General features: G+C 41.5%; 1 protein-coding gene across 1 annotated transcript; it reads left to right on the forward strand.

Moving 5' to 3' along the window:
* The first annotated feature begins 79,153 nt into the window (after positions 1-79,153).
* Positions 79,154-209,862, forward strand: St8sia6 (ST8 alpha-N-acetyl-neuraminide alpha-2,8-sialyltransferase 6). The gene is made up of 8 exons (XM_051150899.1): positions 79,154-79,316; positions 79,819-79,920; positions 145,689-145,784; positions 168,325-168,411; positions 199,880-200,024; positions 204,720-204,832; positions 207,492-207,584; positions 209,334-209,862. The coding sequence occupies exons 1-8, from the start codon at positions 79,216-79,218 to the stop codon at positions 209,797-209,799; spliced, it is 1,203 nt and encodes a 400-aa protein (XP_051006856.1). The 5' UTR covers positions 79,154-79,215; the 3' UTR covers positions 209,800-209,862.
* Positions 209,863-257,809: the final 47,947 nt, after the last annotated feature.

A 257,809-nucleotide genomic window follows, 5' to 3' on the forward strand; every position in this document is an offset into this window, starting at 1 on the left:
TTTTTTTTCAGCAAAGAACTTGTTTTAAAAATATAACTGCTCGAGACAAACGGCCAGAGATAATTTTCAGGGAATCACACTTAAAGCAAGACCTTTGACAGCATGGTGCTTGCTGAGCAGTAATGACTGCTACGTGCAGCAGTCCCAGTTCCATGACAGACAGGTTTCTCCCATCATAAAAACAACCTGAACCGTCGACATATAACCTCCTCCGATCTTTTTTGTAGCAAGAACAATTTGATGCCTAAATTTATTGCTTGAATTAAAAGCTTAGAATTCTGAGACCCATAATTTGAAGTATACTGTCTCATTGTTAATCTTTTCTTCTCTAAGGCTTCAAAGGAATGCATTATTTTTTCTTAGCATAGTCTTTCTGGTACATAAAGTCCTTTGTATTTGAGATAGGAGAATTCAATTCTATTTACATTTTCTCAGCTCTGGCCTACTATATGCAGAGAGCTCTGCTCAGTACTTGAAGTGAGATGTCACTGGCATGTCTTAGGAAGGGAAACTAGAGGGTAAAGGAGGGCCACAGAGCCACAGACACAGACACAAGGCCCAGGTTACAGGCATTTTCCCAACCCAACCAGGATAAGGAGAATTATGGAAAAAGACCCTGTGTTGGGGTGGTAGGAGAATTTGACAAATACAAACAAAAGCAGGGACTTTAGTAAAATTAAAGTGCCCATTTGCCACAGTGAAAATGGGTATGATAGGCGGTTGCGATGATACACACCTGTAATCCCAGCACTTGGGAAGGTAGAGGCAGGCAGATCTCTGTGAGTTCGAGGCCAGGCTGGTCTACAAAGGGAGTCCAGGACAGCCATGGCTACACAGAGAAACCCTGTCTCATGGAAAAAAAAAAAAAGGAAGAAAACAGGCAGGGCATCTTATGCCCTCTCCACAGATCTTACATAATCTTACATTAGGTGACAGGCATTAAGCATTTCCTTAACAGAGCTATGGAACGTCATTGAGCATCGCCTTCCAGGGGCTGTCAGAATGGAAACGCCTTATCCCTCCTTCTGGGTCACATAGCAACTGTCTGGGAGAGCATGAAGCTGGTGTTGTGCACCTATGCACACAGCAGCTGGAGCCCCCTGCAAGCCCCATCCTGACATTTTTAGCTACCAAGAGGTCAGCTCTAAAGTGTTTAAATGGAGGAGAGACTGTTGCACTGTGCCCCTAGGGAGCCGTCACCCTCCTTATCTCATTCTCCTAAAGCCATGACAGATTTTTTTTTTAAAGGTCTGTTTATTATCTGCAATTCAAGTAAAGAGTGGGCTAGGCAGGGCTTTACAACTGCATTTTCAAGAGAGGATGAGTTTCCATCCTAAGATAGTGTGACTTTTTATTTGAAGAATGTTATCCCACTGAGGCAATTTCTAGCAGAAGCTTTAAGGATTTCCCAGGAATCACCTTATAGAGAAACCTTTACTTCAGAAAATCCAAAGTAATGGAAGAAGGACGCGAGAGAGACTTTAGCGCACATAAAAATGATTAAAAGCACTTACAGGTCTTCACTCAAACAGGCCGTTGACTGGCAGGACATTCATAACCTTGAACCTCCAAAACCGAAGGCTTAGCAGGAGAGAAACTGCTTCTCTGTAGCATCGATCGGTTGGAAGGGTAGGAAATACCCAAAGGGGAGCCTGACATCTCAGGCTGTGAGATGAACAAATCTGTACACGTCCCCAATAGGGGTTTGTGGGAAAGAATAAGCCTTGTCACAGGTGGGGTTCCCAGGTCTGCTTCCTGAATTCCAGACCCAGGATGGCTCCACTCAGTCTGTCACAAGGTATTCATGGGGTGCCCCAAGGGTAAAGCCCGCCAAGACTGCTCCCACCTGTGACAAGGCTTATTCTTTCCCACAGGGGTTGAAATTCCTTGCTTGTTCAAATGGAAGCTAAAATGGAATCCCATGAGATGGTCAAAAGAGGGTTGAATGGGAGGCCAAGGGAATTCTGCACTCATATCAGATGCATCCTGTTTGACGCTTCTCTTTTGTAAATACAAAAATAATAAAGGCTATTATATATCCCCCAAATCTCTCTTGGGGATTTTGTTGGAATAAAACAAGAACACATACAGGAGTTGTTTTGAGAAGGAAAGCAAATAAGCAAGTATTAACCATCACCGTTTAGGCACAGAATGCTTAGTATATGCCAGATAGCCTTTAAGTGTATCTTATGTAAACAGCACTATTTGATGAATCAGGACACAGAGGTTTAGAAAGGAAAAGAGTCTACAAATAATTGGGGAAATGGCAAGCAGAGAAACCAAGGTTCTCTGATGCCACTACTCCACATTTATGGACGTGGAAGGAGGGTAGTGGTCCTCACATTCAACCTCACCATTCTGTGGCATGCCTTCCAACTTTCTTTTATTCCTTCTTCATTCTAAACCATGCTGCTCCACTGTACACTGGCTCTTTTCCTCAACACCACTGAATTTAGCTTTGCTCCTAACCCTTCTGCCTTACTCCATCCTGCCAACATGTACAGATTTTTCTCCCAGGTCCCGCTGTGGAGATTCAGTGTTGTTCTCACCTCTATATTCCTAGCTTCTGACTGGATCTGCTCACTTGGGAGGTACATAAATAATAGTCAAAAAAGTGTTGAATGATATATACTGAATTCTGAGAAATAAAACTAATGGGCCAATAGCACCAGGAGGAATGACTCTCCAGACATCCAAATGCACTGGTCTTTCCACAGTATCACTGGAGTCTAACTTTATTATTTTTTGTTTAAAAATAATGTACTTAGCATTGGACTATTTGAATCAAAAGCCATTAATTAAAATCTCAGTGGTTTCCTAAATTAGTCATGTACTACAAAAATAGAATGATGTATTATTTTGGTCAGGAAAAAAAAATCAGCTGGAAGGAACATTAAAATAAGAGTTGGGACCAATTAATGACATGAGAGTTAGAAGCCAGAAGCAGTATGCAGATACTGGAGAAAAGACTCGAGGCTACTTCACATTAATTTTGCAGCATATGAAATATTTTGTGCCAATCTAGTTTGAAGAACACAAAATTCTCCTTCCTAATACAGCTATGCAGAGTTCAATTTCAGTTTTATTTTGCCAGAGTATAGCCATGTTGTAAAATGTTGGAAGATGAACAAACCCAAGAATAATAATTATTATTACATAAAGAAAAGTTTTAAAAGATTACGTTTAGGTGAACTATAATATATAGGTAACACTGTAATTTTGAAATGAAAAAAATGATGCTTTCATCTATTAAGAAATGACATAATTTCAAAAGTGATGTCATCCTGCCACCGTGTTGATAGTGTTACTCATGTCAGTGAGATAATCCGGTTTCTCCTTTGCCCATTTAGTATAAAGCAATAACTGTGCCACCTAGCGTTTATTAAAATTCATTGACAAATGATATACAACATCATCAAGGGAAATATGTCACAGTTACAGTATGATTTATCCCTCCAATGTGGGGCCCATTTTCAAATAGCTTGGTAACCCAGACCATTAATCTAACGTGCTCATTATAGTCAGACTGGCGGAGGCAATCTATGAATATAAGATGGGGACATGAAAGTGTGGGCTTAAAACTTTGTACTAGTTTACTCTCTGTTGCTGTGACAAACCTCTCTGACCAAAATTAACCTGGGGGAAAATGAGTTTACTTGGCTTATACTTCCTGATCACAGTCCTTCATCAAGGCAAGCCGAGGCAGGAAACTGAAGGTGGGAACTGAAGCAGAGACCAAGATAGAATGCTACTTCCTGGCTCAGGTTCAGTCATTTATCTTACACAGCTTAAGACCACTTCCCCAGGGGTGGAACTGCCCACAGGCTCTTCCATCAACCACAATCAAGATGTTGCCCTACAGACATGCCCACTGGCCCATTTGATGAAGTCAGTTCTTCAGATGAGGGTCTCTTCTCCCCATGTGTCTCTACTCTGTGCCAAATTGACAAGAAACAAAACGAACCAGCACAGGCTCCCTGATGCATAATTTCAAACGAAATTTTGAGCATAAAGGATAGCATAGTAAATGCCGTTTTTTTCTTTGTAGCCATTACCAACTCAAGGCCAAGTTTGGCTCATTGGTTTCCTTTTTTCTTCTTTCTTTCTTTCTTTTTCTTATTGTCTGAGTAAAATTGACTTTGCAATAAAGCAAATCTTCTATCTACGTTTTGGTCCAAAAGTGTATTATCATGCATCTTAAAGCATAAGAATTCTTGAAATATAACTGAAACTTCATCATTAAACCTAAATACACTAAAAATAAGTTAGTTTTCTTGTGCATGGTGTCCGTGTGTCTGTGTGTCTGTGTGTGCGCGTGTTGTGTGTAAGTTGCATCTGTAAGCCAGAAGTCAACCTCAGATGTCACTCTTGAAGTTTTATCAACCCTGTTGTTTGAGACAAGGTTTCTCACCGGGATCTGGGGATCACCAGTTAAGGTAGGCAGTCAGACTGACGAGCTCCAGAGATCATTCTGTGCTTCCCTCCCCAATGCTGGGAGTACAAGCACGTGCACCATGCTCATATTTTCACACAGGTGCTGGAGATCCAATTCGGATCCTTTTGTTTGTATGGCAAGCAGTTTACAAACTATGCCATTTCTCCAGGCCCAATTTCTTAATTTACTTAACATTCATAGTTGTCTGTTTATAGTATAATATAAAATATAAATATTTTTATTTTAAATAGTTGATTTGCTTGAATTGAGATCCAAATATATTATTTTAATCTATTCTTATTTTATTTTTCTTCTGGATGACCTTCCATTATGGCTCTTCTGCATCTGCCTTCAGAAATCTGGGATTATAAGTGTGTGTCAACACATCTACTTATAAATTACTTATTAAGGAAACCAAATTCTTGTTAAGATTTTATCTATAATTTTTGAAATGCATCTTTGCAGTGTCTGCTGTAAACTGCTTCTCTTCTTTGCATTTCCCATGAGCCTGGTAGTGAGGAGTAGAGGCTTGATGCTCCAGATTCAGTGTTTTGATGGTAATGTTCCTGAAGTGTCAGTGCATCTCTCCACCAGGAGGCACTCTGGGATTTCACCAGCCATGAATAACAGCTTCCTGGATCTAGATTTATTTGTTATAGATTTATAGTTGGCTACTGAACTAAAGAATGCTAATAAAAATCTTGTTTTAGAGAAGGAGTGGTGTTTAACATGTCCTGTACTGAGAGCCCGGATTTCTGTGAGGACAGGACTCAAGCAGTCTCTTTGACGAGGGATTAACTTCTGCCATGGATGATGCTTTGAAGAACACAGAGCATTACCAGCTTGTTTGAGGCTTACCATGGTTCTGTGGCCCGCTTCCTACACACTGTCCAGCTGCCAGTTGCATGTTGTTAGGCTTTTCTTGGTGTCTTGTTTTATTTATCCAAAACACAAGAAAAAAAAAAATAGAAGAAATGTATATCTTCAATTAAAAACCAAGATTTGCCAATGGCTTGCTACTCTGATTCTACCATTTTTCTTCATATATTAGCCATGGAACACTTCCAAAATTTCCCTTCATTAATTATGAGTTACAGTTAAAACATGTGAGCCAAGATAAGTCTTGGGTTTCATAGTACTTTCATCAGTTTTCAAAATAACAACTTGGTGCCCAGCATCTTCTACATGCAGCCAATGTCAATTTTTAGACTCAACATTGACTAATTGTCTAACATGAGTTTGATGTGTTTTAATTAATTATAGCTGTTATTTCTTTGATGTTTAAATTATCCATCATTGGCCAATTTGAGATTCTTCAACTTGGTTCCTGAAGTCCTTTTGGTATGATATCTTGAGTTTATTTTAAGTATCACAATATCTTAGGCTCACTTTGTACATTTCTTGCTCTTGACTGCAAGGTAACCATTTATATTAGCAGCCATGGTTTCTCTCTTCCTTTTTGTTGACAGTTTTATATAGTTTTTATCTATAGCTTTTATTTTTTAGACTATCACGTAACTGTAACCAAACTGTGCATAACCATTCAGTGTTACATTCTCTTAAAAAAAAAAAACAAAATTAAATATAATAAGATAAAACAAAGAGCATCATATCAAAGTTGGATAAGCCAAGCAAACAGAAAAATAAGTCCCAACTGAAGACACAAAAATAAGAGACCCACTTGTTTACACATTTAAAAGTCTCATAAAAATGCTAAACTTTTCGAGCCTCAATAGAAGATGTGCCCACCACAAAAATTTGGGCTGTTTGAATGTTTCCCATGTACAAGGTATTGGTCCCTTGTCACATATATTGTTTATGATAAATTTATATATATATGTGTGTGTATACATAGAATATATATATACGTATACACACACATTGCCCCTTTCACTGTTAATTTTTCCTTTCATGTATGAGAGGAGTTTTTTTGTTGTTCGTTTAATGATATCTCATTTTCTTGTTTTTTGTTGTCTCTGATTTTGTATTTGTTATGCAAATCATTGCTTAGATCAATGTCATCAAGATGTTGGTTGCTCAATGCAGATCTACAGCTTAGAGATCTTACATTCAAGACCCCCCACACACACCATTTTGAGTTGATTTTTATTCATGATAGAAAACAAAGTATTCAGTTTCACTTATTGAAGAAATTACCACTTTCCATTATGTGTCCTTAGCACCTTTGTAAATATATCAATAAACAATACACTTAAGTTTTTTAAAAATGTACTGAACTGAAAGCTATCTTTGCAGAGGACCTGGTGCAGAGGACCCATGTAGGCCCTATACATGCTGTTTCAGTCTCTGTGAGTTCACATGAGCTTTACTCAGTTGTTCTCCTGGTATCTTCCATCCTCTTTGGCTGCCCCACTTCTTCTGTCTTCTTTGCTAGGGTTCCCTGAACTCTGAAGGGAGAGATTTGATGGAGACATTTCACTTGTGTTCCAAGGTCTTGCTCTGTAATGTTTGGATGTGGGTCTATGTATTTGTTCTCATATCCCACAGGAGAAAGTCTCTCTGATGATGGCTAAATAAGACACTGACCTATGAGTATGGCAAAATAAGATTAAGAGTCTCTTTATTATTACTTTTTGTTTTTGTTTTTGTTTTGTTTTTTTTTAGGCCAGTAGTATTTGGTTATACCCTAGGTTTCTGGCCTATCTAGTCTCTGGTTCTTAGTCATCCAGTGTCAAGCATGGGTTCCATCTTATGGAGTGGGCCTTTATGTCAAATCAGACATTGGTTGGTTACTCCCACAAGGTTTATGTCGCCATTTCCCTAGAATATTTTGAAGGCAGGGCTGACTGTAGATTACAGGTTTTGTGTCTGGGTTGGTATTTACATTTCTCTTTTGGTAGCCTGAAGTGCACCTTTCCATGTCATAGGCACTATAGCATAGGGGGTGAAGGGTCTATGTAGACACTGGCTCAGCCTCTCCATGTTCAATGAGTTGTGTGGGTGTTGTCTTCTGCAATGGGCCTTGCTGTCTGTCTGTGAAGAGCAGCCCATTGTCTCAGCAAGATCCTGATTTGTTTTGTAGTTTCCATGGAACCCCTTTGACTAACAACTCAATTGGATGAAACCTAGTCCCAAGACTGGAAACTTTGTTTCATGACATGAAATGACTAGTGGGGATTTCATGTCCTTCCTTATTTGGAAACTTCATTAGGATCACCTTCATATCTTATAGGAAGTTTCCACTTTACGTGGTTTCTACACTGCCCCTCAAATATCCCTCAATCATAGCTGTCTCTCTCCTTATTCTCTCCCTCAATCCCATCCCCCTCCCACTCCCTATTCTCATTCTCATCCCTACCTCCAGCTCCAGTCTACCCATAAAATTGATTTTATTTCCTCCTCCAAAGAGATCCTGATGTCCCTCCTAGTGCCTTTCCCTATGTTTAACCTCTCTGTGTCTTTCAATTGTAACTTGGTTACCCTTTATTTAATGACGAATATATAGGTATAAAAAGTATATATCATATTTTTCTTTCTGGGCACTCGGGTTGACTGTTTCTAGGTCCATCCAGTTGGCTGCAAATTTTATGATGTATTCTTTTTTCTTAAAGAGCTGGGTAATACTCCATTGTATCAGTGGATATTCTTTATCCATTCTTTTGTTGAAGAACATCTAGGTTCTTTCTGATTTCTGGCTATTATGAAAAGAGCAGCAATGAACACTGTTGGGCAAGTGTCTCTGCAGGAGGATGAATGTCCTTTGGGTATATGCCCAAGAGTTGTATAACTGGACCTTGAGGTAGATGGATTCTCACCTTTCTGAGGAACTGCTATACTGATTTCCATAGTGGCTGTACAAGGTTGCACTCCCACCAGCAATGGAGGAGTATTCCTCTTGTTTTACATCCTTACTATGTGAGACACCACCTGTGTTACTGATCTTAGCTATTTTGACAGGTGTAAGATGGAATCTCAAAGTAGTTTTGATTCCTATTTCCCTGATGGCTAAGGATGTTGAACATTTCTTTAAGTGTTTCTCAACCATTTGAGATTTTTTTTTTTCTATTGAGAATTCTCTATTTAGATCTGTACCTCAATTTTAAATTGGGTTATTTGGGTTTTTTTTTTTTTTTTTCTTTTCTTTTCTTTTTAAAATCTGGTTCTTGAATTCTTTATACATTTTGGATATTAGCCTTCTATTGGATATGGAATAGGTAAAAATTTCTTCCCATTTTTTATAGGCTGCTGCTTTGTCTGACTGGTGGTGTCCTTTACCATGCAAAAACTTCTCAGTTTCATGAGACCCCAGTGACTAATTGTTGATCTTACTGCCGGAGCTATCTGTGCTCTGTTTGGGAAGTCTTCTTGTGTGTCAGTGAGTTCAAGGCTATTCCTCACTTTCTCTCTTAGATGGCTCAGTGTAAGCGGTTGTATTTTGCGGACTTTGATCTATTTGGAATGGATTTTTGTACAGGGTGATAAGTATGGATCTATCCGTATTCTTCTGCATGCAGCCATCCATTGTGACCAGCACCATTGGTTGCAGATAGTGCCTTTTTTCCAGTGTGTATTTCTAGCTTCTTTATCAAAAATCCATGTGTCCATAGGTGTGTGTATTTATACCTGTGTCTTCAATTCCATTTCATTAATCAACATGTCTGTTTTTATGCCAATACCATGCTGTTTTTTATTACTAGTGTTCTGTTATAGCTTAAAATCAGGGATGGTGGTAGTTCCAGAAGTTCTTCTATTGTTCAGGGTTGTTTTAGAAATCCTGGGTTTCTTTATTTTCCATATGAAATTGAAAATTGTCCTTGAAAGGTCTGTGAAGAACTGTCTTAGAATTTTAACAGAGATTATATTGAATCTGTAGATTGCCTTTGGAAAGAAGGTCAATTTTACTATGTTAATCCTACAGATTCATAAGGATGGAAGATTTTTCTAACTTCTGATGTTTTCTTTAATTTCTTTCTTCAAAGACTTAAAAGTTTTTTTTATTATTATCATCATCATCATCATCATCATCATCATCATTATTATTATTATTATTATTATTATAAATGTCTTTCACTTGCTTGATTTGCCAAGATATATTATTTGGGGCTATTGTGAAAAGTATTGTTTTCCTGATTCTGATTTCTTTCTCAGTGAATTTGTCATCTGTATGTAGGATGCTGAAAGCAATTATCAGCTGTAGGAGTTCCCTGGTGGATTTTTTTAGGGTCACTTATGTTTACTATCATATCATTTACAAATAAAGATATTTTGACTCTTTTCCTTCTGATGTGTGTTCCTTGATCTCCTTCAGTTGCCTTACTGCTCTAGCTAAGACTCCAAGTACTTTATTGAATAGATATGGAGAGAGTAGACGCCTTTGTCTTTTTTTTTTTTTCCCCCAGCAAAATTGCTTTGAGTTTCTCACCATTTAATTTGAATGTTATCCATGGGCTCCGTGTAAAATGCCTTTATGATGTTTAGGTATATTTCTTGTATTTCCAGTCTCCCCAGGATTTTTATCAAAGACCTTTTCTGCTTTTAATGAGGTGATCATGTGAAGTTTCTTTCCTTTCAGTTTGTTTCTATGGTATGTTACATTTAAAAAATATTTTTGTAAATTCTATGTGTTCATGGATGACATTTGTAAGTATTTTATTGAGTATTGAGTATTTTTCACCTATATTCATAGGGGAAATTGGTCTCTAATTTTTTTTTTTCCTTTCTGGGTTTTTGTGGGATTTTGGTATCAGGATAACTGTGTCCTCGTAGACTAAATTAGGACATGTTACTTTTGTTTCTATTTTGTGGAATAATTTTAGAAATATTAGCATTAGTTCTTCTTTGAAAGTCTATAGAATTCTGCACTGGCTTTGGCTGTTTTTTGTTTTGTTTTGTTTTTGAGCTGTTTTTTGTTTTGTTTTGTTTTTGACTGGGAGACTTAATGACTGCTCCTAGTTCACTGGGTGTATAGGCCAGTGTTTACTTGATCTTTATTTAACTTTTGTAAATTAAGCATTTAAAATTTTTATATATATACATTTATATTTATTTAACTTTTGTATGGGGTATTTACCAAGAAAATTATCCATTTCTTTTAGAGTTTTTAAAGTATATTCTTATGATTCTCTGAATTTCCTTGGTGTCTGTTGTTATGTCCCCCTTTTCATTTCTGTTTTTGTTTATTTGTGTAGTCTCTCTCCGCCTTTTAGTTAACTTGAACAAGAGTTTGCCATTCCTATTAATTTTCTCAAAGAACCAAATCTTTGTTTCATTGGTTCTTTTTATTGTTCTCTTCCTTTCATTTTATTGATTCCATTCTTGGATTTGATTATTTATTGTCATCTAGTCCGTTTGAATTTGATTTCTCCTTTGTATTCTAGAGCTTTCAGGTATGCTCTCAGGTTGCTAGTGACATCTGCTAGCTTTTTATGAAGGCACTTAGTGCTGTGGGCCTCCCTCTTAGAACTGCTTACGTTGTGTCCCATGGTCTGGCTAGGGTGTATATTTATTTTCATTCCACTACAGGAAGTCTTTCATTTCTTTATTTTATCTTGACCATTTTTTTTATTCGGTAGAGAGTTGATTAGTTTTTATAACTTTGTAATCTTTTTGTTGTTTCTGATATTCAGCTTTAACCCATGACAGTCAGATAGGATATAGGCTGTTATTTCAACTTTCTTGCACCTTTTGAGACTTGCTTTAGCCCAAGTATATAGTCAATATTAGAGAACATTCCAGGAGGTATGGAGAAGTGTGTGTGTGTGTTGATTAATTTTGTTTTTATCATAGAATATCTTATTTTCTACATCTATGGTGATTGAAAGTTCTGCTGGGCATAGTAGTCTGGGCTTGCCTCTAAGGTCTCTTTGAGTCTGTAGCACATCTGTTGAGGCTCTTCTGACTTTTTGAGTCTCCATTGAGAAGTGAGGTGTTGTTCTGATAGGTCTGCCTTTATGTGTTACTTGGTCATTTTCCCTTGCAACTTCCTCAGTTCTGTACGCTTAGTGTTTTGATTAATATATGCCAAGGGGAGTTTCTTTTCTGGTCTAATCTATTTGGTGTTTTATATTTTTCTTGTACCTTTATAAGCATCTCCTTCTCTAGGTTCGGGAAATTTTCTTCTGTGATTTTTGTTGAAAATATTTTCTGGGCCTTGGTCTGGGTTTCTTCTCCATCCTCTCTTCTTGTTATTTTTATATTTGCTTTTTTATAGTGTTCCCATTTTTCTGGATGTTCTGTATCAAGAGATTTTTATGTTTAACTTTTTTGATCTATGTATTCATTTTTAAATCACATCATCAGTGCCTAAGGGTTTTGTTTGCTTGTTTTTGTTTTGTATTTCTGAGACTTTGTCTTGTACTGTGTTGTTAAGGCTTGCCTCTGTAATTCCTATTCAAATTCCCCAAATTTTGATTCCCAGAATTCCCTCAGTTTGAGTTTTCTTTATAGATTCTACTTCAGTTCTTGAACAGTTTTATCCATTTCCATGACTGTATTTTTCTAGATTTTTTTAAAAGGAATTATTCATTTCCTCCTACTGGGTGTGTGTGTGTGTGTGTGTGTGTGTGTGTGTGTGTGTGTGTGTGTGTGTGTGTGTGTTTCTGGATTTCGTTAAGGCATTTATTCATTTCTTCATATTGTTCATTTGTGTTTTCCTGAATTTCTTTAACAGATGTATTTGTTTCTTCTTTAAGAACCTCTATCATCTTCATATATGCTATTTTAATGTCTTTTTCTTGGACTTAGCTATGTTGGAATATTCAGGGACCACTGTGGTAGGGTGGCTGGGCTCCGGTGAAGACACACTGTCCTGGCTGTTACTGATTTTGTTTTTATGCTGGCATCTAGGCATCTGGCCTTGGGATGATTAGAGATCTGGGTGATTGTATCTGGTTTTGTCTCTGTTGGAGTGAGTGTTTTGTTCCTTGGTTTCTGCTTCCTCCCTGGAGTTTAAGAGGATGTGGTGGTGGCTGTGTGCTGACTGTAGGAATTTTTTTGTCAACCTGTTTCCCTGGATGCCTGCTGGTGTTGGAAGCTACTGTAAGGAGATGAGTTGGGGGAAGGAAGGCTCGGGGATAAGATCTTTGTGATCCATTGTAGATGGGGTCAGAGATAAAAAAGGAGACCACAACAGATTTTCTGCTACAGAACCAAGGATGAGACTGGGGGCATTTGATCTGAAGGAGCAGAAGATGAGATGTGTATCCACTAGAAAACTACTTGTTGCTGCGGCAGGAGAGGCCCTTGGTTAGTAGGTGGTGCCTGCTGGGCTTGGGAGAAGGGAATTTCTAAGAGGGAAGGTCTGTGGGGTCCATAAGAGATGGGAACAGGGCACAGGGATGGCTACCACAGGTGTTCTGCAGAGCTGGGTGTTACACTAGTGAATTGGATCTGGGGCCACAGAGAGTGCTTTCTTTTAATGCAAAATGCTATTTATGCTCTACAGTGTGGGCACTGTGGGCATCTACTGTTATGTAGGTTAGTGAAGGCAACTGGCACATGTATGTGTTCAAGGAGCTATTTCAGTTGCACCCATCATTCCTATGTACATTCCCAACTGACTGTTAGTGTAGTAGTGTCAAGACTCTTTAACATTTTGTTTAATTCAATTGTGTTATAATTTTAACCCCAAATGTCTGTTTGACTGGGTGAGAAACCCTTCTTTATAATTTGTTACTCTTTCAGTATCATCATATCCCTCAGTTACACTGTGGTAAGATGTTCCTGACAAATCTTTGTCCATCTTGTTCTCTTTTGTTTTGTTGTTTAAATTTTTGTTTTACTTTTCTTTTCTTTATGTTCAAGGGATTGCTTAAAATATTTCATTTTGGACACTCTGGACTAACTTTCAAAGGCATCTCCTTTGTTCTGCAAGCATATAGATTCAGGTTTTCTGTAAGCATTTGCAGTCAGGTCTCCTGTCTACCAGGAATATTTTCAGCTTATATGTGCTGTCACTGCTTTGATTTTCTTCTTTGAGGATTCTTATTAGCAGATATATGCTACTGCCTTAATCAATTTTGTATTGCTATAACAAAGTACATGGGACAGGGTAATTTATAGAGAATGGATGTTTATTTGGCTTGTATATTAAGAGGCTGTGAAGTCCAAGAGTGTACCTCTGGCATCTCAGAAGACTCTCCTCTGTGCCTTGTCATAGTGGAAGGGCAAATAAAGTATGAGTGAAACAGAGCAATGAATCTAAAGTCATTCCTTCACTGGGCTCTGATTTCCTGGATAACCAAACCATTCCTACCATATTGGCACTCATCCACTGACAAGGGCAGTGTCCTCATGACCTCACCAGTTAAAGGTCCTTCTTACTATTCAGTTGAATTTCAAGCCGCATCTTGGAGAGAACCTCCCAATTACAGCTCCAAGTGACCACCTAGTATATTTCCCTTCAGCACTGTGCACCCTTTTACAAATTTTATTGCTGTTTTCCACTTTTCTCCAATTCTCCTTTCCCATCATTTCTTTTATGGTGTGCATCTGGTCTTCACCGTGTCCTACTTTAGTCTGTATTCCTCAGTTTTTCCTTTTACTTTGAATTCTTTCTTAAATGTTCTCAGCCCACTTTTCAAACTTCCCAGGCATCTCATTTCCTAATTCCAAGCCATGATCTGAATTATTTCCTCTTATGTATATCACTCAGCTTCAGTTATTGTCCCCTGGTTTCTACTGTTTCCAAACTCTTGAAGCTCACTTAGAAATCCAAGGTTAAGATTTTCATTGTGTCTGCTCTTGTCTCCATGTCATGGTTTCATTGTCTGTAGAAGTAATGTTCTATTATTGTTATTTAAGAGAACATGACGTAGGAATCAACCAGACATTCTCATTGTTTCTGGTTCTCCAGTGTCCTAGAAGGGACAGAAACAGACAACTTCCCTGTGTGGTGCTTTAGAAGCCCACTTCCTGTTGTCAGTATGCTGTGTTTGTACCTCAGGGCAGACCCATCTACTGTGGTCTGGCCCTGCTCTTTTGCCTGAGTGTCCCTACTCTGTTCCATTTCCAGCAGTGGTTCACTGTTTCCTGTGGTATGAAGATTTGCTCTGACTTTCTAAGGTAGCATTGAATGCATAAAAAAGCATTATTTCATCTTTATGTAATTTTTTTAGCTTTAGAATCATAAAGACTTCCTTATTTTTAAAAATATATTTTGATCTGAGATTTTGTGGAGGCTCTGGCTGCAAAGGGACAATTTGAGTTACTAGAATCAAGAATTGCTCATGGGCAATGGGCATCATCCATTGTGCTGAGGGTAGACTTGGGATTGGGCACCATTTATGCTGTGGTTAGACCTTTTCCCCTTGAGACAAAGGCATCATCCTGAGAGTAAACTCTCTTTCTTGGGGTCTTAGCATCACTACTCTCCATTGCAAGAAGCCCCACAAATTTTGATAGTAGATGCCTCTCTCTCCATTGGACTTGAGGCTGGACACTCTGCCTTGGCACTGGGTACTACCTATGCTGAAGGTAGATTATACCTGCTTATGATTTGACACCTTCCATTCTGAGAATGGTCCCTGCTTCCACCCTGGAACTGGGCACCACTCATGCTGAAGGTTACATTTTTCTCCCTTGGGATTAGACACTATCCATGATGAGAGTGGATTCTTCCCCTTAGGGAATTGTCACCTATTGACAATTCAATGTCTGGGCAGCTCATTAGATGCCTTTTGCCTTCCCTCAACCTTTTCTCTTACTCATTAGCACAGGTATCCTGTTCTTCTCAGTAATCTGAAGCCTGCTGCTGGCGGGGGGGGGGGTTGTTTTTGTTGTATACATTATTTATAGACGTTGTTTTTGTTTTCTCATAACACTGGCTCTATCTATCTTTGTTGGAGGGAAATAGGGGAGATTAGAAAAGACAGTTATTGTTGCTTCTGCTTCTGCCTTTTGCCCATTGGTTATTTTGTGACAACAGTAGTGCTGTAGACATTTTAAAGCATGTAAAAACCAAGGTCAGAGTTTATTTGTTTTTCTTTATAATAGAATTACCTTTCTTTTAAAATCCAAGATACTGTTTTAAAATACAGTGAAAACCATTGGATGGGATCTGGAAAAATTTAAGGATTTCAGGGGAAAAAAAAGGCCACTGGAATTAATCCTCCAATTCCCTTCCAATTAAATGCTAACAATCATGGCAATTAAGGAAATGCCTCATTGGCATGCCCACAGGCAAATTTGAAGGAGGCAATTACTCAGTTGAGGTTATCTCTTCCCAGGTGACTCTAGTTTGTATTCTGTTGATGAAAACTAGCCAGCACACTGGCTAAACCTTATTCTTGGGAGTGTCTGTGGGAGGGCCTCAAGGTAATGAATAAAAGAGGTGCTCCTCCCCAGTATGCCTAGGAACTATCTATTTTTCTACTTCTTGCAGTCCTGAAGGTTGAACTCAGAGTCTTGAATATACTGAGCCAGTACTTAGCCAGCCGAGCTATATCGCCGCACCACAGGCATTATTGAAAGTGTTGAAAGCCAGGAGAGAACAAAAAGATGGAAGGCATCCTCTTTCTGCCTCACTTATGGGAGCTAGAACATAAAGCTTCTCCTGCCATTGGCATACGGGTTCTCAGGTCTTAGATTCAGACTATAGCGTACATCATTAATTCTGTGGCTCTCAGACATGTCTATGCATTGTGGTTTGAATGTGAAATCTTCCCCAAATCACCTTATTTGTTTGAACACTTGATGCTAAGTTGATGATACTGTTTGGGAAGGTGGAAGAACATTTAGGAGATGGAACCTTGCTGAAGAAAGTGGGTTATTACATGCAGGGTGTGTGTGTGTGTGTGTGTGTGTGTGTGTGTGTGTGTGTGTGTGTGTGTGTGTTCCAGCATTATAACTCAGCCCTAGTTCCTGTTCATGTTTTACTTTTTGAGTACGAGTGCAATGTGACCCATCAACGTCCTGTTCCTGACACCATATCTTCCCTGCTTGCTGCCATGTCTTCCCTCCATGAAGGAAACTGTGAGGCAAAAGAAACCATTTTTCCCTTAAGTTACTCTTGTCAGGGTATTTTGTCACAGCAATTGGAAAAGAAATGACTATACTGGCTTCCCTGCATCTTTAGGTGCAGAAAGCAGATCCACGATTTCCTATTCCTATAAATACATGAGCTAATGCTTTAAAATAAATCTCTATATACACAACATGTCAGTGTATTTCCTACTGGTTCTCTTATTTTGATGAAATATGACAAATATAGTAGGGTGTGTGTGTGTGTGTGTGTGTGTGTGTAGACCAGAAATCAACAATAGATATTTTCTCCAGCCCTTCTAGACCTTACTTCCCGCCCCGTCCCCCCAAGACAGGGTTTCTCCTTATAGCTTTGGCTGTTCTGGACTTGCTTTGTAGACTAGGCTGGCCTTAAACTCACAGAGATCTGCCTGCCTCTGCCTCCCTGAGTGCTGGGATTACAGACTCTGCAGCTCACTTATTTGACTGACTTGCCAGTGAGCCCCAGAGATTATCCTGTCCCCACCTTCCTATCCCCTAGATTCTAGGTGCATGCTCCCATGTCCCATTTTTTTTATGTGGATGATGGGGACTGAACTGAAGTCTTTGTATTTGTGTGGCAAGCACATTGTCTACTGAGCCATCTCCTGAGACCTATTTCCAAGTGTCAACATTAATGCAAATTATCCATAGTGAAGAAAATCTCAACATTTTAGATAAAGGCAGAATCAGTCACAGTGCTATGGTAAGCCATGTTGGAGCCTGAGGCAAAAAGAAAAACAAATCATTCATGATGATTCTGCCTTTGTTTAAAAATTGGATATTTGTTCATCATGGTTGCTCTGCATTAATTTTCATTTATTAAAATACTGTGTGACAAGCTTATTTCCTGGACCGCCAAGTGTTTTTGAAGCACCCTGAGATTTCGGTGACTGAAGAGAGTACTTCACTGACCTTGTCCTTGTCCTGAGCCTGCTGCAGCCATTTAACCCTCCCTCCCTCTCTGAGCACATCTGCCTTCCTGTATTCGTTGTCCTTTTCATCACTGCGACCAATATACTCAACAAACACAATTGTAGAGATGGAGGACGTGTGGTGGCTAATGGCTTCAGGGAGGATCAGTTTGTTACCACAGAGCAGGACGAAGCTTCTGGGGTACAACTTGCTCACATTAGAGCAGAGCCAAAAGCTGAGAGCAGAGGACAGAAGCAAAGGGGCCTATAATCTATAATCCATCCTACCACCCAGCATCCAAGTCCCTTCAGTGAGGTTCCATCTCCTCAAGATTCTACATCTTCCCCAACAAAGCCACCATCTAGGGAGCCTGTATTCAAACACAAGAGCCTGTGGGGGACACTGCATATTCCAACCACACCGTCCAATATCAGCGTCAGGATGGTAGCAGGCTCTGGCTTTCTTTTGCTCCCTTTTGGGCATGTTAGGCTTGGTTTTGTCTGTGCCAGAGTCAATAGAGGCTGAAGTGCGCTTACCTGCTGCCTCTAGAACCCCAAAGCACCACTTCTCCTTTATGAAATGTGTCCCAAAGCCACTTCAGCATCTAGGCCTGGAGGACCTGGGGCAGCTCTGCTTCCTATTGCTGCTCATACCTAAAATCCCCAGAGTGACCCTAACATAGCAGAGGTATCCAGAGTCAACTTTCACAGGCAGTTTCAAATAATGGAAGAAGAAAGCACACAGACTTCAAAACCTGAACTGAATAATAGATGCTATCATTTCTGCCCTAGGGAATTTCTCATGGCTGTACTTGGTCTTGCTCTACCTCTTCTCCCTATTCAGAACAAAGTGTGATAGTTTAGTTAGTGTGCCCAAACTAACACAATGCTGTCATCCACAAAGTTCACATATAAGAACTATGTAGTCAACACACACACACACACACACACACACACACACACACACACACACACACCCCCCACAAAATTCTTATTTTTAAGCAAGTGTATACCTTTTTCTTTTACCCTTTTCATAGCTGTCCTCAGTCACATACCATTGCATGGACCTGAAGGCTACAGATTGGACACACCTGTAAGCATCTTAGTCTCACATATGGATTAAGTTGAACTGAGGAAAAGCACATACAAGAAAAGCTCTGAGGTTCCCATCTGCAAGCATAGCAGGGTTTAGTTAATAGTGTCATGGAGTGGGTCTCAAGTTCAACCAGGCATTGGTTGGACATTCCCTCAATCTCTTCTCTATCTTTATACCTGCACATCTTGTAGGCAAGACAGATTTGGGGGTGGAAGGTTTTATGGATGGGTTCATGTTCCCCTCCTTCCACTACAAGTCCTGACTAGTTAGAGGGTGGCATCTTCTGTGTTTATGACCCCTGCTACAAGGATTCTCAGCTAGAGTCACCTCAATATCTTCCCAGGAGCCTACCCTGTTGTACGACGTCTCCAGGCCTTGGCTTCTTTTCTCTCTCCAAGCCCTCTGACCTCCTGCCCATGCTCTTCCTACATCTGATCCCCACCCTCATTTTCCTTCTTTCCTTTGTGCTCCCTGTCTTACTCTGTTCTCTCTCTTCATCTACTTCTGCTCTCTATTTTATTTGCCCTTCCATGAGAGATTCAAGCATCCTCTTTTGGATCCTCCTTGTTACTTAGCTTCTTGGGGGTCTGTGAATTATAGTATAGTTATCCTGTAATATATGGCTAATATTCACCTATAAGTGAGTATATGCCATGAGTGTCTTACTGGATCTGGGTTGCCTCTCTTAGAGAGGCTCCACCCAGCAGTGGATCAAAAGAGATGCTGAAACTCAGCTAAATATTAGCAGAAGCACAGGAGGCCTTGTGGAAGAATAGGGGGAAGGACAGAAGGACCTGGTTGGGGCAAGAACTCCATAAGAAGACCAACAGAATCTACTAACTAGGGCCCATGGGGGAATACAGAGACTAAAGCACCAATCAAGGACCATGCATGGACTAGACTTAGCCCCTCTACACATATGTATCCAATGGGCATCTTTGTCCTCAGGTGGGTCGCCTAGTAAGGGGAGCATTGACTATCTCCGACATGGATTCTGTTGTCTGCTTTTTGATTACTTCCCCCTGGAGAGGCTGCCTTGCCAGGCCACAGGAAAGAGGACATGCTCAGTTCTGATGCAGCTTGATGAACTGGAGTGGGTTGGTGGGAGGGGCCCCCTTTTCTGAAGAGTAGGTGGGGTTAGGGGGAAGAGAGAGAGAGAGAGGGTAGGACCAGTGGAGAGGAGGGAGGGGGCTATGATCAGGAAGTAAAGTGAATAAATTTGAGGGAAAAAAAAAAAAAAGAAAAGCAAATCTTTGTGTCATCTTGCATTGTACTGCTAGAAAAGTTTCCATCACTGTGACAAAATACTTAAAGCAACCAGCTTACATGAAAGAAAGGTTTATTTTAACTTCTGGTTTCAAAAGTTTCAATCCATGGTTGTTTGGCAGAGCATCGTAATGGGCAGGATCTAGCAGAAGGAAGCTATTCACATCGTGGTACCTGAGACTTGGGCGGGGGGGGGGGGGGGGGGGGGAAGGGGTGAAAGGAGTAGGAGAAGGAAGAGAAAGGGAGAGAGAGGAAGATGAAAATGAAGAGGAAGAAGCGACCCAGGTCATAATGTTCCCTTCAATTTTACATCCTCAATAACACCACTTCATCCTACTGTACCAGACTGGAAACCAAGCCCTTAGCACATGGCCTTTGGAAGACATTTAAGATTACAGTGATGATACTCATCTACCAGAGAGGCTGATTTATGACAAAGTAGGAGATAGAGGCAGGACAATGGGACCAGCCTTGCAAAAACACTTTGTCCTCTATTAGTTTTTTCCTTATGTATTTTCCTTCTCTTGGTGTTTTGTGTTGACCTCAAAAGCCCAAAGCCTCTTTTGTCTTTTTACTTCTCTACAAAATTGTTGTTCTTTGTTCAGATGCGACATAAAACAAGATGCCGTCCACCCATTGAGGCCTTTATGGGTATATACAATGTTCAAAATCCTTCTCTTGTTAACCTGTGTCTTGTCAGTCTAATTTTAAGAATCCAATCTTATGATATCAGAAGAAAAAGAACGATTTTTCTCAATTATTCCCTCCTTCTCTTTCTTCTTTTTTTTCCGTCCTATCCCATTCAACTGATGCTGTGAATACAGCAAAGACTAAGCCAAGCTTCTGTCCTTATGAAGTTTATGTTTGACTAAGCACAGATGTGAAATAAACAAAAAATATGTATGTGTGTGACCAGCATGTCAGACAGTGGTAAGTGCTGAAACTACCTCCAACCATGACAGCTAGATATGGGGAACAGTGCGTGCTGGGGCATGAGGCTCACACACCATTTCCAACAACTCAGTCTTTCCATCAGTTCCTCTTCCATAGCTATCTTTACTGATATAACAAGTGTGCCCTTTTCTCTGTAAGTCATTAAGTGCCTCTCCTGCATGTTGCTGCACCCACTGAAGCAACCCAGCTCACAGAATGGACAAAGCCAAGTTTGCTGTTCTGTCCAGGAAGGGAGGGTACTCCCCTGGCCAGGTTCCCAAGGGTCAATTTCTATTGAGAGCTGGAAGCGTTTGGTTTAAGGTGAGCTAGCAGAGCTTGATCTGGTTTCAGGATGGATTGTGTTTAACAATTCAGGATGGGGGATATGCAAAGCAGGGAACTTGAGACAAGAGGTTCAAGTGTTTAAGGAACCATAAGGCAAACTTCCTCTTGCTGTTCCTAGTGAAATGTTTGTTGATGAGTCTTTCAAGATTTTTTTAGTAATGAGCAGTCAAATCATTTCCCAAGGTAGGAGTATTCTGGAATAGTAAAGTTATGCTAATGAAGCTGTAAAGACAATGTTTTTGTTTGTTTGTTTGTTTTGTTTTGTTTTGTTTTGTTTTTATTTGTTTTTTGCTGATTTCACAGTAAATTAAATACATAGTCAAATCAGTGGGGGGAGGAGTTGGTTTGTTTGTGTTTTTTCTTTATTTTTTGTTTTTTTGTTTTTTGTTTTTTGTTTTTTGTTTTTTTTTTTTATTGTAGCACAGATTGAATCTGGGGCCTTGGCTTGTTAGGCAAGCACACTGCCAGTGAGCAACAGCCCCAGCAAAACTAGAGTTTGAAAACTTTGTGTGATTTCCAAATATCATAACATGGCCTCAATGTTAAAGTTTTAAAGAGTCAGGTTTGGAAACTATGTGCAATGTCATGATTATAAGTGACTGTCACTTTCTGTTCTGACATTTCAGAGATATTTTGACATCCAGCCTTCTTGTCAGGTGCTTTTACAGTTGAAAATAGGACAGGAATTTAGCTTCAGCCTCATTCTAAACTTGAAGAAACAAAGTATATGAAAATGTATTGTTTTTTGTTTGTTTTTTGTTTGTTTGTTTGTTTGTTTGTTTGTTTTTTGAAACAGGGCTCACTAGATAGACCCAAGCTGGCCTTGAACTCACTATGTCATCCAGATTGGTATTGAACTTACAATCTTACTGCCTCAAACTTCTGGAAATTTTTTTTCTGCCTTTTAAACTTGAGCCCTGATTTTACCCACAGCCTCATGACAATATGGTCCATTAGTACTTAGAAAGGAGCAAAGAGATGGGGTTGAAAAGGCTTGTTTGGCAAGTTCCCCAAAACACTTTTAAAGATGCTCTGGCCAATTTGGAGAAGTGGGTCATAATTCATGTGTGTCAGACAGGGCCATCCATGCTCTCTGATGCATTTCAGCTACTGCACAGCTGTCATGCCAAGGAAGTTATAAATCTTCCTATATGTTAGCATTCACATTTAATTAATACTAATAGGCAAAGCTGTCTCTAGAGGGAGATGCTGTGATGGAGAGGATAAAGTCTGGGAAGCAGATAATAAAGGTAGTGTGTGAACATATTATTTCTAGATCAATCCAGCTTCTTAGTTAATAGTATTATCCCCTGTTGATATTTTTTTGCATAATTTGTTTTTCAGAAGGGCTCTTCTGTGGTTTTTTTTTTTTAAATGCCTATTTAAAACAAACTGTAGGCAGCTTTACTTTTTCTTTGGAAAATGTAAGGAGACCACACCTAGACTCATGAAATTTCCTTTTTTTTTTTTTTTTAAGAAGAATTCACAAGAATTTTTTAATTGAATTGAGTGAAAATGAAAATATAACTTATTAAAATTTATGGACTCATGAAATTTCTTATGCAATATTTTAGGACTGTTTCTCCCATTCTTGACATCCACTGGTTTCATCCTTGTCGCAGACAGGCTCTTTGGGGCTTTGGGCTGTGACAATGCCCAGAGGCTTGACTTCTAAATGGTCCTTGGGCTCCATCAAAGTCAGGTTGACTTGGCAGTACTGAGCCATGCAGGCATTTATAATCTTGTGACTACGTCACCTCCCATTTTTGCGTGCTAATATTGTGGCCTGAATGATGACTTTCTTGCAAAGTCCTTGAATCAATTTTTGTGTAGATAATGAACAACCCACACAGATTTCAGAAAACGCCCACGGCGCATCCAGGACAGTCTCACTCTTGCTGTGCTCAATATGTAATGAGTGCCTGAGACTCACGGAAGGGTGATGGGGAGAAGGCTTTCTCTTCTACAGATTGTTCATCTTAACAGTTAAGGTAATGTCTGGTTAGGGGGCCATCTAGGGGATTCCCAAAGGTTACTCTGTTATATATGGTTTTGAATAATGTACATCTGTCTATAAAGTTTGAACAAAGTGGTTCAGTGATGTTTCATCAGGATACATTTTTCTTTTTCTCCAAACCCTAGTGATTGCATCTTCACACCTTTTATTTTCTTCCTCCTCTTTTCTTTTTTTTTTTTTCCTAAAAGTTTCACTAAGATATAAGAATTGCCCTGTCTATTAACTTCAGAGGATACATTTCAGGATCTCTAGTGATAAAGTTTAATATCTGAACTGGGTGCAGTGAGAGATTAACAATAACAACTACTATAAAATAGGGCAATTGTTTTAATTGTGCCATAATCGTTATATGGCTGTGGCTTGCTCTTTTTAAAAATATCTTCCTTTACTCTGTTCACTGAGGTCTGTATTTTCTTTTTTTAAATTTAATTTTATTAATTTATTCATATTACATCTCAATGGTTATCCCATCCCTTGTATCCTCCCATTGCTCCCTCCCATTTTCCCCTTACTCCCCTCCCCTATGACTGTGACTGAGAGGGACTTCCTCCCCCTTTATATGCTCATAGGACGTTGTCTCTTCTTGGTAGCCTGCTATCTTTCCGATGAGTACCACCAGGTCTCCCCATCCAGGGGACGTGGTCAAATATGAGGCACCAGAGTACGTGTGAAAGTCATGAGGTCTGTATTTTCATCCCACAGAAAGACCAACATCCAAAAGAAGATTATTGAGGAGAAAGAAGGGCTTTAGTCAGTGGCTGAAGAATGGGGGGAAAAAAGCTGTGCTTACAAACTAATTTATCAGCTCTATGGGGCTGAGAAATGACAGACATAGAGCAGGAATAATGAGAGACACATAGCTTGATAAATGGGAAGAATACTTTTTTTGACAGAAAAGGAGATCTTCGAATCGTGACATCAAGTAGGCATGTTGAGTCTTGACAGGGAAAAAGAGTCTAGGTCAGGCTAACACTGTATTAAACTTCCAGACAAAACTCTCCTCGTTATTAATATGTCTATATACAGAACCGAGTGCTATCTGATCCTAGGGTTAAGGCAGCAAAGAAGGCGAACATTATAAGAGAGCTATCATGCTTAACTTTCATTGCCAATTTTGTGGCATTTACCATCATGAAAACACATGTGTGTGTCTATAAGAATATTTCCAGAAAAATTGTACTTAGCAGGGAAAATGTACGAAGTGTGGGCAGCGCCATGCTATGGGTTGGGATCCCAGGCTGAATGAAAGGAGAAGGTGAACTGAGCGATAGCTAGCAGTGTCCCCTGTTCTTCACTGCAGAGGTAATATCAACAACTGCCTTAAGCTCTCCCTACCATGACCTCTCTGCCCTGACAGACTCTACACTCCAAGGATGAGCCATAAACCTTTTTTTTTTTTTTTTCTTGTTCTTTTCTCTGGAATTTCTTTTTCTTCATGGCAAGAAGAAAAGCAATTGGTTCAAAGACAAAGACACCACTCGTTCTCAACCTCTTCAGTCACATGGTGGTGTTTGTGGGTCCAAGAGAGGAGTCAGTGGTTTCAGGAAACGTGGAGCCTGAGTCCATGAAAAGTACCTTAGGCAACTATCACCATCATGGACCACACACCAGAGATGTTATGTAAGTGAAGCTTTTAGGGAGCTACTGTCTAGCTGTGTGGCTTCCAATGTCAGTCAGTTTTAGAAGACAAGTAGGAGCTAAAGGGTTTGTCTGGGTTTTCCTTCCATAACGTTCCTTCTACTTGTTTACCACTGCTAGCTAAATACAGGGAAAGCCAAGAGCGGACAGGAGGGGAGTGCTGGACTCCAGCAGCCCCCACAAAGCTACTTTAAAGCTCTCCTGATTTTGCCTTCATGTTACGAGAGTAGAACGGGATGCGTTCACTGCTTCTCTCCCCGAAATAAACCTTGAGGAAGCACTCCAGCCATTAACGCTGCCTCCTGCTCTGATCTGAGGTCAATGGTTGTCAGAGACTGCTGTAGACATCAGCTCTTTATAACTCAGCCCTGTGGTGCTATGGTCTTGAGGCAATACCATTGTAGAGACAGATCCTTGCTGGAGTGAGATGTTTATAAATTAGATGAGGAGTGACCAGCCACAGTCTCTTCGTTTGTGTCCTTGGAAATCCATAGAGCAGGCTGATTGTGGCCAAGGGTGCCACTAAAGCATGAAGCTCATTCTTTTATGCTTTCAAGTCCTTTACAGACGAATGGCTATCTGGAACAAGCACACACAAAGTGCCAAGTACAGTGTGCGTGCGTGTGTGTGTGTGTGTGTGTGTGTGTGTGTGTGTGTGTGTGTGTGTATGTGTGTGTGTAAACAAAACAGAACAACAAGTGACACCCAGTCACTTGGGCTGAAGAAGCAGCATTACAAGCTAAAAGCCTGTCTGAGAGGGTGGCTAGCACCAAGACAGAGCTAAGAATGTCTAAATGGGGAAGGACAGAGCAGCCATGGATGCCTGGGCATCTCTTCTCCTCCTATGCAAGGCTCTGATGACAGCATATGTACCAGACGCCAGGCCTGCTTGGGAAGATGGTGTCTATAAAGCTTCCCTTCCCGCTTATTGGCCAATAGATAAAATTTTCTGCCAGAACTGGCTTTTTTTTTTTAAAAGCTTCACTGAGTACTGTTCTTCTCTGAAAGAACATGCAAATTGGATAACACAAGGTTTTCATTGCATGAAAGATGCCATAAACAAAAGTAAAAGTGACAGGTATTAAGAAATTGTTTGACAGTGCCCCAAACTGACAAGAGACCAACACCTAGAATACAGGATGAACTAAGGATTTCTGAAAATCAACTAGAAGGGAAGAACACTAACATAAAAACAGGCTGAGACTATGAATAGGCAATTTACAGAACAGAAAGCCCTAAAGGTTGACACACACTAAAAAGCTGCTTAAATTCATTATTCATCAGCATTTAAGTTACATTACAATGAAAGATTGCACACACAATAGCCTTGAAAAACAATAGATATGTGGATTTCTGTGATTATGCATGGCTGATAGGAATGTAAATTAGAAAAATCATGCTACAGACATTCTGGAAGGAAACAATCAAATTAACCATATGTGTTTCTTGAAGATGCTATTCTTTATGGTTTTCTAAAGAAGAAGAAGAAGAAGAAGAAGAAGAAGAAGAAGAAGAAGAAGAAAGAAGAAGAAGAAGAAGAAGAAGAAGAAGCAGCTCATGTGTATGTTATTTAGAAACCTGGTTTGTGTGTGTTCATCAAAGTATTTTCTATGGTGCCAGAAGGAATCCAGGTATGGAGCACTGGAACAGAAGACAAGGATAAGGTTCTACATGTCCTACTGTTTATATTTGGAGGCATGACTAGAGCAAGGCCTGTATGAATCCAGAACAATGCCAACAAGGTGTTAAAGACAGAGTCCTGAATAGCTAGCAAAAGAAAGAATGCAATCTGTAGTATTGATAGCTAATACTACTTATGTAAAGCCATAAGAAATACATCTGAAATCAGCAATTTATAAGAATAAACACAAGCAGGAGAACATTCATTGGATCCATTGGAAAATGTTTGACATGATGGTTATAGGGAAGAGAATGGGCAAGGAAACAATGAGAATAAAAAGATGAAAGGAGACTAATCACAGACCATTGCTAAAAGAATTTCATTTTGTTATTAATATTAGAATGGATTGGTTCAATAAAAGTTCCTTGTTCTGAAGAAATATAGGTACAGATGGATGGGCGATGGTATAAACACATTTGAGACCAGGATACCTGCCACTCCTAAGAGTCCCAGTGAGGAGATTGTGTCCATAGTTTCCTCTATATTCAAATATCCCACATGGAGAGAGGCTTATAGTTAAGATTTGGGAAGCAAAACAACTCACAAGTGTCAGAAATTTCCTGAAACTTACAAGATTCATAAAATTCTTCCCCAAGAGTATGTGAGCAATTACAGTTTCTTAGGAGGAGAGTCTAATAGGCTGAATTGCTTGAAAATGATGCATGAGGCTCTATGGATGTAGCTTTTGTAACTTTTACCCATGCTAAAAGTATGCTTTTCAAAGATGTATCTGCCCTTTGAGTCATCCATGAACCTATAAGTAAATCCCTTGACCATATTACTACATGCAATTCTAGTAAACTCATTGATTTACTAAGATAGACTTGGCTGGAGCTGTTTTCTTTGCTCTATTATCAGTGCCCTATCTGGGATGAGTAATTTTTTTAAAAATTGCTTCCCAGAAAAGTCACATGACAAAGAGGTAACTAGAAGCCAGGGTGAATATCACCTTCCTCTTACTTGTCCGAAAAAAAAAAAAAGTGAATAATTTTAAGTTGAAAAAAAGAAATCTAAGTTCAAGTACAAACCACACAGGGTCACTTTCTCTCTAAGAGAAAAGATATATCATGGAAGTCTGGAATACAGAAGACGGTGGGAAAGCTCATCCTACCCCACCAGGGAGTTTCTGGCTCCACAATTAATTGGCTGCACCTGGACTAATTTCCCCAGGTTATAATTTGTCTAACCATGAGAGATCAATCTTTAAAACTTTGCAAGAATGAAATACAGCAGGAAAAGAAGGATTGAAAGGGAACACAGTCATCAATTTAAAAAATTATCCGTGAAATACCATTAAATGGTTCAATACTGGCACAATGTTTAATTTCACACAAAAACGCTTTACATGTCTATACTTTAAAAAGCATTTAACTCCTTTTAAAAAATATTCTCCAATCCCAAAGTGTTACGATTTTAGAAGGTTCTTCCCAAAGCTGTAATTTTTGTCTGTGATTTTGCTATTGAAAACAATCTCACACTGAGAGTTATAAACATATGAAATCAAGTGACATCATAAAAACCTACAGAGAAAAAAAACCTACAGAGCATGGCTTCAAAAAATGAGCATAAAACTCTATAAGTAATCATTCTCATACAGATACCTAAAGATTCCAAGATGTGTATCGCTCCATTGGTAAATACTAGTAAGGAAATCATACAACTTTGGATTTGACAAATGACAAATCTTTTAAGTGAGGGTTTAAGGGGAAAGTTGGTATTTGAGGCAAATTTAGAAAAAAAAATGGTAGACTTGGGGATGTGAAAGGGGCATTTAATTCAGAGGCATATTTGAAGGAAAGTTCAGAAATCATCAAAGTGAAGGCATGTTGGAGAAATGGTAAATGGACCTATTATTTAGGTTGTTAAGTTTGGCTATCGTAAAGAACAGTGATATGACACATACTAAATACTTAGGATGTACTGCTTTCCTCCGCTCTAAGAGGAAATTCTCAAATGTAGAAACTGACAAAGAGTAAGCATCTGGAGTGACAAATGGAGAATGTTGAACCCAGGTGTCAGTCCTAATCATTAAAATCATTACAAGAGAGTGAAGGTCGGTTGTAGATCACCAGGTTGCTCCCAATTGATCGGCAGTGGAGAGATGCTAATGTATTGATTTCAGCTCAGGTACAGGACACATGGCTTTGCAGGAACTCTAAGGGAGCACGCTTTGTTAGCTATGGGATGGGTCCTTGTTTTGGTGCTTTAGAGGTGGAGGAGGGACATGGTAAAGAGGAATGGTGGTTGGAGGAAGAGTGAGAGCCTTTAAAGAGGAACTTGGTTTGAACTGGACAAGATGGCCAGCACTGTGGTGTCCTGTGATGTAGAGAGGCTGTCTGGAAGGCATAGCTTGGGGAAGAGGAGCAGGTGACTTTAGGAGCTTGAGAGAGCTGGTAGAAAATCAAGGTGAACATACCCAGGAGGTGTCTAGAAACAAGAGTTCTACTCACTCAAGAAGAAAAACACTGAAGTCATCTGTCAAACAGAAAGGATGTCTCCTCTGAGAATCATAGCAGATGCAGGACTTTCCTTGGGGGAAGCTGTCCAAGTTTTCTATAGGTTCCCAGCTTTCTTTCACTCTCAAATTCCAACACACAGCACACTCAGTTCACTGCAATGGACCCTTTAACGGACCAGTCTGTGACTTGCCTGAGTTTTAAGACAAGACAAACTGACCAGAATAGCCATGAGAACTGCTTGGAGGTACTGAACTCTCATCTTTCTTTCCCCTCTAAAGGAGCTATTCTTTCTGCTTTCCATGGCTCATTCCTCTGGTGAGTGGGTGTGATTACAACCGGTGAAACCACCTCCCTCTTCTAGCTGCAGATTTTCATGAGTAAGCTCTTATTTCATGCTTTCTGGGAGTTCCTGTTTCTGACAACACCATTCCTGTGTAGGTGTTGCCACTTTGCCAATAGAACTCATCTCCTTTCACTAGGAAAAGAAATGTTTTAGTCAGGGTTACCCATAGGCTCAGAAAAGAATGTTATCCAGTTTGCATCTGCCAGTACAAGATTCCCACAGGCTCTGCCACTGGAAACTCATTATCAGACAGAAAAAGTGTAATAATGCAAAGCATACAATAAACCACAATGATGCACTTATATTTTGGGGGATAAGCTCTCACAAGGTAGTCCAGGCTGGCCTTAAACCCATGGTCTCTGCCTCTACCTCCCAAGAGCTGCGTTTACAGCTGTGTGCCATCGTACCCAGAAACAGTGCATATTTTGCAAAGGAACATACAGCCCCGTGTTTAACAAGCAGCACCTCATTTTGCAAACTCATTCATTCTGCAAACGTAGTATCATCCATTTTAGTAAAAGCACAGTCTAATGTATATAAGACGATCAACGTTCTCATCTCCAGGGACATTTGGCTTCCATATTTTAACCAATTTTCTCAAGTGAAATGATCTATGAAAAAGGAAAGGGGTGTGGCTCAGGGGACAAGCACTTTCGTATCACATGAAAAGCTCATTCATGGTAGAGGATTAAATTCTAACACACACACACACACACACACACACACACACACGGTGGTGGGGTGGAAAATTTGAAATATGTGTCTCAAAATAAGTTATATGTCATCCTGATTTTATTACTGAAATGCTATATATTCTGAATGTTTGCCAATGAACTGATAAGAACAGAAGCGCTGAGAAGCCTCCTGTCTCTGGCGGAGGTCGCCTTACCTGTGAGGGGTGACACCCACCCACTCAGCTCCTGTCAGACCCCATCACTGACTATAAAGTGAGGATTTCTGAAAATGACAACTCAGCCTCCCCCTGTCATTTTAGATTTTGCAATCCTTGGTATTAGAAATTAATTCTCCAGATGCCCTTGCCTTTAATTAAATCTCTAAACATCTTTTGGAGGCACTGGTCTGTTCTGATCTCCCTATCTGTACACTACCAACAAATTACTCCAATTTGTATGAATGTCCCTGAAAAATAAAACCTCAAAGTAAAATTCTTTAATTTTAGGCATTTTTTTAAAAACTGAAACTATAGGCTGCAATAATAACATTGTTACAGTTGTGTAAGGTATTTTTAGGAATAAATTTAAAATAATTAGGACATTAGTAATTCTAAAGCAGGATAAAAATCGCAGGACCTGGGTACCATGCAGTTGTTCCCAGGAAGAGAACAAGATATTCTACTCCAAATCAGTGGGCAGTGTCCGACGGATACCAGAGGAGATAGCAGAGATGCCCAAGCCCAGTCCTGCTAATAACTTGCTCTGGACCTGGAAAAGAAATCACTTCACTTCCTACTGGTTGGGCTTTCACAGCTGGAATAGAAAAGGTAATGAGGCTTTTGTTTGGATGAGGCAGGAAAGGAAATTCTAGCTCTGTTCACCAGTTTCGCAGCAATCCCAATACAAAGAGTGATGGGGCACAAGTGCTCTTAATCAGTCATTTATACTTGGTGTCCATGCTACAAGCTCCATGGAAGGAAAACAAGGGATGCTCAAACAGAAGTGATGAAGAGCAGACAACCGCCGTGGAGGTGGAGCACTGGCTGCCAGAACATCCAAATTTAAGTTCTTTAGAGAAAGCAGCAAGAGAACTCTGGGTTGCCTTGATTCTATCATTTTGGTTATGAGGTAACTTTAATTAAATTTGTATTTTAATTAGATAGCTGTAAGATGTTAAATGTCACTGAAACATCTTAATTGAGCTAATGAGGTGAGAAAATAGGGCACAGAATTCTAGCTAGGTCAAACTTGTAAGATGTGTTATTAAAACAGAGAAAATGTAATCGTATCCTTTCCATAACCCTGAGAATCAAGCCATTAAAACCAGGTGCCTTTGAACACAGGTAGAAAATGAGAATCATTCAAATATGCAAAACATAATTAAAGGAACATTTCCAAGGAAAAATTAATTAAACCAAGTAAACATATGGGTTATCTCATAACTTAAATGTAAAATTACCACTTTGCACACTACGTAGATGCCAAGAGAAGAAAAATTCTAGCTCACAATGTGTTTTGGAACATTGCAGAGATCAGTGTATCTGGCATGGAGTCATTGGTGGCCAGAAAGGCAGTGACAGAAAGGGCATAAGAAAATATTTCCAGAACCATTACCAATTGAAAGTGTGTGTCCTTATCAACTGTACTCAAAGGGAAATGGTGCTTACGTCATATATAAAAGAGATAAATGGTCAGAAATGGGGCTCCAAGGAGAGATGGCTCAGAGGTTAAGAGCACTGGCTGTTCTTCCAAAGGTCCTGAGTTCAATTCCCAGCAACACACGGTGGCTCACAGTCATCTATAATGAGATCTGGTGTCCTCTTCTGGTGTGCAGGTGTACATGCAGGCAGAGCACTGTATATATAATAAATAAATAAATCTTTATTTTAAAAAGGTCTGAAATGTCATATTTCATTATCAAGGTTTTCTTAGCTACTCGTGGCCCAGCACTTGCGAAGTGGAACACGAGTTTAAGGCCATCCTAGGCTACATAATAAATTTTAGACTAGTCCCAGCTACATTGAAACCTTGTCTCAAACTTAAAATACAAACAATAAATGTTTTCTTAAATATCAAATTCAAGTGCCATTCATGTGATTAAACTCAAAATGCCTCCAAACCTTAATTTCCATCTTCTACCTCAGTGGGCACGAAAGGATATCTAATTTCTGTGCCATTTTCTAATCACAATAGGGCTATTTGTTAATCCCTAAATGACTACCTCTGATTTTCCATTGGGATAGCCAATTTCCCATTTTTAGCTGTTGGAAAAATTAAGACTCCTTATGGGTATTTGATTTTCTTCTATTGTGCTTTTTTCTGGGCTCTCCAGCTTGCTTTTTAAAAACTTTGCTGCTGATCCAAGAAATCTATTTTACCTGTGGGAAGAAACGGTGAAATGCACTGCACTTTGAATAATTTACAGTGTCTTTTAAAGAAAAAAAGGTGAATATTTTATATCTCTAGCAAATGAAATGTGTAAAGTATTTATAAAAAAAAAAAAAAACAGCATAAATACTTGATGGGCTTCTGGACCATTACTTTGGATAACCTTTTAGAGAATGCATTAGGTACTTATGAGTACCACATGTCTTTTGTGTTGCTTCTATTCATTAGAGCCGTTGGTAAGCCACAGTGGTTTTCACATTATACTAGTCACTCTGGGTCACTATTTTTTTTTTTTTTCAAAAGAACCTTGCTTTCTTCTGCACATTCTTGTATTCTTTTTTTCTTCTGGAAGTAGGAACATGGACACATAGACAGACATGCTGATGGTGTGGAGATGGAGGTGAAGGCATTAGGGTGACCTGAGCAGGGTTACTTGACAGACACTCAGCAGGTGATTCAAAATGGGGACATGTTTTCTAATGTGTCAAAGTGTAGGCGTATTCCAGAAGTGCTCAAACCTATCTTCTGATCTCCATCCTCCACCCCATCTCTCATTTGTCTTTGTCTCTGTCTGTCTGTCTGTCTGTCTCATGTCTGTGTGTGTGTGTGTGTGTGTGTGTGTGTGTGTGCGTGCATGCGCGCACGTGCGCGTGCGTGTGTGCGTGTGTGTGTTTGTGGAGGCCAGAGAACAACCAACCTGAAATCATTTTTCAGGAGATGTCCACTTTTTTTCTGAGACAGGGTCTCTCACTGGCCTAGAATTCCTTGATTAGTCAGGGCTGGCCGGGCAGTGAGCCCCAGGGTCCTGCCTGTCTCCACCTCTTGATTCCTGTGCTCTGAAAGTTTGCAGTTGGAGTTCTAAGGATAAACTTGTCCTCATGCAGGCCAGCACTTCGCTGACTGAGTTATCTCCCACTCCCAGGCTTCCAATCTTTAGAACTGTTAGATCAGATTAGACTCAGTATTCTGGAATAGAAAGGATGGGAGTTGCTTGTCCAATCTTTAGTTTTTTACTTTTTGGATGTTAGCACCATTATACTTCAGCAAGGAATATCAGTCTTAACTCAAAGGACACAGGGCCACATTTTTGTTGTGTCATTTGCTAAATATATGCAGGATTTATACACACAGACACATCCGTGTGACTGGGTGGTTTTCCTCATTTAGAGGGCCTAGGGAGAACAAGGGAGTCTTGACAGGGAGGGCTATGCCTGCTTTGTTAATGAGGAAATTCAGACAGGTAAACACACACATCCCACTGAGCACCACAGCACACACTGGACCTCTGGCATAGAAGCCTCTTGACTTTTCACTTAAACAAGGGGCACGAGTGTTGGGCTAGGCAGACAGTGGCACAGCCTACCAAAATCTCAGCACTTCGCTTTTGCATCCTGTCTTTTCCTAAAAAAAAAAAAAAAAAAAAAAAAAAAATTAATTTTCCCAAGTAAAATTTTTAATGAAAAGAGCTATGCTTAGGGCAAAGTGACCTGTTAGAACTTTTCATTCTTTGGGCCAAATGCTTCATTTCTGGTCTTTGGTTATAGTTTATTCTGCTCCACTCAATGATGGAAGCTTCTCCTTGTTTTGACTTTTCCATCCTAACTCTCACTCCATCTAACATCACGGAAGACCACTGACATACCCAGGGGGATAACTTCATGTATGGATCATAAGCACTTAGGAATTTACACTTGTTCTTTTATTTACCACGTACCTGTGTTTTTATCTTTTAAGTTTTCTAAGCACTGGGAGGGAGTGTAGAAATAAGACAAAGTGCTCCATGCCTTTGTGAACTTTCCATGTAATTGGGAGAGATTGAGAATAGGGAAATAAATACAAAAGGTACTTGGTAGGTGCTGGGAAGGCATGGAGCAAGAGAAGAACAGAAGGCCTGGCCATCGAGGTTTGAAGGGTACATCTTACTGTGTTCAGGTAATATCTTATCAGACCAAACGGGGAGGGAGTAAGTTCAAGCAGCTTTTCTGGGAGAGAGAATGGGATAGCAGATGCAAAGGGACTGCAGTAAATTCGTGCTGATTTCATTTCCCGAGTGCCTCATGCACTCCTCCCATTGCAGTCAGAAAGACAAAAGTAAAGAAGAGCACCATCTATGATTCATGACTCATTTCCAAGTGTCTCTGGGCGTTTTCCCTCAATCTGGAAGTGTAAGACCATGAAGTAGGGGGATGTCTGGAAAGAAGATGTCCTCCGTAAAAATTAAAAGTTAAAACTCTTGTGTCAAGAGAGCTACAGACTCTCATTTAAATCTAAATTCTATTCAACGTTCTGAGGATCAGTTGCTTTGTAAGTGACTAGTGAGGAGTGTTTGCCACCCTGGTTTGTTGCCACTGACTATACAGTCAGACATTTTCTAATTTTTCTCCTAGTTACACAAGATATCTGTAACATTAATTTTAACACAGAAGACTAAATATAGGGACAGAACAATTGATGATCTTTCAGTTATACTGATTATTAGAATATAAATAAAGGATTTGAATATTTTAGATGGTCTCACTTAGACTTAAAGTTTTAATGATATTAGGAAATTTATTTTTAGAATGCTGTTATCTCATGGCCTGGGAAAGACCTGTGAGGATTATTTCATTCCACAGGCATACTGAGATATTAATTCCTGATTTGAAAGGCATTATTGTTAAAAGACCTAAGCATGAGATATCCCTTCAACTTTAGATGCTTATTTATTTTACTATTCCATTAGAATCTGCTATCAAATTTATCCTCATCCACCAAAGATTTATTTTCAATTCAGGGAATTTGCTAAAATGGTCATGAGTTCACTTCGATCATGGTATGACATTAGATTTTTCTCACACTGAACCCTCCTTGAATCATGCAAATAAATAGTAACAGTTCTGGCTTGGAAATCTCATGGACCTGTGGCAGCATTAGAAAGTGGGTACTACCTTTATTGGCTCCATTTCTTAAACATAAAGAAACCAAGAACTTTCATAGCATGTAAATGGAATGGCTCAGATAGGAAGCCAGGAAATCTACCTTGCAACTTCTTTCCCAGGATTTTGGCTCCTCTCCTGGCAGTTTTATTCTGGGTACTTTACACGTGAGTTGTGTTCTATCCCAGTCGCTCAGGTTCCTGTATGAAGAGTGAGGAACCTTCCCATCACAAGCACTGGGACTTCACTGGAGAGCGTTGGGGTGAGGGGGTAGGTGAAGACAAAGCAGTCACTGACAGCTAAGACCTTTGCATCCCAGGCTCATGGTGATTAAAAGGAACATAGCCTGGTAGATTTTTGAGAATTCTTTTGACACTTCAAGAAAAGTGAAAGGCACAAACTAGTACACTGTCAGATAAAAGAAAGCCAACGCTGTATGCTGGAGGGACCCCATGGTGGGGTTTCAAGAGCAGAGAATCACTTTCAGTTGCAGTGAATTCTGGTCCAGCATTGTATTTCATGGAGTTAAGAGGTATACAGAGAACTACATCAATAGAGAGTGTGGACAAGTCACCTGTGCAGATATCAAGAATAGGATAGAAATGAGTGGGATATTGAAGGCTGTCTTCCCAATACAAAATCTGATAGAGAGAGAGAGAGAGAGAGAGAGAGAGAGAGAGAGAGAGAGAGAGAGAGAGAGGATTGTATGTCCTCGAATGTAATTGTAGGTGGCCCACATCATGTGGCAATTTTTTTTTCTTTTTTTCTTTTCTTTCTTTCTTTTTTTTTTTTTTTGGTTTTTCAAGACAAGGTTTCTCTGTGTAGCCTTGGCTGGCCTGGACTCACTTTGTAGACCAGGCTTGCCTTGAACTCACAGTGACCTGCCACCCTCTGCCTCCCAAGTGCTGAGATTACAGGCGTGTGCCACCACACCCGGCCTTCATGTGGCAATGTTAAAAAGCTAGACAGATCTTCACTCTTGACAAGGCTGAACACATCTGCATACTTATTGGATGCCAGATGTAGCTCCTCCCCACTGCTAAGAGAGAGCAGTTTTCCCTTGGCTCATCCACTGCGAAGTCCTCACAGGTAGATACTAACTCTGGTTAGTATCTTCTTGTAGATCTGCCCTTACCTTCCTCACTGCCTTCAGCTCCATTACTAGGGTCAGGCCATAGCATCCCTTGAGCAAGGCAAGGCGCTGTCAGGGAGGTGCCGACAACCAACAGTGGCCCCCACACACACCAGCATCAATGCATTTGGGTTTGGATCTCAAAAGCACTGGGGCAGACGTGGCAGACTGTGAGGCTGAGTGAGGAAGGAAGGGAGAAGTTACTTATAAAAGAACAGTCTTTTGTGAGCCAACACCTGATCTAGGGATGTGGCACGCTGCAGGACACCTGTCACTCATTCTTGTACAACCTGAAAATGCAATATTCAATGAGCCAGGAGAGAAAGGCCAGGCTTCCCTCTGGCAGGCAGTCCTCAGGCACGTGCTACGAGGCTCATCAGAGAATCCCCAGCACGGGTCACCCACAAAATGTCGCACTTGATGATGGATTTTTGTACTGGCTTCCTTTTTTCTGCTTTCCTTCCTTTAGGTCTTTTATTAAAAATTCTTTCTCCTGGAGATATATCTTAAAATAAGCTACTGCATAAAAGTACTTGTCTCAGCTCTGCTTTCAGGCGTGGGAGAAGGACCTGGGGTTGGGGAAGACAGCTTATTGTTTAGAAAAAAGCTTGCATGGATAATCTAATGTCCTTATCTTTTAGAGTCAGTTTGGGGTGCTGTATTTCACTTCATCTGTGTTTATTCTGCCGTATTTTATGAGTTTTATTTCATGTTTCACCTACTGATTTTCAATGTTCAATTTCTTTTTTTTTTTTTTTTTTTTTTTTTTTTTTAGGAAGAGAGAGTATCAAGTCCACTGTGGTTTTATTTTTTTTTATTTTTTTTTATTTTTTTAATTTTTTTTTTTTATTAATTTATTCTTGTTACATCTCAATGTTTATCCCATCCCTTGTATCCTCCCATTCCTCCCCCGCCCATTTTCCCATTATTCCCCTCCCCTATGACTGTTCCTGAGGGGGATTACGTCCCCCTATATATTCTCATAGGGTATCAAGTCTCTTCTTGGCTACTTGCTGTCCTTCCTCTGAGTGCCACCAGGTCTCCCCCTCCAGGGGACATGGTCAAATGTGAGGCACCAGAGTATGTGAGAAAGTCGTATCACACTCTCCACTCAACTGTGGAGAATATTCTGACCATTGGCTAGATCTGGGAAGGGGTTTAAAGTTTACCTCCTGTATTGTCCTTGGCTGGTGCCTTAGTTTGAGCGGGACCCCTGGGCCCAAATCTGCCTATCATATTGTTCTACTTGTAGATTTCTAGGACCCTCTGGATCCTTTTATTTTGCTGTTCTCCCATGCGTCTCTCATTTAGAGTCCCAATAGGATGCCTTCCCCTCTGTCCCAGTTTCCTGGTAAGTGAAGGCTTTCGTGGGACATGCCCCTTGGGCTAGTATGCAGATATAAGTGAGTATATACCATTTGATTCTTTCTGCTTCTGGGTTAACTCACTCATTATGATCATTTCTAGCTCAATCCATTTATCCACAAATTTCGGGAATTCCTTGTTTTTAATAGCTGAGTAGTATTCCATAGTGTATATGTACCACAGTTTTCTTTATCCACTCTTCTACTGAGGGACACTTAGGCTGTTTCCATGTTCTGGCTATTATGAATAAGGCTGCTATGAACATGGTTGAGCAAATTATCTTGTTGTGTGCTGGAGCATCTTCTGGGTATATTCCAAGGAGTGGAATAGCTGGGTCTTGAGGAAGCCCTATTCCCATTTTTCTGAGATAGCACCAGATAGATTTCCAAAGTGGCTGTACTAGTTTGCATTCCCACCAGCAATGAAGGAGTGTTCCTCTCTCCCCACATCCTCGCCAGCATGTGGTGTCGCTTGAATTTTTGATCTTAGCCATTCTGATGGGTGTAAGATGGAATCTCAGAGTTGTTTTGATTTGCATTTCCCTGATGACTAAGGAGGTTGAGCATTTCTTTAAGTGTTTCTCAGCCATTTGATACTCCTCTGTTGAGAATTCTCTGTTTAGTTCCAAGCCCCATTTCTCAATTGGGTTATTCGGTTTGGTGGTGTTTAATTTCTTGAGTTCTTTATATATTTTGGATATTAGACCTTTGTCAGATGTAGGGTTGGTGAAGATTTTTTCCCAGTCTGTAGGCTGTCGCTTTGTTCTCTTGACAGTGTCTCCTGCCTTACAGAAGCTTCTCAGCCTCATGAGGTCCCATTTATTAATAGTTGACATTAAGGCCTGGGCCGTTGGTGTTCTGTTCAGGAAGTTGTCTCCTGTGCCAATATGTTCCAGGCCCTTTCCCACTTTTCTTCTAAGTGGCTTAGTGTCTCTGGTTTTATGTTGAGGTCTTTAATCCACTTGGATTTGAGTTTTGTGCAAGGTGACAAATATGGGTCCAGTTTCATTTTTTTACACATAGACCTCCAGTTAGACCAGCACCATTTGTTGAAGATGCTATCCTTTTTCCATTGAATGGATTTGGCTTCTTTGTCAAAAATCAAGTGACCATATGTGTGTGGATTCATATCTGGGTCTTCGATTCGATTCCACTGATCAACCAGCCTGTTGCTGTGCCAGTACCATGCTGTTTTAAGTACTATTGCTTTATAGTACAGTTTGAGATCAGGTATGGAGATTCCTCCGGAGCATCTTTTATTGTACAAGATTGTTTTAGCTATTCTGGGTTTTTTGTTTTTCCATATGAAGTTCAGAATTGAACTTTCAATGTCTTTAAAAAATTGTGTAGTTATTTTGATAGGGATTGCATTGAATCTGTAGATTGCTTTTGGTAGGATGGCCATTTTTACTATGTTAATTCTCCCGATCCATGAGCAAGGAAGATCACGCCATCTTCTCAGGTCATCTTCAATCTCTTTCTTCAGAGTTTTAAAATTTTTTTCATACAAGTCCTTCACTTGCTTAGTTAGGGTAACTCCTAGATATTTTATATTGCTTGTGGCTAATGTGAAGGGTGTGGTTTTCCTAATTTCTTCCTCTGCAAGCTTGTCATTTGTGTATAGGAAGGCTACAGACTTTTTTGAGTTAATTTTGTATCCAGCCAATTTGCTGAAGGTGTTTATCAGCTTTAGGAGTTCTCTGGTGGAGTTTTGAGGGTCACTTATGTACACTATCATATCATCTGCAAAGAGGGATAATTTGACTTCCTCCTTTCCCATTTGGATCCCCTTGATCTCCTTTTGTTGTCTTATTGCTCTGGCTAGAACTTCGAGTACTATATTGAAGAGATATGGAGAGAGTGGGCAGCCTTGCCTTGTTCCCGATTTGAGAGGAATTTCCTTGAGTATCTCACCATTTACTTTGATTTTGGCTATTGGCTTGCTGTATATAGCCTTTATTATGTTGAGGAAAGTGCCTTGTATCCCCGATCTCTCTAAAACTTTAAACATGAATGGGTGTTGAATTTTATCAAATGCTTTCTCTGCATCCAAGGAGATAATCATGTGGTTTTTTATTTTCAGTTTGTTTATATGATGGATTACATTGATGGATTTCCGTATATTAAACCATCCCTGCATGCCTGGAATGAAGCCTACTTGGTCATGATGAATGATATCTTTGATGTGCTCCTGTATTCGTTTTGCAAGTATTTTATTTAGTATTTTTGCATCTATGTTCATAAGAGAAATTGGTCTGAAATTCTCTTTCTTTGTTGAGTCTTTGTGAGGTTTAGGTATCAATGAGACTATGGCCTCATAGAATGAAGTTGGTAATTTTCCATCCATTTCTATCTTTTGGAGTAGCTTGAAGAGTATCGGTATTAGCTCGCCCTTAAAGGTCTGGTAGAATTCTGCACTGAAACCATCTGGCCCTGGGCTTTTTTTGGTTGGGAGACCATCGATGATTGCTTCTATTTCTGTCGGGGAAATGGGACTATTTAACTTGTTTATCTGTTCTTCACTCAACTTTGGCAAGTGAACTTGATCAAGAAAATCGTCCATTTCCCTTAGATTTTCAAATTTTGTGGCGTATATGCCTTCAAAGTAGGATCTTATGATTCTTTGAATTTCTTCAGTGTCTGTTGTTATGTCTCCCTTTTCATTTCTGATTTTGTTCATTTCAATACTGTCTCTCTGCCTTTTAGTTAGTTTGGCTAATGGTCTGTCTATCTTGTTGATTTCTCAAAGAACCAGCTTTTGGTTTTGTTGATTCTTTGGACTGTTTTTCTTAGTTTCTAATTTGTTAATTTCAGCCCTGAGTTTGATAATTTCCAGGCGTCTACTCCTCTTGGGTGTTTCTGCTTCTTTTTTTCTAGGGCTTCCAGTTGTGTTGTTAAGATGCTTATGTGCGATGTTTCCAATTCTTTTTAAAGGCACTTAGTGCTATGAATTTTCCTCTTAGCACTGCTTTCAATGTATCCCACAAAATTTGGGTATGTTGTTTCTTCATTTTCATTGAATTTCAGAAACTCCTTGATTTCTTTCTTTATTTCTTCCCTGACCCAGGTGTCATTTAGCAGAGAGTTGTTTAGTTTCCACAAACGTGTAGGCTTTTTGTTATTTCTGTTGTTGTTGAATTGCAGCCTAAGAGCATGGTGATCTGATAGGATACAAGGTATTATTTCAATCCTCTTGTATCTGTTGAGGCTTGCTTTGTGACCTACGATGTGATCATTTTGGAGAAGGTTCCATGGGGTGCAGAGAGAAGGTGTATTCTTTCTTGTTTGGGTGAAAGGTTCTATAGATATCTGTTAGATCCATTTGACCCATGGCATTGGTTAATGATATTATTTCTCGGCTTAGTTTCTGTTTCAATGACTTATCCTTCAGTGAGAGTGGGGGTGTTGAAGTCTCCCACTATTATTGTGTGGGGATCGATGTGTGGTTTAAGCTTTTTTAGGAGATCTTTTACATATGTGGGTGCCCTTGTATTGGGAGCATAGATGTTCAGAATTGTGATGTCATCTTGGTTGACTTTACCTTTGATGAGTATGAAGTGTCCTTCCTCATCCCTTTTGATTAATTTTGGTTGAAAGTCTATTTTGTTCGATACTAAAATGGCTACACCTGCTTGCTTCTTGTGACCATTTGCTTGGAATATTTTTTTCCAACCTTTTACCCCTGAGGTAATGCCTTTCATTATGGGTGAGATGTGTTTCTTGGATGCAGAAGAATGTTGGGTCTGTTTATGTACCCATTCAGTTAGTCTGTGTCTTTTATTGGAGAATTGAGGCCATTGATGTTGAGAGATATTAATGACCAGTGACTGTTAAGAGTCTTAATTTGATGTTGTTTCCAGTCGAGCGTTGTGTAGTTGTGTTTTTGCCATGGGATAGTTATCTATTTCCTGGGTAGTTTTGGTTGTAGCTTGACCCTTTGGATGGAGTTTTCCTTCTAGTACCTTCTGTAAAGCTGGGTTTGTGGATAGGTACTGTTTGAATTTGTTTTTGTCATGGAATATTTTGTTTTCTCCATCAATGGTTATTGATAATTTTGCTGGGTAAAGTAGTCTGGCCTGGCATCTGTGTTCTCTTAGGGTTTGCAGGATCTCTGTCCAGGACCTTCTGGCTTTTATGGTCCTCTGCTGAGAAGTCAGGTGTAATTCTGATAGGTTTACCATTAAATGTTATTTGGCCCTTTTCCCTTGCAGCTTTTAATATTTTTTCTTTGTTCTGCATGTTTTGTGTTTTGATTATTATGTGGCGGGCAGTTTTTCTTTTCTGGTCAATTCTATTTGGTGTTCTGTAGGCCTCTTGTATGTTTATAGGCATCTCTTTCTTTAGATTGGGGAAATTTTCTTCTATGATTTTGTTGAGAATAGTTTCTGGGCCCTGGAGTCTGATGTCTTCTCTTTCTTCAATGCCTATTATCCGCAAATTTCTTCTTTTCATGGTGTCCTTAATTTCTTGGATGTTTTGTGTCAGGAGTTTTCCAGATTTGGCATTTTCTTTAATGGTTGATTCAATATCTGTGATTGTATCTTCTAGCCCTGAGATTCGTTCTTCCATCTCTTGGATTCTGTTAGAAAAGCTCACCTCTGTGTTGCTCGCCTTCTTCTCTGAGGTCTCACGTTCTCGTTTTTCTTCTGTCTGTGTGTTTATCATTGAATCCATTTTCATTTTCAGATCTTGAACTGATTTTTTGATTTCTTTCATCTGATTTTTTGTATATTCCTGAGTTTCTTCCATTGCCTCTTTATAGGTCTTCAGAGCTTGAACCGTTTTAGTTATTTCTTTCATCTGGTTGTTTGCATTTTCCTGCAATTTTTCCAGTTCCACTCTATGTGCTTCTTTTATGTCTCTCACCTGTTTGTCTGCGTCTTCCTGCATTTGATTACGAATTTTATTTGTTTCCTCCATTATCATCCTCATTACTAAGGATTTGAGGTCATTTTCTTGTATTTCCGTTGTATTTGAGTTCTCTGGGTGGTTTTCTTTGGGATAGCTGGAAACTGGAGACGCCATGTTGTTTTGGGGTTTTTTGCGTATGCTTTTTCGTTGTCCTTTAGACATCTTGCCGTCTTTGTTTTTGTTGGGTAGCTTCCAGAGTTGAATGGAGGGTGTCTGATGATAGATTCACTTGTTTTCTTACGATTTCCCTAGGCTGCGAGCTCAAAGCTTCACTGGTGTGGATGTTAGGAGGTTAGCCCTGTTGTTCTGGTCTCTCACAGCCAGTGATCCTCAGTCCCTCTCTGCTGTGGATCCTGCAATTGTTCTGGGTCTCTGAATGAGCGTTGGGTCAGGCCAAGGTATCCACAGCCTTCTGTGTTCCCTGCCAAGTCCAGCCAGGAGCACTGGGACCGAACCACGGGCAGAACTCAGCTAGATTCTCAGGGCCTGAACCGTCTGCCAAGCTCAGCTAGGGATTTTGGGCCCAAAATGCACACAGGGTCCAGCCAGAATTTTTGGGCTGGGACTACGCACCAAGCTCCACTAGGGCCTTTTGGCCAAAGTGCGTGCTGTGGTCAGTTATTGACTCAGGGCCCGAACCTGACCACCAATCTCAGCCAGGAATTCTGGATTCAAACTGTACACTGTGTCCAACCAGAGTCTTAGAGCTGGTGGAACCGAGAGCTCTGTCCAGCCTGCGCCACAGCAGGAGAACTGCGGCTGCTCTGAGTTAGCGCCAGTGGTGGAACAAGTGCTCCGCCCGGACTGTGTCACCGCAGGGGAGCTGCCGCTGAGCTGAGGTGGTGCCTAGTGTGGAGCAGCGTGCTCAACTAAGCCTGCGCCACAGCAGGGGAGCTATGGCCACGCTGAGTTAGTGCCTCAGGCAGAATTGTTTGCTGGGCCGGGCCAATACCCGGGACTCTGGGGCCGAACTGTCCGCCGAGTCCAGTCTGGGTCCAAAGGCTCCACGCGACCCAAATCCTGCCCCGAGTCCCCTCTCCCGCAGCAATTCCCACCAGCCACCACACCAATCGCCTCCACCGGAAGGCTATGAGCTGCAAACCTCAGCCGCCGCTGCTGGTGCCGCTGGTGCTGCTGCCTCTGCCGCTGCCGCTCCGATCAGAGAAAAACCACACTCCTCCCGTGTGCAGGGGCACGCAGGTCCTCCGCACCCTGGTCCCTCTGAACCGTGGAGCACTCCTGCTGCCGTGATGTTCGGACCTCGGTGTTCCTGGCTCAGAAATCTGTGCAATTCCCTGAATTGTTCACTGGAGCCTCCAAACGCGGTCCACACTGCTCACCGCCATCTTGGATCCTCCCCCCCCCTTTTTTTTTTTTTAAGAAGAATTCACAAGAATTTTTTAATTGAATTGAGTGAAAATGAAAATATAACTTATTAAAATTTATGGACTTATGAAATTTCTTATGCAATATTTTAGGACTGTTTCTCCCATTCTTGACATCCACTGGTTTCATCATTGTCGCAGACAGGCTCTTTGGGGCTTTGGGCTGTGACAATGCCCAGAGGCTTGACTTCTAAATGGTCCTTGGGCTCCATCAAAGTCAGGTTGACTTGGCAGTACTGAGCCATGCAGGCATTTATAATCTTGTGACTACGTCACCTCCCATTTTTGCGTGCTAATATTGTGGCCTGAATGATGACTTTCTTGCAAAGTCCTTGAATCAATTTTTGTGTAGATAATGAACAACCCACACAGATTTCAGAAAACGCCCACGGCGCATCCAGGACAGTCTCACTCTTGCTGTGCTCAATATGTAATGAGTGCCTGAGACTCACGGAAGGGTGATGGGGAGAAGGCTTTCTCTTCTACAGATTGTTCATCTTAACAGTTAAGGTAATGTCTGGTTAGGGGGCCATCTAGGGGATTCCCAAAGGTTACTCTGTTATATATGGTTTTGAATAATGTACATCTGTCTATAAAGTTTGAACAAAGTGGTTCAGTGATGTTTCATCAGGATACATTTTTCTTTTTCTCCAAACCCTAGTGATTGCATCTTCACACCTTTTATTTTCTTCCTCCTCTTTTCTTTTTTTTTTTTTTCCTAAAAGTTTCACTAAGATATAAGAATTGCCCTGTCTATTAACTTCAGAGGATACATTTCAGGATCTCTAGTGATAAAGTTTAATATCTGAACTGGGTGCAGTGAGAGATTAACAATAACAACTACTATAAAATAGGGCAATTGTTTTAATTGTGCCATAATCGTTATATGGCTGTGGCTTTGCTCTTTTTAAAAATATCTTCCTTTACTCTGTTCACTGAGGTCTGTATTTTCTTTTTTTAAATTTAATTTTATTAATTTATTCATATTACATCTCAATGGTTATCCCATCCCTTGTATCCTCCCATTGCTCCCTCCCATTTTCCCCTTACTCCCCTCCCCTATGACTGTGACTGAGGGGGACTTCCTCCCCCTTTATATGCTCATAGGACGTCGTCTCTTCTTGGTAGCCTGCTATCTTTCCGATGAGTACCACCAGCTCTCCCCATCCAGGGGACGTGGTCAAATATGAGGCACCAGAGTACGTGTGAAAGTCATGAGGTCTGTATTTTCATCCCACAGAAAGACCAACATCCAAAAGAAGATTATTGAGGAGAAAGAGGGGCTTTAGTCAGTGGCTGAAGAATGGGGGGAAAAAAGCTGTGCTTACAAACTAATTTATCAGCTCTATGGGGCTGAGAAATGACAGACATAGAGCAGGAATAATGAGAGACACATAGCTTGATAAATGGGAAGAATACTTTTTTTTGACAGGAAAAGGAGATCTTCGAATCGTGACATCAAGTAGGCATGTTGAGTCTTGACAGGGAAAAAGAGTCTAGGTCAGGCTAACACTGTATTAAACTTCCAGACAAAACTCTCCTCGTTATTAATATGTCTACATACAGAACCGAGTGCTATCTGATCCTAGGGTTAAGGCAGCAAAGAAGGTGAACATTATAAGAGAGCTATCATGCTTAACTTTCATTGCCAATTTTGTGGCATTTACCATCATGAAAACACATGTGTATGTCTATAAGAATATTTCCAGAAAAATTGTACTTAGCAGGGAAAATGTACTAAGTGTGGGCAGCGCCATGCTATGGGTTGGGATCCCAGGCTGAATGAAAGGAGAAGGTGAACTGAGCGATAGCTAGCAGTGTCCCCTGTTCTTCACTGCAGATGTAATATCAACAACTGCCTTAAGCTCTCCCTACCATGACCTCTCTGCCCTGACAGACTCTACACTCCAAGGATGAGCCATAAACCTTTTTTTTTTTTTTCTTGTTTCTTTTCTCTGGAATTTCTTTTTCTTCATGGCAAGAAGAAAAGCAATTGGTTCAAAGACAAAGACACCACTCGTTCTCAACCTCTTCAGTCACATGGTGGTGTTTGTGGGTCCAAGAGAGGAGTCAGTGGTTTCAGGAAACGTGGAGTCTGAGTCCATGAAAAGTACCTTAGGCAACTATCACCATCATGGACCACACACCAGAGATGTTATGTAAGTGAAGCTTTTAGGGAGCTACTGTCTAGCTGTGTGGCTTCCAATGTCAGTCAGTTTTAGAAGACAAGTAGGAGCTAAAGGGTTTGTCTGGGTTTTCCTTCCATAACGTTCCTTCTACTTGTTTACCACTGCTAGCTAAATACAGGGAAAGCCAAGAGCGGACAGGAGGGGAGTGCTGGACTCCAGCAGCCCCCACAAAGCTACTTTAAAGCTCTCCTGATTTTGCCTTCATGTTATGAGAGTAGAACGGGATGCGTTCACTGCTTCTCTCCCCGAAATAAACCTTGAGGAAGCACTCCAGCCATTAACGCTGCCTCCTGCTCTGATCTGAGGTCAATGGTTGTCAGAGACTGCTGTAGACATCAGCTCTTTATAACTCAGCCCTGTGGTGCTATGGTCTTTGAGGCAATACCATTGTAGAGACAGATCCTTGCTGGAGTGAGATGTTTATAAAATTAGATGAGGAGTGACCAGCCACAGTCTCTTCGTTTGTGTCCTTGGAAATCCATAGAGCAGGCTGATTGTGGCCAAGGGTGCCACTAAAGCATGAAGCTCATTCTTTTATGCTTTCAAGTCCTTTACAGACGAATGGCTATCTGGAACAAGCACACACAAAGTGCCAAGTACAGTGTGCGTGTGTGTGTGTGTGTGTGTGTGTGTGTGTGTGTGTGTAAACAAAACAGAACAACAAGTGACACCCAGTCACTTGGGCTGAAGAAGCAGCATTACAAGCTAAAAGCCTGTCTGAGAGGGTGGCTAGCACCAAGACAGAGCTAAGAATGTCTAAATGGGGAAGGACAGAGCAGCCATGGATGCCTGGGCATCTCTTCTCCTCCTATGCAAGGCTCTGATGACAGCATATGTACCAGACGCCAGGCCTGCTTGGGAAGATGGTGTCTGTAAAGCTTCCCTTCCCGCTTATTGGCCAATGGATAAAATTTCCTGCCAGAACTGGCTTTTTTTTTTTAAAAGCTTCACTGAGTACTGTTCTTCTCTGAAAGAACATGCAAATTGGATAACACAAGGTTTTCATTGCATGAAAGATGCCATAAACAAAAGTAAAAGTGACAGGTATTAAGAAATTGTTTGACAGTGCCCCAAACTGACAAGAGACCAACACCTAGAATACAGGATGAACTAAGGATTTCTGAAAATCAACTAGAAGGGAAGAACACTAACATAAAAACAGGCTGAGACTATGAATAGGCAATTTACAGAACAGAAAGCCCTAAAGGTTGACACACACTAAAAAGCTGCTTAAATTCATTATTCATCAGCATTTAAGTTACATTACAATGAAAGATTGCACACACAATAGCCTTGAAAAACAATAGATATATGGAGTTCTGTGATTATGCATGGCTGATAGGAATGTAAATTAGAAAAATCATGCTACAGAACATTCTGGAAGGAAACAATCAAATTAACCATATGTGTCCTTGAAGATGCTATTCTTTATGGTTTTCTAAAGAAGAAGAAGAAGAAGAAGAAGAAGAAGAAGAAGAAGAAGAAGAAGAAGAAGAAGAAGAAGAAGAAGAAGAAGAAGCAGCTCATGTGTAGTGTTATTTAGAAACCTGGTTGTGTGTGTTCATCAAAGTATTTTCTATGGGTGCCAGAAGGAATCCAGGTATGGAGCACTGGGACAGAAGACAAGGATAAGGTTCTACATGTCTACTGTTATATTTAGAGGCATGACTAGAGCAAGGCCTGTATGAATCCAGAACAATGCCAACAAGGTTTAAAGACAGAGTCCTGAATAGCTAGCAAAAGAAAGAATGCAATCTGTAGTATTGATAGCTAATACTACTTATGTAAAGCCATAAGAAATACATCTGAAATCAGCAATTTATAAGAATAAACACAAGCAGGAGAACATTCATTGGATCCATTGGAAATGTTGACATGATGGTTATAGGGAAGAGAATGGGCAAGGAAAACAATGAGAATAAAAAGATGAAAGGAGACTATCACAGACCATTGCTAAAAGAATTTCATTTTGTTATTAATATTAGAATGGATTGGTTCAATAAAAGTTCCTTGTTCTGAAGAAATATAGGTACAGATGGATGGGCGATGGTATAAACACATTTGAGACCAGGATACCTGCCACTCCTAAGAGTCCCAGTGAGGAGATTGTGTCATAGTTTCCTCTATATTCAAATATCCCAACATGGAGAGAGGCTTATAGTTAAGATTTGGGAAGCAAACAACTCACAAGTGTCAGAAATTTCCTGAAACTTACAAGATTCATAAAATTCTTCCCCAAGATTATGTGAGCAATTACAGTTTCTTAGGAGGAGAGTCTAATAGGCTGAATTGCTTGAAAATGATGCATGAGGCTCTATGGATGTAGCTTTTGTAACTTGTTACCCATGCTAAAAGTATGCTTTTCAAAGATGTATCTGCCTTTGAGTCATCCATTAACCTATAAGTAATCCCTTGACCATATTACTACATGCAATTCTAGTAAACTCATTGATTTACTAAGATAGACTTGGCTGGAGCTGTTTCTTTGCTCTATTATCAGTGCCCTATCTGGGATGAATAGATTTTTTTAAAAATTGCTTCCCAGGAAAGTCACATGACAAAGAGGTAACTAGAAGCCAGGGTGAATATCACCTTCCTCTTACTTGTCCGAAAAAAAAAAAAAGTGAATAATTTTAAGTTGAAAAAAAGATATCTAAGTTCAAGTACAAAACCACACAGGGTCACTTTTCTCTCTAAGAGAAAAGATATATCATGGAAGCCTGGAATACAGAAGACGGTGGGAAAGCTCATCCTACCCCACCAGGGAGTTTCTGGCTCCACAATTAATTGGCTGCACCTGGACTAATTTCCCCAGGTATAATTTGTCTAACCATGAGAGATCAATCTTTAAAACTTTGCAAGAATGAAATACAGCAGGAAAAAGAAGGATTGAAAGGGAAACACAGTCATCCAATTTAAAAAATTATCCGTGAAATACCATTAAATGGTTCAATACTGGCACAATGTTTAATTTCACACAAAAACGCTTTACATGTCTATACTTTAAAAAGCATTTAACTCCTTTTAAAAAATATTCTCCAATCCCAAAGTGTTACGATTTTAGAAGGTTCTTCCCAAAGCTGTAATTTTTGTCTGTGATTTTGCTATTGAAAACAATCTCACACTGAGAGTTATAAACATATGAAATCAAGTGACATCATAAAACCTACAGAGAAAAAAAAACCTACAGAGCATGGCTTCAAAAAATGAGCATAAAAACTCTATAAGTAATCATCTCATACAGATACCTAAAGATTCCAAGATGTGTATCGCTCCATTGGTAAATACTAGTAAGGAAATCATACAACTTTGGATTTGACAAATGACAAATCTTTTAAGTGAGGGTTTAAGGGGAAAGTTGGTATTTGAGGCAAATTTAGAAAAAAAAATGGTAGACTTGGGGATGTGAAAGGGGCATTTAATTCAGAGGCATATTTGAAGGAAAGTTCAGAAATCATCAAAGTGAAGGCATGTTGGAGAAATGGTAAATGGACCTATTATTTAGGTTGTTAAGTTTGGCTATCGTAAAGAACAGTGATATGACACATACTAAATACTTAGGATGTACTGCTTTCCTCCGCTCTAAGAGGAAATTCTCAAATGTAGAAACTGACAAAGAGTAAGCATCTGGAGTGACAAATGGAGAATGTTGAACCCAGGTGTCAGTCCTAATCATTAAAATCATTACAAGAGAGTGAAGGTCGGTTGTAGATCACCAGGTTGCTCCCAATTGATCGGCAGTGGAGAGATGCTAATGTATTGATTTCAGCTCAGGTACAGGACACATGGCTTTGCAGGAACTCTAAGGGAGCACGCTTTGTTAGCTATGGGATGGGTCCTTGTTTTGGTGCTTTAGAGGTGGAGGAGGGACATGGTAAAGAGGAATGGTGGTTGGAGGAAGAGTGAGAGCCTTTAAAGAGGAACTTGGTTTGAACTGGACAAGATGGCCAGCACTGTGGTGTCCTGTGATGTAGAGAGGCTGTCTGGAAGGCATAGCTTGGGGAAGAGGAGCAGGTGACTTTAGGAGCTTGAGAGAGCTGGTAGAAAATCAAGGTGAACATACCCAGGAGGTGTCTAGAAACAAGAGTTCTACTCACTCAAGAAGAAAAACACTGAAGTCATCTGTCAAACAGAAAGGATGTCTCCTCTGAGAATCATAGCAGATGCAGGACTTTCCTTGGGGGAAGCTGTCCAAGTTTTCTATAGGTTCCCAGCTTTCTTTCACTCTCAAATTCCAACACACAGCACACTCAGTTCACTGCAATGGACCCTTTAACGGACCAGTCTGTGACTTGCCTGAGTTTATGACAAGACAAACTGACCAGAATAGCCATGAGAACTGCTTGGAGGTACTGAACTCTCATCTTTCTTTCCCCTCTAAAGGAGCTATTCTTTCTGCTTTCCATGGCTCATTCCTGTGGTGAGTGGGTGTGATTACAACCGGTGAAACCACCTCCCTCTTCTAGCTGCAGATTTTCATGAGTAAGCTCTTATTTCATGCTTTCTGGGAGTTCCTGTTTCTGACAACACCATTCCTGTGTAGGTGTTGCCACTTTGCCAATAGAACTCGTCTCCTTTCACTAGGAAAAGAAATGTTTTAGTCAGGGTTACCCATAGGCTCAGAAAAGAATGTTATCCAGTTTGCATCTGCCAGTACAAAGATTCCCACAGGCTCTGCCACTGGAAAACTCATTATCAGACAGAAAAAGTGTAATAATGCAAAGCATACAATAAACCACAATGATGCACTTATATTTTGGGGGATAAGCTCTCACAAGGTAGTCCAGGCTGGCCTTAAACCCATGGTCTCTGCCTCTACCTCCCAAGAGCTGCGTTTACAGCTGTGTGCCATCATACCCAGAAACAGTGCATATTTTGCAAAGGAACATACAGCCCCGTGTTTAACAAGCAGCACCTCATTTTGCAAACTCATTCATTCTGCAAACGTAGTATCATCCATTTTAGTAAAAGCACAGTCTAATGTATATAAGACGATCAACGTTCTCATCTCCAGGGACATTTGGCTTCCATATTTTAACCAATTTTCTCAAGTGAAATGATCTATGAAAAAGGAAAGGGGTGTGGCTCAGGGGACAAGCACTTTCGTATCACATGAAAAGCTCATTCATGGTAGAGGATTAAATTCTAACACACACACACACACACACACACACACACACACACACACACGGTGGTGGGGTGGAAAATTTGAAATATGTGTCTCAAAATAAGTTATATGTCATCCTGATTTTATTACTGAAATGCTATATATTCTGAATGTTTGCCAATGAACTGATAAGAACAGAAGCGCTGAGAAGCCTCCTGTCTCTGGCGGAGGTCGCCTTACCTGTGAGGGGTGACACCCACCCACTCAGCTCTTGTCAGACCCCATCACTGACTATAAAGTGAGGATTTCTGAAAATGACAACTCAGCCTCCCCCTGTCATTTTAGATTTTGCAATCCTTGGTATTAGAAATTAATTCTCCAGATGCCCTTGCCTTTAATTAAATCTCTAAACATCTTTTGGAGGCACTGGTCTGTTCTGATCTCCCTATCTGTACACTACCAACAAATTACTCCAATTTGTATGAATGTCCCTGAAAAATAAAACCTCAAAGTAAAATTCTTTAATTTTAGGCATTTTTTTAAAAACTGAAACTATAGGCTGCAATAATAACATTGTTACAGTTGTGTAAGGTATTTTTAGGAATAAATTTAAAATAATTAGGACATTAGTAATTCTAAAGCAGGATAAAAATCGCAGGACCTGGGTACCATGCAGTTGTTCCCAGGAAGAGAACAAGATATTCTACTCCAAATCAGTGGGCAGTGTCCGACGGATACCAGAGGAGATAGCAGAGATGCCCAAGCCCAGTCCTGCTAATAACTTGCTCTGGGACCTGGAAAAGAAATCACTTCACTTCCTACTGGTTGGGCTTTCACAGCTGGAATAGAAAAGGTAATGAGGCTTTTGTTTGGATGAGGCAGGAAAGGAAATTCTAGCTCTGTTCACCAGTTTCGCAGCAATCCCAATACAAAGAGTGATGGGGCACAAGTGCTCTTAATCAGTCATTTATACTTGGTGTCCATGCTACAAGCTCCATGGAAGGAAAACAAGGGATGCTCAAACAGAAGTGATGAAGAGCAGACAACCGCCGTGGAGGTGGAGCACTGGCTGCCAGAACATCCAAATTTAAGTTCTTTAGAGAAAGCAGCAAGAGAACTCTGGGTTGCCTTGATTCTATCATTTTGGTTATGAGGTAACTTTAATTAAATTTGTATTTTAATTAGATAGCTGTAAGATGTTAAATGTCACTGAAACATCTTAATTGAGCTAATGAGGTGAGAAAATAGGGCACAGAATTCTAGCTAGGTCAAACTTGTAAGATGTGTTATTAAAACAGAGAAAATGTAATCGTATCCTTTCCATAACCCTGAGAATCAAGCCATTAAAACCAGGTGCCTTTGAACACAGGTAGAAAATGAGAATCATTCAAATATGCAAAACATAATTAAAGGAACATTTTCCCAGGAAAAATTAATTAAACCAAGTAAACATATGGGTTATCTCATAACTTAAATGTAAAATTACCACTTTGCACACTACGTAGATGCCAAGAGAAGAAGAATTCTAGCTCACAATGTGTTTTGGAACATTGCAGAGATCAGTGTATCTGGCATGGAGTCATTGGTGGCCAGAAAGGCAGTGACAGAAAGGGCATAAGAAAATATTTCCAGAACCATTACCAATTGGAAGTGTGTGTCCTTATCAACTGTACTCAAAGGGAAATGGTGCTTACGTCATATATAAAAGAGATAAATGGTCAGAAATGGGGCTCCAAGGAGAGATGGCTCAGAGGTTAAGAGCACTGGCTGTTCTTCCAAAGGTCCTGAGTTCAATTCCCAGCAACACACGGTGGCTCACAGTCATCTATAATGAGATCTGGTGTCCTCTTCTGGTGTGCAGGTGTACATGCAGGCAGAGCACTGTATATATAATAAATAAATAAATCTTTATTTTAAAAAGGTCTGAAATGTCGTATTTCATTATCAAAGGTTTTCTTAGCTACTCGTGGCCCAGCACTTGTGAAGTGGAACACGAGTTTAAGGCCATCCTAGGCTACATAATAAATTTTAGACTAGTCCCAGCTACATTGAAACCTTGTCTCAAACTTAAAATACAACAATAAATGTTTTCTTAAATATCAAATTCAAGTGCCATTCATGTGATTAAACTCAAAATGCCTCCAAACCTTAATTTCCATCTTCTACCTCAGTGGGCACGAAAGGATATCTAATTTCTGTGCCATTTTCTAATCACAATAGGGCTATTTGTTAATCCCTAAATGACTACCTCTGATTTTCCATTGGGATAGCCAATTTCCCATTTTTAGCTGTTGGAAAAATTAAGACTCCTTATGGGTATTTGATTTTCTTCTATTGTGCTTTTTTCTGGGCTCTCCAGCTTGCTTTTTAAAAACTTTGCTGCTGATCCAAGAAATCTATTTTACCTGTGGGAAGAAACGGTGAAATGCACTGCACTTTGAATAATTTACAGTGTCTTTTAAAGAAAAAAAGGTGAATATTTTATATCTCTAGCAAATGAAATGTGTACAGTATTTATAAAAAAAAAAAAAACCCAGCATAAATACTTGATGGGCTTCTGGACCATTACTTTGGATAAACTTTTAGAGAATGCATTAGGTACTTATGAGTACCACATGTCTTTTGTGTTGCTTCTATTCATTAGAGCCGTTGGTAAGCCACAGTGGTTTTCACATTATACTAGTCACTCTGGGTCACTATTTTTTTTTTTTTTCAAAAGAACCTTGCTTTCTTCTGCACATTCTTGTATTCTTTTTTTCTTCTGGAAGTAGGAACATGGACACATAGACAGACATGCTGATGGTGTGTAGATGGAGGTGAAGGCATTAGGGTGACCTGAGCAGGGTTACTTGACAGACACTCAGCAGGTGATTCAAAATGGGGACATGTTTTCTAATGTGTCAAAGTGTAGGCGTATTCCAGAAGTGCTCAAACCTATCTTCTGATCTCCATCCTCCACCCCATCTCTCATTTGTCTTTGTCTCTGTCTTTCTGTCTGTCTGTCTCATGTCTGTGTGTGTGTGTGTGTGTGTGTGTGTGTGTGCGTGCATGCGCGCACGTGCGCGTGCGTGTGTGTGTGTGTGTGTTTGTGGAGGCCAGAGAACAACCAACCTGAAATCATTTTTCAGGAGCTGTCCAACTTTTTTTCTGAGACAGGGTCTCTCACTGGCCTAGAATTCCTTGATTAGTCAGGGCTGGCCGGGCAGTGAGCCCCAGGGTCCTGCCTGTCTCCACCTCTTGATTCCTGTGCTCTGAAAGTTTGCAGTTGGAGTTCTAAGGATAAACTTGTCCTCATGCAGGCCAGCACTTCGCTGACTGAGTTATCTCCCACTCCCAGGCTTCCAATCTTTAGAACTGTTAGATCAGATTAGACTCAGTATTCTGGAATAGAAAGGATGGGAGTTGCTTGTCCAATCTTTAGTTTTTTACTTTTTGGATGTTAGCACCATTATACTTCAGCAAGGAATATCAGTCTTAACTCAAAGGACACAGGGCCACATTTTTGTTGTGTCATTTGCTAAATATATGCAGGATTTATACACACAGACACATCCGTATGACTGGGTGGTTTTCCTCATTTAGAGGGCCTAGGGAGAACAAGGGAGTCTTTGGCAGGGAGGGCTATGCCTGCTTTGTTAATGAGGAAATTCAGACAGGTAAACACACACATCCCACTGAGCACCACAGCACACACTGGACCTCTGGCATAGAAGCCTCTTGACTTTTCACTTAAACAAGGGGCACGAGTGTTGGGCTAGGCAGACAGTGGCACAGCCTACCAAAATCTCAGCACTTCGCTTTTGCATCCTGTCTTTTTCCTAAAAAAAAAAAAAAAAAAAAAAAAAAAATTAATTTTCCCAAGTAAAATTTTTAATGAAAAGAGCTATGCTTAGGGCAAAGTGACCTGTTAGAACTTTTCATTCTTTGGGCCAAATGCTTCATTCTGGTCTTTGGTTATAGTTTATTCTGCTCCACTCAATGATGGAAGCTTCTCCTTGTTTTGACTTTTCCATCCTAACTCTCACTCCATCTAACATCACGGAAGACCACTGACATACCCAGGGGGATAACTTCATGTATGGATCATAAGCACTTAGGAATTTACACTTGTTCTTTTATTTACCACGTACCTGTGTTTTTATCTTTTAAGTTTTCTAAGCACTGGGAGGGAGTGTAGAAATAAGACAAAGTGCTCCATGCCTTTGTGAACTTTCCATGTAATTGGGAGAGATTGAGAATAGGGAAATAAATACAAAAGGTACTTGGTAGGTGCTGGGAAGACATGGAGCAAGAGAAGAACAGAAGGCCTGGCCATCGAGGTTTGAAGGGTACATCTTACTGTGTTCAGGTAATATCTTATCAGACCAAACGGGGAGGGAGTAAGTTCAAGCAGCTTTTCTGGGAGAGAGAATGGGATAGCAGATGCAAAGGGACTGCAGTAAATTCGTGATGATTTCATTTCCCGAGTGCCTCATGCACTCCTCCCATTGCAGTCAGAAAGACAAAAGTAAAGAAGAGCACCATCTATGATTCATGACTCATTTCCAAGTGTCTCTGGGCGTTTTCCCTCAATCTGGAAGTGTAAGACCATGAAGTAGGGGGATGTCTGGAAAGAAGATGTCCTCCGTAAAAATTAAAAGTTAAAACTCTTGTGTCAAGAGAGCTACAGACTCTCATTTAAATCTAAATTCTATTCAACGTTCTGAGGATCAGTTGCTTTGTAAGTGACTAGTGAGGAGTGTTTGCCACCCTGGTTTGTTGCCACTGACTATACAGTCAGACATTTTCTAATTTTTCTCCTAGTTACACAAGATATCTGTAACATTAATTTTAACACAGAAGACTAAATATAGGGACAGAACAATTGATGATCTTTCAGTTATACTGATTATTAGAATATAAATAAAGGATTTGAATATTTTAGATGGTCTCACTTAGACTTAAAGTTTTAATGATATTAGGAAATTTATTTTTAGAATGCTGTTATCTCATGGCCTGGGAAAGACCTGTGAGGATTATTTCATTCCACAGGCATACTGAGATATTAATTCCTGATTTGAAAGGCATTATTGTTAAAAGACCTAAGCATGAGATATCCCTTCAACTTTAGATGCTTATTTATTTTACTATTCCATTAGAATCTGCTATCAAATTTATCCTCATCTACCAAAGATTTATTTTCAATTCAGGGAATTTGCTAAAATGGTCATGAGTTCACTTCGATCATGGTATGACATTAGATTTTTCTCACACTGAACCCTCCTTGAATCATGCAAATAAATAGTAACAGTTCTGGCTTGGAAATCTCATGGACCTGTGGCAGCATTAGAAAGTGGGTACTACCTTTATTGGCTCCATTTCTTAAACATAAAGAAACCAAGAACTTTCATAGCATGTAAATGGAATGGCTCAGATAGGAAGCCAGGAAATCTACCTTGCAACTTCTTTCCCAGGATTTTGGCTCCTCTCCTGGCAGTTTTATTCTGGGTACTTTACACGTGAGTTGTGTTCTATCCCAGTCGCTCAGGTTCCTGTATGAAGAGTGAGGAACCTTCCCATCACAAGCACTGGGACTTCACTGGAGAGCGTTGGGGTGAGGGGGTAGGTGAAGACAAGCAGTCACTGACAGCTAAGACCTTTGCATCCCAGGCTCATGGTGATTAAAAGGAACATAGCCTGGTAGATTTTGAGAATTCTTTTGACACTTCAAGAAAAGTGAAAGGCACAAACAGTACACTGTCAGATAAAAGAAAGCCAACGCTGTATGCTGGAGGGACCCCATGGTGGGGTTTCAAGAGCAGAGAATCACTTTCAGTTGCAGTGAATTCTGGTCCAGCATTGTATTTCATGGAGTTAAGAGGTATACAGAGAACTACATCAATAGAGAGTGTGGACAAGTCACCTGTGCAGATATCAAGAATAGGATAGAAATGAGTGGGATATTGAAGGCTGTCTTCCCAATACAAAATCTGATAGAGAGAGAGAGAGAGAGAGAGAGAGAGAGAGAGAGAGAGAGAGAGAGAGAGAGGATTGTATGTCCTCGAATGTAATTGTAGGTGGCCCACATCATGTGGCAATTTTTTTTCTTTTTTTCTTTTCTTTCTTTCTTTTTTTTTTTTTTTGGTTTTTCAAGACAAGGTTTCTCTGTGTAGCCTTGGCTGGCCTGGTCTCACTTTGTAGACCAGGCTTGCCTTGAACTCACAGTGACCTGCCACCCTCTGCCTCCCAAGTGCTGAGATTACAGGCGTGTGCCACCACACCCGGCCCTTCATGTGGCAATGTTAAAAAGCTAGACAGATCTTCACTCTTGACAAGGCTGAACACATCTGCATACTTATTGGATGCCAGATGTAGCTCCTCCCCACTGCTAAGAGAGAGCAGTTTTCCCTTGGCTCATCCACTGCGAAGTCCTCACAGGTAGATACTATCTCTGGTTAGTATCTTTTTGTAGATCTGCCCTTACCTTCCTCACTGCCTTCAGCTCCATTACTAGGGTCAGGCCATAGCATCCCTTGAGCAAGGCAAGGCGCTGTCAGGGAGGTGCCGACAACCAACAGTGGCCCCCACACACACCAGCATCAATGCATTTGGGTTTGGATCTCAAAAGCACTGGGGCAGACGTGCAGACTGTGAGGCTGAGTGAGGAAGGAAGGGAGAAGTTACTTATAAAAGAACAGTCTTTTGTGAGCCAACACCTGATCTAGGGATGTGGCACGCTGCAGGACACCTGTCACTCATTCTTGTACAACCTGAAAATGCAATATTCAATGAGCCAGGAGAGAAAGGCCAGGCTTCCCTCTGGCAGGCAGTCCTCAGGCACGTGCTACGAGGCTCATCAGAGAATCCCCAGCACGGGTCACCCACAAAATGTCGCACTTGATGATGGATTTTTGTACTGGCTTCCTTTTTTCTGCTTTCCTTCCTTTAGGTCTTTTATTAAAAATTCTTCTCCTGGAGATATATCTTAAAATAAGCTACTGCATAAAAGTACTTGTCTCAGCTATGCTTTCAGGCGTGGGAGAAGGACCTGGGGCTGGGAAGACAGCTTATTGTTTAGAAAAAAGCTTGCATGGATAATCTAATGTCCTTATCTTTTAGAGTCAGTTTGGGGTGCTGTATTTCACTTCATCTGTGTTTATTCTGCCGTATTTATGAGTTTTATTTCATGTTTCACCTACTGATTTTCAATGTTCAATTCTTTTTTTTTTTTTTTTTTTTTTTTTTTTTTTAGGAAGAGAGAGTATCAAGTCCACTGTGGTTTTATTTTTTTTATTTTTTTTTTATTTTTTAATTTTTTTTTTTATTAATTTATTCTTGTTACATCTCAATGTTTATCCCATCCCTTGTATCCTCCCATTCCTCCCCGCCCATTTTCCCATTATTCCCCTCCCCTATGACTGTTCCTGAGGGGGATTACGTCCCCCTATATATTCTCATAGGGTATCAAGTCTCTTCTTGGCTACTTGCTGTCCTTCCTCTGAGTGCCACCAGGTCTCCCCCTCCAGGGGACATGGTCAAATGTGAGGCACCAGAGTATGTGAGAAAGTCGTATCACACTCTCCACTCAACTGTGGAGAATATTCTGACCATTGGCTAGATCTGGGAAGGGTGTTTAAAGTTTACCTCCTGTATTGTCCTTGGCTGGTGCCTTAGTTTGAGCGGGACCCCTGGGCCCAAATCTGCCTATCATATTGTTCTACTTGTAGATTTCTAGGACCCTCTGGATCCTTTTATTTTGCTGTTCTCCCATGCGTCTCTCATTTAGAGTCCCAATAGGATGCCTTCCCCTCTGTCCCAGTTTCCTGGTAAGTGAAGGCTTTCGTGGGACATGCCCCTTGGGCTAGTATGCAGATATAAGTGAGTATATACCATTTGATTCTTTCTGCTTCTGGGTTAACTCACTCATTATGATCATTTCTAGCTCAATCCATTTATCCACAAATTTCGGGAATTCCTTGTTTTTAATAGCTGAGTAGTATTCCATAGTGTATATGTACCACAGTTTCTTTATCCACTCTTCTACTGAGGGACACTTAGGCTGTTTCCATGTTCTGGCTATTATGAATAAGGCTGCTATGAACATGGTTGAGCAAATTATCTTGTTGTGTGCTGGAGCATCTTCTGGGTATATTCCAAGGAGTGGAATAGCTGGGTCTTGAGGAAGCCCTATTCCCATTTTTCTGAGATAGCACCAGATAGATTTCCAAAGTGGCTGTACTAGTTTGCATTCCCACCAGCAATGAAGGAGTGTTCCTCTCTCCCCACATCCTCGCCAGCATGTGGTGTCGCTTGAATTTTTGATCTTAGCCATTTTGATGGGTGTAAGATGGAATCTCAGAGTTGTTTTGATTTGCATTTCCCTGATGACTAAGGAGGTTGAGCATTTCTTTAAGTGTTCTCAGCCATTTGATACTCCTCTGTTGAGAATTCTCTGTTTAGTTCCAAGCCCCATTTCTCAATTGGGTTATTCGGTTTGGTGGTGTTTAATTTCTTGAGTTCTTTATATATTTTGGATATTAGACCTTTGTCAGATGTAGGGTTGGTGAAGATTTTTTTCCCAGTCTGTAGGCTGTCGCTTTGTTCTCTTGACAGTGTCTCCTGCCTTACAGAAGCTTCTCAGCCTCATGAGGTCCCATTTATTAATAGTTGACATTAAGGCCTGGGCCGTTGGTGTTCTGTTCAGGAAGTTGTCTCCTGTGCCAATATGTTCCAGGCCCTTTCCCACTTTTTCTTCTAAGTGGCTTAGTGTCTCTGGTTTTATGTTGAGGTCTTTAATCCACTTGGATTTGAGTTTTGTGCAAGGTGACAAATATGGGTCCAGTTTCATTTTTTTTACACATAGACCTCCAGTTAGACCAGCACCATTTGTTGAAGATGCTATCCTTTTTCCATTGAATGGATTTGGCTTCTTTGTCAAAAATCAAGTGACCATATGTGTGTGGATTCATATCTGGGTCTTCGATTCGATTCCACTGATCAACCAGCCTGTTGCTGTGCCAGTACCATGCTGTTTTAAGTACTATTGCTTTATAGTACAGTTTGAGATCAGGTATGGAGATTCCTCCGGAGCATCTTTATTGTACAAGATTGTTTTAGCTATTCTGGGTTTTTGTTTTTCCATATGAAGTTCAGAATTGAACTTTCAATGTCTTTAAAAATTGTTGTAGTTATTTTGATAGGGATTGCATTGAATCTGTAGATTGCTTTTGGTAGGATGGCCATTTTACTATGTTAATTCTCCCGATCCATGAGCAAGGAAGATCACGCCATCTTCTCAGGTCATCTTCAATCTCTTTCTTCAGAGTTTTAAATTTTTTTCATACAAGTCCTTCACTTGCTTAGTTAGGGTAACTCCTAGATATTTTATATTGCTTGTGGCTAATGTGAAGGGTGTGGTTTTCCTAATTTCTTCCTCTGCAAGCTTGTCATTTGTGTATAGGAAGGCTACAGACTTTTTTGAGTTAATTTTGTATCCAGCCAATTTGCTGAAGGTGTTTATCAGCTTTAGGAGTTCTCTGGTGGAGTTTTGAGGGTCACTTATGTACACTATCATATCATCTGCAAAGAGGGATAATTTGACTTCCTCCTTCCCATTTGGATCCCCTTGATCTCCTTTTGTTGTCTTATTGCTCTGGCTAGAACTTCGAGTACTATATTGAAGAGATATGGAGAGAGTGGGCAGCCTTGCCTTGTTCCCGATTTGAGAGGAATTTCCTTGAGTATCTCACCATTTACTTTGATTTTGGCTATTGGCTTGCTGTATATAGCCTTTATTATGTTGAGGAAAGTGCCTTGTATCCCCGATCTCTCTAAAACTTTAAACATGAATGGGTGTTGAATTTTATCAAATGCTTTCTCTGCATCCAAGGAGATAATCATGTGGTTTTTTATTTTCAGTTTGTTTATATGATGGATTACATTGATGGATTTCCGTATATTAAACCATCCCTGCATGCCTGGAATGAAGCCTACTTGGTCATGATGAATGATATCTTGATGTGCTCCTGTATTCGTTTTGCAAGTATTTTATTTAGTATTTTTGCATCTATGTTCATAAGAGAAATTGGTCTGAAATTCTCTTTCTTTGTTGAGTCTTTGTGAGGTTTAGGTATCAATGAGACTATGGCCTCATAGAATGAATTTGGTAATTTTCCATCCATTTCTATCTTTTGGAGTAGCTTGAAGAGTATCGGTATTAGCTCGCCCTTAAAGGTCTGGTAGAATTCTGCACTGAAACCATCTGGCCCTGGGCTTTTTTTGGTTGGGAGACCATCGATGATTGCTTCTATTTCTGTCGGGGAAATGGGACTATTTAACTTGTTTATCTGTTCTTCACTCAACTTTGGCAAGTGAACTTGATCAAGAAAATCGTCCATTTCCCTTAGATTTTCAAATTTTGTGGCGTATATGCCTTCAAAGTAGGATCTTATGATTCTTTGAATTTCTTCAGTGTCTGTTGTTATGTCTCCCTTTTCATTTCTGATTTTGTTCATTTCAATACTGTCTCTCTGCCTTTTAGTTAGTTTGGCTAATGGTCTGTCTATCTTGTTGATTTTCTCAAAGAACCAGCTTTTGGTTTTGTTGATTCTTTGGACTGTTTTCTTAGTTTCTAATTTGTTAATTTCAGCCCTGAGTTGATAATTTCCAGGCGTCTACTCCTCTTGGGTGTTTCTGCTTCTTTTTTTTCTAGGGCTTCCAGTTGTGTTGTTAAGATGCTTATGTGCGATGTTTCCAATTTCTTTTTAAAGGCACTTAGTGCTATGAATTTTCCTCTTAGCACTGCTTTCAATGTATCCCACAAATTTGGGTATGTTGTTTCTTCATTTTCATTGAATTTCAGAAAACTCCTTGATTCTTTCTTATTTCTTCCTGACCCAGGTGTCATTTAGCAGAGAGTTGTTTAGTTTCCACAAACGTGTAGGCTTTTTGTTATTTCTGTTGTTGTTGAATTGCAGCCTAAGAGCATGGTGATCTGATAGGATACAAGGTATTATTTCAATCCTCTTGTATCTGTTGAGGCTTGCTTTGTGACCTACGATGTGATCAATTTTGGAGAAGGTTCCATGGGGTGCAGAGAAGAAGGTGTATTCTTTCTTGTTTGGGTGAAAGGTTCTATAGATATCTGTTAGATCCATTTGACCCATGGCATTGGTTAATGATATTATTCTCGGCTTAGTTTCTGTTTCAATGACTTATCCTTCAGTGAGAGTGGGGTGTTGAAGTCTCCCACTATTATTGTGTGGGGATCGATGTGTGGTTTAAGCTTTTTTAGGAGATCTTTTACATATGTGGGTGCCCTTGTATTGGGAGCATAGATGTTCAGAATTGTGATGTCATCTTGGTTGACTTTACCTTTGATGAGTATGAAGTGTCCTTCCTCATCCCTTTGATTAATTTTGGTTGAAAGTCTATTTTGTTCGATACTAAAATGGCTACACCTGCTTGCTTCTTGTGACCATTTGCTTGGAATATTTTTTTCCAACCTTTTACCCTGAGGTAATGCCTTTCATTATGGGTGAGATGTGTTTCTTGGATGCAGAAGAATGTTGGGTCTTGTTTATGTACCCATTCAGTTAGTCTGTGTCTTTAATTGGAGAATTGAGGCCATTGATGTTGAGAGATATTAATGACCAGTGACTGTTAAGAGTCTTAATTTTGATGTTGTTTCCAGTCGAGCGTTTGTGTAGTTGTGTTTTTGCCATGGGATAGTTATCTATTTCCTGGGTAGTTTTGGTTGTAGCTTGACCCTTTGGGATGGAGTTTTCCTTCTAGTACCTTCTGTAAAGCTGGGTTTGTGGATAGGTACTGTTTGAATTTGTTTTTGTCATGGAATATTTTGTTTTCTCCATCAATGGTTATTGATAATTTTGCTGGGTAAAGTAGTCTGGCCTGGCATCTGTGTTCTCTTAGGGTTTGCAGGATCTCTGTCCAGGACCTTCTGGCTTTTATGGTCTCTGCTGAGAAGTCAGGTGTAATTCTGATAGGTTTACCATTAAATGTTATTTGGCCCTTTTCCCTTGCAGCTTTTAATATTTTTTCTTTGTTCTGCATGTTTTGTGTTTTGATTATTATGTGGCGGGCAGTTTTTTCTTTTCTGGTCAATTCTATTTGGTGTTCTGTAGGCCTCTTGTATGTTTATAGGCATCTCTTTCTTTAGATTGGGGAAATTTTCTTCTATGATTTTGTTGAGAATAGTTTCTGGGCCCTGGAGTCTGATGTCTTCTCTTTCTTCAATGCCTATTATCCGCAAATTTCTTCTTTTCATGGTGTCCTTAATTTCTTGGATGTTTTGTGTCAGGAGTTTTCCAGATTTGGCATTTTCTTTAATGGTTGATTCAATATCTGTGATTGTATCTTCTAGCCCTGAGATTCGTTCTTCCATCTCTTGGATTCTGTTAGAAAAGCTCACCTCTGTGTTGCTCGCCTTCTTCTCTGAGGTCTCACCTTCTCGTTTTTCTTCTGTCTGTGTGTTATAATTGGATCCATTTTCATTTTTAGATTTTGAACTGATTTTTTGATTTCTTTCATCTGATTTTTTGTATATTCCTGAGTTTCTTCCATTGCCTCTTTATAGGTCTTCAGAGCTTGAACGTTTTAGTTATTTCTTTCATCTGGTTGTTTGCATTTTCCTGCAATTTTTCCAGTTCCACTCTATGTGCTTCTTTTATGTCTCTCACCTGTTTGTCTGCGTCTTCCTGCATTTGATTACGAATTTTATTTGTTTCCTCCATTATCATCCTCATTACTAAGGATTTGAGGTCATTTTCTTGTATTTCCGTTGTATTTGAGTTCTCTGGGTGGTTTCTTTGGGATAGCTGGAAACTGGAGACGCCATGTTGTTTTGGGGTTTTTTGCGTATGCTTTTTCGTTGTCCTTTAGACATCTTGCCGTCTTTGTTTTTGTTGGGTAGCTTCCAGAGTTGAATGGAGGGTGTCTGATGATAGATTCACTTGTTTTCTTACGATTTCCCTAGGCTGCGAGCTCAAAGCTTCACTGGTGTGGATGTTAGGAGGTTAGCCCTGTTGTTCTGGTCTCTCACAGCCAGTGATCCTCAGTCCCTCTCTGCTGTGGATCCTGCAATTGTTCTGGGTCTCTGAATGAGCGTTGGGTCAGGCCAAGGTATCCACAGCCTTCTGTGTTCCCTGCCAAGTCCAGCCAGGAGCACTGGGACCGAACCACGGGCAGAACTCAGCTAGATTCTCAGGGCCTGAACCGTCTGCCAAGCTCAGCTAGGGATTTTGGGCCCAAAATGCACACAGGGTCCAGCCAGAATTTTGGGGCTGGGACTACGCACCAAGCTCCACTAGGGCCTTTTGGCCCAAAGTGCGTGCTGTGGTCAGTTATTGACTCAGGGCCCGAACTGACCACCAATCTCAGCCAGGAATTCTGGATTCAAACTGTACACTGTGTCCAACCAGAGTCTTAGAGCTGGTGGAACCGAGAGCTCTGTCCAGCCTGCGCCACAGCAGGAGAACTGCGGCTGCTCTGAGTTAGCGCCAGTGGTGGAACAAGTGCTCCGCCCGGACTGTGTCACCGCAGGGGAGCTGCCGCTGAGCTGAGGTGGTGCCTAGGATGGAACCGAGCACGTCACCAAGCCTGCGCCACAGCAGGAGAACTGCGGCTGCTCTGAGTTAGCGCCAGTGGTGGAACAAGTGCTCCGCCCGGACTGTGTCCCCGCAGGGGAGCTGCCGCTGAGCTTAGGTGGTGCCTAGGATGGAACCGAGCACGTCACCAAGCCTGCGCCACAGCAGGAGAACTGCGGCTGCTCTGAGTTAGCGCCAGTGGTGGAACAAGTGCTCCGCCCGGACTGTGTCCCCGCAGGGAGCTGCCGCTGAGCTGAGGTGGTGCCTAGGATGGAACCGAGCACGTCACCAAGCCTGCGCCACAGCAGGAGAACTGTGGCTGCTCTGAGTTAGCGCCAGTGGTGGAACAAGTGCTCCGACCGGACTGTGTCCCCACAGGGGAGCTGCCGCTGAGCTGAGGTGGTGCCTAGGATGGAACCGAGCACGTCACCAAGCCTGCGCCACAGCAGGAGAACTGCGGCTGCTCTGAGTTAGCGCCTGTGGTGAAACCAAGTGCTCCGCCCAGACTGTGTCACCGCAGGGGAGCTGCCGCTGAGCTGAGGTAGTGCCTAGTGTGGAGCAGCGTGCTCAACTAAGCCTGCGCCACAGCAGGGGAGCTATGGCCACGCTGAGTTAGTGCCTCAGGCAGAATTGTTTGTTGGGCCGGGCCAATACCTGGGACTCTGGGGCCGAACTGTCCGCCGAGTCCAATCTGGGTCCAAAGGCTCCACGTGACCCAAATCCTGCCCCGAGTCCCCTCTCCCGCAGCAATTCCCACCAGCCACCACACCAATCGCCTCCACCGGAAGGCTATGAGCTGCAAACCTCAGCCGCCGCTGCTGGTGCCGCTGGTGCTGCCGCCTCTACCGCTGCCGCTCCGATCAGAGAAAAACCACGCTCCTCCCGTGTGCAGGGGCACGCAGGTCCTCCGCACCCTGGTCCCTCCGAACCGTGGAGCACTCCCGCTGCCGTGATGTTCGGACCTCGGTGTTCCTGGCTCAGAAATCTGTGCAATTCCCCGAATTGTTCACTGGAGCCTCCAAGCGCGGTCCACACTGCTCGCCGCCATCTTGGATCCCCTCAATGTTCAATTTCAATACATACTTTCAAATGCGGCACCTCTCTGCTTTCCTTGTGGTCCAAAACTTAATATGTTCTTTTCATGACTAGTTTTGTTTAAGCATTTTCTAAACTTAATTAAGATATTTCTCTGGCATATGAATTATTAGAAAGTGCATTTAAGAATGATGATAGTTATATATATATATATATATATATATATATATATATATATAATTTATTTATCTATTATCTATCTATCATCTATTATCTATCTATCTATCTATCTATCTATCTTTCTATCTACCCATCTATCTATCTTCTATATCTTTCTAGACATATACATATTTATGATTGGTTGGGCTTGCTTTAGAGGTTGAGACATGGCTAGCTTGAGGAAAATGTGTTCTTTCACTTTGTACTGTGAAGTCCTTGCTTTTTCCCAATATTCTTTTGTCTCCTGGAGAAAGAAGGATGTTGACTCTGTGAAGCCTGTTTTTTGTGTAGTATGAATTTGTGTTGTCTACTGTGCGATACCGATCCATCATCATTGTCTCCACCTACTAAATTGTACCTTTCATTATGGAGACACCTCTTTATTTTCCACTGTGCTTTTCACATCTATGTCTATTTTAGCTCTCTTTTAGGTAGCAATTCCTTTGTATGTCATTTTACAGGAAAATTTTGTCTTATATGTCATTTTATTTACATTTATCTACTCTGTGACTTTCTCAATTTTAAGTGGCAATCCTAGTTTATTTATATTCACAAAGTTACTGCTATTTGGATTTATTTATAATATTTTTTTGTGCTTTTAAAAACTCTAGGAGCTGGGGCTGTCTCTAACTCGGTTGCCTGCCATTGGCGCCCTCTCCCCTGACTAGACAGCCTTATCTACCCTCAACAGAATAACATGCACCCAGTCCTACTTGCTATGCCAAGGTGGGTTGGTACCCATGGGAGCCCCCCCCCCCCTCTTCTCAGAGAAGAAAGGGAGGGGAACATGAGGGAGGAGAGGGGAAGAGAGGAGGGAGGGAAATTTCCCACCAAGATGTAAAGTCAATTAATTAATTAATTATTAATTAGTGAAAAAACAAAACAAAACAAAAACTCCCTTCTCTGCTTTCCTTTTCTATCTTCTACCAAATGGATTGATTTTCTTAAATTGCATTTTCTTTTCAATTGTTTCAAAAGTCATTTAAAATTATTTTTTGTCAGATGTCTTAGCATTGTAGAAGTGAGTATTTAAGATTTAAGGTATAAAGGTAACTACTTTACAGTTCGCAGTGCTTTGATTGGTTCCTCAGCCTCTGTTCTCACACTGCTCTCTTCTCTTGTACTCCAGTCCTGTGTTATGGCTTCCTTTACAAGTCAGTGGCTGAATAAATTGTACTTTATTCAGCCAATGCTGTTTACCGCTGTCCTTATTCACCTCATTTTCTTCCGGGGTTAATTTCATTTCTCCTGGCAGGATCCTCCCATAGTTGATCTTTTCAACCAGGGTCATCTCATTGGCCCTGTTTTGCAGTCACCAGTTCTCTTTTCCCTGTTCACCCTTTTCTTGTTTTTTTTTTTTTTTTTTTTGCAGAATTCATATTACATAAGCATCGGATCTGTGGCAGATTAAAGATAGCTGCTAGCTGATTTATGTGTACCAGAAGTGAGTCTAATTGGGCCAGACTTAGGGACACGTACAATAAACACAGTGGATATAGAGTGTTGGCCTTGTTGAAGATAGATTCTAAGACGTTTGTAGCTTCATCATGGGCCTCTGAACATTTTTTGTTGGGTACCACAAGCCTCTGCGTAAGGAGTTTGGCTGTCCCATGGTGCCAACCCTGTAGCTGGACGTACTTGGTGAGCCTGTTCCTTTTCGCCATCTGCACGTTGAAACTGTACTGGACCCTGCAGTTCATGCGTGGCGCCCTGTGAAACAGTATCATCTACCCGAGTGCTGCCTGAATTTCTAGCCCACAGTGTATTTAGATATAATAAACTAGTTAGTTTTAAATCATTAGATGTTTAATACACTGCTATTCCATAAGAGATAACAATGGCCTTGAGGTTCTTACATGGTTTTGCAGAACTGTTGGCTTCTTGTTCATATTTTCCATCTGTTGTCCAGTATTGTGAGCTATCAGGCCAGCAGGCCCGGGGACATGCTGAGCTCTGATGTCCCAGAGCTAGGATCACAACTTACCTTCCTTCCCGACAATCAGCATTTGAATGCAGGTCCAGGGGTATGAAATTAGCTTCTCATGCCCAGACATCAAGCACTTAGCCACTGAGCTATCTCCCTAGCCTCTGGGAGTCTTAAAATTGATTTCATATTTGTACTAAATTTATTCTGAAATTATTAAAAAAATTAAATTATTTTATGAGTGTTGTGTCTGCATATACACATACATGTGCATATATATACATATGTATGTATGTGTTGTATGTATGTTAATATGTATACTACATGAGTGCTTGGTACTCACAGAAGCTGTAAGAGGGCAGCAAATCCCCTTGGAGGTGGAGCTACAGAAGGTCGTGAGCATCATGGGTGTTGGGAAGTGAACCTGGGTCCTCTCCTAGAACAACCAGTCCTCTTATCTGCTGAGCTGTCTCTTCAGTACTCTTTTGAAAAAAATGTCTTGTTATGCAGCTCAGCCTAGACTATAACCCATTATATAGTCTAGATTGTCCTCTAATTCCTGATTCTCCTGCCTCAGCTACTCCTAGTGTTTAGATTATAATAGCATACATTATATTTGGTATATATTAATGTTTGTTGTTATATTTTGTAAAATATTTCTAAATATGTGCGATCCAAACATTGCCTAAACAGACATTCTATGTCGTGGCTAAACAGTCTGAGGCTTTCTTTCTCTTCCCTTTTCCTTGGTAGATAGTATATCTTATAATATTTTCTTAGCAAAAGAATTATTGCTTCTTTGATTGATAAGCTTTTATGGTTTAATCACATATATTCAACTTGAAAGAAGAAAACAAAACAATGTATATCCATTCATGCCATCTTTTATTATTTTTCTTTCATCCTTTTCATTATTCACCATGAATTGGGATTTTCTTTGCCAGACATTGTATCACAAGTCTAATATTTATGTAGCCATATTTCAGGGGGATGGGGACAGGGTTTCACATAGTCCAGGATGGCTTCAAACTTGCTATGCAGTTGAATATGACCTTAAACTTCTGATTCCTCTGCCTCTATCTCTTGAGTGCTGGGATTATAGGCATGAGCCACCAAACCTGGTGTCTAGGATCAAAATGGGCTCCTGCATGAGGGGCAAGCACTCTACCAACTGAGTTACATCCCCAGCCCTTCAGTAGCTATTTAAATGTTTTCATAGTTGAACTCCATTATTATTCATAATTGTACATAAAAATTATCTATCACTTGAATTCCTTATGATCAAGACTTATTCATTGTGAATTATAGTTACAAATAAGTTAACAGTAGGGTTGCATTCTGGGAGAAGTATCGTTGCGTCATTTTGTCATGTGAAAGCATAAATGAGTCATCCTACAATGCACTTATGCTTTATGATGTAGCTTATCTCCTGCACTGAATAAAGTATGTAATTCTAACACAGTGGCATAAGTTTGTAAATTTAACAACAGAAAGGGTATAATAAAAATTTAGGTCATAGGGATTTTTTAAAGTTTCACTACAATCTTGTGGGACCATGTTGGTACATCTGGTCCACCAATGGCTGAAACATTCTTATATAGTGACTGACTAGAGTTCTGTTGACTTCTGTTGACTTGAGTTAGGACACAGGTTGATTTTCTTTTTCTAAGAGATCCAAATGTGTGCCAGTTCCCGAACATTTGAATATTTAAAAACATTTGAAAGTTTCATGTGAAAACATAAATGTTCTTAGTTATGAAAATTATCTTTGCTTGGTATAGAATTTAGATCTTAGTGGCCTATGCTTTACAACTCTGTAAATTGTCAAGTGTGAGGAGACATAGCTATAATCTCAGTGTTTGAGGGGCTGAGACAGAAGGGTTTCAAGTCCAAGGTCATTTGGGGATACTCAGTAAGATGCTGTTTTTAATGTCAGGCCATACCTGCCAAAATAAAACAGAGCAAGCCAAAACAATAAGAAAACAGTTGTGTTGCTTTGAGTCTGCTGATACTGGGTGAAGGTGGAAGTCAATCAGGTCACCCATACTTGTTCTGTCTGAATACCTTTAGGATTAAAGTTAGATGTTCTTTATTAAAAATTTCAATAACATTATGAGTTGGCATAATAAGTTCAGGCAAAGAGAATAGAAAACATCACAGATTCCCATACTTTTTGGTCTCTAGAAAGTTTCAAATATTTAATTTTTAATTCTTAATTTTAAGGAGTCATCTAATACCTATACATCTATGTTTACTGTCTATGTCTGGTGCATATACTTTTCCCTCTAATCAATGTGTTTTACTTGTCTTTTTGTGGTTTGAGTGTGTGATGGTCCCTAGTCTATGCCACTGGTTCAGATTTTGCCACAGTACTTCTGAGATTTCTGTGATGATTTTGAATTCTTCAATGGTAGTATAATAGACTCTGAAGCAGCCAACTCCTGTAGCAAGGCAAGACTTCCAATGGAGGGATGAAGACACCAACCCAGTCACAAAATCTTCGTCCCACAAATTTTCCTGGCTATAAGATGATCAGGGATAAATAGGGAGCAGAAATTGAGTGACCAACCAATGCCTGGTCCAACCTGAGACCCACTCCATGAGTGGGAGCCTACCCACTTACAGACAGGAGGCTAGTATAACTGTCATCTAAGAGGCTTCACCCAGCAACTGGTGGAAGCAGATGCAGAAACCCACAGGCAAACATTAGGTGATGCTCTGGAGACCTTGTAGAAGAGAGGGAGGAAGGATTGAAGGAGCCAGATAGGTCAAGGACACCACAAGAAAACCCTACAGAATCAACTAACTTGGGCCCATAGTTGCTCACTGAGACTGAACTGCCAACCAGAGAGCATCCATAGATTGAACCTAGGCTCCCTACACATATGTAACAGATGTACGGCTTGGTCTTCATGTGAGACTCCTAGCAGAAGGAGCAGAGGCTGTCTCTGACTCTGTTGCCTGCCTCTAGATCCTTTCCCCTAACTTGTCTAGCCTCAGTAGAAGAAGATGGACCTAGTCTTACTGCAACTTGATATGCCAAGACTGGTTGATATCCATGGGATGTCTCCCCTTTTTTTGAGGAGAAAAAGATTTGGGGTGAGAGGAGGGGAGGGACAAGGGAGGGGCTTGCAGGGACAAAGGAATCGGAAGCTCCTGTGGGGACATAATGTGAAATTAATTAATTCATGAAAAAACTTTTCAAAATTGGTAACGAGCCAGCATGAATATGAACTTCTCAGAGGAGAGTCAAACCTTGTTCTTAAAGTGGCTGTATATGATTCTGTGACAAAGTTTCATTGCTCAGATAGTGCAATTCACAGCAGAGTTTAAACGTTAAAGATTCCCCCGTTGTAAAAAAAAAAAAAAAAAAAAGTTGCAAGGTAGATTTCTAAGAAGAATGATCCAGAATTAGGTACGAGAAGGAGTTCTGAAAACTCAAGGTTATAGATAATTTTGATATTACCTATGCACAGTTTCTCTATTGTCTTTGGTTTCTCTGTCTGAGGTGTCTTTAGGAAACACAGCGCCTTTTGGCTTTCTTGGTGCTCTCTGACATTTCCTGACTCCAAGAGAAAATCTCATCTTCAGAGAAAGAACCTGTTGCCCCTGGTGCTTCTCCTTACTTTTTGGCCTTAATAGCTGTGGCCCTGGGTGGAGACAGGTCTGTCTGGAAGGTCATTAAAAGGTAACCATGTAAACCTTATGAAACCATCATTTAGTCAGAGGCTTTCTGATAACAAACAGCCACATACTATAGTTCTTTTCCGTAAGAGCCATTGCAAAGGGGCTGTCAGGCAGAAAACAGGCCTGAGGAAAGGCTGTCTGTCCTAGACACTTTAGCAGTATGAGGTCTGGTTAGACTGTATATTGATGGGATGGTCTCTCATGCTGATCTCATGCCGACACTCACCCCTTGAAGGTGTGCTCTTCTCTGCTCTACTATAAGTCCACTATCTTCTTCACTTTGTTCTCTGTGTCTCCTCTGAATCCTTTCAAGGGAGATCACAAGGGCTGGGGAGTCAAAGGGACGCAGAATGAGATCTCAATGACAGACCACCTTTGCTCAGGAGCCACTATGTGTACACACACACACACACACACACATACACACACACACACACACACACGTGTGTGTGTATATACATACATACAGCTTTTCTTCCCAAAATGAACGGTACTTGAACGTCACGGCTACTCTGGCAGGATCGTTTTTATTTATTATTTAAAATAATATTTTTTAAATATTTTAATTTATTCACTTTATATCCCAATTATAGCCCCTCCCTCGTCTCCACCCAGTTCCATCCTCCCTTCCTCTTACCCCCTTCCACTTCCCCTAGTCCTCAGAAAGGAGGAGCCCTCCTCATCTTACCCCAGCCTATCACATCTCATCTGGGCTCCCTGCGTTCTCTTCCTCTGTGGCCTGGCAAGGCCTCCCCACCAGGGGGAAGTGATCAATGAGTGGGCAGCAGAGCCTGTGTCAGAGGCAGCTCTTACTCTCCATATTATGAGACCCACAAGGAGACTGTGCTGCCTGCCAACTACAACAGAGCAGGGAGTCTAGGTCCTCACCATGCATGGTCCTCGGTTGGTGCACCAGTTTCTGCAGGCTCAGCAACCTCCCAAACCTACCACCCCCACCACCACTCCCACCCCCGGTCCAGATTTATTGGCTCCATTCATCTCCTTGTGGAGCTCCTGTCCCCTCTAGGTCCTTCTATCCCCAATTCTTCCATGAGACTCCCTGTGCTCCACCCCAAAGTTTGGCAGTGAGTCGCAGCATCTATTTCAATCCCCCACTGGGTGGAGTCCTTCCGAAGACCTCTATGGTAGACTCTCATCCTTTCCCTTCTCTTCAACTGCTTCAGGTGTCTATTCTATTTGCCCTCCTGAATGAGAATTAAACATCCTCCCTAGGGGTCCTCCTTGTTATTAGCTTCTTTAGGTCTGTGGATTGTAGTGTGGTTTTCCTCTGGCGGGATCTTCTAATCACTGAAAACAGAAACCCTGGTCACTGTCTCTCATCAGTCCCGAAGCCCTGGAGGCAGGATAGCAGTGCAGAGTGAGACCTGAAAGGTCTCACAAAGGCTGCAGATTTAGCACTCGACTCACACCTGTGACAAAGAGGAAGGCTACAATCCCCCAGTGATGCTGGCTGGGATTGCCTAGAGGCACCCTCCTAGGTGCAGAGAGACACTGTCTAAGGCCGACCTGTGCCGCATCACTACACTAAAGCTTGCACCCCTGGGATGGCGATCAAAGACTCTAGCGATGTACGAGATTGAGTGTGGAATCACATGTAACTGCGCTCCTGAGAAAGCCTGGGCTTATAAATATGACCGCAAAGCCTGGGGAATGTGACATTAAAGCTCCTGGTTTTAGTAACGTTGTTTGAGCTTCTACATGTTCTCTCTGCTCTGTCTTGCTCCTGCCTTGGAAGTGTGCATGCCATTTTCTAATAAACTATCCCTACTTATCTCTGTCCATCTGGTTTCTTGTTCTAGAACATGGGAACCTAGAAGGACAATATCTGCTCTTATCTTTTATGATGATTGCTGTGTGTGGGGTGGATGCGTGGGTGTGAATGGTCCACCCATGGCCTTTGGTCTTTCAAATTGAGTGTTATAGGGCTTTGTAAACTTTTCTACATCGTCCACACAGATCTAAAGCACATCATGAGCTTGGCATTTTGTTCAATGGTCCAAACTTCATAGACACTCAAGAGTTTGTGGCATGGGGTTGTGACCTTTTTGTAGTGCTGACTTTATCTGAGGCCCTGGTAGGAGAAGATTTCTTTTTCTAAAGAGAGACACCTGTGCCCCTTCCCCCTTTAGCATTGAGAATGTTTGTGAAATGAACGTCTTTAACAGGATTGGAGCAGTCTGCATCTTGAAGCTGGCCCTCAAAATGAAGAGGGAAAGGGGTTCTACATTCTACTATCAGACAAATGGACTGATAGGAAATGAAGGGAAAAATGGAGACCCCCCAAGTTGCCTCTATAACCGAGAGAGGAGGCAACACAGGGTACATATAGGTTCCCTCTTCCAAGGAGAGGACTGATTGGCCTCAGAGCCAAATTTACATACATCCTTTATCTCCAGGCTTTTTATACACTGTAGGCTGGGCAGAGGCTCACCATGGAGGAATTAGATAGAAATTTCTTCCTTTAAGTCAAACTGTTTAAAAAATTTTGGGGGGGGGCGGTTTCCTTTACTGATTTCTGCTTCTCAGTTTCTTATAAAACATAGGGACACTGGGCAGTGGATCACAGACCTAACTGCCTAGCATCAGTCCTACAGTTTTTTGATAACTGGATTCAATTTCTCTTTGGTCTTTTATGATCTCTTAAATGGATTTTAGAGAGCAATGTTTTTGAATTTTAAATGTTTTTACATTAAAAATATATTTTGTATGGTACATGATTTTTATCATATTTTCTTATGTAATTTTAGTTTCTCTTAAAGTTAGACCAGTTTTATTTTTAGACTGTCTTCTATATTTTACATTCAATTAATAGTGGACTAAAATCTACAATAAGACATATTTGAAGAGGTATCACTCATGCAAAGTCATTGATTTATTGAAATCATTTATGCTATATTTATATCCTATGATATGATATATCATATGATATGATATGTGATATATCAAAAATATGCAGCCTTAGTTATACTATTCTTATGAATCTCCTCTCTGAGGAGCAGTTTTAATGCTATGAATGTGGTATTGTCCTGCAGTTCTCACAGATCTTTAATATTGCAAAAGCCGATCAAGCAGTCTGGAGACATCAGATTCTTTGCTTTCTAGACAGAAAGGGGAAAATGTCACATCAATGAAGGCTCCCTGGTGCATCAGCTCTTCATATTACACAAGTCATTCCTTTCCCTACATTGATTATTTCTATTCATATATCCATGGCGATATCTCCATCTTTATCTAGATATAGATATATTTTGCAATTATCTGTCTGTCTGTCTATCTATCTATCTATCTATCTATCATCAATCAACCTATCCATCATCTATTATAAGTCAATCTATTTATTCATATATCTATTTATCTATTAATCAATCTATCCTCTATGTGACTATTTATCTACCTATCCATCTATCTCTCTATCATCAATCAATCTGTCCATCATCTATCTATTAGCAATCAATCTATCTATTCATATATCTATCTATCCATCTATTAACCAATCTACCCATTATCTATCATCTATCTATCTATCTATCATCTATCAACAATCTATCTATCCATCACCTATTATCAATCTATATCTTCATCTGTCTATCTATCTGTCTATATATATATATCATCTATCAGTCTGTCTATCTAACACACACACACACACACACACACACACACACACACACACTTGGTACTTGGTATCCTTCTTCATAAATCTTAATATCTGTGCCCATGAAAATCATACATATCTCGTTTCCTTTGAGCTGTCTTTTTTTATTGTTGCTGCATGCCACTTGTTACTATTATAAAAGGCCATATGTTCCAATAGAAACACCTTCAAGTTTCCAGAAGATTTTCAGTTATTCAGACAATTATTAATATATGAAAATGCCATAATCTTTCTTTTAAAAATAATTTTCTTGAAGTAAGATCATTCAGTGGAAAAAAATGAATGAAGAATAGCAAAGACCATGAGAGAAGCAAATATTGGCCATAAGGCAGAATAGTAAGGCAGAGAAAGGGAATCAAAATGAGCGTATTACAAGTGAGGAGGTGCCTCAGTGGGTAGCAGTGATTGCTGTGCAAGCATGAGGACCCGAGTTCAGATCCCAAGCACTCACGTAAAACAGTCAGGTGTGGCCAGCCACACCTATGCCTATAACCCCAGCACTGTGGGAAACTGAGACAGGAGGATCACTGGGTTTTGCTGGTGGGCCAACAGTCTAGTTCAGAATTTAGTGAAATAAACTGTCTCAAAGAGATAAGGCAGAGAGTAATGGAGCAGGGCTTCTGCCCACATGCACATGTGTGTATATACCATATACATCACACACACACACACACACACACACACACACACACACACACACACACACACACGGGGAGAGAGAGGTTCTATAAGTTTTGTTACTCTAGAGACCCTGATTAATAAAGTAAGTAAAGAAATGCAGGAGCAAGCAGGCCCTGTGTAAATGACTCATCATCAAGCACATCTCTCCTGACCCAGAGCCACTGAGCTTCCAGCCTTTCCTGTTCTCTGGTTCCCAAAACATTCTCTTTCTTAAAGAACTTACATTGCTTCTGCCACTATCCACACATGCACGGTCCACTTCCTTGTCCTGGGACACAATATACCTGGAAATCACAGGGGGTGCCCTCTGGACCCCACTGTCATCTGTAACAGGCTGAGTTACTGCGTTCTCTCTGTTCACACCTTGCTTTAGCACAAAAGTTTGAGCTCAGGTCTGCATTCCTGGACTTTCTGTATCCCAAATCCTCCCTGGAGGATATCTTTGGGGTCAAACCTACAAGTAGACAGTTCATGTCAGCTTTCAACTGAAAAATGCTATTTTTCGACTTCCTGCTTTACCAGATTCTTGTCTTTCAAGGATAAGCCAGACGATTCATATCATACCAAGGCAAGACTTAAATCCCAAAAATTATGGTAAAGTTTCCCACTGTCAGATTCCAAGGCTCAGCTCTGAATTCCCATTGCTAATTCACACTTGGTTTTCCAATTAAAATGGGCTTTTGTGAGTCCCCTGACTGTAGCCACGGGTATGATACAAAGCTTCCTCCCTCTGCTACTCCTCAGAAAAGAGGAGCACCACCACACCAACCCACCTTGGCACATCAAGTCACATCAGAACTGAGCACATTCTCTTCCACTGAGGCCAGGCAAGGCAGCCCCACCAGGGGGAAGTGATCAAAAAGCAGGAAACAGATTCCATGTCAGAGACAGCCCCTGTGTTCCTTAGTAGGAGACCCACATGGAAATGAGGGTGGCTATCAGATGTGGAAAGAGCATGGGGCTTGGAGAGAGAAGAGAAACTGAGGGTGGTGCCATCGCTGAGACAAGCTGGAGACCTATGACAGGGTAGACTCCTGGGAGGATATGAAGGTAACTCTAGCTAAGACTCCTAATAGAGGGGCCGGGAAGACTGAAGATGCCACCTCCTAGCCAGACAGGACTTCTAGAAGAAGGAACACCAACCCATCCACAAAAACTTTGACCCAAAATTTACCTTGCTGACAAGATGTGCAGGGATAAAGTTAGAAAAGAAATTGAGAGAATACCCAATCGATGAGAGTCCCAAACTGAGACCCACCCCGTGGGAGACAGCCAACCCCTGACACTATTAACAACACTCTGCTTTGCTTGCAGACAGGAACCTAGCATAGACGTCCTCTGAGAGGCTACACCCACAGTGGATTGAAACAGATGTTGAGAGTCACAGCCAAACATTGGGTGGAGCAATGTGAAACTTGTGGAAGAGTTGGGGTAAGGATAGAAAGACTCCGAGGGGACAGGAGCTACACAAGAAGACCAACAGAGCCAACTAACCAGGGCCCAGGGGTGCATACGTGGATTGAAACATCAACCAAGGACTATGCATGGACTGGTCCTAAGCCCCATACACAGATGTAGCCGGCGGAGACAACTTTTTTAAAGATGCAGATGAGTTCACGATTAGAGTTTCAGAGTTGTAAAATTCATGGTGAGGCTCAACTGTTGCTGGGCAACTAGTTGGCCTTTGGCTGTACTGTCATCAGCCCCCTGCCGTGTGTGTGTGTGTGTGTGTGTGTGTGTGTGTGTGTGTGTGTGTGTGTGTGGTGTTAACTGAAGTCTTCTATCACTCTCCACCTTATTGTTTGGCACAGAGTTCCCCCCTGAACCTTGACTAGCCAGTACTTCTAAACTGAGGTACTTTACTGAACCATCTCTCTAGCCTCGTGTTGAGAGATTCACCCTTTGGATCCAAGCACACTCAGAAGCTAGAGTTTCAATACCCAAACTGCCTATCAGTTATAGCAATGAGAAAAAAAAACTATTTTAGACAACTTAATGTCAACGATTTATTTGAACAAGGAAGTATTCATGAATCAGGGAGCACCCAGAAACAGTAGAGGCTGCCCAGCAGTGGGTAGCAAGCTTTTGGTGGGTGGGCACAAACAGGCTTAGTAGAGGGATCACCTGATTGGCTAAGTCTAGGTAACTGCCTTATTTGCATGGTGTGATGAGTTGGCTGCCTGTGATTGGCTGGTGTATTTTCCTCTTATTGGCTGAAACTCTGGTGTTCATTATATTTCCAATTAGGTTCTGGGATAGGCAAGAATTCAAAATACAGAGATTGTCTCCATTGGCAGTAGGTAAGTCTGTTTTTCTGAAAAATATACGACAGTAAATATTTCAGGTTTTAAGAGTTATAAGGCTCCCTGCCACCACTACTCTTGGTCATTGACAATGCAAAGTATGAGACACCAAGGTGTCCAATACAACAGTTTTTAAAAGCAGGGAGGAGTGGATCTGGTCACAGGTGTGTGGACTAGTCACCCTTAAAGATTTCATGGTAACTGGTGTGAGCTGCTTGCAATTCACGGAGGGAAGGTGACTACTTCCATGCACTGTCAAGGTCTACTCGAATATCACCAAGTCCCTAGCAGCTTTCAGGCACGTGGGAGGATACAGCTGAGCAACTCCGTTTGCAAACTTTTTGAAGTGGGCCCTTTCTGTTCTTGTCTTCAGTCCTCCAGGTCCTAGCTCAGGGAACTAGCAGAGTCGCAGGGGTGATTGAGTGGGCCGCGTGAGGCTTCCCAAGAGCTGCGCGCCCTCAGGCGAAGGTGAGAGCCCGGAAAAGTTGGAGCCCAATCAGCGCGGAGTTGGGAGCTCCTGCCCCAACCTTCAGGTGACCCCGCACGGCAGCGGCGGCGGCGGCGGCGGCGGCGGCGGCGGCAGGAGGCAGCGGCGGCTGCAGCGACCAGAGCCCGCAGCGGCTCGGAGCGCCTCCGGGAGGACAGGCGGCGAGCTCGGAGGGGCGTCATCTCTTAGCCGACCGCGAGCTTCGGCGGCGGCCGGGACTGGCTTGGAAGAAGCGAGCGAGCCGGGACGCAGCTTCCTCGGCTCGGTGCCCGGCAACACTGTTGCAGGCTGGGCTGCCGGCTGTCCCCAAGAGTGCGGGCCCGCGCCACCGCCTTTGAACGCTGGGGGTGTGCGTGGCAGCGGCCGCGGTGGCGGCGGCGGCAGCGGCGGCGACCGGAGCGGCGAGTCGGTGCCGCCCGGGCTGCGCTTCGCCAGGGCAGCTCTGGCGGCTAGGGCGCCCAAGGCTCAGGATGCGACTGGTGGGCACGCTGTTCATCCTGGTAGGCAGCCTGCTGCTGCTTCTCCTCCTGCGTCTGCTCTGGTGGCCGGCGGACGCTCCCGACCGCTCCAGGTAATTCCCCGGCCTCAGCTCGCTCCAACCGTTAAGTCAGGTGCACCCAAGCCATTCTCTGGGCGCTGCTTCCCGGCGACCCCGCGGGAAGATCCCTGTGACTGACCACTCACAGACTTTTGGCCAAACACCTCCTTGAGGTTGGGCGGGGGCGGGGTCTCGGGGGTCGCCGAGAGGCGACGCTTGCCCGGGGTGGCATGTTATGGAGTGGGCAGTGACACGTCGGGGTTTTTGAGGACTCCTGATAGTGTCGCTGTGGGTGAGGGAGCTGCAAATAGGAACCTGCCTTCGAGGTTTCCCGCCAGGCTCCAGGACTCCCCCATCCTACACCTGGTTTTCTTGTTCTAAGGTTTTTTTCCTCCCTAACTCCAAGGTTGGGGAGCAACCCAGGGAGTTGGGGTGCACGAAGATGCCCTGGTTGCGTTTGGAGCGCAATGCCTAGCCTGCCAGCCACCGGCTTCCAATGTAGTGTAATAACTTAGTTTTTTCGCTGGCTGTGCAGGCTGGTGGTGAAGGAAAGCAAGGAGGACCGCAGCGGCACTTCGGCAGTGCTCAGGACACTTTGGAGCTCACCAACGACCCCAGCACCACACACCAGGAATAGGTACCGAGGGCTTTAGGGCGGGTGGGTGGACAAGGACTGGGAAATGTTGCACCCGTGGGACTCGCACTCGCTTTCGTGATCTGCCTGGGAGCACACTACACTGTCTCTCTCTCTCTCTCTCTCTCTCTCTCTCTCTCTCTCTCCCTCCACCCTCTCCTCCTCTCTCCTCCTCTCCCTCTCTCTCTCTCTCGCTCTCCTCCTCTCTCTCTCCTCTCTCTCTCTCTCTCTGTGTGTGTGTGTGTGTGTGTGTGTGTGTGTGTGTGAGAGAGAGAGAGAGAGAGAGAGAGAGAGAGAGAGAGAGAGAGAGAGAGAGAGAGAGAGAGAAGTATGCATGTCAACCTTTTAAAAACACATGTCTCTATGTCGGTAGTCTTCCAAACAAGACACTAAAACAGCCCCACTTTAAAAGATGGGTGCTGAATTTTGTAGCTAATGGCGTGTGGAAAACCCCAGAGAAGCCACTCGCCTGTCTTCACTGAGGGATTTGGCTGGTGTGTTTTTTGTTTTGTTTTGTTTTCTATGCTTTAAAGTGCATTTGTGTTGAGACTCAGGCTTGAAGGAAAGCAATTCTTCCCTGTGTTATGAATGTATTTGTCCTAAATGTATGAGGACTTACATTTTCCCCTTAGTGCATGAATGTGTATTTATGTACAGGAAGGGTTGGATATCTATTTTTTCTGATTATAGAAACAGTACAACTTAATGCAGAGAGACATCTGGGAAATACATAAAAGAAATTAATATTTACTTAGAGCCTCAGAACCAGGTAGTATTTTTAGGTTGGGATTGGTTTATTTTAGGTTCCTGTAATGTCCGTTTCCTGTATGACAAATATATGTGAGCTTGTATGTCATCTTTTCTCTCAAAAGGACCAAAGACCTGGACGTTATTTTGCCTCTCACCCCCACCAATGTTGCTTGTTATTAGTGATGCACCATGCTAGTATTCCATAGCCTATTGAAATAATTTTGCCTTTCTCACATAAATGCTTTCCTATTTTCATTTTGTTTTGTTTGCTAGGAGATATTATATTAAATCTATCTTTGTATGTAAATCTTTATCTTCATTTCAGACTCATTTCCTAAGAAGGACTGATGGAAAGGCAGTTTATTAGGTCAAAGTGAACGTGCATTTAATGTTCCAAATCACACTTCTTTCCAATTGCTTCCTAGAAGGCTTGAATCAATTTCTACTTCTACGGGCGCAACATGCTGCGCCTGTTCTGCGTTGCTATTACAATGGCAATTTTGTATACCGCTCCCTCTTCTCTTTTTAATCTCTTTTCCTCTTCATCCTTCTGTGTGTTCTTGGCTTTTGGATCCACCTTAATCTTCTGATTGCATGACTGAACATTCCCAGAGCCACAAGGCTCTGGGCCTGATCCTCAGAAAGATCTAGAAGTACTAGGAAGAAGCTCTGCAGCAAGGAACTATTTCAGGCTGCCACGGATACCTCATTTGAATTCTATACTCTGTTAGGTGTCCCCGACCCGCGTGTTCAGTTATTTGTGGAGTGGCGAGGAGGGTCGTGACCTGTGAATGAAGAATGGGCAAGAATAGAGACATGGGCCCAGGAAAACGTTGCTTATTGAGGGCCGTTTATTGTAAGGGGGTATCCAAATTTAAAGTAAGCTTCTGAAAGGGCGGGGGGGGGGGTGGGAAGGAATGCAGTGGAAAGTTACAAAATCTTCTGGGCCAGGCCCAAGGACAGCAGGTGTGGAGTGGGACGATTATTCAGAAGTCGCGATACACCGAATGTTCTCTTTCTCAAGGTCAGGCTGGATCTTCGTGGTTGCCAGGCAGAATAATTATCTCAAGTATGCAGACAGCTGTGGCTTTCAGCCAGCAGGGCCTCTCAGCCACTGGGGCAGGTCAGGCAAGGTCCTATGGCTCCTGACAGTTAGGGACAGTAGGGGACCCTGGAGTAATGAGACATTTGAGAAAAACATTGATATGTAACTCAGTTTCACCCAACTTTATGTACACAGAAAGAGTGGCTTTCCCTATGTACAGAAGTTGGAGAGACCTGTTTGCAAGACAGTAATCCAGCTATTGTTCATCTTGGGGTTTTTCTGTCGCGGAGATTCAAAAGCATGTCTCCTTCAGGTGTCTCCCAGTTTCCCCCAAGGCCACTGATGGATTTTTATTTCATTGGTATCTTTCTCTTTTACTTGGCAGACTTCTTGAACTAATATAGGTAATTCATATTTTTACCAAACGTGGTCCATTTTTAAAAGATTCCTCTCATTTAAACAAGACTTCTGTGTTTGTTTAAAAAAAAGACCTCTTTGTCTTTTGATCTATTTTATATCTTTTTCATTCCTGATCTTTATTATTCATGGAGCAGAGGAACAAATTTTAATTCACTACTGCTTGGCTATGTAGCGATGTCTCCACTTCTTCATTCCTTGATGGCTGGTCTGCACTTCCTTGTTACTGATGTTAGAAATAAGAGTAGCCAATATGCCATGACTGCCACTTGTGCAGCAGACACTGATCTAAATGCTTTATATTTATTAACTCATTTATGCTTTCAAACTGCTAAAAGAAACAATTATCTTCATTTTATAGATTAGAAATTAACTCCCTGATGTCATAGAGTTGTGCAGCCAGGAGTCAAACCCAGGCCACATGAAGCCAAAAGCCCATTCACAAGCTCGTGTGTGTGTGTGTGTGTGTGTGTGTGTGTGTGTGTGTGTGTGTCTTTGTGCATGCATGTGTGTGTGACAATTTGAGCAACTCTTTCTGATAACATCCATTCTCTCTTGTGTACACACTTCATGTATCAGAGAGCTTTTTACTCTCAGATGACATCTAGATACATGGGGCAGGAGTTCAGGGGCAGGTATGCTTTAATTCCCTTATCTGCAAAGCAACATCCCTTTTCTGTTTGGTGGTCAGCCACCCAGCCCCTTCTTTTCTGTTTGGTGGTCAGCCACCCAGCCCCTTTTCTGTTTCGTGGTCAGCCACCCAGCGCCTTTTCTGTTTGGTGGTCAGCCACCCAGCCCCTTTTCTGTTTGGTGGTCAGCCACCCAGCGCCTTTTCTGTTTGGTGGTCAGCCACCCAGCCCCTTTTCTGTTTGGTGGTCAGCCACCCAGCCCCTTTTCTGTTTGGTGGTCAGCCATCCAGCACCTTTTCTGTTTGGTGGTCAGCCACCCAGTCCCTTTTCTGTTTGGTGGTCAGCCACCCAGCGCCTTTTCTGTTTTGTGGTCAGTTACTCAGCCCCTTTTCTGTTTGGTGCTCAGTCACCCAGTGCCTTTATTGTTTGATGGTCAGTCCCTTTTCTGTTTGAGACGGTTAGGAGCTTCAGCTTGTGGATTTTGTGTTCTCTTTGGGCATTGCCCTTCCTGGAACTCCCGAAGCCTGAGAGCATCCTGATCTGTTGAAGATTTCTTTCAGTCTCACGTAGTCTGTTACTGAAATGTTTGCTTCTGTCACTCAGTTCCAGCTGGCTAGCACCACAGCCAAAGTTGGAGGAGATGGCAGCACTCTTCTGTCATTGCTACCTTCTTCTCTCAGTTAGGCGGAACCCATGCTTGTCCTTTTAACACCAGTGGAAAGTCATCCTTGATTGAAACATACGCTTCACTGGTAAGTTATGGGAAGCAGAGGGCAGAGACTGGAAAAGTATCTTCCCAGTGAGAGGGTTGAGTGTGGAAGGGGCATATAAGGGCCATCTGGAAAGTTCTCTGGTAAGTGCAGCAAGACCTTTCACCTAAAGGAGGACATTTGCTTTTCAGTAAGAACTCTTCAGGTTCTCCATGAACCCCACAGGGTGTTTGAAATTGCCTAGGAGAAGACCATGCATTAAAGTCAGAAGACAAGATTTACTAACAACTTTTAAACAATAACAATGAATTCTTTCTTTTTCACGTAAGCCTTGTCAAAGTCTGTCCTTGGCGTGTTAGACTCACTTCTCCTTGAGTGTATTTCTGTGCTCTAGTTCCTTTGTGTTAAGAAAAGTTATTCTTTTTTTCCCAGTGTCTTGAAGTGCAGGGTTGAGTTATTATATGCATTTTTCTTTCCCCGTATAATGAAAATATTTTAATACTATGAATTTTCCTTTGAGTGAAGATTTGGAATCACTTTTAAAATATTTTTACCTGCAATATTATGAATTGAATTCATAGTTTTATGCATGTTAACTGTACCACTGAGCTGCATTCCCTAGCCATGGACTCATTTTTAAAGTTTTAGTACATAGTATTCAGACTTTAAATATATATATATATATATATATATATATATATATATATATATATGTTACATATATGTATACACACACACACATACAGACACACAGGCTTGAGGGGTGGCTCAGGGGTTAAGAGCATGTACTGCCTTTGTAGAGAACCCAAGTTGGCTTCTTAGCACCTATTTTGGGTTTTCACAGCTGGCTCTAACTTCAGCTCCTGGGGCATCTGGTACTTCTGGCCTCTGTGAGTGCCAATACTCAAAAGCACATGCCCACATACAGAATCCTTGTGCCCCACACCACATAATTAGAAATAATAAAGCAAATCTTAAATATGTTAATAGTTGGGGATAGGAACATGTGTCTGCAATAACACCTAAACCATTTTTGTTTTATATCCTAATAATTTGGGGTATTAATTTAAAATCTTTAAGTAGTTGAGTTTTTCTTAAATATTAATATTTTCTTAAATAATATTACTTTAAATTTTGTTATAAGAGAAATCTAGTAAAATTCTGCTGCAGTATCAATAAATGAGTTTCTTTTTTAAACGTTTTATTTATTCATTATGCATACAATGTTCTGCCTTTATGTGTGCCTACACACCAGAAGAGGGCACCAGATCTCATTATAGATGGTTATGAGCCACCATGTGGTTGCTGGGAATTGAACTCAGGACCTTTGGAAGAGCAGCCAGTGCTCTTAACCTCTGAGCCATCTCTCCAGCCCAATAAGTGAGTTTCTAAATAGTTACTAGAAATGAAGAACTGAATGGTTAGCACATGCTTCTGTGACAGCTGATCTGGAGTTCCCAGAATCCATCCCAGGAACTATACAGATGCTCATTGTGGCTTGGTACCCATTTGGAGCAGTTTCCACTGGAGCTTCAACATCGGTGGTGATGAGCTGGGCTCTTGTGGCTTCATGGGGCTTTCTGGCCATCCGCAGCTATTCTTTGGACGTTCTGGTAAGTTGCTGTCTGTCTTGGCACATTTGGAGTATCTGGACACAAATTTTCCAGAATGTTAGGACTGCGCCTTCACTTTTAGTTTGCCTGCTGTTCACGTTAATGACCTTTTTCCTTTGGTTATTGTGACCCTGCCTTGTGCTTGGCTGGTGCCAGTTTAAGACCTGGGAGTAGGCAGAGTTCAGATGCCAATTGTGTTACACTCCTGTTTATATGACCCCGAGAATGGAGACTCTGAGTTTCTGAGAACTCATTTTACATGCTTTAAATGAATACACAGAAAAGAAAGATCCCCAGTCATTTTAGCACACAAAAGATGGCTACTAGTAATTTTTTCCTTCTCAGTGTGTTTGTATGTATATATTTAGCAATTTTGTTATGCATTTTATGGATACAGAGTAACAACTTTAAACAACATCTGTAAGATTGTGGATATAATATCTTTTCTTCTGCAACATGCTTTCTGAGGCACAGTAGATCGTAGAGATGTTCCTTAATGTATTTGTTTTGTCCTTTTGTCACATGGGTTATTTATCATCTTTGATTTTGGCATGCTCCCTGGGTGTGTTTAGGCCTCTGATTATTTGGATAAATTCCTAGAAGCAGAGGTGCTTCATCATAGAACATTCAAAATGCTGCTGTGTTTTGTGTGACAAGCTGTCACAATGTCTCTTCTAATTTTAGCAGCATGCAAGAGTGACAGCTGACCCTAATGTTGAGATGGTTCGTATTCCCCACCCCCATTTTCAAAACTTCATCCCTAAGAAGTAAAATTGATGCCTTAATCTTGTTCATTCATTGTGCTAGATTTTTAACATTTGTATTTTTTCTTTTCTAAATTGACTTTTAATATATTTCCATTGGCATTTTATTTTCCTTTCTGATTTATCAGAAGTTTATATATATCACACATAAGAAATTTATACTCTGTGCATGATATATTTCTGTATTTTATTTATACCTAATTTTTTACTCTATGGAAGTTTTCAGTCTTTCTGTTGCTGTATTCCTCATCTTTCCCTTCTCTTCCCAGATTTAGTTTTCACTTTAGTTTAACATTAAAGTAAATGTACATCTCTAGTTTAAAAATAGTTAATTTGAGTACACATAAATTGACCCATTAAAGCTTATTTTGGCACGCAGCACAAGAGGTGAGATTTGTGAGTGTTGCTATTATTTTCATAAATGCTTTCTTCTTTGAAAATTATTTTCAAATTTAAATCTAGTTAGTGTGTGTTGTTTTAAAACAAGATCCCAACTATTCAATTTTACCAATAAAGACTCAGGAGTCACATCATGGGGGGGGGGGGGTGGCGGGCAAGCCTACTAGCTCAGAGAGGGAGAGAAAGCATCCAGTTGACCTTCCTACTTAGCCAAAGTCCCAGAAGGAAGACGCTCCTTCTCCATCTCCACAGTGTCTTAAAAACCCTTCACACTGAATGTCCCTCCTTTCTACTTCCTGTGTGTGACTTTATTCTTCCTGCAGACTTCCTTTCACTCTGTATGGTTTTTTCCTATGTTAACTCCCTGTTAACTGGTTGCTTGTCTCTGCCTCTTGAACTGTGGTTGCCTTTATTTAACCCTGTTTACAGAAAGTTCTTGGATTACAGGAGTGTGCTAGGGCTGAGCCACAGCACAACTAAAAACAGGTTTTTCCAATAAGCAGCACCATCTCAGGGTTCACGGTATTATCAAATATCCTGCAACAATTGCTTTAAAAACCTAGAAGTTATCATTTAGATTTTGCCATTTTAAATTACGCTTTCTTTGTTGTGTCTTTGTTTTCATTTCTTTCTTTGTCAGTTGGTGTAAGCTTTTCAGTGCCTTTAGCCATGGGATGTGCATGTCAATCTCTCTGCAACCCTGGTACTCAGTTCCAGGATAGCAATTTCAGTTTCTTTGTTCTCTTTCCTTCTTAATACTTTTGGTTGTTGCTATTTTGGAATTTAAGGCTTTGTGAATGCTAGGCAGGCATTCTGTCACTTCTCCTTTTAAAACTTCAAACAAAATTCCCCCTAAAACTTTGTAGACATCATTCTCCATTTTCTGACATTTAGATCTCTGAATGAGAGATTTTGACAATTTTATTTTCATGGCTTCTGAAGTGATTGATTTAATCATTCATTTTACTTGGTCCAGACAACAAAAACATATAAGCCAATGAGATGGTTCAGTGGATAAAGCATCTTCTTATTAAACATAAGGAACAGAGTTTGGAACCTCACATACATGCTAGCTGTACTCTGGACTCGTGATCTCTGGGCTCAATTGAGAAGCCCTTCCTTGATGAATAAGGAGTAAAGTTACTGAGGAAGGTTCTAGATTCCAACTGAGGGCATTCACATGCATGCATGTATATTCACTTCATGTGTATGCATGCTCCAGGCCCCATTCATATCATGCCTGTAACCCCAGCACTTGGGAAGTGGAGACAGGAGGCTTCTGAGTTAAAAGGCCAGCCTGGGCTACATCAGACTGTGGCTCAAAACATCAAAAAGGGACCCTCTCTCACCAAACCAAAACCCCAAATCCTTCACAATGCTATGTCTACACAATAGTCTCTCTAGATTAAAATGTTGTCTCTTTAGGCAGCAGGGTTAGCTAATTTAAAATTTGAAAAATCTCATAATTCCGTGTGTGATTATTCCAGGAGCCCCCGTATCTGCTTGAGCTCTGTGGTGTGGCTCATTGTTTTCTGCTCCATGAAGACCCCTTGAGTTCTCCTTCAGATAGATGCTTTCTTTGCCCTTTGCCCTGCCTCCGGGGATGGGTTTTCTATGTGTCCTCAGGGTTACTGAATTATTAATCCATAGCATCCACTCTCCTTTTTGTCCTCTCTAAATTAGAAAATGGATTACATTTTTGTTCTTAATTACTTTTTTCTTCAGGCTATCCCATAACATAAAGGCTTCTATCACACACACACACACACACACACACACACACACACACACACACACACTTATTTTAATTTTCTTAAAATATTTTGTGTGTTTATTTGTGTTTGTGTATGCATACGTGCGTACGTGTGTACGTGTGTACGTGTGTGTGTGTGTGTGTGTGTGTGTGTGTGTATGTGTGCGCACGCGCGTGTACGCCAAAGGTCAGTGTTGGGCTTTTTCCTCAGTCACTCCTCATCTGAATCTTTGAGTCAGGGTCTCTCGCTGAACCCGGATGGAGCTTGCTGATGAGCTCAGGGAGTCTTCCGTGTCTGCCTTCTCAGCTAGAGGAGTGTTAATCCAGGCACACACCATCATATCCAGCATTTTGTGTGAGTGCTGATGACCATGTTTTCAAGGTACTTTATAGACTGAGTTTCTCCCTGTAGCCTCACTTTCCTTACTTGGTGTGTGGTTGTTGTGGTAGTTTGAAAGAAAATGGCTCCCAGAGGCTCATAGGGAGTGACACTGTTAGTAGGCGTGGCCTTTTTGGAGCAGGAGTGGCCTTGTTGGAGGAAGTGTGCTACTGAGAGTGGCCATTGAGGTCTTTCACGTGCTCAAGCCAGCCTCAGTGTGGCAATTCATTTTCTGCTGCCTGCGGATCAAGAGGTAGAACTCTCAGCTCCCTCTCCAGCGCCATGTCTGCCTGCTCGCTGCCGTGCTTCTCACCATGGTGATAATGGATTCAGTCTCTGAACTGTAAGCCAGGCCCGATTAAATGTTGTACTTGACGAGAGTTGCGGTGGTCACAGTGTCTCTTCACAGCAGTAGAAACCCTAAGAGACATGTGTAGATTGAGAACGTGAAACACCTGCTTTCTAAAAGTGTTTTCTATTTCTCATAGTAAATAATTTTCAGAAGTCTGACTTTCTCCTACATTTTAAAAGCAATTATCTGTTCCTACAGTGTAGTCTTAGAATTTTGTGACATTTTTAATAGTTTGCTTTTAGTTCAGGTGCCACCAAAGGAGATCTTTCCCCATCCCTGTGTCACCAGACCGGAGACATTAGGATTTCTTGCTTTTAACCCAGCGCCCCCTTCTCAGAGCAAATACCAAAGGCAAGGCTGAGCCAGAAAGCTCTCCAACAAATTTCTAAATTTAAAGTGTGGATTTGAAAAGAAAAAATACAATAAAATAATTCGCTAATTATCAGCTTTTGAATTCCAGAGCCCAACACTGCCTCTTACAGTCATGTTTTGGCTTTAATGCCCGTCACATGCATGTATGCCTGGGTGCTCTCAGTGCCTGCTGCTGCTAGGAATGGAGTATGACAAATGCCACTTAAATCCCCAGGGGACAGAACTCACCTAGCTCTGTGGGTGTCTGCCAGCATCCTCACATGCCAGGGCATAATTAGTGATTGATTTCCTTTCTAATTCTTCCCATAACTTTATTATAGCTGTATAACATAATATATAATAACAATAATATAACAAACATAATTAGCATATAATGTAATATATTATCATCGAGGCATGTTCTCAAGGGGATGTGGAAAGAGGGGGATGTATCCTTTGCTAAGGTAGCCCCCTAAATAGCCTCTTCCTGTTGTAGGAAGCAGGTCCCCGCTTGTGTGGGAGAAGTTAGCTGACTTTCTGGTCTGGGCAGGAAAGAGAGGCAGACCATGGGTGGGAAGCCAGAATCTCTGCCTCTCTAGTATTTTACTTTGGACTCGCTCTGTTTCACAGGTGAAATTTACGCCTCCTGCTGGCACTTCCCCCCACATTCTGAATAGAACAGCATTTCTTTTCTGAAAGGAATGGCTTTCTGAAGCAGCAAATAGCTGCCACCCATCCCCAGGATTGTCATTTTGGATGGATTTGTGTGTCTTCTGGAGAATGTAAATAGTTGAGGAGAAGGGGAAAATCACTTACCATTTCCATTCTATTGTTGAATCCTAGAAATTGTAATAATGCTTTTTTTTTTTTTTTTTTTTTTTTTTTTGGCATTTTGTTATACATGCTCAAACTGGCGCCATAACTGCAGGCTCCAGAGCACTCAGGGCCAGCATGAACTAAAGGGCAGAGGCAGGGGCCTGTGACTGAGCATCACCCGAGTCAGAGAGGCTACTGGGCTTTTGTGTCTTTGCTTCTGTGCTACGAGAAGTAAAAATACTAATGTGCTTTGACTTTTAAAATTCAGAATGCTTTAAAGTTTCCTCGAGTCTGACTTCTACTCCACAAGGAGGCTCCGAGTCGTGTGTCTGCCCCTTATCCTCTTCCCAGTTCTGTGTCTTAATTTAATCCGGGAAGGAGCTCTTGTTTGTTCTGGTTTAGATGCGGCCTTCTCTGTGGCTTCCCTGAGAGGAATCTTCTTTCATGTCTGTTCTCTGACCTCCATGTCTCTCCATGAGCTGTCCTGTTTTGGAAAAGCTTCAGAGCTTGTGTCCCAAGAAGCCAGTCCAGATAGAGGCTCCGGAGCATGGGCTGCCATTCCTCCTGGGTTCTCTGGGTTTGTTCTCCCATGGCAGGAGCGCCAGGGACAGCATGAAGGACATGAAGAAAACCTTCTATTGTTTTCTCTTTGTCAGGCAGGTGCATGCAGAGTAGAAGTTCATGAGGAAATGGGGTGGCTGTGGCCATCTGTGCCCAGAGGCCATTGGATTTGAAAACAAGAATTTTATTTGCCATCATGTTTATGGAACTTCAGTGCAATTGTCCCTTGGTGTCCAAGGGAAATGGGTCGAGTTTCTTATATGAAAGTGTAGTGTTTGTGCATAACGTATGCCCGACTTCTGCATACCTAAATCACGTTGCCATGAATTAAGAGTAGGGGGGATGTTCCTGTGTGAGTGCAGGTACATCTGACACACCACACATGTGGAAGACAGAGGACAGCCTTGAGTGTCAAGCTTCATGGTTCACCTTACTTGAGAGTGTCATTGTTGTTTTTCAGCTGCCGTTGTAAGAGTGGCCGGCAAGCTGCTAGAGATTCTGTCTCTAACTCCTGTTAGAGCCACAGGAGTGCTGGGATACAGATGCTTGTGTTCTGTATCTATATTTGATGTGAATTCTGGCAATTTAACTCAGGTCCCCTTATGTATCATGTGCTTTTACTCAGTGAGACATAGCCCCCACCCTGGCATATATATTTTCTGTCTATGTTTGGAGAGATCCACAGACAAGTAACCCGCCGGCAGGGAAGGTTGGCCGCACCAGGCATACTCCTTTCAACAAAGGTACTGGGATGATTTTCCATGGCTGGAAAACATTGGTCAGATAGTTCAGTTCATGTGACCAGCAGAGCCAATCAAGGCTAGTAACATCTCTGTGATTAATCCAAACTGCCTTGTGTCCCTTGGCCTATCTCACGAACAGTCAGTTCCTTGGATTAACCAGGATTACCATAAATTTGAAAGGCTAAAATCCCTGGTTACCTGTGAGTGACATAAGAACTCCCTTGGATCACTGGAATGTTGAGAGAAGTCAGACATGTTGGGAGATTATGGGCAGGCAGCAGAAGTAATGAGCAGGGGACTGGGCCCTGGGAAAGAGCCCAAGAAGAAAAATGGAAAGAAACACAAACCAAGTATGGCGATTGTTTTAGTCAGTCTTTGGGGACTGTGTGGCTCATGGTTTTACCATCTCATTTGGGGCAGAAAGAGAATGGCCCTCCAGAGCCCCTGAGGTTTGGGAGATAAACTGCCGAGAGAGGTCTTCTTATTCTTGATGCCTTATGAATGCTTTTGTCCTTATGATGGTGTGCTAGCCTTCTGCTAACAAAATGGCTTAGAAAAACATCTTAATGGAGAAAGGACACCTCAGCAGAGGGTTCAGTACATAGCCAGCTTGGCTCTATCACTTTAGACCTGAGGTTGGGACATAGCAGATCGGTGGAAGGCTGGCGGTGAGGCATAGCTGCTCAACTCCTCACAGTGGGAAGAATAGAACCGTAGAGGAAGTGTGGGTGCTTCAGAGGTTTGTCCCCATAGTGATCTGCTTCCTCCAGCAAGGCTTGCCTTCTACCAGTCCATTTTGTGATGAATTAACCCCGTCATGCTTACAGCATCTGTCAAAAGCCCACAAGCCAGCACCCAAGCCCTAGATACCCAAGCCTTTGGGGGATGCTTTTAGATTTGAACAACAACAGGTGACTCTCCTGACATGTACTTATTGGCACGCACTTAGCGTGTTAGCTTGCCAGGACAGGACAGCCTGCCTTTGTGGTTCTTTTACATTTCTTTAAAAAAAAAAAAAAAAAAAAACCCAAAACTGTTTTTTACCAGGCATGGTAAACGGTTTATACAGACTTCAGACAATCTGTCAGTAATTCTTGGGAACATTCCTATCCACGACTATAATTATTTCTGAAGATAATTTTATAGGGTGCAACCTCTTCTTTTGCAGTGGTTGTAAAATAATTGTGTTATCTTACCTTGCTAGTTAGTAGTCATTGTAAAGTACACTGTAATTCTTTAATGTATAATTTTTTTTAAAGCTGCAGCATTCCATGAAATTTATGTCAGATCATTAACTCTGCAAATAACTGACACTTCTCACTGGTTCCTGGAGCATTGGCTGAGTGAGGTGGCACCAGTGGCACCTTCCTATGCTGGCTTTTTGCAAGATATAATATTCTGTATATTCCTTTTTGAGATTACATCTCATCTTTCATTATTGTATGGGATATAGTTCATAATTGCAAAACTTGATGTTATGGTATCATTTTTCATTTTCTTTTTTGATATATGTGTTTGCACACACGTGTGCATGTGTACATGCAAATGTGTGAAGGCTTGCATGCATGGATGTGCATATGGAGGCCAGATGTGTCAGCAGACCTCTTCCTCAATGGCTCTCTGCTTAGATTTTGAGATAGGGTGTCTCACTGAACCGAGAGCTCAGCGATTGTACTTGTCTGATGGGCCAGGTAGCCAGAGATAGCTTCCTGTTTCCTATTCCACAGCACAGCAGTTAAACACATGTGCTGCCATGCCTGGCTTTCATACATAGCTGCTGGGGACTCAGGGCCACAAGTTTGTGCCCAAGGTCTTTACTGACTAAGCCATCTCCACAGCCCTGATAATGTCTTATGTCAAGAGAATGAAATATGTTCCTAAGCATAGACTTACTATTTGCACATTGATCTTTAGGCATTTTTTTTTTTTTTTTGTCATTTTGACTTTAGAATTCAGTTAATACTCACGATGCTTTTGGAGGTGCTTAAGTAGTTACTATATACAGCTAATGTCTGAGAAATTCTCTTCCTGCAGCAGGCAGCAGTATGGTGTAGCCTTTACTTGGTCTTTCACACAGTATGTCTTCTTGGGTCTACAAGAGTCGCATATTGGGATTTGCCCTGTAGCCTTGTCTTCATAATGGACTTAAATCTTGATCACTCAGTGATACAAGGCAGAGTGTGAGTGAGTGACAGCAAAAGCCAAGTTTCTAGTTTGCATGCGAATACATAGAATAACGTAACAGTTGGAAGAGGACAAATCAATCCTGCAAAGTTAAAACTCATATTTAGGGGACTGGGGCGGTGGCTCAGTGGGAAAAATCCTGCAACATGAGCGTGAGCAGTGAAGTTTGCGCCCCAGACCTATGTAAAGTCCCAACAAAGGGGACAGATGCCTGTAATCCATTATTTAGGAGGCAGAAACAGAGGGTCTTTGGGGCAAGCAGGATAGCTAGACTGCAACCTGAAGTCAGCAAGTTCCAGGTTCAGCTGGAGACCACATTTTTATAACCAAAATGGAGAATGATGGAGGAAGGGACTCAAAGGTCACTTCAAGCATCTATCTACACACATGAACACACATGTGCACATACACCCAAGAAAACACCTCATACTTATAATCATTTCTTATGGGGAAACATATATGGCATTTATACAAAGGAAGACTCTTTAAATTTTTTAATTGAAATATAATGACATCACTTTACCCCTTAATCCCCCGCCCCCTTCAGCCATCCCACATTCCCCACTTTCAAATAGGGAGCAGCATATATGTATGTACCTACAACCTGCTGAGTCTGTTTAGTGTTTCTAGGGGTCTAATTTCAGGGCTGACCACCTTGTACTGGATAACCAATTAGGAGGCTCATCTCTGGGAGAGATGGATTTCCCCTCTTTCAGACATCACCAGTTGCCTGTTGTTCTTTGTCCAGGGGATGGAACCTCATGAAAATTTGCACGTGTACTTTTGCTGTCATTGTCCAGGTCTTCTTTAGGTAGCCATGTTTTTGAACTGTCATGAGTGGCAGTGCCCAGTCATTTCTAGGAGACACAACCACACAGCAGATTTCTTGGTTCTCTAGCCTTTACAATCTTTCCATTGGATCTTTGGAAATGATTCCTGAACTTTAGATTGCAGGGGTTGTGTTGCAGCAGTATCTGTTAGGGGCCAGGCTCCCCATGGTCAGTAGATCTCTGCCTTATGCTCAGTTGTGGTTTTCTGTGCTGGTCTCTGTTTGCTGACGAGAGAAACCTCTTTGATGCAGTGTGAGAGCTACGCTTTTCTGCGAGTCTAAGTTTTAGAGTGCAGTTAGGAGTTATTCACTCAGGATAGTGGTGCTGGGCATTTCTCCTCTAAGATCCATGACCTTACTAACCACAGGTCATCTTGGTATATGGGTCATTGTAGTCAATAGATGTCATAGCTGGAAGGGACCATTGGTTGCTTCTCTCCCTTGGCAGCTTGCCCAGCACTTTCTGGTGCTGTGAAAACTGAATGGAAGGAAGGAGGCTTTCATGGTTAGATCCAGCTCGAATCTTTGTAACCCTGTGCCTGAAGTATATGGTGTCCTCAGCAAGAGGGCTTACCTTCAACCTCTGGGAGGCAGGCAAGGGCAACATTGCTTTAGGAGTGCCTTGGTCAACCCCAACCCCCACAACTCAAATGGAGATGTCTCATGCTTAGTTTTGGGTATTCTGTTAGATAGTCTGTGTCTCTCGAAGGAGTATTGTCAGCCCAAGTGGCATAAATTCATTTAAGATGCATAATATTTGTATGTGTTATAAAGCTTTTGTAAATAGGAAATAATATGATTCTTTGAGACTTTATCAAACAACCTAGGTTTTATTTGCCCCTCCTTTCAGTGTCTCCTATATTGGCCCACTTCCTTTCCCCCAGTTAAACCTTTCCTTCATGTTCTTCCCATCTCCTCTGTAAGTTAAAATAAAACAAAACAAAACTGTAGAGACTGGCATTCAGGCAATGTTAACCTTCTTTGCTTCTTTTTAAGTTCTGAACACTCTCTGAGAAGCCACAGATAACTAGAAACTTTTGGTTGAAAGTCATATCACACTCTCCACTCAACTGTGGAGAATATTCTGACCATTGGCTAGATCTGGGAAGGGGTTTAAAGTTTACCTCCTGTATTGGTTGAAGTGTTAACTTTAGATAAATAATGATAAAAATGCATCTTCAGAGCAAAGAATTAGTGTTACTCAGATTTATGCTGGGATGCTGCAAAATGACGTATTTTAAACTAGAAGATGTCCGTATAAATCTTTCAATGTTATAGCATTACACTAGTGCATACGCAGTTCTCTTATACATTTTAACCCTAGACTGTTTCCTTAAAAAAGCTGAACCCTGAAAATAGTTACTGATTTGATAACATTTTGAATATATAAGGCTTTCTCCATTTTTCTTTTATTTTAATTCCCAGTCCCTTCTGGATGTCTGGGTTTTTTGTCTTGTTTTGTTTTGTTTTAAATGATTTTGCTTATCTTATTTTATGTGCATTGGTGTTTTGTCTGCCTGTACATCTGCATGAGGGTGTTGGATACCCTGGAACTGGAGTTGTGAGGTGCCATGTGGGTGCTGGGTTGAGCCCAGGTCCTCTGAAAGAGCAGCCATTTCTCTTCACCACTGAGCTTTCTCCAACCCCGAAAGTAAGTACTGTTGGTTACTGCTCCTGCAGACCAGCTCTGGGAACAGTGAAGACAAGAGGAGAGGAGAGGAGAGGAGAGGAGAGAAGAGAAGAGAAGAGAAGAAGAAGAGAGGTAGATCTGCAGTAGGGAGAATTGAGCAGGGGGTGAACAGCTGGTTAGGGGAAACCAACTGTTGGTTGAACAGCTAGCTAGAGGAACTAGTTGTTGAGGAGAGGTTGAGGAATGGGAGAAAAAGAAATATATGGAGACTCAGGCATATATAGTACAAGCTGAAGGTCTCAAAGCCCAGGAGAACTTTATTTTCTGTCTCTCTCTGTCTCTGTCCTGCTTGCTATCTGTCTGACTCCTTGCTCGTTGTCACATCTCTCCCTCCCCCCCCCCTCTCTCTTTCCTTGCTTGCTATCACCCATCTTTCTATCTCTCTTGCTGTCTATCTCACTCTAGCTTACTCTCTCATGTCTGTTACTTGCTTGCCATTCTCCTTGGGCCAACACCAGTATTTTATTTAAAGTGAACTTCATAAAAAAATAGAAAATAAAGTGAAGTTCATTTTTTCATTACAGATTACATCATGATTTTTCTCATCTTTTATGATCAATAGAACATTTAAAAGTCAACAAAGCAAGAGAATAGTCTAACAAAGAAATACAAACAGTTCTGTATAACCTACAATAAAGCATACAGCAAAAATCAATCAATTTCCAAGCAATGGTCAGCATAACCTGATTATTATTTCTTAAACAATACTTGGGAAAGTTTAATCATAAATCTCCCTGGGCTAAAGTAATTGTGTTTACAGGATTGCCATAGCAACATAGCTTGAGCTAAATATTCTCTAATACAAAAAAACAAAAAACAAAAACACTTGACTTATTCTCAGTTCTAAACCAACAGGTGTGCTTTCCAAGCCTAGGCTAACTACCAAGGGGTCTTCTATTGTAAAATATCTTTGAAGCATGACCTGCCAAGCACACCTTCTATTGTTCTCAAAGTAGATTCTAAAGAAACTTTTCTACAGGTAGCAATATCTAGCCAGGTACTATTATGTCAAGGTCTTAAATTTCTTTCCTGCAGTTTCTGCTTGGGTGCTCACAGTCAGGACAAAAAAAAACCTCTTATCATTGTCTCAAGCCTTTGTCCAGATGCCCTCTTTCAACATTCTCTGTGGGAAAAAAGTTTTCCCTGTGTGAATTTCCTTAGGGCTCAGAGATAAAGAGAAAAGACAGTTTGAGGAGAAAAAAGAGGAAAATTTTTAGACAAAACTACACCTGGACCATATATAATATTTAGAGGCAGTGGTGGTCAGCCTGAAATCTTTGGAACTTTGTCAAGCAAAGCCTCAACAGCTGTTCTGGATGTCTACAGATCATGCTGGACAGTTGGAGGTCTCTGGAACCTTGTCAAGCAAGGCCTCTATGACTTATCCTTGTGTCTGTGACAGTTGGTGACCCCAATGTGATATAAACATCTGTTTTTTTATAAGTATTTATTGGTGATAATAAATACTGCATCATGTTAAAATTTTATATGATCATTACTATGGAAACAATTAAAATCAGAGTCCAGCTGCTGTTTAGATATCATCTTAAATGTGGAATTTTCAGAAAAGATATATTTTTTAAAATAAATGTGTTTTACAGAGTCTTTCAAGTGAAATTAATTAAATGAATTAACACATTTGAAAGTGAGATTTCCAGATGGTAGAGAGATGATAGCCTTTTTAACAAATAATTGTGGCACATTTGGGTCATGCCATGCAAAGAGATAAAGGTCTATCAGTTTCCTGCCTCTGTGGTAGACTGGCATAGACTTGGCCATTTATACAGAATAGATACTTCACTAGGCGGGAACATCCAAGGAGTTCCCACTGTGTTAACTCACAGTGGACAGAGGAGGAGGGCAAGCAAGTGTATGTGGAAGCAAAGGGATGAGGAGTGGGCCTGCTTTTGTCACATCCTCTCATGAGAACTCACCTTGACAGTGACAGCGATCTGCCCATGAGGACTCTGTCCACATGGCCCAGTCCCATCTTATTGGGCCTCATCTCCCAACACTTGAGTTGAAGATTTAGTTTCTGATACGTGAATTTGGGCGAAACATTCAAGCCAAAGCAGTAAACTCAGACCTTTACACACACACACACACACACACACACACACACACACACACACACACACACACACATACACAGTCTAATATGCTCATGTAAAAATGTTTAGCATCACTAGTCACCAGGGTAATGCAAATCAAAGCCTCGATGAGACACTATTTTCTAGAATGGTGTTTAGTTCCTTCCCTAGCTGAGGCTCTGTTGCTGAACCTCAGGAGTGTAGTGCTCTGATAGACCCACACTAAGGTTTATTCCTCAGGCAGGCAGGGTAGATCTGGATGTGGGGGGAGGGTGATGGTCCAGGTTCTTGACACACAGTGGAAGAAGCAGTCAGGGCCCAGTAGTTTTGTGTCTTCTTTGGGAGTCCACATGGAAAGCTAAGACCCTGCGGCAAGGTTTTATATTTGAGAAATTATTACAGAAGTGGCTAAAAATCAATAGTCTTTTGTGGAATATTTTCTTACGTCTTACTGTGTGAAAACCATGGGCGTTGTCTCCAAATCCTGCAGTAATCCCCCATCTGAACACCCATCAGGGAGTGAAACCAGAGCTAGACTCTCATTTAAGAGTGTCCACAGTGGGGAGGCTCGGTTGAGGAAAGGGTCAAGTCCATTTTACATGGCCAAAGATGTCTATGCCTGTGTCCTCACACTTTGCAGGAAAGTTGCCGTGGTATTTCAGCATCCTCTGCATTCCAACGAACCGTTTCCTTTAGAAGAATGAACCTCAGCACAACACACGGGGCATCTCTGTTACCCATGCTGTTCCTCCTACACTGACATACTGAGGGGTGGGAGACAAACATTCCTTGTTAAAAGTGTGCAGGCTTGACCATGAAGCTTAGAGGTGCTCACCTGAAATCAAGACATCAGGGAAGGTCCCAGAGCAGCTAATTTGGCTAAGGTTGAAAGGATCTTAAAAAAGTTAAACTTGTCATATGATTCATTCTCAGGTGTCTATTGAAGATAAGTAAAAATATATGCCAATGTATGACAGACTTACTTGTGAGCACAAGTAGAGATATTATCTATAACACTCAAATAATGGAATAATGCACATTGGTGAATAGATAACAAAATGGGGCATATCTATTCACGGCATATTAGTCAGCAATGAAAAGGAACAGAAGGCTGACACATGCTGTAACTGTACAAACAGACTGTAGATATCCCATTCTAAGAGAGGGGATCCACATATAAAATACTACCCAACATAAAAAGTGGATAATCCCTTGCTTGAGGACCTATTTTGTAAGAAGGGACAATTATAAAACCAGAAAGTGCTATTACTTTTAATATAAAGTCACATTATTAATTATATAATTAAACTTAATAGATGTAGGAAATGTAGTAAAATAACCATGTTTATACTGAGATACCTGTGAGCATACAGATGTCATGTTATTTTATGTGCCTATGTGGCTGATTTTAAATAGCAAATGACACATATAAGCAAAGGTTATGTTCTTGGGCTATGCAGAAGATGTAAGTATTTATAAAGAGGTCTAAATTAAGGCCAAAGAGTCCACAAGTAATATACAGAGGCATGGTGAGGGAGACACAGATGATGAGTTTTCTCTACTGTCTTAGGGTTTCTGTTGCTGTGATGAAACGCCATGACCAAAAAGCAAGTTGGGAAGGAAAGAGTTTATTTGGCTTACACTTCCACATCTTAGTCCATCATTGAAGAAGCCAGAATAGGAACTCAAACAGGATAGGAATTGGAGGCAGGAGCTGATGCAGAGGTCATGGAGGAGTGCTGCTTACTGGCTTGATCCTTACTGGTTTGCTCAGCCTGTTTTCTTATAGAACCCAGGATCATCAGCCCAGGGATGGACTGGGCCCTCTTCCATTGATCTCTAATTAAGAAAATGTTCTACGTGCTGGCCCACAGCCGGATCTTACGACGGCATTTTCTCAATTGAGGATGATTATAGTTTGCATCAAGTTGACATAAATCTTGTCAGCATGCCTGCCGTTCCTTTTTTTTTTTTTTTTTTTTTTTTTTTTTTTTTTTTTTACATTTCCCTACCAAATTTTTAGGCTATTTGTGTCAGTATTAAATTGGTGTTCATAAGATAGACACTAGTCACTCAGATGTGAGATCCCGTGATACACAGGGCATTGTGCCAAGCTCAACGGAATTGGGGAGTGTTAGCAATTACTGAGCTCGTCTTACTGTGTGCCAAGCTTCTGTAGCTTTATGTACATGGGATCATTCTATCGTTCCAGCAATGAGATTATGTGCGACTACTGAAATTCTCATTTTACAGAAAGAAAAAGGAAGACACAGATATGTTTTAGTAACCCAGCCCTGGCCAAAGGCTATGCCCTCTTTTTAAGCTTCAGGTTGGAGAAACAACACTGAGTTGTACGTTCCATGGGACATGCAGGGTGATTTCCCAAGACTTCTATGGAATCTTGAGGCAGTTGGTGATCCTGAATTAATTAGGCTTGCATGAACAGAAGATTTGGGGGTGATGTCCGGTTGAGGACATTTGGTCTGGGTGCCATATATCATCCTGGAGCTGGCTGATCAGCTCATCAGCTCAGGCATCTTTGAATTCTTTCTGACTATGAAGTCAGACTTAATGAATCAGATATGGGACAGCAACAAAGAATACAGAACAGCCCGCAGGGAGAGGGGTGCTTTAGAGGTCTATCTGTGTCTCCTGTGTGCAACCCTGGGGTCGGGGGGAGCAGCCTTCACTGGAATACACTTGGGGACTCTGCACAAGAGTCCTTGCTGAATCTGGGAGGTTAGCGCTACCTAGCTTAACCTGTGGCCTAACCTGTCTCAGGAAATCTTTGCAAACCCTTAAAGGGCAGGCATGTGATTCAGTGCACACAGCTCAGTTCTCCTCTGCTGCAGAAGAGTCGTTAAACCCACTGGTTGTGGTGCTTTGAGACCTCATTGTTTCACTGAGAACCGGCTTTGTGGGTGACTGCTCTGTCCTTTTAGCAAGGTCCAAGGGATGAGCGTGTCCACCCCATTCACTGTGATTTTCATTAAAAGCCAGTCCCCTAAGGAAAGAATGATTTGTGACCAAACAATTCTATCCAGACTCAAAGGGGGTGATTTTCCTTTTTCTTTCGGAAATGTTCTTCCCAGCAGAGCACTGACTCCAGCACACAGTCAAAGGTTATTAATGACTTCATTCATCCTTCAGCAGATATTTATGGTGCTGGAGACATAGGCTGTTATCTTAGAGCCTGGACCGCAGGAGAGTGGCGATGCAGGTGGGAACTAATTCTATTTCGGAAAAAAACAAAACAAAAAAAAACCATTCCTCTCGCCTTAGGGAGGTGATTGCCAGGTTCACTCCTTAGCATCTGCAGCAGAGCACGTCAATCACTTAATCTCTAGGGATTTTATGAGGTTATAACACAGCCGGCTAGAGTGGCAGGGCCTGTGACCTACTCCTAAAGGAGGTGTCCCTCCCTGTTCAAGAAGGGCCCCACATCCCTGTGTGTGGAACAAAATGTGTCATATGCAGCAATCACCTGGAGCAAGTGCTGTCCTGGAAACAAGTCCAAGCACAGAAAGTGGAAAGCCCAAGGAAGGCAAGCCAGGGGAGCTGGTCCATTCTCAGAACTGTACAGTTCCAAACAGAGAGAGACCAAAGGATACTAGACACTTGTGCACAAAAAGGCCGGGCTTAAAGGACAAGATGCATTTGAGAATGAAATCTTTTCAGGGTGTCTGGTGGTGTGGCTTGAACCTAAAAGTGTTGCTCATAGGCTCCTGTTTTGGTTTCCCAGTCGGTGGTGCTATTCAGGGAGCCTTTAGGCCTGAATGGTGGATGTAGGTCCCTAGAGATTGACCTTGGTTCTTGTCTTGCTTTTCTGTTTCCTGGCCAGATGGGATGTGAACAGGTTCCCACTGCCACAGACTGACCTATTCTGCCATACCTCCCCTATTGTGACGGACTAAAACCCTCTTAAGTCATAAGCTGAGCAAGCTTTTCCTTTCTTGATTTGCTTATATCAGGTATTTGGTCATGTCTGCATAAGAGCCACTAATACAGCTTGAGTCTAGGATGCCCACTGATGAGCCACAGCCCCAAGATGGAACAGCAGACAACGGTTAGCAAGCAAATGAGCAGTTCTCGTGAAATAATTCAGGCATTCTGTCCTTGGCTGTGGAGACCCATTGGAGGGTTTTCAGAAAGAGTGGTGAGATAGGGATCTAATTTGGAGAGGTGATTTAGCTTGTGTGAAGCAGGGCATCTGCCCACTGAGATAGTCACCACAGTTAGTAAGTGTTGGGGGAGACACAGGCCTGAACCCAGGTGTGTACCAAGCCCCTGTCCTGTGAAGTAAGTCAGTCCTTAAGATCTCTGTACTATGAGTAGCTGCCTTGGTGCCTTGGCTCAGGATCTTTTTGGGATCAGTTGGGCTATCTTTTTTTTTTTTTTTTAAGATTTATTCATTTATTATGTGTACAATGTTCTGCCTGCACATACACCTGCAGGCCAGAAGAGGGCACCAGATCTCATTATAGGTGGTTATGAGCCACCATATGATTGCTGGGAATTGAACTCAGGACCTTTTGGAACAGCAGTCAGTACTCTTAACCTCTGAGCCATCTCTCCAGCCCCAGTTGGGGCTTATGACCCTCCTCTGACTTAGAAATTAGACCAAAAAGGGAAGAAGCCAAAGGCTGAGAAAAAACTCAAGGGAGTGTCACAGCTGGAAATTAGGGTGGAGCTGAGTAGTCACCCATGATTTGAAGATGAGGGTGTGGTTTTGAGAAGACACATGAGGGGGTTTCAGTCTTCAAGTGTTGGTGATGGGACGGAATTAGGATGTAAAAGGAGCACAGTCAAGTTTGGGGATATGGAACTATAGACTGTATTAGTTTCCTTCAGCAGCTATAACAAAGCGCCACGGGCTGGGTGAATGGAACGGAAACTTCTTGTTCCTGTTCTATGAGCTGGCAACCTAAGCTTAAGGTCTACTCCAGCCTTTCTCCTTGGCTTGGGAATGGTTGTCGTCACATCATCTCCCCTCTGTGTCTGTACCAGGTTTCTGTTCCTTATGGTGACCTAAGGGTCTCATTTTAACTCAATTACATCCTTAAGGCTTCGGTCCAACTATGGTAATATGCTAAGGTAATGGAGACAGGACATCAGCATATGTGCTTTTATCCCATGACACAGACATAAAACAGTATGAGTGAGGTTTTGGAAGTTGCCTGTTCTAAGGTGCAGGATGCTGGGCTCGCTTCTACTTCCTATAAGCAGAATTGATTTGTTATTTGTATGGCAGTGGAAGACAAACTTTAGGCAAAAATTTCTATCACTGTGTAGCTCAGCCCGGCTTTGATCTTATGGTTGCTTTTCAAGGTCAGCCTTCTGAGTGCTGAGATTCACAGACATGTGTATATCACCATGCCTGGCAAAGTGCATCTTAGATTACTATTCGTGGGGTGGTGGAGGGGGTGTGTTGGAATTGATTCAGAACCTGGAGCATGATGGACAAGTAGACAAGGACTCTGGTACTGAGCTGAAATTGCCACTTCAGGCAGGGATTTGACAGAGAGAGAGAGAGAGAGAGAGAGAGAGAGAGAGAGAGAGAGAGAGAGAGAGAGAGAGAGAGAGAGAGAGTCAGAGAGTCCCTTTACCTAAGTAAGCCATCTGTGCTGAACTCGGCCTGGGAATTCAGATTACTCACAAGGTGAGCTGTGTGGAATGAGAGAAGCTAAATGTTTGTGGACTTAAATCCACTGTTTCTAGAGTGGCTATAGCCAAAGGCTTAAAGCTCTGGGTAGCAAGTGGATATATTTGCCTCTGCACCTAAGTATGTATGTGTACGGGGGAGAGGAGGGGGTCTTTTGAGGCAGAAGAAATAAGCATGCTTAAGGGGACAGGATGGAGTAAGATGAGCCCGGATCTTCTCCTGTTTTCAGTCACCATAGCCACAACTGGAGTGGCTTACACAATAGAAACACATCTTGGTATAGTTCTGGAGGCTCATGCTTAAGATCAAGGTGTCAGTATGGGTCATTCTTGGTAAGAAGAAAGAGGGAGGGAGGGGGGAAGGAGGGACTGGATGTCTTTTCTTGTGAGAACACTAGTTGCAGTTGCTCAGAGCCCTACCTTCATGACCTCATCTAACTCTACTCTCTTCTAAAAGTTCCTGCCATTTTGTGATGGGGATATTGGACCTTCAGCCTGGGAATTTTGAGGGACAAAGAGCAATCTCATAACACTGGCCTCAGGAAATTTCTTTGCTATCTTAGTCTATTGAGCTGCTATAAAAAAGACCTCTAGATAATATAAGTGGTAGGATTTTATTTCCCATTGTTCTAGAAGCTGTGAAGTCCAACATGAAGATCCGGTGAGAATCTTTTCTCATGAGGGATACCTTCTTCCTTCATCTTTTCATGACACAAGGTCTATCCAAGCAGTTTCTGGTCCTTTTTGTAAAGGTTCTAGATCAGTTACAGTTGCTCCGTCCCTCTTCTGAGAGGTGCCACAGCTTGCGAAGATGGCACCACTGGCTAGGAAACCCAAAACTGTGGGTAACATTTCAGATTCAAAGTAGGACAAACACTAATACCATTGTGAGGACTTGGCTCGCCTCCTGAGGGCCCTTTTCTTATTTCTGTTGCATGGGTGATCAGCTTTGAATTGTGAAATTGGTGTGAAGACACAGGCATTCAGGCCATAGCACCTACATAACTATGTAGCCTTAGGAAACTGGCCTACCCTTTCAGAGTTCCTGCTCCTCCATCTCTTGTGCTAGGCAGGAGTAAAGGGAACAATGGAAGCGTCCCAGAGCCTGGCATAAAGGAGAGTTACCATCAGCGAGAGCACCTGCTTGTTCCTCAGAGTAAACGCAGCCTCCATCTATTTAGCCTCTGTTTGTGGTGTCTGGTGTAAATATTACTCTCCGTGGGCTGGTAAGGTGGTGGCTCAGTGGGTAAAGCCACTTGCCACCGAACCCGAAGATCTGAGCTCAGTTCTTGGAACCAACAGACATGGTGAAAGGCAAGAATCAACTCTTGTGACGTCCTCTGACCTCTGCATGTGCATGCTTACACAGAACACACATGTGCATGTGCGCACATACACACACACAGAAAATACTTTAAAGAATTTCCCTTCATAATGCTGAGTATGGTGTCGCAGGCTTATAATCCCAATGCTTGGGAGACTGAGGCAGGAGGATCAGAGTACAAAGAGCCCTAGCTATATAACAGGTTCAATAGTAGTAGCCTTGGCTACATAAACTCCTATCTGAACTAGGCTAAACACAGTTACAATTTATATTTAGAATATTTAAATCCCGTATACTTAAATTACATAGCTTCAATTATTTTACTTTCCTTTCACATTCCCTTTTCATTTGTTTGTTTTGCTTTGCCAAGTAACCCAGTAAATGGTTAGAAACCCAAAAAGTATAATGATTTTTTTTAAGAAAAAGAATTCATATATTTGTGACTTGAACTAGTGCTTGGTGGCGGGGATAGGGTCAGTTTTTCTCTGCACTGCCACCATTAAGGGACCGTCAGATACACCTGTACTCATACCCAATGTATTGCTAGTCTCCCCATTTTCCAACTTTCTCATGCCAATTTCCAATTAATTCTGTATTCTGCTGCATTACTACGAGTGTAAATATTGTTCACAGCTGAACCGAGCACTGATTATGTCTCCTTTGTTCCCTTTGTTTTTCTTCAGCTTAATTTTTGTTTGCTTGGTTTTATGAATAGCTGACAGAAATTTTATTCTAACATTTCCAAAAGAGCTGTAAACTCCCATCCAGCACAGCCATTCACCCAGATAACCTATCAGTTCAATTTCTTTCTTTTCTTTTCTTTTTTTTTTTTTTTTTTTTTTTTCTCTAGAGAACACCCCCTTCTTGAAATCATCTGCTGCCCTGCCCCAGTCAGGACAGCCTGTACCTGTTTCAGTTTCCATGTGGCAGTTAGACTTGCGTTGCAGAATCATCTCAAATTCCCTTAGACTTTCTTGTACATCAAGCTCTAAGGTACCTGGATTTTTTACTTTTTTTCTTCTTTCCTTTTTTGTGTATGTTACCTCTTTCTGATGGAAGCCTCCCTAAGAGATTTCTCAGAGAAAAAATACAATGGAAGTAAGCTCATTAAGCCACTGTATATTTGAAAACTTTATCCCACCTTTATGAAAGCCAAGTCTGAAATGTGAAGTGGGAAATCACATTCACTTGGGTCTTAAGGACCCTGATCATGTCTTCTAACTTCTTGTGCTGCCATCGAGTCTCTGGCACCATTCAGATTTCTCATTTGTTCATGAGCTCATTCATTTATTTACTGAACAAATATCCATAAAAGCAGTTTTTACCTTTTCTGTGTAGCCAGGCCCTTTTCAGGGTATGCGCAGCAACAGAAGAGATAAATATTTCTGCTTTCACAGCATTAAACTAATGATCTGTGTGTGATGGGTTCACATTCTTCCTTCCCTTCTCTCCATATGACATTCCAACTTCTTCCTTGGGATCTGAGCCTATTAGCATTCTGGGTTCAGTGTGAGGAAGGTTTGGGGATCTCTCATTTACCATCTGTACATAGATGTTTCACATGATTACCCCAAAGCCTCCTCCACTTTTTTCCTGTTAATTTAGCACCTTCCATTGTTAAAGAAAATGTCTCCAATGGTACTTGATGCTATGGCTGATGCTATCTTCTGTCTCATACATGCCATTTAAAGCAAAAGATGGTGACTATAAAGGACCAACGTGGGGCTTTGAAACAAAAACCAAACATGGAAATGGACCCTGTACCACAAGTCAGGGTTTATGCTAAGACTCAGCTCAGAGTCATCAGGGAGGTCTTGGGGAAAGTGCTGATGCAGGTGGATTCCTGCCCCCCACCCCACCAAGAGGTTGGACACCGAGGGTGGAGCTCACTGATCCACACTCTTTGGTAGCGTCAGGCTATTCTATGTAGGACATTCTCAGAAGATTCTTTGAAAACTCTGGGTCTGAAGAACCCCAAAATAATCCTAGCTAGTCTTTGGCTTTCAAATTTTGATCAGGAGTTCCTTGAGTGACATACAGAAGGCAGGTAATGGTGGGCAAATATGATTGAAATCATCACATTGAAACCCATTGTGTATAAGTAATATGTATGAACAAAAACATTTTGGTAAAAATCACTAAATTGGAAAAGGACAAAGATCAAAAAAGAGCTAGAGGAATTGGGGTATGACCTGTTCATGGCTTTACTCATCCATTACCCTGGGTCATAAAGCAGGCACAGAAAGTGTCACATAGGTGTTTTTGTTAACTCTGAGCTCACAACATGTACTGTACTTGCTGACTCTGTTTCTCCTACTCGTATGTTTTTAGAAAAAAGGTCATACTCTGACAATGCAAATGCATCTTAAGTGTTTGTGGTGCCTGATGCCTCACAGTAGAAACCAATGTCTATAGCCTAAGTCATTGCAGAATCTGGCCCAGCTGCCTCTCTGACCCCATCCCTTTAACTCTCCTATTGTTCATGTGGTTCAGCCATAAAGAACTTGAGGCTATTTCCAGAACATTCTTTGTCTTGTCTCTGACCATATTCTCTACCTAGATTACTGTTTCCTACCCTTCACCCCCAAATACTCTGTCTAAACTGCATCCTTCTTCAAGATGTAAGCTTGGGAGACACCGCACCCACCTTCCTCTCTGCTCCAGAAGGGACTCACGGCTTACCCCTCCCTGTGCTTTGTTTTTAGCATCTCAATGTTCAACCTGTGACACGAGATACATTTCATATCAGTTGTTATCTGTCTCCACCCACTCGGCAGGATGTTCTACATGGGCATGGCTTTTGCCTGTTTCCTTTCTAGCTATGCTTCAAATAATACCTGGGACATAGAAGAAACTAGTCAATATTTGTATGCCATTCACTTTTTCACAGAGAAACACAGGAGGCAAAGGTGAGATTAGGACTTGACGTCAGTACACCTTCCTTGGCTATTTTCAAGAGATCAATAAGATCAACACTGGTTTTCTAAATTTCCTCCTTGTTTTTACAGCAGGTTCCCCATTGATGCTTTTCAAGTTAATCTTTTATTTCCTATAGTTCTTGCAGTCTATATAGTTCACAATCCAGATAAATCTATATTGCAATCACACCCATCCCTGCCCCTCCTTAAAATGAAAATTTTATTATTCACTAAAGTGACTGCTTTTACAACAGCAAATCCTTATTCTGGTCACACACTGGAGTGACATGCTTAAAATGCCTTCGAAATAACACTGAAGAAATTCTTTCTATACAGGGACAATAAATGTGATCGAAAATCCATGCCTCGACTTTCATCTGTCTCTTCTCTACCTGCACCTGACCATTCAGATTTTTTTTTCTCATTTTTGTTATTCTGTCAAAGTAACATTCACAGCTGGAATGGCCCCAGGATGCTATCCAGCCTTGTGATATTAAGAGCCTCAGCTTTTTCAAAGAGGGGTTGCAGGTGAAGGGGACCAGGTTCATTCAGAGATGCACAGGGTATATCAACCTGGTACAGATTCATGCTACTATATGAAATCTTACTAGCTAAAATGAAAGGTTCCAGGTTGAGGATGTTGCCCAGTGGTAGAACCCTTGCCCCAGGTTTAGTCCCTAATACCGTGTGCATGTGTGTGTGTGTGTGTGTGTGTGTGTGTGTGTGTGCGTGTGTGTGTAAAACCAAAAGCAAGAGAGTGCCACAGAAAAACATTTGCAAACCATTTGCTTTAGTCATTTTACAGCCAACGCCCAGAGAAGCTACTTACTTAACAGACCCCTCCACTGCTCAGTCCAGCCTTCCTTTACCAGCTCATAGTTTTATGTCCCTTTGCTGGATTTAAAACACAGCCACCACATGCATTTATTACTTGGAGTATCCATGAAAAGTGAGTCTTTAGATCTTGAGCAACAGTGCACATGACACCACGTCCGCCATGATTTTAAGCAAAGTACACCATTAGGTCCTATGCTTAGCATTCAGCCTGTGTGTTCTCCCTTCTCATCAAAGTGTCAAGACCCCACTTGTTCTGCATCATCCACTCTTAGACTTTTCCCCAGTCATCTGTTTCTTTCCATTAGTCATGCTATGCACTGAGGGATGATCACTTACTTCTATTGGTGTTAGTGTGCCATTTTGTACTTTCTTGTCCTGGAAATTTCCTAAATTCTTTAAGATTTTATATTGAGGAAATCAAATGGTCCAGAAATCTGTCATGGTGGTCTGTGGGGTGGTCTGGTAAGATTTCTTCCAGCAGGCATGGTACTGGAAACAGTTTTGCAGTGGGGACAGGTTTACTCTTAATAAACTTGGAGTTGGTTAGGTATGGCCACAAGATGATAGCTCGAGCTCCCCTGAGCCTCAGTGGCCACATAGCAGCAAGCACCAATGAGTTTCTTCTTGTGGTACCTCGCGGAGCAATGCCACCCATGATTGCCTTGGTCCCTTTGAACAATGAGTGACAGGAAGCATAACAGGCAGTGTTTATGGCTCTCTCTTAGCAAGCAGTCCTGAGCTAGCCTGGGCTAGTTTAGCATCTCCTGTGTTAGTATTCAACATTCCTCAGTCTGTGCCCAGCAGAGCTGCTCATCTTCCTGTGAGTCAGCTGTGTCTGTGTCTGCCTTCTGTATGGCCCATAGTACAGCCAAGAGGAAGACGGGAGGTAGGGGAAGGCATGGAATATTTTTTTCCTAACAAGTCTGTAATGGTTAATATTGATCATCAGTCTGATGGTGAGGAATCACCTAGAAGATACACCTCCAGGCTTATATATGAGAACATTTCAAGAGGGTTTGAACTGAGATGAAAATGCATGCCTTGAATGTGAGCTGTACTGTGCCATGATGGGCCGAGGCCCTGGACTGGTTGGACATGAGAATGTGAGCTTGCGTTCACCTCTCTGCTTCCTGACTGTGGTCCTGTGATCAGCTGCCTTCATCCTTCTCTTAGACACCCTGCTGTCTGCCATGGATAAACCATACCTTCAAACCACTAGCCAAACTAAACCTTGAGGAACCGGAAGATGAAACACTAGCTAGGGTTGTCCCTCTGTTCACGAGCACGTGGATTTCTACGAAGCCCCCACTAAGACCCAGAAATTTTCCTCTTGCAACCAGAAAATGAACTAATAAGGAGGCTTTGCTTTATAGCTTCAAGGAAGTTCCAACCCCAAGATTTCTGCCTAAATCCTTTCAGTCATCCTTGCCATGTTCTTAGGCTGGCTGTGGAGCAGCCTAGTCAGAGAAGTGATTTTTGTGTGTGTGTGTGGCTTTTGTTCTAGAAGAAGACAAAGGAGAGGGGTATGTGGATGGTTTGGGGGTTCTAGATTCCTGTTCTGCCACAAGGGAGAGTCCTCAATCACACAGAGCTAGTACAGCATTAGTGTAGCCTAATAGTGCAACCTTGTTTAAATAATAGAGATGCACGGAGGAAAAGGGTAACAGCGCCTAGCACACAATGAGAAATAAAGCCCTAAACCATAACATGGAGGAACAGGTGAGCTTAAAAGCACAGGAATGCACATGAGAGAACTGGTGGTGTGCTGTGTTCTTAAGGTGAAAAACTGGCAGTGTAGCTTTAAGGATAATAGATGGATTCCAGGCTATGAAATACAGGTGTACGGAGGACGAGTGGCTAGGTATTAGGCAATGACAGCAAGACTCTGTGATCTCTAGGCACTCCTCTGGTAACATTATGAGTACACCAACGCGACAGGAAGTGGGACGGTAGTACAGTCCAGGCCACAAAAACCACAGTGTATGTTTACCTTCAACGGAACTTCATTCAAGTCATCACAAGCTGACTTCTGCACTCACCCACTGCATGGCCCATCTTTGCAGAGGTTTTAGCAATCTAGTCGATGCTTGTTAACCCCTGTATCCCTTGCATCCTTGAATTTAGCATCCTTTCTACCAGAACTAGTTGTTTCCTTGGGTTCCCATGATGTCAACTTGTGCAGCCTCACTTATTTGGTCTGCTCTTTGTTGGCATTGCTGTGGTTCCTTTTTCTACTGTTGAAGATAGAGTCTGGATTTTGACCTCTGGATCTTTGTTCTATTTCTTCTCTGTCCCATTGGTTCTGAAGGCCTGGCTTAGTTTTATTTGCCCTTAGAGAACCTGGTTTTCTTTCTGTTAACACTCTCCTTTTGAGTTTCTCTGCATAGCTCATTGTCATGTGTTATGGCTAGAATCAAAGCTCATGCTTTGAATGCTTGGCCTCTGGCCCATGGTGGAACTGTTTTGTAGGCTTCGCACTTTGGGGAGGTGGAGCCTGATTGGTGGAAGATGGAAACTGGGGCCAGGGGCTTTGACAAGGATGTACTTGGGGTTCTGGCGTCCTGTTCCATCAGGATGTATAGATGCTGTCCATATAATCTGACTCCCATGTGTTCCACCATGCCTTCCCCTATCATAATGGACTGAAATCCCTCTGAAAACATGAGCCAAAATAATGCTTTCTACTTTCAGTTGTTGCTTTCAGGTATTTTTGCAACAGTGTTGAGAAATGTAAGGAATTGAGTGTCTTCTAACAAATAAAAGTCAATGTTTGTGAAATCAGTGGGTGAATGGGAGTGTTAGGATTTATAATGCATACAATTCTACAAGGAGAAACAATCATCAAGGTGACTAAGGAGGAGGACTGAGTCCAGGGGTAGGGCAGGACCAAGGAGGCTGCAGTGAAACAGACCTAGACAGGCATTTGATGCGTGTAATTTTATTATCTCAGCAACCCATAGGATACATGCTATAGCGTTCACGTTACAGTATTGAAAGAAATGGACGTGGAAAGACATTTAGCCACTCAGCTAGTAAGGGAGGTGAACCGATAGAGATGATACTAAAAGTTAATGGGGCTTCAAATGAAGCCAAAACAATGTCTTGAAACGCAGGAGACCAGCAAAATGATCTCTGTCCATTTTTTTTTCTCACACAAGTGAAGGGCCCTCGTATCCCCCTTCATTTTATTTGAATTCAGAAACAAAGAGACAAAGTACTACTCGGGCCTGTCTTCTCTCTGTGAGCAACTGGTCTTCTGTGAAACTTAGACACCAGGCCATGTTCAGCAGACTCCTGCATCTGTCCTTTTGTGAGTAAAGGATGAAAATACTAGCTGTCCCCTGAAACACCAAAAAGAGTGAGCCTGTTTTCTGGGAATAAGAGGGACTCTGACTTTAGTTCTCCTTTGGAAGTTCCTGTTACTGTGTTTCCAGAGGAGAACAGTCATGGCCATTGGGATCTTGGCTGAGTTCACTGACCCATCATATTTGAGTATAATTATGTGTTACCTAGCAATAAGGAACCAACCTGACAGGTGTGCTCTTGTAACTTTGTTAACACCGCAGAGCATATTTACCCAAGTTTATAGGTTGTAAGTTTGTCATCTGACGTGTCAAATGGCAGATATCTGGTGACTGCCATCACACAACAGTGACACAATATTTGACCATATCACCATAGAAGCTAAAGATTATAAAACAATCTGTGATTAAAGGAGAGCACAGTGTGCTCCCAGGAGATGACTCAGGAAAGTGCTTGTTATGAGGGCCTGAGTTCAGATTCTTGGCACCAAGAGTAAAATATAGATGTGGTAGGGTCACATCAGTAATCCCATTGCGGGGGAGTGGAGAGAGGCAGCTCTCTGGGATTTACTGACCAGGTATGTTAGCTAAAATAGCTACTCCAGGTTCAGCAAGGAAGAAAGCTAATAAGGTGGAAGTCCACAGAAAGGAGATACTTGACATTGACCTCTACACATGTACATGTGATTAAGTATAACTGCAAGCAACATTGTGCATACACACATATAACATACATACAAAGAAGTATACTGTAATAAAGTAGTGTGCGATTTAGTTTTAGCCAACCTGATATAAATTAGAGTCCCCTAGGAAAGGGAAACCTCAATTGAAGACGTGTCTCCATAAGATTGGCTTGTGAATGCATGAGTGGGGCATTTTCTTGGCTAATGACTGTTGGTCTGATGTATTTTAATGCTAATTAATAAAAGACCATCACATCTGGGCATGGCAAATGAGATAGGCATCGCTAAGGTTCCTAGGCGTGGGGAGACAGAGAGAATCTTGGGAAGAGGAGAGACTGAAGGAAGAGAGAGGAGGAGGCTGTACCATCATGGGTTAGGTGGAGAAGAAACACGTGGCCAGCATGGATGGAGGATTTGGCTCAGATGAAGAACATTAGCAAGTATATGGGGTTATGGATGGGAGGTAGGTAGCTTGATAGAAATTACTAGAACCAGATGGCGTGGGAACTATGAGAAGTAGTTTAGAGGATTAATATCTGCCCTGCCCCAGGTTAACTAAGGCTATTTTAAAATATAACAGGTGTCTGTGTCTTGATTGACTGCTAGTGGGTTATACTGTTATAATAATAATTATAGGTCTGATAATAAAAATTATTAAACATATTGGTAACTTAACAACAACAATTAATGCCCAATGTGGGGCAATTATTAGGCAATACTGATGATTTAACAACAACAAATTGACACTGTGTGTGGCAGGTCACTTCTGGGTAGGTAGTCCTGGGTTATGCAAGAAATCAATTTGAGCAGGTCATTGAAAACAAGCCACTAAGCAGCATTTCTCCTAGATCTCTGCTTCAAGTCCTGCCTTAGGTTCCTGCTGTGGCTTCCCTCAGTAATCGACTGTCACTTGTAAACCACACGTACCCTTTCTTCTTAAGTTGCTTTTGGTTAGTGTTTCATCAAGGAGGACAATAGTCACATAGCCTTTTATTCTCAGATATGTTTCCTGGAACATAATTGTGTATGCAGTATTCTTTCATGATCATGAGTGTGTGTGTGTGTGTGTGTGTGTGTGTAGGGGAAGGTTGTTTAGACAAGCACCATTGCACACACTGTGACATTACAGTGGCCACATATTCACCAGGCAACAGTGAGTTTCAGCTCCGTTATAATCTTATGGGATCCAGGGGTCCTGCTCAAACTATGGCACCAGCCAAGGACAATATGGGCAGTAAACTTTGAACCCCTACCCAGATCTAGCCAATGGACAGGACATTCTCCACCATTGAGTGGAGAGTGGGGACTGACTTTCACACGAACTCTGGTGCCCCATTTTTGACCATGTCCCCTTGATGGGGAGGCCTGGTGGCACTCAAAGGAAGGATAGCAGGCTACCAAGAAGAGACTTGATACCCTATGAGCATACACAGGGGGAGGAGGTCCCCCTCAGTCACAGTCATAGGGAAGGGGAGTAGAGAGAAAGCAGGAGGGAGGGAGGAGTGGGAGGATACAAGGGATGGGATAACTATTGAGATGTAATATGAATAAATTAACAAAATATTTCTTTAAAAAAGAAGATGAAAAAAATCTTATGGGATCACTGTTGTTTTTGTGGTCTGTCACTGACCAGGTCATTAACTAACTATATGGCCGGCCTTTAATGTATGGAAAGACAGTTTGATTAAACAGAAGACAGCACAGACAAAGGCGCAGAGTTTTCCTCTATGCCTCTCCCTCATCCTTTGTGGCCTGTCCCCCCTGGAAGATGCCTCCTGTGGCATCATTTTGACCATCCTAGTAGAATAGTCGGCCTTGGAAGAGTTCCCAGTGCAGAGCCTTACCCTGGGGCCGTGTGGCCTCAGGACTGGTAGCATCCGTGTCAACTCACAGATTTCTGAGAGCCTCTGGGCTGAGACTCGAATGCTCCAGAGGGTTTGGTACATGTTGTACTCGGACTCACCTCACTGCTGAGTGCTAGGTGCAAAAGGTAGACGGATGCCATACTGCATCCCAACACTGGCGTGAAGTATCTTTTTATTTTCTTTCTCCTCTTTTCATTATTTTAACTAAGTGAAAAGGTCTCTATATGTGAATTAATATGAGAAAAGATTGTGACAAAAAAAAAGAGTTTTAGCTTAATGGATCACCAGTGTCTTGCATAGTGGCGGCTGGAGTTCTGCCTGTATTCCATCAGGCTTAGTATCACTCTGTGCTGCAGACCAACTTCCTTTGACAGCCTCAGCATCCCTCTGCCTGAGGGCTGGGCTCTGGGATGACCCTGGAAGCAGGCCTCAATCCTTGACTGACAAGAGCTGACTTAAAACATCCCAGCTCTTCTACTCTTTAGACCTCTGAGGTACGTTCTGACCACTGCTAGAATGCCACACCTTCTATTGGAAGCCCATATAGGGACATACAAGAAGGAAAGTTTGCTCTTTGCCTGCTTGCCCTTTCCTGCTAGCAAGTCTATTTCTTCACTGGCATTAGAGCCTGTTTCTTTAGCTATATCAGCCTCTGTTGAAAATCATCTGAGATTCCCAGCCTTATGGACTGACTGAGCAACTACTGGACTCTTGGACTTTCTGTTCACAACCAGCCATTCTGAGGTTAGCTGGACTTTAGCCTGTTATATATATATATATTATATTATATAATATCCAATACCTAATATCTCTCTCTCTATTCACATATAACATACCTACTATCTAATAAATGTCGTATGTATGTATGTATGTATGTATGTATGTATGTATTACTCTAGAGATCCCTGACTAATACAGTAGTTATACATGGAAGCATATCCTGCCACCACAGATGGGTGTACACACACACACATGCAGGCACACACACACACACACACACACACACACACACACACACACACACACACATGCGCGCGCACACACACATGTGCTTTCTGAAAGCTATCTTACTTCAGGAGACATTCCTATGGAGCTGGATGTTGGACACATGCCTGCAGTCCCAGCACTTGGTATTCAGGCAGGAGCATTTCAAGCTGAGGGCAGCCTAGGATCTAGGGTAAGACTCTGTCTCAAGAAGAAAGAAAGGCAAACAAAACAGGTCAAATACCTAGATGATTACATCAAATTTGAGTTCCAAGCAGCTTGTAGCAAGGTGAGGTGGAAATGAAGTGGGGTGAGGTGTGAGGAGGAGGAGGAGGACGTGAAGGTGAGGTGGTGAGGTTAAGTGAGGTGAGGTGGTGAGGTTAAGTGAGGTGAGGTGGAGGTGAGGTGAAATAGAGGTGAGGTAGAAATGAAGAGGATGTGAGGTGGAAATGAGATAAAGTGAGGTGAGGAAGAGACTAAGTGGAGGTTCAGTGAGCACCGCTGACAGAGGGGCACTAGTGCTGAGGGTAGCACATGTTATTTCTCTCTAAGACAAAAAGGAGATTGATTGGCGGCTCACAAATATAAGCTGCCAGCAAAACTTTAACAAGGGAGATGATGGAACGAGTATGAATAACTCGACCGAGAGGAAAATTTATGTTAAACCTGGCACTGTCCTTTATAACGTGAATTTGGTTTTTCTTGACTGACAGAAAGGGAAAATGTTTCAATGAATACATCAGTAGATGGCAGGCTGACCCTCACCACCATATTGGAGACACTCTGGCTTGAACTATGACATCTGCTACAGTGACAGTCATGACCAGACAGGGCCCTAGGGGTGGGCTGGGGGACAGCTGACTAAGCTAGTAGTAAAGCACGTGCCTCGCAAGCCTGAGGATGCAAGTTCAGTCCTCAGAATCCACAAAAACGCTGGAAGTGGTGGTTGCTCTTGTGATCTCAGTGCTGGGGATGTGAAGACAGAGTCCTGGGCTCCCTGACCAGCCAGCCCAGCTAAACTGGTGGGTTTCAGACCAGGAGGATACTTTGTCACAAAAGAGGCGGATGGCTTTCTGAGAGTGACACTCAAGTTTGCACTTTGACCTCTACATGCACACACCTGCATGTGTCAACACGCTCAGGTGCACACTTACACACATACTTGAAAATGATGCAAAGATGGAACCTGGAAGCCGTGTTACAGGGGATGCTCTGCCTTCTTAAGTCAGCACAGGGCAGAGGGTGGGGATATGCTGGGAACAGTGTTGATCCAAAGCAAAGACTATGAGCCTAAGCACACATAGCTGAACAGAAGGACTCAGTAGAAGTTTGATATATTTCTGATGTCCAGTGACTATAGCAAGTGATGACTGCTGTGGTTTCTGTGGGGACTAGTAAAATATGCATAGTATTGTTCTCACGATAATTTCAGAGAGAGAGTGGGGGGGAGAGAGAGAGATCCCCTAAAGATTATTGCTTATGTACTTCAGGACCCATTGAGGATGTCTGAACGCATTGAAACAAGTGATTTATTTTGGTGGGCGTAAACACGGGGTGGGAAGAACTGCTCCTTTTCTGTAAATGTCACATTGTTCTAGCAGTGCTGTCAGCTACTGTATTCCCATTAGAGTGGCAGCAGAAAAGGAAGCAAGTGTGGCTCGAGACAATGGAAATAACAACCAAAAAAAAAAAAAAAGTGAAAAATGGAGAAATGGAGAGAACTGTTGTGATCTGTCAGCATTCACTGGGTAACACCAGGACACGATGGGTAACAAAACAATATGTGTCTGATAAATTGGTCATTCATTCAACAAATGATCATTCATTTTAAAAAGGATATACAGAGCATATATAACTTTTTTTTTTTTAACTGTATACCAGTCATGCAGGAACTCAAACAGATGTGGGCTCCTTGGCCTCATGGGACTATTGGTCAGCCTTGTCAGGGCAGAGAAATATTAATTAGTGAATCCCAGGAATGTTAAATTACATGAACGGAAAGTAAGCAAGACACTGTAAGCAAGATACTAGGGGCAGTTCAAGCAGATTGGAAATTTCTCCAAGGAAGCTGTTCCAAATGGAAAAACAGGAAAGAGCGTTCATGCACAGAGAGACGTTCCTAGGAGCCTCCACTTATTTCATGTGGTTGGATTTGTGGGGCGGCTGCTCTTTCTGGTGCAGTGTCAATATTTCTGTGTAATTACTTGCTAATTTGGCTGCATAATATATCAGACCCATATTTTTGCTATTGTTGCACAGAATTCTTGAATATCTCCTTGGCCCTGGTGATATCCAGTGAATGTTGCCAGCATTCGATTAGAAATTGCATAGATGCATATTTATTTTCTGCCACAATAAAATGGGCTGTCATTATTTTTCTCTTTGGCTATATTCAAAGTGAAATTACCACTGTCTGCCACCCTGTCAATCACATATTGTTAAACCAAGCTACTCAGGTAGCTTAACATTGTTCAAGTTTTCCTGTTTAATTGTTGAAAAAAATCTTAGCAAAACTCAGTTGATTTTAAGTGATATTAAATCAATGAAACCAGGCATTTTAGACAATGTCTAAGTACCACTGACTGTAAAAGCATAGACTCTGCCTCGTCATTAAAGTGGAGGAAGATAAATTGTTGGCCCTAAGAGTCAGTAAAATAGGTTTTTTAACAGTCCATTTCACTAAGTGTTTAGAATGTGTATTACCTGATTAATCAATGTGTCATGAACCATGACAGAGTCAATGGATTTTCAGTATTCAGTGCAGGCATAGTAAGAAGGAGTCGAATTATTCAGGACTCTATTCGCTGTGGACCGGTACGTTGTCAAGTTCATGATTAAAGTAGCTACTGGCCACCTTTGGGGAAAGGAAGATTGGTATTGTGGGAGGACAGACAAAGAGAGAAAGAGTGCCTTTTTGATTCACAGCAATTGGACCTGATGGGCTAAATCTTATTCCATAAACCCATTCTTAATTGCTTACTGGGGTGCTTTAGGCAAAATGCTAACCCAGAGAATAAATTCACTAATTAGAAAACAAAAATGGTATATCATAGAGGCTTAGAAGTAATAACTCTGTCAAGTGAAAACGTTCCCCTAAAGGTATTTTTTATGTTGCCTTTTAAATATCAAGATTTCCTTTTTTAAAAGGCATTTAAAGATTTTTTTATTATTCTAAAGTTTCTTTGATAACAAGACAAGTTAACTCCTGACAACACCCAGCCAATCTCAAAAAAGATGATGAGCAAACCAGCCACTGGGCAAAATGTCCTTGTTTCTGCCACAAACAGATTTCCACCTAAAAATGGGCAGCTTAGATGCAAGCAGAGTCAACAGCCAAACTCTGCCAAGACAGGGTAAACAAGTCCTCAATGGTTCCTGCCTCATGAGTAAGTCTGGCAGAGATATTGGCCTAGAAGTCCGAAGATGAGGCTCCAACGATATAGAGAGTTGGGTGACTGTTCAGGCAGTAAACTGTCTCAGTCATTTTTTTTTTTTTTTTTTTTTCTATTTCATTTTGGAAGCTGCTAACCTGCACTACCGGTTCACTCAAGCATTTAAATTTTATTCCTTCTCAAGTCTCTGTGTGTGTGTGTGTGTGCAGAGGGGTGGGGTGGGGTGTGGTTGAAGACCAGATAGTTTAGTTTCACAATCAAGTTTATTTGATTAGGGGTTAAGATCTTTTTAGATCAAGATAAGAAATTTAAGTCAATAGAGATGAGATATGATAGATAATGAACTTCATTCAGAAATTTAGACCCAACAAAATAGGAGTGATGTTTACTTTAAGTTTGACACACACAAATAGCCAAATCACTATGAATGTAACTCATGATTGTCACGTGGTTCTCCCTGCTGTATGTAGTTTGTTTTATGCATGTATAATAAAATAAATTTAAAACAGTAAAAAAAGAAAAAAGAAAAAAAGGAAAAGAATTAGAATTATCTTAATTCTCATTCTCCCCCTCCTTCTCCTTCTGCCTCTCCTCCTGCCCCCCCCTCCCCCATTCCCCATAAGAGACCAGAAGAGGGCATCAAATTCCCTGGAACTGTAATTACAGGCAGTTGAGAACCACTTACAAGGATTCTGGGAATCAAACCCTGGTCCTCAGCAGTAGCAGCAAATGCTCTTAACCACTGAACCATTTCTCCCCAAGATTATTCCTTTCCCACGTGAATCAATACTGTTTTTATTGTCTGAGGTTTTTTCTTCATTTGTTTGTTTAAAAGTGGAAGAAGGGATTTACTGTCCCTATTAGGTATGCTACTTGGAGTAAGTAAATTTAACATGGAAATGATCATGGAATGAAAAATATAAAATTTCATATTACATCCTAAAGCATGTCCGGAAAGAACTAAATAAAAGAGTCTTTCCCCCCGTTTGCTTCCATTGTACTTAGAAGACTGTGTGTCTATAAAAAAATGTTTCTCCTAAAAGCCAATGAAATTAAGGATTGTTTTTAGATCTTGCTTACTCCAGGCTAGCTCATTGGCCAACTTGTAAGCACAACTTGTGTATGTGTGAACCCCTCAAGTCAACAAAGTGTGTTCAGTACAAGGTGTACTGTGTCAAGGCATGCTGTGAGTCAGGCTCCCTTGGAAGCAGAATCTGGGATGGAGTTTGGTGTAGGAAGTTGATTAGAAAGTGTCTGTAGGAACAGTACAGGTACTAAGAAAAGATGGACTGTAAATTATTGTACTTAGGCAGTTCCAATTCCAGAGGTGTCCCTGGATTCCTTCACAGCCAGTAAGTACTTAGGAGATGAGAGCTAGTGGGGAGGAAAGCAGCTTTATTCAAAGGCCAGCATCCCATGAAGACAGAGGGGGCCTCTTTCATCAAAACCATCTTAGTAACTCGGGCATGCAAAAGGCTTTCACAGAGAGGGCAAATTAGTTCCAGGGCAACGGGGCTGGAACACTGGTGCTACACTGTGTTCCCCTAATCTAGAGCCTGTATTTCTACCCTTCCTACCATGGCCAGAACTTGGCACTGACTTGACTTCCTTGTACTAATTTCTGTAATTCATAATACAGACATTACTTTTCTGCATGAGCATATACAGGGGGAAGAAATCCCCCTCAGGAACAGTCATAGGAGAGGGTAATAAGGGGAAAATGGGAGGGAGGGAAGAATGGGAGGATACAAGGGATGGGTTAACCATTGAGATGTAACAAGAATAAATTAATAAAAATTTAAAAAAAGATAAATAACTAAATCTAAAGTAAAACAAAAAAAATCTCGCAGCAATGTACATGGTGTGTTGATGTGCAGAATTGGAATGAGAAAGAACTGGGGACCTCGGAGGGAACAACTCTTTCTACTATAACCATGGGGATAAAGCCATTGGGTGCCATTGTTCGACAGATACCCAGCAGCTGGAAGAATGAAGGAGAGACGTGGACGGCGCGCACAGTATTCTGCATGATCCTTGTGCGGCGTCTCAGTTGGCTCCAGGAGGAACTCATGAGTATCTTCCTGAGTGGTTCTCATGGAATTTCTGAAGATGATATCAAGAAACATAGATAGCTACGAATCTTACATCAGAGTAGAAAAGCAAGTTATTTCTTTTATAAGACTTTTCAGAATCTTTGATCTTTGAGGTTATAATTTTAAGAAATTAGCTGTATGGGTTTTCATCTTGGTAGCTCACTATTGTTTGGAAAAACTGTATATTTAAGACTTTCTGCGTGAAATAGACAACAAAAATCTTTGAAATGAATTTTCAATAACACAAATGTAAATGCAAATAGAAGGATGTGCATTTTTAACTTAGAATGATTGCGTGGTGTCCTATTTAGAAAAGGCAGGTGCACAGGTATAGAGTTTATAAGAATGCTGTACATAACACAGTACTTAACCATGAGAAGACTGTGTAGGAATGCCAAGCAAGACAATGAAATTCAATGTTCTCTTTAAAATTTTAAATTAGTGTGTGTGTGTGAGTGTGTGCGTGTGTGCGTGCGTGCCTGCATGCGCACATGGGCGTTTCTATGTGTGCCTGTGCATGTGTGTGTGTCTGTGTCTGTGTGTGGATGTGTGCATGTGTGTGTGTGTATCTGTGTCTCTGTGTGCATGTGTGTGTGTCTGTGTGCATGTGTGTGTGCATATGTGTGTGTGTGTGTGTGTGTATACTTCCATGAGTTTATGTGCACCATATGCATAAAAGAGCACAGAAAGGGCAGAATACGGTATGGATGCCCTTGAACTGAAGTGACTTCGGTGCTGGTAACTGAGCCTGGTTCTTCTGCAACAGCAGCGTGTTCTCTTCCTCACCAAGCCTCCTCCCTAACCTGTGATCTGATGGTTTTGATAGGGATGCTTTAAGCAAAAACAAGAAAAGAATCTATGTTCATCATTTTTGATGTAGTGGATATCAGTCCCTGTTGGTAAGAAAATTAGAATCATGCTGTTCTTTTTTCTGCTTCCAACTTTTTGAGTCCAGGGCTCTTTAAATAGAAACTATGAAGGTGAAGGAGAGGGAGACAAGAAATCCAGGACAGCCAAGGAGGAGCCAGGTTCCCTCCATTGTAAGTCATTTCGGTCCTTCTGATGGAGGCAAATTAGGTGCCAGGTACTAACTGCCCTTTACAAGTGACACTGGATGCTCCCTGCTGGTGAGCTGGAAGGACTCTCAGAGAATAGGATGCCAGAAACTGGAGCTGGGTGTGCAGGGCTCAGTTTGTAGGATGTCTACCTAGCATCCATGAAGCTCTGACTTCGACTCCTACCACTCTATAAACTGTGCGTGCTGGTGCATGCCTTTGGGCCTAGCATTCAGGAGGTGGAAGAGATAGAATCAAAAGGACATTCTCAGGCACACAACATGTTCAAGGCCAGTCTGGAACACATGAGATCATAGTGAAAAATCAAACAAGCAAAACCCTCAAGCCCAACCCAAACCCAAGCAAAACATCTAACTAAAAGAAGACAAATCCACTGATATCTGGAGGCAGAGATACAGATTTTGAGAAGGCATTTTGGAAACTGGAAATCGGTGATCTTGACTTGAACTACCATGGCAAAGCAGAAAGGAGAATAGTAACAATAAGAGGCCATATATTCAAACATTCATCTTGGGTTTGGGGGGGAAACAGGTTGGGTCTAATATGAACAAGGCCTTTGAGATGGAAGCCTCATGTTTGAATCTTGCCTTCCACATTTACTGAATAGAACTGGTCTGGTCACCTCTCAGAAATTCATACGTCCCCACGTAGATCAGCTCTAGGAAGCAGAGCTCGGTATGAAAAGCAACCACACAAACAGGAATCCGATCACCTTTTAAAATAAAAATACATAAAAAGTAATTCAACTCATAATCTTCAGTGATGCCTTTTTTTTTTTTAATACCATGTGCTTTTAAATTTTTCTCACCCACAGGCCAGAGATTCAAACTGGGGAAATATTGCAAGAATTCGGTTGTTTCCTCTTGGACCCTAGAGTTCTAATTCTCTTTCCAGTGCTCACTTCCTTATCTTCCTCCTTCACCCCCTGTTCTTATTACGTTCCACCGATGAGCCATTTCTTCAAATCTGTCTCCTCTTAAGCCTTTCACATTCCATCTTCCTATGTTAACTCTGCCCACTCTTTACCTATGATGAACAAAGAACCCAGCACCAGTCTTGCTGGGCCAGCTCCCCTTGGAGGAGAAACGGGGTGGGGAGGCAAGCAGGGAGTTGGACGGAGGCAGGGATGGGGTTCTTTTTGCAGTCCAATGGATGGAGAGAGTCAGAGATGGATTTCCTTCTTTCCATGAGCAGTCCTATGCCAGGGCTGAGCTTGGTGCTGGAGTAGCAGCAGGGAGCAGGGCAGGCAACACCATGCTCACTTCAGCGGTTGTGATTTATATAACAAGCAAAAGGAAAATGCTCAGGTGTGTGCAGCAATCAGCCTTACACAGGAGGGAAGAAAAGTTGTTCAAAGGGGCTGACAATCTGGGATAAGACCCACAGGATGAAGAGGAAGGTTCAAGATAGGAGAGCAAATGAATGCACCAACCCCGAAGCTAGGACGTGTGAAAAGTAGAAAGAATGGGGGCGTAGAGGGAACTCGGTAAAATCAGTTCTTGAGCCTAGGTGTGTGATGAGATGCCAGTCTTGATGAGGATGTTGCATTTTATTCCAGTAATATTTCAGAGCACATTTTAAAGATGACCATGAACTTGCATAGAGAATGGACAGTTCTTGGGGGTGCATGGAAGCTAAAAGTCTAACCGGGAGACCGTCCAGACGATGCCTATTAAGACCGAAGAAGAGACAAAGTGATATGAGCAGACTGGGAACAGAACTAGGCCAGTGCCTAGACCTAGGGAAGAAGCAGAGATATTAAGGATAATAAATTTATGGCTTAAGATGTCAACCATGGAGACATCACTGACTAGAGAAGGAAGAAGGGAGTCAAGGGTTGTGTTTGCATCGGTGCAACATTTGACAAGTCTGCTAGAGACCAAGTGGAAATGCCAGTGAGTCTGGGGAGTGCCCGCATGACTCTGGAACTCAAGGAGCTCAATGGAGGGGCCAGGGCTGCACAGATAAATTTGGGTGTCCTTGCCAGGGGGAGTGTTCAAAGCAGAGAACAGATAGGTTCTCTTAGCCTTTAGCACTAGGCACAGCTGTATAAGAGAGCAGGACTGCGGAGGAAGTTCTAAGGCTTCCCAAGATTTAAAGCTTTAGGAAGTAAAGCAGGGGTTAGCAAAGAAAAAAAAAAAGTGGTCAGTGCATGGGGAAGGCTGAGGTATCATGATTCCATGCATCCTGGAGGAGCGTTTTCAGACCAACAGTGGTCCCCTGGTGAGCTCTTATCTAAGATGGTGAAAGGGGATCTTAGAACATGGGGCTGTTGGGTCTGAGATAGGGAATTTTATCTGAATTTCAACCTTTTGATGAATTGCAGGAGTTGGTAAGGAAGGGAAGGAAGTGACTTTAAATAGTTCCCTCAGAGGTTTTTCAAAGGGAAGGGGGAAAGATGAGTAGGAAGAGGGAGAGAGTCAAAGGAGAAACATGTTTGTATCTTGTGAGAATGAACCAGGGGAGAGGAAGATTCTGGTTATGCTGGGAGGAAGAGCTGAGTTACTGTAATGTTTAAGAAAGCCTGTAATCCCAGAATTTGGGAGGTGGAAGTGGGACGCTCAAGGAGTTCAAGATCATCCTCACCAACGTAGTGAATTTGAGGCTACCCTGAGCTACATGAGATCTTGTTTCAGAACAGTAAAAATGAAAAGACCAAAAGAGAGTCTAAGGTCAGAAAACACTGGAAACAGCTATTTTTAAAAAATGAGAGCAGGTGTATCTCATTTGTTGTAATGTGGTAGGGTAAGATGAAGAATATAGACATTGACATGGTTATGGATGAATTATATGCCCCAAACCCAAACTCACATTGAAATTATAATTTTCAATGATATATATATTTAGAAAAAAGATTATATTTAGAAATTGAGACTCCATCCATCCATATATTTATCTATAAGATAAGGTGCTATATAGCCCAGGCTAGCCTCAAGCTGAGGTCTGCTCAGTCCATGTCAATAGAGATAGGAAGTGGCAGGTGACAATGGCAATTGGCCAGGAAGCAGAAGGAGCCAGAATGTCCTCAAGGCTAGGCCATAACTCTCAAAGGCCAACATCCAGTGTCCTCCCTCCCAGGATGTACTTCCTAAATAGTTGACAAACTCCTAAACAGAGACACCAGTACATGGCCAGGCATTCAGGAAAATGAACCTGTGGGGATATTTTAGACTCAAGTCATAACTGGGACTTAATTAAACTTAAAAAGGTTATGTGGGTGGGGACTTGATCCAATTGGGATGATATCTTTATAGAAAAAGGACAAGACAACGTAAGTACCTTTTCTGGTGCATGGGCAGAGGAAAGGCCATGTTGTGGCACTAAGAGAAGGTGCCACCTGCCTGGAAGAGACCTTATCAGAAACGGACCCTCAGGGCACCTTGATATTGGACTTTCAGCTCCTAGAGCTATCAGAGAAAATGTCCCAATTGGGGTTATTGCTGCTGTGATGAAACACCGGGATAAAAAACAACCTGGGGAGGAAAGGGTTTATTTCTCTTACATGTCCTGAATCACAGACCACTGAGGGAGGCCAAGACAGCAACTCAAACTGGGCAGGAACTTGGAGACAAGAGCTGGTGTAGAGGTCGTAGAGGGGGTGTTGCTCCTCCTGGCTTGCTTTCTTATAGAACCCAGGACCACTAGCCCAGGCTGGGACCACCTACACTAGGCTTCGCCCTCCTCAGTCTCTGATTGTAAGATGCTCTACAGCCCAATCTGACGGAAGGATTTTCTCAGTTGTGGTTCCTTCCTCTCAGATACCTATCGTTTGTGTCAGGTTGACATAAAACTAACCAGCACAGACAACAAATTTCAATTTCTTAAGCTGCCTGTCCTGTGCTATTTAGTTAAAACTACTTGTGCCACATCAGTAGGAACTGGGAAGATTTTAGACAAAGTGGGAGGATCACATGCTGCCTCTGCAGGCTTCTTTTATCTCAGTAAAGTGTGCACCATGGGATGGTGAAGGAGAAGAAAACCAAATCTGGATGAGAAGAATGGGATTTGTCTAGGAAGCATGGTAGGATTCCTAGCTGTCGTTGGATGCTGTTTGAAGGTTACAGGGATAAAAAGTTACATTGAATTGAGAGTTTTATGATCATTTTTTCCCCTCCAGATTAATTTGCCTGCTCAGAGATGGGCCTAGATACAGGGTGGGTATATACCGGCATCCAAACTTGCTGGTCAAGGCAACAGAAGCAGGGAGTCCAGAGTCAGGAGTGTTCTCGAAGGGTGTAGGTTGGAGGAGAGAAGTGAAGACAGGAGATATAGATGAAGATATAGATGAAGGTGGTTCTTAATGAGATTAAAGAATCATGGCAGAGAGAATACAAGAATGAGCAAGTGGTAAAAAAAAATGTTCTTTTGATAGGGCTATTTCAAAAATCAAATGAAAATACTTGGTAACTATCAAGAGTTCTGAGCCTGGCAAAATAGGTACTGTGGTAGGTATGGTTTGATTCTCTTATAGTCCAGTATAGCTACCATGCAGACAAAATTGTAATATGTAAACCTTGGCACTTTAGATGTATTTATGAGTAGTTGAATAAATGTGTCAAAAATATTACACTGTTTACTCTTGTCAGGCATGACTCCTCAGAACTGTGATCCTACCACTTGAAGGTTGTGATAGGAGGATTGCTGTCACAGCCAGTCTTGGCTACCTAGCTACTTGGCCTGCCCAGACTGGTGTGATAACTTACTCTGTGTTCTCACCCTACCCTAGTGTGGGAAGCTGAAGCTATCGCCCTTGCTAAGATGGCGCCTGGCAACCTGCCAGGCAGGATGACTTGCAATTCTGCTCCTGGTAAACAAGTCCTTATTTGGGTTGTGGGCCGTGCTTTGCTCTGATGTATGCATCCCGCCTTGTCGGGAACCAATTGGACCTACCGACATAAGGGCTGCTGATTGGTTGAGGCAGAGGATATAAAGGGGCGCGGAGGTGTTGGGGGAGGAGAAGCGAGTGAGTGGGAGAAGAAGAAGCTTGCTGAAAAGGTTCCTGAATAAACTGCCTGGAGAAGAACATTCGGGTCGCATCCTTATTTTCCGCTGGTCGGAAGGGTCACGACAAGTGGTGGCCCATACGGGGACGTCTTGTCATTTATGAGCATTCAGAACTCCTGGTGGTCAGGACAGTCAACTGGAAAGTTCCCTGGTAAGTGAGGGACAAGCTAATTTCTTGGATACAGAGACTATAAGGTTCCCTGGTAAGCAAGGGATGAATAAAGTTCTCAGATACAGAGACTATAAGGTTCCGGTTAGGACTATAAAGACTCGGTGAGAGCAATAAGGTTCCCGGTAGAGGACGAAGTGAAACAGAAAGTAAAATGGGAAATTTACCATTCAGCCCTGTGTTTATCGCACTTAAAGACTTGTTGAGAGCAAAACCTGCAAAATCTGTAACATCATCAGATTCAGAGGGGGAGGACTCAGAAGAGGAAGTAGAAAAGCTGATCCGGAAAATGGAGAAGCTGGAATCCAGGGTGGAGCCTTCGGCTCCTGGGCCGCCTCTATCTGAGTTGCCTCAGCCTCCTCCCTACGTTCGAGAGACCGGCTCGGAGACAGGACAGTGGACAAGGCCTCCAGGCCCGTGGCACGCGGCAGGCCGCCGGCGGGAGCGCGAGCAGCTGAGCAGCGGCGGAGGTGTCTCCGCTGAGAAGATGCTCCCCTTGTCGCTGCTGAAGACAACACAGAATCACCCCATGCTGGTGGAGCTGAAAAATGGGGAGACGTACAGCGGGAGCCTGGTGAACTGCGACAACTGGATGAACATCAACCTGCGGGAGGTCATCTACACGTCCCGGGATGGGGACAAGTTCTGGCGGATGCCTGAGTGCTACATCCGCGACAGCACCATCAAGTACCCACGCCCCCAAAGAGTCTGGAGATCAGACCTCTACTCCCACCTGTTGCATTTTAAAACAAAGAAGGGGGAACTGTGGGAAGCTGAAGCTATCGCCCTTGCTAAGATGGCGCCTGGCAACCTGCCAGGCAGGATGATTTGCAATTCTGCTCCTGGTAAACAAGTCCTTATTTGGCTTGTGGGCGGTGCTTTGCTCTGACGTATGTATCCCGCCTTGTCGGGAACCAATTGGACCTACCGACATAAGGGCTGCTGATTGGTTGAGGCAGAGGATATAAAGGGGCGTGGAGGTGTTGGGGGAGGAGAAGCGAGTGAGCGGGAGAAGAAGAAGCTTGCTGAAAAGGTTCCTGAATAAACTGCCTGGAGAAGAACATTCGGGTCACGCCCTTATTTTCCGCTGGTCGGAAGGGTCGCGACACCCTAGCTTTGAAACAACTGTTGATTCTACCATTTTGAATGTAGACCATTATTTGGTTCACTGCCTTGCTTTGTGTTAGAGGACATGTAATGATCATTATACAGAGTGGGGCACTGTATAAGGAAGACATTTGTTATTTTCTAGATGCCAGCACTGATGAAATGGAAGGTGCATCAAAGACCCATTGTCTCAGTTTCAGGAACTGTAAGGAAAGAAAGGAACTCTGAAGAAATACCTCATATATTTACTGTTCTCTGGCAGAGGGAGGATGTGATAAGACTGGCAAATTCTAAATTGCCTTCAATTGTATCTAATAATGAGATTTAACAAGTGGAGCAAATATATATTATTACTGGGAAAGAAACAGACTTAAGAACCAAAAAGGACAATAAGTAGTTGAAGTAGACAGAAACATTCAACTCCAAAGGAAAAATCCAGAGGTGTAATACAAATTATTATCCTGAATATTTTATTACCTGAATTGAAAAAAATGTATTCTGGCTTTGACAGTTGGGAGTGGGGTGGTTATTTTGGATAAAATATTAGCACTTGTCAGCATTTATTTCAAATTTTCCTTAATTCTCTTGTAGGAATATACATTTACTTTGATTAACGGTCCATTTATGTAAAATTATTGAAGAACACTTTTTGTCAGGACAGTTTAGGTCTGGTTCAGATTTGGACACGATGGTGCAGCCATTTTGGTATAGCACTGATGTGTTCCCCAGGCTCAGAGAAAATTAACCTTCAGAGGATAGCAGCGAACTGGCTTAAGCCAGTACCAGCACATGGCCTCTGTAGAAATTGTGTGGCTTGGGGAGCTGTCCTCTGCCCCCAAGTTTAGGATCAGCTGCCTAATTAGAACTTCCACTTTAGGGCTTCCTATTGGACTAATAATTTCTTTGAGTCTTAGGCAAGGGATGAGGGCTGGCCTGGACAGCTGCTCAAGAGTTGGGATGCGAAGAAAGTGAGACATCATGATTCCTGTGGGAGCCTGAAAAATGGCGTCATCCAGGACGAGATCCGAACTGTGTGAGGCATGAAAATGGTTACAGCAGTGGCTAGAGCTCACTAAGAGAGGTCTTCATCTAAACTTGGTGGTACACTCCTGTGATCTCAGTGCTCAGAAGGCTGAGGCAGAAATTTCACGAGTTCCCAGCTGGCCTATGTCATACCAAGAAACTGTCTCCAAAAATAAAATGCAAAACAGAACAACAACAGCAGCAACAGCAGCAAATCATCAGTAGTGAAAGCTGAGAAAGGCTTGCTGGTGAAGGTCTCCAAGTAAAGACTGAGACTGAGGAAAGCTGGGAGAGGGGCATGATGGGTACAGAGGAAAGCTGGGAGAGGGGCATGATGGGTACAGAGGGGAGAGAGAGAGAGAGAGAGAGAGAGAGAGAGAGAGAGAGAGAGAGAGAGAGAGAGAGAGAGAGAGTCACAGATCAGCCACCACTCTTAAAAGCATCAGGGCAGGGAGTAGAAGAAAACATTCTTTAAAAGCTTTTTTTTTTTTTGAAATGGAAATCTGTTCATCTTGACACATGAGGCATTACTTCTCACTAGAACTCATTACTGTGTACGGTCTTGATTCCTTTCACAGACAAGTAGGCAATAGGAGTAGTAAGCGGTTGAAGAACAGAGGTCCTGCTGGGGGGAGGTGCCATAGAAGCCAACCTTAGAGGGCTTGAAAAGAGGTCTTGATGGCCAATGGAGACAGCTTCTGGGCTCTGCCAACTTAGAAGGGGAAAGGGCGAGACCGAAAGGAAAAACCCCGCCCACCCCCCAGATAAAACCGGAACAAGACAAAGTAGCTCCTTTTACCTAGAGTCAGGTTATGGCAGACTGTGCGGGGAGTCACACTAGAACACTGTGTCGGCTGGGAAATTGCGAATAAGCAGGAGAGAAATTAATATACTTGACTGTAGTTCAGATTTGTCACGGAGGTTTATTGCTCCTGAGTCGCCTGAAATGACACTTGATTGACTGCGTTTCTCAGAACCTCATACCACATTTGAGTCACTTCTACTCCAGCTTTCCAAAAATGATATCTTTGTGCTGTTTCCTGGTCGGACTTCATCTGTAATTATATTGTGAGTGATAGGTCTCTTGGGACACTCTCCTAACCTTTCTTAATTACAGTGTACCTAAGTGCAGTAAATTCGGCTACGCATTTCCCTTAGACTTTCATTAAATATTAATGAGAAAATTTAAATAACTTCACTTTAAATGTCACAAAATCTCAAATAGAGCTGAGAGATTAGGCCCATCAGATTAACTAATTCTTATAATTAGCAAGGGATTCATCAGAAGATGCTTATTCTAAGAGGTCTTTCTCTATTATTTTTTCTAGAATGCTCAAATTGTTTTTTACTGTGACTGGATTTAGAATTTACCTTGCCCTCTGTGAGTTACGATCTTGAGTCCTTACATCTGTTTGGCTATTGATTCACACATTGGTTTGAAGTTATTAGAGTGCTGGGAAAGGTAACCAAACATCCAACCAGAAGCAGACTTGGAAATAGTCCTCAGTGGCCCACCCACTGCCCGAGGCCCCACCTACTGCCCGAGGCCAGCACTCTCTCCTCACATCCCATCCTAGCCACTTGAGAAGAGGTGGGAATTCCTTCTTCCAAAACATTTGGGTTTCTATCATTGTCTTATAAAATATAGGTTGCAGGGGAATCGCAGACATCTCAGCCAGGATTGGCATGTTTCCCATTAACTGAGTAAGATAGTTCCCCTCTTTGTATTCCTTGATCTGGAAATAATCATTTTTCAGATCTTTCGTGTCATCTGATCTTTCTGAAATCATACAGGAAAGCAAGATGTTCCCTTTGCTATTTTTATTATGTTTCAGTGATGTATCCCCCTAATGTTTGAGCATTACTTATGAAAGGTTTTTTTTTTTTTTTTTTTTTTTTTTTTTGGCAACCATTGTTCTATAGTCTACAAATGAACACAAACAGCCATGAGATTTCCAGACACGTCTACTCAGTGTACTGTTCCCGTAGTGTTGACATTTCCATGATACGTGACTTCCCTAAAGTTTCTACCTTCATCAGGCAGCACCATCGGACAGGCTTTCAGCTTCCTACCTGGTACCATTGTTTCCATCTTTTTTTACAGTGATCCAAGAATAGACCACTCCACTCACAGAAACTTGCAATAGTAACACACACTCAGAATTGTAGGTGTGCACATCTGTAATCCTAGCACCCAGGATCCAAGTCCGAGGCTAGCCTGGGCTAAATAGGAAGTTTTAGACCAGTCTGGGGGGGGGAGGGAAGGTATGTGTGTGTATGTGTGGTTTGTGTGTGTGTGTATGTGTGGTTTGTGTGTGTGTGTGTGTGTGTGTGGTGTGGTAGGTGTGGTGTGTGTATGGTGTGTGGTGTGTGTGGTGTGGTGTGTGTGTGTGTGTGTGTGTGTGTGTGTGTGTGTGTGTGTGTGTGTGTAAACCAGGTATCTTCTCATTAGTGTTTTCTCAAAGGTTGATTTTTTCAGAGATTGAGTGAAAACTATCCAGTTAGTACAGAAATGCTCTCATTTGATTGAGAACAACATGCTGATTGTCATTAGAGACAAGATGGACGCTTCAGCATGGAACTAACTTACATCTAAAGACATCTCTAGTGCTTGCATCCCTTGACACCTTCTCAGAGGTGACCTGCATCCTTTAGCTGTCATCAAAGTTCTGCATGACGGACAGTCAAGAGCTGCATCCACAGGGCTGGATTTCATGCAAGGCTGCCTGGAGGTTTTGCTTTGATGCAGGTTACCCTGTGTTCTCTATAGCAGAGATGCTGGGAGGCAGCCTTGCAGCTGAGTCAGAAAAGCAATTATGTTAAGTGTTCTCAGCACACAAAACTCCTCTTACACTATTTCCTTTGTTGTGCCTTTTCATATGGAAAAAAAAGAATCCCCACTTAGTGACATGCAATTTAGCTCATTTTACTCTCCTGATTTTCAAATAATTTTATTGCTTTTTCCACCAACATTGCACTCCATCTGTAGGAATCTGTGGTGTTACAGGTCTGTGAAGTCTCAGTATAGGTTGTATGTGTTACCCCTCTGATTGCTGTCATGATAACTGACAACATCAACTTAAGGGAGAAAGGTCTGTTCAGGGGTCACAGTTCAAGAGTTCAGTGGTTGTGGTGGGGAACTTGGGTGGCCATTTGGATTGCATCCACAGTCAGGAAGCAGAGAACAGTAGATGCTTGTGTTCAGTCTACTTTCTCCTTTTTATTTAATTCAGGACCCCAGTCCATGGAATGGTACCCCACCTTAGACTAGATCTTTCCACATCAATTGACCTTATCTAGATAATCCTTTGCAGGTGTACTCAGGCTCAGAAAGTTTTCCCATGGTGCTTATAAACCTCATCAAGTTGGACAGCCAATTTTTAACCATCTTGGGCTATTAAGAAAGAGACCATGAGGGCAGAAGAACTCTGAGACCCTTAAGACCTTGTTATTCAAACTGCTCTCATCAGTCCAGCAGGTTGGTACCACCTGGGAGCCTATTAGACATGCAACCAATTGGGTCCCATCCCCATTTACTAAACCAAGATTTGTATTCTAATAAAAGTTTCCATGAGATCCAAGGGCATGTTGCAGTTGGAGATGCAGCACTTCAAGAGTCAACCAACACAACAGTAGACAGTGCAGTATGGTCTGCTGTTCCTGAATGCCACTCATCACACGAACAAGCTACCCATTCCCACCAGCAGGCTGAGCTTTCTCATGCCTTATCTCCTACTGACTTTGCATCACTTCCATGTGAGAGACAGTATTGTCCCCAGACAGAGAAAAGCTAGGTAACTTTCCTAACGTTAATGGCACAGAGTGTAGCAGAATAGAGAGAGGAATGAATGTCTTCTCGCCATCCATGTTAATCTTTTCGATCACTGTACTCCATTTGTTCAATTCAGAAATAATTTCAGCATGCTTATGCAGGCTGCTAATAGATAATTTTTTTAAGAAGGTAAGAACTCATCTTACACAGCTATGAGAATGAACACTGTAAAGCTTCTATGTAATGTATCAATGAAGAAACTGTGAACTGTTATAACAGATTTGAAGGAGAGTTTATAACAGCAGACACACTTATAAGTTAGAGAATTGAGTGTGAAAACAAGGCAAAACCAATTTTTCTTTGTGGGTATGTATGGAGGGGTTGTCTCTCCAATGGAAATAATTCATTTGCATGCCTATAAACAAGAGTGCTTTTGTGTCCCAGTTATTATCTATAATGTATAAACATGAAAAATGTCTCTAAGAAACAAAATCATTCATAACTTGTTACAATGGTGAACCAGAATTTATTTAAATATTTACTAAGGTAGGTGTTATTGTCACTGAGTTTTATAGTAGACAAACATAGGTTCAACTCTAAGCAGAAGGAAAAGCAGAATTTTATAACTAAAGACCAGGATGTGTGTGTGTGTGTGTGTGTGTGTGTGTGTGTGTGTGTGTGTGTGTGTGTGCAGGAGTATCAATGTATGGAAAACTATTAAGGGAAAATACTTAGGGTAAGAACATTTCAGGTATGGGGTTTTGATGAATTCAGACCCGAGTGATCAGATATTCTAGTTACTTTTCTGTTGCTGTTATAAAACACTAACCAAAAGGGATCTGAGGGAGGAAAAGTCTATTTGACTTACACTTCTAGATCACTTTCCATCACTGAAGCAAGTCAGATGCAGGAAATCAAGGTAGGAACATGAACCAGGAATCACAGAAGAAGGCTGCTTGCTGGCTTATGCTAAGTTGCTTATATAGCCTAGGACTGCCTGCTTAGGGGATGGTGCTACCACAGTGGGCTGGGCCTTCCTACAACAACTAACAATCAAGACAAACCTCCCACAGACACTCTCACAGTCCAATCTCATCTGAGAAATACCCCAGTGGAGACTCCCTTTTCAGGTGACTCTAGGTTTTGTCAAATTGACAGTTAAAGTTCACTAGGGCAGCGGGCAATGAGTTTGATCAGATACTGAGAATGCTCAGCAAGGGTGAGAGGTTCAGGATAACCTTACTTAGCTAGAACTGAGCTCTTAAGGGCACACCCAATAATAGGAGCAAGTTAAGTGGAGTTCAGGGTAAGGCTTAACGGATTGATCACAAAGAAAACCCATAAACTCAGAAGAGATAGTCAGAAGGAGGAGTCAATAGTGCTACAGACAGTAAAATAATGCTCCATTGAAGGGCAATGGAATAGTGTGCTGGTTACACACACAGAATCATAGTAAATAGATTTTAAAATCCACTCTTAACTAGAAGAGTGACTTTAGAGATGTCTTATTTTCCTCATTTACTGAAATGTAGTACTCAGTGCCAAACTTACGTGTTTCTGGTGAAGAATAAATGAAATTGATATAAGGAAGGTGTTCAAGACATTCAGTATCTAATGATAGTACCATATATGTTTCTCTTATGTCCTTCATTATTAACCATTAACATATTTACTAACATACGTAAAATTTTGCATCAAATCATGTTGATACAAGGCTAAGGAGATAGTTCCACTGATAAAGAGCTTGCCTTGCAAGCATGAGGAAGTAAGTTTCATCCCTAGAGCACAGCTGGTTATGGTGGCCCATTCTTTAAAAAAGAAGATGGGTGGTTCTGGAGGAATGACACTTATGGTGTCAGAGACTTTCTAATTGCAAGTATTTCAATGAAAAATGAAACAATCCTGATTATAGAGTAATAAAATAGCCTTGGAGGTAGGTCATTGGAAAGATTATTTTATTCTAAAATTACTCTGAGATCTGGAGGAAAAAAAACTATTTTTATTGTGTGCAGGCTTCTCACTGACTTAACACTTTCGCACTTGCTTCAAGCACCTAAGGATTTCACACTTCTGGACCAGTCATTGTGGAGTGAGACATGGATGCCCCAAGGTTTGCCACTTATTACCACCAACCTGCCCTCATTTTATTTTCTCCCTACCTAAATATACCTATTCCTGTTTAATGCCACATGCTTGACCACTGGATTAGGAGTTTCCATAAATCTCCACACCAGGCTTGTCCTTTTGGACAACCCCTACACACACACACACACACACACACACACACACACACACACACACACACACACACTTCAGTCTACTGTTGTAAATCAGTTCTTCCTGGATGAACCTGAGAACTTATCTCTCTAACCATGGGCATCCATTTCTCCTTGAGGGCAGCCCTGGGTTGGGAAGTGACTGGAGTTCAGAAGGAGCAAGTCAATGATGATTGGTACTGGGAATTCATTCTCTGATCTTGTGGGGATGGGCAACGATGTTGCTAAAGATGCGGGATTTTTTTCTTTTTCTTCTCTTCTTTTATTGAAAATATCTTTTTTTCCCTCAAATAGTTTGTTCCTGATTATGGTTTTCACTTCCTCTAGTTCTCCCAGTTCCTTCCCACCTTCTTCTTCCTCCAGATTCATTCCCTGTCTCTCACTAAAAAAACAAGTTTCTAAGAGATGATAATAAAATAAGATAAGATAAGATAAGATAAGACAAAAACCAGCATATAGAAATAGAACAAAACAAACTGAACGAAAATCACACAAGAAACAGATATGGAAACAAACACACTCATTCACACCCTCAGGAATCTCATAAAAGCACTGTGCTGGAGGCCGAAATATAGGGTAAAAAGAGAAAACATGTATAAATAAAATAAGAATAAAAAATAAGGGTTAAAAAAAAAGACTAAACATGGCATTCTGAGACAAGGAACCTTCAAAGATACATTGACTCATTTTCTTTTGGCCGCCCACTGGGCATGTACTCTACCCTTGAGGGCAGTTTGTTCCCCTGGTGAGACTCCCTTAGAGAAAACAATATTTTCATTTCCCAGTTGTTATCAATTGGAGATTGCTTTTGGTTTGGGGGTGGAGATGTGCGTCCACTTCTACTTTCACCTTTAGGACCCCGACTGGTGCAGACCCATGCAGACCGGGTGTGTGTTGCCTTGATCTCTGTGAATTCATATGTGCATGGATCCTGTTGATTTAGAGGTCCTTGTTTCCTTGATGCCTCCATCTCCTCTGGCTCTTAGACTCTTTCTCGTTCCTCTTTCCTGAGCCCTGAGGGGAGAGATTTGATGGAGACATCCCATTTAGGGCTGAGTGTTTTGAGGTCTCTCATGTTCTGCCATGGTGTCTGGTTGTAGCTCTCTGTATTTGCTCCCACCTGCTGCAGGAGGATGCTTCTTTGATGATGGCTGAGCAAGGCACTGATCTGAGTGTGGCAGAGCATCATTAGGGGTTAGTTTACTGCTACATGCTTCTAGTTGAACAGTAGTATTTAGTTTTACCCTAAGTGATGGGCTATCTAGTCTCAGGTTCTTGGTCACTCAGGTGTAGGTTTCATTTCATAGAGTGGGCCTTATGTCAAATCAGATATTGGCTTGTTACTTTCACAAGCTTTGCACCACTATTGTCCTAGCATATCTTGCAGGCAGGACACCATTGTCGATTAAAGGGTTTGTAGTTGGGTTGGTATTTATATATTTCTTTTGGTAGCATACAGTATACCTTTCTGTACCAAAGACACTGGATATGGTGGTGAAGGGTCTATGTAGGCACCAGCTCAACCATTCCATGTTCAATGAATTGTGTGGATGTTGTCTTCAGTAATAGGACCTTGTCATCAGTTTGCAAAGACAAACCTACTATCTTGGCAACAGCCTGGGTTGCTTCTATGAGAGCCTTTTGGCCAACAGCTCAATTAGATGTAATGCATTCCAGGCACTGGAAGCTTTATTTGGTAACAAGAGATGGCCACTAGGAGCTCTGTCTTGCCCATTATTTGGAAGTTTCATTTAGATTGTCTTTATATATGTATATATTTTAGGAAGCTTCTACTATGGTATTAGGTTTCGATACTATCCTCAAATGGCCCTTGATTTTAACTGTCTCTCTACATATTCCCTCTATTTTTCTTCTCTTCCCTCCCCCTCCCTACTTGATCCTCCTATCCAGTCCCCTCCCCCATCCATCCATAACTATCCATTGTATTTTCCCTTCCTAAGGAGATCCCCATTCCCCTCCCCACCCTCACCCCCAGTTCCTTACTCTATAACTAACATCTGAGGTTCAGCAGATTGTAGCTTGGCTTTCATTGACTTAACAGCTAACTTCCATGACACAAAAAGCTAATATATACCATATTTTCTTTCTGGTTCTGGTTTACCTCACTCAAGATGATTTTTTTCCCAGTTGTATCCACATACCTGTAAGTTTCATGATTTCATTTTTTAAGTGGCTGAGTAATATTGCATTGTATAAATGTACCACATTTTCTCTATTCATTAATATGTTGAGGGACATCTAGGTTGTTTCCAATTTCTGACTGTTATGAATAGAACAGCAAAGAACATGGCTGAACAAGTGGTACGCTAAAGGGACCTTTGAGTATATGTCCAAGGTTGGTATAGCTGGATCATGAAGTAGATTCATTCCCAACTTCCCAAAGAACCACCACACTGATTTCCATAGTGGTTGTACAAGTTTGCACTCCCAGCAGCAATGGGTGAGTGTTCCCCTTACTCCGGATTCTTGCTAGCCTGAATTGGCATTTATTTGATTGATATTGACCATTCTTATGGATGTAAGACGAAATCTCAAAGTACTTTAATTTGCATTTCCTTGATAACTTAGGATGTTGAACATTTCTTTTAAGTGTTTCTCAGCCATTGGGTTTCCTCTTTTGAGAATTCTGTTTAGTCTATATGCTAATATTTAATCGGGTTACTTGATTTCCTGATTTTTTTTTTCCTTTTTAAAAAATTATTCACTTTACATCCTTGTCATATCCCCTTCACTCCTCTCCACCTGGTCACATCCTCATTCCCAGTTTCCCCTATCTCCCCTCTCCTACCTCTCAAAGAAAAGGAGCCCCCCTACCCACTTACCCCAGCATGTCAAGTCAAATCAGGACTGAACACATCCTCATCCCCTATGACCTGGTGAAGTAGCCCAGCCAAGGGGAAGTGATTGAAAAACAGGCAACAGAGTCCATGTCAGAGTCAGCCTGCATTCTCCTTACTAGGGGACCCATATGAGGACTGAGTTGCTCATTGGCTGCATCTGTGTAGGGGGCCTAGGTCTATCTATCCATACATGGTCCTTGGTTGGAACTTCTATCTCCACAGCCACCATCACGCCCTCACCACCCCAGGCCCTGGTTAGTCAGCTCTGTTGGACTTCTTGTACAGCTCTTGTATCCTCTGGGTCCTTCTATCCTCCTTCTTCTCAGTCTTCCACAAGACTTGCTATGCTCCCCTCAATGTTTGGCTGTGGGTGTCTGCATCTGTTCCCATCAGCTGATGGGTGGAGCCACTCAGAGGACAGCTATGCTATGCTCCCATCTGAAGTATAGCTGAGTATTGTTAATAGTGTCCAGAGTTGGCTGTCTCCCATGGGGTGGTCTCAGGCTTGGCCAGGCATTGGCTGGACCTTTCTGTAACCTCTGCTTTGTCTTTATCCCTGCACATTTTGTAGGCAGGGTAAGTTTTGGATTGAAGTTTTTATATGGGTGGCTTGGTGTTCTTCGGTTTGTTTGTTTTTTGGCGGGGTAGGTTTTTTTAGTTCATTGTGTATTTTGGATATTAGCCCTCTATCATCTGTGTAGTTGGTAAAAATCTTTTCCCATTCTGTAGGCTGCCACTTTGTCCAAATCTTGGTCTTGAAGAGGCTGAGCACTCAGCTGTTCTGTATTCTCAGCCATGAGCCTATGCATTCACCACAGTCATTGCACAATGAAGATTCTCTGATTAAGGCAGAGAGTAGCATATATCTGTGGGTACAAATGTATATGTTTAGAAAGCAGTTTGATGTCATATCAAATTAGCTAAACAACTGTAGTATGTTACCCTCGGCATGCTGTAGGGCCTATAATCTCCCCAGGTATATAGTTCCAGGCATGATTTCCTCCCATGGGTTTTGCCCCAAATCTAAACTAAGAGTGATTGTTTTCCCCCCATAACTGTGGTGCCACTACTTCCATTGTGGGCACAACTGGGCTGACAGATTGACATTATTATCCATAGGGTTCACATCTGGATAAGTCTGCTGATGCTTTTTCTCCCCCAGTGACCATGAAAGGTAGCCAGCAGGTTCTTTAGTAAATCTGCTCTGCTTAGATCCCACAACTCTGAATTATCCTAGTCTGGTCCTATGGAAGCTGTTTTAGAACTCTAAGCTGTAGACATCAGGCAAACTAATTTTTGCCTATAATATGCAAATTATCACACCCCATCCTTACCTGGGTTTACCTCTGCATATTCATCTCAATATTCTCAGCTTATAAATATGATGGTACTATGGATTCTTCCTTTAGCTGGGACCCTTAAGAGCAAAGTAAAAGTCTTAATGTATATTATTTTATGTATGTACAGCAGTTCTGAATTTATAATTTTGAAAACTCTCCACAGTGGAAATGTACAAGAATGCATTTTGATAATTGATTTAATAGTTGAGGGGTAGCTAATTAATCTTCATTGGTGATAAATGAAAATAGATAAGAGGCAAGAAAACAGAGATTATCTACAGAATATTTTACAATTTGCGTTGCCAGCAGTGTTCATGTTTAAAAGAATAAGTCTCTATCTATGTTGTCACTTTAAAAGCAGTTCCCATATTTTGAATTAAATACACAGATTCATGGTTTCTTGAAATTAATATGATTACGGTAAATAGCTGGCTCTCGTACTGCAAAGTCAATGGCAAGTATGCATTTATTTGCTTGCCTTCCCCAGCAGATGACTTGCTCCAAGGCAACAGTGCTATGGCCTAATTTACCTTCATATCTCAAGAGCTACCCCTCTCCCAGGCGCATGGTGTGGACTCCACACATAGCTGAGTGACCAAGCAAAGAGGAAGACCAAGATCTGCCTGTCATCTTCATGGACACACATCTAAGAATGATTTTCAAGCCAGAACACTATTTGGTTAGTGGAGGAGAGTGGGCAGCTACACAGTGGCCTGGATGCTTGCTGATAGGCTTCTCTGGAGGAACAGAACAGTTATTATAAAAGAGTTATTGGGTTGACTTATACCAAAGGGACCAGTTAGTCCAACAGTATCTGTCAGCGAGCTGGAGATTTTGAAAACCTTGTAGCTGCTCAGTCCACAACCCTAGGCCTCAGCCATCTCAGTCTGGTGCTGAAGGCCTGGCTAATGCCTGGAAAGTGTCTGTCTTCAGAACAAGCTGTTAGGAAAACATGACAAAAGCGGTGACAACAGGAGGATAGATGCACTGGCCAGCAAGATGCACACACACAGAGCTACTTCCCTTTGCGGCCCTATATCTGAGCCTTCTGGAAGGTTCTACCCACTCTGGAGGAAGATCTCCTCCATTCGGTTCAAGCTGCCTAAGAACACCCCTTCTAGGCTGCCCAGGGGCGTGTCTCTTAAGGTTGATCCTAGTTCCTATCCAGTTGAAAGTCAAGAGTCCTCATCACACTCGCTCTTCTCTTTTCAGAAAACCACACGGGGTAGGGAAGCACACTGTAAGAATTTTGCTTGCTGACCTTAGAGTTAAGACCCAGGAGACCACCGTGGCCTGAGTCCCAGAGGCTGGCCAGCCTGCTAGACCCCTCTGCATAGGGATTTCTGCTGGTGGTCAGCATGCTGTCAGTTCTCTGTTCTCATCACTCTTGGGTGAAGAAGGAATACTAGAAACATTTATTTAAAAAAAAAAATGACTCTTTGGGCTTTCTGCTTTTAGAAACTATTCGCTGCCTGTTATTAATGCATCCATTTCTCAGAAAGTAAAACTGATTAGGTTTTAAGCTTTAGGTTGTGGGGCCCGTTGTGTTACCATAAATAGAACCTAGTTGTACACAATGTTCCCGAGTGCCTTACATGCAGATTGTTTCCAGGGAGGGTTTTACTTCCTCAGGGGACTGATTGCATGATTGCAGGTCACACTCAGAAGGTGACATTCATTCTGTGCTTTAGAGGTCTCGGTAGATGCTAGGGACCAGTGGCAGCCTTCTCCAGATTTGTGTAACATCATCCTTTGAGAGACACTCTCTGCATTATTGTCAGATTTGTACTGTTTGTTGTCTGGCAAGAGCTGGTACAGTCTCCTGACTTCTTGCTTCCTGGTGGAATCCTGCCAGGTGGACTTGTAAAGCGATCACTTTCAACTCATGGATGACTGACAAAAACAGGACTTTCAAGAAAGCCCAGCATCCTCAGAGATAACAACGATGTGAGAAATGCTGGCTTCCATGTCTCTTCTCCCCACAGTCTGATTAAAGCATGCTTCCTCCTGACATACTGAAATGGTGAGAATGTGCCTAGAGGCTTGTTTGTTGGTACCAAACAGACAAATTCTATTATTAAGTAATAAAGACAGTCAGGATTCATGGCAGAAAACTTCGAGGGAAAGGAGAGGAAGGGAAATTTGTACCATTTAATAGTTAGCAAACCATCATTAAGCTCATAGTCAAAGTCCAGGCTGATAGATGGCTGGTGGTTTAGATAGTGTACTAAGGAGTAGGCTATGTGTCCCAAAGGGGATGATTTGGGCCAGAGACATGGCATGCTCAGATCAAGTGTATGTGAGAAACAGCCCTCCGTGGGGCAGTGAGAATAGATGAAGGAAAACGAGGTCTGTGGAGAGGTTAGGAGAGAGCAGGCAGGTCGCAAAGGCAGGAGCCCCAGAGGCAATGTACAGAACACCTGTAGCTGAGTACCAGTCAGGACTTTAAAGTCACATCAGAAAAAGACTAACAGGCAATGCCAAGACATACAGAACAGCCCAGAAAAGAAGCTGCAGAGGAGCTATGACTAGCAGCCTGAGGCTGGGGAGTAAGGAGAAGGACTGAGGGTAGATGCAATTACTGCTTCGGGTTGAGTAGCGAAGGCAGGAAACTGAGGTCTTGGACACAGTGTCACTTGCTGAGAGCCAGTCAGTGAATTTCTAACTAGAGGAAGTGACAGCCGTGGTTGCAACTAGAATAGGCAATAGAAAGTAGGGGATAGCATTGTCACTTATTGTGCTTTTGATTTTAAGACAGCAGTGAATTGATCATGGCAATGGGAGAGAGACAGAGAGTAGAGATCCTTTTGGAGAAAGTAGTGGGGAGGGCCCTGATCCCAGGGAAGACATAGAAGGAAGGATGATTTATCATCATGTGAGAGAGGAGGCCTTTCTTTCAGAGGGAAGGTCAGGACTGACAGCTGTGGATTAATCGTACCCGGCAGCACCGTGTTCTCTGAAACATGCAGCATGATTGAATGAGATGTTAGGAGGGTAGTGAGTGGTCAAGACAGTAGGAGAACTGGATGTGTAGAGTGGCCACTGAGAGAACTGGGCCTTGAAATCGAACCAGTAAGGATTATACAGGGCTTAATGCATTGGACAAGCGTGGATTTATCAAGTCACCAGCCCTATAGGCATCAGGGCTAGGGCTATCTATGGTAGGAGCTTAATTTCTTCAGAGACTTGCTGTGCAAAGAGTGAGGGGATGTCCCTGGAGGAAGGAATCAAGGGTGCTGGCAGGATGGGACAGATGCAATAAATGCTACAGATGCATGGTGAGGCGCGTCAGCAGGCACAGTCATCTTGCAGAGGAGCATAGGTGTGAGCAAAGGGGTGAGGGTTGGGGGGAAAGCAAGGGTGGAGGGATGGGGTGGTTGGGTCATCTCAGCTTGGTGGTCTGGGAAGCTTTAAAGGCCAGCTTAGTCTCCAAGCTCTAGCACGTCTCCAGGAGGAGCATCGCTGTGCTAGCTAAGGCATGTTTCTTTGGTGGCAGAGGTGGGAGGGCGTGTGTGTGTGAGGGTGATTGTTGTGGAGTTTGGTGAGAAATAGATTAGCTCATTATTTTCTGTTTTCATCAGAAAATTACAATGGGCTGGAATCAAACAACAATAATGGCTTGGAGGGGACGGAGGCAGCAGTCATGGAGCTTGCGGAGTCTTTCCTTGGGCCTTAGAGTTTTGAGGCAATGTGTGAAAGCCCTCTGAGTCCAACGTCTGCTTTCATTCCCTTCACCAGTGGCTCAGAGCGCACTGTCAACTAGTGCCAGATGGATGTCTCATTTAAAACGAGCCCCTTGTAGCCGACTGCGACGCCGTTTGCTTCTGTGGCTTGTGGAAGCCAGGAGTGTTTCATCTTTACCCTGGTCCTTTGGGTTGAGCCCTTTGGCCAGATCCCCAGGAAGGCTTACACATCAGCCCATACTTGGTCCCTGCAATCTCTTGTTGCTTCTGACTCAGAGCCTTTGGAGTTGCTGCTTTCATCTACTGCCCTCTCTCTGTTCCCTTTGACATATTAGAAAGTTGCCCACAATCAGACATTAAAGAGGGCATAGTGCAGTATCCCCTCTGGGCTGCGTGCCCACCTGTAAGACAGACTCACATCTCAGAGCTGAGGACACTTCAAGTTTCACTTTCCTCAGAGAAAGGTAGGGGGAAGGGAAGACACTGGAGATTTCAAATGAAAGAAGGGACAGAGAGATTTAGAAGACAAAGGAAGCTACAAGGCCCCCTGCCAGTTCTCCTGGGATTGAGTGACTCCCTGCTGATAGAGGTGGTTAGAGTCCCAGTGTGGATAGAACAGGCCTGCAGGAAGGACTGACTGGCCTGAGGACAGATTTTATTGATGAGTTTAGGACCAAGAACTCGGACTGTTAGTTATTGGTTTCTGCATCTCAGGTCTTTTCATACACACCCCCTGTTTAATCCCTTTAGCTGTTTTATTGGCAAGAATTGAGAAAGAGAATATCTCCAACTGAAGGCTAAGGTGAGGGCAGAGGCCAAAGGCAAGGTCAGCTCCACTTCTCCAGACTCCACCCAGTCACCTCCACTCTAGATCAGCTACCCTCATCTAGTTGACGCACAGCATGGCTGGTTTGTAGCTGGGCAAAGCTATTTTGTTCGTTTGGTTTTTATTAAGAAAGATACTCTCCAGTTTAAGGAAAGGTGTTTGAGACAGTCCTACTGCTGCCTGGTTGTCACCGTTTCCACAACTGAGAATTACAAAGCCATCATAATTCAAAGCACTGCTGTCTGGGTAATTCACTTCATTAACGGTGCTGGCTGAATAAAACACACAGCAAATTAGAAATAAACAAATGCTTGGGAGTGCGATAATACATTCAAATAGCACAGGAAGTGCGGTTAGAGAAAGAATGAGAACGGGAAGAGAAAGTAGTGGGGAAGGAAATTATATTGGGACTCAGAGAATTTGTTTTATCAAATGTATTGTTGTTGTTATTATTATTATTATTTGTGTGTGTGTGTGTGTGTGTGTGTGTGCGTGTGTGCACGTGCATACATGCTGTGAAGGTCAGACAACTTATGGGAATCCATTCTCTTTCCACCATGTAGTTCCAAGAATTGAAATCGGGTCACCAGGCCTGGAGCCATCTTGGTGGCCCTCAGAGAGATTTTGTGAGCCCAGGGGTAACCCACACCCAGTACTTTTAGAAAGCACCTTTGAGAAACTGTGTAGTCAGTCGTGACTTCATCTTACTTATCTCTTCACTTTTGTGCCCTGTTCTCTCTCACCTCTCTTACCCAGTGTATAAAGAATTCCAGTTTATCTTGACTTAGGAAAGATCTGAAGCCGCCTTGCTTGGCTCCTTGCTGGTGGACCCAGGCCAAGTTAAACACTGTGTCCATGGCCTTCACTGTGTTCAAGTCAGTTAGTGAACATGCCTGTGTCCACAATATTTGTTTTTATGGAGTCAGTTAATAATATTCATGTGTCCATGAGGCTCGTTATGTGCAAGAGTCCATCTTCTGGTCCTGATGCTGTTGTTTGGGTTGCTTATGTACCACCACTGATGTTCAGAGTTCGTGAAAGCAAACATGTGGGGCTCCCATATCAGAACTATTATAACAGTCAGAGGCCAGATCTACCTCTGTTCTTTATGGAGAAAACATTAATTTCCTGTGCTTCTAAGCTTCTTACCCAAGACAGAGCTTAAAAGGAAAAAAAGATTGTTTACATACAGTGATTAAAATTGCTCAGTAGCTTATTCATGATAATCACTAACCTGAAATACAAAAAAAGAAAGAAAGAAAGAAATACAATGCTTTCAGCATGAACTTCTTTTCAGTTTGATTTTATAGTGATTTTTTTTTTCAATTTTAGATCCATCAGAAGTAAAAATATCAATTTCCTTTCGCAGGGAGAAACTCAATAATGAAATAAAAATCAAGCTTCATTTGGATATACACCTTATCAATTAAATCTGACTTTTATTAAAACTATCTTACATACTTTGAATTTTAAATCAATTTTTTTTCCATCTCTTTTAAGAAACACCACATATCTGGATGAGAAGTCCCTGCAACTGATGGAAAAATGCAAAAACCTGCAAGATGGCTTGAACTCTTTATCTAACAAAACGAGAAGGTAGGTTCCACTCTCTACGTTTAATTTTAAGTAAGCGTTTTGTACTCAAAGCGTCCCAGGGCATATTTGAAATCATTAGGAAAATAAGCCTGAGCTTACTCCAGGCTTGATGTTGGCTCTGAGAATGACCCCCAGTGGGGAGAAAGGAGCAGCGACAAACAGTGCAGAGCAAGGTCATGCCCTGGCTGTAGTGCTCAGCTCAGCTGTCTTGGATCCACATTTACAATGCACTATGTGTTCTGGCTAAACATTAAAGCCTTCACCCCCATCTTGAGAAGTTGATGTGTGTTGAAGGCATTATCCTAGGAAGATGCTCCCTTGCACACAACTTTGCTTAAAATCTTCAGGTTGATGGTTTACGTCTGGCCCCAGCTGAGGCTCACTCATCATTCACTGACTGGAGCTTACAGTTTCGTATTTTTCAATAATCTACTACATCTCTTTCTTCAAAGCGACAGGAAGGCAAGCCAAGGTCTCCGCGCCTTATGCAAGGAAGAGGCATTGGCAGCCAGAGATTCTGATTCCTGGGACACTGCTTGGGTCATAGCTGGAAAGGCTAGCGTGGTACACCGAGGCTCTGCATGTGAGACGTGGAGTTGTGTTGTTTTGGGTATCTCCCTGAAGGAGGCTGGGCATGCATTTCTAGTGGTAGAGGCTTGTTTAACACATACAGAGCCCTAGGTTCAGTCCCAGGACTGAAAAAAAAAAAAAAAAAAAAAAAGAGGCGGGAGGGGAGAGAGAGAATCTTCTGAAAGAAGTATTCTAGTTTCATTTTGCTGTGTGCTTGACTGAGAAAGGGAGAAAAGGGTAATAAGCAAGAGAAAGAGCTGATTTCCTCATCTATTCAGGGGACACCGACCCATGCCCCCTTTTCCCTCTTGCTTTCCTTACATTCTTCATGCTAATACCCCCCCCCCCAACCCGTCTTACCTTTCAGCTGTAAAAATGATACTGGAGGAGGAAGGGTTGAGGAGACATTCTACTTTTTCCTTCTTGAGTGTGTGGGAGGCTGACTTGAGAAGAGAAGCCAAAGCATAGGCAGCCTGGTCCAACCAGCTTTACAACTGTACCTTGGGACAAGCCAGTTTAGGACTTTAGCTAAATATATTGAGCTCCTCCCCCCCCCCCGCCCCCACCAGGCTGCTTCCAGAATAAGATAGTGCTAAGTGTTCTCCAGCATCCAGCAGGCAGGTCCCCCTGGACAATACTCTGTAGGATGTGCACTTCCTTTATATAACAGGAAGCTGTTTCACAATGGAGTCAGCTGTGTTGAGGATCTCATGCGCCTCCCACAGAAACCTCACTGATTGTTCTAGACGAGATCCACCACAGGAAGGCAGGAACCACATGGCGACCCTCGATGTCCCGTGACTCTTTCTGTTTTGTCTAAGTCTCCTGACCACCGAGATTCTTGAAATTATTGGAATGCATAACAATGTTTGTGGGCTACGACTTGAGTTGGTCTGGTTGGACAGCCTAATCCTGTATAACAGATAGTCTACTGGGGACATACCTTTTTTTTCTTCAGATCTAGATGGTTTGTGCTAAGCTTGCTGGAGAAATCTCCTGTACTGTGCGGCCTCCATTGCCACACCCGATGCTCTGCACTCCCTTCTAGCCCTTTATAGCTCCCCAATGTTTGCCTGTCTTTGTTCAGAAAGGTAGGCCTACACCGTCTTCTTCTATAGACTGTTGGACCTTTCTCTATTTCTTTGTTGGCTTTGAATGCATGGGAACATGCATAAGGAATCAAAAGGAGTGAAGGAGGAAGAGAACTGCTCTACGTGCAATGCCATTCCAGATTTTCAGGTTAACTACAACACATCATTGCCCAAAAGATGAATATGTCTTTGTGAGCTTGCTCTGACTGCCTATCGTCTATCTATCTATCTATCTATCTATCTATCTATCTATCCATCTATCTATTTATCTATCTATCATCTATCTATCCATCCATCTATCTTCCTATCAATCATCTATCTTTCTATCTCTTTCTCTGTCTCTCCTTTCCTCCCTCATTTCTCTCTCTCTCTCTCTCTCTCTCTCTCTCTCTCTCTCTCTCTCTCTTTCTCTCTCTCTCTCTTTCAGCTCAGTGATATATTCTTGACAGTCCCTATAACCTGACCTCACCTAGAGAACAGTCCTGTTGATGGGTTGGAACACATGTACAAACCCTTGTCACCTTGTGAAGTCCACTCACTTGACCCAGAAGAGCTCATGCATTGTAGGTGGCACTTCACATCTGTTTTGATTCTGTCGCAACTGTTGTCCTGTTTTTAGGCCCGTGGATGTTCTGAGGCTTTGGTCTAGCTTTTCCAGAGAGGTTCTCAGTTCTAAACTACTTGTAGCTCCCTTCACCTATCAGACACATGGTACCAAGAAACGTGAAAGCTGGAGCTAGAAAACATCGCTTTTTGCTTCAGCATGCCCTTCAGAAATCTGTTTACTCACTCCTCCAAAATACATGTGAACCTATAGTCTTGCCTCTGACTGACTTTCTCACTGACGTTGTCCGTGTTTGTTCCCTAATGTCTTTACCCACATACCCTGGCAAAGTGCTGAGTCAGGATGGGGAATTCGCTAATGTTCTGACCTGAGGTGGGGGAACTGACGACTCTTGGTGTGCAGCGACAGATAGATTAACTGCAGCATGCTAATGAGAATGCCCATGCACATGCTCCCTTGTGCATTTTCTCATCCTTGTCCTGTTGTTTGGGGTTTGATGGCAAGACCTTTCTTCAGCTGTTCTTCCAGGGCTTGCCTTCCCATTACACACACAATTTTCAAGTAGCTCATGTAATTAGCCTGCGCTAGTACTCTGTGCAGCAAAGGTCTAGAGAGAGCAGGCACTAATGGCCCACTGCTAGAAAAGTGTTATTCGTGCATGTTGGAGACTAATTTTTTTTTTTCGGTTGTATTGTCTATTGTCAGAAATTGTGTGTTCTACAACCAGAGGACAATTAGGAAACTTGCAGGGGACAATTGGGAAAGCCATCCAGTGTATGGTGATTTAAAAAAAAAAAAAGGCAATTTCATTTTCTTAGAAATAATTATTTAGTCTTATTTTTGTCATGGTCTGTTAAAGACTTAGCATTTTCTCTTTTATCAGGAGATTTGTCCCTTTCAGGTTGCTAAAATAGGATTTAGGAGCCAGTTACAGTGGGAGGGAAATAGCACTCTTTTTTTTTTTTTCTGCCTAGTGTTGACTACATTTTTTAAACAAAAGAACAATTAAGCAATGGAATTAGGACAATCAGTAGAATGAGTCTTATGCTTGGCAATTTTTTCTCGATCTCTGCCTCACTGTCTGTCTGTCTGTCTGTCTGTCTGTCTGTCTCTCTCTCTCTCTCTCTCTCTCTCTCTGTCTCTCTGTCTCTGTCTCTCTCTGTCTCTTTCTCTCCGTGTGTGTGTGTGTGTGTGTGTGTGTGTGTGTGTGTGTGAGTTATATGTACTTGTTAATGAGGCTGTGTGGACATGTACATGCATGTGTGTGCTCATCTGTGAAGGCCAGAGGTTGATGTTGTGTGTCTTGCCAATCACTCCCCATTTTCAGCCTGAGACTAGGTCTCTCGATGAGCCTAAGGAGCAGTTGTTGGCCAATTTGGCCGCCATGCTTCAGGGATGTGTTTATTGCCTCCTCTCCCTGCAGCTGGGGTAGCTTTACCATTCTAGTCATCATAGTACTTACAGGCCTTGTCTTTGTTTGTGTTTCTATTGCTGCAATGGCACACCATGACCAGAAGCAAGTTAGGGATGAAAGGATTTATTTGGCTTACACTTACATGTCACTGTTTATCACTGAAGGAAGTCAGGACAGGAACTGAGCAAGCCATGAGGAGCAAGCCAGTAAGCAGCACCCCTCCATTGCCTCTGCATCATACTGCCTCCAGGTTTCTGCCCTGTTTAAGAACCCGGGACCACAGGGATAGTACCACTTACCTCTCCTGTCAATCACTAATTAAGAAAATGCTTTACCATCCTGCCTGAAGCCCCATCTTATAGAAGTATTTTCTTAATTGAGGTTCTCTTCTCTCAGATGACTTTAGCTTGTGTCAAGATGCCATAAAAGTATCCAGCACAGGCCTCCTAAATTGTCTCTTCAAATGAAAAGATGTAGTTCTTTTAAGCAACAGCTTAATCCGGGGATGCAGCTTACTGATAGACTGCTTGCCTGGCATGTAAAGGAGTTCTGGGTTGGAGCCCAGTAGCACATAAAATTGGGAGTGGTGGTTGTAATCCCAGCCTTTGGGAGACAGAGGAGGGGCAATGCAAAGTTCAAGATGCTCCTCAGCTCCACAGGAAGTTCTAGGCCTGGAGTAGGAACAGTGTCTCAAAGAACAAAACAACAACAACAACAACAACAAAAACCAAACCAAAACCAAAAACACAAAACCAACCAAACAAACAAGTTAGAGAGATGACTAAGTGGTTAAGAGCACTGTCGCACTGTCTGCCCTTCCAGAAGGCCCTGGTTCAATCCCCAGTAAACACACGGTGACTCACAACTATGTGTAATTCTAGTCCCAGAGCATCCAACCTCCTCATCTGACCTTCAAGGACACATACAAGGAACACAGAAATACATGCAGAGGAAATACCCGTATACACACAACAATAAAATAAAACACATTTTTAAAACCCAAGAAAAAGCCTAACAACAATCTTGTACATCTTTTTGAATCCTTGAGCCTTTTATATTGTGTGTCCCCTGAAAGGATCAGAGGTCTTCCTCAGAAGTAAGTAAAAGCCTCTGCCTCATAGCTTTCTGCAAAATCATTAAAGCATGAAAGGCCCACTCTGTATTCAGACAGTTTTCCAGGGTAAGGTCCAATGCTCAGAATTATGATTCAGAACTTCTGTCCGGCACTGCTGGCTGGGCTATGACTGCTCCAGAGACTACCCAGTCAGTACATACGGTACTGTTGTATGCCATTCTATTTTCAATTGTGATAGAATTTCCTGAAAGGTATCTTCCTTGTGGGGCAGCATAAAGGTGCTCCTTGAACAGGTGTGGCATCGCAGGTGACATGTGAAATGGATTGAAGATTGGCCCTAAAACTTTGTCATTCTTTATTACCCTGGAGAGAACAGCATGACCTGAATTACCGCATGACAAGGGATGGTGTAAATTACAGCAGATCAGCCAGAGTGCGAGCATCTCACTTGACAGCCTGCTAACAAAGCAAGGGGTTCTAAATCTCAGGTTGCCTGGTAGAAAGAACGATTTTTAGTCATACACAAGATCTTTTGGTCCCAGAATGACAGATGATTTGTGTCCCTTCAACTTTAAAGTTGCTTTGGGAGGTGACGTGCACACTTTTGTCTCTCTGTTCTTCTCTGGCCTTTAAAAGTGATCCTTCCTGGTCAGCTTTGAAGGACCCTGAGATGTAGCATGCCTTCTTGTCATTGGTGAAGGGGACAAGGACAGAAAACAAGTGAAGACTAAAAAGCTTACCAATGAACAGAATATATAATCCATATATCTTAGGAGACTGGAGAGGTGGCTCAGGGTTCAGAGTGTATCCTGCTCCCTCAGACGGCCCAAATTGGGTTCCTGGTACCCATGTTGAGTACTTATAATAGCCTGTCACTCCAGTTCCAGAAGATCTAATGCAGATACACACAAAAAGGGATCCATACCTTACATCTCTCCCAGAAGCCAAAGCAAGGGCTGCCTCTGCTGACATCAAGATTTACTTTGGGAGGCATCTGGCCTGGTATTGACATCTGTGACATCTTTTTGCACTTTCAACAAAACATGCTTCTCCACCCCTATTCAAAGGGTGTTGAATGATGCCCCGCACACTAGTGAGCACAAGAACACAAACAATCACAACTCCAGAGTGTGAAACAATAGTTTCTTAAGTTCTTCGAACCCATACACAGTGTTTAGTTTTAGTACATTTGTTTATCTTTTTGAAGAAATCTGATTCCCTAAGGTTAAAAAGAAGGAAAAATGGGATTATAACTTACTCCAAATCAGTTGACCTAGTCAGGAATGGAAAATATAGGATTTCTTCTTCTTCGTGTGTGTGTGTGTGTGTGTGTGTGTGTGTGTGTTTCTGATGTTGAAAGATACACATCACAATCTCAAATTCCTTTATCATTACTCTGTCACAGTTACTTGCTGTCCTTTTCACAGTGCAAACTGTATTGTTTTAGATATTTGCTTCAAAGGAAAATGGAAGCATTGACTTTCTAGTTAAGGTTCACTGTCTGTTCCCATCAGTCACTTTTAAAAAGCCTTCAGTGGGACAATTATGACGATAGAAATAGTCACATTGAAAGTCACTAAGAAATCATTAGAATTACAAATGTTAGTTTTCAGAACCTTCCATTGTATCGCTTGTGTACTACTTGTGACAGTCAGACCTCCAAGATAATCATGAATGCCATCTTAGTGGTACTTGCCCAGTTCTCAGTACCTGCTGTTCCACGGAACCAGCAGGCTAGTGCAGGACGGGATGGGTGACTCTCCAAGCTGTGATGACAGACTGTGGCCTCTGCCTTGCTTTCCTGTGGATGTTTGATGTGGTAAAAGTTGGCTGCGATTGCATGAAGACTTGGTATGGTCCTCATTACAAGGACCTGCTACCTACTATCGAGGGCTCACATTATCTCATTAGCCATGTGAAGGAGATGCTTGGCAGTGGACTCTTCATCTCCAAACAATGTCTTGACTGCAACCTAATGAAAGATGATATGTAGCCACTCAGCTAAGCTCCTCACAAATTTCTGACTTGTGCAATCATAGAGGCTTATTATTTTATTTATTTGTTTGTCTACTTATTTACTTTTAGGTTTTTGGAGACAGGTGTGTGTGTGTGTGTGTGTGTGTGTGTGTGTGTGTGTGTGTGTCCTAGAACTATATCTAGCTCTATAGACCAGACATCTTGAACTCACAGAGATCCACCTGCCTCTGCCTCCCGAGTGCTGGGACTGAAGGGGTGTGCTACCACCAACCCAGCTTTATTACTTCAAATCAGTAGGCTTTGAATTAATTGACCACATACTAATCCATTATTCAGTTCATAATGCTTTGCATCATCTTCATCATAATGACAATAGTCATTACGACTATAGTCACCAGCAGTAATAGGAACCACAACTTCTTATTTCATAGCTCCATTATCTACCAGCTATTTTTGATGCTGTGGTCATTCTCTGGGGTGGATTTTATTATTGCAAACCCACAAACATGACAAATGAGCTCCAAGTGCTTCCTTGGCTTGCAGAACATCAGGTAGTTACCATGGCTAAGCCAGGATTTGTTTTTGTAGGTTTTGTTCTTAACATCTCTAAGGAACCATACATAGTGAGCAGGATTATAACTCACACATTTTATCAGAGAAAGGCATTTCATTTTATAATTTGAGACTACTCAGAAGTTTTCCCTGCCCTCAATCTCATTTCTAGCTTGTCTGTCCTGGCATTGTCTCAGGCTTATAATTCTATGATTATTCTCAGTCTTTTTCATGAAAGCACATTCAACCTGCCATTAAACTTTCATGGCCCCCACCACATCACTTCCAGAAGCCAGAGACTTCATACCTCCACATCCACTATGGTCAGAGACTCCTTAACCTCTCCCTTAATTATTCCCTCTTTCACCTCTTTCTTTGAGATTCTTAACAAACACAACAGAGAAATCTTATTTTTTAAGTCAGATTGGGTATATTGGCTCCTAATATTTCCAGTTTCACTCAAAATAAAAGTCAGTGTTTTATTTCAGCTACAATATCCTTTTCATTACAGAACTTGTATACATAAAACATACATACATGTTATGTACCAGTATTAGCAGAACGAAGCTATAGGGTGCTAAGAAAATGACTGGGCATAATCAGCTAATAATTAACATAATATATGGTTGAGTTTTTAACATTAATGCTTGTGGGTGATAGTAAGTCACAAAAGGGAAATATATCTATATAGGAAGAATGTTTCTACCCATCTTTGCAATATACATAATATAAAAATGAAGCTGATTTTTATTTCTTAGCACACTATAGCCATTAGAATTCTTCATTAGATTAGACGGTTGTCCCCAAGGCAAAGTTGTAAAGGAGAACAACAACAAAACAGCATAAAGTAATAAAACCCACAACAAACAAGTAAAATAGCAGCCGCAAATAAAGCGAAATAATACCATTCCATTTGATTGGAGCAGAGATTGTCAAACTAAGAGTAAAGAGATAATACAACTTTCTAATGTCTACAAAGGGTACACATAAAACAGGCTGAGAGTAGCAGATGATGTCATCCTAATAGCAACCACATGAGAGCTGTAACAGTTTTAGTGATATCACACAAACCTGACCTGTTTCGGAGACAAGATCTCCCAGTGCAGCTCGAGATAGCCACAGACTAGTAATCCTCTTGCCCCAGCCATCTGACTGCTGTGTTCACAACCATGTTCGCCGCAAAACAGTCTTTTAAAACAAAATAAGTTAATGAATAAAGACAAAGATTTCATAATGACTGAAAGACCAATCACTCTCGATTATATGATAATAATAAATATGCATCTAATAACAGATCATTAAAGTACATGAAGCAAAGTTTGGGTGCACAGCTTGAGTGATGAGCTTGCCTAGCACAGTGAGGGTCTATGGTTGATATATTACATTAAAAAAAAAAAAAAGACAGCAGAGAAAGGTAATTTAACCATTGTTGTGGGACCCTGTTGTTAAGGTCAAAATGTGGCATTACTGGATACCCTGGCCCCAGCTTGGTGCAAAAATGGACTGTTTTTGTCAGCAAGGGTCCTTCTTCTTGGCCTGATCTGGAGAGCCCAAATCTCCACATCCTCAACCTGAATAATGTCATATAGTCCTTGGGGAAAAAACAGCTTCAACTACCTTCTCCCAGTAAAATCTGTTCAGCAAGAACCTGGGGATTCCTGGAAATACCCCACCCTATGCCAATGAGACCTCAGCTTTCAACAAATGACCTTTAACCTTACCTGGAGTTCTTCCCCCACCCATAGGATAAATAAGAACTGTGTTCTCCCTCTTATGGTAGAACTGTATCATTGCATGTTAAGGCAGGTGTCCCAGGTATCCCTAGACTCAGTGAATCAAACACATTCATCCCTGAAACCCCTCCCACTGCCCAAGGTTTATAATGTCCATGCTGATTCACAAAGTAAAGGCTCTCTCCATTCTTCCCATGGCCATCTGAGACTGGTCATTTATTCTGGGGAAGGATAGGCTCCCCTCCTCCTATCCAGAATTTGCCGCTGGACCTGCAGGGCTTGGCTTCCAGCCCAGCAGCCAGAGCTGCCTCAGTCACTGCTGAAGAGGAGATAAGCCGCTGGCCACCAGCTAGGCAGTGTCCTGACGAGCATTGCAGCCAGGAACAGACAAGGCATGGCAGCTGAACCAAAGGGCTGTAACACTGTGGTATCATCAGTGATTTGGAATGGCATAGTTCCAACTGCCACCTTGCTCTACTCTCTTTCCCTATCATCTTGTTTGTTTGCCTTCAAATTACTTAGCACACAGAAAACCTTAAACATTATACTAATCCGTGCGTCAACTCAATTTACTGCAGTCATCTCCTATTACAATACAAATATTATGAGAACATAAATTTTTATGTTTAGTTTCCTGCACTATTGATGCTCAGAACAGTGACTAATCCACAGCAAATGCCCAGTAAATATTTATCCAATACATATTTGAGAATAAAATGACAGCCGGGCACAGTGGAGCACACCTGTGATCCCATGTTTCAGATGTCTCTGAAGGAGGAACTTTTCAGATAGTGAAGACTGGACTTTGTTTTCTTCTGTGAGGTCCTGATTTATTTTTACATTGTATCAAAAGTTTCCATTGAAGCAAAATTCAGTTATTCCCAAGTAATGGTGAGAAATACCACAGTGAGTAGGCTTGCATTGGTCTTATGAAGCCTTTTCTGTGCATCCAGGGGTAGTTTCTGTTATTCTGCCTTTTATGGGGCTCCTGGGGGATGGCTTCATCCGACTGACTGCATTAGTTGGAAATGTCTAGTTATGGTAAGCCAAGGAATAAATAACAAAAAGCATAGACCATAGGAGGTCTTCTAGAATACATTACTCTGAGTCTCTCTGCAGGCTGTGTGAGACATGATGACATCTTCCATCATGGACCTCAGTTTCTGACAAGTGGCCCTATGTTGGTTAGATTTTGTGTTTGATTGTTTGTTTGTTTTGTTGTTGTGTTAACACAATATGGGCAAGTGTCTCCATCAAATTTGCCTATAGGCAACCCCATGGGACATTTTCTAGATAAATGGCTGGTGTGATTGGTGTGGGAAGACCCAGTTCATTATGGACAGTGACCAAGAGGAAAGGGCCAGGGCAGGTTGTCCTGGGTGCTTCACAAAAACAGGCTGAGCAAGTTCCAGGGAGCAAGCTAGCCAGCAGCGGTCCACCATGGCTTTGCTTCAGTTCCCGCCTCCAGGCTCCTGCCTTGATTCCTGCTCTGACTTTGCTCCATGATGGACTATAAACTGCAGCTGAAATAAACCCTTCACTCTCCGAGTTACTTTTGAACATGGTGTTTATCACAAAATAAGTCAAGACCTCTTCAGAAAGAGCCACTTTAGCTCTTTCTGATGACCCTATGGGTGTGGGATGGTAACAGCTTTCCAGAACTTACCTCTTGCCTAGGCCTACTGTGCATCACCCATTAGTGTAGCCTTCATTACATCCTTCCAACCCAGAAAAGACATGGAACATTCCTTCCCAGTTTGCTAAGGTTAGTCACAGCTTGTAACATTTCCTCCCATGTATCTACATGGTAAATAAAGATATCCCTAAATTTTTAGTTCCCTATGACAAAGAAAAACCCTCTTTCATCAAAAAAAAAAAAAAAAATCAATGTCAGATGTTTTCAAACTTCATCTGGTCTGCGAACAATTCTTGTAGGAGCTAAGCTCTGAAGCTGCTCAACATTATTTACTTAACTTGTCAGAGAGATGTTAAGTGTTAATGGAGAGAATAAAAGTTTGAGATGCATCCCTTCCATGCCAGTTGACAATACCCACAGCCTTCCAATTCCAGTTGGAAGTTGGTACCATACAGAGTTGAGAACCAATGGAAAGTCTTCCGTGTGGATAAAGAGTGCTTTTTCATGATTCCTCTCGTTCAGGGGCCACATGCTTCTTTACACTTAGCCTCCGTGTGCTCATCAGCCATGCTTTTAAAAAGCATTCCTCAGTAGAGATGATTAGAATGGACTAAAAGAATCTTACAACACTGTATTAATTTATAAGATTTATTTCTGCATTTGTTTATTAATTTGTATGTGTATGTATGTGCTTATGTGCGTGCTTCAGGAAGTGGTCATACAGAGGCCAGAAGTCAACATTAAGTATTATCCACAATCACCCTCTACTTTATTATTATTATTATTTTTAGACAGAGTCTTTCACACACACTGTAGCTCACTGATTCAGCTAGGCAGGGATCCTCCAATCTCTACCTCACCACCATTGTGATTATGGTGCGTGCTGCCACACCCGGCTTCTGTACAGACTCTAGAGATCAAACATAGGTCCTCATGCTTGGGTAGCAGGCAATGAACAGACTAGTCACATCTCCAGCCCCACGGGTCTTATTTGCTGCAGAACTGAGCTCTGGTAATGGCTGCAAATGATTCTGAGCATGATAGTACTGAGCTGTTCCTACCAGTTTCAATGGGCAGGGTAGGTTAGTCTGCCTCATGAAGAGCTACCATAAGAAATTAAATGACTGTCCCAGATGACTGAATGGAACTAATAAATTACTATCCCCAGGATAACTTCAAGGCATCTAATAAGTGCCCAATAAATATTTAATGTGTAAATTAATTACCCATAATTAGAGCATTTTAGAAAGCCCAATTTTATCTTAATTGACATAAGACTAGTCACAACATGTGGATATTCATCTTCAAAGAGAAGTTTCTTGAAAAATACTGAGACATTTAATATGATATTTACTTAATATCATTTACTATGTTATTTATAGAGTGTCACATTTTGAGTATTATTAATGATGACTTAAGTAGACAGTATTTATTCTGTTGAAATAACTTGCTGCATTATTTAGCGTGATTTACTGTGTGTCTTGGGACCAGAAAATGTTTCTGATGAGATTAATTTTCAGTTTCATTATAAAAGTAGATGAGATGCGACATGATATATTAGAAAGAGAGCAGGAATGTAAATCCAAAGACATGAGCTTAATTCTTAGTGCATCCACTTACAATGCAATATTGAGCAAGCTGTTTACCTCCACGGACATTTTAGCTTTATCTTCTGTAAAAATGGAAACCACAGAGCTACTTCTCAAGACTTTAGTGTTGCCTTTGCACTTTCTAAACTAAAACCAACTATAACGCCATAGAGAGTTTCATGCAGCCCCTTTATCCGCAAAGTGGGATGCGCTGTGATAGGCATCTTTCCATATTAACTTTAATTGGAGCCAGCTCCAATTTAACAGTAGATGTGCATCACAAAAACCAAACGTGTTTTGAATACTGTTGTAGTTAGGATTGCTGTGAAGAGACATCATGGCCACATCAACTCTTACAAAGGGAAACATTTAATTGAGGTTGGCTTACAGTTCGGAGGTTTAGTCCGTTACCGTCATGGCAGGAAGCATGGTGTCGTGCAGGCAGACATGGTGCTGGAGAAGGAGCTGAGAGTTCTACATCTGGATCCATGGGCAGCATGAAGAGAGAGTGGCTCTGGGGCTGCTTTGAGCATATAAAACTTCAAAGCCCACCCCAGTGACACACTTTCCCCAATGATGCACATTTCTGTCATATCTTTGTCTTAGCAATAAGTGGCAAATTTAATGTTACATACTAAACTTGATATGGAGGCAGTAATGATTTAAAATTACTCAAAAATCATTTTTTCTTTCTTTCTAAGTAAAACCAAGTGAAAATATAGTTAACTCAAAAGAATTTACACTGTATCTTAGTGGATACAAAATCACCTTTAATATCCCAGAGTAATGATTACCACTGGGATCTCTTTTTTAAAAAGATTTATATATGTATTTTTTTATTTATACAATACTCTGTTTGCATGTGAGCCAGCAGGCCAGAAGAGGGCACTAGATCTCATTATAGATGGTTGTGAACCACCATGTGGTTTCTGGAATTGAACTGAGGATCTTTGGTAGAACAGGCAGTGCTCTTAACCTCTGAGCCATCTCTCCAGCCCACCATTGGAATCTTTTAAGGTAGTTTTGTTTAATTGAATCTCTGGGCAACTCTGAATCAGTTTGCTTGATGAATCAGGTATAACCACACCTGGCATCCTTGGCATAGCTCTCTCTGTAAGGCTGGAACTAAAATGGAGAGTGAGTGTGTGTGAGTTAGGCTAGTGTTACACAATTGGGAGAAAGTGTAAGAACTAAAGTAGACATGGGCACAGCGAGCAGAAGGCAGCCCCCTCTTTCACATTTGCAAATTCCTGTGGCATATACACTCCTATACTGGCCAAATTCAAGAAAGCAGTGGCTTAACAACCTATTCACAGCATTCCTAAGAGTTAAACAAGCTCAGAGGAGCTAGCTTCAGTTAGTGAGAGACTACGCAGGAATGGAAAAGAGGATTCCTACAGTAGCAATCAGGACCAGGAAAGATTACTTCATAGCAAGTCCAAATGCAAGTCAAACTGATAGGGGAGTCACGAGCTGAATAGGGAATGTCCCTCACAGGCTTATGTATTTAAACATTTGGTGCTTGGCTGTGTCACTGCTTGTAGGAAGTTTTGGATCCTTTGGGACATGGGCCCTGGTTAGCAGATGCCTCTAGGTTGGCTTTGAAGGTTATGTTTTGGCTTCCATCCTAGGTCTTCACTGCTTCTGGGTTTGCTGAGGGCTGCAGAGGCAGCTCTAACACATGCTTCTGCTGACCTGAATGGCCTTTATGTCCTTTGTGGCACAACGGAGTAATTCTCTCCAGAACCATAAGCCCAAGCAAGCCCTTCCTCCCTTAAGTGGTCAGGTATTCTAGCACATTGAAAAGGAATTTACTATGTTCTCCATTTGCTAGAGGTTAGGGCCCTACTACATAGCAGCAGAAACCATCCCTCCATTTCCTGTGTGAAGAGCTGAGCAAATCCTATAGTGGTGACTTGGAGTTCCAAAAGGAGGTTAAATTTAGTCAACACCTGAGTGACTTATGGGTTGGACAAGTCAGTGTGAGTCAGCACTAGGGGAGTTATTAAGTAGAACCCACAAAGCATGAGATCATGTAATGATGCTTTAGCTTCTTCAGAGTCACTGGTGGCCTCGTCACATTTTACATGTGTGTCCCTAAGGTATAGTGACACTCTGAGTACCTTAAGAAACGTGTTTAAGTACAAATGTTATAAATTTGACTTGAGAAGGCCCATTAAGAAACATTGGTCAAAGTCTTCCAAAGGTTCATGAGAACTAGCACTAGTTGTCTGGGTAACTCTAAAAATATTATTTAAAATATATTCCAAGTTATGATAAAATTTCAAATTTTAGATATTTGATCCAAACCAAGGGTGGGATAGCATACTGTTTGTTGCTATCTATTGTCATCATAGAAAAATACAGTTCTTAAAATTTTTACTTTATTGCTGTGCATATGATATTTAGGGACATGTATGGACACGCAAGTCCTGGCATGCATTTGGAGGTCAGAGAACAACTTTGTGGAATCAGTTTCCTCCTGCCACCTTATATGCATTCTGGGGACCAAACTCAGGCCACCAGGCTTGTAAGACAAGTATCTTTACACACTCTCCAGATACCTTGAAATATAATTTTAGTGTAATTATGATCACTTTAAACATTTTTAAGGAGTAAAAAATGTTATATATGCCCCAACCTAAGTGTACGATTTAAAGGATCTTTGCACCCACAGCCACCATGACTATAATGAAGGTTTGGAAACTGTCAGTAACCTGTAGTTTTCTGGGCCATTTTTGCAATCCACCCATCTCTTCCATGGCTTCTCTACCTCTGCATGACAATCTTATCCCCAGGCGACCCCGTCCTAGGTGACTTCCCTGTATGCCTTGTCATTCTGGTCAAGTTTGCATGTTTCCAATGTAATTTGTGCTGTGGATTCTTCTCCGTATCTGGCATCTTTCCTTTGTTATACTTATTCTGAGGTTTGTCTATATTGCTGCCATAACAATAGTTCATTCCTTTGTACTGCTGAATAAAAGCAATGTATTCCATTCAGATGTAGATACAATTTTCTGTAGCCTCTTTGGATTGCATTGGGTTGTTTTCAGCCTTTTTGTCTGGTACAAATAATGTTGATTTCATCAGTTGTGTTTGGGTCTCTGTGTGAATATGTTTGCATCTCTCTTGACTATTAAACAGGGTTTATGATGATAGCAGGGTTCTCATGATATGTATATGCTTAACTTTTGAAGGAACTGCAAAATGGCTTACTAAAGTAACTGTCTATTTTATATTCCCATAATAAACATGAATGCTCTAGTTGCTCTGTGCTCACCAGACTGTATAAGATCCTGGTGGATGTGTATGCAAACTTTATATGATATTTTTAGTTTTGGTCATTTTGTTGATGTGTTGTGGCATAGCGTTGTGACTTGACATTAATTTTACTTTCCTAATAACCAACTGCTGAATATTTTTCCATGTTTCGTTTTGTTGCCACCTATCATCTTTGGCATTGTCAGTCCAAATCTTTTCTACATTTTTTATGGGCTTATTTGTCTCATCATGAGTTTAGAGAGTTCACTATATATCCTGGTTCCTGTGTGTGTTGTATACTTATTTTCTCCAACCTATGCCTTTAAATTTTTCCTTTGTCATGGTTTCCAAATATAATATTTTTATTTGATATTTAATTTATAGATTTCTGGTTTAGTCTACATACAATGGACAACATGTATAAAACTGAGTACCTGGGTCTGGGGAGATGACTTGGTCAGAAAAGTGCTTGCTCAGGGAGCCCAAAAACATTAGTCCACATACGAGCACACACACATTAAAAAGGTAGGTGTGGCCATCTGAACCTGTAACTACAGTGCTGAGGAAGGAGATGGGAGACTGCTGGGCCTTGCTCATCAGCCAGTCTCACAGAAAGAACAAGCTCTAAGAAAGACACCTGAAGTAGATTACTGACTTCTACACACCCTCATAGTCAAGCACAGCGTCCACACATGTGCACATATGCATACCACATACATGCACATGCATGCACAAACATAGCACATATACACAACCACCTCACATATATTTATGTAACACACACACAGAGGCATGTGCACACTCATGCACACACAGAAGTACCACCGAGAATTTTTTTTCTTACGGAACACTTATATTTACATTAGTAAACCATTTTGAGTTAGCATTTGCATATTGGGCAAGCTGAGAGCTAATGGTTTGTTGTTGGCACAGCTATCCACTTGCTAAAGCAACCACTGGTGAAAAGATAATTTTTTTACCTTGGCATTGCCGTGTTGAACACCCTCACTTCTAGATCTCCTGTTCTTTCAGTAGTTGATTTTTCTGTGTGGACTGAAATAAGACACAGCCTGGTCACTGGGATAATGCAGTGCATCCTGAATTTCCTTACAGCCATTCAGCTTTGCTGTTGGTTTTCTGATTCTACCAGCTATGCATGGCCTTCCAGTTTCTATATGAATGTCAGACCCACTGTTTTAAAAACTTTGGAAACAGGGTCTTAAGCTGCACCCGTGACTACCCCCCAGATATGTTGTATAATCCAGAGTGGACTCAGACTTGGAGGTGCTATAATTAGTTCCTTAATTTATTAAAAAAAAAAAAAATAACAAGACACTGACATGGTTTTTCCTTAATTTCACTAAATCTCTAAATAAAATTGAAAATTTGACAATCAAGTTTTCTGAACATGGGGTGTGACTCCATTTACTTAGCTCTGTAATTTCTCTTTGCAACATCTTGTACTTTTCAATGCATAAGCTCTGTACAATTTTGATCAGATTTATTCCCCCGTATTTCCCGTGTCTTTTAATGTTCATCTACACAGGAATAGCACCACGCCTAGTTCCAATTATTGCAGGTCACTGCACAGTAAAAGTTAATATTATTAATTTTACTTCCAGTTATAGCTTCCAATGTAATTGATTTAGTGTTGATTTGGTATCTTTCCAATTTGCTAAGTTACTTCTTTTATCAGCTTTTCTGTAGATCCAGTGGAAGACCATGTCATCTCTGAGTGGAGATGGCTTAATGTCTTTTTTTCAAGGCAAGATATTCTTGCATTTTCCTCTTGCCTTATTGTCGGCTTGGCCCCCCAAGGCAGCTGGAGAGAGTGGCACTTTCTCACTTGTCCTTCAACCTTGGGAACTCTGACCATGAACTATGACCTCGGATAGAGATTTTTGGGAGCGCTCATCATTGAAGTACAGAAATTACTTTCATTTTTTAAAAAAAATAAAATTGTTGACATTTTCAAGGTGATTGAATGTTAGGCTGGACTCAATCCTGTTTTTATTTTCATGTGTTAAAACTGTGACCAGGTTCCTCCTCACTATTACATTAATGTAGTGAGTTGTGTTGGTTGCTATTCTCAAAACCAACTGTGCATTCTTGATATATACCCCAACTTGTTCATAGAACATGTCTGTTTCTGTGTAGCACTGGATCTAATTCAACAAGCCTTTGTTTAACATTTTTGTACTTGTACTTTTTAAAAGGATATTTGCATACTTTAAAAAATATTTTTGTTTGGACTTGGGGATCAGGACAACACTGTTTTTTATTTACATTTTTTATTATATTTCTTTTTAAACATATATTTGTATTATTACACATAAATAAAATAATCTACATACAGCAGGAAGAGCCACGAAACAATCAGGTATTATATAAATGTTATATAAATAGTGATTTGACTATTTGTATTTGGCAAACTTGAAGTAAACATCTTTCCTATCTTAATGAGTCTAAAATTCTGAATGAAAATCAATATCTATCATATCTCATCTCTATTAACCTAAACCAGCTATCTAGACCTAAAAAATATCTTAACCTCTAACCAACTAAGCTTAATTGTAAGACAAAACTATCTGGTCTTCAATCCCATCAGAGTCTTGAGAAGGAATAAAACTTAATTACCTGAGTGAACTGGAAGTGCAGGTTAGCAGCTTCCAAAATGAAAGAATGACAGAGACTGCCTGAACAGTCACCTAAAACCCTCTACAAAGTTGGAGTGTCACCTTTGGCTTTCAGGCCCAACGTATCAGACATATTTGTCAGGCAGGAACTATGGAGGACTGCATCCAAGCTAGGGCAACATTGTTTTTATAGAGTAGGTTGGGAGATACTAGCCCCTTAAGTTTCTTGGGTTTTGTATTTGTAGTCCTAAAATGTTTGATAAAATCAACAAAGCCATTTATGTACATGTTTTCTTTTTCAGATATTATTTTCATGGCAGTTTGAAAATAGCAGTGATACTATTTATCAACTATTTGTGCTTGGGTGGGTTTTGGTAGTTTTACCTTTCAGTAAGTTCATCCATTGCATTTAAGACTGCCTAATTGTTGTTGATGCATTGTCATGTCATCAGGACAGTTGCTCTTCAGGCCTCATTCCCACATTGATCGTTTATATCTTCTCTCACTTTTCCTTGGCCAGGGTAGCAACAGGTTTATAAGCTTCATTTCTGATCTTACCCTATTTTCATGATAGTCTTTGTTCCTTAATATTGATATTGTATATTTGTGTTTCTTGTTTGGGCTGTACTGTGACGATAGCCAGTCAAGCTTAGTTTTAATTATCTCCACTGTGGCCATTATTCGACTGTTTCTTTTACGCATTTCCTGTCTGTATGATGTTGGTTCCTTACAGAAAACATATACTATACTGCTTTTAAAGCATTCAGTCCAGCATTCTCTGCCTTTGGATGGGAGTATCTAGGTGATTTGCATTTAATGTTATTGTTTATATAGCTGTGTTTACTCCACCCTCTTGCTATTTCCTCTCTATTTGCCTGGTCTCTGCTTCTTTTTATCCTCTTTCATCCTCTTGCTTTGAGTATTTTCATGACTACGTTTGTGAGGCTTTCTTTGTATTTCAGATAGAGCAAACAACTCTCTTTCTACTGTAGTCTACTTTCAAATATTGTTTATATTTTCTGTTCCCGCTACTACCACTCCACACTTGCCGTCTCGTCTTTGTATCATAATTGCGATCATATTGCTTTTACAGATGCTATAATAATTTCCATCTATTATTACTATCTTTACTGTAAACTGTCAATCTTTTTTTTTTTTAATTTAAAAATAATGTGTGTTAGAGGAGGGCAGTGGGCACATGCCTGAGGACAGAGGTCAGTGTTGGATAGCATCCTTGGCAAGGCCTCTCAGTATCTCTCTCTGATAGGCTGGGTTGGCTGGTCAGCAAGCCTGAGGTACCTCCTGTGTGTACCTTCCTGCCAGAATTACAGACACATGTGCCATCTTGTCATTTTTACCTAGGTTCTGGGAATCAAACTCTGGCCCTTGTGCTTGCCAGGCAAGCTCCTTGGTGACTGAGCCATTTCTCAACCCCAGATACCTTTTAAGGAAACATAGCAGAGTAAGGAAAAGGTGCCTGTGTGTGTTTACATAGTCTGTTTCTGGAGCTCTTTATTACGTTTTTGTCAACTCAGACCCCAATTTTCTCTTCCTGCTGTTCAGCTGGGAGACTTCCTCCAACATCACTGCTAACAAAGTCCTTGTTTTACCTTCCTTTTTGAATGGTTTTCTGAGGACAGAACTCTAGAACGAGCTTCCCCCACCCCCATTCTGCCATTTATGTCTCTAGTCAACGGCCTTTCAGCTCCCATTGTCTCTAACAAGAATCACCTGCGCTATTGTTTCTTTGTACATACTGTGTTGTATTTCATTCTTACATTGACATTTTCTTCATGTTTCTTATGCTTTGTGTTTGTTGGGCATCTTAGGTCTGTAGATTTACAGTTTTCATTAGCTTTAGTGATAAATCCCATCAGACGTCAAAGATGCTTTTTCTCTCTCTTATGAGGACTATAATTATACAGACCTTAAACCATTTGAAGATCTCGGATGCTAATTTTCCTCTTCTTTTAAAAGTTCATATGTACTTGTCAACAAGTTAAAACAATATAGAGCCTTGCTATGGAGTCTAGCTAGGTTCAGACTCTTGATCTTTCTGCCTCAGCCCCCTGCACACTGGAGTTATAGGCCTAAGCTACCAGGCCCTGCTTATTCATATTTCATTTTTAATTTTCAGTAGTTTTTATTGCTAAATCTTCAAGTTCACTAATCTGAGTCATACATCATAAAACATTTCATTTCTTTTTTGTCTTATAAATCGCATGCCAATAAAATTTAAACTCCAATACATCTAGTCTGATGATAAGACAATAGCTTTCTATTTCTTTTATCTTTCAGTCATGCTTCATATTGACTTCAAATACAATTGCAATTCTCATTGATTTAATTAGATATATGTTCAGCCTTCTTTTCTCCCTTACACTTTCTCTTTGATGGAGCTTAGTAAACAAATGCTTTCTGTTTACTTGGTTCTTGGGCCCTTGTAGGTACACTGCTCTGACTGTCCTGATAACATTTGGAAAACATTGAAAGCCATGCCTTGCTAACTGGTAAGATTTTTTTTTTTTAGAAAAGAGAGCTGTCAGAGCAGTGACTCTGTCTTTGTGATCCAGAATTGAGAATACTTTGGGTAAATGGCTGAATGGGTGTGTTCTGGTTGTTTGTTTAAGTTTAGTTTAACAGTCATTTGCAGAAGGTCTTTCCTTGTCATCAGCCCTGTAGAGGCAGGCGCTACACTTCATCTAGGAACTATCTCATCCAGACAGGCTGGGGGTCGGAGCCTGGCACTCTCATGACTTAGTGGACTAGCATGGGTATGCAATGTCTGTGGTGATCTATCTGAGCCTGCTGTGTTTGGGAACTATTTGGTTTTTTGTTTTTTTTTTTTTTTAATTTTTTAAAAAAATTTTTTAAATTTTATTTTATTAATTTATTCTTGTTACATCTCAATGTTTATCCCATCCCTTGTATCCTCCCATTCTTCCCTCCCTCCCATTTTCCCCTTATTCCCCTCCCCTATGACTGTTCCTGAGGGGGATTACCTCCCCCTGTATATGCTCATAGGGTATCAAGACTCTTCTTGGCAACCTGCTGTCCTTCAAGCCATTGGGAACTATTTGTAATCCTTCTGGTGGAAGCTCTTGCCTTTGCGTTGCTTTCAGTATTCATTGTGTTCTTAGGAGATTTGTCTGTGTCCATCTGCATCTGCAGAGTCAGTGGGATCCAAATTGATTCCTGTTGCTAGCATTGTTGAAGGAAGAGAAAGCCAAGAGGAAAGAAATCTCAGCTACAAAGGAGGAGGTCTGTGCTTGACTACACCCCACCTGTCAGAAATGCTTCCTTTTAGAGAGAACCTTGGAGAGTCTTCATTGCATTCATATGGATAATGGACTCATTTTCTCAGGCAAGGCTGTGCATGCCCCTTTCTTTTCCCTATAAGCTCACTAACACATTCACTTTCTGTCTCTGTCTCTGTCACTGTCTCTGTCTGTCTGTCTGTCTGTCTGTCTCTCTCTCTCTCTCTCTCTCTCTCTCTCTCTCTCTCTCTCTCTCTCTCACACACACACACACACACACACACACACACACACACACACACACAGCTTTGATCTCTAATGGCTGGCAGCCCAATGGCTGAGAGCCAAATGGAAAGAAAACTTAAGGTGTTTTTTTTTTTTTTTCAACTCACAGGAATATTTGCATTTCAAATGAACACCCTTAAAGATGAAACAGCATTCTGTGCTTTAGGAATTAATACTTAATGGTGGAATTTCAGATTGAGAGAGATCTAAGGCATCTGGGATTTTTGTCCCATGCCTACCCTATCAGACTGTGTCACTTTTTATGCCTGTATACAGCTTTATCACCACAGCCCAGTCTAGACTTTTAATGTATTGCAGAAAACTAAAACCAGATGTGCTCCCTCTCTCTCTCTGTGCATGCGTGCATGTGTGTGGATATGCATGCATGCATTCGTGTGTGTGTGTGTGTGTGTGTGTGTGTGTGTGTGTGTGTAGGGGGTCCTAACTACATAGTCCAACATAACCCTATTAACTTAGAATCTGAAAAAGAATCAACTATATGTTCATGCTAAACATTTAGAAAGTATTTATCATTGAGTTAAAGTTAATATAAGATTGCTTGTGTATGTGTGTGTGTGTGTGTATGAGAGAGAGAGAGACAGATATACAGACAGAAAAAGACAGAGAAAAGGAAACACAGAGAGAGAACATGTTCATAGTTTGTACTGCTGAACTTGGCTTATGAGATGTGCAGTATACACATTCCTAAACCATCATCATTATCTTCCTCATCATAGTAAAAATAATAAGAACAATAATAATTTTCAAGCTGTATGTATGTTCCTGGATATTTGGGAGCAAGTCTGATATTTAATGATTTCTGTTTGATTCCAGGGCTAAAGAGAGGAGACTGTAGAGTGAGGTGGTCTTGTCTGATCACACTTCTATTCCTGTCCTAGGTACTCAGAGGGTGACTACCTTCAGATCATCGCAAACATACAGAGATGCCCATGGAGAAGGCAAGCGGAAGAATATGAAAATTTCAGGTAGAAAATGAATTTTCATAAATAATATGAGTGAAAAATGCATTGTTATTTGAATATTTAGAGGAGAAAGGCAGCATGTTATTAAAAAGAAAAGTAGGAGAGCCTAGCTGGCAGTCAGAACAGCTGACCTCTACAGTCTTGTGAAACTGTGGTACTTTATTTCAGTGGCTGATATTTTTGCTACTGGAATTAACTCCAAAGAAGTCAAAGTTCAAGGACAGCTCTTATTATGCTGTTTACTGTGTGTTAGACTGATGTCAGTCCTCTGTATGATTTCTACTCACTCAATATTTATTTTGTAAATAAAATGTTATTTCACCAGAGACTTTGGGTACTCATGGAAGGAAGAGAATTGCCCATGATGTCATCACTTTCGATGGACTGAGGAGATGGCTCAGGGATTAAACGGTTTGCAATGTAAGCTTCAGGAGCCGTGTTCAAATCCCTAGAGCCCACATGAGAAGGTGGGCGTGGTCCCAGGCGTGTCCCTAACCCCATGCTGTGGGAAGTGGAGGTGGGAGCATCACTGAACTTACTATTGAGTAGACAAGCAGATGTCATGATTTCCTAGAGGACCTTCTGAGTGCTAGGTGCTCAGTGCTGTTGCTCCTTGATGGGGGATGGCAGATGCTAAGAACTTCAGGAGAGGGACCTGGTTGGGAGGAGTAGGTCATAGGTAACATGTCTTTGAAGGTCCCTGGACATTTGTCTCTGCTTCCTGTCAGCCATGAGGTGAAGAAATTCTTCTACTGGAGTTCCAGCCACCGTGATGCTCCATCCGGAACATGAGGTGGAGCTCTTGACCAAGTCTGTGACTGTGAGCCAAAAATGAGAAAATAATAATTCTTGACTTTTAAGGTGTTTTGGCAGATAGCAAATTCATAGCCACACAGAAGTAAGGCATATAGACTCATATAGGGATGCCAGTTTAATTGGATGCCCCAAGATATTTTGTGTTGCGCCATCCAATTCAAGACTATACTTGACACCTGATAGAAAGTTGCACCATCATAAGCTAAGTCTGCTTATAGAGACAGGATGGGATGAGGCAGAGAGAGGATGAGGAGATTACCACTTATTGAGCTATTGAAGACCAATCTAAGCTACTTAGCTAAAGACAGGTAAAGTGACAGCAGTAATCAATGCAGGCCTGTGAGCTCTTAAACTTCTGGCCATTGATTTAGAGCAAGCCTCCCCAGAGTAAGGGAAGAAAATCAAGGTGCATGGGACACCCATGTGTAGGCACCGAAAGCTACAGAGGCAGGGAAATCCTGGGAAGGAGGAGGCATAGAAAGGAACCCAAGCATCTAAGACTGCTCTTTCTTACAAGATGCGTGCTGAATGTCAAAGGGCTGAGAGCAGAGAAGTTAAGCAGCGCTCCCAGAATCCCTCGCTCACAAAGGCCAGTTCTCAAAAGGATTGGAGCCTGAATTAGAATTACTTCCATCCTTGGCTGGCTTTAGGAGCTCTGCCCTTCACCTAGATGACTAATAGAAGCAGAAAGTAAATCCTCTCTGGAAGGAAGGAGTGCTATTCAGAGACTTAAATTGGCTTTGCATGTTCTCACGCACATCGGGCACAATTAAAATAATATTTTCTCTTTAGAGATATTCCTTTTATCTTCCTTTTAAAGATAAAGTCTAACTGGCTATGTACTCAAGAATGTCCTTGGACCGTGATCTTCCCGCTTCCACCTCTGGAGTGCGGGGATTACAGGTGTGCATCATCACCACTTTGTGTTTATGTGGTATGAGATTTTGAACCCAGGGTTTCAGGTATACCAGCCAAGGATTCTGCCAGCTGAGCCACATCCCCAGCCATCTTTACTTTAAACAAACTAAGCAGTCTCTTTAAACCTAAAGCTACATGATGAGCATGCCTGCTGTATATTATGATGGATGGGAGCTGTATGATAGATGGTACCATTTTGCCTCAGTACCATTCCCACATAAAGAGTGCATCAGTAACCATGGTGATTACCCAGCAGCCTATCCATCGCTTCAGGGCCAATTGCAGTAAACATCTGGGGCCATACCACTTATTGTTTGTTGCAATTCAAGAGAATAGTTACAGTGACATTTATTCATTTGCTTGAATATGTAATATATTATAATGCTTATTTTACAGACATATTTGTTAGCTAAATGATGTAACCCCTCAACAGAAGTTTGTGCAATTAAATTGTAATAACCAAATCTGGGAGCCTCTGCCTATTTATAAATCTGGCGTTGTAGAAACACTCCCCCCCCCTGTTATTATAGATGTCAAGTAGCTAAATAGTTTTCCATCTGATTTATTTATAGCATTTTATGTCAAACTAAAGTATAAAATGTATGGTTTAAAAAGGCAGTAATGTTCTTTTAGCAGCCATTACAAAAGTGACATTAAATTCTCAAGAATATGAGCAAGTGAATATATAATAAAATCTTTCTGAAAACCAATTGTTGAAGCTTCCTACGGTTGACTTCTGAGGACGATTTAAAAATTATAGGATTTCTGTGGTCAAATGAGCTAAAAATAAGAGAGTTTAAAAGTCTTTCTCTCTCTCTCTCTCTCTCTCTCTCTCTCTCTCTCTCTCTCTCTCTCTCTCTCTTAAATAAATATGCTACTTGCTAGGAGAAGGGGTACAATTTATTTACCCACAAATATTTGTTTAGGACTTACTCTGAAAGTACAGTGGTACTCTCACTACCTAGTATAGGGCTTTAATAAATAACTCAGTGGATGGATACATGAAATAAGCCAGAAAATCCGATTTCTTTAACCAGCCTCAAAGAATGTTAAGTCAGTTCCCAAAAGACAACACATAAACACATAAAATATGAATTTATTTATGGCATAGTTTCAGAAAGATTATTTCAGATAAATGTGATATGGCAGTGCAAGATCACTGTACGTGTAATTTTGTGATATGTTTTCTGGAAGGGAACAGAGCTTGGCATCAGCTCTGGGGTGGATAGACAGGGAGGCACCAATGTGGGAAGGAGGAAAGCAGAACTTCAAGTTCGTCTGGGTGGGAGCTGTTAATATGTCCTTGGAATAAAGCGGGTGCTTGTGGGCAGAGTTGGGAGGTCCTGAGGATGTGCAGGGCGCTGATTAGTGAGACAAGTCCCTGGACATCCTGTGGATACCAGAGAGCAATAGAGATGGTCCTAACAGGGCAATCGCATGATGGATTCACTGCATTAGGGAAGGCATTTAGTCAGCACACTTGCTGTTTGAGCTGGAGTGTTACGTGGGCATGCAGATCCAGAGCAGATAAGGGGCTGGTTATACAACAGTGACAACATGAGAATGTAGACCTGGAATATCAGTGGTGTCTGTGGAATGTAAAGGACGAAACTTGACTTTGAGCTGTTCTGGGCATGGCCTATCATGCATGTGCCTCCAGTGGTCTGTCATATAAATCTTTGTGATTAACTGTCAGCGGGTCTTAGTTAGTTTTGATTTCAGATCCATAATTAAAGGAGAAGGAAAAATTAAGGTAAATGTCAATGTTTATTTTCAGTGACTGGGGTCATTATGATGCTAATGACTAAAATACAGCTTTCCAAGGAAAATGATTTCTGAGATGAGCCCAGTTTGGACAGGCTGTGTTTGAACTTACCCTGGGACAACTAGGCCTAGAAGACCTTCCCTTATTCTGAAAATATATCAGTGCTAAGGGAAAAATGCTCAACAAGCAATAAGGGCAAGGAACTCCCTCTTGGCAGCAGGCTTTCTTTTTCACTATGAGAATTTTCCTTCTTTTATAGATGCCAAGGCTTTTACTCATTTACCATTTAATTGTTGGGATTGAGAATATTGAAGCCTGTTATTGGAATCTCTTTCTTCTTTGAGATTTTACCTAGAAACGAGAAGTTTTAACAGCAAAGGCCCTTGATACAACGTCCATTTTATTGCTTTCCTGAAGCCATCAATCCCAGGACTGGGGGAGCAGAGGAGGCTCAGGCTGACTTGGTCTACACAGCAAGTGTCTGTCCAGCCTGTCTACAAAACAAAGATGCACGGCTATTGCACTTCCATCCAATGGTGACACTTCTTTCCTAATAGGAGTGTTCCTCAACACCCCTTTGCATCAGAGCTTCTGCTTGCTGTGGGATTTCATTGCTTATTCCCCTTTCTGTGTAAACGTGTTCACGATGGGACACACACACACTTACTCCTTCCTCTCCCCTAGACCATCAATACTATAGCAGTGGATCACTTTTATGATGTCTTAATTGGACCTAGTTAAAGAGATATTTAAACAAGAGTTGAAGATGCTCTGTGTCCCTTTCTTTTGACCTTCAATTTCAATAGAGTTGCACAAAGTCAGCCATAGTGAGGTGCCTGTCATCCCTGCTTTTAAAACTATTTATTGATTTTCTTATTAGGAGTCTCGTCACTCCCCCAAGGCAGTACATAAAATCCCCCCAGATTTCAGCTTAAGAAATCACCATCCTTCATGTCCTTCCCACTAACTTGGATAAATCAGTCTCCACTGATTTGTTTTGTTTGTTTGTTTGTCTGAGCATGGCACTGAGATATTTGAGCACAACACAGAGCTCAAAGTTAAGTTGAAGTTAAACATGCCCCCCTCCCCCATTTGCTCAACTTCACCCCTTAACATTCCTCTGTAAGGCTGTGAAAACGTCTGGTAGGCAGGTTGCATCCCAATAGATCTTTGAGCTCTTGCCATTAGCCTTAGATCCCCTAGGTAACTTGCATGGTAATCACCACATTAGCTTTCTCAAGCTAAAAGGACTTATTCATTTGTGAAATCAGTTACAGAAATTACCAAGGACGACAACCATACTTAATTCTCACCTTTTCTGTCCTAGAAATACTATTATATTGATTTTAGGTTTGGGTAGAGTTCTCTAGCACCAATTGATTTATTAAAACATACTCATGTTTCTGAGATATAAGATGAAAACCTAATGGTTGAAAATGGTGCTATTGTGGAAATGTTAATGAATAAGACCTTGCAAACGATTTGTAAAATAGATACTTTCTGACCAATTATTTTGTTATCAAGAAAGATTACATGCTGACAATTTTATTAAATCTTGAGCTAACCCCCAGGATTGATTAAATTAAAATTCAATAGCCATCTTTATTTTTGTGTTGAATATATAAGAAAATATCCTAGGGCTGTGACAGTGAGATGGCTCAGCTGGTAAAGGCACTTGCCACCAAGCCTGATGACCCGAGTTCAATCCCCAGGAGCCTCAAGGTGGATGGAAGGAAAGAATAGACCCCTGTGAGTCATCCCTCAACCTCCACATGTGTGGCATAGTATATACACATGAACAGACACAGAATAAATAAATATACTTTACAACTTTTTAAAGACTCTAAAATTGTTTAATAGTTTCATTGTCAGGCTCCCAAAATACAGTGTTAGACAAAATAAACTTACATATAAAATGTTACATATACTAATTCTAAAAGTACCTATTTACAAGACAAAATAAATTTATATATAAAACGTTGCATATACTAATTCTAAAAGTACATATTCACAAGACAAAATAAACTTACATATGAAACATTACATATACTAATTCTAAAAGTACATATTCACATTGCCAAGGCAGTCTTATTAAATTTAGCTTGGTGTAAGTAAACATGGTCTACAAATAAACGGATAAATGAGTCACTTGATATCCTGCAAGAAATCTTTGAACTGAAAAACCAAACTGAGTTTCACCACCAAGTTTTCAGTTATTCAAACGCGACTGTAGTGTTTCTTCTCGTTACCACCTTGCGAGCTTACTCTTTGTCATGCATACAGTCCTTCATGTTCACGTTCCAGGCAGATTGTTCTGAAGCACAGATTTCTTGGAGAGAGGCATGCATCATCTCTATTCTGTGCTTCTGATTATACAAGGCCAGGCTCATTTTTCTGAGCCACTCTTTTCCTCCTTCCCGTTTCCTTAAATGTTTGCTGCTTATGATTTGTGTACGATGCCTGTGATGACAGCCAAAATCAATGCATATTTTATTCTTGCTCAAATTTAAGCAGAAGCATGCACTTTATGCTAGGTATTCTGGGTCAGTTGTCAGACCGAGACAGCCTCTTTCTGTTTCCTCCGCATCAGGACCATTTTTCACCGTTAATACCGTGTCATATCACCGTCTATCTGTCACACCATTCGGCATGTCTGTGCATTTAGAAAAGCATCAAAAACCACGCCATGCCATCACCTCTGCAGCATTTTATAATAGAAACCAGTTCCTCTAGTTCCTTTTTCTAGTTTTTAGAATCCAAAGTTTTCCATAAAAATGCATCACACTTCCATGGGATTCACTGGACTCTAAATTCTCTTCCAAAACTTATGTGCCAAGTTGCACTCAGTAGTGGCCACATTGCTCTACTCACTGTCAGATACGCCTCCCTGTAGGCTACCCCGTCAGTCAGTCACTCTTCTTGTCTTTATAACATTGGTACTGCAGAGCTTGTTTAAGCATTGCTACCCTATCAGCCAGTGTTTTAACAGTGCCCCTTTATAGCGAGGCTCTCAGCACAATCAATAAGTTTCTGTTCCTTTGCTTTGATGATCACATTCTCTCATGTTTTATTTTGCATTGGTTTCGTTACCCAAACAGATGAGCTCATCTTTCATAAACTTAATGGTACCCATGCATAGACAAGCCATGAAGGGAACCACTCAGTTATCTGATGCTGCCTCAATTCAGTCTTTATACATTATCTCATCTTAGATGGAGGCTTGAAATGATTCTATTGAATTTTGGCGTGTGTGTGTGTGTGTGTGTGTGTGTGTGTGTGTGTGTGTGTGTGTGTGTATTCACATGTGAGGGTGCCTGTGGAGGGTGCCAGAAGATGGTATGAGATCTGTCAGGACTGGAGTTACAGTTGTAAACTGCCTGGGCTAAGTGCTGGGAAGCCAGCTCGGGCTCTCTGGGAGACCAAGAAGCACCTTTAATTGTCATGGTGTGTGTGTGTGTGTGTGTGTGTGTGTGTGTGTGTGTGTGTGTAGAGTTGTGCATGTCACAACACTGGTATGGGGGTCAGAGAAAACCTTTCTGCAGCTGGTTCTCTGCTTCCGCCTTTATGTGGTTTCCAGATCATCAGAGTTGCACAAAAAGTGCTTTACCCAATGGTCCGTGTCACTAGTACAGTTTTGGGCTTCTCTGTGGCTGACGGGTTATGAAGAGCTTTGAGTGGATTGAGGTATTATAAGGTTGAGCACTCAGCAAAACTGTAAACCATATCATACTTTATATTTTATTTATGTCTTTAGCAATATTGAGTATTTCTTTTCTCCATCAGGTTCTTGAGTTCTATGTCCATATGCTTTTTTTTTTTTTTTTTTTTTTTTAGGCTCTCATAAGTTGTTTCAGGTCCTTTTTTCATTTCTCAATGTAATGTCTGCGGTTGGACGGGCTAGACCACCACACCATATCAAGTTTTCATGCTCCCAAACATTGTTTTTTCTCATTTTAGCATTCTAATTCCTCTGTGGAGAACTCACTGGCCTCTGATACCCTAACTCTTGTCACCCATGAGGGATTGGTGGCCTTCTCCAAAATGGAGAGGAGGGAAATGAAGACCCAAGTTGCCATGATGATTTGAACATAGGATAATTTTAAAGGCACACTGTACAATTTCAAAAAATAATTTAATATAATTCAGTGTTTTAAGCATATTTACAATCTATAAACAATCAAAACTGACTAATTCCATAATATTTTCATTATACCCAAATATCTATTCCCATTGATAGTAGCTTCCTATTTTTCCTTCCATTATGACTTTGTCAGCCAGTGATCTGCTTTCTGGCTGTGTATGTTTGCCTCCTCAGGAAATTTAATACATATGGAATTGTACAGCATGGTCAACATGCTCTCCTTTCTTTATGAGCTTCTTTTTCTTAGCATGATGCTTTTAAGATCTACCCACTGTGACATGTTTAAGTGCTTCCCTCTGGTAAATTGTCCTAATATGTAGGTCTGCTGCTTTGTTACCGTTTGTTTCAGTTACTTTGCTTGTTGCTGTGATAAAAAGACTTCATCAAAAGTATCTTAAAGGAGAAGGATTTGTTTTGGCTCATTGGTTAGAGTGGGGGGGGGCAGTTGCATCAGCAGGAGCTTGAGGCAGTTAGGCATATTACATTCATAGTCATGATGCAGTGGGTCAAGAATGCTTGCACCCAGCTCACGGTCTCAATTTTATACAGTCTAGAATCCCAGCCCAGGGAATGGCACCACCCTCTGTGGCCAGAGCTTCCCAACTCAATCCAGTCAAGATAATCATCTCCACAGGCATGCCCAGAGGGGAGCCAGTGCCCTATGGGTTTGCCAAGAACTTTTTCTAGGTGATTCTAGGTCCCATTAAGTTGATAGCTGAGATTGTCCACTGTTCTTTTGGTGATGAACATTTGGTTTCTTTTGGCTTTGTTTTTGAATATATGTTTTCATTTCTTTTAGTATATAGTTAGGAGTGGAACTAATAGTCACATGGTAATTGTATGTTTAGTATTTTGAGGAACTGAAATCTTTATTCCAAAGCAACTGCACCATTGTACAGTCCTGATTACATGTTAAGGCCAAAATTTCTCTTTATCAATGACATTTCTGGGTTGTGGATTTGATTTGCATTTCCCTTGTCATTCATGTGGTCAAATATCTTTGATATGCACAACTATTTTGTATATACATTAGAACAATATCTAATCCAGTCCTTGAATCACTTTAAAATTGAACTATCATTTTACTATTGAGTTGCTACTGTAATTTATAGATTTTTTTTTTTTTGGTAGCAAATTTCTAATCATAAAAATGATTTGAGAGAATTTTCTCCCATTCTGTAGGCTGCTTTTTCCCTTTCTTGGCTGCGTCCTGTGAAGCACAATGCATTTAAATTCTGATGTAATGCAATTTATCCTTCTTTTGTCACTGATAATTTTAGTTTTGCATCGAATAAAGTATTCCCCAACTGAAGCTTTATGACTATGCTGCGGTTTGGATACATAATGCTTTTCCCACAGGCTCATGATTTGAAAGATCAGTCCCAACATGAGACTATCTGGGAAATTATGGGAACATTGGAAGATGTGTACTAGCTGGAGGAAATGGGCCCCTAAGGGCAGGTCCTTGGGAGATAATATCCCTAACAGCTTCGTGTCTTACTTTCTGCCTCCTGGAATACCATGTTGTTCACCAAACTGCTCTACCATATCTTTCCTACCATGGTGGACTGAAATATTCTAAAACTTTGCCTTCCTTATGCTGTCAAAATCATGGCACCATGATGGAAAAGTAACTAATACAGGAAATTGGTACCACAGAAGAGTGATCATTCTTTGGCTAAATATGATTCTGTAGTTCCTCTGCCTTTCAACTGATTTTAGGGAGGAATTTGGTGACATTTGGTTATGGATGTGGGCTATAAACACTCTAGACTATAAGTAGAGCTGAATCAGAAATTCTGGCAAGACCAAATTTTTGACAAAAATGCAGAAAGTGTGAACATATTTTGTGATGTTTCAGATGGGAAAAAGGACTCCACTGTGATAGGGCCATTAGTGTTATATACTGGCAGAGGATTTGGTTCCTATCTTAAGACTGGGGGAAAAGCTGCCTTCAAAGATGACAAGTAATTAATTTGATGGAAGACATTTCAAGACAACATAGCATTCAGGCTGTGGCATGGTTATTGCTGACTGATTTTAGGAAAGTTTAAAGTTAAACTTGGAAGCAAAAAAGCTGAGTAGATAGATTTGAAAATATAAAGTCTAATACATTCTAGCTGTTTGTGTGTGTGTGTGTGTGTGTGAGAGAGAGAGAGAGAGAGAGAGAGAGAGAGAGAGAGAGAGAGAGAGAGAGAGAGAGAGAGAGAGAGAGAAGGGGGTAGTATTTTAAGTGATGGGAAAGGAAAGTCTTCCTGTTAAAGCGATCAGGGCTTGTAAAGTGAAGCCTTGTGCTTTGCATTGGAACAATAGGGATTTTGCCAAAACTCACTGTAGGTTCATTTAAAAGGTTTACCCTTGAGAAGGGAGTGCCAATAAAGCCTTCTGTACACACAGAGAAGCTCGAGGAAAAGTTTCCCTGGGAAATGGAGCCATCCGTGTAATCAATGTGTTCTTTCGTTGTTTTCTAAGGGCACCCACCTACTTCTGAAGCAGGCAAACACACCCTGGCACCATCTATGTAACTCTGACTTTGTAGACATGCAGAATGCCAGAGCTTTGGTGCCTTGGAAGCTTCCAACAAGGTTCCAGAGAAAAGCCTGCAATGTCAGGAAGCAGTTGATAAGGTCAGACTATGTGTGGAACTCGTGGGTAAGGCATGACATTCTCAGGGTACAGCCCAAACTTAAATGGAGAGGCTAGGATGTTGGAATTCTGGCAACAAAGAACACCTCCCAAGGAAAGCTGCAGGGAGTAAGTGGGAACAGCTTAGAGAGAAGCCAGGTAGGAACACTATAGCTATGAGAATGGTGCTACCCAAGGTTCTCCAAGATAACATCACAATACCGTGTACCCTGATGTTACTCATGGAGTTCCAGTGCTTAATATTGTTGGCGGTTGGTCTGGTGTATTTTGATGTTAAGTACTGCTTGCTGTCTCTGCCACCCACCTGTACCTTGCCTAGGAACCTAACAAGTTTGACTAATAAAAGGCCATCCCACCTGGGCAGGGCAAATGGGACAGGCGTGGCTAAAGTTCCAGGGTTCGGGGAGAGAGAGGAAGAGACCTGAGGAGAAGAGAAGAGAAGAAGGCTACATCATGGGTTAGGTGGAGGAGAAGCACATGGAGGACTTGGTCCAGATGAAGAACATCAGCAATTACTTGGGATTATGGATGGGAGGTAGCTTGATAGAAATTATTACAACCAGATGGCATGCTTGCCCCACTAGGGGAAGTAGTTTAGGGGATTAATATCTGCCCTGCCCCAGGTTAACTAAGGCTATTTTAAAATATAACAGGTGTCTGTGTCTTAATTGATTGCTAGCAGGTTAGAAAATACTGCCGTAATAATAATTACAGTCCTGATAATAAACATTATTAGGCCATACTGGTAAAATAACTACAACAATTCTTGCTCTCCTGTCTGGATCTTGCTCTGAACCTGTCTCTTTCTAACTTCCTACTGTTTTTAGGTGGTGGGGAGTGGGAATTTTCATCATATATTGGTAGTATGTAACCTTTTCCTGTCACAGGGGCTCACTGCTAAGAGTTTGCCTTGGGTTTCAGAAGACCTTGAAACCGTGGACTTTTGAACGATGTCGGAAATAGTAGTACTATAGAGATGATGCCGGTTAGTTTTGGTACCTTGAACCAAGCCTGTCAATCACCAGGAAAGAAAGAATCTCATTGAGAAAATGTCTCCATCAGTTTTTCTGTAGCCAAATCTGTGCAGCATTTTGTTTGTTGGTTGATTTAGGAGTGCTCAGCTCACTGTGGGTGGTGCCATCCATGGGAAGGTGGTCCTGAGTTGTATAGGAAACCAGGTTGAACTGGACACTAGCCCAAGGGGCAGGTCCCATGAAAGTCTGCACCTACCAGGAAAGTGGGATAGAGGTGAGAACATCCTATTGAGACTCTAGGTGAGAAAAATATAGGGGATAGGGAAGTAGGTGGATCCAGAGGGTCCTAGAAACCTACAAGAGGAACATTATGATGGGTGGATCTGAGCCCAGGGGTTCTGCATGATTACAGGCACCAACCAAGGACAAAACGTGCAGTCATCATCAAACCCCTACCCAGATCTAACCAAGGGAAAGAACATTCTCCACAGTTAAGTGGAGACTGGGGACTGACTTTCACAGGATCTCTGGTGCCCCATATTTGGCCATGTCCCTTTGTGGGGGAGGCCCAATGGCACTCGAAGGAAGGATAGCGGACTACCAAGAAGAGACTTGATACCCTAGCACCATATTCAGGGGGAGGAGGTCCCCCTTGGTCACAGTCATAGGGAAGGGGATTGGGGTGAAAGTGGGAGGGAGGGAGGAATGGGAGGATGTATGGGATGGGATAGAAAATGAGATGTAATATGAATTATTTTATTTTTCAATAAAAATGTGTTAAAAAAAGAAAAGAAAAGAAACTAGGTTGAGCAAGCCATGAGAAACAATCCAGTAAGCCACACTCCTCCACAGTCTCTGCTTCAGTTCCTGCCTCTGCGTTCCTGCCATGAGTTCATACTCTGACGTCTCTCAGTGACGGAGTATGACTTGGAAGTGTAAGATGAAACAAACACCACTCGCCTCTCCTAAGCAAGTATTGGTGGTAGTGTTTATCACAACAAGCAAAGTAAGGTACTGTAGCATTAAAGGCATTTACTTCATGAGGTGGCCTTGACTGTTCGGGTGACAGGGGTGGAAAGTCATGGTATGAATGGGTAATGTTCCTCAGAGGATCACATTTGATTGCTTGGTGGTGCTATTTTAGGGGAATGTGCAAACTTTCCAAGGTGGGGCTTCGGTGGAGGAAGTCAGTAACTGGCAGCCGCTGTTGGACCCTTCCTGACCACTTCCTCCCTCTCAGCTTCCTGGGCCACTGTGATATAACCTGCACTGCTCTAGCCTGCTGCTGGGACCATCGTTATTACCTGCTATGGTGTACTGAAATCTCTGAAACTATGAGTCCAATAAATCTTTCCACTTTAACTTGTCTGTGCCAGGTAATTTGGTCACGGTGATGGAAAGTAAACTAAAACAGCCAATATTTTCTTCAAAGACTTTCAGTTTTAGTTTTTACATTTGATCCCATGATCCATTTGGAACTAATTATTGTGGCATAAGATAGGTCTCCAAATTCATATCCATTAACCTGAGTGCCACTTATTGATAAAACTATTTTTACTGCATTGCTTTGAAAGCCTTATGAAAATCATTTTATGGGCCAGTATGATTGCTCAGTGCATCGCCACTTGTAACACAGGCTTTGAACTTGTTCCTCTTCTTCCTTCCTTGTTGGGGGCCATGCAGGAGGAGCAGCAAAACAGCTCTAGAACTCACAGAATATGGCCCACCAGTTAGCATACCCACGATGGGCGTGTCTTGGCCAGGCATAACTCCAAGAACTACAAGTCCTGAGGACTTCACAGTGTTATGGAGCATATCTCTGCTTGTTACTCTTGTGGTCCTCATGATCCCCTTAATATATGAATTGTGTGAGTACTGTAAAAGGAGCTTCTAGCAGAAAGACTCAAATGGTATATACTCACTTATATCTGCATACTAGCCCAAGGGACATGTCCCATGAAAGCCTTCATTTACCAGAAAACTGGGACAGAAGAGAGGACACCCTATTGGGACTCTATATGAGAGAAGCATGGGAGAATAGCAAAGTAGAAGGATCCAGAGGGTCATAGAAACCTACAAGTAGAACATTATGATAGGCAGATTTGGGCCGAGGGGTCCCACTCAAACTAAGGCACCAGCCAAGGACAATACAGGCGGTAAACTTCAAACCCCTACCCAGATCTAGCCAATGGACAGAACATTCTCTACAGTTGAGTGGAGAGTTGGGTATGACTTTCACACGTACTCTGGTGCCTCACATTTGACCATGTCCCCTGGAGGGGGAGACCTAGTGGCACTCAGAGAAAGGATAGCAGGTTACCAAGAAGAGACTTGATACACTATGAGCATATACAGGGGGAGGAAATCCCCATCAGGAACAGTCATAGGGGAGGGTAATAAGAAGAAAATGGGAGGGAGGGAAGAATGGGAGGATACAAGGGATGGGATAACCATTGAGATGTAACAAGAATAAATTAACAAAAAATTTTTTTAAAAAGATTATGCTATAATTCTATTTCAGGATTTGTAAATTCATTGGTTTAAAATCTGTAAAATCTATAACAAAAGTGAATTTATAACAAAAGGCTTATAATTAAAACTCTATATGTGGATATATATAAAAAGGAGCTTCCAGCCACTCACTGGGCAGTATCATTGGCATACTCAGTAACAATGCTTGATCTCTTTCAGACATTGCTGCTGGAGCAGATTAATGATTCAACCACCACCATTAAAAAGAACCTGCAGATGTAGATCACTAACAATGACCCTTAGAAAGAACTTGGAAAGATAGATTGCTCAACAAGATTGGGCAAAGATGTTTTGGCTAGTGGCTCTGAAGTAGAAAATCTTAGGGAAAAATTGATTGTTTAGCAAACTTATGTAAAGATAGTTTAGCTATTGGCTCTGATGCAGACAATCTTAGGGAATAATTTGAAGTGAAGAAAAAGTGCACTCTTAATAGTAAAGCTAGGGACTTTAAGATTTTTTAACTTATTGTAATTTATTCAGAGTACATCCTAAATGTTATCCCCTCACTTGGATCTTCTCGTCCCCACCTTCCCTCTCTCTTCCACCCTATTCCCCTCCCCTAGACCTCTGACAAAAGGGGACCTCCTCCTCCACCATATGGCCACAGCCTATCAGGTCTCATGTGGGTAGCCTGCCTCCCCTTCCTCTGTGTGCTGCCGGGCCTCCCCACCAAGGGGAAGTGATCAAATCGGGGGCACCAGAGATCATGTCAGAGGTGGTCTCTGCCCTCCCCACAACCATGGAGAATGAGCTGTCCATTGGATATAGCAGAACAGGGGGTCTAAGTTCACTACATGCATTGTCCTTGGTTAGGCCAACAGCTTCTTCAGGCCCCTTGGGTCCAGATCTACCAGCCTTGATGGTCTCCTTGTGGGGCTCCTGAACCTTTCGGGTCCTTCCATCCCCTCATTCTTCCATACTACTCTCCAACCAGAGTCCAGCAATGAATCCCAGCATCTAGTTCCAGCATCTGTCCACCTGCTGGGTGGAATCTCTCAGATGACGTCTATGTTGGGCTAATATGCACTTATAAGTGAGTATATACCCTGCGTGTCTTTCTGGGTCTGGGTTACCTCACTCTGGATGATCTTTTTCTAGTTCCAGCCATTGCCTGCAAATTTCAAGATCTCCTTGTTTTTAATAGCTACGTACTAATTCCATTGTGTAAACCCTACATGTGACAAAGGGCTAATATCCAAAATATATAAAGAACTCAGCTAGGGACATTTTGAGGTTGGTGAGCAAAGACAATACCTCATTAGCACTAGCTGATGTAACTGTCACTGAAGCTGGCTGTCAAGGTGACTAATTTCTTATACTTATTTTTGCCCTCATCTTCCTGATATGATTTAATGAAACATATTGATGAGTAGCTTTAGGATTTAAAGTAGAGACAGCTGATTTTTTTTTTATATAGAAGTTCCGATTTGTGATTCTTGTAAGATTTTCATGAGATGACTTTTGAAGATAATTGATTCTTCTTAACTGCAAATTGCAGCCTGCCAGTAAAGAAAAGCTGACTAAGAAATTACCTTGCTTGCTCATACTCTGTTAATATATAACAAATTGCTTAGTTACAAATGTGTACGGGTTCATGGAAACAACTTGTTTTTCATGTTTGCTTCTCACCCATAATATGTAAAACATTTGATCATGTGAAGGTATTGAGGAACATGTTTTTCTTACCTATACTCATTATAATCATTCACTTAAAGAAAATAGAATGTAACCACATTGTAATTTTTGTACTGCTTGAAAGATCTTGCTGGAATATGTAAGCTCTTGGAGAAATAATAAATTTGCTGGTAACAATCAGCCTGGAAGGTTGGCCTCAGAAGAAGTCTTCAGGGTCACCAGCCAGCCTCAGGAACTATGCCCTTCCTCAGTTTCCCCAGTTGCTGTCGAAGCTGGATTTCGATACTTCCTTCCTTTCTTTTCTTTTTGAGATAGGGTCTTGGCTGCAATGGCATTTTCTATGTAGACTAACTCCTGTGTCCATCTTCCACTAAAATATCACAAAGACACATTTTGCATTTGACTCTTGGCTGTTCATGCATCATCAGTATCGTCATCATCATCATCATTATCATGCAAGTCTACTCCTTATCCTTAGTCTCTTTGTTTTGTAAAATGGAAATGATGCTTATCTTTTTTAAAAGAAATATTCTCTATAGTAAAATGCTTAGTAGGAGTTTGCTTATCACTTAGTCCCTCGCAACATGGCAGCTGTTGTTATTTCCAGTTCAAAATAAGTTTTTAGCTTACTATTAATGTTTCACTAATAATATTTAACATTCTTATGGGATAACAATTGAGATATAATATGAATAAATTAATAAAATATATTTTTAAAAAATATTTAACATTCTTGGTATCTATAACCGATACACCATATCTATGATGTAGCAAAAAAAGCAATACCTAAATAACTATATAGCTTCAGATCCAATCCTCTCCTTAGGGGGAGATAGAAACACACATACGCCCCAGTTTTTCTTCTGTGATCATTTCCCACAGACTTTGCCATACCTGCCACAAGAACCAGCACTTCCTAGTCTGTTTGTTCCATTAAAGCTTTCTTTGATCCTTTCATGGTGGAAAAGAGGTCAACACTGAGCACCAAGTACAAAGCTTCAGCTTTATAAGTTGCAGTCATCTTGAGGACTATTTTCTGTAGCAAAAGGAAGTACCTCTATAGGAGACACCGGCTGTTTGTCCCTCCTCTTCAATATGGATGAGCAAATCATGAGTTCTAAGGTCTAAACAGAAGTGACTATGGAATTCCAGAAAATTCATCAGCCTAATTATAGGAAGATGCTAGAGTTCTGTGTGCTCAAATTAATTACCCCACAATTGGGAATAAAAAGGAGAGGGAAAAACGCAGGGTGGGGAGGATTGGTCGTTCATATTTGAAACATTTTTCGGCAGAGCCCGAGAGCAGACTTGAAAAGAAAGGACCTATACAGAAGCCATAGGTTCAAAGCAGGAACACCTGTCTAGTTCCCAGAGGCCAGGCAGAAACAGAAGGTGAGTTTGGGACTAAATCCAAAAAGCAGATGACAAGTTCCACAGGGAATCCTGATAGTTGTCTTGGAAGAATGGCGGAGATGAGTGCTGGCTTTCTAGGAGCAGAGGACAGCTGTGGATGCGCGCCAGCCTCCCTAAAGGACCGTGGGTACAGGCCACCTGTGCAAGGTGTGGCCTCCCATCCGGAGGTTTTTTGGGTGCTTTTTACAGGTGTATTCAATTCAGGATTGATCTAGTATGTGGAAATCCATAAAATAATGAAAGATTTTGAAAAACAAAAAGACATCCACACAAAATAAACCAAAGTATTTATCCTAAAAATTGCTTCACGGAGGACAGCAAGTAGCCAAGAAGAGACTTGATACCCTATGAGAATATATAGGGGGACGTAATCCCCCTCAGGAACAGTCATAGGGGAGGGGAATAATGGGAAAATGGGGGGGGGGAGGAATGGGAGGATACAAGGGATGGGATAAACATTGAGAAGTAACAAGAATAAATTAATAAAATAAATAAATAAATAAATAAAAAATTGCTTCACGGGACCTGGGAATTGTCTCAGTGTGCAAAACACACTTGCTGAACACACCAGACAAATCTAAGTTCAAATCTCTAGGGCCCATAAGACAACTGGACCCATTGGCATGTTTCTGTACGGTGAGATGGGAAAGGAGACAAGACACTCCCTCCGGAAGCTTGCAGTACATCGAATTTAGAATTCGCAGCCCAGCGGGAACAGGAGAGAACACAAGTCAAGACAGAGTGGAAATTCAGGGCCAACAGTTGAGGTTGTCCTTAGCCCTCTTCTTTTCTCTCTCTCTCTCTCTCTCTCTCTCTCTCTCTCTCTCTCTCTCTCTCTCTCTCTCTCTCTCTCTCTCTCTCACACACACACACACACACACACACACACACACAGACACAGACACATACACACATACTACTGTGTGTGTGTTCTGACACATGTATGCATGTGCTCTCTCATACACACACACACACACACACAGAGAGAGAGAGAGAGACAGAGACAGAGAGAGAGACAGACAGACAGACAGACAGAGATGGAAATATGTTTTTAAAGAACGCTTTGCAGAGTAGCATGTTGGTGGTAACTGAGTCAGCATTAAGATAATTAAATTCTTCATAGGACAGGACTCCATTCAGGATCTCACATGGTGCCAGATGAGGCTTTAAAACAGCAACGATCTCAGGGGTTTCTTGGTTCTTCTTTTCCTTCCCTAAAAACATCTTCCTAAGTAAAACTATGATCTTCGTCAACAAGAGAGTTCAGCAGAAAGAGTTTTTTTTTTTTTTTTTGTCTTTTATTGAAAATAGATGCTTTTCCATACAATATATTCTAATTACAGTTTTCTCTCCCCAACTGGCCCTAGTTCCCCCTCAATCTATAGCCACAGGAATCCAATAATAATGAACCAAAACATAATAAGATAAAACAAAACCATACACATCACAATAGACAAAGCAAACAGAAGGAAAAGAGCCCGAGAAAATGTGCAAGAAACAGATATAGACACAGATACACACTCATTCATACATTCAGGTATCCGGTAAAAACACAAAACCAGAATCCATAATATACATGCAGAACCTTTAGGATTAAAAATAGATAAATAAAATAAAAGTGGAAATTTAAACTAAAAAAAAAAAAAGTGCTGAGGTGACATTTTGAGTTAAGAAACCTCCACGGATGTCCCTGAGTTTGTTTTCACTTGGCCATCTACTGCTGGGTGTGTGATCTACCCTTAAGGAGAGTTTGTGTTCCCTGTGAGACTCCCTTAGAGAAAACCAATTTTTCATTTGTAAGTGGTTATCAACTGAAGATAGATTTTGCGTTAGAGATGGGGCATGAGTCTACTTTCCCTTTCAGCTCTAGGGCCCTCAGTCTCTGAGAGTTCATATGTGTGTTGGTCATTGTATGTTTTGTGTGCAGGCACTTAGTACTATGAACTTGCCTTTTACAGTTAGTTGCCTTCATTGTTTCTCTTAAATGTGTATATGTTATATATCCATTTTCATTCAATTCTAGAACATCTTTCATTTATTTCTTAATTAAATTTTATTATTCAGATTACATCTGATTGTTATCCCCTCACTTATATCTTTTGTTCATCTCTCCCTCCATCTTTCACCCTATTCCCCTCCCCTAGACCTGTGACACAAAGGGACCTCCTCCCCCACTATATGATCACAGCCTATCAGGTCTAATCCAGATATCCTGCTCCTCCTTCCTCTGAGTGCCTTAATTTCTGTCTTGATCCATTTTTTTATTCTGTAGAGAGTTGTTCAGTTTCCATGAGTTCATAAGCTCCCTCCTGTTTCTGTTGGTGTTGATAACCAGATTTAATCTGTGGTATTCAAATATTATGTAGAGTGTTATTTCAGTTTTCTTGTATCTGTTGAGACATGCTTTGTGTGTATTTGAGTATGTGATCAATGTTGGAGAAAGTTCCATGAGATGCTAAGAAGAAGATATAGTCTTTTGTAAATATCTGCTAGGTATATTTGGTTTATAATGTCAGTTACTGCCAACATTTTTCTATTTAGCTTTTGTCTGGATAACCTGTATGTTGGCTATTGATGAGAGTGGGATGTTGAAGTCTTCCACTCTCAGTGTGAGAGTCAATATATGATTTAAACTGCAGTAGTGTTTCTTTTATATATTTGGGTACCCTTGTGTTTGGGGCATAGATGTTAAGAATTGCAATGTCCTCTTGGTGAATTTTTCCTTTGATGGGTATGTGGTAATCCTTATGATTACTTTTGGTTTGAAATCTATTTTGTCAGATATTAAAATGGTTGTAACAACTTGCTTCTGAGGTCCATTTGGCTAGAATATCTTTTTCCATCCTCTTTCCTGTAGTGTTTCTAGCCTTGATGTTAAGGTGTGTTTCCTGGATACAGCAGAAGAATGGAGCCTGTTTTCACACCTATTCTGTTAGTCTGTGTCTTTTTATTGGGGGAATGAGACCATTGATGTTGAGGGAAATCAATGACCAATGGTTGTTGATTCCTATTATTTTGTTGTTGTTGGTGGTGGTGGTAGTGGTGATGATGGTGATGGTAGTGTGATTCTCCCCCCCCCCCTTTTTTTTTTTTTTTTTTTTTTTTTTGACTTTGCTGATTACCTGTCTTTTCTTGAATGTAGTTAACTCTTTTGGTTGGAGTTTTCCTTCTAGCACTTCCCGTAGGGGTGGATTTATAAATAAATACTGGTTAAATTTGGTTTTATCTTGAAATGTCTTTCTCCATCTATTATAATTTAAAGTTTTGCTAGGTATAGTATTCTTGGCATCTATGATCTCTTAGAGTCTGTAGACCATCTGTCCAGGCCTTTCTGGCTTTTACAGTCTTCATTGAGAAATCAGGCATTATTGTAATGTGCCTGCCCTTACATGTTACTTGCTCTTTTTTCCTTGAAGATTAATATTCTTTCTTTGTTCTGTATATTTAATGTTTTTATTATGATTTTATCAAGGAAATTTTCTTTATCATTCTATTTGGTGTTCCTTGTACCTTGATGACCATCCTTCTCTGTATTAGAGAAATTCTTTTCTATGATGTTGTAGAAAATATTTTTCTATGCCTTTGACCTAGGTAGATACTTTCATAGTGTCCCAGATTTCCTGGATGTTTTGTACCTGCAGATTTTTAGGTTTCATATTTTCTATGACCAAGGTATCCATTTCTTCTATTGTATCTTCAGTGCCTGAAATTCTCTCTTCCAACTTTTGTATCCTGATGGTGAGACCTGCCTCTGAGATTCTCGTTTACGTTCCTAAGGTTTTCATTTCCAGATTTTCCTCCATTCACATGTTTTTCTTTAATTCATTCTACCTTCACTTTCAGGTCTTGAACTGTTTTACTCATTTCTTTCTGCATAGATTTCTTTAGGAGATTTATTAATTTATTCTTTAAGGACCTTTATAAAAGCTATTTTAAAGCCATTGCCGTTTGCTTCAGCTGTGTTGCATTTCTCAAAACCTATGACAGTAGTGTTGCTAGTGGAGGCATATTGCCCTGCCTCTTACTGATTGTGTTTTTTACACTGGCATCTGGGTTTGGGATGATTTTAATTCTGTGTGCTGATAGAATTGTATTTGTTGGGTGGGTATTTTCTTCCTTGGTTTCTGTTGCCCTCCCTGGTTCTAGAAGAGTTTGGTGGCTGCGTGCTGCCTAGTATGGACTGCCTCTGAGATCTTGTTTGGTGTGGCTACGAGGGGGTTCTGCTTACAGCGGGTCTGTAGGTGTTGGGAGCTGCTGTTTAGGAATGGTGATGGGGGGATTGAAAAGTACACAGGGAGAGAAGAAAGCAGGGGGTTCCACCAAGCTGTACTTAGTCCCTTGAGACTGGGACAGAGAGCTGGGAGAGCCTATTAGAGAGCTGGTTATGAGTCTGAACAATTGTATTTGGGGGCAGGAAGGTGAGTGAAGATCTGAAGCTAGCCTAACTGCTTCACCAATCGTTGTGGCCCATGGGTTCTCAAGGACGGCTCCGGATAGGGGAGCTGGGATGACAGCATGAGTTGTGAGGAAGGTGGGGGAGGAGATCTGTGTGATCTGCTGGAGGTGGGGGCAGAAAGAGGGGGGAGGTTGCAGTTGTGGTCTGCTACAGAGCGGGGATACGACTGGGGCACTGGATTTGGAAGAGACATTTAGATCTGCAGTTCGCAAGGGACCTCCTTCCTATCCACTTTACACTGTGCAACAACAGCAGTGACCCCGCTTTGTGCTGTCTGAAGACTGACGTGTAGCTCAACGTTCATCTAAGTTGGTTTTGTACTTTTAGGCTTGCTTTTCCTCACTTAGGTGAGTCACGGTCGACTTTAGCTTGTTGGACAAAGCAGGGGACAATCCCGCAACTGCAGCACTGGGAGCAGTCTGGAGAGTTCTGTTCGCTATCGGCTTTGTGCCAAAAGGCATCTAAAGCCAGCCGCGGCTGCATCTCTTTCCTGTTCTCACAGGCTTCACAGCTCTGCTCTTTCACACGCTCGCTTCACTTCCCCTTTTACTGGTGCTGGAGGCCCCTGTTTCCATTCACAACTCTCAGGATGAATTAAAATCTCTATACTAAGTCATCTCCTTTGTTGTGGGTAGGAGGCTGGCTACTCTCTCTTGCTTGGCCCTTCCCTGGAGGCCATATTTCTTCTCAGGGGTCTCAGTTGCAAGCCCAGACTTGACCCCAGCAGTTGTTCATCACTGCCTATTTCTATGCGATCACTATTTCTTACCCTTAATGTGTTTCGAATCTATCTACTAAGTTACAACCCTCTCTGCTCTTGTGTTTTTTCATCATACATTTTAAATTCGCATAGTTTTCTGGTTTTGATTTCTTCAACCTCAAGCCATCTGCTTAAATATTAAATCTGATACTAAAAAAAATATTTAATCACTGTTTCCAAAATTTCTCAAGATGTATTATTTTTTCCTCATGAAATCGAAGTGATTCCATGTCTTGTGACAGTGGCCAGGTGTGCTGTCTGTTACTTTTCTCTTTGTATGTTTGTGTCTACTATGCTTTTATTTGTCTGCCTGTAAGACAGGATTGAGGGGAAGGGAAGAGTGCTACAACATTGGCAAGGCCACCTGGGTGCAAGTCCTTGTGACCTCAGGCATGTCACCGTCACCTCCAACTCAACTTCTGTACCTGAAAACTGGGTAGAGCAAGGTGATTAGAAGTGTCTCTCTTCGGCAGCTGTTTTGAGTGTTTAATAAATTAACATGGTAAATGCTCGGAGGGATTCTGTGCTTGTATTTGCTATTATTATTTATTTATGTACAGGAGCCTCAGGCTTATGTCCCCGGCTGTTCTTGTCTTTGTGTGGTTGTCTGTTGAGTCTCTTCCTGCCCTTCTGTCTGTCTGCGGATGGTTTTGCCTGTGTACAGCTGTGGTTCCGTGCGTGTTTACATCTCTTTTTCACATATCACATACCTCTCGTGTCTGTTTGTGACTGCCTTTCATCAGGTGCTTTTATAGCTCTGCTTTACCTGGTACTTTCTTTCTCTAACCTTAACCATGTCTCTTTGGGTTTTTTGTTTGTTTGTTTGTTTGTTTGTTTGTTTTCTGTTCTGTCTTGTGCTGTGTCCATCTGTTTCTTTGCCCCACCTTGGTTTTGCCAGTTTTTCAGTTTGTCCTATCCGTCTTCTGCCTTCAGCAGAACCAAACATTTAGCCACCCAAATAAAAACCTCCTGAGTTCATTAGGGTACCTTCTATTAACTTTTCAAAAATTTATTAAGCTTATAAATACAGTATTCTCTGTGACTCTCTGGGGGAGAGAATCAAATTGTTCTTTGCTTATACAAACGTCTATTGATTTTCTTCCCCGAGGTTCTGTGACCCCTTGGAGGAAAAAGAAGATTGCTCCTTTGGCTAACCTTTCCAGCTAACCATAGTTCACAAGCCATTCATCACCACTGTTCTGCTCTGGGGACTCTTCCTACTTTTCTTTTCATCCAACTTGTGCTGTGGCTGGTGCAAGATAGAGACAGAAATGGGCTTGACATGTTCACTGGCTGGAGCAGCCCATGTGTGGGAGATGCTCTTGATAAGTATTTGTGGGGTGAATGGAGTCCTCCCGTCTTTGGAGAGAAGAGTCTAGAAGACCACCTGTCACTCAGCTTTATCTTCGCTTTCTGAACTCAGTATATGTGTCTCAGATCCGTCTCTTCTCCCCTTTGTGCCCTAAACCACATGCTTCGTGTCAGCTAAGCTTTGAAAAACTTCTCATAAGATTTGTTTTATTTTATGTATATGAGCGTTTTGCTCACATGCATGTGTGTGTACCATGTGCATGCATGGTCCCCACAGACATGAGTGAGATCAGAAGCTATGTCAGAAAGGGTGTCAGACACCTGGAGTTGTGGGTGCCTGTGGATGCTGGGAATCAAACTCTGGTCCTCTGGAAGAGCAGTTAGTACTCTTGACCACTAAATCATCTCTCCAACCCCACCCCTGAAAACCTTATTAGTATACGTCATTGGTAAAGTGATGGGGTCCATAAAGGCACTTTTGATTGTGTCTGTGTGCCCTCTGTTTTCAGTCCCCGTTAATCTTCCTGCCTTCAGTCCTGCTGGTCCTCTTTCTTTTCCACTCCCATCTATTTCCATGGCATATATACGGATGTCTAACCATGCATATCTGTATCATATGCACATACACAGAGTGTAGGTTCCTCATAGGAAAGAAAAACATGATTTGTTTTTCCTGGATCTGGCTCATCTTGTTTACTACAACAATATTCGCTGTTATCCATGTTTTCTCAAATGGCACAATTTCTTTTTTTTTTTTTTAATTTATTTACTTACTATTATGTTTTGCCTGCATATACACCTGCAGGCCAGAAATGGGCACCAAATCTCATTGTAGATGGTTGTGAGCCATTATGTGGTTGCTGAGAATTGAACTCACCACCTTTGGAAGAACAGACAGTTTTCTTAACCTCGGAGCCATCTCTCCAGCCCACACAATTTCTTTCTTTATGAATAAAATGCCACCATGTTTGTATACCATATTTTCTGCATCCATTCACCAGTTGGGGGACACCTCGGTTGGTTGCAACTTGGCTAATATCAGTGGTGCCACAATAAGCATAGGTGAACTATTATCTCGGTAGCATGCTGATGTAGATTCCTTTGGATATATTTCCAGGAGTGGCTCAACTTGATTACATCACTGCTGGGGGGAATGTAAACTCATCCATCACTATGGAAATCAACATGGAGGTTACACAACAAAACACAAACCTAAAAATGAAATCATCTAAATGTTTGATTAGAACCTTTTCTTGTAGCCTACTAGTCACTTCCTTTCTCTGGTCACCTGATACTTTCTGTCCTCTGATAAAATATCTTTTCTAAGCACAGGCTATTAGTTTAACAAACATTTGCTGGGGACTCAGATCTACTGGGTGGTCCCCATGCCTTCATAAGTTCTTTTATAAGTCCCAGTAACCTGGGGTTCTTCCCATGAGCATCAGACCTTCTCACCTCAACCTATATTACATCAGACGACACCAGCATACTAATTCCAGCTCTCCTTACATAAGCAAGCTCCCACAGGCAGCCCATGTTTTAATCCATGCTTGTATTTAATAATTCATATGTTCTAATTCCCACAACCTTGGACTGTGATTATTACCTGCTTTGCTGCCCAGTAAGACGTGGGCTGAATTGTTACCATGCCCTGACCCTTGTTTTAAACAGCACTGGAAGCCATAACAAAATGCCACAACCCGAGTGGCTTAAATAGCATGTATCTCTCACAAATTTTAGAAGTTGGTAGTGCAAGATCTGGGCACCAACATAGCTCTGTTAGCCTCAGGTTAGATCCTTGCTCTGGTTAGCACAGAGAATCAAGTTCATATTTCTATAGCCCTGTCCTCAGGACCTCATCTACCCACAGTCACCTTGCAAAGACTCCTGCTCCTGAGACCAGGATATGGAGGGCTATAGTTTTAATATACACTCATGCGCTCAAGTCCCACGGTCCTCATTCTGTGCCCTGAAGCTTCATGGGTTCATTAATTCTTATTACAGTCTTTCAAATATTCAAAGACAGTTATCCTGTCTCCAGGGTGTGTATGGCTGCTTCCTTTGCCTGGGATTTCAGCCTGCTCTGTCCAGACTGGCCTTTGATAACATGCCTTTGAAAGGAAAGCTTCTATACCAACGCTAACAGCAACCGTGGTTCGTCATAGTGGAAGGTTTTGTCCTCTCTCCTCCTAGTCAGCATCCCTCGGATTATGTAGTTTAAGATCACATTCAAGTTTGGTAATGGTCTACAATACTGACATACACAAGACAAGTAAAAACAAAAACAAAAAACCAACTCTGCTAGGCTTCAGCTTTTTCAAACTGGCCTCAGAGCTCACTTAGTGTCAGCCTCTGTGGCTAAATTATTCCTTTCTCCTACTGTCCTTGTATCTCATCCCTCACCACTGCACATATAGGCCTGCATAAGACACACAGCCGCCTTCCCCCCCCCCCAAATCCTGAGCCATGAGGCCTGTGTGTAGAGGCAACGTGGGGATTTAATGCATAATGCATGTGGCTTGAACTGAAGAAAGCCCTTTGAGTTTGTGTGGTTCTCTTTATCATTAGGAGGTGCTTCCAAACATGCACTTGAGGATTCTAGAACAATCTATCAAGTCACCATAGCTTAGACCGGGGGAAAAAAAGTGTACTCGTGTGAATTTTTCAAAGTTCCTTTGTGAGGAGCATTGCACACAATGGTTTTAGGTAGGAAGTGGGTAGCAGAATATAGGTTTGGGTTTGGGATTTTAATCTTGGCTTTGTTATTTACTACCTTATAATTAACTAGTTCTCCTTATTTGTCCCAGAACACTGTAAAGGCGGATACAATGGTGCTTTATTTACCAGTAAATAGACAAGCTTTCATAGTACAAAAGAGTTAATAGGTGCTAAATACGCGTGAATAAGTGAAAGAATGAATGCTAAATATGCAAGACTGAATGAGGATGTTTTGTGACTTCCTTGACTTTGGGAGTTTGTCCTTGTCTGTAAAAAACAATATTAACTACACCCAGTTTGTAGAGTCTCTGTTGGGCTTAAATGTCACAGAAAGCATTAGGCAATGGTGAGGCTACAGTAAGCATTTGCTATGGTGTTGGTTAGTATTATTGGTCATTCATTGAACTGTATGTTGTATGGCAGGGTGGGGAAGGCAACCAGAAATGGGCATCAAATAGATTCCTACTCATTATAAATTTAATAATGAAAAGATGAGCTGGAGAGACTGCTCAGAGGTTGAGGGGTCTTGCTCCTCTTGCAGAGGACCCAAGTGTGTTCCACATGGCAGCTCACAAGTTTCTGCCACTCCACCAGTTCCAGTTCTAGCCTCTGTAAGCACAAATAGCATATGCACAGAGAGATACATCTGTAGATTTAAAAAAATTTTTTTAAATAAATCTTTTTTTAAATGAGAGAAGTAATGTGAATAAACAGGAGAGAGGCATGTGGAGGATTGCTTGCCCAAGATGAGGGCAAAATGAAATTGGATTATTAGTTAGCAATGGGTAGAATGGTAAATTATAAGTTCTCTGCGTTTGCCTGAATCTTTATACCTTAAAACTCATTTTCCAAAGATTCTCATTAGAATTATAGAGAAGAAATGAATCCTGGAAATGTAGCAATTTTTGCGACGTAGAAGGAGCCTGCAGCTTTTCTCTAGCCCTAAGTGGCTTCCATTTCATTAGGGACTCTCACAGGTAGTAAACTGAAGGGGTGCCTGGGAGCCTGGGGCCCAGGCTGGAAGGTCATTAGTATGCAGCCTGTCCTGCAGTGTCCTCACACTGTCAGCTTGAAGGAGTGGTTAACATTTCATGGAAAACCCAAGAAGCATTTTTCTCTTAGAACTGAAGGAAAATTTTCCTTGAAGCCCCATATGAATAAAATAGTAGAATAAAGCAAAGAAGGAGGAGGAGGAGAAGAAGAAGAAGAAGAAGAAGAAGAAGAAGAAGAAGAAGAAGAAGAAGAAGAAGAAGAAGAAGAAGAAGAAGAAAAGAAGGAAGAAAGAACTAAATAAAATAAAAGGGATGGAAATAGCACCTATGGTGGGAAAGAAAAAGACATTTCAACCACCTTGAAGACACACATTCTTTTCTCAAAAGTGTATTTATGAGGCCATCTGAAAAGCAGAGATAAATTTTCACATTTTTAGATTAACCTTTAAGGATCACAACTAAACATGTGAGGTTGGGCTATCTCAGGCCCAGCCTGGGCTATCTCAGGTCTAGCCTACCCCCTGGAAGCTCCTGACCTTGAGAAACCCACATACTCCAGGAGCGACAACATGCTCTCTTTTCTTTTAATTTTGTGTAGAGGGAGCAACTGAAGGTGGGACCCAGCAAGAATTTAGGACACAGTGACAGGGTCACTTGACAATGCTGATTGCGTACAAGCTGCTGCAGTTACATTCAGAGAACTTGAGGCATTTGGTATGCATAAGCTGTACAATGGCCTACAAAGTGTGCTTGGAGAGGTAGGCAGCAAGGTGCTTTGCTGGCAGCATGATTTTGAGAACCTGTATTATCATACAGTTTGAAACATGTCACCGAAGAAGAAGCTTAATCAAGTAGGCTTAGGAGGCAGCATTTCTCCCTAATTTTTATACATTCTAATAGACTAGGGAGAATATTAGGAGATAGCTTCGGGTTTTTACAATCTGCAGGGGTTTGTTTGTTTGTTTGTTTTTTGTTTTTTGTCTTTCTTTCTCCTCTTTTCCTCTCTAAGATTTTAATGTGTAGCCCATGCTGGCTTCAAAACAGCCACATAGCACAGGCTAGGCTTTAACTATCTCACCTCCTGCTGTGGCCTCCTGAGTGCTAGAATTACAGGGCTAAGCCAAAGTGAGTGCTTGGCCCACTTATATCTCAACCCCAGTTTTCTTAGGTCTAGAATGGGTGTAATGTTGTCTGCCACGCTCTCAGTTGTGGGAACTGATAGTGTGTGTCTGCCTATGCTCGGGGGTGGGGGGGATGCACAGGGCTTTACAGGCCTGTAGCTCATGAACCTTGATGTTTACTGTAGAAGACTGTGAAACTTCTCACAGTTTCTTAACGTGTCCCCGCTTTTCACAGAAGGCAAGAGTCAGCAGGCCTATTATTGTGGCACATAGTTGATTTCAAGTCCCCCCTAATCAGGAATGACTTTTTTAAAGGGATGGGAATGAAACAACAGGGTTTTTTGTTGTTTGTTTGGTTTGGTTTGGTTTGGTTGATTGTTGTCTGGATTCCTTAGTGATTACAAGCAACTTGGGTGAAACAAAGGATGGTCAGTTATCACTCTTGCAAGTCCTGTCAGCCTGCATCTAAAGGCAGGCATTGGGAACGTTATTCTGTTAGGCTGATCTTTCTTAGGAGATCATTATATACCGTGATGAGTTTTTATTGGGCTTTTTGTTGGTTTTGGTTTTGGTTTGAAATGAGGTTTTACCCTGCAACCCAGGCTGGTCGTGAACTCTCCATCCCATTCTAGAGCCTCAGCCTCCTAAGTTCCCCTGAAGTGGATGCCTGTAAACCCAGTGTCCGGAAGTCAAAAGCTTGAGTGTTTGCTACTGGGGATGGAGGGTATTGAGAGTTGAGTCATAACGAGACCTGCAGCTCAGACTGATGGAAACTACTACAACGGTAAAAATGGGCTGACAGATACACAACGGGGTCTATTCAGTAAAGAGTTAATTGTAGAATCTAGCTACGTCAAAGATACAGAGCTCAGAAGGAATGTGCCTGAAAGTGTGCCCTTCTGAACTAAGACCCAACAATAAAAGTGTGGGATTAGAAAAGACCAGTAAAGAAGACTCTCCCCACAGCCAGGCCTCATGTCAGACACCTTGCCTTTTCTGTAGTGTGCAGTTCCAACTGCAGTCATATAAAAAAACACGGACGAGCTTAAAGAGTAGTGAGATAGTGAAAATAAATGAAAAATGGGTACTATTCAGAAATACCAAGGGAAGGGGAAATTTTGCAGAGTCTTGCAAAGTTGAAAGGTTAATCAGATGGTTGGTTACTGTGTTCAATTTCTTTAAGAGTTCCTAAGAAAATGAACAGAGAAAGCAGATCTAAGCAAGGAGATAGCGTAGTTGTGTCAATAGAAACATCTCCTGACTTTAAGATTAGATCCTGGAATGATTAATTATTATTTATTAAGAGGTGCTTTGGATCTACATCCCTGAGAAATTTCACAAACAAAATATAAGGTATGTAATTTTGGCATTGGCCTGTATTATAATAACCAGGACTTCTGAATGCATTGCATAGTAATTGACATATTTTTGGGATTTCCATTAGGAATGGCCACTTTAAACTTGTTCCATTTAAAAATCATTGTACTGACCAATTGTCCTCAAATAAATGGCTATACATTATTGCTTAAGTGACTATAATACTACTCAACTTAGTTTTTGTATTTTTTTCCGATTATTACCACATAAATGTTCAATTCTATTTTCATATCTTGAATTCTTTCCACTATCTCATTCAACTGTGTTTTCTGGAACTGCATTAAGGCATTTATCATATCATCTTTAAAGTCCTTGAACATACTCATAATTACAATTTTGAACTACTTGTTGTGTGCTTCAGCTAGCTTGCTTTTGTCTGGGCTATAACAATAGGCCACTTGGTCCCTCTGCCTCCTCCTGTAGCCTCTTTCAGCCACTCTTCCTGGCCCCGCTCCATTCCTTTGTGACTCTAACCAACCTGCAGAATCGCTCCCTCCCCACAGCCGCCACACTCAGCTAGCATGATGTCTTGGCTGTTCGTTTTTGTGGTTTTGCCCTGGGACCTAGGCATCTGGAGTTGTGGTGACTGTGGCATGTCTTGATCTGGTTTCACCTTGATGGGTGGGTGTTCTGTTCTCAGTCCCAGCCAAGGGAGGCTGCTGTGGGGTCTTTGTAGAGTGATTCTGCAGCTTGGCGGGGAGTCACAGAGGAATGCAGGTGTGCTAGGAAGAATGGCTGGAAGGGTCTGTGAGGAAGAACTAAGAGGACTCTGGGTCCCACCACACAGCCAGGTCTGAAGGGGATAGAGGTGGGCTGGGAGGAGGAGCTCAGGCAGCCCTATTCCAAAACAATTGTATACTGTTTTCCTCCATTATCTTTGAGAAATCCATTACAGAACCTCCCTTTCTGCCCACCACTGTCTGAAAGCTAAGATATTGCTGGGCCTCACATATATTAACATATACATATGCAAATAATGTATTTGTATGTTATGTATGTAGAAATGGTATGTGTATAAGTAGATATATATAATATGTAGTATAGTATATTATATATATAGTATATTATATATATACCTATACATGGAACGTATGTGTGTATACATAGTACTTATTGAATATATAGTATACATAGCATATGTGTATGTAGACACATTGATTTTGTATGCTGTACATATATGTATATAGAATATTATACACATATGTGTTTAGTTTATAAGTTTGACATAGTAAGAGATTAACAATAGTAACTCATGATAAAATACAGTTAAAACTGGGACTAAAGAGGTGGTCCAATGCTGCTCTTCCAGGTTTGATTCTCAGTACCCACATGCCGACTCACAACCATCTCTTAACTTCAGTTCCAGGGGACCCGATGCCCTCTTCCGGCCTCTGTAGGGACTGCACACAGGTGGTGCCCAAGCATACATGCAAATAAAGCACCCAAGTACATAAAAATAAAATAATTGAAAATACAACCATAACAATAAGCTATATGAACTACATGTGAGGTGGGTTTGTTCTCTTGAAAGTTTCTTTGAACAGTCTCGTGGGTGATAGAACACTCACAAAGCATTGCAGAGGCTACAGTGTCTGCCCTAATGGATCCTCTCACTTCTCTATTCATCTTGGCAATCTCACGGCAAGATTTTTTAATGTTTGGAGCTGTTGTGTTCAGGATTGTTACCTGCTATGAAATGGGCTACTACCTGAGGGTGTGCACAGTTTGTCATCATCCTCCCATCCAGGGTGAGGAGGAAGACCGTTTCATTGGTGCCTGACTTACCTTGCTTTTGGAAGTCAACAGCCTGGACCCTCTTTTGCCGCCTCCATTGCCATGTCCTTGCTTGCTTCCTTGTCATGTTCCTCTGCTTACTTCCATTCTCATCCGTTGTAGAGCGAAGCTGGCTTCCTGTTGTGATGCTGTTCAAAACTTCGTGGTTTCCCAGAATAACACTCCAGTGGGGACTAACATGAGCTATGAGGTGGAAAGCAAGAAGCAAATCCCTATTCGAGAGAACATTTTTCATATGTTCCCAGTGGTGAGTAAGGATTGCTTGGTCTTTATAACCCGCGGTGGTGGCTGAATAGTTTTAAAGCTACCATGTTACATTATGGCGAGTGGAATGTTTATAGTGGCGGGCCTGTCAAAGAAAGCACTTTTTTAAATCTGCATTTTGCTTGCTGGAGGCCTAACGCAGGACCATGTCCATGCTTGATAAGGACTCTACCACTGAGTCACATCCCTAGCCCCTAACAGAAGCAGTGTCCAATGCAGTGTGGCTCCCAAAGGAAAGGGTTTATGTCATAAAAGAGACGCTCTTTCAGCCCCCCTGCCCCCACCCCCACCCCTGCTGACTCTTCAGTGAGGGAGCTGAGACACTTGGGGTTTCAGAGCTTGGAGAGCTACCACCATGCCTAGACTTAGAGTCTCGCAGTTGTCATTTTGGATGAGTAACCCCGTCCTTGTACAAAAGGCTTACGTGACTTATCTTCGTTGCGTGACTCTGGGAGAACTGATGATCAAGTCATTTAAAGTCTACAAGATGCCGTTTATTGTCTACTGTGTTCGCGGCTATATTCCAAGTTCCCAGAACATTCCTCGGTGAATATATACATGCACTACATGTCCAGAAATAAACATCAGTAAATGACATGTGCACTGCTGCTTGGCACAGTGAGGAAAAACTCTTTATGTAATGCAAGGGCAGAACTGAGGAAACTTTTGTGATGAAAAACGTCTCATTACTCATAATCATGTGTCCACAGATGTCTTTTTATGATGTTTAAAAGCAATTAGGCCAAGCCAGTATGATCAGAATGGGATCGCTGTATTTATGCAGCTTGCTATCTGTAGATAGGGTCTCATCGTTAATTCCTTCTTTGTTGCTTGTTTGACTTCATGAAACGGATTTATTGTGGCTCATGTGGATTATTTCAACATTTTTGTATCACATTTCAGAGAAAAAAGAATTTACTGAGATTAAGTGAGAAATAACTACAAAATGATAGAGAAAAATACTGCAGATTTTCTAGAAGAAAATGACAGAAAAGGTACTCATAAAAAAAGAGAGAGAGCTAGAGTGTGATGGGGAACAGCAAGAGAGAGAGAGAGATGGGGAACAGAAAGAAGAAAATTAGAAAGATGAGCAGCAGCAAGCAAGGAGATATTAGATAGAAAGACAGCAAGCAAGTAAGCGAACAAGGAGCAAGGAGTCAGACAGACAGCAAGTGAGACAGACGGAGACAGCTAGAAGAAAAGTTCTCCGGGGCTTTAACACCTTCAACTTGTACCACCAAAAAAAAAAAAAAAAAAAAAAAGATAAAAAAAGATAAAAATCTTTTTAAATAGAGACAAATTTAGTGTTTCTAAATGATTAACAATAGAATGCAGATTATTGTAAATAAGTGTATCTCAAGAAAGTTTAAGGAAAAATATTAGCTGAACTTGGCAGTTTATGCATATAATCCTTGCACTTGGGAGGTAGAGGCAGGGTGATCCTGAGTTTGAGGCCAGCCTGGGCTACACAATGAGACTATCTCCAAATTCCCAGAGCTGGAGCTATGTATGACTTAGTGTAGACAGAACCCTTGCATAGTAGGCATGAGGTCCTGAGTTTCACCCGTCTAACTACAAAAACATACAAAAACACCCAAAGCAAAAACAAGACCCTCATAAAACATTCTATGATGCACTGAAATCACCAATAAGTAAAATTATGCTAGCAAAGTGTTGCTATGCCCATGGGTGAAGGCAGCATCTCTTCATCTAGGCACGTTTGGTTGCTCCTGCTGCTCATCTCTGAGATGCTACAGCGCATCTTCTGCTCATCTCAGAGATGCTGCAGCACATCTTCCTGTCATACATGGTCCTGAAGAAAGAGCTGACGGAAGCCGGTAACTTTTAACTATTACATGCGCTTCCCATTAGCTTGAATTTCTTGTTTTAAGTTGGCAAACAAGAAATCCTGCTGGTGACCTGGGTAAAACGATGTCACCTTCTGCTGCTTTTACCTTCCATGGCTGGGATGCAGGTCGGAGCCGGCCTCCTTCCTACTCTTTACCTCAACGTCCGCATGGTCTCCCCTGCTGCTCCATGCTCAGAGCTCCCTAGGACCGCCAGAAGAGCTTGCCATAAAACCTTTACATTAAAAACTATGACGTACCCGCCTCCAAAAATGACTCTATTTTAGGGAATGTTGAAGTCTGTAATTTATTTCAGCTCCTACTGAACGCTGGCTCCCCAAACATATGGCTGGTTCTTCCCAATTGACCATGCAGCCAGAGAAAACAGTCATTATTTTGAAGACTGAATTTGAGATGTGTTTCCCTTAGTAATCTTCTGTATTGTGCCATAAAGAGCATATTTGCATTATTGCATCCCACCCCATCTATAAAATTCAGAATTTATTGAGACACTATTGAGTAAAGACTCTGAAACCATACTGAGCTTGGATATCAGAGAAGAGGAATAGATTTTGCTATTTGGGAAGCATTCATTTAAAAGCCAGGCACCATGCTGGGCCTTCTAGAGAGGGGGCGTGGGGGGATGAGTTGCATCAGGAATGTGTTAATCCACTGGCTAGTAATGGACTGAGCTGGGCAGTGGCTTGGAGCAGCCAGGCAGAGCATCACCCAGTCCTACCTGTACAGAACTGTTGCTTCAGCTTGCCCCTCTACTCTCCCATATGTAAAATGCTGACACCGTGATGTGTCAACTAAACCTGCTAGTAAGTTATGCACGTGGAACAGTGTCTCTCATACAATAAACATAATGTGACAACTAGTAGTTAAAGGCAAATCTACAGAAACCCCTGTGTGCTTGGCTAGACTTCTCCATGATTTAGTGTCAGGAGCAGGTGGCTGTGATGGTGGCTCAGGGGTCTGCCAGCAGCACTGTGAGCAGCTCAAAGCCACACCAGCCCTAGGATCTTGCCAATAGGGCCAGAGACTTGGCTTTGGGGAGAGGGGTGCCTCGGTGTGGTAGCCTCCCCCATCCTCTGTAGTTTAGATACTTAACATCTCGGCCAATTTTACATTCCTGGTGACTTAAGTGCCAGCTCACAGAATTGTTTAGTGTTGCCCAGTCTACTCATGCGATGTCAAAAGAAGCTCTAACACACAGCTGGGGTTGGGCTGGACCAGCAAGTGCTTGTGAAAAGCTCACTATGAGCACTGCTTTATTCTAGCAGTCAGGTGCGAGATGAGGGGAAAGGAAAACCAAAGAGACCCGTTCTCTGCCTGTGAGGGTGTACATTTTAACATAAGAGACAAATGAATCTCATCACTGTGCGAGGTGAGCCCGGGGCTCTCGGGACACTTTGTAACTCTGGCGGGAATAGAACAGCGAGGGAAACATGGACCGTTGAATGACAAAGTCTTATTTCATATGTGGGTGAGCCTTAGGAGGGAATGAAAAACATGTCCGCCCAGAGTTGGCTGGTGGCTCCAAACCACACTGGTGGCCACTTGTAGAGTTGGCCGGCAGTAAATCCAGTGACCTCGCTGAGCCTGCATGTCTGAAGACTGGTGAAGCAAAAGAAAATTTGATAAATTATCTTTAGTCTACACATTAAATGACAATGCTGTTTTCTAACTCCTTCATTTTCTCTCTTTTTAATTCTGAAGTGTTCCTCCTTATAAAGACATGATATGTGGTTTTTCCCATTCTTTTTTCATTACTCTACCTAGTAAGAGATATGGTATGCTATGGGAAGTGGGAGCAGGAGGGGCCAGGCATCCTGTGCCATCCTCAGCTGCATAGTGATATTGAAATCAGCCTGGATTACATGATATAATGGCCTCACCACAAACATTGTATTACAGTTTATATACAAGAATATTCTTTTTTTTTTTTAAGTCTTACATTTTAGGTAGTGTTTATCCCTCCCAAGATGAATGAAACAAGTCTACATGATTTATAAAAGTATGTTGGAATAAGAATGTTGATCATAATGATATGCACTTTTTTATTTAATTTGTGAGATTTTGTGTGTGGAGGGTATGCATGTGACTGTGAGGACACACACATATGTAGAGGCCACTAGAAGATGTTGGATGTTTTTCTCAATTGCTCTCCACCTTAAGTTTTGAGATAGGAGCCAGGCATTGTGGCACACACCTTTAATCCCAGCACTCAGGGAAGCAGAGGCAGGTGTATCTCTGCAAGTTTAAAGCCAGCCTGGTCTACAAAGTGAGTCCAGGACAACCAAGGCTATGCAGAGAAACCCTGTCTCAAAAAACAAAAGAAAATAAAAACAACAACAACAAAACATTTTGAGACAGGCTCTCTCATGGAACCTGGAGCTCACTGCTTAAGTTAGACTGGCTGACCAGCAAACTGCAGCTCCCAGGATGTACCCCGTCTCCTCCTACCATACACTAGCCTACAGACATATCTGTGGAGTTTACATGGGAAGTGGGGATTTGAGTTCAGGTCTTCTTGCTTCCACAGCCAGTGCTCTTACTCAAGGCGTCATCTCTCTTAGCCCCCAACCTGCTATTTTTTAGCTGTCCCCACCCCACTCCCCACAAAGTCTGTTTCTGTTTCTTACTCCTTTTTTCTCTCTTAAGCACACATGAAAAGTCAAGTTTCTGGAATCCAGCTGATGCTATTTGCAGTTTCTTTCCTGTGAGGGTTTTGGAGATTGAATCTCTTCTGTTGAGTCACTTTGTGTCCTCGGTTCTAGTTCTCATGCACTCCTGAGTGATGATTGGTTTTTGCTTTCTCGCACCAGTCCCAGCCTTTTGTGGACTACCCCTATAGCCAGTGTGCAGTGGTCGGCAATGGGGGGATTCTGAACAAGTCTCTCTGCGGAGCGGAAATTGACAAATCTGACTTCGTGTTTAGGTGAGTCTTGTCAAGATGGTTTCTGGGGAACCAATGGTTTGTCCTTCAGCAACACTAGGAAAGATGCTGACCTAGACATTTTATAGCCATACACACCACCGCTCTCCAGCTTGGAAATGAATGCATAGTATGCATCTGCTCAACTCTGGTCTTGTAAAGTATTTTTGCCTGAAGCCAAGGTAGTTTATGAAAACAGACAGAAAGTTGGTCTGTTTTGCTAATAATCAGTATAAAACATCCTACTTTAGGATCTGACAGGATGACTTGCCCAGATGAAATGTGACTTTAAAAAGGAAGCAGAAAAAGTCTACTTCTTTCTGTTCTGGGAGCATTGATTTTATACATCGAGGCACTTTGGTCCCTGTGGACTTAATGCTGCTTGTCCTATATACTGACCACCAAGCAGCATTCACAAGTAGTTCCTTCCTCGCCTTCATCTCGTGTTTGTAATTTATATTGGCGGTAATTATGCAGTGGTTGGTCTGATGGTCCAGAAATTGTTGAACACCCATTGAATTCTTGACGGAACCATGTTTGCACTCTTTATGTTTCACACAGGCAAGATCGGTGTCATAATGGGTTAACCACTGCACAAATCCACAGTGTCTGCGTGTGGTGGGGGGGCCACAGTGTCTGCGTGTGGTGGGGGGGCCACAGTGTCTGCATGTGGTGGGGGGGCCACAGTGTCTGCGTGTGGTGGTGGGGCGCCACAGTGTCTGCATGTGCTGGGGGGGAGCCACAGTGTCTGCGTGTGGTGGGGGGCCCACAGTGTCTGCGTGTGGTGGGGGGGCCACAGTGTCTGCGTGTGATGGGAGGCCACAGTGAAGATAAGTAATGGTTCATACAATAGGATTTTTATAGACTTAAAATTCCCCAAACATCTGTGTTGAGTATTAAGCAAAAGCATTAATTTTACTTTATAGCAGCCATAGAAAGAACAGTTTAGGCTTAAAGTCTAGGAAAAAAAAAGTCTCAGCAGATAGTTGATTTATAACTTTAAGACAAGGCCTGGGTTTACAGGTTCTACTTTGGCTGACGCTAGGATTTTTCTGAGCACACTTTTCCTTCTGAAGTTGGCCATTCAAACTGAAAGCAAAATTAGGGCTACATATGGTTGGTGCCATTAAAGTGTATCTAGTTTTTAAGCCTGCGCTTATTTTGCCTATGCTTGCTCATCACACATAGAAGTTGCCCATTTGTTTTTATTTCAAACATTGGGAGCTACAAATTAAGTGTATGAGGAACAAACATTGCCATACTGACATTATATAGCATTCTATGGTTATACTGTTACATCTGTGTGAGCATTTTATATAATATCTCACATATATTATATACATATTTGTATAAAAGGATGCACACACATGTACATCCTGCTGTTTTCCATGAAGTCTCCAGTTATATTAGAAACCACTTTTAAGCCCGTCGTGGTGGCTCATGCATGTAATTTCAACATGCACGTCTCAAACAACAAAGAACAATTTAGGATCCTTAAAAACAAAACAAAACAAAAAAGCAAAACTAAAAACCCAAAACCCCCAAACCAAACAAACATGTCTGTGATTTGTTACAGAAGGCCACTGATGAGAGCCTTTTGTGGCCACCTATAATGAATATATATTTTCTGATATATATTTTATAGTAGAGTGAGAAATCCATGTGTCATTTATTCCAGAGTCTCATAGGGTGAAAAGCAGAGTCCTGCAGCGCCATCCACATCACAGATGGTGTCAGCTGTACACAGATTTCCTGAGGGCGCTCAGTGTTTGCTTTCCATGATCCTCTTTTTTTTAAATCTGTTATGTTTGGTTTTTCAAGACAAGGTATCTCTGTGTAGCCTTGGCTATCCTGGACACACTTTGTAGGCCAGGCTGGCCTTGAACTCACAGCCATCTGCCTGCCTCTGCCTCCCGAGTGCTGGGATTAAAGGCGTGCGCCACCACGCCTGGCCCATGCTCCTCTTTTAAAAGATGCTCAAAATGAAGTTTAAACTACACTCTCATGTTTCTGTGATCGTATTATGCTCAAAATTAGTGTCTTTCAGGGTTTCCCAATGAAAAATTAGTACTCCGGGTTTAGAACAGCAGGATAAAATTTGCTACAAAAACACTAGGGTTTCCTTCATAAGTGACCTAATTTGGCGACAAAGTTATCCATATGGCAATCAGGAGTTACTAGTGTTCCCATTGCAGGCCTTATTTCTGGAAGACTCTATCACCATATTCTCAGTGCCTCGGTTCCTTTAACTCTGGACCGACCATTCCGTTGTGGGAATGTAACTGACCTCCATCAACACAGCTGATCTAAATCACACCTTCAATTAAAAACCCTTGAAGATCCTTCAGATGCAGGGTGGGGGTGATTTGTTTAACAACGTCAACGAAAATAGTAAGGTCACTCACCAGGCTGGTATAGTTTGTGCAATGTCGGAATATCATCTTAGAATCCAAGACTTGCTGAGTGGCAACAAGCAGCAAGCAGGTGCATTCCGACGTTCTCATCACAGCACTGGTTTCTTCTGAGATTGCAACAGTGCTCGGGGGCAGGTGGATGTGTGTGTGTGTGTGTGTGTGTGTGTGTGTGTGTGTGTGTGTGTGTGTCTTGTACACCCATTTTTTAAGGGTTGCATTTTGAAAATGCTTTTCCTCCTTTATTCTAGGTGTAACCTACCCCCAGTCACAGGGGATGCTAATAAAGATGTTGGGAGCAAAACAAATCTTGTGACTGTGAACCCCAGCATCATCACCCTGAAGTGAGTGTTTGCACGTTGCACAGCCCCTCAACACCTCACACTTTTCTCCTGCTGCTGAGGCTGGCACACCATAGGGCTAAGCCAGCTTCTGGGGAAAACACGAAGAAGTACATCTGCAAAGTTTGACATCTCATCCAGGCTGTGCATCATCAGAAGAATGGCTCAGTTGTATTTCTCTTTCTTTCTTTTTTATATATACTTTATTTGTTTTAAATAATTAAACATGTTTTATTTTTTACATATACATTTATATTATTACACATTATATACAATAAACTACCTACAGCAAGAAGAAACATGGCACACTCAGGAATTATATAAATGTTGTATTCTTAATGTTTTGGCTATTTGTATTTTGACAGCCCTGAAGAAAACATTTTTCCTATCTTGGTGCATCTAAACTTCTGAATGTAAATCAGTCTCCATCACATCTTGTCATTATCAATTTAAAATATCTATCTATACCTAAAAACATTTTATCCCCTAAACAACTAAGCTTCATTGAAAAACTAAGCTACCTGGTCTTCAACTCTATCAGAGACTTGAGAAGGAATAAACTTGATTACCTGAGTATTTACCGGCTGGGCCCATCTGTAACAAGGATCATACCTGCAGAGCTGAGTCCAGGTGCTGGCCACAATCTGTATTATCTGCCATCCTGTGAGCAACTTCAGGCCTTGGTCTGTCTCCGCCTACCCACCTGGAGCACACTGCTCAGACACTGCTAAGACACAAAGCAAACAGGCTGAGCAGAGACCTGCATGGGTCACAATCCGCATTAGCTGCTATCGTGTGAGCAACTTCGGGCCCTGCTCAGTTGTTTCTAGTGTCATGAGCTACGTTTCTACCAAAAGGAGAATTTATCTCTTCAACTTAAAAAGTAGAGACCAGTTTCTTCCATTTTATTCCAGAATCTTCAGGCAGTTTACATGTTTCCCTCAGTAGTTAGTGCCTTCTTGACAAAATTGTTTGCTTTCACTTTGGGTAGTTTATTATTCAGAATAATTTTCACAGCCCACTTCTGTAATGTAGCTGTTACAGAATGTTGATTCATTCACAAAAATTCCACATGCACTTTCTTTATTATTTCTGTCAAAAAGAGACAGCTAACCATTAGTAATAAAAATAGACTCCTTAAATTGTTCTAGAATCTCAGAGTGAAGACAAACAATGTAGCTGCCTTCCAAAGCTAATTGTGGAAAAACTTTTATTTGAAAGAATTCTTCCTGAGGTGCCATGAGAAGCATAAGATGGTGGAAGCCTAAAGCAGGAAGCATATTATAAATAAATAAACAAACAAACAAACAAATATTCAGATAGGCATAGGCTTTTAAAATAAAACTTCTGTTGGTGACTAAATATGTATAATAGATATATAAATTATAACTTTTAAATATATAATCTATGGTATTTGCTTATGAGTAAGTGTTAAAGTTATTAAAAATCCAAAGCAACATTAGATAATGTTGCTGGGTTATAATATAAAACAATAGAAGAAATGCCTGTCTACTAATAAGTCTCTGTAGGTCAAGAAAGGAGAATCAAGGCCAGGTCTTTGATATCTAGTTGATACTTAATCAAGCAGATCAAGTTGTTTTTAAGTCAATGGTTTGACTTTTTAATATAATGAATGTAAACAGTTGCATTTTGACCACGTATACTCAACATCATATAACCAAAATTACTGCTTTGATTATTTATTATTATTGTTACTGTTATTGTTGTGACTGGCTTTTTTTTTTTTTTCAGATATAGGAATTTGAAAAAGAAAACAAAGTTTCTGGAGGATATTTCCACCTATGGAGACGCATTCCTTCTCCTGCCAGCCTTTTCCTACAGGATCAACACTGGCATCTCTTTTAAAGTCTACGAAACGCTCAAAGAGTCGAACGAGAGGCCAAAGGTCCTCTTCTTCCACCCCAGGTACCTGAAACATCTCGCTCGTTTCTGGAGAACTAAGGGAGTGACCGCATACCGCTTGTCCACAGGCTTGATGATCGCCAGCATCGCGGTGGAACTGTGTGAAAACGTGAAGCTCTATGGATTCTGGCCTTTCTCTAAGACTGTGGAAGAGATGCCCCTCAGCCACCACTACTATGACAACATGCTGCCTAAGCGTGGCTTCCACCAGATGCCCAAAGAATATGGCTTGATGCTGCAGCTCCATATGAAAGGGATCATCAAACTGCAGTTTAGCAAATGTGACACGGCTTAAGGTTTCTTAAACTGGAAATGCCTGGTATCTCCAAACACTAAAGGAGTATGCGGGTGTGGGGCGTGGAAGATTACAACAGAGCTCCCCAACTTGGCTAGACCAAAGCTCCCCGCTAACTTAGCAGCCCCTACAAGTCACTCATTCTATAATTTTCAACTTTCCTTCTCTGAAAATGGAGCTCATGATAGCAGACTCTGACAAGTAAAATGAAATGATTTTTTTAAGCCTCTTGGCATAGAATTTGATCTGAGGGACTCGCTGAGTGATTGCTTGTTCCTATTTGTAATAGTCTTTTCCACCTTGACCAGAGTGGCAATGAAACTGTGCCAAAGACCCTTTCTGAAGAGAACGTCTGAATCATGAGTAGTCATTGATTTCTTACTCACAACCCATTCTTTATTAATAATATCTTTCCCAATATTCTCTCCCTCCTAAAAGAGTATGCAAAAATATATCATCAAACAAAGCATCCTTGACTATTCAGGAAGAAAATTCTCTTTCACTTGGCAGTGTGCCTGCCTCTGATTCAGTTCCACTGGTGACATTAGCTGCATTGAGGTGTTGATTGTATTTGGGGCATTTCTTTGTCTCTTGGCTACATTTTCCTCACTGTTATCACTTTATACCAGCTTCCTGTTCAGGGTTCTGCTTTCTGCTTTTCTCCCTCCCACCAACAGGATCCACTCAACGACATAAAGTAGTTCCAGTACCCCTACCTCTCACTTCTCATCTTGTCCTTGAAGTTGCTCATCTGATTTTTAAAATATTGGAACAGCCATTCAACAGGACCGGCCTTTCTGGAGGGGTGTGAAGATGTTGCCCCCGGCAGAGAAAACAAGCGCACGGCATTAACTTATAAGATACCACAAGCGACACCATGACAGTTACGAACACGGTGGAGGAAGGACCATAGTCTGGGAAACTTAGATCTCCTCTGGTAGGACTGACTCCGGTGTATCTGCTTCACAGAAGAGGCCATTCTAGAATTAAAAGTAGAAAATGAGCGAATTCTTAGCAAGTTAAGAGGATTCTAGGTAAAGGGGAGATAACGGGAAGAGAAAGCTGCTCTGCTCCCTCGATTCTGATTATCAAAGTGAGTATTCTAGAAGTAGGACCTGAGGTTACCCTAAAAACTCCATATTGGGAGAGTGCATGGAGGTGGCAGCTTCTGCCCACACTGGTGACATGGGAGTAATTAAGACCTGTTCATTGCAAAAAAAAAAAAAGACATAGTAAGGAAACATTAATATATTTCTCCAGGGAGAGGTGAATGCTTTCATGAGAAATTACACTTGTAAGTTAATCATCAGTCTTGAGTAAAATTTAAGTGGATGTTGAATATGAACACTTTATACATCTTACTACTATCCCAGTGACAGCCCTTAATGTAAGCACATTTATTAAGTTATTAGACTTAATAAATATTTACGTGCATATATTCCTGCTCATCCATGGATGCTCCCAAGAACTCTAGGAAAGGAGTATAGAAGAGTTCCACACCCCAAGATAGCTATAAATTTCACCTTTTAATTCTCACCTGAGCCAGCTTCTTGTTTATCAAATGCTTTTTTGAGGAAACAGTGTGCTGTGAACTCTTCATTCTGATAGTGCCACCTGGTATTTGACATTTGTGATGTTATTTCAAGTTTACATCTTTTTGTTCTTTTATAGCAAATCACACTTACTAGCTTTAGAAATTTATCAAAAGTTCATATATAAATATTTTTCAAATGGTAAAAGGCTTTTTGTTACATAAAATCAAATCTATTTATTATTTTTCTTCTTCTGGCAAATAGAGGCTTTTTTTATGCTGCTGCTAATGGATTTAATTAGCTTTAAATAATCTCCTAGCAACATTGGTCATGTTTCAATCATGCTATTAGCAAAGAAATGTTTTTAAAAGTAGATTAGAAGCCTATTATTTTTATAGTTAATAAAAATGTTTCTCAAAATATTTTGTGCTAAATAGAAACAATGTCTTTCTGATGGCATTGGAAATTTATGACTGATGAAGAAAAGGAGTGAACTATACTGACGTAAATTATTAAATAGACAATGTGAAGATATTACAATTGCTCTAGGAAAAAATTATGTCTGGTCAGGAAGTTTTGACCTTATTAGTGTTTTCCCATGTAAGATGCTATTTTAACTTGTGAGAATTTTCTCTAGAATACCAAAAGGCAAAACAAAACGAACAAAAAACTCTTCAGTGTTTACACTCATGGATTTCAGAAATTCTCAAAGTAGTGTGAAATCAGTAGAAAAGTTCTCAAAATTTCTGTATGGAAAAGCACAGACCTCTCCACATACACAAATCATCGATTGACTTCTCTTCTCATGTTTGTGCTGCCAAATCTGAGCACATTTGAAATTTTACCACAGCTCTAGCTGGATTAACATAGACAGGAGTCAGGTGGCAGCCTGGGCTTTCCTGAGTGCCGGAGTCCCATCTCATGTTACTTTAGTTGGCAGGGCTACAAGATGGAGTTTGGAGCTTTTTTTTTTTCCTTTTTTTTCTTTGATCATTGTGTGACACTTGCAGCAGCAAATCACTGCCATAGGACAAAAAGAACTGTGTCTTATGTGCTTTTTATACAAACCCGTGCTTTGTGCTGTGCACAGGAGGCGTAATATGCCCCCTGCATGTCTCCAGCATGCTCCTCCTTTGAGTCTCCTTCCCGGATGGATCCGTAGTTGTGATTTTGCCATAATTTGAGGCTACTGGCTGTTAATTCAAACTAGCCCCAGAAGAGTTCACATCTAACAGGAACGGGTGGCTCTTCAGGATGTCTCTCCTACCTAGGCCAGCGTGGCTTTCCCTTTGTCCCCCTGTGACCTGCCAATAATGTCCTTTTGTTCCCAGAACCAACATGACTATAACCATCCTAAAATGTGGTAGCATATGAATTGGGATAATTCAGTATATCAGCTACATAAGTAAGACAAAACTCAGTTCGGTTTGTTTCTTAATGGTGGATGGTTATACAACCTTCCACGAAGATCCAAGCACAAAAATGACCATCGTCTCCCTGCAGACTTGTAGATTAATCATATCGAATCTAATAGCACCCATCAAAGAGTCTCTGTGTGGCGAGCACTGCTTAACTGCTGGTAGATGGACTGAGCTCGATATTCTGCTATTAAATTCCAGTCCATCTATAGGCATTAGAGAATAGGCAGTCTGTGTACCGGTGCTAGGTAACAGTAGACGTTCAGTGAGGAGTCTCAGGATACCACATGCTTCTAGGCTCTAAGAGAAATAATACTAGCTTGTTTGATTTTATTTTCTGTATGTTTGTTGCTTGGCCTCATTGGACAATGTCACAGAACAATAAACTTTCAAAATGATTTCTCACCAAAGCCGAAGGAAACTAAGGAATACACACACATCCAAAGTCATCATCCACAGTGTTGCATGCGAGAACAATGGCTCTGTGGACCAAGGTGTCCACATGGTTTTTAACTCGCAAAGAAAAGCAAAGGCAGAACATCAGTTTCCCAAGAGATTTTACTCCACATGTGAATTTAGACCTAGCAGATGTGTGGACTTCTAACAGATAGGCAAGCACCTTTTCCCCAGAGAACTTTCTTTGTACAGACTACTGAATTGAACCATAAATCAGACCCCATTTTGCTTAGACATTTTTCCCTTGCTTCCAAAAACATGTTGCTATTTAAATGCTATATCTTGCCAAGGATTCTGAATCATTCTAGGAAATTCAGGAAACCTGGGGAAAACGGGTATGCTATGATGTTATGACAGTTGCAGAAATATAGTTTTGATGTGTCATATACAATATTTTATTTACATAATATTATATGAAAACATTATTTTGCTATTAAGCACTAAATACATTGCAAGAATGTTCTGATAGACTTAATCCCCAAATCCAGATGTGTTTACTATTCCCTGTTTATGTGCGGTTCTGAAGGCTGAGTAAAACAGCCCTTGATGTTTTATTACTCTGGGTCATCACTCTTCTAAGATCATTCTTCTTTTTATAAAAATATTCAAGTGGTATATGATAAAGATGCACTGCTTGTGTGGAGACAGTTAAACTCTTATTTAAGAGTTTTGGAACACAGGCCATGACATGGGAAGGAATGTGAGCCTACACAGGACCATGTGAGATGAGACTCCGGCTCCAGGTACAGTGAATGAATTATAGCAAAGTAACAGCATAAACCCAGGAGGGGAAAAATACATAGTTACAGATTGTACCTCTGCACATGACAAAAGCAATTAAGATATGGCAGATGTAACGATATTAAAATGAAATATCTATACCCAGTAAATATCATCTCAATACTCGTAGGTTCATGGCAGACATTTCAACGGACTGCTCTTCAACAAGGAATATTTTAAATGGGCAAATGTTAATATGGATGTGGTTTACAGGAAAAAACCTGAGTAGCTAATAACAAGAATTGCTCAAATTGACTAGGAAACTACTGAGAAGTGAAAACCGGAGTGAATACTATATTATCCGCTGTATTGCTAAAAGCTAGTGACGTCATTAATTCCCAATGCTGGCAGATCTATGCATTAATTCAACTTTTTGGAAGTGCTGAGTAAAATCGGTCCCACAGCTGTCCTGTGGCCAGCCCCTCGCTTTAGGACATGTGTGCTAGAGAAGTCCCAGGAGACAAGTATTAAGACAGGCAATTAGAGAAGGAACCCTCCATCTTGGGGAGTTAATGAGTTAAGTTTCGTGGACGAATAACAGAAAATAATGCAGCAGTTAGAAGCAACGCGCGATAGAAAGATGGAGAACACTAATGAAGATAGGCCTCAAAATTCTAGCATAAAGGAGAGATGAGCTGTAATGGTGCCACCCTGTCATTTTAAAGTATATACATTAATGCATACATATCAAGGTCATATGCCAAATACAGGAAGAGTTTCCCCTTAGGAGAAGATAATGGAAGTGGGTTAGGGATAAACCGTTTACCATGATCTTAAACACAGCCATGGATGCACACATTCTTATTCTCACGTAAAGCCATTTAGTGACATAAAAAATAGAATCTGAGACACAGAGCTGTAAGTTAAGGTTGCATCGTAAGAGCAGAGGTAGCATCCAAACTCTCACGTCTGACTCTAAAGCCATTTCCTCTCAGTATGCAAGTACAGGGGGGAAAGAAAAACCCAGGCCATCAGCTATGACTGACATAACTAACTGAGTGTGCTGAAAGTGTACAACGTCCAAAGCTGTGACCCGTGCACAATCATGGAGCCATTCCACTATCAATATGTACACCCATGTCTCCCAAAATGTGTCCTTGTGCTAATTTGTAATCAGTCCTTCTTGCTACCTGATGTTTCTCTCCCCTGCTTCCCCAGAACTCCTGATCTGCTTTTCTATAGACTAGCTTACATTTTTACAATATAGACTGTTTACACTTTTTTAAAATTTTGTACAAATGAAATCATGTTATTTACACCCATGTGCTGTCTTGGTGTTTTTCCTCAAAATGATACTATTAAGATTGATTTGTGTTTGTGTATCAATAGTTCTTTTTCTTTTTTTTCATTTTCAGAGCTTAATTCTATTGTGTATAGGTACCCCAACCTGTTGACGCACTCACCGGTTTATTACAACTTTGTTGTCTATCATTGTGGATGCCACTAATAAAGCTATCCCCGGCATTATGAACAAGTCTCTGTGAGCGGGCATTGCTATTTCTCTGGGGCAAAATATAGCATAGAAATGCTTAGGTCACAATGGCCAGAGACAGAGCTGCTAATCCTCTGGTGCTGGCCTCTTTCCTATGAGTGTCTCAGCCCAGCTTAGCTCTGTGTATTGATCTTAACCAAGTCTAGCTGTAGGATAAATGCTGTCTCTTCAGGAGTTAAATTATACATTCACAATGGACATGCATCACTGTCCATGAAAGTGGACAGGATTGTTTCAGACCAGTCAGAGAAGGAAAGAAAATTAACTTTCTTCAATAACCCCAGCAAACTCTTCCTTATTTCTAGTTTGCTCAAACTGTTTGTGAGCATGTAGTTGATTCAGTCATTGACAAGAGGATTTTGTGTATATAACTTTAACATAGAGTCCTGTCCCTGGTGCACAGGTGTCCAGAGAGGGCATGTATACACAGATAACAGGGTTGTGCTGAAAAAGGAGGGACAATAGAACAGATGCCGGATGAGCCTTTACCAAGTTAGAGAAGAAAGGGGTGTAAACCTCTGTAGGCTACTTCCTGCTGATTAGGGGCATAGAGTTCTTGAGAGAAAGTCCAATCTTCATCTTAAGAATCTTCAGCAGTTCGGCAAACCAGCAATCCAGCAGTAGCAAACAACACGGGCCATCACAGGCCCTCCAGGGGCTCTCCCATACCCCCTCTCAAGAGGTCCCAGAATTAAACTATCTGCAGCTGGCACAAATCATGTTCCTGACAGAGGATGAGACGCATTATACTTAGCTGCCATGGACAATCTGAAGAAGCCCTTTATCCCACACCTTGGATTAAAACAAAAAACATAGTCAGATCACATAACTGGATTTTTAAAGAAACCAAAATCCTCACTACAGTAACACTTCCATTCTCTTTTACAAAATTAGCCACCACACACAAAATACGTTCATTCATGATATAAAATCACCTCTTAAAAATTTCTTTGGATCTTGGATCCCTCTTGTGTGCTAAATAAAAATGTAATACATAGGATTAATTTTTATTTGCCTTTCTTTGGAGAAAACTTCTTGGTTAATTCTACACCAAATATGTGAAATGAAATATTTGCTCACATGGAGTCTTAGAAACTGCTATTAAAACTTCAGTACAGAGGAAATTTTCTGCATTTTTGATCTTTGGGTAAGTTTACATTTTAGTAACGATGTCTAAATAGTTCAAAACTGATGGCTTCACAGGCTGGCAACCTTTTTATTAAGTACTCATGTGTTTCTCTTTTGAGAATCTTGCAATTCTCTCCATCTTAGGTGCACCGTAGTGACCTAGTCTTGTGGCAGTGGGGAAGTCCCAAGAAATAAATGTCTCTAATAGTTTCTTCTTCCATTATTCATCACTAAACCAACATTTGTGGACAATTTATTACTAACATGATAATCTCGTGTCCTGCATTCTACAGACGGTCTTAATTCATTCCTGCTCATTCCAGCAGGTGTGCAGTTTCAATGGTAATGTGTGTGGTCATCTGGAGTCCCTTAAATTAGGGTTTCATGGACAGGATTGCATATGTTATGCTCAGATGCTCAGCACCAACATAAATACAAAGTGTAGAGTGGTATACGTCATCCCAGTGCTGAGAAGATGGAAGCAGGCAGACCCCTAGAGCACACTAATCATCCAGTCCAACTTAACCAGTAAACCCCAGGTTAAGTGTAGACGGGTCTTCAAAAGTAAGGTGGAGAGGGATTAAGGAAGATGTCTGATGTCAAGCCTCCGTGTGCAAACACATGCACGCACGCACCTCAGCACATGGACATACACAACACACACATGCCTCTATTGGCCAGAGATGTAGCATTTCTTCCTTTCTGGGATTCAAGAAGATAGCAATGGGCCTGGAGAGATGGCTCGTGGTTCCATGCTAATATCATTGGCTATTTCTCCAGCGGACCTGAGTTTGATTCCCAGCACCCACATTTGTAATTCCAGGCTCTGGCCACTACAGGGACTGTGCACACCTATTGCACACAGACATGCAAACAGGCAAAACACCCATACACATAAAAACAAATCTTAAACTAAAAAAAAAAAAAAAAAGGATATTTGCTCATATCCAAGTTGTGATGGTTCATTTTAGTGCTACTTTGACACAACTTAGAACCGCCTGGGGAAAGAGTCTTATGAGGGAAGGGCTGTGGAGATTGGGTTGACCTGTGGGCATGTCTGTGGAAGATGGTCTTGATTTCCTTAACTTTTTCTCTTGGTATCATAGCCCGAAAGGGGGATGTACCACTCTATGGGCTGGGCCGTGGACTGTATAAGATTAAAGCAAGTTGCCTGAGCAGTAAGCATGTGCAGGACTATTTCTCTCTGCTCTGGACTGTAAATGTTATGTGACTAACTGCTTCAAGACCCTGCTCTGGCTTCCACAAAATGGTGGAACAAAGCCTGGAAGCGTAAGCCATCTTATGCTTGAACCAACAAAGACTGAACCCATCTCACCTAAGTGGCTTCTGGATGGCATAGTTTATCGCAGCAGCAGAAATGAGATTAGACCAGGGGTATAATGCTTGTCATGGGACTGTGGGGGATTCAGTGTGTTTTGCCTACATGGTGGAGCGGATTTTGTGTTTTGAATGAGCCATTTTTGAGTAAGGTCTATAAATACCAGAGGCCAGATTGGGGCTTTGCACGGGGAAGGTGAATTTTTTAAAATATAATTTTTTCCTTTTGTTGAAAGGTGTACTTTATGTATTACCTTCATAAGTTAAATGTTTTCAGTGAGTGTTTTAAAGGCAAAAGCACCTGCCATTCAACAACCTTCATGTTTACCTTTTGTCAGCCTCCCAAAATGATTCTAGGTAAAATTAAAGTTAGACTCTATGCTGCCAGAGTAATTATATAGCTCTCGTAAACACTAGAAAATAAAAAAAGAAAGAAAACAGCAATATGAAAGATAGTACTCGTCTGAATTACAAGCTACTCAAGGGAAGGGACCGATGTTTATTTTTTTATGTTGATAAAATGTTTCTCTGACACTGAGAGAAAGTAAAAGTTTCATTGTCTGTACATAATAAAAATAATTATTAACATTTGGGCTGCATCTAGTAAAACAGGGAAATAGCTCTTTGATGCTTCTTTTCTTTTTTGTCTTTCCTGTTTTTTGAGAAGCTACTAAAGAAATCCAGTTTCTAATTAAATGTTAATCCCTTTCAGCTTCTCAGTTTGGTTTTAGTTCATAGATATCTTTGGGTTAATATACTTGCCTTATAATTATTTTTGTTAAGCCGGGCGTGGTGGCGCACGCCTTTAATCCCAGCACTCGGGAGGCAGAGGTGGGCGGATCACTGTGAGTTCGAGGCCAGCCTGGTCTACAAAATGAGTCTAGGACAGCCAAGGCTAACACAGGGAGACCCTGTCTCGGAAAAAAAAAAAAAAAAAAAAAACACCAAAATTAAAAAAAAATAATAATAATAATTATTTTTGTTATGGCATATTTACAATGCTTGCACTTTCAAAAGTTAAATATTACCGTGTATAAATGGCCCACTGAATAAATATGGTTTCTGCATATGGTATTACCATAGTGGTAGAAGTCATGTAAGGAATTAACTGCTTGTAATCAAATTCAAGCCTAAGAAAATAACTTTAATGAATTTATTAAATTGTAACTGACTTCGCCTGTGCTCATGATCATTTCATTGACTTCTTTGTGGTTTTTACTAATTAATTTACCCTCTTTTATAAATGAGGAAGGAAACTGACAACTCAAAGGAATAGGAAGTTGAATTAACCTGCAGGGTGAAAGTAGAAACTGGGGAGGGTACATGTATTAAGTTTTATTCTGAAGTAGTTTAACTTTATGGAAAAATTACATGAACAACACAATAAGCTCCCCAATAACCTCTCACAAGGGCTCACCTTTGATTTAAGGGTTAATAGATGGGGTCATGACCTTTGCCCTAAGTCACCGAGTGTTTCCTAAGACTAAAATGAGGCTGTCCTTTTACACAACCCCAATTAGCAACGAATTCCTAGAAGATAAGTGTCTTCTTAAGCAACACGCTTGATTGGCTCCTCGTCCTTAATAAAGAATACTATGCTGTTTACATATATGCACGTGCATATCATATACACGTTTCTGTAAAGTATTTTTTTACAGGACTTCTGCTATGCTCTACTATATTGTAATCAACTGCTTAGTGCCAGTCTGAGTTATTAGGAAATATAAGGTGAAAACACTTCAGAAAATCCTTTTTATGAAAGCTCATTTTTAGCCAGCATTTTACCATCCATTTTGGCCTCTAAGATGTAAATTAGGAAATCCAGAGAGGTGAGAGCCAGCAAGCAGATTGTCCCTGACTCAACAACTCAGTCTAGTGAGCTTACTGCAGTAGTCAAACAACGAAGGATGCTTCCACAGGCCCTGGGCTTCAGGAGTCTTACGATAATATTGAGGTAGCTCCTTGTCATAGTTTGCAACGTTGTTACTAAAGACCACAGGTTTCCTATATCTTAGTTTCAATTCCAGAAGATTCGGATGCTTCCTGTGTAAGCAGGGAAGTCTGTAGCCCCTCAAGTGATGCGTTCTGACCATGTGTTCCTCTCTTTTCACCCAAATGTGGAAAGATAAAAACTGATCAATTCTGACATTTCGTCATCAAGCCACACACCTACCAGTGTCTTGCTGTTTTGAGTTAAATTGTGTTTTCCTTCATTTCCTGTCAGTTTTGCTTTAAAAAAAAAAAAAGTATTTATTTTTATTTTATGTATGTGGGGGGTTTGCCTGCATGTTATATCTGTGCACCAAATGTGTATAATTCCTGCAGAGGCCAGAAGAGGATGTCCAGTCCTCTGAAAACTGGAGTTACAGATGGTTTTGAGCAGCCATGTGGGTGCTAGTAAGTGAACTTACGTCCTCTGCAAAAGCAGCAAGTATTATTAGCCACCTAGCCATCTCCCCAGACCCCACGCCCATCTCCACACCCTTTTAAAGAGAAGGTCTCCTGTATCCCAGGCTGTCAGGAACACACTATGTAGTCAAGGATGATCTCTGGTCTTTCTACCTCTGCATCCTGAGTGCTGAGATTGTACATGTTTGCTGCCATGCCCAGTTTATGCAGTGCTGGGGTTTGAACCTGGGCCTTGATGAATGCCAGGCAAGTACCCTGCCAACTGAGCCAGATGCCCAGCTACTCAGCTTAACTTCTTAAGTGTGTTTTTCCATATCCAATGAGATAATAGAAAGCCGGTTTTAAAATCTAACGTGTACTATTGCATGAAAATAAATGCTATGTTTGTTAATTCTTCAAATGTCAACACAATATCTATCTCTGTGCCAGTGGCTAGATACACCAACACAATCCAGTGTGTTTTCAAGAAACACGGCTGGAAGTGGAGTTCAAGTGCAAGGCCCTCGGCTCATTAGCCAGCACCAGGATTAAAAGAAAATTTGGATTCTAGAACTGAAAGCTAATATGTTTAAGAGAATTTACAACTTAGTATTGTTGTGGGTTCCACTTACATCCAACATAACTCAAACATCTGGTCAATGAAGATAACAAAAATTTATTGTAATCAAGCCACAGAACTGACTCGGGAGCTGAACTGCAGCCCTGAAGGGACATTGTACAGCATACTTAATGGATGAAACCATAAAGCGATGGGGAGCAAGGTGGGCTGTAGCACTGTCCAATTATATCTGGACACAAAGGGGTTGAGCAAGGGAGTTTCACCAATCAGGATAGGAGCAGGTTCCTAGGCCTGGGAACATGAACTTAGTTTGACCCTTCCAGCAAGAAGGAGAAGTTGTTCTTGAAATGGCTGGACTCAGACAATTGTCTCATTACAAGTTGTCCCTGAGATGTCTGGACTCAGACAACTGTTTTCGTGCAACAGAAGCTGTTGGAAAGTCCCCAGCTTCCCTAGGGCCTGGCACTTTGAACTTAGTTTCTCTCTATGATTACACAGAGTCTGAAAATGAAATAGTAGCACTTAAAATACGTTCCTTTTGCTTGTTCCCAACAGTACTAAGAAGTGGGGGAAAAAAGATGGTAAATTTCCCAAAATAAATATCATTGACAGAATATAGTATAATTAAGTAATCTTATAAAGCGGCCACGCCCTGAGGATTGTGGGGACTTTAGAAGGGACGCCTGATTGTTGGCTGGTAAATGGAGGATTTTCAACATCCATTTAAAGGCAGATATGCAGGAATAGACAGAGATTATAGCCTGCACTTACAAAATTTAATTTTGTTACTTTAATTCTTATCAACAACACTTTTTTATAACTAGTTGATTTTCATCCTGCCTCCTCAATGATGAGAGGAACAAACTTTACTTAATTGTTTTCTTTGTACTTCTTATGCTCTGACCCTGTTTCCTTATCTGTGATGTGAGAATAGCAATAATCTGGTCCACCACAGATGTTTGTGGAGAGTGTACACTGGAGAGTCTCAGAAGTACCGTTGACATCAGCCAACACATTGGAATGGCACCTCCAAAACTGGGCGGCCACTATTCTCCGTCAGGGATGTGAAGCAAACAAGAAAGACTCACAGTCTGCACCTAAGACCACAATATGTGTAGCTGCTGACATTCGTATCTCACATTATCTTTCGACCGTTCAACATGTGAAGCAGTGAACGAACTAGAGAGAAAATCCTAAAAGCTGATGATCATGGGCGATGCAGCATCTAGGGAGGCAAAATCGATTATTCTATATGAAATTGTAAATACAGTTGCAATATCTGAGGAACAAAACTATAGCCTAAAAGAAAGGAAAGTAACCCTGAGCCTGTTATAAAGTGTCCTAGCCCTTTTCTTCTGAGGCAATGAATGGCTGTCTTCTAGCTCTTGTTGCTTCCTTCATGAATTTTCTTTAGCTATCCTATTCCCAACTTCTGTAATATCGTTCTAATGTAATGTCACCTTTGATAGCTTTCAGGAGTTTTTACTTCAAGAAAACAGTTTTTTCCTCAAAATAAATTAGTGGCAACAGGTTACAAAGAAATAGTAAATTAGAAGGCCTTTGAAAAATGTTAACATTTGAGAGAGGCAAAATTAATGCATTGGTGTTTGCTTTTAAAGTCAAAATTAAGTACTTTCGATGTAGGGTTTTTTTTGTAATTATGCCCTAGGCTTAAATTCTTGATGCAAAACGAAGATATACTTCCTGTCGTTTCCTCAGAGTTCTGTAGCTGTCATTGACCTTTCTTTGTTTATGTTGTATAATATTCAACACAGGCTGGGTGCACTTTATGCAAACAGATGCAAACTCTAGAGCAGAATGCTCCCAATGACTTTCCCCAGGAATTTATTTTCATGATAGGTGGCAACATTCTCAGTTTCTTACCAGTTTGACTTGAGGAGATTCTTGAAATGTAGCACAGCCAATTTATCAAAATATGAGGGAAAAAAACTTAGAGAATGATAGCAAAAAGTCAAACGCATTAAAAATCATTAAATGTATAGTTTACAATAAGGCCAGAAAGTGTACCCGACATGTCTCATGCTATGTAACGATTCCAATCACAGCTATTTCCAGCTCAGGAAGTTTGGGAGCATGTGTTTGCAATTGGCTGGCAGGTCCCTCCTGAGCACCAGCCCTGGGCCTTTGTCTCTTCCCCTCTGAGAATGTGTCCGTCTTCAGCATAAGGTTTCTAAATTTTCCCATCCAAACTCATCCCACAGAAAGAGAACAGACACGGACAAATACAGGATTGAGGGGTTTCTTGTTATTATTCTGTCTTTAATTGCTAGACATATGTAAAGAATGCCTTTACCCACGTGGCTTCCACTAATCACAAAGTTGGCGACTAGGCAGGAAAAGAAGGTCAGGTTGCATTGAGTATCCAACAGTCTCTAGACATCAGAAATATTTTTAAAAAATGTTTTTATTACTGTCACAGAAATTCAGTTCCCTTCTCTCTCTCCCTCCTCCTCTCCCGCCCCCTCCTCCCTCTTTTCAAACAAATGCAACCAGATCTCCTTCTGTTCTGAGATTACCACTACAGGACTCTAAAGTGCAGTGAGTCTGTTCACTGCTAAGTTTTAGTGGAAACTTAATGTAATTGGTAGTTTCCAGCTTATTTGGTTAATTGGATAACTGAAACAAGCATCTAATTAAATTTATTGTAGTCTTCATTAGATGATAATGTCCTCATGATTGCAAACAGAATTCAGTAAGAGATGAAAATATATATTCTTCTCATCTGTAAGTCATGGGCTTAACTTGCAACTTCATACGCAGATGTGCATATGCACACAAACACTCTTATGCAGATTCCTGGGCTCAATCAGCTGTGCCACCGAGGAGACGTTATAGTAATTTCAGACCTGAGTTTCTACAAAAATATGTTATCATGGGTAGCAATGACTATGTTTTCTACCAATGTGCTATTTATCCCTTTTAATTTTTTTATTCAAAGTCTCTCTCCAATACTGGGCTTTATTAATCCCAAGTTACACACACGAAAAATGGCATGATTGTCAATAAGGTACTTGCTACCAATTTATATCGTACCCAACTTTCACAATTTCCGCCATATCTCAATACTACTATCTTTGGAGTGTGTATGTGAGCATTTTATCTTCTGTTAACAGGAAATTCAATTCAAAATACCTCACACCAAAAAAGGAAATTTGCTAAAGCTTTAAGGTCATATTCAAGAGCTGTTTGGCTTCATGTGTGAGGTTATTAAAAAAAAAAAAAAAAAACTTGAAAAATCACCTGCCATCAGACAGATACCACCTTAGCTGTGCTTCCTCTTTTATGGGCTTCTTTTTTTAAAGCCTTTCTATGAATTTATTGGTCCACGGAACCCAGTGGATGTCACAGGGGAAAAAAAAAATATATCCTTTAAAGTCATAGAGTTGTAACTGAGAAGTCCCTCAGGCAGATGTGATGTGATGTGAGCATTCCTTGATACTGGAAACCAGCTACCAGAGAAGCTCAGTTCTCTGCTAAACTGGAAACAAGGGAAGCGCATTGGGAACCAACAGGTCTCCTGGCTATGGCACTTCCGGTCTGTGAGGCAAAGTGAAGGCTATGGACAGTGATAGTGAAACGTTTGCTGTCAAGAGGAAACAGAAATGGTATGCTTCTGGGAGAAGACTAGGTGATGAGGGCAATCCACGGCAGAGGATTCCACTCAGGAAAACACGACCTTGTAACCTCCGACGGAGTGAAGTGATCCCAGTCTGCGGATCTAAATGGAAACAGGTTGTCCCATAAAATCAGCACGAATTCAACACACAGTGGCTTTTTTGATGTGCATTTACTATCCTGTACAGCCCTCTAGGGACTGAACTGCAATCTTAGAAACACATTTCAATCAGACCTTAGAACCTGAGGCGAAACCGAAACGGTCAGACCATGCAGGCTCCAGCTCACCACCGCCTTCAACAGCTTTTCCTCGGTGTGTCATTTGACTCCATCCACTGGGGGCCAGGCTAATATCTGTAGGGTAAAGGAAGGAGGCACCATCATATTTTCTTAAAGGATTATTACTCTTTTAGCTGAGAGCAGCTATCGGGGGACAGAAGTTTTGCAATCACCACCATCTCGTGACAGCTCACACACTGGTGAAATCAGCTTTGTTCCTGCACTGAAATGAAGGATTAGTGGAATTGAAAGCGCTGAAATGGCAATTTGATGTACGCTTCTATTTTCTGCAGTTTGAAAAGAGTCGAGAACCGTTGGCTCTGTATGACCCCAGAGATGTCAGTAGAATGCTTAATACAGCCACAGCAACAACACTTGCTCTAACAGACAGTTTTTCTCTATTTTATGCAGAATCCTACAAACAAGCTATAAATGCTACAAAAATAAGAGATTTTAGATCACGGACACAGGGAGCTGATGGATGTAGCGGGCGGGTGGCCAGAGGTGGTAGTAATAGGCACTAGTGTCTAGTCTGTAAAAGCGGTCTAAGCATATTTTACATTGCTGATGGGTCAGCATTCCACTTTGTTACATGGGAAAATGAATTCTTAATTAAGTAGGAATGATATTTCACCCTAAAAATGTGCAATAGAGAATGCTCCCCAATTCATTTGCTCAGCACTTGCCTAAGTCTCAGGTACTCATGAATTTTAGCTCATATAAGCTCGAGGGAAGATCATTCTAAGCATTCTTGTCTGTGTCTCCTTTATAGTGAGTCTTCTATATGATAAACAATCTAGAGAAACTCAAAAACATTTATTGATTCATAACTTCATCCATGTGGAGTGAATGACTAGGGTTTCTTTTTAGATAAGCTTGGGCACACTTGAGGAGTTGTGGCCACTTTCATTTTACCTGAACTAACACTCAACGGAAAGAATGCTCTCCTCTTTCTTTGTCTCTGTCTCTCTGTCTCTCTGTCTCCCTCCTTCCCAGAGCATGTATGTACATGCTGTGGTGCACATGCAGAGGTCAGAGGACAATTTCAGGAGTTGCTTCTCACTTTCCAGCTTGCTCTGAGGCGGGGTCTCATTCTTTGTGCTGTCTCTTTCTCCTATATCACCTTAGGAGTACTAGGACTTCAGATGTGTCCTACCACATCTTGGTTTTTACGTGACTTCCAAGAACCCAAGTTCAGATTGTCAGGGTTGGGTATCAAGCACTTATCCACTGAGCCATTTCTCCAACCTTCCTCACCTTTCTCCAGCTACACATTATCCTCTAATGCTTCCAGCATCCAGGAAATGCCTCTCTTTCTATAGATGCATGTGTTTGTTTGGGTGCATGCGAGCTACTTTCTGTAACTGATTCTAACTAATTCTGGTTTTCCAAACAGGCACCATCCACCAACATGAGCAATATTGACCTTATACTGTAAAAATCAAATTTATAGTTATGACCCCTGAGCCTACAATTTTTGTCATGAGGTCTTCAGGATGGCGGTAGTTAATCAGCGGTTCCAACAAGCAACTTTCATCTTTTCAATGAAAAGCAGAAAACTAAGTGTATGCCTTAGCAATACTCACTCAATATTACACAGATATATTATTAAAAAGAGATTTATCTGGGGTTATCTGAATTACTTATTTATTGTCTATGCCATTTGTTCAACCTGGTATTATTTATCAAGCACCTCTCATAGTCAATATCAGCTACACTTGTGAGTTGAACCCTTACATGGTACATAGTAGACTTTGTAGCACATATAAAATTCATTTAAATATGGATCATGTTGATGTTGAACAGATTGCAGAATATGGCATAGAGGAAGTCTGCACTTCTATAGCTGAGGGCCTAGCTCAACTCTATGCTACTGTCAGGAAATCAAAGTATTTAGGAATCAAGTTGTCTCTTTAAGCATGAAGTCAATAGAGGGCTGTAGGGACAGTACTGTGTCACACTAAACACTGTTGAGGGCAATAGCAGTGGAGGACAAAAATCCTCAGCTTCATCATAAGTTATTGTGAATAGGGGAACATGTATTATTGTAAAAATCAACTTCTGGTTATTTGTTTTGTGCCAAAAGACGTGGTGTCTCCAAATATATGGCCACTTGGCATATATCTAAGGACAAATCAGACACGGCTCCTGTGCTCAAGAACATGACAAACCAGGCAGTCAGGGAGGACATAGAATAAAGAATTCTACTAAACATAAAAGTGAAACATGGTATGTGAAAAGCATGACAGCTTGTGTCACAGATCTCCTTATGGTTCTGTCCCTTTCTGGGCTCCTGCAGTACCAAGTGTAATTAGTGAGGAGCTCAGTATACCCTATAGAGATTTCACCCAGGTACTGGCCACCATGGTCTGGCCCAGGCAATGAGTGCGGCTAGAGCATCAGAATGTAGCCATTTCTGCAGGTGCATGACTCTAAGAGTCAGTCTTTGCTCTGGGCATCCCCATAGGCCAGCTGAGCCTTCACTGAAGTTTGAGAGCACCTCACTCTGTCCCCTCCATTCTCCTTTCCCTTGAATGCAGATATCAGGCTCTGAGTGTGTGTGGTCTGAAGGCTGTATCTCCTCACTCTGATTTCAAATTCCCCTTTGCTTTTATAGCTAAAACTTCTAAATCTCTCGCATACCTAATTCAGTCATGGTCTCTCTCCTAGACCACTTGAGCCAATATTTAAAGACACAGTAGCTTGAAGATTCAGAGGAATGCTCAGTCTACTTATTTATTTGGCACATAGAAGGGATCTTCTGAGCTGGGCCTATCTGAAGCCAGACACAAGTAAAATCAGAATGAAGTCTTCAGCACAATTGTAACCAAGTCAGAAAGGACTGATGACAATGATGTCAACGCCACTCCTTGAGGATGCCCGGAGTTGCTGCATTCATTTCAACACCAAGTATATAGCAAAGTTCACCATCAGGAAGCTGGGGTTCTCTCTCCCACTATAATCAGCAGACCTTTCTTCTCTCTCCCTCTCATGTTCTGCAGAGAAAACTGAAAAGCTATAAAGTTCCATAAATCACCGAGGGCAGCCCTGTGACAGAATAAAGAAAAGATGTTCTCCTAATGATCTCAGCCTTGAAATATTCCACTGTCAGGGGAGGATTTATGACTTTGTGAAGACAACCATTAGTGTCTAGAATGTCTCTTCTATATTAATTTACCACAAACATTTACTCTTTCAAAATGCATCGCTACCTTTAACTCTCTAGGGAAGAAGATAAGGGGAATACAAAAGTTCAAAAATGTTCCCACTCACCCACCCCCCGAAAGGGGGTTAAGGAGTCTCTAGATAAATAAGATCTAGAAACATTTGTGCTAAATCCTATACTAGCAAAATTTACTGTGTATATTAGTATATAGAAGGCCCTAGAAAAGCCAAGGTAAAAATATTGATTCACATTCATTTATTTCAATGTTTCCCAAACTTATGTGATATGGAATTCTTAATCCAACTCACCTAACAAATATCTCATAGAACTAGCTTTATGTGAGAAAATCTGGGCCAGAGAAGGTGAAACTTACTATCTGCTTTGCATTAGCAAAGTATGTAAGATTTAAAAATCCATATGCTAATATCCTATAACTCCACACCATTTAAGTTTGGAGACTTGCCTTTCAGACATGTCTTTATACAGACAAATATATAAAATGGTGTGTGACTATCATAACATTATTCAGTCTTGAGCCTTTCCTTACTCTCCTTATTATCCCCTTTCTCTTTACTCTATCTCTCCTCTTCCTCCTCCCCTCCCTCCCTCCCTCCCCCTCTGTCCCCTCTCCCCTCTTACCTTTCCCCTCTCTCCTTTCTCCTCTCTCCTCTCCTTCCTTCTCAAATACTGGCATCACTACCATTTTCTTCCCTTTGCACTTGGGTTCCTAGTGCAACAAACAGTTGTGTGTCCCTCTGGTCCATGCTTCAGACTCCGTGATGACACTCGGCCAGGGATGTCTAACCTCTGCAGATCCAGTTCCTTCCCCAGCATGTTCTGGAAAGGCCTGTCTTCAGATCTAGCCCTTCACTGGCTTCTGGCAGATGAACTCTGGACTGTTGGAATATTCAGCCTGATCTTAGCTTTTTTTTGCATACTGAGTTCCTGGGCCACAGGGTAGTAATTTAGTGAGATAATTATGCTAGCAACATGATTTCTGGTGAAGCCTGGCTTTCTTCTGCGTGGTTGGGGTCATTTTCTTAAACACTAAAGCTATTCCTTACAAACAGACTCCCAATAAAAGCCCTGGTGCTCAAAGGCTCAGGTGCACACACACACACACACACACACACACACACACACACACATGCACACACACACACACACACACACACACACACACACACATGCACACACACACACACACACACACACACATACCTCGTAAGACCTCAGAGCAGTGTTTGACATCATTTCTGAGAGAATTAAGTGCATCCACATGACTCTACTGAGCAAGAACATCTGCAGTTTGCACCTGGTTTCTGATGGACTTTGCCCCACAGGCCTTTTGTCTTTGCTGATTTAATACAGACTCTGTCCCTGCGATAAATGACAACTTTGAGGACAATAACTTTTCTGAGTGTGGCCTTGAGCATCCCTTACCCAGTCAGCACAGTTACCATCTTTCACCAGGTGCCATTTTCACTGTGTTTATCGATTCTACAGTGCAGCAAACTTCCCTTCATTGCTCTCCCTACAGATCATGCTTTCATATTTTCTTCTCTTGTGAAGTCTCTGAAGTGGACCTCCCTCCCCCAGAGTAAAGGAGGCATTCTGCTTCTTGTTTAATTTTATTGGCCTGTGGTCAGAGAATGTGATTTTTTAACATTCTTCATTTTTAAAAATGTGCTCAGGTTTTTTTACTTTTGTTCTTGTCTGTGGGCAAATACTTTCATATTCCAATACTATTCCTTTACAAGTACATGAAAACACTATAGCACTGTCTACACACTCCAGATGCTGTTTCTCCCATGATGCAGCAGAAATGAAATACATTTAGAATAGTTTTATTTTTCTTTGACTTCCTCTCATTCCAATCCTAGGTTTGGCTCGATTTCTTTTTTCATTTATTCATTTTATGCATGTATTTGTGTGTGTATGTGTGTATGTATGCATGTATACATGTATGTATAAAGTGTGTGTGCCCATGTTTCACCTGCATATATGTATATACACCACATGTATTCCAAATGCCTATGGAAACCAGAAGAGGGCACCAGGGCCTATGGAACTGGAGTTACACACAGCTGTGAACTTCACAGAGCTGCTTGACACAGCACTCAGGTCCTCTGCAAGAACAAGTGCTCTCACCACGGAGTCCCCTCTCCAGCCCCACCCAGGTTTGGCTTTTCTAAGACTCCTGTTGACATTTCCCTCATGGAGTGTAGATGAAGGCAACTTTGTACAGTATGTACACAGCTCAGGTGTCTCAGAGGCAGGCTGGGTCATTTATAAAGTTCAGGAAAGAAGCGGGAGGTGAGGCAGGGACTCTGTGAAAAAGAAAAGCAAATGCTGCATGGTAGACTCCTTGTCACAAGGTCAGAATGGTCACATCCCGAGCAGGCTGCCACACAGAGGATGAGTTTGCTTACAGTTGAACTGACAAAAACCCAATTCCTGTAATGAATGTTTTAAAACGCTATGCTTGAGCCACTGTATTCTAAGCCTGGTTGTCAAATACGTATTTCTCAGGAAGTCTTGTTTTGTTTTGTCTCTCTTACAATTACCTCATTTAAGAACAGCATCTCATTTAGCTGTTGGCTTAACCTTGAAGACTGTGGATGCTTCTAGCAAGTATGCAACGTTGTTTGTTTGCTCGCTTGTTATTTACCAAGCTCTAGGGTCACCAGGGTGTAAACATATTTCACCTTCTCTTCCTTATCTTTCTTTTCTTTCTTTCTTTCTTTTTTTTTCTTTTTTTTTTTTTTTTGAGATATATTTATTTACTTGTTTCTTTCAACCACTTTATAGCCTGATCCCAGCCCTCTCCCTCCTCTCCTCCCAGTCCCACCCTCATGCCCCCTCCCCCCTCTCCCCTTCTTCTTAGAGAAGGGGAGGCCCTCAATGGGTACCAATCCACCCCTAGCACCTCAATTCAAAGCAGAACGACGTGTATCTTCTTCCACTGAGGCCAGACAAGGCAGCCCAGCTGGGGGAAAGGGATCTAGAGGCAGACAACAGAGTCAGAGCTAGCACCTACTCCCATTTTTAGGGGACCCACATGTTGACCAAGGTGCACATCTGCTACGTATGTGTAAAGGGTCTAGGTCCAGCCCATGCATGCTCTTTGGTTGGTAGCTCAGTCTCTGTGAGCCCCCCATGGGCCCAGGGTAGTTTACTCTGTGTAGGTCTTGTTGTGGTGCCCTTGACCCCCCAGCTCCCTCTACCTTTCCTCCAAGTCTACAACAACACTTCTCAATCTCTGCCTATTGTTTGGCTGTGGGTCTCTGCACCTGTTTCCATCAGCTGCTGGATGAAGCCTCTCAGAAGACAGTTATTCTAGGCTCCTGTCTGCAAGCATAGCAGAGTATCATTAATAGTGACAGGGGTTGGCTCTCTTCCATGGCATGGGTCTCAAGTTGAGCCATTCTCTCCATCTCTGCTCCATCTTAACCCCTACATTTCTTGTAGGCAAGACAAGTTTGGGGGAGAAGGTTTCATAGGTGGGTTGGTGTCCCTCTCCCTCTACTGGAAGTCTCACCTGGTGGCAGGAGGTGGTGACTTCAGACTCCTCAACTCCTGCTATTAAGAGTCTCAGCTCAAGTCACCCCCATACCTCCCCAGGAACCTCCCCTAGGAGATGATCCCAGTCCTCCCCCACCCTCCCCTGCTCTCCCCACACCTGATTCCCCACTCCCTTTACCCTCCCCCAGCCCCTTCCCCACCCAGATCCAGCCCTCCATCTACTATAGATGTCTATTCTATTTCCTCTTCTGAGTGAAATTCAAGATAATATCCCAGAACTCAAGAAATTAAACACCAAGAAATCAAATGACTTAATTTTAAAAAATGAGGTACAAAGCTAAATAGAAAATTCTCAACAGGAATCTCCAATGGCCAAGAAGTATTTAAAGATATGTTTAATGTCCTAAGTCATCAGAAAAATGCAAATCAAAATGACTCTGAGATTCCATCTTACATCTGTCAGAATGGCTAAGATCAAAAACTCAAGTGACAGCACATGCTGCTGAGGATGGGGAGAAAGGGGACCACTCACTCCTCCAATGCTGGTCAAAGTGCAAACTTGCACAATCACTTTGGAAATTAATCTTATGATTTCTTTGAAAATTTGGAATAGTTCTACCTCAAGACCAACCTATACCACTCCTGGCCATCTACCTGAAAGATGTTCCACCATACAACAAGGACATTTGCTCAACTATTTTCATAGCAGTTTTACTCATAATAGCCAGAAACTGGAAACAACTCAGATGTCCCTCAATTGAAGAATGGATAAAGAAATTGTGGTACATTTACACAATGGAATACTACTCAGCTATTAAAAACAAGGAAATCATGCAATTTTCAGGCAAATGGATGGAACTAGAAAATACCGTCCTGAGTGAGGTAACCCAGATGCAGAAAGACAAACAGGGTATGTACTCAATTATAAGCAGATATTAGCCATAAAGCATAAGATAACCATGCTACAACCCACAGACCCAAAGAAACCGAGGCGGCCCCAAGGGAGGATGCTTGAATCTTCCTTATCGTTCTAGGAAAGACAATGTCCAAGCAGCCCTTTGAGGGCTCCAGGCTTTAAGACTCATTTTCTTCACAGGGCTTACTATCAAATGATAAGTTAGATTTCTGTAAAATAAATTAAATAAATCTCAGACTTGTGATCTTTGTAGTCTACCATTCTTTGTTTATATTGAATGACATTTAAAATGTCTTGGTTCATTACTGTATTAGTTTAGTGTCACTGCGGCTAAAACCCACAATGAAACTGTTTAAAGGAAAGATCTGTTTTGACTAAGGGTTTCGGTCTGTCATGGCAGGAGGCATGACTGTGCTGCTTAGCACAATCAGAGAACGCTTGACAGAGACTGTCATATCTTGGACAGAGGTCAGCGACCACAACAGAAAGCAGGGAAGAGCTGTGCCTGCTGACCCTCTCTCTCCAGCTGAGCCCCTACTCTTCCCTGAGCTGAAGAGCAAGCATCAGAGCATGAGGGTCCTTGTGTTGTAATCAAGGTTCCTGTTGCTGTGAAGAAACACCATGACCAAGAGCAAGTTAGGGAGACATGCTAATACATATTTTTAATTTTTTTAAGTTAATTTTTTATTTATTTGTATATTGTGTATCTTTGTGCCAGTGCCTGCACAGCCTGGGAGAGGAACAGGAGTTGCAGGCAGTTGTGAGCTACCCTATGTGGACACCAGGACCTGAACTCGGGTCCTCTCCAGTCTTCCTACACATATTCAAAGATGTTACGAAAGCCAGCTTTAAAGATGGAAATCAGGACCCAAACCCCAAAACTGAAGGCAGGCTCTGCCATCTGGGATAACTGAGGAACTGGGTTTTACCTCAAAAGGGACTCAGCCATCTTGACACTAATGTTTAGCCACGGAGACCCAGTTTGGGCATCTGAACTCCAGGACTAAACAAGACAGAAGGTGCTACAGGCAACAAGGTTGATGGTCATTTGCAATGACAGCAATAGGAAATAAGTGTAGTTGATAAAAGAATAAAATTTAATATTACCTGTGCCTCTTCCTTGACTTGGTCTGAGACTTGGTACATAACCCCCACATCTGCAGTGACTGTAGACTCTAAGCTGTGGAGAAAGAGGTGGGAACTGGAGTGGAAGAAGGAGACAGTGTCTGAGGAGATGGCTCTGGCTCTACAGTGCTTGCTGTGCAACCCTGAGGACCTGAGTTCAGTCCCAAACCCACATGAAACACCTGGTCGTGGCAGTGCATGCTCCTAATTCTAGAGCTGGGAAGGTGGAGAAAAAGACCCTTGAGGCTCATTGGTCAACCAGCCTAGTTAGAAAGCCCTGGGGCCCAGTGAGAGACTCTAGCTCAAAAATAAAGGTGGACAGTTTCTGAAGTATAACATCTGAAGTTGACCTCTAACCTACACACACACACACCCCATACATATATACATATATATGCACATACATACATCATAAACATGCACATATAAACAACACACTACATATACACACATACATATACACAAACACACACATATGCCTGTATACATACATACATACACACATGCATACATACCACACACACATATACATATATACATACACATATGTGTGCACACACATATGAAAATGCACACCTATTCAAGATAAAAAACTAAAAGAAGAAGCGAAGCCACTATGAGAATGCTCAGGTGGCCTCTTGGCAATTTTTTTTTTTTTAAAAAGAATCTCACTATACAGTCCAGGATTACTTGGAACTGACTGTGCAGTCCAGGAAGGCTTCAGTTGGCGTGCTGTTTTTCTGCCTCGGTCTCCATACTGCTGGAATGACTGGCAGCTGCCGCCAGGTCTGACTGCCCTTTCCCTTTTCAACCCTTCCTCCTGCTAACTCCTCGCAAAACAATCCCATTTTTGCTTGGAGCCCGTTCATCTGGTGTGACTAAGCTAGGACCCATTCTTTAGAAGTACCTGTTTGAACTCCAGCATTCAGTTTCGTTACAATCTTTGAGGTAGCAGGCAAAAAAGAGGGAGTAAAGATGGTCCTGCAAGACAAGCAAGGCTGGCGAGATGGCTCAGCAGGTGAAGACACTTGCCTCCAAGCTGAGAATCTGAGATTTCCCCCCAGGACCCACGGAGCAGAAGGAGAGAATTAACCCTGGGGGCTGACCTCTGACCTTCTCTCATACACTGCGGTGCGCACCACCCCTGTCCAAATAAGTAAGTGAAATGTAATTAAAGAAAAAAAGAAAAACAAAGCCAGTTCAGGTATCGATTTTTTGTTGTCTTGGAAATAAAACTGCAAGTTTGTGGTAGAGAGAGATCGACATTTCCCGCCCTGCGTGGGTTAAGATGGCCTCGGGCAGAATCAGAGGGAGTAACTCCCTTGACCTAGATTACAAGCAAGATTAGGGTAGAGAGAACTGACTGGACCGGATAAAGCTACGCTTAAGATGTCCAGCATGGAATTAAGAAACAACAACTCAAATTAAGTCATCTGGAACACCACTTAGCATTTAGAATTTGACTGTTAGTTAGAAGTCTTGCTTTATTTAGCAAAAACTACTGCGGACTCGGAAATGAACGCAAGCAGCACGACGTTTTTAACGAAGGCGACGTGCTCTCGAACACACTTTATCAAAAGTTTGTATTACCACAGGCAGAAATAAGTAGAAGGCTTGGGAGGTGCTTTAGGTTATCAGACTGGAAGATAACAGCATTTAAGGAACGAAGTAAAGGTATCACAAATGCTCAGGAAAGAATATACTATTGTGTAAGGGGAAAGTCAGTGAGGACACATCTATGAAAGATGTCCCCAGATACGGACTGAGTTAGCGGAGATGGCGCAGCCCTTGCTCTGAGAAGGGGCAAGGGCTGGCTAGGGCAAGCCAGGCACGGTGGTGCATGCCTTTAATGCCAGCACTCGGGAGGCAGAGGCGAGTTGATGGCTGTGAGTTCGAGGCCAGCCTGGTCTACAAAGTGAGTCCAGGACAGTCACAAACGGTGTCACAAAAAACCATTTTTTTCCCCAAAGGATTGTCTTCATTCCAATGTAACCGCTGAGCTAAACCCAGACCCAGAAAGACACGCACGGTATATACTCACATATAAGTAGATATTAGGCCGACTTAGATGTCATCTGAGAGACTCTACTCGGTGAGGAATCAGGACAAATGCTGGGACTTGAAACCAGACTCTGGGTGGAGCACTGAGAGTTTATCGGAAGAGTTGGGGGATGGAAGGAGCCGGAAGGGTCAGGAGGTCCACAGGGAGAGCATCAAGGCTGTCAGATCCGGACACTGGGAGTCTACACCAACTGATACACCAAGGGCAATGCATGCAGAGAACCTAGACCCCCGAAGGACAGCTAATTCTCCACGGAGAAACGGGGGTGCTACCTCTGAACCTCTGACATGCACTCTGGTGCCCACGATTTCATCACTTCCCCTTGGCAGGAAGCCTTGCGAGCACACAGAGGAAGGGGATGCAGGTTATCCAGATGAGACCTGATAGACTATGGCCAGACAGTGGGGAAGGAGGGTGCGCCCCTGCCATCAGAGGTCTAGAGGAGGGAATAGGGCAGAAGAGGGAGGGAAGGTGGGAACGGGAAGATAAAAGTGAGGGGATAACAACCAGGATATAATGTGAATAAGGAAATCCCTCATCACCCAAGAAATTGTATGTGACCCCAGGTATTTAAGTATCTAGCATAAGATACAAATCAAACACCGATAGTAACTCAGAGAAATTCATTTAAAACTAATTCCTTGATATACATATATTTTACCATTTATTAAAGACAAAGCTACATTTGAATGAGTGTTATAAAGAGTTAGATTTGGTCTGAATATTTGATGAACATAGTATATCTTTAATCTTTTTCAGAGTTCAAAAAATTTTGCCTTTGGAATCATCAATGCAAAGAGTGCATATATATATATATATATATATATATATATATATATATATATGACACAAATCTATTTTGCATTTATATATGTTTGCATATATTATATATATGTATATCACAAAATGGAATAATATTTGTTCAGAGCCATTTCAGAAAAACTTGAAATTTCAAATAAATCTAAAGCCAATTTTGTCAGATTATTTTTAATGAAAGTAAAACCAGCCATTCAAACAGCAAAATTTAAATCCAAACAATTGTAAGCTAATCTGATACTTGAATATTGAGAAGTGGCTATAAGGAACTACCAGTAGTTTTTGATACCAACAATTAAACCACAATTAAACATTGTTTCTATCACAGAAGAAAACTTTGTATGTACCATAAAGACCCAGCTGTATGAGGCCAGTAAGATGGCGCACCAGGTGAACATGCTGGCATCCAAACACAAGCACTTGAGTGAGATCCTAGGAAGCCAGTTCTTGCAAACTGTCCCTGACTTCAAGACATTCTGTAACATTCACAACCACACTCACATTCACACTCACACTCTAATACAGACTCACGCACACACACACACACACATGCACTCACACTCACACATATAAACTCACATATACACCTGCACACATATGCACCCACACATGCACTCACACACATACACACATGCACATACATACACTCAGACATATAGACTCACACATACATGCACATGCACTCACACATGTATGCACACACATGCACATGCACTCACACATACACGTATGCACACATACACTCATAGCAGCAGGGCATATGGAGCCTGAATTTGCCACCTATAAAACCCTTTCCCCCCAAATTTGTCTCACTTACAAGAAGTATAGAAATAAATATAGAGCAGAGATTGGAGGAATAGCAAACCAATGACTGGCCCAACTTGAGACCTACCCCGTGGAAGGGAGGCAAACCCTGACATCATTAATAATACTCTGCAGACAGGAGCCTAGCATAGTTGTCTTCTGAGAAGTTTCACCCAGCAGCCAATGGAAACAGCTGTAGAGACCACAGCCAAACAATAGGCCCCATCTTGGGGAGTTTTGTGGAAGAGTGAGAGGAAGGATAGTGGGAGCTGGAGGGGTCAAGGACAGCACAAGAAGACCTACAGAATAAACTAACCTGATCCCCCCTGGGGGCTCCCATAGACCTCCTTCTTATGAACATCATTTGGGAGGTATGACTTCCGAGTGCAGATGAGCACTCTGATAAGTATATTATGGCTACTCAGAATGTTGGGATGGCCTCTCATCAGGCTGCTTCCATTGCCCAGAATTTTGCAACAGTTTGTGTCATGTCAGAGATGGCCAGCCACTGGCCTTTAAACTTAAAACAGGGCAGCCCTCCCCCCCCCCCACAACAGCAAGAGGGAAACCTGCTCTAATAGAGATTTTATGGGTTTCCAGCATCTCAGAAGGCTTCTACCAAAATATGACCATAGAAATAGGTGGAAAACCATTCAAATGCCTTATTGATACTGGAACAGATAAAACAAATTTTAAACAACTGGGAAGAATCTGAGGGGTCTGTGTGGTGGGAACCGTGGCTCTGTTCCGGGATCAGAGTCTGAGGGTCTTGTGGATAGCTCTCCTTGTGGGAGCACCCAAGGAGAAGTTCCTGTATGCCTGGCAAGGACTGGTGTGACAGAATCTGCAGCCTCAGGTGTTTTTCCTATTACTGGCTGTGGGATAATCCCTTTCCTCTAGCATAACACTATGCTCTTGGCAGCTTTTACTTTTACTTTGTTACAGGTATGGCAATCGCACAATAGAAATCTGTTAATAACTCTAAGGTGGATCTATTAGAAATACATGATGGGATTGAGATGGTGATTCCTGAAACAACTAATGCCATAAAAATTTTAGGAAGGACAGGATAGAGCTCATGCAGTCTCTTGAAGCACATAACTATGCTCAGAAAGGCACATCATATCCTCTGACTCAGAAAGCAGCCCTTGCAAGAATGATGAGAGAAGTTAATGAGCACACATAAACATGAGGACATTAGTTCAGGTACAAGGAACTCATCTGTGTAGATACCAGAACCTCAGGCAGTCAAGAAACAGGAAGGATTGGCCAAGTGTCAACAAGCTCTTTGTGCTAACGAAATAAATTTTTCTTTTGTTGGCTATGATTGTACAGAACAAAATGTAGAGACTGTCAGATTAGAGTCAGATAAAAAACTTTCCCACTAGGTGTTTAAGATACAGTGTGCTGAACACAGTGGTCACAGAGATCCGCTTAGCTATGAGGCCATAAGGTTAAATATCTGCCTAAGGAAAATAAAGCATATGACAAGCAAACCCATGCAAGAAAATGTTCAGAGAATTATTATCTAGTTTCCTGGACCATATTTGAGGAAATAAAACTGGAAGTGGGTGGTTTGTGACTTTGAAATGAAATTAATAATACATCTTAACAACAAGTTGGTGGTCATTTCCTTTGTTACGCCAACACCATATTGCCACCTCCAGGCTCTTGAACCCATCAGAGCTAGACTCCAGCATCTATGGACATGATATGCCCTCTTGTGGTCAACATGGGGGGGGGGATGATATACATGCCATATACAATGGCCAAGCAGGCAGAAGCAGGCTTTTTTTGTTTTGCAGTCTTATAGAGGATTAATGATCTTCAAATCTCAAATATCCATCACCCTGGCATTTACTAGTTGCTGCTTAAGAAGCTGAAAGGAGCAAAAAGTAAGATGAACATTGGACGAGCCTGTCTTAGTCTTAGGTCAATGAGTGGATAAGAATTTATGTGGGAAAATAATCCAAACTAAACTGATACTCTGTAAGATTAAATTAGAGATCATAGGAATTTTTTATAATTTTATTTTACTTTATATGCATTAGTGTGAATGTGTCAGATCCCTTGAAACTGGAGTTACAGACAGTTTTGAGCTGCTATGTAGGTGCTGGAAATTGAACCCAGGTCCTTTGGAAGAGCAGACAATGCTCTTAACCACTGAACCATCTCTCCAGTCCCTGGAATTAAAAAAAAAAATTGACTAAGGTTCTTGTGTCCTTCAACTAAAACATTCTAAAATGCTGATATTTCTAAATCGCGGTCTGTGCTGTTATTTTACTTTGACATTCTATGACTGTCTTTGGCTCCGTTCTTTGTGGAGAATCAAAATAAAGGAGAAAACTGAGCCCCTTTGAGAGGCTGTACTTTTCTTCTCTAAAAATTTAAACTCTGAAATGTAAAGAGTTTGAAAAGACACATATGGTTCATCTCTCAAACTTTGAAGTGTTTTTTTCAAATACACTTCTAATTTAAAAAAAAAAAAACACTATAAATTGAATGGAGCTCAAGGTTAAGGAAGCAATTAGGGCATTTAAGAGAGAGGCGGGAAATAGTTATTTTGACAGAGCCAATTTTGTTCTGAATAGTGCTATAAATTGGACTTGATCTGTTGGCAATGTGGTCTATTATATAGTTGTTTTCAGGATTTCTCAAAATGTTGAATAGTTTCTTACAGTTCTTCATGTGCTAACCATAGGTTATGTCATAATAGCCTGGTTTTATTCCTCGAACTAAAACGAAACTCTTATTCTTTTTTTTTTTGCATTTTTTTTATTAATTTATTCTTGTTATATCTCAATGTTTATCCCATCCCTTGTATCCTCCCATTCCCCCCCCCCCATTTTCCCATTATTCCCCTCCCCTATGACTGTTCCTGAGGGGGATTACGTCCCCCTATATATTCTCATAGAACAGCAAAATAAAAGGATACAGAGGGTCCTAGAAATCTACAAGTAGAACAATATGATAGGCAGATTTGGGCCCAGGGGTCCCGCTCAAACTAAGGCACCAGCCAAGGACAATACAGGAGGTAAACTTTAAACCCCTTCCCAGATCTAGCCAATGGTCAGAATATTCTCCACAGTTGAGTGGAGAGTGTGATACGACTTTCTCACGTAATCTGGTGCCTCACATTTGACCATGTCCCCTGGAGGGGGAGACCTGGTGGCACTCAGAGGAAGGACAGCAAGTAGCCAAGAAGAGACTTGAAACTCTTATTCTTAAAGAAAGAAAAAGTCTCCCTACTGACCCATCTTTACTTTTGCCACAAACTCTACATCACAGTAGTACTGAAACAAACTTGCTGTTTTTTTCATTTGAGCCGTGCATTTGTTTTGTTTTGCTTTCCAATGCACAAGCTAGGCAAATGCTCTGAAGCTGACATGCATGGATATGAGTTCACAAGGAGCCCCTTCAATTATCCAGCTACTAGAGCTCCAATTGGGAGTGCTGGTCAGATTGCCTGTGTGAGTTGATAGGAAAGAGTTGCTGTCTTTTCACATCACATCTGTTCACTGGATTTTCTGTTTTCTAGGATCCTTTATATAATACAGCCTCAGGGGCTTAAAGGGGGCATAAGAGCTTGCTGGGCTGATGAACTTCACCATCCTTTTTTTTTTTTTTTTTTTTTTTCTTTTTAAAAATTTGTTTGTTTAGTTATCCACTTTACATCTCTATTGTAGCTCCCTCCATCTTCTCTCTTGGTCCCGCCATCCTTTTTCCCCATCCCCGTCTCCTAGCCCTCAGAAAAGGGGAGACTGAGACCCACCCTCATGGACTCTTGCGTGCTAATCTTGAACTCTTTTTTATTTTATTAATTTATTCATATTACATCTCAATTGTTAGCCCATCCCTTGTATCCTCCCATTCCTCCCTCCCTCCTGCTTTCCCCCTCCCCTATGTCTGTGACTGAGGCAGACTTCCTCCTTCTGTATATGCTCATAGGGTGTCAAGTCTCTTCTTGGTAGCCTGCTATCCTTCCTCTGAGTGCCACCAGGCCTCCCCATCCAGGGGACGTGGTCAAATATGGGGCACCAGAGTTCATGTGAAAGTCAGTCACCACTTGTCACTCAATTGTGGAAACTGTACTGTCCATTGGCTAGATCTGGGTAGGGGTTCAAAGTTTACTGCGCGTATTGTCCTTGGCTGGTGCCATGAACTTCACCATCCTTAATTATTTAAAGGATAGTTATTCTTTAGTTTCCCTCCATATTTTTCTCTTCTGTGGATTGTAAATCAGACTCTACTTTTCCCAATATATTAAACATCAATAGTAATTAAACCCTGACATATGGGTAGAATTTTGTATGAATTTCCAGGACTCTGACACACATCATTCATTGTACCTGTGGCCCATCTGGGTGCTCTTTTCCATTCTACAGAACGAGAGGCTTCTACTTTCTTTCCTAAAGCGATGTGTTTGTTTTCTCACAGTGTCAGTGTCTTGACCTTAGCATCCACAAAATATCAACTCCAAGTCTAACTATATTCCAGACATCACAGAGCAAAACAAAACTCGAAATGAAGAACACAGATGTGGAGTGAGGGCTCATTCAACATCCACACCCTTCACTTCCAGGAGGCCTGGCATCTCTAAAGGTGGCTGTGAGATAATTGGATATTATAATAGTTAGACCTCACAGGAAAGCAGGAAGGGTGAAAAGGAAGCAGATGAGAAGCTGTACCATAGTTTGCCAGATAAAAAAAAAACATTTATATATACTGACAGCCATTAGTACTATTGCTATTTTCCTTTCTGGAAATCTTGAGCAGAATCTTTTCACGGTGACCATTATCATCTGACAAAAGTGCATTTGGGGAAGTACAGCATCACACACAGAAAATTTGTAAAAACTAGAGATGGGCTGATTTTAACCCTTAGATTGCATTAATAGACATTATTCTGCCTATTTGAAAAAATGAAAATCAAATTAAGAGCATTAAGTCCTCACCAGGTTAGGGTGAGGGTTTTCTAACAAATGTTTCTGAAAGTGGAAAAAAAATCCTCACTTTCACCTGTGCTAGATGCTTTGTAAATGTATGTGTTTTTAGAGCAAAGAAGGAAGCTTCAAGGCAGCCTTAGCCTCACCAGAGTGCAAAATGGCTGCTTGAGTTTATAGCTTGTCTCTAGAACACGCTAAAGGAGATCTCCACAAACTAGAGAACAATCATTCATGCTATTCCCTCTCAGAAATACAATTTCTATTTAGACAACTAATGATCCTTAAAATGTCTCATCAAGGAAGCTGCAGACCTTTTCAAAAATGTATAGTTGTTTTTCTTTTTCCAGGTAATAAACACTTGACATTTAGGAAATGCAGTTCCACGTTTACAAAGCACACGGCCATTTTCAGCTAAGCAGTCTTTTAAGGTGTTAGTCATAGACATAAAATTATTGAGCAGGCTTCTACAATGTGCTGGCATCTTTTTAGTAAGGGAGATAGATATTTGCCTGACTCAACAGAAAATGAAATGATATTCAAATTTAAAGCTTTTTAAGGAGGATGATTGCCCTTTAATTCCTTACCCTCCACTCTCTTACTACCTTGTGCATCCCAAGCAGCAATAAACAAGACTTTGGCAGTAGCTGCGTTGAGGAAGTGCAAAGGAGTTGGTTAGTCAAGGGCTTTACAGCAAACCACAGCATTCAATGCTGGCTGTTATTGAACATACAGATAAGTTACTACAGTGTTATGGAAATTGAAGAAAAGTGTTTGGACTCATGCACATGTATCCAGCATTTCTCTTTTTAAAACATTTATTTATTCTCTCCCCTGACTCTGTGTGTGTGTGTGTGTGTGTGTGTGTGTGTGTGTGTGTGTGTGTGTGTGTGTGTGTAGGCATTGCAACAGCATGTATGTGGAGATCAGAAGACAACTTGAAGGAGTCAGTTCTCTCTTACCATGTGCGCACAGGGGAATACAATTCAGGTCTTGAGAAAGTACCTTTGGTGACAAATTGTTTTACTTGCTGAGACATCTAGCTGGGCCCAACACTGTTGGTCTTCAGACAAAATGACTGATACAAATGATAAGATCATTTCATGCTGCAAAAACTTTTCTAACATTTCTATTTAAGTATCTTTATCTGCTCAGAACAGATAGCACATTTTAGAATGCATGTAGATTGGCCTTCAGAATCCCGTCTTTCCTCTGTAAATTAAATAAATGAATAGAAAGATAAATAAATAAAAATTTATTTACATAATGTTGATCCTTGAGTGTGATTTTTAACACATCTAGAGGAATAGTTAAACAACAAATAAGGAGCTCAAATAAAGGGACTCTGTCTATCTACAAAAGACATGCCCAGAAGCCATATGTTTTTTGGGGTGGGCTACCTCTCTGGAAGTTGTCAACCAACATGGCCCTGAAGGCCCCAAATCCAAAAATTTCTGAAGTAGGTGGAAGTTTTTATTCCTAAGGACAATACAAGCTTTGGCTAAAGAACATGGAATAATCAAACAGGACTGAATTGAAAGCTGCTTCCCTGTGGACTGGATTTCATACCTGAAAGGCACTATGCAGATTACTGAGAACTGTCAATAGCAACCCTGCTTGATTATGGGCCCATGTGAACTATGCTATCGACATATCAGGGAAGATGTGTCCTCTAGCACAATAATGGCACAATCGTTGTAAACGCAACCAACTACTTTCTGATTGGATTTAAGATCAGCCTCATAGGAAAGACCTCACATCTGGTAATATAAGTCACAACAAACATCTGGGACTGGGAAGGTCATAGGCTGCAGTGGGAAAATATCTGATTTTAGTTGTTGTTGTTGTTGTTTTTAAAATATGTAATATGTGGCCAAATTGCTTATGCTCCTAGTCATTGAGGGAGACTAATTTTTACAATGGAAACTGTACTAGAAAGACTCAAGACTGGTCAAGCTCTTGAGAACCGATGACTTCTACCTGTGACACAGTAACTCAATACTCAACCGTATTCAACCCTCTCATCAAACATCACAGACGAGGAGGCAGAAAGAATGAAGAGCAGGATGAGGGAGTGGAGTACTGTATAGCTACTTCCTCTGAACTAAGTCATCGCCTGCAGGGAAGAAGGAGAACTATAACACTTGGGAATTCAATGAAACACACAAAGCCCAGCAAATGTGCAAGGCTCTGGAAGAATCTGAAAATTATAAGGTTCCTTCCCAAGACTATTTAAGTAGTTATACTTAATTACTAGGGAGAAGAAACTCTTTGATTGGCTAAACTGCCTACAGGTTCCGTAGGGAGCTCCAGAAATACTGATTTTTGTGAGCTATTCCCTAAATTCCTATGAGGAACATTTGACCTGTATTCCTGTAACTGCATTAAACTTAGTGCTGATCCAAGCTAGAACCAAGGTTGAGTCAGTTTTTAAGGTCTGTAAGCTGTGTCTATTGCAGTGAAGAGGAAATGTCACACAGCATAGAGGTCTGCCCATCACCAGTAGGAAATGGTGCCCTGACTTCAACCATATTTTCTGAGCCCACAGTGCTATATGCCCTACAGTCATGCATCCGTGTGCTTTGCTTATATTACTTCCCAGTTACCCACTTTGTCCTCCCTCCCTTCTCTCACTCATCCTTTTCCTCTTCCCAGATAACCCCTCTGGGTGTTCACATCACAGATACTATATAAACATAACCTACATTCCATACTTGAGTGAAAGTGTGACATTTTTCTTTAAAATTGCCAATAGCTCTTCTGGCAGGGGTGGGCTGGGCTTTTTGACCCATGCCCTGTTTATGCTGGGATTTTTGTCTTACCTGATCTTGTGCAGGTTTTGTGCACAAAGGCCCAGGTTCTGTGAGTTCCTATGTGCAACATCTATGTCATAGACTGCAAATACTGTTTTGCTATAAATGTCTACTCCTCTGGCACTGGCAGTGCTTCTGTTCTCTTTCTCATATTGATCCCCAGGACTTGAGGTACAGAGGAGTGTGACATAGATACGCCACATGGGTTAGTTGTGTGTCACTGTATTAATTTCCATCTCCTGCAAAAAGAAACTTTTCTGATAAAGGTAGAGATACAATAATCTATGGGTTCAATGAAATAAGAGCATAGGAGAAAGTTTATTACTATGTCTATTTAGCCGAATAATAGTACTATCTTTCTCCCTAGGACTTCTGACCTAGTCAGCCACAGATTTTTGATCCAGTTAACAGTAGCAACATGAGTTCCATCTTGTGAATGGGCTTTAAATCCAATCAGGAAGTGGTTGCTTGCTCCCATACAGTTGTTCTACTATTGCATCAGTGGGCATATCTTTATGGTCCAATAGTTATTGTAGCTCCCAGAGTTCACAGCTTGGTAACATTGTTGATGACCCCCCCCCCCGTAGGATACATAGGACCTTCTAGCACCATGAAAGCTAGCCAGTAGGAAAGAAGCTTCCAGGCTGATACAAGCTTGGTGTCTCCGTGTCCTATCACTCAAGCATATGTTTTCTTTTCCATCAATAAGTTCTTACCTTATGGAGAGTAACCGAAAGCAATAGTAGTAGCCTGTAATGTCAGGAGCATCCATAACACTACAATGACCAACAACCTGAAAAGAAATAACCCCAAACCCTGTGATCTTAATTGTTCTTAAGTGTTGGGTTCTGCGCTGAGCTTAAAGGGGAAGCAGAACAAATTAACTGCCAAGCTTTAACCTACCAAACTCCTCTTACAGAGCCTTTCTGACTAGAATCCAACGTTCTCTCGTAAGTGTAACCGATAAATTGAAAAAGAGAGAGTACTTGGAGAGATGACTGGAACTGGGGGGGGGGGCGCAGGCATCAGTGGCAGCAGGGGTGCGGGGTGGGCTATATGTAGAAATCCAGGGCAGTCGAAACTCCCTGAAACCTACAAGGATGACCCTAGTGATGTCTAGTAATAGAGGATATGGAGCCCAACTGGCTATCTTCTATAAGCATCAAACCAGCCACAAAACCTTCCATCTACAATCTGTCCTACATGCAAGATGTGCTAAGGTGATGGTAGTGTATAACTTGTGGCAGTAGCCAGCCAAAGACTGGTCCATCTTGAGGCATATGCCAGGAGAGGGAGCCCAATGCCTGACATTGCCTGGATCCAGATGCTGGACAGCCCAGAGACCCATAATAGAATCAAACATGACTGTTAGAAAGAAAAAAAAAAAGAAAAGAAAAGTCAAAGAAATTATTCCTAATGATATTCTGCTATACTTGTAGATCAGTGCCTAGCCTAATTATTATTAGAGAGGGGGTGTAGTCATCCAGTAATAGCTAGAAGCAAATGCAAAGACCCACAGGCAAACACTAAGCAGAGCCAGGGTGACCTTTCAGAAGAAGGGTTGAAGGATTGTAGGAGGCAGAGGAGTTGAGGACACCATGAAAATATGGCTCTGAGGATCAACCGAAAAGGGCTTATAGAGACAGAAGTGACAAACCCAGACCCTGTATAGGTCTGAGCTAGGTCCTCTGCATATACCTTTTGGTTGTGTGTCTTGGTGTTCTTGTGGGACTACTAACAGTGGGAGTGAGGGATGACTTTTTTCAGAGCTTGGGACTCTTTTCCTCGTACAGGCCGCCTTGCCCAGCTTTGATATGAAGGTTTGTAGCCTTATTCTAACTTATTATGCCATGTTCAGCTGAATTCCCTGGGAAGAGCCCCACCTCTGGAAACGGAGGGAGCAGTGGATGGGGGAGAGGGAGGTGGGGGAGGGACTGGGAGGAGTGGAGGGAGGGGAAACTGTGGTCCAGATGTAATATATGAGACAGGAATAAAAACAGAAAGAAAAAGAAACAAAATGCAAAAGAAGACAAGCATTAGAAGACATCTTGAGTCACCTGACCACTAGAGGGGGTTGGACCCCAAGGATTTCCTGGAGTAGTCCCAGAATGGCAGTCCTAGGGCGCTGATGGGACTTGTTGAATCTCAGGCTCCTGGCTCTGCCACTTGCATGGATGAACCAGAACCTTCCAGTAACAAGATTCTCTGGTGATTTGTGCATGGGTTAGAGTTTGAGGGGTGCCCTTTTGCATCACAGCTTGGTCAGAGAAGAGAAAATGTCTCCAGAATGTGTCCATCCTTCAAATGTAATAACAGCTGCTGCAACTGAGCGTTTGATGTGAGCAAGCCACTCTGTTAATCACCTCTAATTATTGGTAGAGTTGCCCAGGATAGATATCTTTAATTCCCCCTTTCAGATAAAAAGACTGAACTTTGGGGAGATGAAGTAATTTGACAGAAATGAAAAAGCCAATAAATAGAGGTCCTTGCAAACTATGGTTCTCTCTTCAAAAGGAACAGGAGAGTTCATTTGAGCCAAATATGAGTGATCACGGCCTCAGCTGCCCTGAATGAAATGCTCCAAATGAAAATCATTACACAGATGTTTAAGGGAACAAAAAAAAAAAATCAAAAGCCATAAAGACATTAAGTAAATACATCAGTGGTGACCTCCAGTAGGGTGAGTTGCAGCAAAGTGGAGAGAATTCTGTAGCTTTTTTTAAACATGATATCTGATGACCTTCCTAGCTTTGGGTCTGCTAAGTTAATACATTCTACAGGTTTTCATGTGATGGTCCCAGGATGTTAGGTGAGACAGAGACGAGGGCAGAGAAAGGTGATTGAGAGGATGATAGATACCCCAGGATAATTTTGAGTCTGGATTTTTAACATTCCAATTCACCTCAGTCACAGAGTTCTAATCTGGCAGTGAACGTTGTAGAATGTTCGACATAAATGTGGCTGTTAATTCTGTGCCTTTCAGCTCACAGGGCACAAGTCTATCTTCTGAATGACAAGTGTTGCTTCTTGTTCTCGTGTGTGTGTGTATGTGTGTGTGTGTGTGTGTGTGTGTGTTTTGAAATGTTGATCTCAACAAAGTCTGCTCTGAGTTTATGAAGGAAACAGACTTTTGCTCTGCTACTCTCTCTTCCCAGGATGGTTGCTTCTCTTGCTAAATGTTTAAGCAACTGAGTCAACAACTGTCTATCTGTAATACATAATAGAGAACCACAGGGAAAAAAGCACACTGGCTATTTCTCACGGCAAATCCTCCGGAAGGATGAGTTATGTTCATTGTAGTTTAATCTCAATCTCCCCGAAATGTTAACAATGGCCCTTGGGATGGTCTTGCGGTTTCTGGACCTGCCAGTAGATGTCAGTATTTCTTTCAACACTACTCTGGCCATGCCAGTCTTTGCCACAAGATCAATTATATCTGAAGAATGGCGTAGTAGTTTCTTCAATACTTTTACTCCTTTGGAACAATCTTCTCAGGAAGACATCTTCAATGGCGGTAGAGATCCTAAGAAAATTCTTTCTCATGGAGGATTGTGCTTGGCAAAGGGAGAAAGATATACCATTCGACCACTGAGCTACGTCCTCAACACCAAAAGAACAATTCTTTGTCCAGTCTCCTCCCCACTTCACCTCTCTATTTTCTCATCCCCTTCCCCTCTTTTCCCCTTCCTCATCTTCCCTTCTTTCTGTCCCATCTTTTCACAGTTTTTGACCCACCCACTTTGTCTTTTTTATTAAAAAGATGATTTTCACCTGTGAAAATATCTTTACAAAGATGTTGGCAAAAGTCATTTTTTTCCAGACTCTCTGGTTGGTAAACCAAACAGACTCCACTATCAAGGAATTTAACAAACCCACCATGCTAAAGGCCCGTCTGAAAGAAAGGACCCTTTGAAGTGAGTCAGCAACCGACAGAACACACTGGCAGCTTTGAGAATCTTCAGAGTTACCTGAGGTGAGACCTTCACTTTCCCCAAAGGCTGTATTTCTTTCTCAAATGGTATTTTACATGCAAATGTGTTCTGGGTCCTATTTCAGAGCATTATTTAAACGTATTAGAAGGCTGAATAATTGATCGGGCTAACCAAAGGCTAGGATTTAAGTTGACATGCATTTTATTTTAGACAGTGGTTTTTGATTTGTGTGGCTTTTTCATGGCCCTGCTGGCACTAGTTGTGCTAATAACAATTAAATTCTTCCCAGCTGAGCGCATTTTCTTGTTTGCTTTCCAGAATGACTCCGCTCCCCGTGAGCGCCCCCCACCCCTTTAATCTTCACTTTAGATTAACCACATGAAATCATTTGACAGGTGTCTGAGGAGACTCACTTCTCTGACAGGGAGGTTATTAGAGACTTCTCAGTATGGGGAAAAGTCCTGAGAGGGATTAAATAAGAGAAACATTTTCTGAGTCATTAGATGCTAGACAGGTTAAAATACCAGAAAAGCACACTGTAGCACTCCATTTGGCAGTGGTAATGACTTAATGGTTCTCCAGATTTTCGAATATTCTATGAGGAATGTTTAAGCCCTTCTGAGGCCTGATTAGCAAACAGTCTCACTTCAAGTCACAGAAGACAGTGAGACCCCTGGAAGGCTGGAAAGCTGAGCCATGCTTCAGGATAGCTCCCAAGGTCTGTTTTATAATTTAACAATTATGCAGATTGATGGCAAGAGTCATTATGTTCAAAATGTCCGGAAATTGAAAAATGGTCCTCAAAACTTTAGCCTGTTAGAAGGTAGAGGGGTTTGATTTGTTCTGTTACCTGTTTCTTTAGGCTTCTATGGTGGTTGAGAGAACACACCCTGGAAGTGGACTTAAGCCTCCGTTTCCTGATTTGCTACCTGGATGGCCTTGCCAATATTCCTTAACTTCTATAAGCCTCAGTCTTTCTGTCTATACAGTGGGGATTATAAAGCTTGACTGATGATTGGGAGGGACCCATAAGGCAGCTTTTCTCCATCCCCATTTTCTACTTCAGGAACTTTCTTTAGAGTATGAATATATGGCCTGCCTCACAGTGGAGTTTCTTCTATGATAATTTTTTTTTTTTTTTGATTACATGGGTTTTACTTATAAAGCAGTATTTGCAGAATTCTGGAGATATGCTAATGAGCCAGATAAAGGAGGCCCCTGAACTCACGAAATTACTTTCTAATGAGGCCACATATAACTGTCAAGTGACCAAATACATAAGTGAGTGATAACAGATTGGAATGAGTGTTTGGTAGCCAAGCACTTTAGAGAAAAATAAGATTGATTAAAAGAGCAGAAAGTAGTAAGGTCAAGAAAAGTCGCTTGGATGAGGCAGCACTAAAAGATAAGGATAAGTTAACAATAATGTTTAAAAAGAGGAAGCCTGTGGATTTGAGAGCGATAGAGGCACACACAGGAAAGTAGGGCAGAGGGGAGGTAGAAGAAATAATGTAATTATATTGTATTTGAGTTAAAAATAAATTTTAAAGAGAAAATTATAACTTGGGGGCTCTGAGAAGTTAAGAGAAAGGCCATTAGAAAGATTTTTTTTTTAAAAAGGGTTTTTTTGTTTGTTTGTTTTTCCAGAGGCCCAGTATAAAAAAAAAAAAAAAAAAAAAAAAAAAAAAAAGAAAAAAAAAAGAAAGAAAGACTTGGGTCCAAAAAAATCTTCAGAAGATTTAGGCATCTTTTAAAAGTCCACAGTTACTTAAGGAAATAGTTGTCAGCACTGAGTCACTTTGGAGGAAGAACTTAGAGTTCAGAACCCAGCCAGGCAACAGTGTAAGCCTTTCCCTGCTCACCCCCTGCTGGGTTCTGACCCAGGATATCAGATCAAGTGTGAGGACTAGGCAAGGATAGGCGCCTTTTGTTACATGACTGCTACCAGTCCTTCTTCTTCTCCAGTCCTGCCTCTGGTCGTAGGAGGTAAGCAGCACTCCCAATGGCTGACTGACTCTATCTTTTGTCCCTAAAGGAGTTAGGGTGTGTAACTGTTGCCCACAGCTTCCTGCGAAACAATCTGCTTTGGATATCCTTCTGCCCTTCCAGCCTTGCAGACATGGTGATCAGGACAGCTTCCTGGCTTCTAACAGTTAAGAGAAACCAGATGGCCTCAGGCTAGGAAACAAACCTAATGCTAAGTCTGTCTGCCTCAGCGACTGTGAGCTTTCCTCTGCAGACCTCATCTCCCACTCCAACGCTACTGCTCCACTGGTGGCTTTTCAGGTCTTCTAAGGAGAATTTAAAATTCTATTTATTATATAAAACACAACCCAGGCGTAGATGGACCATGACTCAGGGGACATGACCCATCACTGCTAAGCTATTTGCTAAACAGACTTAAAAGAGGGGGAGGCATTGTCTTCTGTTGCAAATCAGTGATAACTGCTCCAGGCTCCACTGGGTGGTTCCTAACCAGTGATCCACGCTGACAGCCCTGGTTAAACTGATGGGACAAACACTCAAAAACAAAATGTTTATGATTGATACATAAGATAATGATAATAAGATGCCAGATATTATATTATAGAGGAGTTCATTAAATGAGCATGGGGAGAGAAGAAAAGGGGGAGGGGGACCTCAGAGAGAGAGAGAGAAAGAGAGAGAGAGAGAAAGAGAGACAGAGACAGAGGAAGAGAGGGAGCAGAGGAAGAGGAAAGAGGAAGAGGGGGCCACGAGGAGGGTCTGTCCTTTTATCTACTGGGCAGGGCCACGCCCCCACGGCAGGTAAGCAATGACATCACAGGTAGGCAGACTGAAGCAGAATCCTGACAAAAACACCCAGCAAAACCAAAAGGTCATGATTCTAGAAAAGAGGTTGGTAAAGATGGAGGGAGACAGGATGATTGAAAGGTAAGAAAATCAAAACAGGGTATATAGGAGAGAGTAATCACATATGAAATCGTTACATGACAACCTTAATTAATAAAAGAAAGGTTTACTAGACAAAAAGCCAATGACAGACAAAGGAGCCGAGGATGAGGGGTACAGGGAAAATGTTAGAGCTCAGTAGGTGTTTCATGTCTTTGCAAAAAGAGAGAATGATTGCAAAGCACCTCTTGCTCATGACTCTCAGATTAGTTACTTTTGCATCAGTGACAAAATGCCTGCAATGGCTACTCTCCGCTGTCAACTTCACTACCGTTGGAATGAACTAAAACTCAGACTGGGCACAGCTAAAAATCATTTGAATTGGGAAGACCCACTTGTGAACTGGGTCTCTGAAGTAGAAAGATCGAGCTTTAATTCCATATCTTTGGAAGAGGGAAGACCCACCTTTAATCTAGGTCACCGCTTCTGCTGGAAGCCATAAAAAGGACCGGGAAGAAGGAGGCCTGTTCTCTTCGCCTGCTTGCTCATACTCACTGGCAAGTCCATTCCCTCACCGGAATTAGAGTCTACTGGGATTCTGATGTATACTAAAGACTGTGGACTTAACAACTGTTGGATTCTTGGACATTCTCTTCATGGGCAGCCATTGTTAGATACTGCTATAGCCTGTAAGTCATTCTAATAAATCCCCTTTCTATTTTTATAGAGAGATTCATTCTATAGGTTCTGTTACTTTAGTGAACTCAGACTAACACAACGCCCAACGTGACACTTTAAGGGCAACAGTTGTTTGTGGGACCAGCTTAGAAGCCACAGACAGGTGTTTCTGAAACCTTGTGCCAAACAAAGCTTCCTTCCTAAACTGTTTTTTTTTTTTTTTCTAATGTATTTTGTCACGGTGTTGGGAAAACTGGTAGATCTGTAAAAAGTCAGGGACTTCCCAATTTGTAAAGCACTAGGGACCCAGTGGTTGTGGTGTGCCTGGATACTCCTTTTTAAAGCAAAAGCAATTGTTTTATTTTCCAGTATCCTTTCTCCCCAAAATAACACACCGGTTAAACCTCTTTCAGTCATGGAAGAACACAGTCCACACAGGCGTACTGCCCTGGTCCATAGGCCAAGCAAATTATAGAAGGCTGCCTGTTTTACAGTCTAGAGTAGAAAAGAGCTCTACAGCAGGTCCAATGTATGGAACAAGCAGCCTTGGTACATTAGCCATAAAGTCCAGTTGACTTGATAGTGTGAGAGTGGTTCTTTGTTGAGAAAAGAGGTAGTATGTAGCTAAATACTATATCCAATGTCCATCTCTGAAGCAAGTCATGCCACATGAAGAGACTGATGTCATCGAGGAACAACTTATTACTGGGCTCTGGTAGGGATCAAAATGGGTAGGTCCAAAATTGAGCCCGAGCAGGACTGAAAAAACTACCATTGAGCTACTTGCACAAGTAGCATAGGTCCCCTTGTCTGTATGCATTGTTCCATGTTACCCTTTCTCCAGCTGACACCTGGGCCATATAGTAAGAGATGCCATGCAAAAAGCTGCGAGAGGAGAAAAACAAATGTGATTGACAGATGGGTTGACTCCACTTATGCAAAAGAAGGCAAATGTGAGTCCTGGGCTTGAGAGGTGACAACTGAGAACTTGCAGAATGACTTGCCAAAGCTCATGGCAGTTGGAACAAAAGCTGCCTGTTTCTGTCAAAGCCCACGAGGAGAGACATTTTGAAATGAATTCTGCCCGGAGCCGGATTACATTGTTTCACAGGCAGTTCATCCTATCTACCACCCGCCGACAGCTCCAACCTATCCATCCCTTTTATTCTCACAGTAAACTAAGTAAGTTATGATCTATGAATCACAGGGGCAGGGGGAGAGAATTTATCTGGAGGTGGTGAAGAGAATGTTCAATTATCTAACTATACTCATGACCCTATGCACATTTGATTAAGTAACTGGTGCTTCTGTGCCTGTACTTAATTGAAACATGGACTGGATTGTGGCAAGGGAAAAGTCAGTGAACGGGAAAGGAAAGACTTTTAAGGCAGAATTCCTCAAATTACCTGTAGACTATTGATATCAAATTAAGTTTGTTGAAAATGAGCACTTAGATAGAAAAGTTATGTATTATTAAAATTTTGCAAAGCCAGAAATGGATGTTAAACCCACCCCCACTGTGATATTGTTTTCTAAGGAAGGTAAGTGCTGCATACTGCTTCAAGTTTGGAGCTTTGTTACAGAAATAGAGTTTTCATACATGTGGATTTGGGGGTACTCTACTGTATGCCCTGTGTTGGTGTCTGTGTGATCTAGTGTAACGCCCCTTAGCAGGACATAGCCACTTACCTTGCTGTTACCCTCTCATCTCACCTCATCTCGTATTGAATGACACATGTCTCCTTGATGGTTTTTAATACAGAATTTGCACATTGCTTTGGATTTACCAAATAAGCAATAATGCCATGTATAATTTATGGCATTTAAGTTTCTTCGTTATTTTACTTAATTATTTTCTTCCTACAGTATAGTATGTTTTGGAGTGAAAATCATAGCTATCCTAGTTCCGTTTGGTTTTATAGGACCAACAGTTATAGGACCAACAGCTCAAGCCATGCCCCAATCATAATCTCTCTGTCTTAGCTTCCCAAGTTCTGGATTCCAAGTGTGTCCCACCATTCCTGGCCTTGCTACTGACTGTGTATAGTTTTCTGACATAAAGTTTAAGGAGTTCTTATATTCTTGTTTTAAGAGTACATATAATGACTGAATGATCAATTAGACAGTCTTTTCCATTTATCAATGTGATCCTATAGTTTTCATTTCCCTTCATCCCATTAAATACCAGCTTCTGATTAATCTTGCATGTCTGAGACACACCCAGAGTACAAATAACATAGTTGAAGTGCATACAAATATTTAAAATATTCTATTATCATATTTGTGTAGCGGCAGGAAATACGTCTCTAACATCTGCTTTGGGAGCACAATAGCTGGCATTTGCACCTGTCACATCATGTGGCTCAGGACCCTCAGCTGTTCCAAACCAGTGCGTAACATATGGTGAAGACAGTGGTCTTGGCCCATGGCTGCGGAGTCCCTCCACTGTGCACGTGCCCTGAGGATCGATCATTGGCTTGCCTGAAACCTCTTTCTTCTGCTGTCTGCATCACCTCTTACTATGTATTTCCTTCCCTTCTTTCCCTGTGATGCATGCCTGAGACTTACCTCACCCATTCAGTCCCTTCTTCCTGTTCATCCTTCACAACGAAGCACCTGTCCTGTCTAATACACCCCTTCCCTTTGGCAGAACCTTGGTAAACACAGTTTGCCTAGTTAGTTTTTCATAATAATATGTGCTTCTGTATCAATGTATAAAATTGCAATACACACACACACACACACACACACACACACACACACATATATATATATATATATAAAACACAAACACACAAATGTATTTTATAGTTTTGTGGGGTGGGTAGGAAGACCAGAATTGAGAATTGAGTATCAGGTGAGGGTCTTCTTTCTGTGTAATCTCATGCCTAAGAAAGCAAGGACAACAGGGGCACAAGAGGCCCCTATAACAGTACCAATCTCATCAAGAAGGAGGGAGCCTCTTGGTGGTAAGCCTTTCTTAAATGTCTCACCGCAATACTGTTGCAATGACAATTGCACTTTAATGAGTTTGGTCAGGGACAACTATACAAACGATAGCACTTCTTATGTGTTGTATCATTTCATCTTCACAATTCTTGTGGGAGGGCCATTATTGTCCAATTTTTGTATTTTACATCAGATAGAAACAGCTTGTCAAAAAGAAAATATCCCTGAATTGTTTGGATAGGACTTGATACAGCACTGACTCCAAAGTCTAAGTTTTATTTTTTCCCATGTCATATTTTATTTATTTGTTTTTCTTTTATTATTCTCTCATACATTACATCCTGACCAGAGTTTCACCTCCCTCCACTCCTCTCAGTCCCTCCTCTGATATCCTCCTTCATTCCCCCCGCCGCCATGTTCAGGGATATCCACTGAATATGGCCTAACAAGATGCAATAAGGCTAAGCACAAACCCTCATATCAAGACTGGATGAGACAACCTAGTAGGAGGAAAGGCGTCCCAAGTGCAGTCAAAAGAGTCAGAGACATTCTCCTCTCCCACTGTTGGGATTCCACAAGAATACCAAGCTACATAGCCATAACATATATGTAGAGTACCTAGCACAAACCAGTGCCAGGTCTGTGTTTGTCACTTCAGTCTCTGTAAGCTTCTATGAGCCCTGTCTAGTTGATCCTGTGGGTAGTGTCCTCCTGGTGTCCTCAACTCCTCTGGCTTCTACAATCCTTCTTTTTCCCTTTCTGTGGGGTTTCCCTGACTCTGCCTAGTGTTTGGCTGTGCATCTCTGCATCTGCTCCCAGCAGTTGCTAGATGACACTGTAGTCTTAATCTCCAGAAACAACTTCTTCTTCTTCTTCTTCTTCTTCTTCTTCTTCTTCTTCTTCTTCTTCTTCTTCTTCTTCTTTCTTCTTCTTCTTCTTCTTCTTCTTCTTCTTCTTTGTAAATTACTCCATCTCAGGTATTTTCTTATAGCAATATGAATGGATGACAGCATATATATGATGATAATTTTTATGATTACGAAGTCATTTGTGATTATTTAAGATTTACATATTAAATGGTTTAGTATCCCCAACTCAACTGTTGGACCATCTTTCCTTGCTATCGTCTTTCAGTAAAGATTTAATTACTGACTCATTTGTAGTAACATTGTTCAGGTTTGCTGTGTCTTCCTGCCAGCACCTTGGCCTTGACTCCTTGATCTCCAGAACTTATTTGAAATAACATAATGCTTTTTAAATCGCCCTGTCTACAGTGCTGTGTTAATGCAAATGAACAGAGCAATATAGACCCTTCATTTATCTTTAATCTAGCAGGTTAGAGACACAGCCTGATTGGAAAACTTCCTTGCTTGTTTTGGGAAGCCTGTGAAATATTTCTTAGGGACAGAATTGTCACAATCTGTTTGTGTTCAAATACCATCTAATTATGTTGAATCCCATATAGTTACTTAGAAAGCCATTGCTTGCTGTTCCATAGGTGCCGTCAGATTCTGTGTCTGGTGAGAAACTGCTTCCTGATTTGTACATGGTGACTTCTTTCTGTGTCCTGCCAGATAGAGTGGCAAATTAACTCCCTAGACCTGTTTAGTAAACATTCAAATCCTACCAATGAGGGCTCTGTCCTCCTGGCTAAGCCAGGATTCTCCCAAAGGCAGAATCTCTGAATATTAGTCACACTGGGAGGTAGGTTTTACTGTATGCATGGGGGGTGGGGAGCAGACATTCAGACAACAGCTAAAATAGAAGCTGATCTTCCTGTCCACTTCTCTAATCATTACCCATGTTGCTCTGCAGTCACAGAAAAGAGCTTTTGGATTCTTGGTGTCCGTGCTAAAGGCTGACCAAGGGAAGACAGAGGACTGTATATTGTAGGCTGATTGCACTTATTTGGGCAGAAGCTCATCCATTTGTCCCTGTCATGAGGTTTCATATTCTTTTTGTTCTCCTGGCTTCTACAACCCTCTTGATAAACTGTTTAGACTTCCACTTTATGTCATCATTCTCTGTCCCCGTCCCCTACTTTACAAAAAATAATCTCCTTTAATCTTGGATTAATGTTATACATAAAAGAACTGAACACTAATCTCTGCTTTCACCCTAGGTGCTGAGAATGTAGTCTCCTTTTATTAGTTTTCCAAAGTAGAAGATAAGGAAAAGGCTAACAGTATAATTAAAGATAAAAATAAAATAAGACTTAATGAGATTTGAATTCCTATGAGATGGTCTCCTAGGAGGCTTTCCATTAAGGTCTAATTTCTGACAGTCACAGATAAGGGAAATGAATCCCACACCCAACACCTCAGCTTCTGGGATGTGATTTTGGGTAGAGCTGTCAGGGACTTTGCAAATGGGAGCTATTCAT

Source organism: Acomys russatus, chromosome 9, assembly GCF_903995435.1.
Source record: "Acomys russatus chromosome 9, mAcoRus1.1, whole genome shotgun sequence".
Lineage (NCBI taxonomy): Eukaryota > Metazoa > Chordata > Mammalia > Rodentia > Muridae > Acomys > Acomys russatus.

Coding starts and splice junctions, on each gene's coding strand:
- St8sia6 (XM_051150899.1), top strand. CDS start 79,216: ATGCGACTGGTGGGCACGCTGTTCATCCTGGTAGGCAGCCTGCTGCTG. Junction 168,412..199,879: donor GAAGAATATGAAAATTTCAG/GTAGAAAATGAA, acceptor CATCCGTTGTAG/AGCGAAGCTGGCTTCCTGTT. Junction 207,585..209,333: donor CCCAGCATCATCACCCTGAA/GTGAGTGTTTGC, acceptor TTTTTTTTTCAG/ATATAGGAATTTGAAAAAGA.